General features: G+C 42.3%; 3 protein-coding genes across 4 annotated transcripts; 1 reads left to right on the top strand and 2 right to left on the bottom strand.

Annotated features, from left to right (window-relative positions):
- Positions 1-53,991: 53,991 nt before the first annotated feature.
- cdyl (chromodomain protein, Y-like) lies at positions 53,992-68,753 on the top strand. Of its 2 annotated transcripts, none has more exons than XM_034183471.1 (7): positions 53,992-54,237; positions 56,594-57,342; positions 64,024-64,246; positions 64,384-64,556; positions 66,638-66,848; positions 66,929-67,072; positions 67,169-68,753. In XM_034183471.1, exons 1-7 carry the CDS (start codon positions 54,205-54,207, stop codon positions 67,325-67,327), a joined length of 1,692 nt encoding a protein of 563 aa, XP_034039362.1. In that variant the 5' UTR covers positions 53,992-54,204; the 3' UTR covers positions 67,328-68,753. The 2 variants fall into 2 exon arrangements, with proteins under 2 accessions (XP_034039362.1, XP_034039363.1); XM_034183472.1 differs by having other exon boundaries at positions 56,594-57,347; positions 64,029-64,246.
- A 19,828-nt stretch (positions 68,754-88,581) lies between these two features.
- rpp40 (ribonuclease P/MRP 40 subunit) lies at positions 88,582-138,570 on the bottom strand. Its single transcript, XM_034183620.1, has 8 exons — positions 138,343-138,570; positions 114,334-114,478; positions 113,013-113,081; positions 108,560-108,655; positions 108,363-108,485; positions 108,120-108,285; positions 89,150-89,284; positions 88,582-89,069 (listed from the first exon to the last, which is right to left on the bottom strand). Exons 1-8 carry the CDS (start codon positions 138,460-138,462, stop codon positions 88,871-88,873), a joined length of 1,053 nt encoding a protein of 350 aa, XP_034039511.1. The 5' UTR covers positions 138,463-138,570; the 3' UTR covers positions 88,582-88,870.
- Positions 138,571-155,778: 17,208 nt separating this feature from the next.
- Positions 155,779-281,709, bottom strand: dnajc1 (DnaJ (Hsp40) homolog, subfamily C, member 1). Its single transcript, XM_034182648.1, is given in 19 exon segments — positions 155,779-156,101; positions 161,487-161,863; positions 161,955-162,003; positions 162,253-162,336; positions 162,338-162,373; positions 177,044-177,204; positions 195,974-196,058; positions 196,137-196,221; positions 196,285-196,367; positions 196,446-196,611; positions 206,208-206,743; positions 207,034-207,104; positions 207,215-207,664; positions 218,228-218,345; positions 218,424-218,654; positions 218,733-218,898; positions 246,373-246,419; positions 250,313-250,414; positions 281,506-281,709. Coding segments are annotated over 19 exon segments (3,069 nt in total). The 5' UTR covers positions 281,656-281,709; the 3' UTR covers positions 155,779-156,029.
- Positions 281,710-288,358: the final 6,649 nt, after the last annotated feature.

Here is a 288,358-nt window from a genome sequence, read left to right as displayed (position 1 = left end):
TTTGTCTCTGTGATGTTCACGTATTTGTGATGTTCACGTGTTTGTCTTTGTGACTGCATTGTGTTTGTCTCTATGATGTTCCCGTGTTTGTCTCTGTGATGTTTACGTGTTTGTCTCTATGATGTTCATGTGTTTGTCTTTGTATTGTTCACGTGTTTGTCTCTGTGACTGTCATGTATTTGTCTCTATGATGTTCACGTGTTTGTCTCTGTGATGTTCAAGTGTTTGTCTCTGTGATGTTCACGTGTTTGTCTCTGTGACTGTCATGTGTTTGTCTCTATAATGTTCCCGTGTTTGTCTCTGTGATTGTCATGTGTTTGTCTCTGTGACTGTCACGTGTTTGTGATGTTCATGTGTTTGTCTTTGTGACTGCATTGTGTTTTTCTCTATGATGTTCCTGTTTGTTATGTGTTTGTCTCTGATGTTCCCGTGTTTGTCTCTGTGATGTTCATATGTTTGTCTCTGTGACTGTCACATGTTTGTGATGTTCACGTGTTTGTCTCTATGATGTTCCTGTGTTTATGTGTTTGTCTCTATGATGTTCCCATGTTTGTTATGTGTTTGTCTGTATAATGTTCCCGTGTTTGTCTTTGTGACTGTCACGTGTTTGTGATGTTCATGTGTTTGTCTTTGTGACTGCATTGTGTTTGTCTCTATGATGTTCCCGTGTTTGTCTCTGTGATGTTCACGTATTTGTGATGTTCACGTGTTTGTCTTTGTGACTGCATTGTGTTTGTCTCTATGATGTTCCTGTGTTTATGTGTTTGTCTCTATGATGTTCCCATGTTTGTTATGTGTTTGTCTGTATAATGTTCCCGTGTTTGTCTTTGTGACTGTCACGTGTTTGTGATGTTCATGTGTTTGTCTTTGTGACTGCATTGTGTTTGTCTCTATGATGTTCCCGTGTTTGTCTCTGTGATGTTCACGTATTTGTGATGTTCACGTGTTTGTCTTTGTGACTGCATTGTGTTTGTCTCTATGATGTTCCTGTGTTTATGTGTTTGTCTCTATGATGTTCCCATGTTTGTTATGTGTTTGTCTGTATAATGTTCCCGTGTTTGTCTTTGTGACTGTCACGTGTTTGTGATGTTCACGTGTTTGTCTTTGTGACTGCATTGTGTTTGTCTCTATGATGTTCCCGTGTTTGTCTCTGTGATGTTCACGTATTTGTGATGTTCACGTGTTTGTCTTTGTGACTGCATTGTGTTTGTCTGTATGATGTTCCCGTGTTTGTCTCTGTGATGTTTATGTGTTTGTCTTTGTGACTGCATTGTGTTTGTCTCTGTGATGTTCCCGTGTTTGTCTCTGTGATGTTTACGTGTTTGTCTCTATGATGTTCATGTGTTTGTCTTTGTATTGTTCACGTGTTTGTCTGTGTGACTGTCATGTATTTGTCTCTATGATGTTCACGTATTTGTCTCTGTGATGTTCACGTGTTTGTCTCTGTGACTGTCATGTGTTTGTCTCTATGATGTTCACGTGTTTGTCTCTGTGACTGTCATGTGTTTGTCTCTGTGATGTTCATGTGTTTCTCTGGAAACACATGAAGAGCTGGCCCACCTGCAGGTAGTGCAAAATTCTGCTGCACGACTTCTTACCCGCGCCCACAGGAGAATGCATATTACTCCTGTCCTCAAGTCTTTACATTGGCTCCCTGTTTTTTACAGGATAAATTACAAAATCCTCGTGCTGACCTTTAGAGCTCTGCATGGGCAGGCACTGGAATACATTAAGGACCTGATCCAGCCTTATGTTTCCAGCAGGAGTTTGAGGTCTTCCAATCAGAACCTGCTGATGGTTCCCCAAACTTGTTTTAAAACTCGAGGGGACAGATCTTTTAAAGCTGTGGCACCTCGCCTCTGGAATGAGCTTCCCTGTTCTCTTCACTCACTAGATTCTGTGGATGTTTTTAGACAGCAACTAAAAACACATTTTTTTAAACTGGCATTTTAGTGTCAATTTATTTTATTGTTCTAAATTTATATGTGTTGTTTTTATTGTCTATTTATATCATGTGAAGCACTTTGTGACCTTGGTCTGTGAAAAGTGCTATATAAATAAAGCTTACTTACTTACTTACTTACTTACTTACTCTGTGATGTTCACGTGTTTGTCTCTGTGACTGTCATGTTTTTGTCTCTGTGACTGTCATGTGTTTGTCTCTGTGATGTTCATGTGTTTGTCTCTATGATGTTCACGTGTTTGTCTCTGTGATTGTCATGTTTTTGTCTCTGTGACTGTCACGTGTTTGTCTCTGTGATGTTCCTGTGTTTGTTATGTGTTTGTCTCTGATGTTCCCGTGTTTGTCTCTGTGATGTTCAGGTGTTTGTCTCTGTGACTGTCACGTTTGTGATGTTCACGTGTTTGTCTCTATGATGTTCCCATGTGTTGTGTGTTGGGGGGTTTGGCTGGATGTTTTTGTGTTGTTTTCTTTTCTTTGCTCTCCAGGTGGTATGCAAACTGGTTTTTGTCTGGAGAAGGTGCTGGCAGAAGAGTCCTTCACCCTCATCAGCATTATTAGCTGCACCTGTGGAGGATGTTCATGTGCAGGCCTACTGACTCGCAGCACCTGTGGATGATGCTCACGTGCAAACTTAAAGACTTTCAGCTGAAGCAGATAATGAGATGGCGTTCTGCATTTAAGCCATGAGTGGTTCAAGCAGAATTGCTGGGAACTTGACCTTGTGACGTTCGTTTGTGAGACGCTGAGGACCGCGCCTGGGTTTGACACATCGTGCCTGTGAAGGAGGACGGGTGAGGGACACATGCTGTCAGCACACATCAGAGGTGATTATTGTCTGAATGATCGTTAATAGTAATTTGGCATTCTGTTACGCAGTATATTTGAACATTGATGAGAATTGTGCAGTTTGCTTCTCACTGCCGTGGCGTACGGACTGATGATCCTCCACCTGTTGTGAGAAGCTGCTCATTTACATAAAGCTTAAATTCAGACCTGAATGTGTTGCTGATAGTGTGTGCGTCTGAAGGATATTTGCTGTAGCTCTGTTGACTTACCTCACCTTTTCCATCCTTCACAGAGTCAGTTTGTCGTGTCCACCTGGGGGGTGTTTGGCGGTGAATCTGAGTCCAGAAGCGCCGAGGCTTCGATCCTTTTGGGTGCTGGAGAGCGCGCCGTCCTTCACTCCGCCAGACAAACCAAATGGTTATGTTGTACACTAATTATTGCACTGGAGGGGAAATAAAATCGTTTTGTTTGTGGAACCGCTTTCTGGTTATTTAGCGCTGGGTTCGGTCAGACGTTGGTCCGCTCCTCAACCTGCGTCTGCACATAACAGTAGTTCCCGGCCATTCCAAAATGGACCCAGCGGCAGAAGCGGTTCCTTTTGCTGAAAGAGTTCAAGAACACTTGGAGAAAATATGGGAGCAATTACGGCCTCTCGTAAATCAAATTAAACAAACAGATGCTCGCATTACGGCGCTTGCAGTGCAAGCCGTTCTGCTTCCTGCTGCTCCAGCTGCGGCACCATCGATACCGGTGCAGATAACTCCGTCACCCAGAGATTCGGCTTCCGAACCAATCATTTGTCATCCGGAGCCTTATGCGGGAAACGTTGAAGCCTGTGCTCCGTTTTTGATGCAATGGTTTTTGCTCAGCGACCGGCTTCCTTCTCTTCTGATGGTAGCCGTGTCTCATATGTGACAAATTTGCTCCGAGGTGACGCCTTAGCTTGGGTCACTGCGTTGTGGAGTAATAACTCTCCATTGTTAGGATCCTTTAAGGATTTCTCCCGGGAGTTCCGCTTGGTTTTTGACCATCCGGTGAAAACAAATACCGTTGCCCAACGGTTGCTGAATCTCAGGCAGGGGAGGCGGAGTGCGGCGGATTATTCCGTGGATTTCTGAATTTTTTCTGCTCAGTCCAGTTGGAATGCCGCAGCTTTAAGAGGAGTGTTTGTGCATGGTTTGAACGATTCATTAAAAGACAAGCTAGCAGTCCGTGACGAAACAAAAGATTTAGATGAACTAATATCTTTGGTTATTCGTCTAGATGATCGGATAAAGGAGCGTGGACGCGAGAGAGGGCAGACATCAGAGCGGGTTTTTTCATCTCGGGGCTTTCCCCAACACAGATCTGGGCTGCCTCTTCTTTGGCCCCCTGAGTCTCCTCCGACAGGACCTCTGGCTCCTCTTGCGGATGAGCCCATGCAGCTCGGACGAGCTGAAGCCGCCATATTGCCCTGGTCACATAAGCGTCAAGAAAGATAGTGATGACGTATCTCCAGGTGTTCTGGGACAGGCATAATAATGGACACAAAAAAAACCAAAAAAAAAAAACATTGGTTGTTTAGTTATTTAGGATATTTTTGTTTTTTTGTAAGGGGTTATAAATTGTTTGGGGATTTAGAGGCGGTTCTGGTGGAGTGAACGACTAGCAGTTCGGAGCTCGGCTGGACTCAGGTAATCATTTGTTTTCATTATTTGGACTTAGGTATTTTCTGTTTGAGGAATGGGTCGTTTTGTTTTGTTGTTTTTTATTTCCCTGCTTCCCTAACCCCAACCTCACATTGCTCTGAGACCGTTTGTCTTTTGGGTTGTGGGGTGGTGCAGGTTGGTCACGCTGAGCATTTCTCAGAAGACCTCTGCACCTGGGGGGGGTTGTCAGGGGCGTTTTTTTTGGGTTTGGTTAGGGCCCGGTTCCTCTCCAGCCCCGGTGGGCCTTTGACCGTTCGTCATTGGTGTTACCGGGGTGTGGTGCAGCGGGAACATACCTCAGTCGGAGTGGTGGGCCGATCTGTTGCCGTTCGCCATTTCGGTAGTTCCACCCCTCCCGATAGGCTGGTGGTATGGTCGGGTTGGGGCACCGGACGTCTTTCCGGTTTTCCGCTGCGCTTCGGGGATGGTTAGTTTTTCCTGTTTCCTTCCCCAGCCTAGTAGTTTTGTGCCGTTTGCCAAAATTGGGCTAACGATAGGCTCTGGGAGTGATCTGGGGTCTTTCGGGGTGCTGGGGGGGGTAACAGGGTTTGACAGTTGTTTTATTTTGCCCCCGGGGTGTTTTAATGAAGTCCACCGGGGGTTGGATTTTTGTGTTATGTTTCCTTCCAGGTTCCACCTCCAGGGTTGATGGGATGGTCCTCTGGGGGGGAATTGATTGTGGGGCCGATTAACCAAATGTGGCCGGTTCTGGGGTTCCTGGGTTGTGGGGAGGGTGCCTCCTGGGGTTGATGGTACGGTCCTCTGGGGGGCGCTGTTCCTCCGTGTAAACCTGGGGACCTCTGTAAGATTCCGGTTTTGGTTGTTCTCTCCTGGAACTGGCGGTAAAGGTCTTCTGGGGGGTGTGGGCTCTGCATATCGTTCTGGGGGGGGGGTTGTTTGTTATTTTTCTTTGTGAATTTATGTTTGTATTGAGGTTGTTGGGGCTGTGTTGGGTTATTGCATTTGGGAGTTTTGCTTTGCTTTCTTTGTTGGATGGGACGGTCCCCTGGGGAGGGTTTGGGTGGGTTTTGTGTTTTTTCTTCTATGTTGGGTTGTATATGGGACTTTTTTGGGGTTTTTGTTGATGCCAGCTGGCCTTCCAGCCGTGGTGCCCTGTCCTGCCGTCTGCTTTTTGTCATGGACCCCGGAGGGAGGTGTTGTTCTCTGGCCTGGTCTGTTCGGTCGCCGGGAGGCTTCCCGTTGATGGGGGGGTACTGTTGTGTGTTGGGGGGTTTGGCTGGATGTTTTTGTGTTGTTTTCTTTTCTTTGCTCTCCAGGTGGTATGCAAACTGGTTTTTGTCTGTGGAGAAGGTGCTGGCAGAAGAGTCCTTCACCCTCATCAGCATTATTAGCTGCACCTGTGGAGGATGTTCACGTGCAAACTTAAACACTTTCAGCTGAAGTGTTTGTCTCTGTGATGTTCCCGTGTTTGTCTCTGTGATGTTTACGTGTTTGTCTTTGTGACTGCATTGTGTTTGTCTCTATGATGTTCCCGTGTTTGTCTCTGTGATGTTTACGTGTTTGTCTCTATGATGTTCATGTGTTTTTCTTTGTATTGTTCACGTGTTTGTCTCTGTGACTGTCATGTGTTTGTCTCTATGATGTTCATGTGTTTGTCTCTATGATGTTCCTGTGTTTGTCTCTGTATTGTTCACATGTTTGTCTCTATGATGTTCCTGTGTTTGTCTCTGTATTGTTCACGTGTTTGTGATGTTCACGTGTTTGTCTCTGTGATGTTCCCGTGTTTGTCTCTGTGATGTTTACGTGTTTGTCTCTGTGACTGTCATGTGTTTGTCTCTATGATGTTCACGTGTTTGTCTCTGTGACTGTCATGTGTTTGTCTCTGTGATGTTCATGTGTTTCTCTGTGATGTTCACGTGTTTGTCTCTGTGACTGTCATGTGTTTGTCTCTATGATGTTCACGTGTTTGTCTCTATGATGTTCCTGTGTTTGTTATGTGTTTGTCTCTGAAGTTCCCGTGTTTGTCTCTGTGATGTTCATGTGTTTGTCTCTGTGACTGTCACATGTTTGTGATGTTCACGTGTTTGTCTTTGTGACTGCATTGTGTTTGTCTCTATGATGTTCCTGTGTTTGTTATGTGTTTGTCTCTATGATGTTCCCATGTTTGTTATGTGTTTGTCTCTATAATGTTCCCGTGTTTGTCTCTGTGACTGTCACGTGTTTGTGATGTTCACGTGTTTGTCTTTGTGACTGCATTGTGTTTGTCTCTATGATGTTCCCGTGTTTGTCTCTGTGATGTTCACGTGTTTGTGATGTTCACGTGTTTGTCTTTGTGACTGCATTGTGTTTGTCTCTATGATGTTCCCGTGTTTGTCTCTGTGATGTTCCCGTGTTTGTCTCTATGATGTTCATGTGTTTGTGATGTTCACGTGTTTGTCTTTGTGACTGCATTGTGTTTGTCTCTATGATGTTCCCGTGTTTGTCTCTATGATGTTCCTGTGTTTGTCTCTGTGATGTTCACGTGTTTGTGATGTTCACGTGTTTGTCTTTGTGACTGCATTCTGTTTGTCTCTATGATGTTCCTGTGTTTGTCTCTGTGACTGTCACGTGTTTGTGATGTTCACGTGTTTGTCTTTGTGACTGCATTGTGTTTGTCTCTATGATGTTCCCGTGTTTGTCTCTGTGATGTTCCCGTGTTTGTCTCTGTGATGTTCACGTGTTTTTCTCTGTGCCTGTCATGTGTTTGTCTCTATGATGTTCATGTGTTTGTCTCTGTATTGTTCAGGTGTTTGTCTCTGTGACTGTCATGTGTTTGTCGATGTTCACATGTTTGTCTCTGTGACTGTCATGTGTTTGTCTCTGTGACTTCATGTGTTTCTCTGTGATGTTCACGTGTTTGTCTCTGTGACTGTCATGTGTTTGTCTCTATGATGTTCATGTGTTTCTCTATGATGTTCACGTGTTTGTCTCTGTGACTGTCACGTTTTTGTCTCTGTGACTGTCACGTGTTTGTCTCTGTCATGTTCAAGTGTTTGTCTCTATGATGTTCCCGTGTTTGTGTTTGTCTCTATAATGTTCCCGTGTTTGTCTCTGTGACTGTCACGTGTTTGTCTCTATGATGTTCACGTGTTTGTCTCTGTGATGTTCCCGTGTTTGTCTCTATGATGTTCCTGTGTTTGTTGTGTGTTTGTCTCTATGATGTTCACGTGTTTGTCTCTGTGATGTTCCCGTGTTTGTCTCTATGATGTTCCCGTGTTTGTTATGTGTTTGTCTCTATAATGTTCCCGTGTTTGTCTGTGTGACTGTCACGTGTTTGTCTCTATGATGTTCACGTGTTTGTCTCTGTGATGTTCCCGTGTTTGTCTCTATGATGTTCCTGTGTTTGTTGTGTGTTTGTCTCTATGATGTTCACGTGTTTGTCTCTGTGATGTTCCCGTGTTTGTCTCTATGATGTTCCCGTGTTTGTTATGTGTTTGTCTCTATAATGTTCCCGTGTTTGTCTCTGTGACTGTCACGTGTTTGTCTCTGTGATTGTCACATGTTTGTCTCTGTGACTGTCACATGTTTGTCTCTATGATGTTCACGTGTTTGTCTCTGTGATGTTCCCGTGTTTGTCTCTATGATGTTCCTGTGTTTGTTGTGTGTTTGTCTCTATGATGTTCACGTGTTTGTCTCTGTGATGTTCCCGTGTTTGTCTCTGTGATGTTCCCGTGTTTGTTATGTTTGTCAATCAGGACCCGGGACCTTCATCCCGCTACATATGTAATGTTCATGTGTTTGTCTCTATAATGTTCCCGTGTTTGTCTCTGTGATTGTCACGTGTTTGTGATGTTCATGTGTTTCTCTATGATGTTCCCGTGTTTGTTATGTATTTGTCTCTATGATGTTCCCGTGTTTGTCTCTGTGATTGTCACGTGTTTGTCTCTGTGATTGTCACGTGTTTGTCTGTGTGACTGTCCCGTGTTTGCCTCTGTGATGTTCACGTGTTTGTCTCTATGACTGTCACATGTTTGTGATGTTCACGTGTTTGTTTCTGTGATGGTCCCGTGTTTGTCTCTATGATGTTCCCATGTTTGTTATGTGTTTGTCTCTATGATGTTCCCATGTTTGTTATGTGTTTGTCTCTATAATGTTCCCGTGTTTGTCTCTGATTGTCACGTGTTTGTCTCTGTGACTGTCACATGTTTGTGATGTTCATGTGTTTGTCTCTGTGACTGTCACGTGTTTGTTTCTATGATGGTCCCGTGTTTGTTATGTGTTTGTCTCTATAATGTTCCCATGTTTATGTGTTTGTCTCTATAATGTTCCCGTGTTTGTCTCTGATTGTCACATGTTTGTCTCTGTGACTGTCACATGTTTGTGATGTTCACATGTTTGTCTCTGTGACTGTCACGTGTTTGTTTCTATGATGGTCCCGTGTTTGTTATGTGTTTGTCTCTATAATGTTCCCGTGTTTGTCTCTGTGACTGTCACGTGTTTGTTTCTATGATGGTCCCGTGTTTGTTATGTGTTTGTCTCTGTGATGTTCCCGTGTTTGTCTCTATGATGTTCCTGTGTTTGTTGTGTGTTTGTCTCTATGATGTTCCCGTGTTTGTCTCTATGATGTTCCCGTGTTTGTTATGTGTTTGTCTCTATAATGTTCCCGTGTTTGTCTCTGTGACTGTCACGTGTTTGTCTCTGTGATTGTCACATGTTTGTCTCTGTGACTGTCACGTGTTTGTCTCTATGATGTTCACGTGTTTGTCTCTGTGATGTTCCCGTGTTTGTCTCTATGATGTTCCTGTGTTTGTTGTGTGTTTGTCTCTATGATGTTCACGTGTTTGTCTCTGTGATGTTCCTGTGTTTGTCTCTGTGATGTTCCCGTGTTTGTTATGTTTGTCAATCAGGACCCGGGACCTTCATCCCGCTACATATGTAATGTTCATGTGTTTGTCTCTATAATGTTCCCGTGTTTGTCTCTGTGATTGTCACGTGTTTGTGATGTTCATGTGTTTCTCTATGATGTTCCCGTGTTTGTTATGTATTTGTCTCTATGATGTTCCCGTGTTTGTCTCTGTGATTGTCACGTGTTTGTCTCTGTGATTGTCACGTGTTTGTCTGTGTGACTGTCCCGTGTTTGCCTCTGTGATGTTCACGTGTTTGTCTCTATGACTGTCACATGTTTGTGATGTTCACGTGTTTGTTTCTGTGATGGTCCCGTGTTTGTCTCTATGATGTTCCCATGTTTGTTATGTGTTTGTCTCTATGATGTTCCCATGTTTGTTATGTGTTTGTCTCTATAATGTTCCCGTGTTTGTCTCTGATTGTCACGTGTTTGTCTCTGTGACTGTCACATGTTTGTGATGTTCATGTGTTTGTCTCTGTAACTGTCACGTGTTTGTTTCTATGATGGTCCCGTGTTTGTTATGTGTTTGTCTCTATAATGTTCCCATGTTTATGTGTTTGTCTCTATAATGTTCCCGTGTTTGTCTCTGATTGTCACGTGTTTGTCTCTGTGACTGTCACATGTTTGTGATGTTCACATGTTTGTCTCTGTGACTGTCACGTGTTTGTTTCTATGATGGTCCCGTGTTTGTTATGTGTTTGTCTCTATAATGTTCCCGTGTTTGTCTCTGTGACTGTCACGTGTTTGTTTCTATGATGGTCCCGTGTTTGTTATGTGTTTGTCTCTATAATGTTCCCGTGTTTGTCTCTGTGACTGTCATGTGTTTGTGATGTTCACGTGTTTGTCTTTGTGACTGCATTGTGTTTGTCTCTATGATGTTCCTGTGTTTGTTATGTGTTTGTCTCTATGATGTTCCCATGTTTGTTATGTGTTTGTCTCTATAATGTTCCCGTGTTTGTCTCTGTGACTGTCACGTGTTTGTGATGTTCACGTGTTTGTCTTTGTGACTGCATTGTGTTTGTCTCTATGATGTTCCCGTGTTTGTCTCTGTGATGTTCACGTGTTTGTGATGTTCACGTGTTTGTCTTTGTGACTGCATTGTGTTTGTCTCTATGATGTTCCCGTGTTTGTCTCTGTGATGTTCCCGTGTTTGTCTCTATGATGTTCATGTGTTTGTGATGTTCACGTGTTTGTCTTTGTGACTGCATTGTGTTTGTCTCTATGATGTTCCCGTGTTTGTCTCTATGATGTTCCTGTGTTTGTCTCTGTGATGTTCACGTGTTTGTGATGTTCACGTGTTTGTCTTTGTGACTGCATTCTGTTTGTCTCTATGATGTTCCTGTGTTTGTCTCTGTGACTGTCACGTGTTTGTGATGTTCACGTGTTTGTCTTTGTGACTGCATTGTGTTTGTCTCTATGATGTTCCCGTGTTTGTCTCTGTGATGTTCCCGTGTTTGTCTCTATGATGTTCATGTGTTTGTCTCTGTATTGTTCAGGTGTTTGTCTCTGTGACTGTCATGTGTTTGTCGATGTTCACATGTTTGTCTCTGTGACTGTCATGTGTTTGTCTCTGTGACTTCATGTGTTTCTCTGTGATGTTCACGTGTTTGTCTCTGTGACTGTCATGTGTTTGTCTCTATGATGTTCATGTGTTTCTCTATGATGTTCACGTGTTTGTCTCTGTGACTGTCACGTTTTTGTCTCTGTGACTGTCACGTGTTTGTCTCTGTCATGTTCAAGTGTTTGTCTCTATGATGTTCCCGTGTTTGTGTTTGTCTCTATAATGTTCCCGTGTTTGTCTCTGTGACTGTCACGTGTTTGTCTCTATGATGTTCACGTGTTTGTCTCTGTGATGTTCCCGTGTTTGTCTCTATGATGTTCCTGTGTTTGTTGTGTGTTTGTCTCTATGATGTTCACGTGTTTGTCTCTGTGATGTTCCCGTGTTTGTCTCTATGATGTTCCCATGTTTGTTATGTGTTTGTCTCTATAATGTTCCCGTGTTTGTCTGTGTGACTGTCACGTGTTTGTCTCTATGATGTTCACGTGTTTGTCTCTGTGATGTTCCCGTGTTTGTCTCTATGATGTTCCTGTGTTTGTTGTGTGTTTGTCTCTATGATGTTCACGTGTTTGTCTCTGTGATGTTCCCGTGTTTGTCTCTATGATGTTCCCGTGTTTGTTATGTGTTTGTCTCTATAATGTTCCCGTGTTTGTCTCTGTGACTGTCACGTGTTTGTCTCTGTGATTGTCACATGTTTGTCTCTGTGACTGTCACATGTTTGTCTCTATGATGTTCACGTGTTTGTCTCTGTGATGTTCCCGTGTTTGTCTCTATGATGTTCCTGTGTTTGTTGTGTGTTTGTCTCTATGATGTTCACGTGTTTGTCTCTGTGATGTTCCCGTGTTTGTCTCTGTGATGTTCCCGTGTTTGTTATGTTTGTCAATCAGGACCCGGGACCTTCATCCCGCTACATATGTAATGTTCATGTGTTTGTCTCTATAATGTTCCCGTGTTTGTCTCTGTGATTGTCACGTGTTTGTGATGTTCATGTGTTTCTCTATGATGTTCCCGTGTTTGTTATGTATTTGTCTCTATGATGTTCCCGTGTTTGTCTCTGTGATTGTCACGTGTTTGTCTCTGTGATTGTCACGTGTTTGTCTGTGTGACTGTCCCGTGTTTGCCTCTGTGATGTTCACGTGTTTGTCTCTATGACTGTCACATGTTTGTGATGTTCACGTGTTTGTTTCTGTGATGGTCCCGTGTTTGTCTCTATGATGTTCCCATGTTTGTTATGTGTTTGTCTCTATGATGTTCCCATGTTTGTTATGTGTTTGTCTCTATAATGTTCCCGTGTTTGTCTCTGATTGTCACGTGTTTGTCTCTGTGACTGTCACATGTTTGTGATGTTCATGTGTTTGTCTCTGTGACTGTCACGTGTTTGTTTCTATGATGGTCCCGTGTTTGTTATGTGTTTGTCTCTATAATGTTCCCATGTTTATGTGTTTGTCTCTATAATGTTCCCGTGTTTGTCTCTGATTGTCACATGTTTGTCTCTGTGACTGTCACATGTTTGTGATGTTCACATGTTTGTCTCTGTGACTGTCACGTGTTTGTTTCTATGATGGTCCCGTGTTTGTTATGTGTTTGTCTCTATAATGTTCCCGTGTTTGTCTCTGTGACTGTCACGTGTTTGTTTCTATGATGGTCCCGTGTTTGTTATGTGTTTGTCTCTGTGATGTTCCCGTGTTTGTCTCTATGATGTTCCTGTGTTTGTTGTGTGTTTGTCTCTATGATGTTCCCGTGTTTGTCTCTATGATGTTCCCGTGTTTGTTATGTGTTTGTCTCTATAATGTTCCCGTGTTTGTCTCTGTGACTGTCACGTGTTTGTCTCTGTGATTGTCACATGTTTGTCTCTGTGACTGTCACGTGTTTGTCTCTATGATGTTCACGTGTTTGTCTCTGTGATGTTCCCGTGTTTGTCTCTATGATGTTCCTGTGTTTGTTGTGTGTTTGTCTCTATGATGTTCACGTGTTTGTCTCTGTGATGTTCCCGTGTTTGTCTCTGTGATGTTCCCGTGTTTGTTATGTTTGTCAATCAGGACCCGGGACCTTCATCCCGCTACATATGTAATGTTCATGTGTTTGTCTCTATAATGTTCCCGTGTTTGTCTCTGTGATTGTCACGTGTTTGTGATGTTCATGTGTTTCTCTATGATGTTCCCGTGTTTGTTATGTATTTGTCTCTATGATGTTCCCGTGTTTGTCTCTGTGATTGTCACGTGTTTGTCTCTGTGATTGTCACGTGTTTGTCTGTGTGACTGTCCCGTGTTTGCCTCTGTGATGTTCACGTGTTTGTCTCTATGACTGTCACATGTTTGTGATGTTCACGTGTTTGTTTCTGTGATGGTCCCGTGTTTGTCTCTATGATGTTCCCATGTTTGTTATGTGTTTGTCTCTATGATGTTCCCATGTTTGTTATGTGTTTGTCTCTATAATGTTCCCGTGTTTGTCTCTGATTGTCACGTGTTTGTCTCTGTGACTGTCACATGTTTGTGATGTTCATGTGTTTGTCTCTGTAACTGTCACGTGTTTGTTTCTATGATGGTCCCGTGTTTGTTATGTGTTTGTCTCTATAATGTTCCCATGTTTATGTGTTTGTCTCTATAATGTTCCCGTGTTTGTCTCTGATTGTCACGTGTTTGTCTCTGTGACTGTCACATGTTTGTGATGTTCACATGTTTGTCTCTGTGACTGTCACGTGTTTGTTTCTATGATGGTCCCGTGTTTGTTATGTGTTTGTCTCTATAATGTTCCCGTGTTTGTCTCTGTGACTGTCACGTGTTTGTTTCTATGATGGTCCCGTGTTTGTTATGTGTTTGTCTCTATAATGTTCCCGTGTTTGTCTCTGTGACTGTCATGTGTTTGTCTTTGTGATGTTCACATGTAACCCACAATTTTTCATATATTGTTAGGAAATGTTTACTGAAGATTCATATCCTGATAGGCAAGAACTGATTCAATTTAAGGTCAAAGGTCAAAGTCAAGAAAAATCTTTTCTTGACGTTTAAAAATCTTTTCTTTTAAAAAAAACTTTTAAAAGTTCACAACTGTGTCAAAAAAGATTGATGTTCTTTCATATTTCAAAGTCAAAGTGTCTTTATTAGTCTCCCTAGGGAGAAATGTCTGCTCCACATCCAACACATGCATCAAAACCATGACATCATCGATCAAAATTAAAATACAAATATATAATCAACAAAACCATACCAACATCTTCCTGCAAATTAAGCATCACATGACCTTATACTGTCTTTCCCATCCACCCTGATCCATCTGCTCATTTGCGAGCTTCACTGACAGTGGGACAAACGAGTGTTTGTATTGGTTATATTCACAAAGAGGAACTCTGTACCTCATCCCTGAGTTATGTAAAATATATTCAGAGTGCAGCACATGAGATGATCTAAAGCCTTTGATGTTTGGCCAGCGAGGACGTAGGGTTGCTGAGTTTTGTGGCAGAGGAGTTCACAACTGTCTGCCCATCTGTTGCTGTGAGGGAGAATATGTTATGTGTCGACGCGGGTTGAGGAGCGGACCTGCGTCAGACAGGACCCAGCGCTAAAAATAACCAGAAAGCGGTTCCAAACAGAAACTATTTATTATTCACCTGTGCTTAAAAGTGTAAAAACATAAAAACAACGTCCCTCTGGTGGAGTGATTCGTGGCTCGCTCTCCAGCGCCCGCAAGGATTAAAGCCGGCGCTCCTGGACTTCCTACCACCGCCAAACACCCCCCAGGCGGACACGACAAACTGATTCTCTGTGAAGCAAAGAGAAGGTGAGGTAAGTCAACAGATACAACTATATCTTCCAATAAACACACGCTATCAGCAACACACTCAGGTCAGTGTCCTTTTTTTACTTTATGCAAATGAGCAGCTTCTCACAACAAGTGGAGGATCACTTATCCTTCACGCCACAGCAGTGAGAAGCAAACTGCACAATTCTCTTCACAATTCCAGTATACTGTGTAACAAAACACCAAGTTACTATCAACAATTACTTAAACACTTAATTACCTTTCGTGTGTGCTGACAGCATGTGTCCTCACCCCTCCCTGCTTCACGGGTCGATGTGTCAAAACCCAGGCGCGGTCCTCAGCGTCTCACAAACGAACGTCACAAGGTCGAGTTCCCGGCAGTTCTGCTTGAATCACACATGACTTAAATGCAGAACGCCATCCAATTATCTGCTTCAGCTGCAAGTCGTCCAGGTTGCACGTGAGCACCAATCACAGGTGCTTTCCATGATGTTGATGAGGGTGAAGACTCTTCAGCCAGCACCTTCTTCACAGACAAATCAGCCCTCATGCCACCTGGAGAGCAAAGAATAGAAAAGAACACCAAAACATCCAGCCACACCCCCCCCAACACACAACAGTACCCCCCCATCAACGGGAAGCCTCCCGGCGACCAAACAGACCAGGCCCGAGAACAGCACCTCCCTCCGGGGTCCACGTCAGGAAGCAGACGGCAAGACAGGCACCGCAGCTGGAAGGCCGGCTGGAATCAACAAAAGCCCCAAAATATTCCCCAGAACAAGTCCACTCACACAAAAAAAACATAAAACCCACCCAAAACCTCCCCAGGGGACCGTCCCATCAAACCCCGGGAGGAAAAGAAAAACTCCCAAACACAAAAACCCAACACAGTCCCACAACACAGTACAAACGTAAATGCATAAAAGAAAAATAACAAACAACCCCCCCAGAATGACCTGCAGAGCCCAACCCCCCCTCAGAAGGCCTTCATTGCCAGTTCCAGGAGGAACAGCCAAAACCGTAATCCCACAAAGGTCCCCAGGTATACATGGAGTAAAACGGTGCCCCCCAGGGGACCGTATCATCAACCCCAGGAGGTACCCTCCCCACAACCCCGGAACCCCAGATCCGGTCACACTTGGCCGGTCGGTCCCAAGCCAATTCCACCCCAGAGGACCGTCCCATCAACCCTGGAGGCGGAACCCGGAAGGAAACAAAATAAAACCAAAAACCAACCCCCGGAGGACAACCAAAAACAACCCCGGGGGGATATAAAACGACTGTAAACCCTGTTACCCTCCCCGGCACCCCGAAAGACCCCAGGTCCCTCCCAGAGCCCTTCGGCAGCTCTATTTTGGCGAACGGCTCAAAATATTAAGCCAGAGAAGGGAACAGGAAAACTAACCCAGCTCCAACCCCAAGGCGCAGCGGAGAACCGGAAATATGTCCGGTGCCCCAACTCGACCATACCCCAGCCACTCGGGAGGGGTGGAACTACCGAAATGGCAAACGGCAACAGATCGGCCCACCCCTCCGACTGAGGCATGTCTCCGCTGCACCACACCCCGGCAACACCCATGACAGTCGGTACAAAGGCTCACCGAGGCTGGAGTGGAACCGGGCCCTAACCAAACTAAAAAGAACGCCTCTAACACCCCCCCCCCTAGGTGCAGAGGTCTTCTGAGAATGCTCAGCGTGACCAACCTGCACCACCCCACAGCCCACAAGACAAGCGGTCTAAGGGCAAGTGAGGTTGGGGTTAGGAATGTAGAGAAATAAAAACAACAAAACAAAACGACCCAACAACCCAAACAGAAAATACCTAAAAACACATACAAAATTGACAGGTAAGTGAGCCCAGGCGGGCTTCTAACTGCCTATCACTCCACCAGATACGCCCCTACCTCCCCAAACAAGTATAACCCCTGATTAAAGAAAACAAAACATTTACGTGTGCTAGAATTTTTTTTTTTTATGTGGGTTCTTTTGCCTGTCCCAGAACACTTGGAGTTACGTGTCGGGGCAATACAGGAATCTCGACTCGTCCGAGCTGCATGGGCTTGTCAATAGGAGGAGCCGGAGGTCCCGTCGGAGGAGCCTCAGTGGGGCGAAGAAGAGGCGGCCCAGCTTTGTGTCGGGGAAAGCCCTGAGACAAAAAAAAACGCTCTGATGGGTGTCCTTTCTCGCATCCACGCTCCTTCATCCAATCATCTAGACGAATCACAAATGATATTAGCTCGTCTAAATCGTTTGGCTCATCACGGACCGCCAGCTCGTCTTTTAATGACTCATTTAACCCGTCTACAAACACGCCCCGTAATGCTGCGGGAAGCGGAACGGCTTGAGCTGCAAGCTTCGTAACACGGGCGTCTGTTTGTTTAATTTGATTTGCGAGATGCTGTAATTGCTACCATATTTTCTCCAAGTGTTCTTGAATCTTTTCGGCAAAAGGAACCGCCTCTGCTGCTGGGTCCATTATGGAATGGCCGGGAACTACTGTTATGTGTCAACACGGGTTGAGGAGCGGACCTGCGTCAGACAGGACCCAGCGCTAAAAATAACCAGAAAGCGGTTCCAAACAGAAACTATTTATTATTCATCTGTGCTTAAAAGTGTAAAAACATTAAAACAACGTCCCTCTGGTGGAGTGATTCGTGGCTCGCTCTCCAGCGCCCGCAAGGATTAAAGCCGGCGCTCCTGGACTTCCTACCACCGCCAAACACCCCCCAGGTGGACACGACAAACTGATTCTCTGTGAAGCAAAGAGAAGGTGAGGTAAGTCAACAGATACAACTATATCTTCCAATAAACACACGCTATCAGCAACACACTCAGGTCAGTGTCCTTTTTTTACTTTATGCAGATGAGCAGCTTCTCACAACAAGTGGAGGATCACTTATCCTTCACGCCACAGCAGTGAGAAGCAAACTGCACAATTCTCTTCACAATTCCAGTATACTGTGTAACAAAACACCAAGTTACTATCAACAATTACTTAAACACTTAATTACCTTTCGTGTGTGCTGACAGCATGTGTCCTCACCCCTCCCTGCTTCACGGGCTCGATGTGTCAAAACCCAGGCGCGGTCCTCAGCGTCTCACAAACGAACGTCACAAGGTCGAGTTCCCGGCAGTTCTGCTTGAATCACACATGACTTAAATGCAGAACGCCATCCAATTATCTGCTTCAGCTGCAAGTCGTCCAGGTTGCACGTGAGCACCAATCACAGGTGCTTTCCATGATGTTGATGAGGGTGAAGACTCTTCAGCCAGCACCTTCTTCACAGACAAATCAGCCCTCATACCACCTGGAGAGCAAAGAAAAGAAAAGAACACCAAAACATCCAGCCACGCCCCCCCCCAACACACAACAGAATAACTGCACTCAAGAGGTGTGGCACGGTGTGCCAGGAATGCTTTCTCTTTCTCCCTGCCCCCTTTTGTGTGAGTGATCCCGTATTCCATGGAAAAGTCGTTGAACAGTTCACTGCTGTACTGTGGTCTGTTGTCCGATACGACTGTCTCTGGTGCTCCATGGCGACTTTCATAGCTGCGGTGACTGCAGATGCACATTCAGCAGGGCCACCTCGATGTACCGTGAGAAGTAGTCCATGATGATAAGTCTTTTTATCCCAAAAGAATAGGTCAGTACCTTCTGTTTGCCTGGGGCACTCTGGTGCTGGAGTTATCAGGAGTGGTTCTTGGTGCTCTGCCCTGTGCTGCGAGCAGCATATGTTGCCATATTTCTACCAACGGGCTGATCGGTACGGACAGTCCTGGCCACCAAACTGATTGACAGGCTCTTGATGCATTTGACTATGCCCTGATGACCACTGTGAAGTTTGTCGAGAATTTCTTGTCTCGTGGTTTGTGGAACAACAAGTCTTTGTCCTCTGAGCAGCAGCTCCCCTGCTCGTGTGAGGTTCTCCTTCTCGGGCCAGTATGGTCCCAGGTCTGGGGGTAGGGCACGTTTATCAGGCCACTCTGATTTACAATACTGAATGAGTTTTTTGCAGACAGGGTCCACTTGTTGTTTCTCCTGGATGACCTTTAGCCTGGGCTCTGTAGCTGGAAGGCTTTGGATCATGGCATCCACTAACACTTTGACCTCCGTCTCATTTAGTTCATTCTCTGTAAGCGTGTGTTTTACAGAAGCTTGTGACAAGGTGTCTGCTGTTATTAGACACTTTTCAGGAACATGCACAATGTCAAATGTGAATTTCATTAGACACTTTTCAGGAACATGCACAATGTCAAATGTGAATTTCATCAGCCTTTGGTGAAATCTTAGTACTCTGGGTGGAAGCTCATCCAATGCTTTTTGTGCTCAGAAGAGGCACTCGGGGCTTGTGGTCGGTCTCCAACTTAAACTTGAGTCCAATAATGTACGATGCCAACCTTTCACAGGCCCACATGACTGCCAAAGCCTCTTTTCCAATCTGAGCGTAGTGTTTTTCTGCTTCAGCCAGACCTCTCGAGATGGACACGACCTGTCTCCATGTCCCATCTGTTTGCTCCTGTGTGAGAACAGCACCAAACCCATAAGACGGGGCATCGGCTGCCACACTCGTCTCTGCTGTCAGCAAGAACGCATGGTCAATCAATCAATCAATTTTATTTATATAGCGCCAAATCACAACAAACAGTTGCCCCAAGGCGCTTTATATTGTAAGGCAAAAGCCATACAATAATTACGTAAAAACCCCAACGGTCAAAACGACCCCCTGTGAGCAAGCACTTGGCGACAGTGGGAAGCATGGTGAAGTCAGTTCAGTCTTTAGTTTCTGAAAAGCATCTTCTTGTGGTGCTCCCCAGCACCACTCCTTCTTTTCGCTGAGCAAGTCCTTTAGTGGTCTTGTGTATGATGAGAGATGGGGCAGGAACTTTCCTAAATAGTTGGCCATGCCAAAAACTCTCCTCACACCCTCTGTGTGTTTTGGTTCAGGCATGTCCATGACGGCCCTGACTTTATTGGGATCTGGGGACACCCCCTTTGCTGTGACACAATGACCCACAAATATTATACTGATTATTTATTTATTTATTAGGATCCCCGTTCACTCTTCCTGGGGTCCACACAGATTTACAAACACAATGAACATAAATCAGAAAATGCATTCAAAAGTATAAAAGTAAAAAAAATAAACTAAAAAGTAAAAAAAATTCCAATCCAATTAATCATCATACATGGTCAAGTCTATACACATATGAAAAATAGTCTATGTGTAAAGGTACACCAATAGATACAACCTGTCCATGTACAGATAAGAAGATTAAACCCAGATTACTCATTATGTTAATAAATGCAGTTTTAGAAGGTTTTTTAAAAAAACATTTTTTGTCATTCACTCTTTATTAAATTTTTGTCAAATATAAAGACACACAAAATTAAAAAAAAAAACAAAAAAAAAAAACAAGAACAGATAAAGAACAGTGGGGGCAATATCCAAATATGACATCATACAAAGTCGGGCCTCTTTGTCGGTACATATGTCAACCATTTTGACCAGTAATCTTCAAATATATACATCTCCAACCTGAGGTTAAACGTAGTCCTTTCCATTTTGTAAATATTACAACCCCTGGCAAAAATGATGGAATCACCGGCCTTGGAGGATGACTTTAGTTTTGTGTCATGTCTGTGATCTGCTTTTTTTCTACAAAATTAAACAACTGAATGAACATCCTCCGAGGCCGGTGATTCCATCATTTTTGCCAGGGGTTGTATATATCTGGTCAATCCACTCATTCATTGTGGGTGTTTCTGATCTCAGCCATTTTCGGGTTATAGCTTCTTTAGCAGCCACTAGTAATGCTCTCATTAAAACAAAAATCTGCTTTTGAGAGGTGCAGTATAGACAAATCTCCTAAGTACATTATGCAACAATTATATTGTACCCTTTTTCCAAAAACCTTTTCCAAGACCCCATGAACCTTCTTCCAAAATGGAGCCACAGAGGGACAACTCCAAAAGATATGAAAATGGTTAGCTTCTGCTTGACCACATACCCTCCAGCAGCTGTTGTGACCTGAGTATTTAGATGTTTGAGCTGGAGTACAGAAAAATCTAATCAAAATTTTCCAGCCAAATTCCCTCCAACATGGGGCACTTGTTACCAACCACTGTTCTTTACAGATTCTGTCCCATTCTTCAGTTGTGAATGACATGTTGCCCTCTGCTTCCCATCTTGTCTTAATATAATAAGTATCAAGATTTCTTAAACTTTGAAGACACAAATATAATTTTGAAAGAGTTTTTTTGATAAGGATCATCTTCATATGCATTTAGAAAAACTTCCAGAATATTACCTTTGATAAAATTAATATTTTGATTGATTTTTTTTAATAGCAAAATCTCAAATTTGTAAAAATCTAAAATGATCGTGATTTGTCAGTCCAAATTTGTCCTTAAGGTCCTGAAAGCTCCTAAAAAACCCCATCCTTAAAAAGAGAACAATATTGTTGTGAAAGTGTCGTGACACGGACCCACAACAGGAGGCGTTAATGAACGGACAATGGATAAGCCAAAAGTAACAATTTAATGTTGTGAATCACACAACGACGTACAGACAATAACAATATGGTGACTGTCAATCATACACCAGGTGACGTGTGGGCAGGCTCGACGATAGAAGATGCCTGGCGAGAGAAGAGCTGGATCCCACACAGCTTCCACCACCACCGGAGCTGAAGAACACCGGAGCCGCCAAGCCCTGCGCCCCAGGTGGCCGCTGTCTTCAGCAGTCAGACCCGGTACTGCTGGCAGAGAACAGAGACAGTCCTGATGAGTGTGAGTTCGCACACTCAGTAATCCCACAGTCTGTATACAATAAGGAGGGAGAACCTCCACCTCCAATCACACACTCGTGCAGCTCCTGTCTAACCACTTATCTGGTTGGGGTGTGAAGCGAAGCCATCGCTGATCACACCAAACGCCAATCCCACAGATAAGGACACACCACAGGAAAATGGCTGCAAAGAAGTTCAGACTATTAGTCAGTGTTAAGTCAGCAGAGAAGTTACCTGAATGGTAGCTGATTTCTCGGCGCGGAGGTGGAGTTGCAATCCGGCCTTTATGGTGGTGGTGATGAGTAGTGGATGAGTGACAGGTGGTACGGATGATGAGTGACAGCTGTCACTCCTGGTCGCTCCGACGCCCTCTCGTGCTTAAAGCCCGCACTTCAAGCAGGGCGCCATCTTGTGGTGGTGGGCCAGCAGTACCTCCTCTTCAGCGGCCCACACAACACAATATGTTGTTAAGCTGCTTTTACACCACATCTTAAAGCTTGAGTCGTGTCTGGCCGGATTAAATTCCGGGTCATACGCAAACCACTTGAAGAGTCCTGCATATTCATGAAGCTTAAATCTTTTTAGTACATCACTCCAAGCCTTAACAGAACTCTCAAGTAAAATCTTAGCATTTGTTGATAAACTATCCAGTAATGATGGGTCACCTATTAACATACAGACTGGCAGATTATGTGTTGATTTACACTCTATTTCCTTCCATTTAGAATTGTAGTTAGGTTTGCACCAACCTACCAAGGGGTGCAGTTGTGAAGCTCTGTAGTAATCATGGAAACATGGAAGTGCTAATCCTCTCTTTGGAGAGCTGTAAAGTTTTATACTTCACCCTTGGTTTTTTCCCTGCCCACACAAATCTAGAGATAATCTTGTCCAATTCCACAAAGTATTCATCTGGTTTATTAATTGGGATTGATTGATATAGGTACAGCATTCTAGGGAGAACATTCATCTTTATAATGTCCACCCTTGATGTTAAACTCAGAAAGGGTATCAGATTCCATCTATTTATATTTTTATTTACTTCCTTTTTTAAAGGACCATAATTGATTTCTTCCAAATTAGATATATCAGTTGGTAAATATATGCCCAAATATTGAATGCATTTGTTATCCCAATTTAGCCTAAGTGTTTGTTTTAGATATTGAGAGGGTTTATAGTTAAAACTTAGAACTTGGGTTTTTTGTTTAATTTAATTATTTAATTTATATCCTGAAAATGACCCGTATTCTCTCAGGACCGTGAACAGCTCTGGCAGTGACTCTGTAGGATTAGACAAATAAACTAAAGCATCATCCGCAAACAATGCCAGTTTCTGTTCAGTGTTTAACAATCTTATTCCTGTGATCTTATTGTTCTGTCTGATCCACTGAGCAAGTGGCTCTATGAATATTGCAAAGCAGAGTGGACTTAATGGGCAACCCTGTCTTGTAGATCTTTCCAACCCAAAAGAGTCAGAGAGCGCCCTGTTAATTTTGATCCGAGCTATTGGTTTATTGTAAAGAGCCTTCAGTGTTTTTTTTTTTTTCAAAGAAACTTCAATCACAAATGGTAATACAGTACAATACAACATTTTTTTAACCCCCCACAATCCACCCACCCACCCTGTTGCACTTGTAAAAGAAAATTAGAAAATAGAACCATGAGTTACAAATACAAAGGAAACATTAGTCCTTTATGATGAGTAAGGGATCCACCTCTTTAACCTGATCTAATATGGGTTGCCAGATACTAAAAAAACTTTTTGGCACAGCCCCTAGTGCTCAATATTAATTCTCAAGGCTTTTGAGATATATTTAAATATAGACTGCTAAAATTTAATTAATTTTGAACATGACCAAAACATATGAGACAATGTTGCCGGTTCTTTTTCACAGCGGTCGCAGTTGGGATCCAACTCAGGTTTAAATTTAGCCAGTTTCACTTTAGACCAATGTAGTCTGTGAATGACCTTGAACTGGATTACCCTATGTTTTAAACAGACTGAAGATAAATAAATATTGTTAATCGCAGAGTACCATACATCATCAGTGATTTTAGTCCCAAGTTCCTCCTCCCACTTTGCTTTGGCACGCGCCAGTGGTTCCACATCATGAGAGGTAATAACACCGTAAATTTTGCCAGTGACACCCTTTGCAGATATATTTGTGTCGAAGATGATTTCAAGTAGTGAGTCAGGAGGCCGTGAGGGAAAGTAATTGAGTGAGGATGACACAAAGCTGAGGAGTTGAAGATATCTGAAGAAATGAGAGTCAGGAAGTTGGAATTTTGTTTTCACTTGCTGGAATGAGGCAAATAGTCCTTCAATGTACATATCTTTCAATAACCTAAGGCCATGTGTAGCCCAAACTGTAAAGTGATCACTAATGGAGGGAACACACAAATGATTTTGTACTATAGGTGCATGAATTGACAAATCGTTTAAACCAAAGGTTTTTCTGAATTGAGCCCAGATTTTAAGTGAATGTTTTACCACTGGGTTTGTTGAATACATACATAATGGTTGAGGGAGAGGTAACTTTGAGCACAACAGAGAACGCAGAGAGGTAGATTTACATGACAACTCTTCGAGTTTTAGCCATTTACCACTATTATGGGGAGGATGAAGCCAGTACAACATTGCGCGGATGTTAGATGCCCAATAGTAAAGCTGGAAGTTTGGAAGAGAAAATCCTCCGTGCTCTCTGTGTCATTGCAGGATATTTCTAGATATGCGGGCGCTTTTCCCGTTCCATATATAGGATAAGAGTAACTTATCTATAATCAAGAAAAATGTTTTTGTTAAAAATATGGGTACAGACTGAAATAAATACAGGAATTTGGGTAAGACATTCATTTTAATTACATTAATTCTGCCCCCCCAACGATATTGGTAATGTAGTCCAGCATGCGAAATCCTGTTTTATACAATCTAGCAATGGAATGAAATTTGTTTTATACATATCTTTGTAATTTTTAGTTATCCATATACCTAAATATTTAAATCTGTCTTTACTCAGTTTGAATGGGAAATTTAACATATTTTGTTGGGCTTCCAAATTAATGGGCATATATTCGCTTTTCTGCATATTTATTTTATAGCCTGAAATTTTACCAAAATCCTCCAAAAGATCAAGTAATCTGGGGAGGCTCCGAAGTGGTTCAGATATATACAAAAGCATGTCATCTGCATATAGGGACACTTTGTGTTCAAGATTTTCTCTTTGTATACCCTTAATGAGAACATTGTTACATATTGCTACCGCTAAGGGTTCAATGGCCAATGAGAATAACAGAGGCGACAGAGGACACCCTTGTCGAGTTCCACGTGCTACAGTAGTGTAAAGAAATGTGACAGCTTATTATTCGTCAGAATTGCAGCAACAGGGGAGGAGTACAACATACGGATCCAAGATATAAACTTTACACCAAACCCAAACCCTTTGAGGGTATAAAAAAGGTAATTCCACTCCACCCGATCAAATGCTTTCCATCTAGTGAAAGAACCACTTCAGGTGTATCGGGTGGAGTGGGATGGTGAAGAATGCTTAGAAACCTACGGATATTATAAAATGAATACCGTATTTTCTGGACTATAAGTCGCAACGGAGTACAAGTCGCGCCAGCCACTTTATCCATTATAAAGAAAAATATACCATAAATAAGTCGCACCGGAGTATAAGTCGCACCGGCCACTTTATCCATTATAAAGAAAAATAAACCATAAATAAGTCGCACCGGAGTATCAATCAATCAATCAATCAATCAACTTTTTTCTTATATAGCGCCAAATCACAACAAACAGTTGCCCCAAGGCGCTCTATATTGTAAGGCAAGGCCATACAATAATTATGAAAAACCCCAACGGTCAAAACGACCCCCTATGAGCAAGCACTTGGCTACAGTGGGAAGGAAAAACTCCCTTTTAACAGGAAGAAACCTCCAGCAGAACCAGGCTCAGGGAGGGGCAGTCTTCTGCTGAGACTGGTTGGGGCTGAGGGAAAGAACCAGGAAAAAGACATGCTGTGAAGGGGGGCAGAGATCGATCACTAATGATTAAATGCAGAGTGATGCATACGGAGCAAAAAGAGAAAGAAACAGTGCATCATGGGAACCCCCCCACAGTCTACGTCTAAAGCAGCATAACCAAGGGATGGTCCAGGGTCACCTAATCCAGCCCTAACTATAAGCCTTAGCGAAAAGGAAAGTTTTAAGCCTAATCTTAAAAGTAGAGAGGGTATCTGTCTCCCTGATCTGAATTGGGAGCTGGTTCCACAGGAGAGGAGCCTGAAAGCTGAAGACTCTGCCTCCCATTCTACTCTTACAAACCCTAGGAACTACAAGTAAGCCCGCAGTCTGAGAGCGAAGCGCTCTAATGGGGTAATATGGTACTACGAGGTCCCTAAGATAAGATGGGACCTGATTATTCAAAACCTTATAAGTAAGAAGAAGAATTTTAAATTCTATTCTAGAATTAACAGGAAGCCAATGAAGAGAGGCCAACACGGGTGAGATATGCTCTCTCCTGCTAGTCCCCGTCAGTACTCTAGCTGCAGCATTCTGAACCAACTGAAGGCTTTTTAGGGAACTTTTAGGACAACCTGATAATAATGAATTACAATAGTCCAGCCTAGAAGAAATAAATGCATGAATTAGTTTTTCAGCATCACTCTGAGACAAGACCTTTCTGATTTTAGAGATATTGCGTAAATGCAAAAAGGCAGTCCTACATATTTGTTTAATATGCGCTTTGAATGACATATCCTGATAAAAAATGACTCCAAGATTTCTCACAGTATTACTAGAGATCAGGGAAATGCCATCCAGAGTAACGATCTGGTTAGACACCATGCTTCTAAGATTTGTGGGGCCAAGTACAATAACTTCAGTTTTATCTGAGTTTAAAAGCAGGAAATTAGAGGTCATCCATGTCTTTATGTCTGTAAGACAATCCTGCAGTTTAGCTAATTGGTGTGTATCCTCTGGCTTCATGGATAGATAAAGCTGGGTATCATCTGCGTAACAATGAAAATTTAAGCAATACCGTCTAATAATACTGCCTAAGGGAAGCATGTATAAAGTGAATAAAATTGGTCCTAGCACAGAACCTTGTGGAACTCCATAATTAACTTTAGTCTGTGAAGAAGATTCCCCATTTACATGAACAAACTGTAATCTATTAGACAAATATGATTCAAACCACCGCAGCGCAGTGCCTTTAATACCTATGACATGCTCTAATCTCTGTAATAACATTTTATGGTCAACAGTATCAAAAGCAGCACTGAGGTCCAACAGAACAAGCACAGAGATAAGTCCACTGTCCGAAGCCATAAGAAGATCATTTGTAACCTTCACTAATGCTGTTTCTGTACTATGATGAATTCTAAAACCTGACTGAAACTCTTCAAATAGACCATTCCTCTGCAGGTGATCAGTTAACTGTTTTACAACTACCCTCTCAAGAATCTTTGAGAGAAAAGGAAGGTTGGAAATTGGCCTATAATTAGCTAAGATAGCTGGGTCAAGTGATGGCTTTTTAAGTAATGGTTTAATTACTGCCACCTTAAAGGCCTGTGGTACATAACCAACTAACAAAGATAGATTGATCATATTTAAGATTGAAGCATTAAATAATGGTAGGACTTCCTTGAGCGGCCTGGCAGGAATGGGGTCCAATAAACATGCCGATGGTTTGGACGAAGCAACCAATGAAAATAACTCAGACAGAACAACCGGAGAGAAAGAGTCTAACCAAATACCGGCATCACTGAAAGCAGCCAAAGATAACAATACATCTTTGGGATGGTTATGAGTAATTTTTTCTCTAATAGTCAAAATTTTGTTAGCAAAGATAGTCATGAAGTCATTACTAGTTAAAGTTAATGGAATACTCAGCTCAATAGAGCTCTGACTCTTTGTCAGCCTAGCTACAGTGCTGAAAAGAAACCTGAGGTTATTCTTATTTTCTTCAATTAGTGATGAGTAGAAAGATGTCCTAGCTTTACGGAGGGCTTTTTTATAGAGCAACAAACTCTTTTTCCAGGCTAAGTGAAGATCTTCTAAGTTAGTGAGACGCCATTTCCTCTCCAACTTACGGGTTATCTGCTTTAAGCTACGAGTTTGTGAGTTATACCACGGAGTCAGACACTTCTGATTTAAAGCTCTCTTTTTCAGAGGAGCTACAGCATCCAAAGTTGTCTTCAAAGAGGATGTAAAACTATTGACGAGATACTCTAACTCCCTTACAGAGTTTAGGTAGCTACTCTGCTCTGTGTTGGTATATGACATTAGAGAACATAACGAAGGAATCATATCCTTAAACCTAGTTACAGCGCTTTCTGAAAGACTTCTAGTGTAATGAAACTTATTCCCCACTGCAGGGTAGTCCATCAGAGTAAATGTAAATGTTATTAAAAAATGATCAGACAGAAGGGAGTTTTCAGGGAATACTGTTAAATCTTCTATTTCCATACCATAAGTCAGAACAAGATCTAAGATATGATTAAAGTGGTGGGTGGACTCATTTACTTTTTGAGCAAAGCCGATAGAGTCTAATAATAGATTAAATGCAGTGTTGAGGCTGTCATTCTCAGCATCTGTGTGGATATTAAAATCGCCCACTATAATTATCTTATCTGAGCTAAGCACTAAGTCAGACAAAAGGTCTGAAAATTCACAGAGAAACTCACAGTAACGACCAGGTGGACGATAGATAATAACAAATAAAACTGGTTTTTGGGACTTCCAATTTGGATGGACAAGACTAAGAGACAAGGTTTCAATTGAATTAAAGCTCTGTCTAGGTTTTTGATTAATTAATAAGCTGGAATGGAAGATTGCTGCTAATCCTCCGCCACGGCCCGTGCTACGAGCATTCTGACAGTTAGTGTGACTCGGGGGTGTTGGCTCATTTAAACTAACATATTCATCCTGCTGTAACCAGGTTTCTGTTAGGCAGAATAAATCAATACGCTGATCAATTATTATATCATTTACCAACAGGGACTTAGAAGAGAGAGACCTAATGTTTAATAGACCACATTTAACTGTTTTAGTCTGTGGTGCAATTGAAGGTGCTATATTATTTTTTCTTTTTGAATTTTTATGCTTAAATAGATTTTTGCTGGTTATTGGTGGTCTGGGAGCAGGCACCGTCTCTATGGGGATGGGGTAATGAGGGGATGGCAGGGGGAGAGAAGCTGCAGAGAGGTGTATAAGACCACAGCTCTGCCTCCTGGTCCCAACGCTGGACAGTCACAGTTTGGAGGATCCAAGAAAATTGGCCAGATTTCTAGAAATGAGAGCTGCTTCATCCAAAGTGGGATGGATGCCGTCTCTCCTAACAAGACCAGGTTTTCCCCAGAAGCTTTGCCAATTATCAATGAAGCCCACCTCATTTTTTGGCCACCACTCAGACAGCCAGCAATTCAAGGAGAACATGCGGCTAAACATGTCACTCCCGGTCCGATTGGGGAGGGGCCCAGAGAAAACAACAGAGTCCGACATTGTTTTTGCAACGTTACACACCGATTTAATGTTAATTTTAGTGACCTCCGATTGGCGTAACCGAGTGTCATTACTGCCGACGTGAATTACAATCTTACCAAATTTACGCTTAGCCTTAGCCAGCAATTTCAAATGTCCTTCGATGTCGCCTGCTCTGGCCCCCGGAAGACAATTGACAATGGTTGCTGGTGTCGCTAACTTCACATTTCTCAAAACAGAGTCGCCAATAACCAGAGTTTGATCCTCGGCGAGTGTATCGTCGAGTGGGGAAAAACGGTTAGAGATGTGAACGGGTTGACGGTGTACACGGGGCTTCTGTTTAGGGCTACGCTTCCTCCTCACAGTCACCCAGTCAGCCTGCTTTCCCGACTGCCCGGGATCTGCCAGGGGGGAACTAACGGCGGCTAAGCTACCTTGGTCCGCACCGACTACAGGGGCCAGGCTAGCTGTAGAATTTTCCACGGTGCGGAGCCGAGTCTCCAATTCGCCCAGCCTGGCCTCCAAAGCTACGAATAAGCTGCACTTATTACAAGTACCGTTACTGCTAAAGGAGGCCGAGGAATAACTAAACATTTCACACCCAGAGCAGAAAAGTGCGGGAGAGACAGGAGAAGCCGCCATGCTAAATCGGCTAAGAGGCCATGAAGCAGCACAGGCAACGCACGACAACAGTACTAAAAGAGAAAAATAAATAAAAAAATAAATAAATAAAAAACGAAAGCGTTAGCAAGCTAGTTAGCTTGCCAACGCTGATGAAAAGTGCTCCGTCGCGATGTTTCGACCGTTAGAGGTCTTCCTTAGGTGTTGGAGCACAGTAAAAAAGTAAAAAAAAAAAAAAGTAAAAAGGTAAAAAAGTAAAAAAGTCTTGAAAAAGACTGTTAATTCAAGTCCAAAGCAGCAGGTAGCAGTCTCAGTGTAAACAGTCCCAACAGAGAGCCAAGTGTTACAGGGAACCATACAACATTCCACCATATTGTTTTTGTCTGTACTTCGTTGTGCGATTCACAACATTAAATTGTTACTTTTTGGCTTATCCATTGTCCGTTCATTACCGCCCCGTTGTGGGTCCGTGTCACGACACTTTCACAACACATTCCTCTGTTTTTTCAAACGCAGTATATAGAGATCACTCTCCCCCTCATCACTGCTTTACATGCATCCCACAGTATTGGTGGAGTCATTTCATCAGTCATTAATTTCTAAATATTCAGTTATTTCTTTAGACATATGTTCACATATCTGATCATTTAATATACTATTATTCAGCCTCCAGTATGTTAATTTCCGTTGTTGAGACATGGTAACAAATAGATATAAAGGAGAGTGATCTTGCCCCAATTTGACACTTTTGTATCCTATCCATGTCTGTACCAAAAGTAATGAAATAATCTATTCTTGAGTATGAAGAATGTGGAGCAGAATAAAAAGTGTAGTCTCTAATGGTTGGATTTCTGACATCATTAGATTTATCTTCTTAGTTATTTTCTGAGATTGAAACAATCTATTACTAGTAGAATCAATATGCGGATTTAATGAAATGTTCAGATCACCAGCACAAATAAGTATTCCTTGACTCTCTGTCACTGCTTTTTCTAATATATTAACAGAATCAGTTTTAGTACGCAGGTGGGATATATATGTTATATAATGTCATCAGTTCCCCTTGAATTTTGCCTTTTTCCATAACGTATCTGCCTTCCTTGTCCTTAATCATTGCCATATGCTCAAATTGTACTTTATTGGATATTAAGATAGCCACCCCTCTTGTATGTTTCACGCCATTTGATGAGTAATATACATATTTAAAACCCTGTCTTCTGAGTTTTTCATGTTCCAGAGCTGTCATGTGCGTTTCTTGTAGAAATGCAACATCTATGTACTCCCTTTTTAGTTTAGCCAATATTTTACCTTGTTTAATTACACTTTGCAGCCCATTCATATTGAGTGAAAAAAGTTTAAGCATTTTGTCAACCCTTAATATAATTTTGATCCATACTTATCCAACCTTTCTCTATAATCTTCTCACAAATAAAATACACAATCATAACCCCCACTGTTAAACCTGAACAAAGAACACACAATAACACATGAACAAAAAAGAAAAAAAGAAAAAGGTCTTCCCTATCCTCAGGGTCATCTGACACCTGTGGGTCTCTGTTGGAGAGCGAGGAGAAAAGTCCGTTTTCAAGGTCGGAGCTCCCCCTTGTGGTGGAATGCTGAACCAGCAAATGCATTCCGTGGCCACAATATGTCCAACAACTCTTAATCTCTAATCAACCGATTTATATTTAAACTTTTTACATACAGACTGAGAAAACTTAAACAATCTATTACCTAAATTGTGCAACAATACCATGGCGCATACCCAATGCCCGTTTATGAGCCGTCTCCTCGTCTAAACTCTTGAAGTCTGCGTCTCACTCTGCTTTCTATGGCGTCTCCTCTGTCCACTGCTTCCCAAGGAAAAGCATGACGAATCCTATCCTCCATGATCTCACTCTCCGTCGTTTGTGCTTTGGCCGCCGTGACCTAAGATCCCCCGCGCTCTCAGCTCCCTCGCTGCGTCTTCCGCATCGCCGTACGTTCGCGGTCCAGTGCTCCAGTGGATGCGGATCCTGGTGAAGGGCGTTTGGAAGCGAATGCCCCTCTCTTTGAGCGCCTTTTTAATGTCCCCATATGCCTTACGTTTTTCCAGTACCTCATACGCATAATCATGATCGAAATAAACCTGTTTCCCATTTATCATCAAATCAAATAAAATCAAATCAATTTTATTTATATAGCGCCAAATCACAACAACAGTCGCCCCAAGGCGCTTTATATTGTAAGGCAAAAGCCATACAATAATTACAGAAAAACCCCAACGGTCAAAACAACCCCCTGTGAGCAAGCACTTGGCGACAGTGGGAAGGAAAAACTCCCTTTTAACAGGAAGAAACCTCTAGCAGAACCAGGCTCAGGGAGGGGCAGTCTTCTGCTGGGACTGGTTGGGGCTGAGGGGAGAGAATCAGGAAAAAGACATGCTGTGGAAGAGAGCAGAGATCAATCACTAATGATTAAATGCAGAGTGGTGCATCCAGAGCAAAAAGAGAAAGAAAGAAAGAAACACTCCCCCAGCAGTCTAAGTCTATAGCAGCATAACTAAGGGATGGTTCAGGGTCACCTGATCCAGCCCTAACTATAAGCTTTAGCTTATAGTTAGCTTTAGCAAAAAGGAAAGAGAGATCCCAACCACCCATCATTAGAAAGAGAGATCCCAACCACCCGCCCATTAGAGAGAGAGATCCCACCCACCCATTTGAAAGAGAGATCCCAACCACCCATTACAGAGAGACAGATCCCAACCACCCATTAGAGAGAGAGATTCCAACCACCCATTAGAAAGAGAGATCCCAACCACCCATTAGAACAAGATCCCACCCACCCATTAGAGAGAGATCCCAACCACCCATTAGAGAGATCCCAACCACCCATTAGAAAGAGAGATCCCAACCACCCATTTGAGAGAGATCTCAACCACCCATTATAAAGAGAGATCCCAACCACCCATTAGAGAGCGAGATCCCAACCACCTATTAGAAAGAGAGATCCAAACCACCATTAGAAAGAGAGATCCCAACCACCCATTAGAGAGAGAGATCCCAACCACCCATTAGAACGAGATCCCGCCCACCCATTAGAATGAGAGATCCCAACCACCCATTTGAGAGAGATCCCAACCATCCATTAGAGAGATCCCACCCACCCATTAGAGAGAGAGATCCCACCCACCCATTAGAGAGAGAAATCCCACCCATTAGAGAGAGAGATCCCACCCACCCATTAGAGAGAGATCCTGTTGTGGGCTGGGGTGTTTGGCTGGCTTGGTTTTTGTTTTCTGTTTCTCCCACCAGGTGGTATGCATTCAGGACTGAGTGGCTGAGCATTAGGACCTCACCCTGAACACCTGAGGCTTGTTTTCACATGCAGGTCATCAGGACTCACAGCTGTGGTGTATTTTGTCTTAATCAGAGATTGCTGCATTTAAACCTTGAATGCACAGTGTGTGATTGCCAGAGACTCGACCTTGTGAGCAGACGTGTGAGATCGACATCAGGAGAACAATCTCACCATTACGAACGCAGAGACCACTCCAGGTTTGACGCCACAGTCTGTGAAGGAGGATTGGGTGAGGTCTCACGCTCTTCAGCACACTTCCTGAGGTAATTTGGTTTTGGTGACTTTTATGAAGTAATGACAGTGGATTTGGTGTCCCTCACACCTTGTGTTATTGAGCTGTCACGTTATGCTAATTGTCTAATCAGCTTCTGCTGCAGTGGAGATTTGAACTGAGTTGTTCCGTGCCTGCAGGGTGAGAAGCTGATGTATAGATTTAAGCCAGGAAGTGTTTGCTGATTGCGTGCACCTTTGAGCTGTGTCTCTCTGTGTGGAGTTGGACTCACCTCATGTTTTCTTTCTTCACAGACTTGGTTTGTCGCGGCCACCTGGGGGGTGTCGGCGGGGTCCCTGGGTCCAAACTGCTGTGGCTCCCGACCGTTTGCGCTGCTGAGAGTGCGCCGTGTTTCCACCTCACCAGACCGCGGACTTTTTAATGTTTAGCACTTCACCCACTGTTATGTTTATTAAATTCTGTTATCCTTTGAACCGTGCTCTGCTTATTTTATGCTTGGTGCTTTCAAACGCTGGGTCGGTGCTCCGACCGCGTCCGAAACATAACAGTAGTCTCTGGCCATTTAACAATGGACCAGCGGGAGCAGAGACGGTATTTTTGCCAGGAAGGCTGCAGCAGATGTTGGAGTTGATCCGGGATCAGTTGCGGGTGCTCTCCGCCCGGGTTGTGCGCGTTGGTGCGCACATGGCGGAGTTTACAGCTTGGGTCGTGTCGCACCCCGCTGTTACGGCGGTAGCCCCGTCTCCTCCCGTGCAGCTGGCTCCGACGCCTGTTGTAGCAGCCCCGGTGGTATTTAGTTTGCACTTTAAGCTGTTTGTTATAACCTGCTGTTATTTACAGCAGTGTGAATGGGTTTTTACTCTGTTACCACGGGGATTTTCTTATTTGGCACTTTGGCTCCCTCTGTTGGTGACAGAGTCACATTACCGTTCAGGTTCAAAGGATGGAAAACACAATGTTTTTCCATTCTTTGCACTTGACGACGTAGGCCAATGTTAGTTTTTTTTTATTGGTCTATTATCCGTTTCTTGTTTTAGTATGAGGTGTTTTTATCAGGGGTTAATTTGTTGTTTTTGTGGGTTTTAAAGCACTGTCTGTGGTCTGGTGGAGTTGAAAATGCAGGCTGTCTGGAGCATAGTTTTACCCAGGTGACTTTATGTTAGTCTGTTAGTCTTTCTTTTTTATTTCTTTTGGTTTCACCTCCCAGGGTTTGATGGGACGGTCCTCTGGGGGGTGATGGGGGGGTAATTGGGTTGTTTTTTCTTTTTTCTTTTTTTTTGGTTTTTGTTGTTCCCTGTCTTCTCCTCTGGCCCCAGTCGTGTGAGCCGTAGGTTGTCGGCGTTGCTGGGGTGGTGCAGTTTGGTTGTGCTGGGCGTTTCCCAGGTGACCTCTGCATCCGGGAGGGGGGGGGTTCGGGGTGTTGTATTTTTGTTTTGTTGATTCCCTGTTCCACCTCCGGCTTCAGCGCGCCTTTGCGCCGTATGCCATCGGCGTAGGTGAGGTTAGGGGCAGTGGAATATACCCGCAGCTGGTGGCTGGTTTAAAAGTCAGAGGGGTGGCGCTGTCTTGTGCCGTACGCCATTACCGCTGTTCCACTCCTCCCGGTTGACTTTTGGGGTATAGTCGTGGTTGGTGACACTGGACGTACTTCCAGTTTCCACTGCGCTGAGGGGGTGGGGTTGGGGTTGTTTTGTTTGTATGGTTTTTTTTTTTCCCCCAGTTTCCGCCCTCAGGGTGTGACTGTGGTGTCCTCTGGGGGGGAAAGGGCGGTGGGTCCATCTAGCCGTAGACGGCCGGGGCTGGGTCTGTTAGTCATGAGGGGGGGCGTCTCCTGGGGTTTGATGGAACGGTCCTCTGGGAGGCGCTGGGAGTCCCCGTGGGTGACTTTGGATCCCAGAGGGACCTCGGCTGTAGTTATTACTCCTGGAGCTGGCGGGATGTCCTCTGGGGGGTGTTGGTCCCTACATGTCGTCCGGGGGGGTGTTAGCGTTTTTTTTTTTTGTTTGCAAGCTTAAGTTTGGGTTGTGTTTTTTCTTTTCTCCTCTTCCCGGGGTTTGATGGGACGGTCCTCTGGGGAGGGGGGGTTGGTATGGTTGTTTGTGTTTGTCTTTTTTTTCTTTTTTTTTGTTTTATGACTAAGCAGACTTTAACACATAGTCGGAAGAAGGCTGAGTGCACAGGTTCAAGAACTCCTGGCCAAAATTATGTAAAGTGAACAACTACAGCAAGAGTCGACAGGAATGAACGCAAAGGTGGAGACTCTAACAGGTTTGCTAAATGAAACAGAGGGCAAGACCATTAAAGTCAACAAAGGATGTCTCTGCACTGGAGTGTCAGCTGCGGAGCAGTCTGCTGCAGACAGGCTCAGGGTGGGAAAGGATGAGCTCCAGGATGAGAGTGATGGTCTCGGCACGGAGTTCCCTGTTGACAGAGAAGAGGCGGCTGGAAGCGTGCGTTATCCAGCTGAGGGAAGAGCTGGAGAGGCTCAACATTGAGATGATCAATGACTGCATGAAGAAATTAACATTGCAGGTGGAGCAGCTGATGATGGAGCTGTCGTCAGAGCACAGTAACGCACAGCTCCTGGAGACGGGCCTTTCCCAGCTGGATCGTCAGCACAAGGAGCTGAAACTGAAGCTGCAGGAGGTGTTTTTTGTTCCCAGCCAACATTCCAGCCATGGTCCCTGGAGGGGGGCTTTGTTTTTTCTGGCCCAGGTCCGTGTGGTCGCCGGGAGGCTTCCCGTGAGGGTGGGGTACTGTTGTGGGCTGGGGTGTTTGGCTGGCTTGGTTTTTGTTTTCTGTTTCTCCCACCAGGTGGTATGCATTCAGGACTGAGTGGCTGAGCATTAGGACCTCACCCTGAACACCTGAGGCTTGTTTTCACATGCAGGTCATCAGGACTCACAGCTGTGGTGTATTTTGTCTTAATCAGAGATTGCTGCATTTAAACCTTGAATGCACAGTGTGTGATTGCCAGAGACTCGACCTTGTGAGCAGACGTGTGAGATCGACGTCAGGAGAACAATCTCACCATTACGGACGCAGAGACCGCTCCAGGTTTGACGCCACAGTCTGTGAAGGAGGATTGGGTGAGGTCTCACGCTCTTCAGCACACTTCCTGAGGTAATTTGGTTTTGGTGACTTTTATGAAGTAATGACAGTGGATTCGGTGTCCCTCACACCTTGTGTTATTGAGCTGTCACGTTATGCTAATTGTCTAATCAGCTTCTGCTGCAGTGGAGATTTGAACTGAGTTGTTCCGTGCCTGCAGGGTGAGAAGCTGATGTATAGATTTAAGCCAGGAAGTGTTTGCTGATTGCGTGCACCTTTGAGCTGTGTCTCTCTGTGTGGAGTTGGACTCACCTCATGTTTTCTTTCTTCACAGACTTGGTTTGTCGCGGCCACCTGGGGGGTGTCGGCGGGGTCCCTGGGTCCGAACTGCTGTGGCTCCGGACCATTTGCGCTGCTGAGAGCGCGCCGTGTTTCCACCTCACCAGACCGCGGACTTTTTAGTTGTTTAGCACTTCACCCACTGTTATGTTTATTAAATTCTGTTATCTTTTGAACCGTGCTCTGCTTATTTTTTTGCTGGGTCCTGTCAAACGCTGGGTCGGTGCTCCGACCTTGTCCGAAACATAACAGATCCCACCCATTTGAGAGAGAGATCCCACCCACCCATTAGAGAGAGAGATCCCAACCACCCATTAGAGAGAGAGTGTTGTGTGGGCCGCTGAAGAGGAGGTACTGCTGGCCCACCACCACCGGAGGGCGCCCTGCTTGGACTGCGGGCTCCAAGCACGAGAGGGCGCCAGACCCAGAAGAAGTGACAGCTGTCACTCATCCTCTGCACCAGCTGTCACTCGTTCATCATCACCACCATAAAAGCCGGACTGCAACTCCACCTCCCCGCCGAGAAATCGACTACCATTACCAAGGTAATTTCTCTGTGAACTTAAGATTGTGCATCTGTCTAAACTCTTCTTTGCAGCCGTTTTCCTGTCGGTGAGACTCATCTGTGGAGGTGGCGTTTGAGGTGTTCAGCGACGGCTTCGCAACACCTCCCACCCAGATAAGTGCTCAAACAGGAGCTGCACGAGTGTGTGCTTGGAGGTGGAGGCGCTTCCTCCCTCATTAACTGTGGATTTACTGAGTGTGCGGATTCACACTCACTCATATTTCTGCTTTCTGCCAGCAGTACCAGGGTCGACAGCCGAAGACAGAGGCCACCTGGGGACTCGGGACTTGGCGGCTCCGGTGTTCTTCAGACCGTTAGTGGTGGAAGCCGTGTGGGACGCAGCTTCTCTCTCGTCGGGGGTCTTCTATCTTTGAGCCTGCCCACACGTCACCTGGTGTTAAATTGACTGTGCAGATTACAGAACGTTTCGTTGTGTATTATCGCAACATTAAATTGTTACCGTTTTTGGCTTATTCATTGTCCGTTCATTTGCGCCCCCTGTTGTGGGTCCGTGCTACGACACCTTCCCAACAGAGAGAGATCCCAACCACCCATTAAATCAAATCAAATCAAATCAATTTTATTTATATAGCACCAAATCACAACAGCAGTTGCCCCAAGGCGCTTTATATTGTAAGGCAAGGCCATACAATATTTACAGAAAAACCCCAACGGTCAAAACGACGCCCTGTGAGCAAGCACTTGGCCACAGTGGGAAGGAAAAAATTCCCTTTTAACAGGAAGAAACCTCCAGCAGAACCAGGCTCAGAGAGGGGCAGTCTTCTGCTGGGACTGGTTGGGCCTGAGGGGAGAGAATCAGGAAAAAGACATGCTGTGGAGGGGAGCAGAGATCAATCACTAATGATTAAATGCAGAGTGGTGCATACAGAGCAAAAAGAGAAAGAAACACTCAGTGCATCATGGGAACTCCCCAGCAGTCTAAGTCTATAGCAGCATAACTAAGGGATGGTTCAGGGTCACCTGATCCAGCCCTAACTATAAGCTTTAGCAAAAAGGAAAGTTTTAAGCCTAATCTTAAAAGTAGAGAGGGTGTCTGTCTCCCTGATCCGAATTGGGAGCTGGTTCCACAGGAGAGGAGCCTGAAAGCTGAAGGCTCTGCCTCCCATTCTACTCTTACAAACCCTAGGAACTACAAGTAAGCCTGCAGTCTGAGAGCGAAGCGCTCTATTGGGGTGATATGGTACTACGAGGTCCCTAAGATAAGATGGGACCTGATTATTCAAAACCTTATAAGTAAGAAGAAGAATTTTAAATTCTATTCTAGAATTAACAGGAAGCCAATGAAGAGAGGCCAATATGGGTGAGATATGCTCTCTCCTTCTAGTCCCTGCTAGCACTCTAGCTGCAGCATTTTGAATTAACTGAAGGCTTTTCAGGGAACTTTTAGGACAACCTGATGATAATGAATTACAATAGTCCAGCCTAGAGGAAATAAATGCATGAATTAGTTTTTCAGCATCACTCTGAGACAAGACCTTTCTAATTTTAGAGATATTGCGCAAATGCAAAAAAGCAGTCCTACATATTTGCTTAATATGCGCATTGAAGGACATATCCTGATCAAAAATGACTCCAAGATTTCTCACAGTATTACTAGCGGTCAGGGTAATGCCATCCAGAGTAAGGATCTGGTTAGACACCATGTTTCTAAGATTTGTGGGGCCAAGTACAATAACTTCAGTTTTATCTGAATTTAAAAGCAGGAAATTAGAGGTCATCCATGTCTTTATCTCTGTAAGACATTCCTGCAGTTTAACTAATTGGTGTGTGTCCTCTGGCTTCATGGATAGATAAAGCTGGGTATCATCTGCGTAACAATGAAAATTTAAGCAATGCTTTCTAATAATACTGCCTAAGGGAAGCATGTATAAAGTGAATAAAATTGGTCCTAGCACAGAACCTTGTGGAACTCCATAATTAACCTTAGTCTGTGAAGAAGATTCCCCATTTACATGAACAAATTGTATTCTATTAGATAAATATGATTCAAACCACTGCAGTGCAGTGCCTTTTATACCTATGGCATGCTCTAATCTCTGTAATAAAATTTTATGGTCAACAGTATCAAAAGCAGCACTGAGGTCTAACAGAACAAGCACAGAGATGAGTCCACTGTCTGAGGCCATAAGAAGATCATTTGTAACCTTCACTAATGCTGTTTCTGTACTATGATGAATTCTAAAACCTGACTGAAAGTCTTCACTGAAAGCAGCCAAAGATAACGATACGTCTTTGGGATGGTTATGAGTAATTGTTTCTCTAATAGTTAAAATTTTATTAGCAGAGAAAGTCATGAAGTCATTACTAGTTAAAGTTAAAGGAATACTCGGCTCAATAGAGCTCTGGCTCTTTGTCAGCCTGGCTACAGTGCTGAAAAGAAACCTGGGGTTGTTCTTATTTTCTTCAAATAGTGATGAGTAGTAAGATGTCCTAGCTTTACAGAGGGCTTTTTTATAGAGCAACAGACTCTTTTTCCAGGCTAAGTGAAGAGCTTCTAAATTAGTGAGACGCCATTTCCTCTCCAACTTACGGGTTATCTGCTTTAAGCTGCGGGTTTGTGAGTTATACCACGGAGTCAGGCACTTCTGATTTAAGGCTCTCTTTTTCAGAGGAGCTACAGCATCCAAAGTTGTGCTCAATGAGGATGTAAAACTATTGACGAGATAATCTATCTCACTCACACAGTTTAGGTAGCTACTCTGTACTGTGTTGGTATATGGCATTGAAGAACATAACAAAGAACGAATCATATCCTTAAACCTAGTTACAGCGCTATCCGAAAGACTTCTACTGTAATGAAACTTATTCCCCACTGCTGGCTAGTCCATTAAAGTAAATGTAAATGTTATTAAGAAATGATCAGACAGAAGGAGGTTTTCAGGGAATACTGTTAAGTCTTCAATTTCCATACCATAAGTCAAAACAAGATCTAAAGTATGGTTAAAGTGGTGGGTAGACTCATTTACATTTTGAGCAAAGCCAATTGAGTCTAATAATAGATTAAATGCAGTGTTGAGGTTGTCATTCTCAGCATCTATGTGGATGTTAAAATCGCCCACTATAATTATCTTATCTGAGCTAAGCACTAAGTCAGACAAAAGTGTTGGGTATTTTCTCCTCCAAACATTCTTAAAACCTTTGATAAGACAAACAGAGTCAAGAAACACCAGTGAGACAGAAAGTCAAATTAATCACGCGCGGAGTGCGGCCAGGCTGTACACCAAGGCTACACTAAAGTCTGGCCTGTGCTCCCGCTCTTTTTATTAGAGATGCCCTCATTACATCATAAAACTTGTCCTAAGGGGGGGGGGGGGGGGGGACAACGCGAGACAAGTTTCTTCCCGTAACATAAACACATACGTCAATAAGCGCAGCTGTAAGGACAAACAGTTTCTTTCTTTTACTCTTATCGTCGGAGGTCAGCACATCTCGTTCGTCTGTTGCAGTTATCAGCTGTTGTGCATCTGCCTGGAGTGTCCTGGTCTTCACACTAAGCATCACGTCACAACAGTCAAAAACATCCTTCAGGTCTATTACTCCCAGTTCATGACTGACCCCGTCATGCTTCACTCCCAGTCGTTAGCGGCTACAAAAACAAGTTGTATAATAATAATAATAAGTACATCCAGCTCTTCATTCCCAGTTCAGATTGACCCCAGCATGCTAAAACAAGGTTGAATAACACATACATTCTCGGGGTTAGGTGCAAACAGCACAACACCGTTTTCATAAGAAAGAAGACGAAGGTACAAATGTTTAACAGTGATAACATATATATATATATATATATCTAAAATCCTTAACATTTCCCACCTGTTTATCGCCTGTTAAACATATAGTAGGCATCACCCAGCTTAGTTAGTTAGTTTATTAACTTAGTTTATTCTGTCCACGTTTTTATTAATTGAACACCACCAACAGATGGAAGATTCGAATCCAGCTGCTATTTGATCAACCAGTTTATACTCGTCAGGCACTCCTCTGGGGACTCCTATTGCGTCAATATATGTTGGATTTCCTACTCCTTTCCAATCTCTTTTTACTCTATGTCTGGCTATGCCTTTCTGCCAATCCTCAGGAATAAGAGAGGCTGCATATGTCGTAACGTCTTCAGGGGTCATGGGTAACAATAATGATATTAATGCACAATAACCTGACACATTTCGTGGCAGTCTGTCAAAGATTCTGTTATCACCACACCACCACCATACATCACTTCGGCTGACTGGTATAAATGAACCGTTTTTCTGTATTATTCGACTACACCACTTGTCTTATTACTTTTTCAGCTAAAGCTTCATAGGCTAAGAGTGTGTTAACTCATCACGTCAACAGTTCAAGCTTGAACTGGAGTTGTGAGCTTTTCAATATCATCATAATTCTCAGTACAGTCATTATAGTTTTCTCCACTAAGGTCTGACTGTTTCAATGCTTGATATTTTGGCATAGTTTGTTGGAAGGCCAGATTACACTGTACAAATGTATTTGACACCATTTTGCCAACCATTGTTTTGATATAAGGGATCACACAACACATGCAAAGTCCAATCAGAATTAGGACTATAATAACTGGTGTCACCATTTTCAATAGTAACTGCCAACATGGTCCTGAAGTCAACCAGGACCAGGGATTCCACCGGTTCACGGCTAGGGTGTCTTTATGCATTGCATCACGAAGTTTATTCAGCTCTTCCAATGCGTCCTGCATATCCACTGAATGAAGGGAGTCTGGGATGAAAGTACAGCATGTTGTGTTCAGCAGAACACAAATTCCTCCCTGTGAACCAGTAAGCAAGTCTAAAACCATGCGATTTTGCATCACCATGGTACGTAAAGCATCTATTTCAGTGTTTTGAGCTGCTACTATTTTTTTAGTTACATTCATGAACAGACCCAATCGATAATTCAGAGTTTCAATCATTAATGAATTTTTTCCCACTCCTATCCAGGGGAACAATGAATGTGCTATTTTATCTCCTACAGACCACAATTTTTTGGTCCTTTAGTACATCCGAGCCCCACATGTGATCATGTGGTAACACATCTGGGTATATCAATCTCCTCCGTCTGGTGCTGCCATTCTTCTCTGTGGAGGTCCTACCACATATGTATGGTCAGTCACCTGGGTAGGTGCACACACACCACCCCAATTTGGTGGGAGACTCATGTACAGTCTGGAACCACAAAGCCAATAGATGTCATCATACACCGGAGTACCATTTACAGGTGGTAGCAAAAACTTACTAACATAAGCACATGATTCATCCGTTCCCCATGGACAGGAGCCTGTATAATTACATCCCCGTCCAATGTGATGAAGATAAGTACCATCCACATATTATGTTTTGGCTAGGCTTAAATTATTTGATAAAACATACGTTTGGGTACACAGACGTTTCTTAATTTTACCTACAGTTTTATTCCCTGTCCCGTAAAAGCAATTTGGGAATGGCCGTTGTGATGACAATTTAACGTGATGATATTTTTGCGTTTCCCTTCAGTCTAGTCAATGGAGCAGCACTTGGGCACGCTTGTACGTCCTCTGTTGAAATCCCTATCATATAAGTGGTTGCACTGAGGCAAGTGGTGTTAGAACTGCCCCCGAAATACAGTTTGATTATGCATCCGTATGATAAGACATTCTGTCACCCTAGCAGGGTACGGTTTAGCCGTCAGAGCTGGGTGTGTTGAGGATATAGGTATTTGCGAACAAACATAACAATTAGTAACGTAATTCCATAGCCAATAAATGAACATATCTGTACCACATATTAGTATGGTATATATGAGGGTGTCCATCTGTCTCGTTCACTTTATGAATAAACCTCTTCTGACGTTGCTTGCGTTGTTCTCTGGCTCGGTCCACAGTGAGCTGCAATTCTTGGGTCAACCACCAGGCCAGGAATCCGAGGAGCACGAAACACACTAAGATCACAACGCAACCGGCTGCCCTACCAACAGTCCGGCAGCGGCGGCGCTGAGCACGCCGCTCCGGGGTCTGCTGTAGTTCAGTCATGATTGCTAGGATACAGTGTTGTTAACCACCTCACCTAATAGTGCAAGGATCTCCCTGCTTCACTGGCATTGAGACAATCTATTGCTAATTAAATAGACTCCCTTTGTAGCCAGACTTCCCCTTACACTGTGGAGGCCGCCAACACACGCTGTATCTTACAGTGATGTATCCACGTTGATCTCTCTGCTATCTTTACTGCAGTTGGTGTTGTTAACAGCACTTGGTATAGACCTTCCCAACGAGGACTGGACTCTGATGAACACCCAGTCTCCTGGCTAGACTACTGGAAGATCAAAATTATTCGGCAGTAAATGTGTTTAAGTTATCTCTTTCTGTGTTAATGTCTTTTTCATAAAATTTGCTAATGTTTGTTCCTCATCTGCTGTTTTAGTATCCATGTCAAAATTGGTAGACGATATGGTTGTCCATAAAGTATCTCAAATGGTGTTAACCCTGATGGTGTTGGTGTTATTCTCATATACAATTTTACTAGGTCCAAACATTCAATCCAGGTTCGTTTTGTCTCTTCTATACATTTCCTTAATCTTATTTTTATTGTGCCCTTTGTCCTTTCCACTAATCCGGCACTGTGTGGTTGATAAGCACAATGATTTTTGAGATTGACCTGTAGCGCTTCTCCTACGTATTGCACTATTGTATTAACAAAATGCGCTCCATTATCTGAATAAACTGTTTCTGGTATTCCAAATCGTGGAATGATGTCTTTGCACAATGCCTTAGCCACTGTAAGTGCATCTGCATGTTTTGTAGGGAACAATTCTACCCATTTTGAGAAGGCATCAATTACGACTAAACAAAATTCCTTCCCTTCATGTTTACTCAGCTGTATATAATCCATATGAATCACTTGAAAGGGATATGTGGTGTTGGAAATTTGCCTCTTTGGGGTCTCAAATTGCCTTGTGAATTGTGTTTTGCACATGTCATGCATGCTCTACAATGCTGTTTTGCATATGCATCGAACCCATAAAGACAAAAAATAGATTGCAATTGCGATATCATACCCCCTGATGAGACATGCGTCACGCCATGGCTCATAATAGCTGCCCATTTAAACATATTTTTTGGCAATATGGGTTTCTTTTGTGGGCATACGTACAAATCATTTGCATACGTAGCTCCTTTATTTATCCACATCTGTTTTTCTTTCAGTTGCCTGCTGTTGCATGTCAGCAAGCAGTGTATGACCTAAATGTAAATCTGGAGTGGTTTCCTGTACAACAAAAATAGAAGAAGCTGCTGCTGCCTCTTTTGCTGCTCTGTCAGCAAAATCATTTCCTTTTGAAATACTGTCAGAGCCCTTGGTGTGAGCCGCACATTTGCATATAGCAATTTGTTTAGGCAATTTCACAGCCTTCAGTAGTGCAGTTAGGAGTGTGGCATGAGTCACTGGCTTTCCAGATGATGTCACCATTCCACGCTCTTCCCACAGTTTTGCAAACACATGCACTGTGCTAAAAGCGTACTGGCTGTCTGCATAAATTGTTACAGCCGTACCTTTAAACAGATAGCAAGCTGCAGTTAAAGCAACTAATTCAGCTGCTTGTGCTGAAAATGAGGATGGCAATGAAGCAGAATCCAATACTTCTGAATTTGTGACAACAGCATATCCAGATTGTGTTTGTCCATAAGCGTTTTTAGTGGAAGAACCATCCACATACACAATTGTACTGTTTGGGATGGGTGTGTCCTGGAGGTCTGGGCGTGCTTTCGTACAGACTGTAGCTACATCAAGACAATTGTGCGGCTCACCATCCTCAGGTAAGGGTATCAATGTGGACGGATTCAATGTTGTACAGCGCTCTACCGTAAGGTGTGGTTGTGATAATAGCAAGGACATGCACGAAAGATGTCTTGCTGGGGACAAAAGGCTCATGTTTGTCTGCAACAGAAGTGCAGAAACTGCATGTGGAACTTTCAGTGTCAACTGATGGAATAGAACAACATTACTGCTACTTTGAACAGCCATAGAGGCTGCAACAACAGCCTGTACGCATGGTGGTAAAGCACTTGCCACTGCATCCAATTTAGATGAGTAGTAGGCAACTGGCCTTAATTTTGAGCCATACACTTGAACCAAAACACTAGTCATGAACTTATTCTTACAATCAACTGTTTGAATGAATGGTTTACTATAATCTGGTAGTGCCAAAATTGTGGATGACACTAATGTTTGTTTTACTTTTACAAAAGCTTCCTCAGCATCTTTGTTCCATTCCAACACGGTTGACATTGAAATATCATCCTTGTACATCAAATCAGAAAGTGGACTAGTCAATTCTGCATAACAGGGAATCCATGCCCTGCAGTAATTAGTCAGTCCAAGAAATGACATCATCTGCTTTTTGGTTTGTGGTTTTGGAGCGTGTAAAATTGCTTCCTTCCTGTCAGACAGGATCGTGCGCCCTGTGGCTGATAATTCATGTCCTAAATATTTTACTTTATCCCTACACAACTGAACTTTGTTTTTACTCACTTTGTGGCCATTATCAAATAAGAAACATAATAATGCTACTGTGTCAGTTATGCAGTTTTCTCGTGTGTCAGAGGCAATCAGAATGTCATCAACATACACTAATAGTTGGCTATCTGCCGGTGGAACAAAATTGGCTAAACATGCTGACATGACTTGAGAATAAATAGTTGGACTCTCTGCGTAACCCTGCGGTAATCTGGTGAATGTATATCATTGTCCTTTAAAGGTAAAAGCAAACCAGAATTGACTATCTGGGTGTACTGGCACAGAGAAAAATGCATTACTTATGTCAATTACTGAGAAACTATTAGAATTTGGTCTCAGCGAATTTAACAAGGTGTGTGGATCTGGAACACATGGTGCTCTTTTAATCACAGCAGCATTTGCTGCCTGCAGATCTTGAATCATTCTCCACCCCACTGAGGGCGGAGCCTTTTTTACAGGAAATATGGGTGTGTTACATGGTGAATCTGGACATGGCACTATTACTCCTGCTGTTAATAAATTCTCTGTTACTGGCCTGATTCCTTCAATTGCATCAGGTTTCAATGGATACTGTCTTACACATGGTCTGTATTCTGTTTTTGGTCTTATAACTACAGGTTGTGCATTTTTTATCAGTCCTACGTCTGAAGGACCTGTTGTCCACAATCCTGACGGTACTGAAGAGAGAAGAGCATCTTCTTCAGGACTCAACTGAAACACTCAGGATTGTGAAGTGGACACATCAATGTGTGTTCCAGCTGTCAGCACCAATGAGACATTAACTGGCACTTTATACAATTTAGTTGATGGACTGAACTCCGTTCGTGGTCCAACTCTGCTCCAATCAGTGGCTGACAAAGCTGTTATGACTGTCAGTCCCAATTCTTGCCATTCTGTCAAATATGGTTTACAAAGTGACACATGTAATGGCATACCTGTGAATCTCAATTTTAAAACATCTTCAGTGGCACCTGTTACTGTTATGACAGCTGTTGAGTTGCCATCATGAATCAAATCTGTCATTGTCAGCTTCACAGGTGAAATATTTTTCAATTTGTTTTCATACACTGGTGTTCCTGGCAATATGCCACTATGGACTCTAAATACACTCTCAAATCTGCATCTAAACTCTGTCCATGGTTCTCCTTCTTTCTGAGTTGTCCTGGTAATTTCAGTATAATTTATCTTTGGTCCTAACACACCTTTTGCACGTGTAATCATAGCTTCCACTCTTGTTTTCAAGACTGGATCATCATGTGGCAATGGTACGCCATCCTGGTCTGCAGGATTCCAGTCTCCGCGTATCTGACTCCATTTTAGGGCCACATGCTTTCATCCACACCTGTTGGACTTCAGGTCCACTAAGGTGGTAAGAACTTCTAATGTTTTCTATATCCTGCATAAATCCCTCAATGTCGACATGTGGCGATGGTATCATGTCGACTGCTGCTTTGATATCATCAGCATTCCATGTTCGATATACGAGCATGGTTGATCGCTGTCCTGCTGTTCCTGCACGAGGATTTGGTACTTCTATCATAGGATAGGCACCTCCCTGGTCACTGTGTTCCACCATGGGAGGGGCTGTGGGCACTTTCGCTTGACTGCGTGTTTGTGGTTTTTCTGGTTTTTCTGGTTTTTCACTTTTTACCTTAGGTTTTACTGCCAAATCATACTGTGGTGGCGGTACATCGTCATCCTCTGGTAGAGGAGATAAGGGTGTTGTTGTCACCGACGATCCAGCCGGCGGTGGTTGCTGAGGCTGTTCTGGTTCTCTGTGCTGAATTATCACATCTTCTTCTGCCTTACCTACAGCTTTCTTTTCCCTGCTTTCTCTAATCATCGCTTCTCTGCTCCCTTCTGTCTGTTCTCTGCTTCCTCCTCCCAAAATGCCACTAAATCTGCCCCTACTTTCTGCATCTTTTCTCATCACCTTTATGTTGCTGTTCTAACTCCTTCTTTAGCTTCTGTATACTGATCAGGTTCAGTCGTCCGTCAAAGTCATGTTTATTTATCCAGGTCTCCAATTTCTTTGTTGCTTTTGGATTTTTTTTGCTTCCATAAATTTCCAGTCGTCAGTTGATAAATTTTCCTTATTTTTAGACGTCTTACCCCCCATTTTTATTATCCCTTGTTATAATTTGGACTTCAGACGGGGGCACACCTAGGGTGTTCTAAATCTGAAGTTTTCACACTTTCTTTGGACGTGACAATTAATTTGCCGTCGTGTGGTTGATTCCTTTCACCTCCCCGTAGGAAGCGGATTCACTTGCCTCTGCTTCCACCCGCACGGTTGTCACTAACGTTGTCCAAAGTATTACACTTTCACACAGTTATTTACACTTACACAAAACACTATTTACACATAGAAACACTTTTAATAATCGTACGCGTATTCTTATGCCAGGGGAGCTCGCCCTCCCGTGAAATTTAACTAATGTCCTGCATTAGGGGACTCCGCCGTCCCTGCCAAATTTAACTGCTTTTTTACAGTGCACGTATTTCTACCCGGGATTTCCTTTACGTATTAAAACAGAGGAGTCCGTACCCTCCTTCCGGAATTTAACTACGGGCGTCCCTCGCAACCGTAGAGGAGTCCGCCCTCCTTACAGAGTTTAACTGTGTTTCATTAACAGACGATTCTGTATCATCGCTTACGGAGTTTAACTGTTTTATGTGATCACTTTTATCCCCTACCGGTACGCGTATATAAACAGAGGAGTCCGCACCCTCCTTACAGAGTTTAACTGCTTTGCATTAACAGACGATTCTGTATCATCGCTTGCGGAATTTAACTGTTTTTGTGATCTGATCACCACTCACTCAGTACTGTTTACAAATAAATTTTACTCACTGACTCGACTTCCTGTCTGTCTTCTTCGGGAAAATCTCGTCAACCAGACGATGCCAACGGTGGTCGACAATTGCAGACACGATCAATCGATCGGACCTTGGCCAAGGATTTACGTCTGGACTTGACGACCTCCGCTGGACACCTCCGGTATTGTTGAGATCCCGGACGAGCCCCCAGTCAATGTTGGGTATTTTCTCCTCCAAACATTCTTAAAACCTTTGATAAGACAAACAGAGTCAAGAAACACCAGTGAGACAGAAAGTCAAATTAATCACGCGCGGAGTGCGGCCAGGCTGTACACCAAAGCTACACTAAAGTCTGGCCTGTGCTCCCGCTCTTTTTATTAGAGATGCCCTCATTACATCATAAAACTTGTCCTAAGGGGGGGGGGGGGGGGGGACAACGCGAGACAAGTTTCTTCCCGTAACATAAACACATACGTCAATAAGCGCAGCTGTAAGGACAAACAGTTTCTTTCTTTTACTCTTATCGTCGGAGGTCAGCACATCTCGTTCGTCTGTTGCAGTTATCAGCTGTTGTGCATCTGCCTGGAGTGTCCTGGTCTTCACACTAAGCATCACGTCACAACAGTCAAAAACAACCTTCAGGTCTATTACTCCCAGTTCATGACTGACCCCGTCATGCTTCACTCCCAGTCGTTAGCGGCTACAAAAACAAGTTGTATAATAATAATAATAAGTACATCCAGCTCTTCATTCCCAGTTCAGATTGACCCCAGCATGCTAAAACAAGGTTGAATAACACATACATTCTCGGGGTTAGGTGCAAACAGCACAAGACCGTTTTCATAAGAAAGAAGACGAAGGTACAAATGTTTAACAGTGATAACATATATATATATATATATATATAATCCTTAACAAAAAGGTCTGAAAATTCACAGAGAAACTCACAGTAACGACCAGGTGGACGATAGATAACAACAAATAAAACTGGTTTTTGGGACTTCCAATTTGGATGGACAAGACTAAGAGTCAAGCTTTCAAATGAATTAAAGCTCTGTCTGGGTTTTTGATTAATTAATAAGCTGGAATGGAAGATTGCTGCTAATCCTCCCCCTCGGCCCGTGCTACGAGCATTCTGACAGTTAGTGTGACTCGGGGGTGATGACTCATTTAAACTAACATATTCATCCTGGTGTAACCAGGTTTCTGTAAGGCAGAATAAATCAATATGTTGATCAATTATTATATCATTTATTAACAGGGACTTATAAGACAGAGACCTAATGTTTAATAGACCACATTTAACTGTTTTAGTCTGTGGTGCAGTTGAAGGTGCTATATTATTTTTTCTTTTTGAATTTTTATGCTTAAATAGATTTTTACTGGTTATTGGTGGTCTGGGAGCAGGCACCGTCTCTACGGGGATGGGGTAATGAGGGGATGGCAGGGGGAGAGAAGCTGCAGAGAGGTGTGTAAGACTACAACTCTGCTTCCTGGTCCCAACCCTGGGTAGTCACGGTTTGGAGGGTTTAATAAAATTGGCCAGATTTCTAGAAATAAGAGCTGCTCCATCCAAAGTGGGATGGATGCCGTCTCTCCTAACAAGACCAGGTTTTCCCCAGAAACTTTACCAATTATCTATGAAGCCCACCTCATTTTTTGGACACCACTCAGACAGCCAGCAATTCAAGGAGAACATGCGGCTAAACATGTCACTCCCGGTCCGATTGGGGAGGGGCCCAGAGAAAACTACAGAGTCCGACATTGTTTTTGCAAAGTTACACACCAATTCAATGTTAATTTTAGTGACCTCCGATTGGCGTAACTGGGTGTCATTACTGCCGACGTGAATTACAGTCTTACCAAATTTATACTTAGCCTTAGCCAGCAGTTTCAAATTTCCTTCAATGTCGCCTGCTCTGGCCCCCGGAAGACAATTGACTATGGTTGCTGGTGTCGCTAACTTCACATTTCTCAAAACAGAGTCGCCAATAACCAGAGTTTGTTCCTCGGCGGGTGTGTCGCCGAGTGGGGAAAAACGGTTAGAGATGTGAACGGGTTGGTGGTGTACACAGGGCTTCTGTTTAGGGCTATGCTTCCTCCTCACAGTCACCCAGCCGGCCTGCTTTCCCGGCTGCTCGGGATCTGCTGGGGGACAGCTAACGACGGCTAAGCTACCTTGGTCCGCACCGACTACAGGGGCCTGGCTAGCTGCAGGATTTTCCAAGGTACGGAGCCGAGTCTCCAATTCGCCCAGCCTGGCCTCCAAAGCTACGAATAAGCTACACTTATTACAAGTACCGTTACTGCTAAAGGAGGCAGAGGAATAACTAAACATTTCACACCCAGAGCAGAAAAGTGCGGGAGAGACAGGAGAAGCCGCCATGCTAAACCGGCTAAGCGCTAGTAGCTGCGCTAAGCTAGCGGATTCCTAAAAACACACAAAGTGAATAATGTGTAAATAATTTAGAGGTGATTCAGCAGAGGGAGTGCTTTAGTTAAGGCACGTGAAGATTACACTGTGAAACAAATCGTTATCTAGATCAAACTACGCAGATTAAACAGCTAACAGATAAAGCAAAACACCGCTGTGCTCCGGAACAGGAAGTGATACAATACCGCAGTGAGAGCCAACCACCAGTAGAGGCCAGTCTGACCAAGCAAAAAAATCTTCATATCATAATCATCTTCTTCCACGCCAGCCTGAGGATGGTCTCCTTTACTTCGAACTGTAAGAAATTTACAGTCACTGACCTTGGAGTTGCGCCAAGACCAGGTTTTTGCAGAAATGCTCTGTGGGCTCTTTGAATTTGGAGAAACATACCCTCCAGTAGCTGTAACTCCATGTTTAGCAACCTCGTTACAAAATCCACCATGGAGGCTCCTTCAGCCCCTTCAGGTATCTGATATAGCCGTATATTATTTCTCCTGGAGCGGCTTTGTAGGTCGATAACCTTCTCCCTAAGCCTGCGTTGTTCCCTCAGTATATCGAGCAAGGCGTCTTTAGTAACAACACAGCTCTCTTCAACTTCTGCAATGCGTCCTTCGGCCTCAACAATGGCATTGTTGTGTTTTTCGAGTTTAGCTGCGTGGTCAGACAGCTCTTTAGTTATGCTCTGAGTGATCATCACCATCTCAGCCTTAAGGTCTCTGAGCATTTCAACCTTAGTTTCTTGAAGTGCTTCTCTAAAGTCGCCCTTAATGCTTTGAAGATCCCTTTGAATTTCAAATAGCGTTGGGGATTCTCCTTCATTGTTAGCGCTTTTAGTGTTAGCTTTTAGCGTTAGCATTAGCCTCTTGTTCGCTATCAGCAGCTAGCTCGTCGCCGTCTTCCTCTTGGATTTGTTCCTCGTCTTTCTTTGACATATCTTCATCGGATTCAGTTTTCTTTGTGTTTCTCAGTCCTCTTTTATGTCTACCCCCACTCATAACTGCTTTTTAAACTCAAGCTGATAGATCCTCGTGTTTTTAGGGGTTATATTTTAATCGGTTGTTAAGAGCTCAGCAGCTAATCCATGCACTGCCCTGTCACACCGGAAGTCCAAGATGACAGCGTTCTTGATGGCATTGGTTCGAGCTGCAGGTAGCATAAAGTTAACTACCTCAGCATGTCTGGTTCTGTATCTATAATTTTCTGAACTAAAAGAAAAATTCCTAAACAAAATACAAGGTGACTTAGTCAATCAATCAATCAATCAATTTTTTTTTATATAGCGCCAAATCACAACAAACAGTTGCCCCAAGGCGCCTTATATTGTAAGGCAAGGCCATACATAATTATGTAAAACCCCAACGGTCAAAAACGACCCCCTGTGAGCAAGCACTTGGCTACAGTGGGAAGGAAAAACTCCCTTTTAACAGGAAGAAACCTCCAGCAGAACCAGGCTCAGGGAGGGGCAGTCTTCTGCTGGGACTGGTTGGGGCTGAGGGAGAGAACCGGGAAAAAGACATGCTGTGGAGGGGAGCAGAGATCGATCACTAATGATTAAATGCAGAGTGGTGCATACAGAGCAAAAAGAGAAAGAAACACTCAGTGCATCATGGGAACCCCCCAGCAGTCTACGTCTATAGCAGCATAACTAAGGGATGGTTCAGGGTCACCTGATCCAGCCCTAACTATAAGCTTTAGCAAAAAGGAAAGTTTTAAGCCTAAGCTTAAAAGTAGAGAGGGTGTCTGTCTCCCTGATCTGAATTGGGAGCTGGTTCCACAGGAGAGGAGCCTGAAAGCTGAAGGCTCTGCCTCCCATTCTACTCTTACAAACCCTAGGAACTACAAGTAAGCCTGCAGTCTGAGAGCGAAGCGCTCTATTGGGGTGATATGGTACTACGAGGTCCCTAAGATAAGATGGGACCTGATTATTCAAAACCTTATAAGTAAGAAGAAGAATTTTAAATTCTATACTAGAATTAAGAGGAAGCCAATGAAGAGAGGCCAATATGGGTGAGATATGCTCTCTCCTTCTAGTCCCTGTCAGTACTCTAGCTGCAGCATTTTGAATTAACTGAAGGCTTTTCAGGGAACTTTTAGGACAACCTGATAATAATGAATTACAATAGTCCAGCCTAGAGGAAATAAATGCATGAATTAGTTTTTCAGCATCACTCTGAGACAAGACCTTTCTAATTTTAGAGATATTGCATAAATGCAAAAAAGCAGTCCTACATATTTGAGGTCATCCATGTCTTTATGTCTGTAAGACAATCCTGCAGTTTAGCTAATTGGTGTGTGTCCTCTGGCTTCATGGATAGATAAAGCTGGGTATCATCTGCGTAACAATGAAAATTTAAACAATACTGTCTAATAATACTGCCTAAGGGAAGCATGTATAAAGTGAATAAAATTGGTCCTAGCACAGAACCTTGTGGAACTCCATAATTAACTTTAGTCTGTGAAGAAGATTCCCCATTTACATGAACAAATTGTAATCTATTAGACAAATATGATTCAAACCACCGCAGCGCAGTGCCTTTTATACCTATGGCATACTCTAATCTCTGTAATAAAATTTTATGGTCAACAGTATCAAAAGCAGCACTGAGGTCTAACAGAACAATAATACAGTGACAATAATCTTTCTACTAAAATGATCAGTGAATATAAAAGTCTGTCTTTGAGTAACAGCCAGTTTAAATTTATATGCATTGTGATGATATTTGTCCTATAACTGCACTTAAGTGCTATAGGAGCAGCCCTATTTTGAATAATCTGTAATTTATCATTTCTCTAGTGGCATTTCACCAAACTGCTGAGCAATAGTCCAGATATACTAATATTAATGCTTTAATAGCATAATTCGTTGTAGTACAACTTAAAAACCTTGCACAGAGACCACCCCTGCCCATTTTTACAAAAATATTATTTATGTTTTCTTCATGATAATTTTGAGTCTACCATTACACCCAGCAACTTGGTCTCATGTACTTGATTTATTATCATATTATTAATTTTAATGTTTAATATATGGTTTTTCATAATAACACAACTGGAGTCAATAATCATACAGTTAGTGTTTTCTGTATTTAACACTAAATCTTGTCCCGAGCTCATCTTGATCGATCAGGCTGCAGTTTCACATATGTGGCCAGTTGGTGGCAGTAAAGCACACAGATATTTGCCAGCCAGAGGAAGAAGAAGTGACGACGTTGGGGTCTTTTATTGTGAAGGTCAGCAGACTCGGATGTTTTCGGTTAGCTGGGTAACGGCTAGCTGTCCTCCAGCTGGCTTTAGAGTTTGAAAACCTTCCAGCTTTGGGCTCTGCGGACCCTCCAGTCGATTCTGGTCTCAGAAGTACCGACCCATGCTGAAGCGCTCGTGACGAAGCTGCTGGACGTTGTTTGTGCACGCGCATGGTCTCCATGGCTACAGAAGAGTTCTACGAGGTGACGCTAGCAGCTAGCAGGCTAACGCTAAGCTAGCTTTGTTAAGTTTGCGGAAAAGACAATAAAACTCGTTTCTCTCCCAAAAATAAACCAATGCGCTCTTAGCTGTCAAAAAGTTTAATTTGGCGTATTATAGACAAATTTGTCGATTTTCAAAGTTAATAAATAATCATTTTTAAAACCTAGTTATTTTAATATTTATTTGTCTTGTTTTTTCTTAAAGTGCGCTCTTATTGTATAGCTGAAGATTGTTTTTTTTATCCAAATGACAAACATTTTATTTATTTTAAATGAATCAGAAGTTCTAAATTGATATATATATATATATTTGGTACACGCAGAGGTTGGCCACAAACTGAAAGTTCAACTCTCATAAACTTGATGACCGCCTGGTGATGAGGGTCAGATGGTGAGGTAAGCCACCAAACCCACCCGGTGTCCGAAGCTCAGCAATCTCCTGCCTTCATTCACTGCCCATGCGCCATCAGCCACGGTTCACTGATTATCACCTCATTTCTGCTTCAAACTGCCTCCAGTCATCATCTGTCTCACTGACAGATATCTGAAGCTTTTCTGCAGCAATCTTTTCCATATAAATTCAGCATTATTTCATCATAAAAGACCAGGGAAGCGATCAGAGTGCCACAGCTACATATCTGAGTCTGACTCTCTACCAATCAAAGGGAATAATATTAACCATCAGTTGACAAAGTAAAACTAATGATTCTAAAGTCAGTTTTAAGTAGAAACAAGGTGATAATCTGTTAATCGCTGCTGATAGTTGGACATGACGAGACAGATCACGGTGCAACACTGGATTTGCGCGTGTGCAGACAAGTATAGAGGAGTGCTCAGTCTAGGAGAGTGCTGAGCCCCTGACACTGGAAACCTTAAACACATGAAATGTGTCCTACCTCCTGGCGGAGGTCAGGGACACTGTGTTCACAGGCTCCATTGTTGAGACAGCGGCTTTGAGTTGTGGTCAGACAGCCGTCATGATGAACAGCAGAAACCCAAGGACCTGTCAGTGAACACCTGCAGTGAGGGAGGCCATCAGGTTGAAGACTGCATTTATATAGCACTTGTCCATCTGCATCAGATGCTCAAAGCATTTTACAATAATGCTTCACATTCACCCAGATGTCAGGGTGCTGCCATACAAATCACCCACTACACACCAGGAGCAACTAGGGGATTAAGGACCTTGCCCAAGGGCCCTTAGTGATTTTCTGGTGAGGCTGGGATTTGAACCGAGGATCCTCTGGTCTCAAGCCCAACGCTTAACCACTAGACAGGTGATTTTCAAACTGCGGCGTGCCCCCCTAGGGGGCACCAGAGTTCTTCGGGAGGGCACAAAAAAAAAACAACCACTTAACCAACAAAAGAAGAAGGGGACCAAAGGAAAAAAATAACATTGTTAGCTAACATGCCAGGAGCAAAATGTATAAATTTTTAGTGCATAAATCTGCCAGTGAGAAGACAGAGTTTTAGGGCAGGGGTGGGCATCTTGTTCCAGAAAGGACCAAGAGGGTGCAGGTTTTCTTTGCAGCCACTGACTCCACCAGGTGATTTCACTGATTAATATCACTTTGAGCAGATGGAATCAGTTAATTAGTGAAATCACCTGGTGGAGTCAGTGGCTGCAAAGAAAACCTGCACCCTCTTGGTCCTAGGTATCAGCTCAAAAATGACTTTAATAACACTATCCTTTGGGGGAAGTGATGGTCTAGTGGTTAAGGTGTTGGGCTTGAGTCCAGAAGATCATGGGTTCAAATCCCCGTCTGACTGGAAAATCATTAAGGGTCCTTGGGCAAGGTCTTTAATCCCCTATTGATCCCGGTGTGTAGTGAGCGCCTTGTATGGCAGCACCCTCACATCGGGGTGAATGTGAGGCATAATTGTAAAGTGCTTTGAGCGTCTGATGCAGATGGAAAAGCGCTTTATAAATGCAGTCCATTTACTATACTAAATTGATATCGGATCAAATCTAATCAAATTGAATCGAAATAATCAATTCTGAATCTTAAGAATCAGAATGGAATCAATTCTTGAGTACCTTGATACCCAGCTCTAGTTCCAGACTTCTGTATCTGTGATTGGAGAAATGTTTAATTTTGTATCAGCAGTTATCCAGCTTCACGATGAAGTGGTGTAGAGGAGGATTTTCTTAAAAAGACGACCTGAAGGTTCAGCTACAAATTGGCAGAAAATTCATCTGAGCTGCAAGTTTAGATTTGATCTGTTTTGGTGAAAGAAAATCCTTTTCTGCTTGACTCCACTATGAAGCTGAGATGAAGTACTGTTCCTCACTTGTCAGTATGGCAACTGACGACTGAACATGTCGCTGTGCTCTCAGGTGGAGAGGATCGTTGCTAAGAGGAAGAATAAGAAGGGAAAGATGGAATACCTGGTGAGATGGCGAGGCTACAGCTCAGAGGGAGACACCTGGGAGCCCGAGAGTCACCTGTCCACCTGCATGGCGTACGTGCACGAGTTCAACCACCAGCACCACAGTGAGCAGCAGAGGGATGTCACTTTACTCCGCTCCACGCGCAGCTCACCCAGCCCCGCCCACAAATTGCTCTTCAGGTCACAGGCTAACAGCGGAGCTGGTGGTGATGCCAGCGGGCGTTTAACGGGAGACTGTGCGGAGATGAAAGCTCCCGATGCTCACCTCGGCCTGGCCGTCCTTCCTGCTGCAGCGCACGGCGGTTCTCAGTACGCTCCTTTAGAAAGTCGTTTTGGCTCCTGTGGTGCAGTGGTGGCTAACACTTCTTTGATGTCAGATTCTCTAGCAGGTGCAGCCAAACGCAGTGTGGATTTTGCAAAGAGTGGCATAAAAATCTTAGTTCCTAAAAGTCCAATGAAAAGCCGCCTGCATTCGGAGGAGTCGCCCAGTGAAGCAGCTCACAGCCTGGAGGCAGGAGGCCAGGAGGCCCACCTCGTTCCACCGGAGGTTGCCCTGCTGGAGAAACCCTCCACTGTGCAACTGGGGCCTGGGGAGGAAAGAGCCCGCATGGGGTCACGACCCCGAAACCAGAACCAGAAGGTCCTGTTGTCACCCCGGGTCCCCATTACGCCCGCTGCTGTCCGCTGCCTCAGCGGTGCAGGTATGTTTGAAGTTTGCAGATGTTGATCAGCTGAGTATTTTCAAATGATTACTCCAGATTTGACACACATTTTTTATCTGCTGCGTTTCTGTTTGTTGTTGTTTGACCCAAACTTTAGACTTCATCCTGTCTTAGGTTCTAGTTTAAAAACTCGTTTCAGACTGATTTAAGAGCATTTTTTTTGTACGCGCCGTCGGCTCTTTATGAGGATGATTAAACAAAAAATGTTTGGGCCCTGTTGATGCGTTGATTAGAAGCATGCCAGTGAAAACCATTTGGGCATATGGGAGACGTATTGGCGCCACTCACAGCTGAAGCACATGTGGCTTTACAGCGGGTTGTGTTTCAGCCACTCATTTATCTTCCACGGTGACTTTAATTCAACACTCTAATCTTCTGTGACGATTTTTTTGGGCGTGTTTTTTAGCTCACCTGGACCAGCGGGTTTCTGCTGCAGCTCGCCTGTCCGTCATCATGGGCAGTGTGTGTAAACAGCAGGACCGGTGTCGCCTTCCCACTGTCGCCAAGTGCTTGCTCATAGGGGGTCGTTTTGACCGTTGGGGTTTTTCTGTAATTATTGTATGGCTTTTGCCTTACAATATAAAGCGCCTTGGGGCGACTGTTTGTTGTGATTTGGCGCAATATAAATACAATTGATTTGATTTGATTTGAAGCTGAAACTCAGTGTGCATGTTCCTACCCATGAGGATGTCTAAGTTTGTTGGAGGTATTATCATCTGTTTTCAAATATGGCTGCCATGGCGGTCATATTGAAAATGCCACTTGGAGCCATTGGTCAGCAGTTTTTAAAGATCCTGATCTCAAATTTGGTACAAGCTAATAGGTAGCTCCTCAACGTAAACAATGTGTTTCTAAGATTTAAAAAGTTTTGACCTTGATACAACCTTTAGTTTGGCCACGCCCACTTTTCCTAGCTGAAACTGGTGTCTTGTATCATCGAGGTGAGCTACAGTGACCGAGTTGCTATTTTTACAGATTTGTGTGTGTGCGAGCGAGTGTGATGGAGGCCAGCAGGAGTTGTCGCGCACATGGTTGTCAACAGGCTTCACTCCCCCCACCCCCCCCAGCAGCCAAAGGACTCCCGGGTTTTAACTGACCGGTCAGTGCGTCCACCTCCCACGCCAGAGATCACGAGGTCCTGTCCTGAGGAAAGCAAGTGGGAGGAGTCATGACAGAATCAGAGAGAGAGAAGCTGCCACACGTGCATGAGGGCACGTCCTAAAAATACACTTTGTGTTATATATAACCTTAAAAAAATCTAAATACAGACTCACCGTTGCCGTTTCCTTTCTTATGGCCCAGTCACACGGCACACAACGATTTCTGAACGAAGTGAAAAAAGTAAAAAAAAAGTCAAGTAGTTGAGAAAAGGTGGATGAACGAGCTTTATCACTGAGTAGCCTGCAAACCAAGAGCACAAAAGGGATGAAAGAGGAACAAAACGAAACCGAAGCTAACGCTGATCTCGACGATTTAAATGAAACATGCCTGGAGCCACAGCTGGAGCAGTGTGTGTCTGCATCTCTGAGTTCCAGGACTCGGCGCTGGAACAGAGCTCATAGCACCTGAGTCCTGGAGAAACTGCAAACAGAAGCTGTGGAGATCTGTGTGCGCATCGGTGGACCACCTGCTCTGGTTCCTCGTCCAGAACAAAAGAGGGATCATCTCCTTCATCGTCAGAATCCTCACTGTCTGATGACATACTGCGCGCTCCGTCTGGGTCTAATTTATAAAAAAAAAATAAAAAAAACTGGGGTGCCGTGGTCACTGTTGTATCACTGTATTACAACCCCAATTCCAATGAAGTTGGGACGTTGTGTAAAATGTAAATAAAAACAGAATACAATGATTTTCAAATCCTCTTCAACCTATATTCAATTGAATACACCACAAAGACAAGATATTTAATGTTCAAACTGATAAACTTTATTGTTTTTGTGCAAATATTTGTTCATTTTGAAATGGATGCCTGCAACACGTTTCTAAAAAGCTGGGACAGTGGTATGTTTCCCACTGTGTTACATCACCTTTCCTTCTAACAACACTCAATAAGCGTTTGGGAACTGAGGACACTAATTGTTGAAGCTTTGTAGGTGGAATTCTTTCCCATTCTTGCTTGATGTACGACTTCAGTTGTTCAACAGTCCGGGGTCTCCGTTGTCGTATTTTGCGCTTCATAATGCGCCACACATTTTCAATGGGCGACAGGTCTGGACTGCAGGCAGGTCAGTCTAGTACCCGCACTCTTTTACTACGAAGCCACGCTGTTGTAACACGTGCAGAATGTGGCTTGGCATTGTCTAGCTGAAATAAGCAGGGACGTCCCTGAAAAAGATGTTGCTTGGATGGCAGCATGTGTCGCTTGTGGACTATCTTACTGAGAATAATCTCTTTGAGCCACTGCAGTCTGCTTTGAGGAAAACATCATTCCACAGAGACAGAGAGATGGCTCTCACTGAAGTGGTGAATGATCTTCTGCGAGCAATGGACTCTGACACCACTATGGTTTTGGTGGTGCTAAATCTTAGTGCTGGATCATCATATTTTCCTCGATAGGCTGGAAAATCATTTTGGGATTACTGGGAGTGCCCTTGCATGGCTGACGTCATACTTGACCAGTCGTTCTCACTGTGTTTTGTACAGTAACACTACCTCTGACCTTAGTGACATGAAATTTGGGGTTCCACAGGGGTCTCTCTTAGGCCCCCTGCTTTTCTCCCTTTATATAGCACCCCTTGGGCACATATTGCGGCGTTTTGGGGTTACCTTTCACTGCTATGCTGATGATACTCAGTTATACATGCCGATAACTGCTGGTAATCTCATCCACATAAAATCCTTAGAAGATTGCCTTGCATCAGTGAGAAGCTGGATGTCTATTAACTTCCTACTTTTAAACTCTGATAAGACTGAAATGATGGTTCTTGGTCCAGTGCGACATCGGCATCAATTTGACCAGTTAACACTCAGCCTCGGCTCGTGTGTCATACATCACACTGACAGAATGAGGAACCTTGGGGTAATTTTTGATCCTACACTGTTAAACTGAACATTCCATTTTAATACAATAATTAAGTTAATGTAACTCAAACTTTGAAAAAAGTTATAGTCACTCATTTCCATTAATTAAACTAACTAAAAAATGAATTGTTGTCATAACAACTCAGTTTCTTTAAGTGCATTTAAAGTTTTGAGGCATTTACGGTGGGGCAAATAAGTATTTGATCCAATGTCAATTTTGCAAGTTTTCCCACCTACAAAGAATGTAGAGGTTTATCGTAGGTACGTTTCAACTGTGAGACAGAATCTAAAAAAAAACAAAAAATCCACAAAATCACATTGTATGATTTTTAAATAATTCATTTGCATTTTATTACATGAAATAAGTATTTGATCCAATAGAAGAACAGACCTTAATATTTGGTACAGAAACATTTGTCTGCCATTACAGAGGTCAGACGTTTCCTGTAGTTCTTGACCAAGTTTGCACACTGCAACAGGGATTTTGATCCACTCCTCCATACAGATCTTCTCCAGATACTTCAGGTTTGGTGTTTCAGCTCCCTCCAAAGATTTTCCATTGGGTTCAGGTCTTAAGACTGGCCAGGCCACTCCAGGACCTTGAAATGTTTCTTACAGAACCCCTTCTTAGTTGCCTTGGCTGTGTGTTTGGGTCATTGTCATGCTGGAAGACCCAGCCATGACCCATCTTCAGTGCTATTACTGAGGGAAAGAGGTTGTTAAAAATCTCTCGATACATGACCCCATCCATCCTCCCTTCAATACAGTGCAAGTCGTCCTGTCCCCTTGCAGAAGATCACCCCCAGAGTATGATGTTTCCACCCCCATGCCTTCACAGTGGGATGGTTTTCTTGGGGTTGTTCTCATCCTCTAAACATGGTAAGTGGAGTTGATTCCAAAAAGCTGTATTCTAGTCTCATCTGACCACATGACCTTCTCCCATGCCTCCTCTGGATCATCCAGATGGTCACTGGTGAACTTCAAACGGGCCTGGACATGTGCTGGCTTGAGCAGGGGGACCTTGCTGCCCTACAGGATTTTAAACCATGACAGCATCATGTGTTACTATTGTAATCTTTGTGACTGTGGCAACTTGGGGCAACTGTTTGTTGTGATTTGGCGCTATATAAATAAAATTGATTTGATTTGATTTAGTCCATCCCAACCTTGTGCAGGTCTACAGCTTTGCCCCTGGTGTCCTTAGACAGCTCTTTGGTCTTGGCTATGGTGGACAGGTTGGAGTGTGATTGATTGAGTGTGTGAACAGGTGTCTTTTATACAGGTAACAAGTTCAAACAGGTGCAGTTAATACAGGTAAAGAGTGCAGAATAAGAGGGCTTCTTAAAGAAAAATTAACAGGTCTGTGTGAGACAGAATTCTTGCTGGTTGGTAGGGGATCAAATACTTATTTCATCTAATATAATGCAAGTTAATTATTTAAAAATCATACATTGTGTTTTTCGGGATTTTTTTTTTTTTTTTTTTTTAGATTTTGTCTCTCACAGTTGAAGTGAACCTACAATTAAAATTACAGACCTCTACATTTTTTGGAGGTGCAGCCGGTCTGCTTTGTGTCAGCCTGATCCCGTCAGATCTCAGAAGCTAAGCAGAGCAGGGTCTGGTTAGTACTTGGATGGGAGACCTCTTTGGAACACCAGCGGCTGTGTGTGTTTCTCCAGGTGAAACTGGAGTTGCGTCAGGAAGGGCATCCGGCGTAAAACTTGTGCCAATTACCAATGCGGATCTGGCTGTATCCGCTGTGGTGACCCCGAACAAAAACCGGGAGCAGCCGAATGAACAACATTCTTTGGAAGTGGGAAAACCTGCAAAACTGACAGGGGGTCAAATACTAATTTCCCCCACTGTAAGTGTTGGTGATGTATTTCCAGTGCATTCCATTCACTCATTTTAATTGACTTTATGTAACGGAGGCCAGCAGGTGTCATCGTGCAGATGTAGTTCATAAATCTCACTCCCAGCAGCTCAGAAGAATTCTCTGGTCTCAAGGCCAGAGCCCTGGGTTTTAGCCTTCTGGTTAGAGAGTCTGACTTCCATGCTAGAGATCGTGAGTTTTCGTCCCGAGAGGAGTGACTGGGCGGAGTCAACACAGAGTCCACAAGTAAACCAAAGAATGCATCAAAAAATCTAATCCAAAATGTAATGCAAATTTTTTAGGCAGAAATGTATTTGTCACTTTTTTATTGAAAAACATAAACTAGATTTACGTAAGTTTAATTAACTATAAATTAAGTTACTAAACTTTAATTACATTTTTGAAAATTATTTTAAGTTGGCAAACCTCAAATGGTTTGAGTTCACCTAACTCATTGAGATTTACAGTGTACGTTGTCCTTTGACCTCCACATTAGAAATATTACTAGGACTGCTTTTTTCCACCTGCGAAATATAGCAGAAGATTCGGCCCATCCGTCTATGGCTGAGGCTGAGACCCTGATCCATGCATTTATCTCTTCTAGATTGGACTACTGCAATGTTCTATTTTCTGGTTTACCACAGTCCAGCATTAGGGGTCTCCAATTGGTTCAAAATGCTGCTGCCAAACTTTTGACAGGAACCAGAAAGTTTGACCACATTACACCCATTTTGGCATCTTGTCACTGGCTTCCTGTCCCAGTGAGATCAGATTTTAAGGTTCTGCTACTAGTCTATAAAATTATTCATGGACTAGCACCTCCCTACTTAGCTGAGAGCCTGGGCCGGTACGTAGGGTTTAATTAGGTTCTCAGGGTGCAGGACTACTTTGTGTCCCTAGGGTGAATAAGAAGTCTGTGGGTCACAGAGCTTTCTGTTATCGTGCCCCTGTTCTGTGGAATGATCTCCCTGCATCAATAAAACAATCAGATTCTGTAGAGACTTTCAAGTCCAGACTTAAGATGCACTTATTTTCCCCTTCGTATGGCTAGCATACTGGTTTTGTGTAGTTCTATGCTTTTTACTCTTTTAATTCATTTTATTAGTAAACGGAGCGGGCCGCAACCTCAACTTTATCTAAATTCTGGGTCTTTTAGTGAGGTTTAGGGCTAGTGGCCGGCAATCACCTTAGTATTTCTTGTTTTTCTTGTTGTTTAATGCTGACAAATTATACAGTATTTGTTGTCTTTCTGATGCCTGATTCTGTTTTTTCTCTCTGTTTAAGGTGCAGCTCCATCCAGAGATGGGAGTTGTATTCATGTTGGAGATCCTCCTGTCCTGTGCACCAACAGCATTTCCTGTATATTTGTTCTGTGAATTGTTCTGTAATGTGTGTCTGTATCATGGCCCAAGCAGAGGGACACCCCTTTGAGTCTGGTCTGCTTCAGGTTTCTTCCTCAGATCCTCAGAGGGAGTTTTTTCTTACCACTGCTCCTCTGGGGGTTAGTAAGGTTAGACCTTACTAATGTGAAGCACCTTGAGGCAGCTTTGTTGTGATTTGGCGCTATATAAATGTTAACAGATTGGAAATGTATTTTATCAGATTGTGAAAAAAGGAGTGTGTGGTGGCGTGAACTCATGGCTGTCAGCACTTCTTTTAAACAGTTCTTTCTTTCAGGATGACGACTCTGATCAGAATCCAACGTTCATTAACATGTGACCCTGTTTTCAGGTTCTGGGTTTGAGGGTTTCTTTGTCTGATCACAGGTAGCTCTGAGATAATGGAGGCCATGTCCACCATCACTGGGGCAACAGGGAAGCGGCGTCTCGAAGAGCGTTCCACCTTCGACAAACGGCTGCGTGTCAGCGTTCGCCAAACAGAGAGTGCCTACCGTTACCGAGACATCGTAGTGAAAAAACAAGATGGCTACACCTACATCCTGCTGTCAACCAAAAGCTCAGAGAACAACACCCTGAACCCTGAGGTTAGGCCACGCCCCAAGTGCATATTATGCCACCCCCTAATAGGAGAGACCATGTGACCCAGTGATATCAGCACAGGCATTTAAACTTTTAGCTGATGTGGTCATGTTACTAATTGTTGCTCCACCCCCTTTACCAGGTGATGAAGGAGATCCAGAGCGCCATGGCGACAGCAGCATCAGATGACTGTAAGCTGCTGTTACTCGGTGCGGTCGGCAGCGTGTTCTGCTGCGGCCTGGACTTCCTTTATTTCATAAGAAGGCTGACAGATGACAGGAAGAAGGAGAGCATCAGGATGGCTGAAGCAATCAGGTAACTTGAAGCTGATGCGTTAAACGCCTCCGTGTTGCTGTTATCATAAACATGGAACATTAGCATCAGCTTACTGGAATAACATTAACATTACACCTGGTGTTAGCAAGGCTGTATGTTAAAGGAAAAGAAAACCCACTGATAATTTACAATTGGGATGGTAGATTATGAGCCCATATGAAAAGTTGTAGGCATGTGTGATAACTTATGTTAAAGTTCAGAGTGTTTTTGTACAGCTGGTCTAAAGCCACCAGCAGGTGGCCATGCTAACTGCTAGAACAGCGACGTGTGATGTCACATGGGCACAGAGGTTCAACACTTCGCCAGTGTCGCCCTGCAGTACAGAAGGGGCACAGATGTTAGAGGTCTCAAACTCGTTCCAGAACGGGCCTCAGTGAAATCAGCTGGTGGGTGCAAAGAAAACCTGCACCCTCTCAGCCCTTTCTGGAACAAGTTGTCCACCCTGTCTTATGGCCCAGTCACACGGTGATTCCTGAACGAAGGGAAAAAGTAAAAAAAGTCAATTCGTTGAGAAAAGGTGGACGAAAGAGCTTTATCACCAAACAGCCTGCGAAGCAAGAGCGCAAAAGGGACGAAAGAGGAACTAAACAAAACGGAAGCTAACAATCTGGACGCTTTAAATGAAATGCGCCTGGAGCCACAGCTGGAGCAGTGTGTGTCTGCATCTCTGAGTTCTAAGACTCGGCGCTGGGACGGAGCTCACAGCGCCTGAGTCCTGGAGAAACTGCAAACAAGCTGTGGAGATCTGTGTGCACGTCTGTGGACCACCTGCTCTGGTTCCTTGCCTAGAACAAAAAAGGGATCATCTCTTTCATCATCAGAACCCTCACTGTCTGACGACACGCTGCGTGCTCTGTCTGGCTCCAATTAAAAAAAAAAAAAAAAAAACCTCTGGTGTGCTGTATCATTGTATTACCTTACTAAGCGATATATAGATTTATAACAGAAAACTCAAAAGGGGGAATAAATATGTGTAAAGATGATTGAATATATCAGAGCAGTAAATTGATCAGTGCATGTGAACGTGCATTGACTCGTGCAGTTATTTCAACCAGCTGCAGCTGATCCACAACGTGAATTCTGTCTTCCAGAACAGCTCTGTATATAATCATCTGAATCATCTATCTGTTGCCACATGTACAGAAGAGCTGGATTGTCATTCCTACACTCATATTGTTATATTTAATAAAAAATAATAAGTGCACGCAGCAGCTGCTGCTGCCACTGATGCTGCATTCAAGTACCGTCGGAAATTCAAATTCAGCAGTTGCTTGTGGCAAAATAATTAATTGTATCCACACAAAAGATTAATTCTGTTCTATATAAGGTGCCTGAGCCCATTGAAGCTGACCCCCCCACCCAGATAAAAAAATAAAAAATCCAAGCAAACAGGCTGAGTTCGTCCTGTAATTTCCGATGGTACATGAATGCAGCAGCAGCGGCAGAAGCACTCAGCTGATCTAACGGGAAGCCGACTGCAGCGCAAAGTGCCAGAGGGACTTTTCTTCATCCACGACAAGGAGTTAATTGTTTTCAGATGTTGTTTTCTGCAGGACGTGATGAATCCACTTCAACTAACAGGTAAGACTTTATATTTATTGTGTGTGTGAATTTATGCCGCATGAGGACGCAGCTTTCAGCCAATTAATAGACAGCATCAGTTGACATTTCGACTCATGAGAAAGCCTGTAAAAATCCATAAATTAGCTGCATCATTGTTTAAGCCGCAGTGTTCAAAGTGTGTGAAGCGATCCAGGGGATTTCTTCTGATTGGTTAAAATTGTGTCAGTGGTGGCATTTATGAAATTGTCGATGCTGGATGAATTCTGAGTTTCGGAGGCAGATATTTGAGTTGTCAGAGCTCTTTATTTTCATTTATACGCATCAATCGTTAGTTTATAGTGCAGTCTATCTTCCCAGCTGTATTTTATCACTGAGTTTTCTTTTCCTTTAATATGCTAACGTCATGTTGCTAGTTTGAGCAGTCTATGCTAAAGGTAGCGTGAGCATACATTATGTTGCAGCTTGCTAAACCGTTCATAATGTCATCTGTCTGTCAGGACATTTGTCAACACCTTCATACAGTTCAGGAAGCCCATCGTGGCTGCCGTCAACGGGCCGGCAGTAGGCCTTGGTGCCGCCATCCTGCCATTGTGCGATGTGGTGTGGGCTAACGAGAAGGCCTGGTTTCAAACGCCGTACACCTCCTACGGTCAGACGCCTGACGCCTGCGCCTCCTTCACCTTCCCCCGGATCATGGGCCTCGCCTCGGTCAGCCTTCACACCTTCTTCAACCCCAGGAAGAAGTTCTTTTTGCCACTTTTAAGCCAAAGCTTTGTGTTCTTTTCCAGGCCAATGAGCTGCTGCTGAGCGGCAGGAAGCTAACTGCTCAGGAAGCCTGTTCCAAAGGTTTGGTCTCGCAGGTTCTCTGGCCAGGAACCTTCACGCAGGAGGTGATGATCCGAGTCAAAGAGCTTGTGGCCGTCGACTTGCTTGTGAGGTTTTTTAATCTTTTGTTCCACATGTGAAGTTCAGCTGCTAAACACCGTGTCAATAACAGTGTCTGTTGTTTCTTGTTCGGGTGGCTGCAGGTGCTGCGCGAGTCCAAAGCCCTGATGAGAAACATGAGCCGCAGTGCTCTGGAGCAAGCAAACGAGCGGGAATGTGAAGCCCTGAAGAGGGTGTGGAGCTCGTCGGAGGGCACAGACTCCATCCTGCAGTACCTGCAGAGGAGACCCGAACTCTGCTAGAAGTCCAGAACCACGGCTCAGCTCGGCGACCTTAAAGTTGGATCCTCGGTTCTGCTGGAAACATCACATGTGACGCGAGAAATGTTTCTGTGACTCCTTCAGTTGTCAGAGTTCCAAGAGGAGGATGAGCCGGCACTCGGACTGGACTAGGATGAGTTTAGCCTCACTTAGTCCCCCACCTGTGACACGGGACCGGTTCTGGATCTCCTTCAGTAAGAAGCTGAAACTGATCCAGGTTCTGACCTATTCTGGACCAGCTGCAGAATCCTGCTGTGAGCAGAACCAATGACGTTTATTTACGTTGTTCATGCAGCACAAGCATTTTGTTTCTGTGGTTGGCCAGTTGCTAGCCCCGCCCCCATGACGTAAGGAGGGATTTCCTGCTGAACTCTTCTTTAATATTAATATCACACTATAAAGACGCTTGTTTATTTATTAGAATAAAACTGGTTTCAGGTATGAAAACAAAAAAATGTAAATATTCATATAATTACCCACAAAATGAGTTTACCATCCAGTGACCAGAACCGTCCCTAATAAAACGGCACCATAACGCCATGTAACAATGTTCTACAACCCCAGAAGAACACTGTCCACGATAATATGTGACACATAATGAACATAAAAACATTGTCATAATTTTATTTTTTTTTTGTCACCACAATTAATTTTATGTTGTCTTATTTTTTCTGGTCATATGTAACGGAGGCCAGCAGGTGGTGCTGTGGGGAGGGGGGGGTGATTTTTCTATATTTATTTTTTCCTGATGAATCTAGCTTTTCTGACCTCTGCTTGCTTTTGGGGGGGGTCAGGCGTAAACAACATGGCCACTGGCTCTCTGCTGTCACCTTTTTGTGGCTTCATATCGCTCCAGTCATCCATTTATTTGTCTGGATGAAAGCAGAGCTCCACCAAAAGGGCCTTTCAATGAACAGTGCTGACAGTCGCCATCGTGGATTTGCGACAGGAAAAAGCAAAACGCTCAGTCTGCGACTCATAACCACAAAATTAGCAAAAGCAGACAAGTGCACGACTGATGTCATCCTGCTGGGTGGAGGTTTTTATCAGCGACTGTATGGTACTGTATGGTGGGTGGACCTGAAGCGGTCGGCCCGGCAAGACACCCACAGACCCGGTCAGCGAGAGAGACGGAGCTGGCCTGATTAAGTGGACACGCAATCCAAAATTCTTCACTTTTGGATCTACAGTAAAACACACATATAATCTATTCAGGTGGACCATTTTGTCCGTTATAATAGAAATAAATCCCTTATACATATAAAACGGACAAAATCTGTTCTATGGATGTGAGGGATTAGTTCGTCAGGAGGCGCTGAACCTGCCTCATTTAATGACTGGTTCAAAACTTCATCTGAAGAAAAAAATAAAGGCCTGATTTAAATAAGCGCCGGACATTATGTACATTGCAAAGATTACATTCGGTTGAGTCACCGTGTTTTTCTAAGTCCACTGTGGAGTGGCACCTTCAAATCCTAAAGCCTGATTTATGCTTCTGCAGCTCGGTGATGACGTGTGTGACCGTTTTAAAGTTCTCTGTTGCTGCATTGTGCTTTTTCTGGCTTTGTCCCTCAACAAGTTTTTCTTTCTACAATCATCAACCTCCAAATCAAAGGTAAGTTGGACAATTTCCTCATTTTCCGACTCCATGTTGTGAAATTTGTCATATTTGTCGACTTTTCTGCCAAACTTATTTGACCTATGATTGAAATGTAATCTGCCTGTACACTGCAAAAAACTATTAAAAGAGGAAAGAGAAAGCAGAAAGTGTCATATCACAGCCTTTTGTGGCGTCTGATTGAACAGGTGTGCGTCAGCCTGCGGGTCCGAGTCTGATTAGGGTTAGGTTTAGGTTTAGAAGGGTTAGGGCTAGCCAGAGTCTCACGAGCGCCACTAATTTAGTTTATGACAAGCTAAAAGTGGATGCTTTCGTTTTGGCCAAACAACTTTCCACAGTTTCTGGGGATTAGGTGTTAGTAGGCGCCCACGACTGACATGCTTGATGAATTCCGGTGCAAAAAGTCGTTCCCAGATAATTGTGATATATTCCTGTGAGATAATGAGTATATCTCATCTAAATCAATTCTAAAATTTACCAGTAAAAAAAAAAATGATAAAGAGAACTGAAGTTTTAAGAGTGGCCGTAATAAATATTTAAGAAACTTAAAAGTGGGCAGCACGGTGGCTTAGTGGTTAGCACTGTTGCCTCACGGCAAGAAGCTCGTGGGTTCAGTTCCCGCCCGTGGCCTTTCTGTGTGGAGTTTGCATGTTCTCCCCATGTTTGCATGGGTTTCCTCCCACATCCAAAGACATGGATTACGTGGATTGGAATCTTTAAAATTGTCCGTGGGTGTGTCTGTGTCTGTGTTTGTCTGTTTGTGGCCCTGCAACAGACCGGTGTCCTGTCCTGGGTGTACCCCGCCTTGCGCTCTATGACTGCTGGGATAGGCTCCAGCCCTCCGCAACCCTTAATTGGACTAAGCGGTAGAAGATGAATGAATGAAACTTAAAGGTTTATGAGTAACTTCACCTGTTATTGCTCAAGCACATTGTAAACATTGACACAATGGAGTTTGATGCTGAAGAGTTCAGAAAGATACGATTGGAATGTTTTGATGACCATTTACAGTTGGAGATGAAAGACTTGGGTGTTAACTTGGTGTTAAAGTCAGAACAAGAAGCTGCACTGAAAGAGATCAATCTGGGACAAAGAGACACATTCTGTCACATTGTTGCTCCAAAGAGAGCGACACTGTGAGCAGGGCGGAGAAAGGACGAGGTCTTAGAAAAGTAACGGACCTTTTTATTTTTTGCAAAAACTATATGGATTTGAATCATGTGTGATTGCATCAGCCAAGCTTGAACCTTCGTGCGCATGCGTGAGTTTTTTCACGCCTGTCGGTTGCGTCATTCGCCTGTGAGCACGCCTTGTGGGAGGAGTGGTCCAGCCCCCTCGTCGGATTTTCATTGTCAGGAAATTGCCTGATCGACTGCCACTTTGCTTCATCAAACTTTTTTCAGAAAGTGTCAGACAGCCAGGTGGAAACCATTTGGAAAATTCAGATGGCTTTCGGTGAAGATCTTATGGGGATCACACAGATTAAGGAGCATTACAACCGGATTAAAGACGGCGAACAATGGCGGAGGGCGCGCCGCGCACCGAGCGGCGATCGACAGGCTCAGACGACCAGATCATTTCCAGAGTGAACGCTTTGTTGATCCGGGACGTCGTCTGACTACCAGAGAAATGGCAAGACAGCTGGACATAGCACTTTTTTGGCACATTCCACTGTTACAGGAGTTTTTGTAATGGAAAGAGCGGAGAAATATTCGCCACATGCCCTAACATGCCCAGCTCTTGCACCATTCGGAAGATTCAGATGGCTTTTGGTGGCTTTTCAGTCATGTGACTATCCGAGAAATTGTGGACAAGCCGAACATGCCACAACATGTCCTGTGAGGCTTCATCATGGCGTTGCTTTTTGTTCTGTGCTCTGCGCCTCCGTCCCGACGTGCGAATCCCTCCGCATGTCTTTTCATGCCGAAAAAGTGCTGATGTCAAACTCTTCTGCTATTTCTGTGGTAGTCAGACGAAGTCCCGGATCAACAAAGCGTTTACTTTGGAAATGAACGGCACATTCCACTGTTACAGAAGTTTTTGTCATGAAAAGACGTGCGGAGGGATTCGCGCGTCACTTTGGAAATGATGTGGTTGTTTGAGCCTGGTGATCGCCGCTCGGTGCACGGCGCGCCATCCGCCGCTGTAGGCCGTCTTTAATCCAGTTGTAATTGTCCTTAATCTGTGTGATCCCCATAAGATCTTCACCGAAAGCCATCTGAATTTTCCAAATGGTTTCCACCTGGCTGTCTCTCACACTTTCTAAAAAAATTTTGATGAAGCAAAGCGGCAGTCGATCAGCCAATTTCCTGACAATGAAAATCCGACGAGGGGGCTGGACCACTCCTCCCACAAGGCGTGCTCACAGGCGAATGACGCAACCGACAGGCGTGAAAAAACTCACGCATGCGCACGAAGGTTCAGGCTTGGCTGATGCAAGCGCACATGATTCAAATCAATATAGTTTTTGCAAAAAATAAAAAGGTCCGTTACTTTTCTAACAGACCTCGTAGTCCAGCGAAAAATCTCAAAGATGGCAGCAGTAGCTCGCAGCGGCCGCTCCGGATACAAAAATGGTGTTTTTGTTATTTACATGTGTTTTTCCTCAAGCTCTTTGGCACATGGACATAAGAACCACCTGTGTCCATGTGTATGACCGACAGACACTGCTGCACCACCGAAAACAAACAAGCAACACCGTAAATCATGAGCTGCGAGAGATGCTGCGTGGTTTCGGACTTCTACGGCAACCAGTCCCCCAACCCCCCCAGACCGCGGCCTCGCCTGAAGCTGGTGGCCGACAGAGGGGGCACCGCAAGCGGTGCGCGCGACTACGGAAGCGTGGCAAGCGGGCTGGAGTTTGTGCTAGGCTAACAACAAAGCCAACTCAACCAGCTCTCCCGTCCATCCTGCTCTCCAATGTCTGCTCCCTGGAGAATAAACTAGACTGCATCCGACTTCAGAGAACCACAAGACAAGAATCTGGAGACTGTTGCGTCTTTGTCTACACAGAGACGTGGCTGAGCGACAGAGTTCCCAACGCCGCCATTCAGCTAGACGGACTAGCCGCGTTTTGAGCCGACAGAAATGTAGCCCTGCCTGTGCGGTAAGACTCGTGGTGGAGGACTGTATGTCTACATCAACACAGAGTGGTGCAAGCACTCTGTATAGTCTCCAGTCACTGTTCATCTCTGGTGGAGTTCATGGTCATCAGATGCAGACCTTTTTATCTCCCAAGGGAATTTACCACAGTGCTGATCATCAGCATTTACATCCCACCTGCCGCCAACGCTAAAGACGCGCTCTGTGAGCTGTACAGCGCTATCAGCGGACTGCAAAACACATACCCCGACGGACTGGTTATTGTTGCTGGAGATTTCAACCATGTCAATCTCAAGTCAGTTCTCCCTAAATTCCACCAACATGTGAACTTTGCAACGAGAGGAGCGAACGCACTGGATCTCGTTTACACGAACGTTCCCAGCGCATACCGGGCAGAGCCCCGCCCTCACCTCGGATACTCACATCACATCTGTTATGCTGATTCCAGCATACAGACCGCTTGTCAGATGCTCTAAACCGGTTCTGAAGCAGGTAAGAACCTGGCCATCAGGAGCCATCTCTGCTCTCCAGGACTGCTTTGAGCACACTGACTGGCAAATGTTTAGGGAGGCTGCAACCTACAGTAACACCATAGACTTGGAGGAGTACACTTCATCTGTGACTGGCTACATCAACAAGTGCATAGATGATGTGAGTGTCTCTAAGACCATCATTGCACGTCCCAATCAGAAGCCGTGGATGACTGCAGAGGTGCGTGCTCTGCTGAAGGCTAGAGACTCTGCCTTCAAAGCAGGAGACAAGGCAGCTCTAAAAAAAAAGCAAGGGCAAAACTGTCCCGGGCCATCAGAGAGGCAAAGCACGCACACGGTCAGAGCATCCACAGCCACTTCAGAGACAGCGGGGACACACGGCGCATGTGGCAGGGCATCCATGCCATCACCAACTACAGGGAAACACCACCTGCCTGTGACAGTGATGCCTCCCTTCCAGATGCGCTGAATGACTTCTACGCTCGGTTCGAGACACAGAAAAAGTGTGGCAGCGAGGAAGACCACCCCTCCTCCTGACGACCAGGTGTTGTGCCTTACAGCAGCTGACGTGAGAAAAACTCTACGCAGAGTTGACCCACGGAAAGCTGCTGGACCAGACAACATTCCTGGTAGAGTGCTCAGGGAATGTGCAGACCAGCTAACAGATGTCTGCACTGACATCTTCAACATCTCCCTGAACAGTGCCACCATCCCAACGTGTCTCAAGGCAACCACCATCATACCTGTGCCAAAGAAGTCTTCAGTGTCCTGCCTCAATGACTACCGTCCCGTCGCACTCACATCCATCATCATGAAGTGCTTCGAGAGGCTTGTCATGAGGCATATCAAGACCCTGCTGCCTCCTTCACTAGACGCTCTGCAGTTTGCGTACTGTCCCAACCGCTCAACGGACGACACCATATCCACCACCCTTCACCTGGCGCTCACCCATCTGGACAACAGAGACACTTATGTTCGAATGCTGTTGATTGACTTTAGTTCAGCATTCAACACAATCATTCCCCAGCACCTGATCAGGAAGCTGAACCTACTGGGCCTGAACACTTCCCTCTGTAACTGGATCCTGGACTTCCTGACTGGGAGACCTCAGTCAGTGCAGATCGGACATAACATCTCCAGCACCACCATGCTGAGTACTGGGCCCCCCCAGGGCTGTGTGCTCAGTCCACTGCTGTTCACTTTGCTGACTCACGATTGTGCAGCAATGCACAGCTCAAACCACATCATCAAGTTTGCAGATGATACGACTGTGGTGGGTCTCATCAGCAAGAATGATGAGTCAGCATACAGAGAGGAAGTGCTACGGGTAATGGACTGGTGCAGAACCAACAACCTGTCTCTGAATGTAGACAAGACCAAAGAGATGGTTGTTGACTTCAGAAGGACAAGGCGTGATCACTCTCCATTCCACATCGACGGCTCTGCTGTGGAGATCGTCAAGAACACCAAGTTTCTTGGAGTTCACCTGGCAGAGGATCTCACCTGGTCCCTCAACACCAGCACCATAACCAAGAAAGCCCAGCAGCGTCTCTACTTCCTGTGAAGGCTGAAGAAGGCACATCTCCCACCTCCCATCCTCACCACGTTCTACAGAGGACCCATCGAGAGCATCCTGAGCAGCTGTATCACTGCCTCGTTTGGGAACTGCAGGTCCCTGCAGCGAGTAGTGAGGACAGCTGAGAAGATCATCGGTGTCTCTCTTCCCACCATCACAGACATTTATTTACACCACACGCTGCATCCGCAAAGCAACCAGTATTGTGGATGATCACACAATTTGACCCTTTACTTTTTAGTGAATTTACTGAAATTGATGGCTTTATGCACTGTTTTAACAGCCATTGTGCTATTATTTTGGATCAGATAGCACCACTTAAAGCTAATAAGGTTTCCCATGGCCGATTCTGTCCTTGGATCAATGATGTGATTATGGATCAAAGGAGATTATGTCGCCAGATTGAATGTTTATGGAAATCAACAAAATTGGAGGTCCACAGGCTACATTTAAGAGATCTAATATCCTCCTTAAATAAGATGTTAGAGGAGGCCAGGGAAAGCTATTTTTATCGGCTGATTGCCTCAAATAAGAGAAATCCCAAAGTGCTCTTTGACACAATCAGCTCTATTGTGTCACCTGCTGCTGCTGTAACTCCTGTTCGTCCTAAAACAAGTAGTGATGAGTTCCTTAATTTCTTCATTGACAAAGTCAGAGTCATAAAAGATAGTTTGCCACTCTCATTGCCCTCTTGTTGTGATTCCCGGTATTTGGGACCTCCCACTCAATGCTGGACCTCTTTTAAGCTTGTTACAATTGAGGACATTATATCTGTCATCAACATAATGAAACCAACCTCTGGTATTTTGGATGTAGTTCCTTTTAGATTGTTTATGAATGTTTTTGACTCTATTGGGCCTTGTATTGTTAAAATTTTCAATATGTCCTTGTCGACTGGTGTGTTTCCTTGTTCTTTTAAACATGCTGTTGTGGAACCACGGCTAAAGAAAGCAGGATTGGACTCTATGGAACTGAAGACCTTTAGGCCAATATCAAAGACCCCCTTTTTGGCTAAAATCTTGGAAAAGGTGGTCTGTGTCCAACTTAAATCATTTTTGCAGACTAACAACATCTATGACACATTTCAGTCCGGGTACCGTGAGTTTCATTCCACTGAAACTGCCCTGTTGAAGGTGACTAGTGACATTATGATGGCCGCTGATAGTGGTAAATGTTCTGTGCTGGTTTTATTGGATCTGTCATCTGCATTCGATACCGTTGACCATGGCATTTTGATTAATAGATTGCGGGATACGGTTGGCATGTTGGGTCCTGTATTAGAGTGGTTTAGCTCTTACTTGGTTGGTAGAACTTTTAGTGTTTCTGTGAACAATGTGATGTCTGAATCTGCTGATCTTTTGTGGGGTGTCCCGCAGGGCTCAGTCCTGGGTCCGATTTTGTTCCTGCTGTATATCCTTCCTCTTGGTAAGCTGATCCAGCAGTTCTGCGATGTCCTACCATTTGTATGCCGATGACTTGCAGCTGTACTGTTCTTTTAAGACAACTGAAGCACAGAAAATTTGTTCTCTCATTAGTTGTCTCACTAAAATTACAGAATGGCTTACTGAAAACAGCCTGCAGTTGAATTCTAATAAGACTGAGACATTGATTGTAGCTCCAGATGGTGCTATGTCTGTCATTAAGAATCACCTTGGTAATCTGAGCAGCTCTGTTAAAGGCAGCCTGCATAACCTGGGTGTCATTTTGGATGGAGGGATGTCTTTGGAACATCACACCAGGCAGCTCGTTAAGAACTGTTTTTTCCAAATTCGAAACATTTCCAAATTACGCAAAATGGTGGCTTTTAATGAGGTAGAGATGATTGTACATGCATTTGTTTCTTCACGACTTGATTATTGTAACAGTCTCTTTACATGCCTCAGTAAGACAGAGCTGGCCCGCCTGCAGGTAGTACAAAATTCTGCTGCACGACTTCTTACCCGCGCCCACAGGAGAATGCATATTACTCCTGTCCTCAAGTCTTTACATTGGCTCCCTGTTTTTTACAGGATAAATTACAAAATCCTCGTGTTGACCTTTAGAGCTCTACATGGGCAGGCACCGGAATACATTAAGGACCTGATCCAGCCTTATGTTTCCAGCAGGAGTTTGAGGTCTTCCAATCAGAACCTGCTGATGGTTCCCCGAACTCGTTTTAAAACTCGAGGGGACAGATCTTTTAAAGCTGTGGCACCTCACCTCTGGAATGAGCTTCCCTGTTCTCTTCACTCACTGGATTCTGTGGATGTTTTTAGACAGCAACTAAAGACACATTTTTTTAAACTGGCATTTTAGTTTCAATTATTTTACTGTTCTATATTTGTATGTGTTGTTTTTATTGTCTATTTATATCATGTGAAGCACTTTGTGACCTTGGTCTGTGAAAAGTGCTATATAAATAAAGCTTACTTACTTACTTACATACACACACCCCTCACACTCACTCTTCACCCTCCTACCGTCTGGAAAAAGGTACCAAAGCATCCAGGCCCTCACGTCCAGACTGTGCAGCAGCTTCTTCCCCCAAATAATCAGACTCCTCAACAACCAGAGTCTGGTCTGAACAGTCACACACACAATCTCATCTTTTAAGAGTGTAATGTTTATGGTCAATAACTGCTGCTGTGCTTTTCACTTTATAAAAAATGGTCACAACCGCACTTTACTGCCTACCTGTATTTATTATTGTTTATCTTGATAAATCATAATCATATTCTGTGTAGCACCTTTGGTCCTGGAGGAACGTTGTTTCGTTTCACTGTGTATATGGTTGAAATGACAATAAAAACTACTTGAACTATCCCACAATGCCAAAATAGCAGAGATGTCACTCCGACAGCGGCACTCTGAGCAGGGTGCGGTTGGGCCTTTAATCAAGGAAATACGGTGCCCACTTTCCTCGAATCTGCAAGCGTCAGTGCTGAACATTTCGTACCTCTGTTACTGGGCACGTCCAGACTAATCTGTCTGGTACATGTGAGAGGTTTTTAATGGAAATACATTATGATGAGACAGGAAGATTTGTCTGATGTGAGTGAAAATCTGTTACACAGTCACTTGCCCAGTTCCAGATCATTGACGGTTCCGTATCACTGTTGTAGTTTTTGCGCCGCCGTTTTTCGTAATCAGCATGAATAAGCTAATACTTGGTACCAATGGAAAGATTGATGTTTTATCTACAAACGACCACAAGCTCGACTGGATCCAGTCGTCCTTGTGATCAGCAGAGGAATCAAAACATTCGGTGTCTGCGGTGTGCGCGCTTTTTCTCACTCACTCACTCCTGTAAGTTTGAAAATAACGATCTCTAAGACGTAGCAAAGGTGAGTTAGCCATTCTGTGTTTTTGGTTCTAGAGTGGGAAAATACTTACTTGGGTAGAAAATGTCTGTGTTATGTCTTGCTGTTTAATTGCTGCACACATTTATCTCTGATGCAAAAATTTGTGGATCACTGAAGCAGCAGCCTCGTGTCTGTAGTTGTGATCCATGTGGACTTTGGGGGGTCATCTCAACATCACAAATGGACATGAATGTGGGGGCTTTTACTTTTTAATTTGGGAGAAATCTCACCTCCACACATTTAAAACCCTCCTTTACGCTCCATCTCAAACAATATAAGGTACAAAATGACAGCAAGTTGGGGCATCTTGTTCTATCCTGACCCACTGCATTGAGTTAAGCTTAGGGGAGATGTCAAAATCCAAGAATGTTTATTACCACAGATTTTATTTTATCTTCATTTATTAAGAAATGCCACCCAATTTGAGTAAATGAATTAATCATTTCATATAAATAAAAAAGTTTTTTGGAAGAAATCATTTACAAATGCAATTTGTGCTTGTAATGATGGCAGTACAGGTTTTTTTTTCTTTTTCTTTTTCAGATGCCACCTAAAAAGAAGAAAGCTGCTGCAAAGTCCACCTGTGCAGAAGGCAAAGCAAGTTAAAAAACACTATATGAAAGCTGGTTATTTCAAGCCTTTCTCTGCATTTAATCATTAGTGATCGATCTCTTCTCCCCTCCACAGCATGTCTTTTTCCTGGTTCTCTCCCTCAGCCCCAACCAGTCCCAGCAGAAGACTGCCCCTCCCTGAGCCTGGTTCTGCTGGAGGTTTCTTCCTGGGGTTTTTCTGTAGTTATTGTATGGCTTTTGCCTTACAATATAAAGTGCCTTGGGGCAACTGTTTGTTGTGATATGGCACTATATAAATAAAATTGATTTGATTTGATCCAGAACCAGGCAAAGTTATCCATCTCTGGCAAATATTTGCACCACACATAATGTGGCTTCACACTAAGAAGGGCTACTCCATCCTGACTTCTTCAGCTAGATAACATCCAAATACACAATACAATAATACAATAAAGGACATTCAGTTGAATTCTGGAACTGGGCAAATGACTGTGTGTGTGTGTGTGTGTGTGTGTATATATATATATATATATATATATACACACACACACACAGTAGTGTTCAGAATAATAGTAGTGCTATGTGACTAAAAAGATTAATCCAGGTTTTGAGTATATTTCTTATTGTTACATGGGAAACAAGGTACCAGTAGATTCAGTAGATTCTCACAAATCCAACAAGACCAAGCATTCATGATATGCACACTCTTAAGGCTATGAAATTGGGCTATTAGTAAAAAAAAAAGTAGCAAAGGGGGTGTTCACAATAATAGTAGTGTGGCATTCAGTCAGTGAGTTTGTCAATTCTGTGTAACAAACAGGTGTGAATCAGGTGTCCCCTATTTAAGGATGAAGCCAGCACCTGTTGAACATGCTTTTCTCTTTGAAAGCCTGAGGAAAATGGGACGTTCAAGACATTGTTCAGAAGAACAGCGTAGTTTGATTAAAAAGTTGATTGGAGAGGGGAAAACTTATACGCAGGTGCAAAAACCTATAGGCTGTTCATCTACAATGATCTCCAATGCTTTAAAATGGACAAAAAAACCAGAGATGTGTGGAAGAAAACAGAAAACAACCATCAAAATGGATAGAAGAATAACCAGAATGGCAAAGGCTCACCCATTGATCAGCTCCAGGATGATCAAAGACAGTCTGGAGTTACCTGTAAGTGCTGTGACAGTTAGAAGATGCCTGTGTGAAGCTAATTTATTTGCAAGAATCCCCCACAAAGTCCCTCTGTTAAATAAAAGACGTGCAGAAGAGGTTACAATTTGCCAAAGAACACATCAACTGGCCTAAAGAGAAATGGAGGAATATTTTGTGGACTGATGAGAGTAAAATTGTTGTTTTTGGGTCCAAGGGCCGCAGACAGTTTGTGAGACGACCCCCAAACTCTGAATTCAAGCCACAGTTCACAGTGAAGACAGTGAAGCATGGTGGTGCAAGCATCATGATATGGGCATGTTTCTCCTACTATGGTGTTGGGCCTATATATCACATACCAGGTATCATGGATCAGTTTGGATATGTCAAAATACTTGAAGAGGTCATGCCCTTGAAATGGGTGTTTCAACAAGACAATGACCCCAAGCACACTTGTAAACCAGCAAAATCTTGGTTCCAAACCAACAAAATTAATGCGTTGCAGATGTGAAGAAATCATGAAAAACTGTGGTTATACAACTAAATACTAGTTTAGTGATTCACAGGATTGATAAAAAAGCAGTTTGAACATAATAGTTTTGAGTTTGTAGCGTCAACAGCAGACGGTACTATTATTGTGAACACCCCCTTTTCTACTTTTTTTTTTACTAATAGCCCAATTTCATAGCCTTAAGAGTGTGCATATCATGAATGCTTGGTCTTGTTGGATTTGTGAGAATCTACTGAATCTACTGGTACCTTGTTTCCCATGTAACAATAAGAAATATACTCAAAACCTGGATCAATCTTTTTAAACACATAGCACTACTATTATTCTGAACACTACTGTATATGTGTGTGTATATATATATATATATATATATATAATATTAATATTACATGGAAAAACAATACAAAAGCATTGGGACTTTTGCTTTTGTCCAGTGAGTGAATATCCAGTCTATACTATAACGATTTAGGCAGGTTTTACTGTATACACACACCCAGTTTGAGCAACCTAGCTTCTGCAAATTTGTCTGAGGTACACTTAAGATTTATTGGCTAACATTAGCTTAGCCTTTAGCTGCACAATCACTCAGTTGAGCTGTGTGAACATCAAGTGATGGTGTGATGACAGACGAATGAATAATCAATGAAGCAATCCTATGTCATCTGGCTCATCCGCCATGAGGACCTCTAGAGCTGAAGAGCGCCACCATTTTGAATGGTCACATGATGTGATCTAAAATAGTGCAGGGGAAGAATTTACTTGGTCGTGGCAACGTCACTTCCAGTTTGCTTCCGCGTCAGCTCAGTCGCCCGCGTGCTCACACGCAGCTGTCAGTGTTTTACCACAGAGATGCAGTGTGGATGTGGGGGTGGTATTTACTCTTGAATTTCAGATTTAAGTCATTATTTGTTTGAATTTAGTTGTATTTCTGTTGTTGGGGCCTTAGTGGGTTTGGATAATATCACCCAGGAGTAATATACAACCCCTGGCAAAAATGATGGAATCACCGGCCTCTGAGGATGTTCATTCAGTTGTTTAATTTTGTAGAAAAAAAAAGCAGATCACAGACATGACACAAAACTAAAGTCATTTCAAATGGTAACTTTCTGGCTTTAAGAAACACTATAAGAAATCAGGAAAAAAAATTGTGGCAGTCAGTAACGGTTACTTTTTTAGACCAAGCAGAGGGAAAAAAATATGGAATCACTCAATTCTGAGGAAAAAATTATGGAATCATGAAAAACAAAAGAACGCTCCAACACATCACTAGTATTTTGTTGCACCACCTCTGGCTTTTCTAACAGCTTGCAGTCTCTGAGGCATGGACTTAATGAGTGACAAACAGTACTCTTCATCAATCTGGCTCCAACTTTCTCTGATTGCTGTTACCAGATCAGCTTTGCAGGTTGGAGCCTTGTCATGGACCATTTTCTTCAACTTCCACCAAAGATTTTCAATTGGATTAAGATCCGGACTATTTGCAGGCCATGACATTGACCCTATGTGTCTTTTTGCAAGGAATGTTTTCACAGTTTTTGCTCTATGGCAAGATGCATTATCATCTTGAAAAATGATTTCATCATCCCCAAACATCCGTTCAATTGATGGGATAAGAAAAGTGTCCAAAATATCAATGTAAACTTGTGCATTTATTGATGATGTAATGACAGCCATCTCCCCAGTGCCTTTACCTGACATGCAGCCCCATATCATCAATGACTGTGGAAATTTACATGTTCTCTTCAGGCAGTCATCTTTATAAATCTCATTGGAACGGCACCAAACAAAAGTTCCAGCATCATCACCTTGCCCAATGCAGATTCGAGATTCATCACTGAATATGACTTTCATCCAGTCATCCACAGTCCACGATTGCTTTTCTTTAGCCCATTGTAACCTTGTTTTTTTCTGTTTAGGTGTTAATGATGGCTTTCGTTTAGCTTTTCTGTATGTAAATCCCATTTCCTTTAGGCGGTTTCTTACAGTTCGTCACAGACGTTGACTCCAGTTTCCTCCCATTCGTTCCTCATTTGTTTTGTTGTACATTTTTCGATTTTTGAGACATATTGCTTTAAGTTTTCTATCTTGACGCTTTGATGTCTTCCTTGGTCTACCAGTATGTTTGCCTTTAACAACCTTCCCATGTTGTTTGTATTTGGTCCAGAGTTTAGACACAGCTGACTGTGAACAACCAACATCTTTTGCAACATTGCGTGATGATTTACCCTCTTTTAAGAGTTTGATAATCCTCTCCTTTGTTTCAATTGACATCTCTCATGTTGGAGCCATGATTCATGTCAGTCCACTTGGTGCAACAGCTTTCCAAGGTGTGATCACTCCTTTTTAGATGCAGACTAACGAGCAGATCTGATTTGATGCAGGTGTTAGTTTTGGGGATGAAAATTTACAGGGTGATTCCATCATTTATTCCTCAGAATTGAGTGATTCCATATTTTTTTTCCCTCTGCTTGGTCTAAAAAAGTAACCGTTACTGACTGCCACAATTTTTTTTCTTGATTTCTTATAGTGTTTCTTAAAGCCAGAAAGTTGCCATTTGAAATGACTTTAGTTTTGTGTCATGTTTGTGATCTGCTTTTTTTGTGTGTGTGAGAATGGGGTAGGGACTAAATAAGACTGTCTTCATCCTACTCCTGTTCTTACTGTGAATGTATTGTTTGTACTGTACATTCTCATGTAAAAGAACAAATAAATTGAAATCTTAAATGTTTTCTACAAAATTAAACAACTGAATGAACATCCTCTGAGGCCAGTGATTCCATAATTATTGCCAGGGGTTGTAAAACTGTATCCTCCAGCAGCAGGACTGACATCTCCATACCAGCTGGAAGCTGGACGATGGAAAAATAATCCCACACAACGGTCACATGTTCAGTATCGTGATATTTATTCCTACCACCAGGTATTTACAAAAGTCATTTGTATTTCATATCATTTATGTCATATTGAATGTAACCACTGTGAAACAAACATTAAATAAGGTGTTACTGATGTAATTCACCAGCTTTCTTACGGTCACCACCCTCACGTCACTCGACCACAGCTACCCAACAGAACTGCAGTGAGGTCCTGAGCTTTTATACTGAACATCGAGTGAGGCTGAACGAATCCAGCTGGGAAATCCGTATCAGTGCTGTGATGACCCCTAAACCATGGGTGCTGCCACTTTGTGGGTAATGTGTCATAGCATCTGTTTCATCCTCCATGAGGACCCTGAGACCATGCTAATGCTCCCCAGAACCATTTCACTGAAAAAAAAGGACAGAAATGAGATGCTGAGGAGCTTTGCTCATTACTGTCAGCAACACAAACATTATTTACTGTTACTGTTAATTACATTGATCATTCAATTCATCTATCAATCTCAAGAAATACAGAAGTTTCTGTTCTTGATATTTAGCAATCTTTTCATGAATACCTTTAATAAACCCACATGTATGTACCAACCTACAATAGTTTATCACTAACAAATCACGCTGGTCTCTTTAAAGTAACTTCACACACCCAAACAATTTTGACTGGTGTATCACACAACTGACACAATATAATTGACCTAATTAAACCTTACGTACCGGCCCGGGCTTTACGTTCTCAGGGTGCAGGACTACTTTGTGTCCCTAAGGTGAATAAGAAGTCTGTGGGTCACAGAGTTTTCTCTTATCGTGCCCCTGTTCTGTGGAATGATCTCCCTGCATCAATAAAACAGTCAGATTCTGTGGAGATTTTCAAGTCCAGACTTAAGACGCACTTATTTTCCCTTTCATATGGCAGCATACTGGCATAGTTTTGTTTTACACTTTTTACTCGCTTAATTCATTTATTAGTAATTGGAGCGGGCTGCGGCCTCAACTTTATCTAAATTCTGGGTCTTTTAGTGAAGTTTAGGGCTAGTGGCCGGCGATCACCTTAGTATTTCTGTTTTTCTTGTTGTTTAATGCTGACAAATTATACAGTATTTCTTGTCTTTCTGATGCCTGATTGTTTTTTTTTTCTCTGTTTAAGGTGCAGCTCCATCCAGAGATGGGAGTTGTGTCTGTTTCTGAAATCCTCCTGTCCTGTGCACCAACAGCATTTCCTGTATATTCATTTTGTGAATTGTTCTGTAATTTATGTCTGTATCATGGTCCAAGCAGAGGGTCACCCCTTAGTCTGGTCTGCTTCAGGTTTCTTCCTCAGATGGAGCTTTTTTCCTTACCACTGCTGGTCTGGGGGTTAGTAAGGTTAGACTTTACTTGTGTGAAGCACCTTGAGGCAACTCTGTGATTTGGCGTGATAAAAATGAAAATAAATTAAAAATTTAAGGGAAATTGAAATACAAGGTCTGTCAATAAAGTAATGGTCCTTTTTATTTTTTTCTAAAACTATATGGATTTCATTCATATGTTTTTACGTCAGACATGCTTGAACCCTCGTGCGCATGCGTGAGTTTTTCCACGCCTGTCGGTGACGTCATTCGCCTGTGAGCACTCCTTGTGGGAGGAGTCATCCAGCCCCTCGTCGGAATTCCTTTGTCTGAGAAGTTGCTGAGAGACTGGCGCTTTGTTTGATCAGAATTTTTTCTAAACCTGTGAGACACATCGAAGTGGACACCGTTCGAAAAATTAAGCTGGTTTTCAGTGAAAATTTTAATGGCTGATGAGAGATTTTGAGGTGATTCTGTCGCTTTAAGGACTTCCAACACAGCGGGACGTCGCGCAGCGCTCTCAGGCACCGTCGTCAGCCTGTTTCAAGCTGAAAACCTCCACATTTCAGGCTCTATTGATCCAGGACGTCGTGAGAGAACAGAGAAGTTTCAGAAGAAGTCGGTTTCAGCATTTTATCCGGATATTCCACTGTTAAAGGAGATTTTTTTAATGAAAGACGTGCGGACGGATTGCAGCGTCGGCTCGCAGCCGCCGCGATGCTCCGTCACAGGAAAAACACCTCCGTTGGAAGCCTTAAGGACAAGTTGGAATATGTCCAGCTGTTAAACAATTTCTCATATACTCACTCCACTGAAAGCCATCAAAAGCTGCCTGGATTTTACAAATGGTTATCAACACGGAGGTGTTTTTCCTGTTCCGCCCCGGATACGTCCTGACGCGCGGATCCGTCCGCACATCTTTCATTAAAAAAATCTCCTTTAACAGTGGAATATCCCTATGCCTTACAGGTTTAGAAAAAAATTTGAACAAACAAAGCGCCAGTCTCTCAGCAACTTCTCAGACAAAGGAATTCCGACGAGGGGCTGGACGACTCCTCCCACAAGGAGTGCTCACAGGCGAATGACGTCACCGACAGGCGTGGAAAAACTCACGCATGCGCACGAGGGTTCAAGCATGTCTGACGTAAAAACATGAATGAAATCCATATAGTTTTTGAAAAAAATAAAAACGACCTATACTTTATTGACAGACCTTGTATATTTACATCAACCTATGTTGATGTTTGGTCCAAGACTTAGTTATACTACAGAACAGGGAGGAATAAAGTAGCTGTATTTTATTCAGCCCAAGCATCTTACACCTCATACAAGCCAACAGACCATGAATCAGCTGCTGTCTGCTAGTTTTATTCATATAAAATTACCGGAGAAACACGTGTATATAAGGCAACCCGAATTAAAGGAGAAATGCCACTTTTAACAACCTGGACCTCATCTCTGGCATAAAATACGGCTGTTTACTCACCGATATAACTTTGGTGTCATTAGGAGTCCGTGGTTCAGACTACGTGCTCAGGTTCAAATCTGGCTTGAAGATTTTCTTCTAAGGTGAATTAGAACTTTTTGTGGCACACAGTGCCAACTACTGTACAGGAGGGACCTAGCAGTCAATATGTGTCAGATTTCAAAATGGCTCTTTCCAACCAGACACGCGACACCGTGACACATCAGTCATCTGGGGTGGCACCTGGGGTGTCCAATCAGATTTCATGAAACCCCAGTGCCACTCTGGCCTCCCCTCTAGCTCTGCTCATGCCACGAAGTGTTCAACATTTGACAATTCCTGTGGACTCAAAATTTGGCATTTCATGTTTCAGTCTCAACTTGCCACTGTATTCCCGCGAGATCCCACAAGATATTGTCTATTGTCAAACCAGGAAGTGTCAATCTAAGATGTGTTTAACATTTGACATTTCCTGCTTCACTGTGGACTCAAAATTGGGCAATTCCTGTTTGGGACACTGTACCATGAGTGACCTTTGCGCCGCTGCGTGTTACTTCACTCGTTCATGTCCATGACATTTTCATAATATGTATATGTCGTGGACGTGAATGAGCAAAGCTCTTCAACATCTCACCATGTCATTTAGGTCCTTCAGACTTTTTTTTTGAGTAAATGCTTCAAGGGGGCATTAGCATGGCTGAAACCGTTGAGCTTCGGGGGGGCTCTGCTTCCCCATCACCTTTCCTTCTAACAAGGAATTAGTTTTTCAGCATCACTCTGAGACAAGACCTTTCTAATTTTAGAGATATTGCGTAAATGAAAAAAAGCAGTCCTACATATTTGTTTAATATGCGCTTTGAATGACATATCCTGATCAAAAATGACTCCAAGATTTCTCACAGTATTACTAGAGGTCAGGGTAATGCCATCCACAGTAAGGATCTGGTTAGACACCATGTTTCTAAGATTTGTGGGGCCAAGTACAATAACTTCAGTTTTATCTGAGTTTAAAAGCAGGAATTTAGAGGTCATCCATGTCTTTATGTCTGTAAGACAATCCTGCAGTTTAGCTAATTGGTGTGTGTCCTCTGGCTTCATGGATAGATAAAGCTGGGTATCACCTGCGTAACAGTGAAAATTTAAGCAATGCCGTCTAATAATACTGCCTAAGGGAACCATGTATAAAGTGAATAAAATTGGTCCTAGCACAGAACCTTGTGGAACTCCATAATTAACCTTAGTCTGTGAAGAAGATTCCCCATTTACATGAACAAATTGTAATCTATTAGATAAATATGATTCAAACCACCGCAGCACAGTGCCTTTAATACCTATGGCATGCTCTAATCTCTGTAATAAAATTTTATGGTCAACAGTATCAAAAGCAGCACTGAGGTCTAACAGAACAAGCACAGAGATGAGCTAGTTGACAGTACAGCTGTACAATGTGACCAAATTATCATATCTCAATATTGCCATATCAGTATGATATATGATATGACTGATTTGACACAAAGTGCAGCAACAGTGAAAATTAAACCTTCTTAAACAAAACAGTAATAATATCACACTCATTTTACACTCCTCATAAGGTTAGGATACTGTGCCCTCCAAACGTATTGGAACACTTGGAATTCCACACATTTTAATTTGTTTATGCCATTTTAAATACAAGAAATACAAAAAATAAAGAAAAATTTCTAAAATTATCTTCCTCAAAGTCTGACTCAAACTAAAAACAACATGAACATGGTGGAAACATGAACATTTCCAAGTCACTGAATATGTCTTGGACTTTATTTACATCAATTATGAAAAAATACAAAAGTTTCTTTCACCAAAACATCAAATCTAGTCTTTCATCTCAAATGTACTTTCTGTCAAATTGTAGCTGAACTTTCAGGTTTCTTTTGAAGAAAATCCTCCTCTACACCACTTCATCAGGAAGATGGATTTTAGATTTTTAATTAATTTATATCAAGTTGTAGAGTTTTGCTTTCAGTTTGAGTTAAGGAAGATAATTTTAGAAAAAAAAAAGTATTTGAAATGGAATAAACAAATTAAAATGTGTGAAATACCAAGTGTTCCAATACTTTTGAGGACAACTGAGAAACAGTGAGGAGCAACATCTTACATCTCATATATAGTGCAGCAGATAAGAGAATATTTAGAGTGGAATCCTGAAAATGGTGATACAAACATCACATTCAGCACAAATAATCCATAGACATGAACTCTTTAAAAAAAACTGATTGGCCACTTGAATTTTCAATAGTCAGCGAGGTAGGGGTCAACTGAAGAATTACACAGGGGTCAAAATTAAAAGATGCTCCAATCATATAGAAAACTACACCACATTATTTGCCTGATCATAAAGATTCCAAAAAGGTATAGTTTGGACAATCTGTGACTGAATGTTATGGAGTTATGAGGTAAAAGCAGCAAGAATGGTTACAAAGGTCAGTTTCAGTTTGTACAGGGGTCAAAAGTTAAAGTTGCTCCACTTTTGGTAAAAAAAAAAAAAAAAAAAAAAATGCAAATTATTGGTTGAGTTAATCAGGTTTTAAAAGTAAAAAGTAACAGTTTGCATCATTTATTTCATGTTACGGGGTAACGTGTCATGTCATAGAATCCAATAGACATTGACCTTGTTTGACCTTTACTTTGGAGACCAAGCATTCAACACTGTCAAAACTATTCCATTTATTAATCCTATTAACTCAACCAATAATTTGCATCACTTTTTACCAAAATTGGAACATTTTAAATTTTTGACCCCTGTACAAACTGAAATTGATCTTTGTCACCATTCCTGCCTTTTTTACCCCTAAACTCTGTAACATTCAGTCACAGATGGTCCAAACTATACCTTTTTGGAATCTTTATAATCAGACAAGTAACGTGGTGTAGTTTTCAATTTGATTGGAGCATTTTTAAATTTTGACCCCAGTGTAATTCTACCTGACTGCCTATTCAAAGTTCAAGTGGCCCTTCTGCTTTTTCAAAAGAGTTAATGTCGAAGGACTATTTGGTGCTTGCATCACTTGCATCACCATTTGAAATATTCCTTTGTAAATATTCTGTTATCTGTTGCACAAAAACTTTAAAATCATAAAAAAATTATTTGATTATTTTGGGTCTGACTCTTAGCGGGTCATGTGACAGCGAGGCTGCACCTGTTCATCAAAGGTGCTGGAAACCAAATTAACAACAAACCTGTTCTGCAGAAGGTTCTGGGTTTATACGCAAACAACTAAACATGGTTTTCTGGTGACAGTGTCAGACGTGGACAGTAAAATGTCTCTGTTGACAGTGAGAAGGTCATGGGTTCAGTTCCAGTTGGCTTCTTTGGGTCTGAGCACATGATGAACTGGTAGAGTCTGTTCTTGTGCATCCCGCCTCGACACAAACAGTGCGTTCTGAGTCAGTGAAAGACAGTGGACCTGAAAAAGCTTCTATACTCAGTCAGTGGAGTGTGGCAGCAACGACACCGGCCGACAGCGCCGTCATGCTGGACAGCCGTCATAGGCACTGGCCGCCATGTGGTGGCGGTAGGTGTGGTCACGGAACAGCAGAAGACTGTAGAAATTTTCTCCACCTTGCAGAACTCCGTGCTCTGTGTCTGCCCACGACACTGGACTGTCAGTGAACCCATGGACGGTCAGTGCTACCCAGGACACCGGGCGGGGCAGCTCCAAGTACCGCCTACACAGACACATCAGCCAGTCAACACTCACATGTAATCACTGTTGCACAAAGCGAATAGCAAACAAAGTCCCACAAACCTCAGTTCCTGGATCAGGCGGTGGATGTCCTCACGAGACAGAAATCCTGTGATGGAAATGTTCAACGCCTGAGTCAAACTCATCTGTGGCTCAGGACAGACGAAGGTGGACAAAAAGTCGCTGGACAGGTTGTGACTGCAATTAGCGAGGACACGGAAGAAAAGGAGGACATGTAAGACTTTTTTTTTTTTTACTAATAGCCCAATTTCACAGCCTTAAGAGTGTGCATATCATGAATGTTTGGTCTTGTTGGATTTGTGAGAATCTACTGAATCTACTGGTACCTTGTTTCCCATGTAACAATAAGAAATATACTCAAAACCTGGATTAATCTTTTTAGTCACATAGCACTACTATTATTCTGAACACTACTGTATTTCTCAGAGCTCTTTGAATCGAAAATCGATTCTGAATCGAATCGTCACCCCAAGAATCAGAATTGAATTGAATCGTGAGTTGTTGTATGATTCACATCCCTACTGCCCAAGGGCCCTTAGTGATTTTCCAACCAGGCTGGGATTTGAACTGAGGATCCTCTGGTCTCAAGCCCAACACTTAACCACTAGACCATCATGTCAAGTGCTGCTCACTATAGTAACAGGAAGCTGTCAACTGCTCTGTGAGAGGAGCAGCAGAAGTTGGAGAAAGAAGCAGTGAGCAAACAGAGCTCCTGGGTTCCCGTCGCTGGTGTAGCAGTTTGGGGCTCAGCCTGCGGGCGCTGACGTGAGTGTGATGCCAGTGTTGCAGAGGATGAAAACATATAGAACCTAAAAAACATATTTTGCATGATACAACATAATCCTAAAAAAAACAAACAATTTGTCATCATATAATATTGGACTGTTTAGAAACGATGTTAAAACAGCATCATGAACGTGTAAATATACTTCATATATCAGATCCTTGACCAGATCCTACCATCCATGACCCCGGTACTTCAAACACCACCACTACTACCACCTCCATCCCCGGCACTTCAAACACCACCACTACTACCACCTCCATCCCCGGCACTTCAAACACCACCACTACTACCACCTCCATCCCCGGTACTTCAAACAACACCACTACTACCACCTCCATCCCCGGCACTTCAAACACCACCACTACTACCACCTCCATCTCCGGCACTTCAAACACCACCACTACTACCACCTCCATCTCCGGCACTTCAAACACCACCACTACTACCACCTCCATCCCCGGCACTTCAAACACCACCACTACTACCACCTCCATCCCCGGCACTTCAAACACCACCACTACTACCACCTCCATCCCCGGCACTTCAAACACCACCACTACTACCACCTCCATCCCCGGCACTTCAAACACCACCACTACTACCACCTCCATCCCCGGCACTTCAAACACCACCACTACTACCACCTCCATCCCCGGCACTTCAAACACCACTACTACCACCTCCATCCCCGGTACTTCAAACAACACCACTACTACCACCTCCATCCTCGGCACTTCAAACAACACCACTACTACCACCTCCATCCTCAGCACTTCAAACAACACCACTACTACCACCTCCATCCTCGGCACTTCAAACACCACCACTACTACCACCTCCATCCCCGGCACTTCAAACAACACCACTACTACCACCTCCATCCTCGGCACTTCAAACAACACCATTACTACCACCTCCATCCCCGGCACTTCAAACACCACTACTACCACCTCCATCCTCGGCACTTCAAACACCACCACTACTACTACCACCTCCATCCCCGGTACTTTAAGCAGTACTTTGACTTGTGCAGCAGTTTGTCACAGGGTGACACTGTAGTTTGACACTTAGAGGACATACAAATGTCCTGTATGATCCCCAGAATGGAACTTTCTTATCACAGGTGGAACTCGCGGCACAATTTGACCCCGTTTGAATGAACGTGTGAGGAGAAATCAGCAGAAAGAAACAACGGCACATTACCTCAGTTCCCAAATTCAAACTGAAATAACTGACTGGTTGGAGGCAAAATAGTCAGAGGGGTAAAAAGTCTCAGTCCTTTTCCCTGACTGTGGACAGTACGGTGACACGAGCACACTGTGGAAACAGAGTCACCAATAAGTGGACGTTCCACAGAGGCCCAGTGTGTTGGCTTGTCGTCTCTTTAGAAGCTTTTGTGTCCTTTCTGTTCCTATGTCCTTTTATCATGCAGTTCACCTGTCCCGTCCCCATGTCTTGCTCCTCTCTTGTCCCGCACCTGCTTCCACGTCTGTGATGTCGTGTCCTTTCTTGTGTGGATGCAGTTTTGCTGAACTTGTCTACGTGTGTAAAGGTTCTGTGCGTGTGATGGGCCTCTGTCTCCTTCTGCCGTCACTCTGTAGCTTGTTGCTGCTCCGGGGCCACCGCGCGCGGTAGTCCTGGCGTGGGGCTCTGTCAGCTGTTGGAGGGCGCCGCCCCTCAGGCTAGCAGCGCACTCCTTCCAGGTGCGTTGGTCTTTATTTTCTCCCCGTGATTTTTACGTTGTCTTGATCTTGTCTCTGTTTCATTCTCTGACATTATTTTTCCGTTCAGGCTGTCGGGTTATTTCTGCTTTTGTGCACTCTTTGATTTCCCTCATGTGTTCTTTTCTGGTTACCTTCCCGTCTTCACTCCAGTCCCACGTGCAGGTTTCATTCCGCTCTTGATTTTTACACCACTGGTTTCGGATTAGTTGGCTTTTTAAGCCCCACCTTTGTCTCGGTTCGGCCCGGGTCAATTCCGTTCTGTGCTGTCTTCCGGAGTCGTCAGTCACTGAGCTCATCTGTCCACGCAGTCGTCAGTTTTAAGTGTCAATTCTCCGTGATCACTTTTCAATGGTTATTTTCACAGAAAAATGTAAGAAACTGGAAAAGGCCATTGATGACACAGACTCAGAGGATTTGGTGCTGGAGGTCAGAGCTGCTTGTTCTGCCCTTCCTGAAAATGCAACCTAACCAGCCAGCCTTGAAGATATACACCGACCCACAACCTCAGTTAAACAGAAACTGTCGTCACTTATTTTGCGAGAAGTGGAGAGAAGGGCAGAGTGGCTGAAGGGCGATAAAAAAACTGAAGGCCTTGCTGGAGGTTAGCCTGTTAGCTACCAAAGCAGAGCTTGAAGTTCTCAGCGACAAACCTGAAGCTATGGAGACCCGCAACAGAAGGAATAATGTACGATTTGTGGGAAAAAGAGAACAGGTGGTGTGGTGTTATGGTGGTGTTGATGCAGAAACTACTAGCATCAATTCTGGGCTGTAAGGAAGCAGCGCAATCACCGGAGATAGACTGGGCACACAAGCCCCGACACCATGACCGAATGCAAGGGAAAGACTGCGCATGACGCTGGTTCACTTTCTACACTCAGCTGACAGGGAGCTCATCCTTTGCACAGTGCGGAATAAATCCGAGCTAATCTGGGAAGCTAACTGTGTCATGATTTTCCCTGATTTCTCAAGAGGCATGCAGATGAAACAAGATAAATTCAGGGAGTGCGAGAAAGCTCTGCGGGAGCGCAACATAAAGTTCTCCTACTCTACCCCGGCCGTCCTGAGGTTCGACCACAGGATCCAAAAAAATATATCCGAGTTATTCAGGGGTGAAGATGCTTCGGCAACGACCAGGACAAAAAAAGGAGTAGTTTTTGACTTTTTTTTTTACAGATATGAGACAGTATTCTGGAGGAGGAACCTCCTCAAATTATTAGGAAGCATACAAAAGTAATTAAATCAAATCAAATCAAATCAATTTTATTTATATAGCGCCAAATCACAACAAACAGTTGCCCCAAGGCGCTTTATATTGTAAGGCAAGGCCATACAATAATTACGGAAAACCCCAACGGTCAAAACGACCCCCTGTGAGCAAGCACTTGGCAACAGTGGGAAGGAAAAACTCCCTTTTAACAGGAAGAAACCTCCAGCAGAACCAGGCTCAGGGAGGGGCAGTCTTCTGCTGGGACTGGTTGGGGCTGAGGGAGAGAACCAGGAAAAAGACATGCTGTGGAGGGGAGCAGAGATCGATCACTAATGATTAAATGCAGAGTGGTGCATACAGAGCAAAGAGAAAGAAACAGTGCATCATGGGAACCCCCCAGCAGTCTACGTCTATAGCAGCATAACTAAGGGATGGTTCAGGGTCACCTGATCCAGCCCTAACTATAAGCTTTAGCAAAAGGAAAGTTTTAAGCCTAATCTTAAAAGTAGAGAGGGTGTCTGTCTCCCTGATCTGAATTGGGAGCTGGTTCCACAGGAGAGGAGCCTGAAAGCTGAAGGCTCTGCCTCCCATTCTACTCTTACAACCCTAGGAACTACAAGTAAGCCTGCAGTCTGAGAGCGAAGCGCTCTATTGGGGTGATATGGTACTACGAGGTCCCTAAGATAAGATGGGACCTGATTATTCAAAACCTTATAAGTAAGAAGAAGAATTTTAAATTCTATTCTAGAATTAACAGGAAGCCAATGAAGAGAGGCCAATATGGGTGAGATATGCTCTCTCCTTCTAGTCCCCGTCAGTACTCTAGCTGCAGCATTTGAATTAACTGAAGGCTTTTTAGGGAACTTTTAGGACAACCTGATAATAATGAATTACAATAGTCCAGCCTAGAGGAAATAAATGCATGAATTAGTTTTTCAGCATCACTCTGAGACAAGACCTTTCTGATTTTAGAGATATTGCGTAAATGCAAAAAAGCAGTCCTACATATTTGTTTAATATGCGCTTTGAATGACATATCCTGATCAAAAATGACTCCAAGATTTCTCACAGTATTACTAGAGGTCAGGGTAATGCCATCCACAGTAAGGATCTGGTTAGACACCATGTTTCTAAGATTTGTGGGGCCAAGTACAATAACTTCAGTTTTATCTGAGTTTAAAAGCAGGAAATTAGAGGTCATCCATGTCTTTATGTCTGTAAGACAATCCTGCAGTTTAGCTAATTGGTGTGTGTCCTCTGGCTTCGTGGATAGATAAAGCTGGGTATCATCTGCGTAACAATGAAAATTTAAGCAATACCGTCTAATAATACTGCCTAAGGGAAGCATGTATAAGTGAATAAAATTGGTCCTAGCACAGAACCTTGTGGAACTCCATAATTAACTTTAGTCTGTGAAGAAGATTCCCCATTTACATGAACAAATTGTAATCTATTAGACAAATATGATTCAAACCACCGCAGCGCAGTGCCTTTAATACCTATGGCATGCTCTAATCTCTGTAATAAAATTTTATGGTCAACAGTATCAAAAGCAGCACTGAGGTCTAACAGAACAAGCACAGAGATGAGTCCACTGTCCGAGGCCATAAGAAGATCATTTGTAACCTTCACTAATGCTGGTTCTGTACTATGATGAATTCTAAAACCTGACTGAAACTCTTCAAATAGACCATTCCTCTGCAGATGATCAGTTAGCTGTAACTACCCTTTCAAGAATTTTTGAGAGAAAAGGAAGGTTGGAGATTGGCCTATAATAGCTAAGATAGCTGGGTCAAGTGATGGCTTTTTAAGTAATGGTTTAATTACTGCCACCTTAAAAGCCTGTGGTACATAGCCAACTAACAAAGATAGATTGATCATATTTAAGATCGAAGCATTAAATAATGGTAGGGCTTCCTTGAGCAGCCTGGTAGGAATGGGGTCTAATAAACATGTTGATGGTTTGGATGAAGTAACTAATGAAAATAACTCAGACAGAACAATCGGAGAGAAAGAGTCTAACCAAATACCGGCATCACTGAAAGCAGCCAAAGATAACGATACGTCTTTGGGATGGTTATGAGTAATTTTTTCTCTAATAGTTAAAATTTTGTTAGCAAAGAAAGTCATGAAGTCATTACTAGTTAAAGTTAATGAATACTCAGCTCAATAGAGCTCTGACTCTTTGTCAGCCTGGCTACAGTGCTGAAAAGAAACCTGGGGTTGTTCTTATTTTCTTCAATTAGTGATGAGTAGAAAGATGTCCTAGCTTTACGGAGGGCTTTTATAGAGCAACAGACTCTTTTTCCAGGCTAAGTGAAGATCTTCTAAATTAGTGAGACGCCATTTCCTCTCCAACTTACGGGTTATCTGCTTTAAGCTACGAGTTTGTAAGTTATACCACGGAGTCAGGCACTTCTGATTTAAAGCTCTCTTTTTTAGAGCAGTGGGGAATAAGTTTCATTACACTAGAAGTCTTTCAGAAAGCGCTGCAACTAGGTTTAAGGATATGATTCCTTCTTTATGTTCTCTAATTGCCATATACCAACACAGTGCAGAGTAGCTACCTAAGCTCTGTAGGGAGATAGAGTATCTCGTCAATAGTTTTACATCCTCATTGAAGACAACTTTGGATGCTGTAGCTCCTCTGAAAAAGAGAGCTTTAAATCAGAAGTGTCTGACTCCGTGGTATAACTCACAAACTCGTAGCTTAAAGCAGATAACCCGTAAGTTGGAGAGGAAATGGCGTCTCACTAATTTAGAAGATCTTCACTTAGCCTGGAAAAAGAGTCTGTTGCTCTATAAAAAAGCCCTCCATAAAGCTAGGACATCTTTCTACTCATCACTAATTGAAGAAAATAAGAACAACCCCAGGTTTCTTTTCAGCACTGTAGCCAGGCTGACAAAGAGTCAGAGCTCTATTGAGCTGAGTATTCCATTAACTTTAACTAGTAATGACTTCATGACTTTCTTTGCTAACAAAATTTTAACTATTAGAGAAAAAATTACTCATAACCATCCCAAAGACGTATCGTTATCTTGGCTGCTTTCAGTGATGCCGGTATTTGGTTAGACTCTTTCTCTCCGATTGTTCTGTCTGAGTTATTTTCATTAGTTACTTCATCCAAACCATCAACATGTTTATTAGACCCCATTCCTACCAGGCTGCTCAAGGAAGCCCTACCATTATTTAATGCTTCGATCTTAAATATGATCAATCTATCTTTGTTAGTTGGCTATGTACCACAGGCTTTTAAGGTGGCAGTACTTAAACCATTACTTAAAAAGCCATCACTTGACCCAGCTATCTTAGCTAATTATAGGCCAATCTCCAACCTTCCTTTTCTCTCAAAAATTCTTGAAAGGGTAGTTGTAAAACAGCTAACTGATCATCTGCAGAGGAATGGTCTATTTGAAGAGTTTCAGTCAGGTTTAGAATTCATCATAGTACAGAAACAGCATTAGTGAAGGTTACAAATGATCTTCTTATGGCCTCGGACAGTGGACTCATCTCTGTGCTTGTTCTGTTAGACCTCAGTGCTGCTTTGATACTGTTGACCATAAAATTTTATTACAGAGATTAGAGCATGCCATAGGTATTAAAGGCACTGCGCTGCGGTGGTTTGAATCATATTTGTCTAATAGATTACAATTTGTTCATGTAAATGGGGAATCTTCTTCACAGACTAAAGTTAATTATGGAGTTCCACAAGGTTCTGTGCTAGGACCAATTTTATTCACTTTATATATGCTTCCCTTAGGCAGTATTATTAGACGGTATTGCTTAAATTTTCATTGTTACGCAGATGATACCCAGCTTTATCTATCCATGAAGCCAGAGGACACACACCAATTAGCTAAACTGTAGGATTGTCTTACAGACATAAGGACATGGATGACCTCTAATTTCCTGCTTTTAAACTCAGATAAAACTGAAGTTATTGTACTTGGCCCCACAAATCTTAGAAACATGGTGTCTAACCAGATCCTTACTCTGGATGGCATTTCCCTGACCTCTAGTAATACTGTGAGAAATCTTGGAGTCATTTTTGATCAGGATATGTCATTCAAAGCGCATATTAAACAAATATGTAAGACTGCTTTTTTGCATTTACGCAATATCTCTAAAATTAGAAAGGTCTTGTCTCAGAGTGATGCTGAAAAACTAATTCATGCATTTTATTTCCTCTAGGCTGGACTATTGTTAATTCATTATTATCAGGTTGTCCTAAAAGTTCCCTGAAAAGCCTTCAGTTTAATTCAAATGCTGCAGCTAGAGTACTGACGGGGACTAGAAGGAGAGAGCATATCTCACCCATATTGGCCTCTCTTCATTGCTTCCTGTTAATTCTAGAATAGAATTTAAAATCTTCTTCTTACTATAAGGTTTTGAATAGTCAGGTCCCTTCTTAGCTTAGGGACCTCGTAGTACCTATCACCCCAATAGAGCGCTTCGCTCTCAGACTGCAGGCTTACTTGTAGTTCCTAGGGTTTGTAAGAGTAGAATGGGAGGCAGAGCCTTCAGCTTTCAGGCTCCTCTCCTGTGGAACCAGCTCCCAATTCAGATCAGGGAGACATGACACCCTCTCTACTTTTAAGATTAGGCTTAAAACTTTCCTTTTTGCTAAAGCTTATAGTTAGGGCTGGATCAGGTGACCCTGAACCATCCCTTAGTTATGCTGCTATAGACGTAGACTGCTGGGAGGTTCCCATGATGCACTGTTTCTTTCTCTTTTTGCTCTGTATGCACCACTCTGCATTTAATCATTAGTGATCGATCTCTGCTCCCCTCCACAGCATGTCTTTTTCCTGGTTCTCTCCCTCAGCCCCAACCAGTCCCAGTCCAGCAGAAGACTGCCCCTCCCTGAGCCTGGTTCTGCTGGAGGTTTCTTCCTGTTAAAAGGGAGTTTTTCCTTCCCACTGTAGCCAAGTGCTTGCTCACAGGGGGTCCGTTTTGACCGTTGGGGTTTTACATAATTATTGTATGGCCTTGCCTTACAATATAAAGCGCCTTGGGGCAACTGTTTGTTGTGATTTGGCGCTATATAAAAAATTGATTGATTGATTGATGACACAAAACTAAAGTCATTTCAAATGGCAACTTTCTGGCTTTAAGAAAACACTATAGAAATCAGGAAAAATAATTGTGGCAGTCAGTAACGGTTACTTTTTTAGACCAAGCAGAGGGAAAAAATATGGACTCACTCAATTCTGAGGAATAAATTATGGAATCACCCTGTAAATTTTTCATCCCCAAAACTAATACCTGCAATCAAATCAGATCTGCTCGTTAGTCTAGCATCTAAAAGGAATGATCACACCTTGGAGAGCTGTTGCACCAAGTGGGACTGACATGAATCATTGCTCCAACCCGAGAGATGTCAACTGAAACAAAGGAGGATTACAAACTCTTAAAAGAGGGTAAATCATCACACAATGTTGCAAAAGATGTTGGTTTGTTCACAGTCAGCTGGGTCTAAACTCTGGGACCAAATACAAACACATGGGAAGGTTGTTAAAGGCAAACATACTGGTAGACCAAGGAAGACCATCAAAGACATCAAGACAGAAAACTTAAAGCAATATGTCTCAAAAATCAAAAATGCACAACAAAACCAAATGAGGAACGAATGGGAGGAACTGGAGTCAACGTCTGTGACCGAACTGTAAGAAACCGCCTAAAGGAAATGGATTTACATACAGAAAAGCTAAACAAAAGCCATCATTAACACCTAAACAGAAAAAACAAGGTTACAATGGGCTAAGGAAAGCAATCGTGGACTGTGAATGACTGGATGAAAGTCCTATTCAGTGATGAATCTCGAATCTGCATTGGGCAAGGTGATGATGCTGGAACTTTTGTTTGGTGCCGTTCCAATGAGATTTATAAAGATGACTGCCTGAAGAGAACATGTAAATTTCCACAGTCATTGATGATATGGGGCTGCATGTCAGGGTAAAGGCACTGGGGAGATGGCTGTCATTACATCATCAATAAATGCACAAGTTTACGTTGATATTTTGGGACACTTTTCTTATACCATCAATTGAACGGAGTTTGGGGATGATGAAATCATTTTTCAAGATGATAATGCATCTTGCCATAGAGTGAAAACTGTGAAAACATTCCTTGCAAAAAGACACATAGGGTCAATGTCATGGCCTGCAAATAGTCCGGACCTTAATCCAATTGAAAATCTTTGGTGGAAGTTGAAGAAAATGGTCCATGACAAGGCTCCAACCTGCAAAGCTGATCTGGTAACAGCAATCAGAGAAAGTTGGAGCAGATTGATGAAGAGTACTGTTTGTCACTCATTAAGTCCATGCCTCAGAGACTGCAAGCTGTTAGAAAAGCCAGAGGGTGGTGCACAAAATATTAGTGATGTTTTGGAGCGTTTCTTTTGGTTTGTCATGATTCCATCATTTTTTCCTCCGAATTGAGTGATTCCATATTTTTTTCCCTCTGCTTGGTCTAATAAAGTAACCGTTACTGACTGCCACAATTTTTTTTTACTGATTTCTTATAGTGTTTCTTAAAGCCAGAAAGTTGCCATTTGAAATGACTTTAGTTTTGTGTCATGTCTGTGATCTGCTTTTTTTCTACAAAATTAAACAACTGAATGAACATCCTCCGAGGCCGGTGATTCCATCATTTTTGCCAGGGGTTGTATTGTGATCTGGTTGAATGTCCTTAGAGTAACAATCAGAAAACCATCTAAATATTGCAGACCAATAGCTGAGCAGCTGAGGACAGAACCAGAAAAGATGAGCCAACGACCCCTCAGTGGAACTACATGTATCACACTGAGAGGAGACTGATGGAAAAATTTTGTTCAACTTAGCCTTTCAATAATGCAGTCTATGGATGACCTTATATTGTATTAGCCGGTAACGAGCATTTATAGAACAGGAATGAACCCGTGACATGACTACATCCCATAACTCTACCGGTATATCTGAATGCAGATCCCCAGACGAAGCTTCCCGCAAATAAGGTGAGGGCACAGAAGAAGTGAAGCAATCCACAAATTTAGAAATCAAATGTTTGGAATCCGGAGCCAGACACAGACTGTCGTAAAATAGATGGGAAGTTGGAATAGACTCGAAATTCTCAAACCTCTGCTGTGAATTGGGGAGGTCATATTTATTACTCAGTTGGGCAAATGAGGCAAAGTAACCATCATTATACAAACTGGCTATAGTCGTGATACCTTTCTTTTCCAGGCGGCAAATGTGCCGTCTAACTGCCCAGGCAATGAAAAAGGGGTTCTGACAGATTGGAGCGTATACAGAGTCTTTAGGCAGCCGATTGGCCATCTTAATCTGTTTCAGTATACGCAACGAGTTCTTTAAGACAAAAGTGTTCTTAGACAATTTATCCAACTTGTGGTCAGAGAACAACCATGAACAGAGTGACATGTTACCATCAAAGGGAGTTTCAAGCTGTAACCAGGAGGGGGTGCCATCCTGCACCTCCTCACCGGTGGTACTGTGTTTCCAAAAGGTGAGAGCTCTGGAGTTAGCTGCCCAGTAATAGTGCTTACAAATTGGAAGGCCGAGGCCACCTTCTTTCGTTGATTTATGCACATGGGCTTTAGATATCCTGTGAGCTTTATATCCTCCACACAAAGGGCAATATTAGTGATCTAATTTGTTGAAGAATGAGGCACTTAGGTAAATGGGCAAATTCTGAAACAGATATAAGAATCTGGGTAGGCTAACCATTTTAATCGCATTGACCCTCCCGATCATGGTTAAGGGTAGTATCCTCCATGCCTCAATATTGGCTTTGAGTCTCTCAACTAGCTCTGCATAGTTAGCTTTAAAAAGATGTTTTAGGATTCCTTGTCAATTTCAGTCCTAGATAGGTAAAATGATTGCTTACTACTCTAAAATGCAAGGTGTCCAGAAATTCTTGAGGCAGGCTGTCAACTAGAGGCATAAACTCACTCTTTCCCCAGTTTATTGTATAACCCAAAATGTTGCCAAATGAATTAACATACACCAAGAGAGCAGGAATGGAAGTCCCGGGGTCTGTCACACAGATCATTAGATTATCAGCATACAAAGTCACACATGTCTCCGCTTTGGCTAATGTGATGCCCTAATAACTGGATGAGCCCGAATTCCTATTGCAAGACAGCAATGTCAAACAACAGGGGTGATAGTGGATCCCCCTGGCGCGCACCTCTCTGTAAAGTGAATGGTTTGGATTTGTTCCCTTTGTGAGGATGGAAGACTTGGGGTTTGAATATAAAATCCGGACCCATTCAATAAAGATATCGTTGAAACCAAATTTTTTAAGTGTCGGAAAAGGTATGGCCACTGTATTGTGTCAAAGGCTTTGTGAGCATCCAGAGACAATACAGATGTACCATCAGCATATTTATGATCTGCGTATAAAATGTTGAGGATTTTGCGGACATTACAAAAAGAATGTCTACCCGGAAAACCCCGTTTGATCGGGATGTATGATGCTAGCTATACTCTTGCCCAACCTTGTAGCCAAGACTTTTGTTATTATTTTGAGGTCGTAATTTAATAAAGCAATGGGCTTATAGTTACCCGGATCTGTGCCATCCTTGTCTTTTTTCAGAAGGACACAAACGTTGGCATCGCGTAGAGAAGATGGAAGTTCTTTACTCTTAAAAGTATGGCAAATCATTCTCAACAGTATAGGTGTTAGCAAATCTCTAAAGGCCTTATAAAATTCAGGACCATAGCCATCAGGGCCGGGGGCCTTTCCGGTCGGAAATGCTTTAATGGCCTCTTGTATTTCCAGTGCAGTAAAATCTGAATCCAAGTATCGTTTAGCAGATGGATCTCATTGTGGGAATGACAGTGATTTGAAAAAATTGTCGAAATCAACTTGAGTGGCAGATACTTTGGAGGAGTAGATGTCAGAGTAAAACTCTCTAAAACACTCATTTACATCCCGTAAATCTGTCAGCATTTGCCCTGTTTTACCCTTAATTTTATAGATGGCTCTCTTTGTCTGCTCTCCCTTTAATTGCTGTGCCAGTAGCTTGTGAGGTTTTTCGCCAAGTTCAAAATGTTTCTGTTTTAATTTTATTAAGATTTGCCAACTTCTTCTGCCAATATAGAATTGTATCCATATTGTAGCTTGAGAATGTTATTATAATCAGACTGGACTGAGTGCTTTTAGACCCGGTCAGCAGTTTGTAATTCCCCTCAATTTCCTCTAATCGACCTCGTCTACATTTGTTTTGCCTAGCCTCATAGGAAATAATTTGCCCCCTGAGATACACTTTAAGGGTTTCCCACAGTATTGAATCATTAACCTCGCCATTGTCATTGGTCTCAAGAAATACAGAAATTTGCTCACTGATGTGCTTCCCAAAAGCTGGGTCAGAGAGTAGCATAGGGTTAAAGCGCCAACTGTAGGTTTGCTTGGGAAGAAAGAGTTTGAGAGTAACACTAACAGGACTATGGTCCGATATTAATATGTTGTGATACTTACTGCCAACTATGTTGGAAATTAATCTGGAATCAACCAAAAAATCGATACGTGTATAAGATTTGTGAACATGGGAATAAATGAATAATCACGTCAACCGGATGCTGCAGTCCAAATGTCCACAATTTTTTTGAACTAGATAAATTGTTAAGGGTCTGTACGGAGAATGTTGGAGGTGGAGCCATGGAGAACCTATCCAAGTATGGATCAAGATAATTAAAATCCCCTCCAACAAAAATGTAACCTGAATCATCATCTGGAATCAAATCAAACGCTTTTCGAAAAAATACCGGGTCATCCAAATTTGGTCCATATAAATTAACAAAAGTCACTGGGAAGAGATTGATAAGCCCTTTTACAACAATGAATCGACCATTGGGATCTGTCGTGCATGTTGAAAACTAAAAGGCACAGATTTACGAAAAGAATTGCCACACCTCTAGCCTTAGACGTGAATGGAGAATGGTATGACTGAGATCCAATTGGCCCTAAGTTTATTATGTTGTGTGGCCTTTACGTGTGTTTCTTGAAGAAACATGTCAGCTTTTAATGACTTCAGATGTGCAAAAACTTTACCACGTTTAATAGGGTGACCAAGACCACGAACGTTCCAAGAGACCAGAGACAAAGTATCAACAATATTGCTCATTATTAACCAAAAAACAGACCGAAATATCAAAGTACAGTTGCAACAAAAAAAAACACACATTATAGTGTTTGTCTGGCAGTGAGGAAGACACATCAAAAAAAAAAAAACACACACAGAACGCTTAAACAGCTCCACCCATTGCTTCCCCAAACGAAGCTGGGCTACCCACATTACCATTTGGGGCCACAGGCCAAAAAAGAGAGAAAAAAGAAGAAAAATAGGCTGGCTACTGTCCTACGTAGACCCCCAGAAACATTTAAAATAAAACAAAATGCCAACCATTAGAATTCAGATTGGTCATTCGCATCGCGGCCACCATCTATCTGACAGAGGTCTTTGTCTATAAAATTCTTAGCGTCAGCAGGGCTACTGAACACTTTTACCTGCCCACGATGATGAACGTGAAGAGCGCTGGGAAGCGCAGGAGTGCTGGATGTTTTTCTCCCGCAATACTCTCAACACTTCCTTAAAGCTCCGTTTGTTCCATAACTTCCATCGTGTAGTCAGGAAAAATGTAGATCTGTTTCCCACCGTATCCAAGTGCGCTGTCTCACAAGCCGCATAATCTTCTCCTTATCTTGAGCAAAGTGCACTCGTGCGATGATGGTACGCGGCTTCGAGCCCTCCGCTGGTTTGGGTTGAAGTACGCGGTGCGCCCTGTCGATGACTACAGGCTTGTCAAAGTTTTCTGCCCCAAGTAACTTAGGAATCAGATGGGAGACAAAGTCGGAAGGCCTTCCCTTCTCCTCGTCCTCTGGGATGCCCACTATTTTAATGTTGTTGTCTAGATCTGCCCTCTAAATCCGCAAGCTTGGAGCAAAGCACTCTGTTTTCTGTATAGCTGTCAGCGATGTCTCCAAACACTTAATTCGCGGCTCGTGGTCTGTGGCTGAGTTTCCACATCCTCCCCTCTCAATCAGCACTTGTTTGGTCGGTCACAGACTTCTCCTCGACTTGTCAAATCTTTCGTTGAAAGAGTTGGTGATGGATTTAGAGATTTTCTGCCAACAAGTGGTATCTCGTCCTCGTCATCGCTTGTGGTAGCAGCATGGCTAGCTTTAGCCATTGCTCCACTTGCGTGTGACCCTTTCCGTTACGTTTACCGGCCACTGACGTGATTCATTTGATAAAAAATACTGTCAGACGACTTGTGCTGTATTCAAGTGATAGATGGAGGCTCTAATTGTTGACAAAAATAAGTTTAAAGTATAATGCAGCGTTCACACCGGGCGCGATCAGACGCTACAAATTTGCGTGGGTCGCCAGGCGACGGACGCGGCCTCCTTCGCACGGGTTTGTCGCTCTGCTTGGGTGGTCTTTGCTGCGAAAATTCACCCCGGTGCGTCCATCAAATAGGAGGAGCTTCCATTCCGCTCGCCGGCTCCGGTTGTCAGTCAAGCTAACATGATGGACCTTGATCACACGGAGCGAGTTGCTGTGGAAAAGCTCCCAATACAGAGAGTATCATTATTTGCTGCAGGAGCTGTGTCTGGATGACGGGCTTTCAAGCGGTCCTTCCACCTCTGCGGGACCAAATTTGAGGATCAACTGTCCTGTTCTGCGCAACGCACATGTAAACAATTAAAAAAAAACAAAAAAAGAAGAACTCCGCTGCTTGCTGCAGCTGGCTCTTCCCCCAAAAACTCTGTCATATTGTTTAGAAACCAGTCCACCATTTGTTTTATTATACATCTGTGTAGTTAATTAATAAAATATTCTCTACAGACGATTCACTCGCGCCGCACATGTAAGAAAAAAGCAAAGGAAAAAGCTTCGCTCCCGCTGCTGCAAGTAGGGCTGCTGTTCGCATCCAAAAATTTGTTTATTATACAGCTGTGTAGTTAATAAGTAAAATAATCTCCAGGACGATTTGTGCGTGCGCGCACGTAAAATAAAAATAAAAAGAAACTCCGCTCCTGCTGCTGTGGGGCTGCCGTTCGCTTCAAAAACTCTGTCATGATTGTGAAATAAAGGACAAAAGAGACATAATTCCTGCTCACAGGCTGCTACTAGAGACAGGACATGTTCACATCTTCAGTCAAACTCCAGACATCTCCACGTCACTACATATTCAGTCCCTGATTGGTCATCGTGGCGCGACAAGACGAAAAGTTCAGATTTTTGAACTTGGGGAGGAGGGCAACGCGACATGACACGACGCAATATCGCACCACAAACGCGCAAAACGCTCAAAATCGCTTCACTCGCGTCCATCGCGTTGCGCTGCGCGGTTTGGCGCCAAAACACGTCCTTACATAGGGATTACATGGCAACCTGTGGCTGCAGTCGCTCGTGTCGCGCCCGGTGAATGCAGCTTTCAAGTGGTTCATGCCCCAAGGAGCTCCGCAAAACACGTCTAATCGGCAGCCATCTTACTAGCAGCCCCCCCCCCATGGAACAGTTCTGAGAAGGATCTGCTGCTTATTACTCCTGAGCCTGCTTAGTTTTCTGTTTTGACTTTGGCACTTTTATTGTTAAAAAGAGTCTTTCTCGTGTTGTTATTTGAAGTGATGTGACAGACCTGTTTTGTTGGACTGTTTTTCAGATTTGATTGAGTAATTCACAGCCACACTGTGTTTATGTTTAATCCTTCTGTTTTATTGTCTTTTTGTGGATAGGATGACCCCTGTTGGTGGACGGGGGGATTCTGTTCTATCTTGGGGAAGAAAATGTTCTGTATTTTCTGTGGTTCTTGATGTCATTGTTATATTGGAAGAAAATAAAATGCAAGTCATAAAAAAATATTTCTGTCTAACATGGGGATGCACCGATCCACAATTTTTCACTTCCGATCCCGATACCTGAATTTGGATATCTGCCGATACCGATACTTTTCCGATCCGATACCAGCGCTCTGTTTGCTTTAATATTATTATCATTATTGTTGATTTTATATGAGGATTTTCTTAAAAAGTTGACCTGAAAGTTGAGCTACAATTTGCCAGAAGGTGCATCTAAGATGAAAGCCTGGATTTGATGTTTTGGTGAAAGAATTAAGTACTTTTTAGAGAAAAAACAGTGCTTTTTGTCTCTCTCCCTGTCTGTCTCGTTCACTCTCTCTCTTTCTCTCTCGCTCCCTTTCTCTCTCCCTCCGTCTCTCTCTTCTTCTTCCTCTCGAAAACAGCGGTTGTGCTACACAAACTTCAAACTTTTTGGAAACACCAAGCCTTTCAACTGTAAAATAAATGTCTCATCAGTGACTTCGGCTGCACGCTGAGCTGCTTTTCATAGCGTTTCACAGCCTCAGGACAGTGAAGCAGCTAATTTTTTAGCACATATTTTCAGCAACAGTTCAGTTAATTTTTCGGAAAATCCGTGCTCGACAGACAATTTGAAGCGGACAGCGTAGCAGAAATTTGGTGCTAACCACAGCTAGAACACTGTGGAAGAGAGCTCTCTCTCACACAGCCCGGCTTCAGAAACCCCTCCTCTGCTCCTCCTCCCGGTCAGCAGCAAACAAGCAGAGAGCAAACAGCAGCAGGATTCACAGCGGCTCTTCTCTGGTATCAGAAAGTGTCGCGGGTTGGATCGGTATTTTCCGATACGTGAATTACATTGGTATTGGAACCCAATACTGATCCGGGATCAGATCAGCCCCATCACTAGTCTAACATCTTCCTGTGGAAATATCGTATTTTACAATGTGGAGACCCGCGGCTTATACGAGGTCTGTGAGAAAAGAAATCGACCGTGTTATTTTTTTAAAAAACTATATGGATTTGAATCATGTGCGCTTGCGTCAACCAAGCTTGAACCTTCGTGCACATGCGTGAGTTTTTTTCACGCATGTCGGTTGCGTCATTCGCCTGTGGGCAGGCTTTGAGTGAGCAGTGGTCCACCCCCCTCGTCGGAATTCCTTTGTCTGAGAAGTTTGCTGAGAGACTGGCGCTGTGCTTGATCAAATTTTTTAAAAACTGTGAGGCACATCCGAGTGGACACCATTTGAGAAATTCATCTGGTTTTCGGTGTAAATTTTAACGGCTGATGAGAGATTTTGGATTGTTTCTATCGCTGTAAGGACTTCCCACAGAGCGGGACGTCGCGCAGCGCTCCGAGGCGACGTTGTCATCCTGTTTCAAGCTGAAAACCTCCAAATTTAAGCCTCTGTTGACCCAGGATGTCGTGAGAGAACAGAGAACTTTCAGAAGAGGTCGGAATCAGCAGTTTATCCGGACATTCCACTGTTAAAGGAGATTTTTTTTAATGAAAGACGTGCGTACGGATTGGCGCGTCGGCTCGCAGCCGGCGCAGCGCACCCGCCACAGGAAAAACACCTCTGTGTTGATAACCATTTGCAAAATCCAGGCGGCTTTTGGTGGCTTTCAGTTGAGTGAGTATCTGAGAAACTGTTTAACAGCAGGACATGTTCCAACTTGTCCTTAAGGCTTCCAATGGAGGTGTTTTTCCTGTGCCGGGCGCGCTGCGCCGGCTGCGAGCCGACGCGCCAATCCGTACGCACGTCTTTCATTAAAAAAATCTCCTTTAACAGTGGAATGTCCGGATAAACTGCTGATTCTGATCTCTTCTGAAAGTTCTTTGTTCTCTCGACGTCCTGGATCAACAGAGGTTTAAATTTGGAGGTTTTCAGCTTGAAACAGGATGACGACGTCGCCTTGGAGCGCTGCGCGACATCCCGCTCCGTGGGAGGTCCTTACAGTGACAGAAACAATCCAAAATCTCTCATCAGCCGTTAAAATTTTCACCGAAAACCAGCTGAATTTCTTGAATGGTGTCCACTCGGATGTGCCTCACAGTTTTTGAAAAAATTTTGATCAAGCACAGCGCCAGTCTCTCAGCAACTTCTCAGACAAAGGAATTCCGACGAGGGGGCTGGACCACTCCTCCCACAAGGCGTGCTCACAGGCGAATGATGTCACCGACAGGCGTGAAAAAACTCACGCATGCCCACGAGGGTTCAAGCTTGGCTGATGTAATCACACGTGATTCAAATCCATATGGTTTTTAAAAAAAAAAAAAATAAGGTCGGATACTTTTCTCACAGACCTCGTAGACAAGTCAATCTGGACATTACAGCACTAAATACCACTACAGTTTCTGCCTTTCAATAAGTTTCTTTCAGCAGCACCGAGCAGACACGTGGATCGTATCATGATCTGGATCAAATATCAGAGGTCACCTGAGACACCGAGCATCAGATCTGACTTACCAGCTGACATCGGCATCCACGGCTCCCAGCCAGTCCAGGAAGCTGTGGGCGTCACATGACTCGGGGGTGGGGCAGAGTAGGTGTGTCAAAGTACGCCTGTGCACCTCAGGTCGGTGCTCCGTCCACTCGTGACGAGACAGAAGCTCCTGAAGAGCGCTCCCACCCCCTGCAGAACCAGGCACACAGTCAGCAAACAGCAGCAGGGGATTGTGGGTAAACTGCAGACTTTTTCGAGCCTCTAACCTGGACGATGTGACAAAAGGAAGTCCATCTCAAGTGGAACACGTGATTTCAGACCAGTAAGCAGCCGCTGGTAGCCCCGCCCACCAGGCACCATACCGCTGTCCGTCAGGTTGACACACACGACTGCACAAATGACGTTCATATTAGCACGTTAGCACGTGGATCAGAAACAACAGTTAGCCGGTGTGATTTCAGACCGTATCTGCTGCTCGTCCTGCGGCTGAACTGCGACCGTTTGCCCTCAAGCCCCAACAGCTCAAAGGAGTCCTTATCCAGAGACAGAACCAGACCACCTGGACACATGGACAGAAAAAGACAAGTCGCTCTGACTCACACACAACTAAAACTGGGCCGGTATTTTTGTTGTTGTTGTTGTTGCGTTTTCATTTCTGGAGTTGTGCCGGCTGGATGTGTTGGAGGCTTTTGTTCGAACACTCGTGCAGACGGAGTCAGCTGGTTTAAGTTTCCTCAGGATCACGTGCGTTGGAATGAGTGGCTTAAACAGATAAGTGGGTCTCACTCAGCGACTCATCCGTCCTCTGCTCTGCACATGTTGAAGACAGCTGTTCTGACACTGTCCCACTGAGGAGGCAAGAAGTTGGTTTCTTGTTCAGCATCCCAAAACACTGCCGCCAGCTGTGCTGAGTATTTTCCACACCCTCATCGGGGGACTCAACAGGGTGAGACTTCAGCTGGAACCAGAAGGTTGACAGCTCTCGACCAGTGGGCTAAACACACAGTAAAGGGCCTTTCACACTGCGCACTTTATATGCTTCAGGCAACGCCTCCCCACATGTTGTGATGTCACGCTGGATGCATCAAGGGGGCGGAGATTTTCACTCTGATTTTTTTTCCTGAGAAAGCCGAGCGATCGTCATGTTGGATTTATGTCGGCAAAACCACAAAAAAGTAGAAAGATTCTCCCATCACTCTGCTGGGAGAAGCTTTTCCAGCTACTTTTTGGAGTGACGCCGAGCCGAGGGGACTGACTAATCGGTGGGACATCCATCAAACCGCCACAGCGGGCCGACCTGCATGAAGCAGCCGGGGTTCAAGCTTCATCCCCGGGCAGAGCGAGGCAGGCAGCCGGGGGGATGGAACAGACCCACTCAGTCTGAAATTCTTCACTTTGGGATCTATAAAAACACCCAGTTTAAGCAACTGACTTCTGCGCGCTGTCATTAACACTGAGAACTGCACTGAGACGCTCTGGTCAGGCTGCACTTAAACCGCTGCACGCAGACAACAGCATGAACATCGCAACATTTTTGTTCTTTTTCTTTCTTATGATTAGTTTTTTTTAAACCATTTTATTCTTTTACTTCTGTTTTTAATTGTGTATTTGAATTTTTTTATTCATTTTTAATTATTTATTTAAATTTTATGTTGAATTGCTCCGTGAAGGCGCCTTGAGATGGCTTTTGCTGTGATTTGGCGCATTCTAAGCTAATTAAATTGAATTGAAACATAAAACTCTTTGTGTATTGTGCCTAAAACTCTCCTGGATATATTAACTGGGTTTATAGATGTTGTTATTGCGCTTGTTTTATGTAAAAATGCCAGAAGCTCAGGTTGTTTCTCCGTTATTTTGAATGGGAGCTGCTATGAGCCGCGATCGCTTCCTGTTCATGTCGTTCGGGGGGAAAGTGAAGTTTGTTCTTTAATGCCCTGTTTATTGTCCTTTACAACACTGTTTGTCCTCTTTGTTCCAGAGTCATATATATAATATGTCTGAAATTCAGTTTGCGTTTATTAAATTCCACGCAGGTTAAACGCAGCAAACAGAGATTATTTGGAATATTTGTTTTCAGGGTCTCATGGATTCCAAACAAAAATATGGACCAAACGACAGCTCATATGTCAAAAACACTCATATGCTGAGGTTCCACTACAATTGTTAACATTGTTTTGTTTGGACCTGGAAACAGATTTATCACGTGATGCGTTACGTCAGAGCTTAACAACAGGATCGATCAGTGGTTTCTGTCACTAGTCTTCTGTGTTTTGGCCCGACGCGTCGTTCCTATTGGACAGTGCGAAGCGACGTCACAGTTCAGAGCGGCGAAAGATGGATTGGGTTGAACTTTGACCGCGGCAGCTTGTCGACAAGCAGCAATGTGCACTCCTGTCAGAAGTGTCGGTTTAGCTCAGCTTTTGATGCGATGCTTCTGACGCGTCTAAAAAGAAACATGTCTCATTGAAAATAATGCTTTTTAGACTGATTCCTCACGCCTCCGACGTGGAGGACGCCTCCAGTGTGAAAGGCCCATAAGTAGATCACAAGCTGGCCTTCTCATTAGATCCCATTTAAAAAATAATTTGAAAAAACCCATTAGTTTATCATCGCCGCCCGCATGCCGAAATCAGCCGCATTAATTTATTTATTTTTGCCAAATTTCACTGATGGCAGAACAGCTGATGTGGCTGTGTTTCACTCACACACAGCATGTTTATCACACCACTAACGTACAGTACACTAACTGTATTCAACATGGAAACAAGATTTATTTTAAAAATGCCTGATATTTTTAGTGCCTCGCGGGTGTTGTGTCATTTTTTGAGTTTGAAATGTATGTGCCTGTTTCTAAGAAAAAAAAAAAAAACCCTAAATAAATAATCTGCACATCCTGATCACTTTTTTCTGATGTCAAGGATAATAAATGAACATTTTAAATTTTTTTTAATGGGATGTTATCAGTCAATTATAACCAAATAGCTGACAAAAAAAACGTTTAGCATCTCCATTAGCATGCCAAAATCACCTGCATTATTATTATTTTTTTAATAATCACTATTCTGTGTTCTGAACTCGGCCAATATCGTCACTATTGTCAGACTGAAGGTTTTCCTCCAAGGTTTCATCTCCCTCACTGTGGTCTAAATGAGGCTCCAAACCATAAGTCTGTGTCCTCCACAGCTTCTACAGAAACACCTTCAGACCAGACTTCACAAAAAAGCTCCACATGAGAAAAAAAAAAGTCCAAAAACAGCTCGACCTCCGACATGTTTACATTGGGTTTGGGGCTTGAATCAGCAGGTCCCGTTCCCCAGGTGAGGTCGCAGGCTTCAGACAGCTGCTGTCATTATGATTTACCTTTCACCAGCACACTTACCATCGACTTTTATTGTTCAGGATTTTTTAAATATCAACATATAATTTTTAATTCAATTCAATTTTTTATTTATTTAATTTATATAGCACCAGGGCAGCATGGTGGATTAGTGGTTAGCACTGTTGCCTCACAGCGAGAAGGTCATGGGTTCGATTCCCGCCTGTTGCCTTTCTGTGTGGACTTTGCATGTTCTCCCCGTGTTTGCGTGGGTTTCTGCCGGGTGCTCCATTTTCCTCCCACATCCAAAGACATGCAGGTTAGATGGACTGGAATCTTTAAATTGTCCGTAGGTGTGCGTGTGGGTGTGACTGTGTGTGTTTGTCTTTTTGTGGCCCTGTGACAGACTGGCGTCCTGTCCTGGGTGTACCCCACCTTGCGCTCTATGACTGCTGGGATAGGCTCCAACCCCCCGTGACCCTTAATTGGACTAAGCGGTTGAAGATGTCTGTGTGTATATAGCACCAAATCACAACAAAGTTGCCTCAAGGTACTTCACACAAGTAACATCTAACCCCCAGAGCAAGAACACAGGTGACGGTGGTAAGAAAAAACTCCCTCTGATGATTTGAGGAAGAAACCGTCTCTGTGGAATGATATTTTCTAAAAGCAGACTGCAGTGGCTCAAAGAGATTATTCTCAGTAAGATAGTCCACAAGCTGCCATGACGCCACTTTTTCCAGAATTTTAGAAAAAAAATTATAGATTTGATATCAGCCGATAGTTTTTCAATACACTAGGGTCAAGATTAGGTTTCTTAAGTAATGGTTTAGTCACTGCAGATTTGAAACATTTAGGAACAGATCCAGAAGTTAAAGAAAGATTAATAATTTCCAGCACAGTCGGCCCAAGAGTGGACCACAGGTCCTTAAACAGTTTTGTTGGTATAGGATCAAATAAACAGGTTGTGCTTTTTGTAGATGTTACGGTCTTAGAAACATTCAAGATGAGGTGGTTGGTGTCACACCACTGCATGAAGTTCTCTATTTCTGAGTGATAAGGTGATGTATATGTGTCTAAGGGTGGCTGTATCATCAGAAAATGTAAAAACACAATTTCCTGGATGAATATGTGAGCATTCATTTGTGTACAGTGTGAAGAGGAGTGGTGAGCAAAGACAGCAATTTGTCTCTTTAATATGTGCAAATGCTCAGAGGGTGGTCTACTGTAAGTCTTTTAAACATGTTTTAATGCATTTTTAATAATTAATTATTAAATTTTTTTTAAAATAAACTGTTTTAAACCCTTTTATAAAATCTGTTTTTAATATCATATATAATACTTTTAAATTGTGTTTTGGACCATTTTAAAAGGAGTCACACTGAACCCGGTTACATGCCAACACATTTCTGCAGATCAAAGAAAACAAGAGTCCTTGAATCAGTGCAGAGAAAATTCAAGGCTGTCGTGTTCCAACACATTTGGAGCAAATGGCAATAGAAACATGCAGGAAGTGGACCCGAACATCTGAAAGTAAATGTTTGTCCATCAGTGAGACTTCAGATGAATGTTGAGACCCTGAGTGGACCGTGAACATTACCATGAGGCAGCAGAGCGACGCAGTTATCTTCATCCAGCCTGCATCCGTACGACAAACCGTACACGCTGCCTGTGTATACATACACACACACACACGTCAGCACTGATTTTTACACAGCAGTTTGTAACTGATACACTTCACACACGGGAACTGATTTACATGAAGTCCAACACAAACATCCACATTTGAAAGTCACTGACCTTTTAGCCGCAACGCTCGTCTGCACCCACACAAACTCACACAACACTGGACACACACAAAGGTGCACATGCATCTCTTTTATAGACCTCAGCAGTGGTGCAGCAGCAATGGAAATGGAAAACATGAATGGACTGTGCACTGACAGCCCCAAATCACAAGCACAGAGTACCAACGGAAGAAAAAACAAGATTCAGTGCGTCACGTGATCGTGTTCAGCGCGTCACGTGATCGTGTTCAGCGCGTCACGTTATCGTGTTCAGCGTGTCAGGTGATCCTGTTCAGCGTGTCAGTGCGTCACATGATGGTGTTCAGCGCGTCAGTACATCATGTGACAGGGTTCAGTAAATGGTAAATGGACTGCATTTATATACGCTCAAAGCGCTTTACAATAATGCCTCACATTCACCCCGATGTCAGGGTGCTGCCATACAAGGCGCTCACTACACACTGGGAGCAATAGGGGATTAAAGGCCTTGACCAAGGGCCCTTAGTGATTTTCCAGTCAGGCGGGGATTTGAACCCATGATCTTCTGGACTCAAGCTCAACACCTTAACCACTAGACCACCACCTCCCCTCAGTGTGTCATGTAATTGTGTTCTGCATGTCAGTGAATCACGTGATCATGCTCAGTGTGTCAGTGCATCACGTGATCATGTTCTGCATGTAAGTACATCAGTTGATCAGGTTCAGAGTGTCAGTACGTCGTGATGGGGTTCAGCGTATCAGTGCGTCACGTATTGTGTTCAGTGTGTCAGTACATCATGTGATGGGGTTCAGTGTGTCAGTACATCATATAATAATCATGCTCAGCATGTCAATACATCATGTAATGGGGTTCAGCGTATCAGTGCTTCATGCCATCTTCTTCAGCCTGTCAGTATGTGATGAGATTCAGCATGTCATTGCCTCATGTGATGGGGTTCATTGTTCAGTACATCATATAATTGTGCTCAGCGTGTCAGTACGTCATTTGATCAGGTTCAGCGCGTCAGTAGGTCATGTGATTGTATTCAGCGCGTCAGTACGTCATTTGATCAGGTTCAGCGCGTCAGTAGGTCATGTGATTGTATTCAGCGCGTCAGTACATCATTTGATCAGGTTCAGTGTGTCAGCTGGTACCCTGGTACACCGCTGTCTTCAGAAAGTGCTCATCAAGCAGCTGATACAGCGGCAGCCTTCTGATCAGGTAGAAGCTGCTGAAGCCACTCAGCACAGTTTCCAGGTGTGAGGGGGCGGAGCTACACTCAGGCAGCAACACAGATGCCTGTGAACAGCAACCATCAAAATGTTAGAGACTCAATAATACAGAGAAATAAATGCTTTGAAGGAGGGGATATGTCTATGTATCACATATTGCAGAAAGAGGTCAAAAGAAATATTAAAAGAGCTAGAAATGACCCTAAGAACAAAGTGCAAAGCCTTTTTACCTCAGGAAATCTTTGTTCATCTTGGAAGGGAATGAAATCTATTTTAGGTATGGAATCAAAATCAAGCTCTGGTGTTCTGAGCACTAACCTGTTTCCTTCAGATGTGGTCTTTGCAAATGAATTGAATAGTTTTTATAACCGATTTAATGTCCTGAATTTTAATCACAATTTGTGTGTCCTTCAGAATGATGAGCCCAGCAACATTAACTTACCCATTGATAGAGGTGTGGTCCTTAAGCACCTTAAAAGTGTTAAGGAAAGGACAAGTTCAGGGCCTGATGGTATTGGGGGAAGGTACTAAAAAACTGTGCAGAGCAATTGGCTGATATATTCTGCCACATCTTTTCTTGTTCAATGGAACTTCATAGAGTACCCTCCCTTTGGAAATCCTCAACAATTGTTCCAATACCAAAAAATAAGTCAACTAAAGAGCCGAACGATTACAGGCCTATAGCACTAACATCTCTTGTTATGAAGACTTTTGAGAAAATTGTTAAAGAGGAGCTTTTAAGACAAACACAGGGAGTGTTAGACCCACTCCAGTTCACATACAGATCTGGAAGGGGCGTGGATGATGCGATCTCCACTTTACTCAATCTGGCTTTGCAGCATCTTGAAGGTGCAAATACCTTTATTCAGATGTTGTTTATTGATTTCTCCTCTGCTTTTAACTGCATACAACCACATGTATTGGCAGAGCGATTAAGAGACATGAATACTGATGTTGGCTTAATCTTATGGATTATTGACTTTTTAACAAACAGATCGCAGAGAGTCAGAGTTAATGAAACTCTCTCCGATGCTGTTGTATCATCCACTGGAGTCCCTCAGGGCTGCATTTTATCCCCTTTGTTTGTTTTTTATACTAATCTCTGTCAAAGCCAACATGATAATCATCACATCATAAAATATGCAGATGATTCAGTCATCCTGTCCCTTTTGCACGGTGATGACTCCACAGACCATAGCTTGGTCTTGCTGGACTTTTTAGAGTGGTGCCATTCATCTTTTCTACATATAAATGTGGATAAAACCAAAGGAATGCACATTGATTTCAGGAAAACACCACCTGTTCTGAATCATATGTCCATTGATGGGAAGCCCATAGATGTTGTTGAGAATTATAAGTATCTGGGCACCCAAATTGACAATAAATTATCTTTTGAATTGCAGGTTAATACAGTGTGCAGTAAGGCTCATCAGAGAATGCACTTTCTGCGAAAACTTAGGAATTATAATGTAGATGGTGTCTTCATGAAAATGTTCTACAGTTGCTTTGTGGAGTCTGTGTTAACCTTTTCCTTCCTGTGTTGGCTCAACTTATTGAACCTTAAGAATCGCAACCGTCTTTGTAATATCGTCAAGGAATGTGGTAAAATTATGGGAACTCAGTGCACGGACATCATGGACCTTTTCAAAACAAGGGTTGTGTCAAAAGCCAGGAAAATTATGGCCGATTCTGCACACCCTCTGCACCCACAATTTAAGTTTCTGCCCTCGGGCAGACGCCTGGTAATGCCCTAAAAAACTCTTTATTCCCACAGCCATTGCTCTCCTAAATAACACCTAAGGACTCACTGTTGCACTTAAGTCTATACTGACTTGCACCTTATTTCTGGGCTCTTTATATATTTATTCTGCTGTGTTTTTATGTTTTTTATGAATTTGTATGATGTGGTTTTATGAATGTAATGTAATTTTTACTGCTGACTGCACCTGAATTGCCCCCATGGGGACTAAATAAATGATCAAATCAAATCAAATGCATATTGGAAACGGTTTACTTTTATACCATGTTTTTTACAATTTTTTATTAAATTTGTAGTTGTCATAATCCCAACAATAACACTCCTTATTTCTCCTTGTTCCTTCTTTCTGACAGACATGCAGGTTTGGTGGACTGGAGACTTTAAATTGTCCGTAGGTGTGAGTGTCTCCCTGCGACAGACTGCCATCCTGTCCAGGGTGAACATGCCTCATGCCCTATAACTGCTGGGATAGGCTCCAGCCTTGTTACCCTTAACTAGAGAAAGCAAGTACAGAAAATGGAGGAACTAGTAAGTTCATGTACTTTTAAAACGTACATTACAGCTCTGTGTTAAACTCAGCAGCAGAGCAGACAGGCTTTAAAAAAAAAAACACTTTACGGGGCTGAATCCGATCGTGTTGGACCTCTGCAAGTGCGATTTCGTCTGGACAGACAAGTGATATGAACCACTAACTGACTAGTAGAGGGGTCTAGTTGCGTTGGACGAGCAGACACCAGACCACAAACAATCAACTTCTAGCGACGACATAAATGAAAGTAGCAACACTCACCTCCTCTGCACTTCAGTGGAAGTCTGTAAATTTAAACACCAAGTCTGATCATTCCATTCCAGTGCAAAGTGTTTCCATGACAACGCTACTTGTTTGCCACCATTTTCAATGTGGAGCACATAAGTGGCGCACGGAATTGTGGGTATGTGACGTCACTGTCGACCAAAGAATACAGTCTATGGGAAAACAGCAGGCAGTGCTTCTGCCTTTAACACCTTTTTGTATCGTTTATTCCCATTTCAGAGGAAAGTATGGGTCCTTCTGTGAAGCGACCCTCAAAAAAATCTGCTCCTAATATAGACCGGTCTTGTAGTTCTCCCACAGTCAGTGTGATGCTCACATTCGCCTGTCGTCACTCTCATTTGAACACTCAGTGCCTAGAAGGCACATTTCCCACGCTAAATGACACCTTTTCCGATCAATCCCAGAGCTGTAGAGCCTGTGTGCTCATGCTGGAAGAGAGCGAAGACTCCCTGGAGTGACATCCACTGGAACTCAGAAGGAAAAACCTGCGCAGGAAATTTTCAATTCTCTGCAATCATTAACCCTCTGGGGTCGATGCGTCATATACGACGGCTAAGACCAAGCTTTACTACATTATAAATAGCTTTTTAATGATATGAGATAGAAACATACTTTTTTTGCTGAAAAGTTGACTCTGCGGACTTTCGAGCCAGCCATCGGCCATCTTTGTACTCCTCATAGAAGCTGTGTGATGACGTGCACAATGTGAGTGTCCAATTGGAATTGGTTCACCGTAACATGGTTTCCAAATCCAATATTTACCTCATGTGAAAAGCCAAAGACTGTTTTCAGGAGTGATGTGTTACTAGTGTGACCCGTTTGAATAGCCCCCTGGGTGCTCCAATGAGTACATCCAGTGCGCCCATTACACACAGTGAAAGTGAAAGCAGGAGCAGACAGAGAGCCTCTGATGACAATCTCATGTGCTCAGACAAGTGTGTAACTATCAGGATTGCTCCACTAGTTGCATGTGAATGTTACTGGATAACTCTGTTGCTTCCTCGGTGTAAAGCACTGTTTACCATATCAATGGACAACAAAAACGCGTAGACCATTTTGTATATATTGTTCAAAATGTGCATTTGTGTTTATTGTTCGAACCTTTTTGTTGTACAGTCTTTCACACAAGACCTCAACTGACCTTTATAAAGTGTCAAAACAGTTGTTTTATTATAGTTTGCTGTGTTTTGAATAAACGTGTGGAAAATTATTTTCGCTTTACTTTTTCCCCTTTCTTATTTCTGATTGTAAACCTTTATACACTTATAAAACACAACAAAAACATATATATTCTGAAAGCACAGGTTGTCCTGAAAAAGACATAAAACTTGATTGTGGGATGCAGGGACAGCTGTTAACAGCAATAATAAAACATTTATGCCAGGCGAGTGAACTGACCAAAAAATGGCCTCAGACCCCAGAGGGTTAAAGTACTTTAAATCATTAAAGTAGCTTTTGGTGTATTATTTGGGACATAGTACTGAAACAGACTTTCTGATGCTTTACTTGTATTTATAGTTATGTTGTATGGGGTTTAATTTTGACATGTTTGTGTTGCCGTAGCACAGGAGGTACAGGGCGACATCCACCCACCTGAGTGTGTGCGGAACCTTGGCACGGGAGCATGGAATAAAGTGGACAGCCGTTTTGCTGGTCCTGGATGGTCCTGCCCCGTGTTTTAATATTCATCACACCTGCAACAAACCCTCATTGGCTCAGTTACACTGGTGGCAGCTGTGGCATGGCTCAAGCAGGTTCTTACACATTCCAAGATGTTATTTTGCTGTGTTGCCTTGCTAATTTAGCTGCCTTGATACAGCTAACTTGCTATCTAGCACTGTGCCTGAAAGACTGTTGCGGCGGCGTTTCAGACATGTGGTGTGGAAACGAAGACCTGCTGACCCCTACATGGCGCGAACCGCCAAGAACTCACTTAGGGCCAGGAAGAATAGGTCCACCTCTCCACTGGCACACGGCAGTCTGTGACCGTGGTGTTGTTCCAGCGCTGCACGCACCTGAGCAGAGAGTTTCTGCACAAAAAGTCCATCCAGAGCTGCAGCATTCTGTCCATGAACTCTGATGGGCTTGCTGTCCTCCAGCCCATGCAGAGAGAAGAACCTGCTGGCTCTTTCAGTCTGACAGTTCAAAGGTTCTGAGGAAGTGATGCTTGATCACTGGGTATTTGTTCACAGCAGGAGGGCTTTACAGGAGCGATCAGCCCGTTTGTTTCTGTGGCACTGAGTGCCGATAACGACGTAATAATATTTTGTGTCATCCAGGCGGCAGTTTACAGAAGTGGGACTTTGAGCCAACAAATGTGAAAAACCTCCAACAGCAGTGGACCTTCATGTGTGAACAGCTTTGATCCACAGAGGTGTGACATCTGAAAACAGAAAACCCAGTGTGATCAGCTGGACAGAAGGTGAAGTGAGTGTTAAGGATTTTATATATATATATATATGTATGTTATCACTGTTAACATTTGTAGCTTTGTCTTCTTTCTCATGAGAACGGTGTTGTGCTGTTTTGCACTTCACCCTGAGAACGTACGTGTTATTCAACCTTGTTTTAGCTTTGTCTTCTTTCTCATGAGAACGGAGATGTGCTGTTTTGCACCTGTCTTAATGCAATCCTGAGAATTCAATTTTGTTTTAGCACTCTGGGGTCAATCTGAACTGGGAATGAAGGACTGGATGTACTTATTGTTATAACATAACTTTGTTTTCGTAGCCGCTAACGAATGGGAGTAAAGAACTGAAGGTTGAATTTTGACTGATTGTGATGCTTAGTGTTCCAGGCAGATGCAAAACAGCTGATAACTGCAACAGACGAACGAGATGTGCTGACCTGAAGTGTTCTTCCTTACAGCTGCACTTGACGTATGCGTTTATGTTATGGGAAGAAACTTGTCTTGCGTCATTACCCCCACCCTTAGGACAAGTTTCTTGTTTATGTGATGAGGGCGTCTCTTAATAAAAAGAGCGGAAAAGCAGGCCAGACTTTAGTGTAGCCTTGGTGTACAGCCTGGCCGCACTCCGCGCGTAATATTTGACTTTCTGTCTCACTGGTGTTTCTTGACTCTGTTTGTCTTGTTAAAGGTTTAAAAATGTTTGGAGGAGAAAATACCCAACAGTGAGTGTGTGTCTGATCCACGTACACAGCGCCTGTTTGTGCGTGAGGTGATCAGAAACAGCAGGGTTTTGAAAAAAGGCAACAAGAGAGAGACGGCCCTAGCTATCCCCCTCTCTCTCTTTCCCTCTGTACCTCTCTCCCTCTGTCTTGTACGTAAGGATTTCGGGTGTACAGACAGCGATTAGTTTTGGTATTTGAGAGATTTCAGAAATATTGGCTGTGTTTGCAGTGTGTATAATTTTGGTGGCGTATTTAGCGTGTGTGGTTAGTGTGGTGGTGGTTTTTTTTGTAAAGTAGCTCCAGGTGCATTTTGTTTAAAGTGTTGAGACCAACGTTAGCTTCGGTTTTGTTTTGTTCATCTTTTGTTCCTTCTGTGCTTTTGGTTCACAGGCTATTCAGTGATAAAGCTCATTCGGCCACCTTTTCTCGACAATTTGTGACTTTTTTTAAACTTTTTTCCCTTGTTGATTTGTGTGTTGCTGAGTGTTGATGTGAATGCTTTTATTTGTGCGCAGCTGGGTGCTTGTGGCACCAGTTGACACTCCAGCGTGGTGTTGATTCACAGCTGATCGCTGTGACGGACGGACCGTTATGTAGCGGGGTGGCTTAGCTTTATCCTTCAGCCATTATGTCACTCATCATTTACTTGTGCAATCTGTAGGACTGCAGTGGTGTGGTGGTGAAAATATCCCAAGTCGTGGAAGGAAGTCGCTACTGTTTTGCCCTGACCTTCTGCTGGGAGGCGTTTCCCTGTGAGGCTGTTGGCGGTGCCCAGCTCACTGTTCGGCTTTAATGTTCACTGCTAACGACTGTGAAGGAGGGTATGTCAGTTTTGACTGACAGTGCAGTTGCTGTTGAACTGTGTGGTGCAAGGATGCCCCCATGTGGCTGTGTCCAGTAGTGTTTTAATTTAGGGTTAATAAATGGGCATTTTAAATAGTTTTCTTACATTTTATTAGTAATAAATCTTTTGTATTGTGACCCACCTTTTCTGCCTCTTGAACCTGTGTCTTGAGTGAAGTTATTTTAATTGCAGAATTCCCTGGGTGGACCTCCCAGGGTGGTGTCAGAAGTTAGACTTACCATGATCCAAAATTTCTTGGATTACTTTGAGAAAATAGAAGACATCAGGTTAAACATATCCCAGCATGCCTTAACCCAGCCACTACACCCTGCTATTGAGGTGGACGCCATTACTGAGGTATTACCTAGATTTAAAGAATTTGATAGTATCTCACTAGACACGCTGACAAAACTGTGCGTTTGAGGATTATGTGTTGGTGCACGGGGTCCCTGAGTTTTTCACGGTGACCAGGGCTGCCATTTTGAGGCAGAGGTGATACAGAGCATCTGTCAGCAATTGGGTATAAAGAAAATGCGCACCACCACATATAACCCAAGTTTGATGGCACAGTGGAGCATCACAACAGGACTCTGATCAATCAGGTGGCTAAGATGTTGCTTTTTCATGGGGGTGGATGGAACTCATATGTGAAGCATGTTGCTTTTGCCTACAACACCTCCAAGCATTCCAGTATTCCATTCATCCCCTACGTCCTCATGCCCTAGCATGAGGTGCATGTGCCAACTGGCATTTGAGACCACTGGGGCGCAGGCAGAGCATGTGGGTCATTCCGTGTGAAATCATCAGGTGCTTCCCAGATCACCGACTTGGATTCTCATGATTTTTTTATTTTATTTTTTTTTTTTTTACAAGTACCCACATATGTCTGATGAACACATGCAAAATATATTTTATATAATTTTTTAAATGAGGGTACCCACAATCCTATTTGTTACTTGAACACATTTTGAGCTTTTTTTCATTTTTAAAAGGCTTAATCTCAGCTAAAAATCAGCTAATTTTTCATTCTGTAGCATCACAAAAATGGCAGTTTGTCCATTCTTGCAAAAAATTACAAAATTTCAAAAAGCTGTACTAAAGAAGGGACTCAATGGATAATCTTCATATTGTAGAATACACATATCTGGGGTACTAGTTATATGTGTGTAAAACATTGTGGTCATAACTTGATGGGTTTTTGAATTATTGACTCCTGAAAATTAAACATGATTGTACAATGTCAAAAATAGGCTTCCGGTCTATTTATGATTTGACCACGTGGGCAAGTTCTCAGCCACTTCATCATTTTTTGTTGTTGTTGTTGTTGTGGAGAGCATACTGATACACCACTTTGTCAATTTTTTTTTTTAAATCTAGCTCAAATGCCTTCATAGTGACAAAATTTGCAAAGTAGGGTACCGTAACATGGCGCCAACCAATTTTGAACCTGTATTTGCATATTCAGAAAACAATATATCAGCTCTGAATGGAAGCATGAAGCTAAAATTTGGTATTTAGAATATTTGGCACCCCAAAATAATGGATCAACTTTGAAAGACAGATTACTGAGCATATTTTTCTTTCATGGCATCATAAAATTAGCAATTCAGTCATCAACGCAATACTCGATATTATAGAAACAATATTCCTGGTAAAGAGAGATGGTTTTTAAATTGTACAATTAGCATAAAATAAACATTAATAACCATCATCAGATTTACTTTGTATAATTACAAAAATCAGCAGAAATACAAAGTTTTTAACAGTACTTGAAATTCTTCAGCTTCAAATCCATATCCAAAGCACTGATCAATATATATTTAGTTCTATTACCTATATGTGTGTTATATATATATATATATATATATATATATATATATATATATATATATATATATACACACACATGTACATCATGTGTCTAATATGTTGAATTTTTTCCAAGAATTTCACAGTAGTTTTCAACTTCTGAATTTCAGGAAAATACCTTTAACTTTTTTTAAGTCTGTTTCAGTGAGCTTGTACCGCCTGCCACCGCCGTCAGCTATTGGTTGAGCTAATAGGATCAATAAATGGAATAGTGTTGACAGTGTTGAATGTTTGGTCTCCAAAGTAAAGGTCAAACAAGGTCGACGTCTATTGGATTCTATGACATGTGACATATGTTACCCCGTAACATGATAAGTAAGGATGATACATGGTCCAAACTATTCCTTTTTAAGTTAACTCAACTAGTAATCTGCATCACTTTTTACCAAAATTGGAGCAACTTTAACTTTTGACCCCTGTACAAACCAACACTGACCTTTGTCACCATTCTTGCTGTTTTTATCCCATAACTCCATAGAATTCAGTCACAGATAGTCCAAATTATACCTTTTTGGAGTCTTTATGATCAGGCAAGTAATGTGGCATAGCTTTCAATATGATTGGAGCATCTTTTAATTTTGACCCCTGTGTAATTCTTCAATTGACCTCTACCTGACCACCAACTGAAAAGTCAAGTGGCTAATCGTTTTTTTCAAAAGAGGATTGTCTGAGGACTATTCCTGCCGAATTTGATGCTTTTATCACCATTTGTAGGATTCCACTCTAAATATTATTTTATTATTTAATATTATATTCTTATCTGCTGCACTACTGGGCAGCTGCCCGCTTCACCCAGGCTCAGATCCAGACCGGTTTGGACCGATGCAGTTGCATCAGTCAGATTTTTTTACGCATCGTTCGTCATCGGTAAAAAAAAAAAAAAAAAATCTCGAATAATCCCAAATAGTGCCAAACATGTCCCCGCGGTGAACACAGCTTTTGATTTGATCCCACAATGCATCACGCAGGTGCGCACAGGAAAATTCAAACAGGATCAAAGACAGATAGCATCAGTCCAGTCGAGTTGATGATCAGAGCATCCAGGAAAAAAGTTGTGCAAGGAAAATTGGGTGCTTAATTCAGCAAGAAACAGTGAGTGGTTTATAAATAGTTTTCAGACAATAGTGTGTTTGAAAGGCTTCTATCTTCTTCTTCTTCTTCTTTCGGCTGTTCCCGTTAGGGGTCGCCACAGCAGATCAATCGTTTCCATCTCACCCTGTCCTCTGTATCTTCCTCTGTCACACCAACCACCTGCATGTCCTCTCTCAGCACATCCATGAACCTCCTCTTTGGTCTCCCTCTTCTCCTCCTGCCTGGTGGCTCCATCCTCAGCATCCTTCTCCCTATATACCCTGGGTCCCTCCTCTGCACATGTCCAAACCATCTCAATCTCGCCTCTCTGACTTTGTCTCCAAACCGTCCCATCTGAGCTGTCCCTCTGATATGTTCATTCCTAATCTTGTCCATTCTTGTCACTCCCAAAGAGAATCTCAACATCTTCAGCTCTGCCACCTGTCTTTTTGTTAGTGCCACTGTCTCTAAACCGTCCAACATAGCTGGTCTCACTACTGTTTTGTAAACTTTCTCCTTCACTCTTGCTGATATTCTTCGGTCACAAATCACTCCTGCCACCTTTCTCCACCCACTCCACCCTGCCTGCACTCTCTTCTTCACCTCTCTACCACACTCTCCATTACTTTGAACAGTTGACCCCAAATATTTAAACTCATCTACTTTTACCACTTCTACTCCTTGTAACTGCACTATTCCACTGGGCTCCCTCTCATTCACACACATGTACTCAGTCTTGCTTCTACTGACTTTCATTCCCCTTCTCTCCAAAGCATATCTCCACTTCTCCAGGCTAGACTGAACATGCTCTTTACTCTCACTACAGATCACAATGTCATCTGCAAACATCATAGTCCATGGGGACTCCTGTCTGATCTCATCTGTCAACCTGTCCATCACCACTGCAAACAAGAAAGGACTCAGAGCTGATCCTTGGTGTAATCCCACCTCCACCTTGAATGGGTCTGTCACTCCTACTGCGCATCTCACCGCTGTCACACTATTCTTGTACATGTCCTGCACTACCCTAACATACTTCTCTGCCACTCCAGACTTCCTCATACAATGCCACAACTCTTCTCTTGGCACCCTATCATAAGCTTTTTCTAAGTCCACAAACACACAATGTAACTCTTTCTGTCCTTCTCTGTACTTTTCCAACAGTATTCTCAGAGCAAACATTGCATCTGTAGTGCTCTTTCTTGGCATGAAACCATATTGCTGCTCACAGATCTTCACCTGTTTTCTAAGCCTAGCTTCTACTACTCTTTCCCATAACTTCATGCTGTGGCTGATCAGCTTTATGCCTCTGTAGTTACTGCAGCTCTGCACATCACCCTTGTTCTTGAAAATAGGAACCAGCACACTTCGTCTCCACTCCTAAGGCATCCTCTCACTTTCCAAGATTTTATTAAACAATCTGGTTAGAAACTCTACTGCCATCTCTCCTAGACATTTCCATGCCTCCACTGGAATGTCATCTGGACCAACTGCCTTTCCACTCTTCATCCTCTTCATAGCAGCCCTCACTTCTTCCTTGCTAATCTCTTACTTCCTGATTTACTCTCACCACATCATCCAGCCTTTTCTCTCGCTCATTTTCTTCATTCATCAACTCTTCAAAATATTCCCTCCACCTTCTCAGCACACACTCCTCATTTGTCAGCACATTACCATGTGCATCTTTTACCACCCTAACCTGCTGCACATCCTTTCCAGCTCTGTCCCTTTGTCTGGCCAATCGGTACAAGTCCTTTTCTCCTTCCTTACTATTCAACTTCTTGTACAGCTCGCAATATGCCTTTTCCTTTGCTTTTGCCACTTCTCTTCTCGCCTTACGCCGCATCTCCTTGTACTCCTGTCTACTTTCTTCATCTCTCCGACTATCCCAAAACGTTTTCGCCAACCTCTTTCTCCTTATGCTTTCCTGGACCTCTTCATTCCACCACCAAGTCTCCTTGTCTTCCTTCCACTGTCCAGATGTCATACCCAGTACTGCCCTAGCTGTCTCCCTCACCACATCTGCAGTACTTTTCCAGTTGTCCAAAATTGCTTCCCCTCCAACTAGTGCTTCTCTCACCTGCTCGCTAAATTTCACACAACAGTCTTCCTCCTTCAGCTTCCACCATCTGATCCTTTGTTGAGCTCTCACTCTCTTCTTCTTCTTTACCTCTAAAGTCATCCTATGCTGTCTAGTGACACTCTCTCCTGCTACCACCTTACAGTCTGTGATTTCTTTTAGCTTGCATCTCTTATAAAGAATGTAGTCCACCTGTGTGCACCTTCCTCCACTCTTATGTTACTCTGCGCTCCTCCCTTTTATTAAAGTAGGTATTCACCACAGCCATTTCCATCCTTTTTGCAAAATCAACTACCATCTGTCCTTCCCCATTCCTATCCTTGATACCATATCTACCCATTACTTCCTCATCACCTCTGTTCCCTTCACCAACATGATGACTGAAATTACATTTTCGATGGTTTTCTGAGTCCATACATGTCAACCTGTACGGCTTGTCCCTACATTATACAGATTTTTCCTAGTTTCAGAGTCATACGGACGTAGAAATAAATTAGGATATTCAGGGTTTGGTCTGCAGCGGCTCTGTAATCAACTTTTCTGCAGCATGACTCCACTTTGAAGCGTGAACCATTGAAGCAATGCTTCGAAGAATCGAAACACAAGATGTTATTGCGCTTTCACTGACCGGCATCAGCTAGGAATCTCACGCGGTCGTTTCGGCCCCTTAACCTAGAACGACCAAATGGGTGAGTGGGGCCAGCAGTGTCTCGTCAGACACCACCCCGGTCAGCCTTGAAACGCTGCCAGATTGATAACGACGCAAGTAATGCAGCCGTTGACACTTCAACAATCCTCACCTTCTTCCTACAAGACATATCAATCTTGTGCAGGAAATAACCCAGTGATTTCCCGGCAAACCCACGGCACCCAACCTCGACAGTAAACATGTGGGCTTTCCAGCCTCCTCTCTTGCAATCTTCCACTAACTCAGCGTATTTCATCATCTTTAACTCACAGGCACTCTCTACATTTTCTTCCCACGGTACAGTGAGCTCTGCTATCAGTAGTGTTTTACTCGCTCTTGACCATATCAGGATATCGGGGCGCAAGTTCGTTGCTGAGATCTCTGCGGGAAATATCAGCTTCTCATCGAGGTCAACCTCGCATCCACTAGCTCGTTGGTTCTTTGATTTGCTGCTCTTTAGAAATGGCAAGTCCGCTTCTTATCTCCTCTCAAAGCCATTAAAATACCGTGAGTCACTTGTGTGTGTGGATTAAAGTCACTAACTGGGACTCTTGTCTTGTTGCAGTCAAGAAACGAGAATCGTCCTCTGTTCTGTTGTCACAGCTCCAAACGTTGCGCAGCTCTCTGCTGAGACAGAGTCCAGTCAGAATTAATAACTTCAAAACGATTTGCCGCTTTAAATAAAATGACACCTCTTACAAATGTTGTAATATAGACAAGAAACTACAATCGACTAAAACATTTTTTTTCCTCCAAAAACGAGACGTCCTGCGCTGATGATGTGCAGCAGCTGGAGCAGCTCAGATATATGGAAAGACATTCATGCCAAAATGTCTGAAAGGAAAAGATTTTGACAAAAACTACAGATTTTGTTTATTCCTATTTATGTCCAGAGATCAAGGATCCACCATATAGAGTTTATTATGTCCAGAGTTTAAGGATCCAGTGACCAACTTCATATTTATTTACTTTAAAACTCAATAAAATGTTGTTCAATTTCAATTTAATCAGCGCCAAATCACAACAAAATCCACCTCAAGGCACCTCACATAGAACAGTCGCTCACAGATCTGGCAACTTGTTGATTGTTTGTTGTTGTGATGCTATTCTGAACTTCACACGGTTGTATACGTTTCTTTTATTTCTGTTTAGCACTCTTCTGGTTATTAATTGTATCTACTCTGAACATTATTTAACTATAGTCCTGTTGTAATTCGCTAGCAGTTAGCATTCGCCAGCAGCTAGCATTCGCTAGCATTTAGCTTTCGCTAGCTTGGTCAACTCCTCCCTTCCCACCCGTCGTTATTTTTATAGCTGGTTCTTTTTACCTGGTTAATACTTCTGTTAGTTTTTCAGTCGAACTGCTGTGAATTTTAAGTCATTATTTTACTCCTGTGTAAATCTTAGGAGCGGCTAGCATTTTCGCTAGCAGTTAGCTTGCGTTAGTGACTTCGGACCCTTGTTTTCTTTTTTTATATAGTTCTGTTAGTTAACTGTTAGTGTAACTGTTGTGAACTTTAGCTTAGTACTTTACTCTTGTGTTAATCGTAGGAGTGGTATATATATAATTACTGTTCCTACATTTCTAATACTTCTGCTACTCTTTCAGTGTAACTGCTGTGAACTTTAATTCATTTATTTGCGTCTGTGTGAGCCTTAGGAGTGGTTAGCTTATCCATTATTGGTTAGCTTGTGCTTGCTTGGCTATATTCTTGAATTTCCTAGTGCACAAAGTACACTACTTTACCTACTTTACACCATCCATAAATCCTACGTAATGTAAGATAGGGTGGCTCTCTTAGAGAGCCGTGTCCGTAAGTTAGAGCAGCTTCTTAGCGCAGTGGAGTTAGATGTTACGGGCACTCCAGATGAGGTTAGTGCTGGGCCGGCTAGTGAGCCCATTAGCATTAGCCTAGAAACACCGGCTGTGGAGGACGGTTTTCGGACTGTGGTGAGGCGGAGGAAGCCCCGTAGGGCTTGGTGACCGGTTGTGGTACCCCGATCACACTCGCCACTGCGAACTGTGAATCGGTTCTCCCCCTTGGATTTACCTGATATGAATTCTCCGAGCCCACAAGTGACTTCCACTCCTGTCTCCAGGCCGAAACACCGGACTTTAGTAATAGGGGATTCTACCACCCGCAAAGTCAGGTCAGACGCTGGCTGACGTTAAATGTATTCCTGGGGCCAGAGCTCCCGACATTGCATCCCATCTTAGGGTGCTGACGCTGCAGAAGGGAAGACAGACGAAGGAACATGACATGAGATATAGTCACATAGTTATTCACGTCGGCACCAATGATTCTGTGTAGGCTCTCAGTTGTCCAGGTGGTTTCCATAGTAGAGAAGCTTGAATCTTCGACTGGACTGGGTTGCTTGACGCGAGGACGTTTCGTTTCAAATCGCAGAAGCTTCCTCAGCTAAAATTCTTGCTCTGGTGGTCTGACTTCTGTCTTGACTCTTGTAGAGAAGAATAATCAAGAAGTCACAAAAGCTGGAGTTTTAAACCTAACCAGACCCCTCCTACTGAGAGGCAGACTGCTATAGGCTAGTGACTAAACAATAGCTCTAATTAGCACCTATTGTGCTCTAGTTAGCACCCTCCTAATGACAGGGCAGCTGTCCCTCCTAATGATGGGACGGACCCTCTCCTGATGGCTCCCTTGACGTCTCTGCTGATGACGTGGATGACTCATGAAGCGAAACGTTCTCGCGTCAAGCAACCCAGTCCAGTCGAAGATTCAAGCTTCTCTACTATGGCACCAATGATATCAGGATGAAGCACTCAGAGGTCACAAAAATGGACATAGAGAGGACCTGTGACTTTGCCAGAAAGATGTGTCGGCATCGATTAATAGTCTCTGGTCCCCTCCCCTCCCAGGGTACTAATGAGGCATTTAGCAGGCTGACATCATTAAATAGGTGGCTGGCGCAGTTTTGTCAACAGCAAGACTTTAGCTTTATTGATAACTGGCCGCCGTGGCCTGCTGATGCCGGACGGCCTCCACCCTACTGGGGAAGGCGCCGCCATCTTGTCTGCAAACATAGATATAGCTCTACAGGGAGGGTTTACAGCAGGCCACGGAGCAGGTGATTAGAGACCCTGCAAGGCTTATGACAAATGTGGGTGGGGAATCCATTAGCTTAGCGGGGAAATTAGTGCAGAAAATCCACTATGGTGATAGTGCAGTTTATCTGCCAGGGAGGGAAATTCAACAAGTTGAGACTGTGGCCTGCTCCCGTAGACGTGTCCATAAAAATCATAGAGGGATATGATTTGCAAACTTAATACCCATTACTATATTGGATCATGTTGAAATTGAGGATGACCCAGTGGTTGTTCCAGCAATAGCAAAGATTTTGTGTCTGCTACCTACAACCCGCGTGGAATGTCTCAAACCTAAACCTACTTCTAGGCATCTTATATATGCCACTCTGGAACCACCCCTAAACCCAAACAGTCCAACTGTCAACCCCACTGAGGTCCTTAGACTGGGTCTCATTAACATAAGATCGCTGTCCTCAAAATCATTGTTGATTAATGATTTAATTATTGATCATCACTTAGATATGATTGGGTTATGTGAAACCTGGCTTAAACCTACAGCTGTCCTCCCCTTAAATGAAGCCTGCCCACCAGCATATACATTTAGTCACGTCCCTCGTGATGCAAAGCAAGGCGGGGGTGTTGCTCTTATTTATAAATCTAGGTTTAGCTTATTAGCTGTTGGGGGTTACAAATATAACTCGTTTGAGCATCCGATTCTCCGCTCTGCTCAGGATATTACGCATTGCCAAGTTCAGAAGAATAAAAATCAGCCGTATTACTTTGTCACTGTATATAGGCCTCCTGGCCCATATTCTGAATACTTAGATGGATTTGGTGCGTTCATCTCTAACTTGTCAACTAGTGTAGATAAGATTCTGATCATTGGTGACTTTAACGTTCATATAAATAAGCCTTCTGATCCCCTCTGCAAATCATTTATGAAAATTGTGGATGCATTAGGATTTCTGCAATGCATTCGGGATTTGACGCACATTAGTGGAAATACCCTGGATCTGGTTCTCGCACGTGGTATTGCTGTCACGAATATTGACATCATGCCTCTTACATCAGTGGTCTCTGATCACTCATTAAGTTTACAGTTTCGCTGCCGTGTTTAGTGGAACAACAACCTTATATATCATTACGGCGATGCATCAACTCCTCAACTAAGACTGAACTCGAAGCTAGACTGCCTGATGTCTTAGCCTCACTTCTGACAATTACCCAGTCAGTAGACAGACTTGTGGATAGTTTAAACTCAGTACTCAAAACGATGTGATAAAAACCCCACTCCCCCAAAACACAGTCACCTTGGTTCAATGATTACCTGCGTGACCTCAAGCATAAAGCAAGAGGTCTAGAACAGAAATGGCGTTGTTCAAAATTAGAAGTATTCCACCTTGTGTGGCATGATGCTATCTTAGACTATAAGCATGCATTATTGGCTACAAAGTGGCCCTACTACTCTGATTTGATCAACAAAAACAAGCATAACTCAGAGTTCTTGTTCGACACGGTGGCAACACTTATTCATGGACAACCACCTGTAGTTCGCTCTCCTTTTACAGCACAAGATTTCCTGGATTACTTTGAGAAGAAAATAGATAACATTAGGTTGAACATATTCCAGCATGCCTTAATCCAGCCACTACACCCTGCTATTGAGGTGGGTGACATTACTGAAGTATTACCTAGATTTACAGAATTTGATAATATTTCTCTAGACATGCTGACAAAACTCGTAATGTCAACAAAAAGCACAACCTGTTTATTTGATCCTATACCAAGAAAACTGTTTAAGGACCTGTGGTCCACTCTTGGGTCGACTGTGCTGGAAATTATTAATCTTTCTTTAACTTCTGGATCTGTTCAGAAATGTTTCAAATCTGCAGTGATTAAACCATTACTTAAGAAACCTAATATTGTCCCTAGTGTACTGAAAAACTATCGTCTGATATCAAATCTATAATTTTTTTTCTAAAATTCTGGAAAAAGTGGCGTCACGGCAGCTCGTAGACTATCTTACTGAGAATAATCTCTTTGAGCCACTGCAGTCTGCTTTTAGAAAATATCATTCCACAGAGACGGCTCTCACTAAAGTGGTGAATGATCTTCTGCTTATAAAGGATTTGGACACCACTACGGTTCTGCTGCTGTTAGATCTCAGTGCTGCATTTGATACAGTGGATCATCATATTCTACTTGATAGGCTGGAAAATCATTTTGGGATTACTGGGAGTGCCCTTGCATGGCTGACATCATACTTGACCAGTCGTTTTCACTGTGTTTTGTACAGTAACACTACCTCTAACCTTAGTGACATGAAATTTGGGGTTCCTCAGGGGTCTGTCTTAGGCCCCCTGCTTTTCTCCCTTTATACAGCACCCCTTGGGCACATATTGCAGCGTTTTGGGATTACCTTTCACTGCTATGCAGATGATACTCAGTTATATATGCCGATAACTGCTGGTAATCTCGTTCACATAAAATCCTTAGAAGATTGCCTTGCAGCAGTAAGAAGTTGGATGTCTAGAAACTTCCTACTTTTAAACTCTGATAAGACTGAAATGATGGTTCTTGGTCCAGTGAGACATCGGCATCAATGTGACCAGTTAACACTCAGCCTCGGCTCGTGTGTCATACATCACACTGACAAAGTGAGGAACCTGGGAGTAATTTTTGATCCTTCGTTGTCCTTTGGTCTCCACATTATAAATATTACTAGGACTGCTGTCTTCCATCTGCGAAATATAGCAAGATTCATCTCATCCTGTCTATGGCTGATGCTGAGACCTTGATCCATGCGTTCATCTCTTCTAGATTGGACTACTGCAATGTTCTATTTTCTGGTTTACCACAGTCCAGCATTAGGGCTCTCCAGTTGGTTCAAAATGCTGCAGCCAGACTTTTTACACGAAGCAGAAAGTTCGACCACATTACACCCATTTTGGCGTCTCTTCACTGGCTTCCTGTCCCAGTGAGATCAGATTTTAAGGTTCTGCTACTAGTCTATAAAACTGTTCATGGACTGGCACCTCCCTACCTAGCTGACCTAATTAAACCTTACGTACCGGCCCGGGCTTTACGTTCTCAGGGTGCAGGACTACTTTGTGTCCCTAATGTGAATAAGAAGTCTGTGGGTCACAGAGCTTTCTCTTATCGTGCCCCTGTTCTGTGGAATGATCTCCCTGCATCAATAAAACAGTCAGATTCTGTGGAGATTTTCAAGTCCAGACTTAAGACGCACTTATTTTCCCTTTCATATGGCAGCATACTGGTACAGTTTTGCTTTACGCTTTTTACTCTTTTAATTCATTTTATTAGTAATTGGAGCGTGCCGCGGCCTCAACTTTACCTAAATTCTGGGTCTTTTAGTGAAGTTTAGGGCTAGTGGCCGGTGATCACCTTAGTATTTCTTCTGTTTTTCTTGTTGTTTAATGCTGACAGATTATACTGTATTTTTTTTGTCTTTCTGATGCCTGATTCTGTTTTTTCTCTCTGTTTAAGGTGCAGCTCCATCCAGAGATGGGAGTTGTGTTTGTGTTGGCGACCCTCCTGTCCTATGCGCCAACAGCATTTCTTATACATTTGTCCGTGAATTGTTCTGTGAATTGTTCTTTAATTTATGTTTGTAGCATGTAATTTATGTCTGTATCATGGCCCAAGCAGAGGGTCACTCCTTTGAGTCTGGTCTGCTTGAGGTTTCTTCCTCAGAGGGAGTTTTTCCTTACCACTGTTGCTCTGGGGGTTGGTAAGGTTAGACCTTACCTGTGTGAAGCGCTTTGAGGCAACTCTGTTGTGATTTGGTGCTATATAAAGGAAAATAAATTCAAATTGAAAACAGTTCAACATAAAAATAAAATAAAAAAAATAAAAAAATTCAAATACAATTTACAATTCCAATTCCAGCCCTGTCACCCGCATCAAAAACCTTAGGTCCTTAGGTCCCATCGTCAGTCCCATCGTTACAAGGGACAGCTACCCTGTCATTAGGAGGGTGCTAACTAGAGCACAACAGGTGCTAATTAGAACAACTGTTTTGTCACTAGCCAAAAGCAGTCTGCCCCCCAATCTCAATTCTCTTTTGTACCCCTTCCCCTTGGCCCTACCCTTACCCCTTTAAAACAAGGGGTAAGGTAAAGGGGTACGCCTCTCGCCCTATGAATTGAGACACCCCTCCGCCTTAAGAGAAAAAAAAAAAAAAACTGCCCGTGTCAAACTGCCGTCTTCACTGTTTGTTAACATGGAAATTGAAATGCAGCTTGTTGCAGTAGCCTGTTTGCTCTTTTTATTTTCTCACCTTTCTGTGTAAATGCAAAGAAATAGAAGAAGTCACAGATTTCTTTGACACATCACAATCATGTCATGCTAATTAATGTAATTAATTTGTAATTTATAATAATAATTAATACGAGGTCTGTCAATAAAGTATAGGTCCTTTTTATTTTTTTCAAAAACTATATGGATTTGATTCATATGTTTTTACGTCAGACATGCTTGAACCCTTGTGCGCATGCGTGAGTTTTTCCATGCCTGTCGGTTACATCATTCGCCTGTGAGCACACCTTGGGAAGGAGTGGTCCCGCCTCCTTGTCGGATTTTCATTGTCTGGAAATGGCGGAATGATTTAGGCTTTTTTTCCATCAGAATTTTTTCAGAAACTGTTAAGAGACTGGCACCTGGAAACCATTCGAAAAATTTATCTGGCTTTCGGTGAATATTTTATGGGCTTCACAGAGAATAAGGAGTGTTACGACAGCTTTAAGGACGCTTGGCGTGCCGTGCTCCGAGCTGCGACAACGCGGCACAAGCCACTAGACCATTTCTAAACAGTTGGCTCTGTGGATACGAGACCGTCGTGTGCTCTTTCTCTGGTTATCACAAGAGCTGGACATCAGCCATTTTCCGGCAGATTTCACTTTTAACAAGAGATTTTGTCATGGAAAGCCGCGCGGCGGCTTCGCGCATAAAGACAGATTCGCTGATGAAGCGAGACAAAGGAACACCTCCGTTTCGGCGTGTCATGGGACAAGTCTGGACATCTCTATCTCAGCTTTCAATGCTTACCAGTCCAGTAAGTATCAGAGAAATTGTGGAAAGCTGGACATGTCCAAACTTGTCCTCTGACACGCCGAAATGGAGGTGTTCCTTTGTCTCGCTTCCAAAGCGAATCGGTCTTTACGCGCGAAGCCTCCGCGTGGCTTTCCATGACAAAATCTCGTTAAAAGTGAAATCTGCCGGAAAATGGCTGATGTCCAGCTCTTGTGATAACCAGAGAAAGAGCACACGACGGTCTCGTATCCACAGAGCCAACCGTTTAGAAATGGTCTGGTGGCTTGTGCCGCGTTGTCGCAGCTCGGAGCACGGCACGCCAAGCGTCCTTAAAGCCGTCCTTAAAGCTGTAGTAACACTCCTTATTCTCTGTGAAGCCCATAAAATTTTCACCGAAAGCCAGATAAATTTTTTGAATGGTTTCCAGGTGCCAGTCTCTAACAGTTTCTGAAAAAATTCTGATGGGGAAAAAAAGTCCTTTTCATTCCGCCATTTCCAGACAATGAAAATCTGACGAGGGGGCGGGACCACTCCTTCCCAAGGCTTGCTCACAGGCGAATGACGTCACCGACAGGCGTGGAAAAACTCACGCATGCGCACGAGGGTTCAAGCATGTCTGATGTAAAAACATATGAATGAAATCCATATAGTTTTTGAAAAAAATAAAAAGGACCATTACTTTATTGACAGACCTCGTAGTATTAATAATTAATTAGTACTTAATTAATGTTAATACTAATAATAATTCATCAATAATAGCAATAATTAATATTGTTTAATTATTAACTGATTGGTTAGTAATTGATTAATTAGTAATTAAAATAAATAAACACTTGAAATATATCAGACTGTGTGGAACGAATGTACACATTATACAAGTTTGACTTTTTGAATGGAATGACTGAAATAAATCAACATTTTCATGATATTCTAATTATATGACCAGCACCTGTATGTATGTTTTGGGCTGCATCTAGTTCTGTTAACCTGATATTTCTTTTCAAATTCTCCTATTTTTTGCATCCAGCCCTATTTCCTTTAGAAATTTCCTTGACAAATAATATCAGTCTGTCAGGACGTCAGGTTATGTGTTACACATGTACATGTGTGTGTAGATATTTTCCAACATTGATGAAACTTCTCATTTTCTGCCTCATTTTCTTATTAGGAGTTGTTTACTAAATACACACACGTGTTACAGACCTTGAAATCCAACAGCAGGGGGCGCTATTATCCAAAGATTTATGAACGTACAAATTAACGCGCTGATCCTTTATCATGATTTTCGCCGTTGTGAGATATAAAAGTGTCTTATCATAGCGTTCGTGTGTATGTGCATTGTAACGCCTCAGTACACGAGCAAAGTTACGATATTCTTCAGAACGACAATATACGCTGTTAAATTATACTGTAAAAACATGTTTATCATTTATTATCATCTATTACGTCTGCTCATTTAAATTGTTCTTTCTGTATCTTAAAATCTGCAAACTGTTTCTCTCAGATATTCACAGCTGCAGCCTGTTTATAGTTTTTTAGCAAGCTTCAGCAAAATCGCTCACTCTGTACCTAAGATTGGAATGATTCAGTTGTTTGCAAACGTACCTGCACATGACTAATAGCACATGTTGCAACCATGGACTCATGTAGCCACTCTTATCTTTTGTTTTCTTTACACAATAAAAGAGCCTTGCCAGGATGACACAGTTAGAGAAACTGCATGAAGCTGCCAGCCTCAACTGTTTCTCTCCTTTGCAAAGCTCACTAAAGACATCTCAACTCTCTGTCTGGTTCTTTCTTGTATGTCTAGCCGAGGTCAAACCTGACATACGCAACATGCACAAAGTTTTTTGGCAAGTTATAATTTTCTAAACAGTGTAATTGGTAATAAAAGCTGCTTCATTTGTGCGGCTCTTTTGGCGCCATGTTTGTTTTTTCTGAGACAGCAGTAAGCTCCTCCTACCCCTCCAAATGGAGTGTGCATCCAGATTCAAAATGGAGAGAAAGGGGTAAGGGGAAGGGCCGAGGGGTAGAACTGAGACTCAGTCTGCCTCTCGGTAGGAGGGGTCTGGTTAGGTTTAAAACTCCAGCTTTTGTGGCTTCTGTTATTCTTCTCTACAAGAGTCAAGACAGAAGTCAGACCACCAGAGCAAGAATTTTAGCTGAGGAAGCTTCTGTGATTTGAAGTGAAACATCCTTGGGTCAAGCAACCCAGTCCAGTCAAAGATTCAAGCTTCTCTACTATGGAAACCACCTGGACAACTGAGAGCCTACACAGAAACAATAAGCTGTTTGCATCTCAGCACGTTTGTGTGCATTTGTTTTATGTATAATAATTAATGGCTCAGTGTTTGTTGTCGTAAAAGAGTCGAATGTATTACAAACTGTAATATTTTTACATTTATTTTTGTTTATATATTAATAATAATAGCAACAACAACAACAGCAGCAATAATAATGATACAATACAATTTTAGAGAAAGAGACAAAAAGAACCTGTTGAAACAAAACACAAAAGAAAAGATAAAACCAACAAACAATGAAAATAAATAAATACATATAGAAATAAATAACCGTTTCCTGTGAACACCTAGTGACTCTCACTCCTCCATTTCATCCCTGTCTTATTTAAGTTTAATGACAGTTTGTTTCGGTCAAACCATATTTTCAATGTGTTAATTTCTTCAGTGATTTCCTCCAGAACTTTCTGCCAAACTAGAAAACTGCTGCATCCTAGTAAGAGCAGAATACTACTGGAATGAATTTGAATAAGGAAAGTTTTTTTTTTTTCTCACTAAATGGATGCTGCACTCACTGCAGTTTATTGTCTGGAATAGTCCCAGATTGCATTTCAGAGCTTCTAGAATTGAAACATTTTCGTGCAGGTGGTGTTGGGGGGTAATTTTGGGTTTCAGCTTTTTTTGTTTTTCACCACTTTCATCCCTGAATATGTCAATCGTGAGTCACTTTTGTGTGGATTAAAGTCACTAACTCTTGTTGGGAGAAAGAAACAAGTTAGAACGATAGAGTCCAGTCGGAATTAATAACTTCAAAGTGAAACACCGTTTAAATCAAATGACAAAACTTTCCAAATGCTGGAATATCAGCTCGGAGGTATGTAGAGACATTCATGCCAAAATGTCTGAAAGGAAATGCTTTTGACAAAAACTACAGATTTTATTTATGTGCAGAGATCAAGGATCCACTGACCAATTTAAAATGTTGTTTTGTGTGTGCTTTTAGTACACAGAAAATTCACGCAAGAGATATCAATAAGGAATTGGATCAATAAGCGGAATTGATAATGGCATCGATAGATAAAATCTCATCAATACCCATCCCTAATAATAAACTACGTCAGCTGCGCTTCAAACAACACAATGGAACATGTGGACCCAAATTTGTGTAGTATTTACCACAGCCACCAGATGGCGCCTTTAAAAAAAAATCTGCGTTATCGCTTGACGATCCCTCTCCCAAGATGGCGGACGAAAATAGATTAAGAAGTTTGACTTCCGCTCAGGTTTATTTATCTCTATCTTGTGCTAAGCTAACTCAGCTAACAGCACTCACCTTGTAGTTGAAGTGATGCTGCTCCACCTGAGCGCTCACGCGACACTTTTCATTTAGAAAACTTGATTTGTCACAGACCAGAAGAGTCCTGGGAGTCTTCTCCAAAGCCGCAGTCATCATTTAACCTTTAATACTTTAGACTTCAGACTAAACTTTGCCGCTCCTTTTAGCTCCGCCACGCACTGCCAACCGGAAGCTGACGCTCACTCTGGAATGGGTTTTCAACTTAAAAGCTCCCGAACGGCAAAAATAATGAGCCTCGAACACGTTTGAGGGAATCGACCCCTCAAACGCCTCATTCATGAACAAAAGGTCACAGACATACACAAAAAGAACAAGTGCCAAGTCATGTGTTTAAATGGGAAATAAGATATCCATCTGTCTTATTTTTAGCATCAACACATTAAAGTGAAGTTTATACGTGAATCAAACTTGTTATGAGATTTAAGCCACAGTAAGTTACTAATAAACTGTAATAACCTGATTTACCATCTTTTGTCTGCTCCTGGTTATTCAGGGCCTGACAGCAGATCCGGTCCAGACCCACACCAAGATTTGGCACAACTTTCACATGGATGCCCTCATGGTGTGACACCACCTGTGCACGGAGAAACACTCACACTCTCATGCGCGTTACTGTCTTATGGCAAGCCAACAGTTGACGCTCTTGTTTTGGCCGAACAACGATATACAGTTTGTGTATATTCTGTGTCAGTACACGCCCGCGGCCCACGTGCTTGATGAATTCCTGTGAAAAAAGTAGTTCCCAGACCTGCAAGGACAGTGTGTTTTCATGGGTAACAAAAACATCAGGAGTATATTTGGCACAAGAACTTGTGTATCTCATTTGTTTTTACACCTAAATGTCTGTAAGTCAGTATATCCAGCAGCATGTCATGTTGGCAAATTCAGAGGTGGGTCAGGTGAAAGTAGTCCGGCGAGATATCCCACAATGCCAAAATAACAGAGACGTCGCTCCAACGAGAGCGCCACGCTGAGCAGGGTGACACTGAGGTCCGGTCTTTCCAAACGGCTTCCCAGCCGGGTAATAACCAGGACAGACTGCTGAGATCAAAAAGCAGAATGACTGCCAAGGAACCACATTTGTGCATTTCTCAGAAATAAATCTGATCAGCTTCATATGAACCAGTTTAACTGGCAGGTTTCAGTTCAGGATTCTACTGGAGTGAAATCTAGTGCAGCAAGTAACTGAAACAATCCTGCAAATGGTGATACACGTGCCAACGTCGGCACAAATACTCCTTAGACATTAGCTCTTTTGAAAAACCTGACTGGCTGCTTCAATTTTCAATAGGTGGCCGAGTAGGGATCAATTGAAGAATTACACAGGGGTCAAAACTAAAAATGCTCCAATCAAATTGAAAACTACATGACATTATATTTTTATTAATAGGATTAATAAATAGAATAGTTTTGACTGTGTTGAATATTTGGTCTCCAAAGTAAAGGTCAAACAAGGTCAACATCCACATCATACATGGCCCAAACTATTCCTTTTTAAAATCCTGTTAACTAATCATTTGCATCACTTTTTACCAAAATTGGAGCAACGTTAACTTTTGACCCCTGTACAAACTGAAACTGACCTTTGTCGCCATTTTGGCTGTTTTACCCCGTAACTCCCAAACATTCAGTCATACATAGTCCAAACCATAGGCATAGGAGGTGGGGGGTAGATGGGCTGGGAAATTCAGGCATGGGGCATGTTAAGGAAAATATGTTTATGTCTAAAAAATATTCCAAAGGCCAAGAAAAAAAATTGATGATGAAATTTGACTTGAAAGTGTGATGACCATCATCAGTGTAGAAGTAGAACAGATGTCTTCAACTCTATAGAGTCTAGTGGCAGGGTCTAGGGTTGTAAATGCCAGCATGAAGCCCACCCACTCCTTCCAGTCCAAAGCCCAAGCAGTGCTGCCTCCTGGTGGAGAGCACGAGAACTAAATGCCACCTGTGGACCAACCAAAGAGGTTATAAATATGAGTACTAGAGGCCGCCCTTGCACTGAGCCACGTCCTGGCAAGGAGGCGTGGTCGCCATTTTAATTCTGGGCAAGTCAGGAGGCAGCACGCGTAGAAGTTCAATTAGTCTGGTCAAGAAACAGGTAGAATATGCCGGAAAGCTGCACATGTTGGCAATCCCACAAACGGAGGAACAAGGGAGACAATATTTCCTTCCATAAGTCAGTGGTTTGGTTCTTCTTGTCACTTTGTCCGTGACATTTGGTTGATAAACAGCTCAGGCAACTTGGGCAATAAAGGATAATTGTGTAAAATAATATATATAAATGTATTGTGATGGTTTTAGGAGCCGCGCTGCGTTGAACACAGCAGCAGCTGCAGCAGGACGCCTCAGCTCAGCAGCTTGAACAGCGCAGATCCGTGTCACTTTCAACACTAATATTTGAGAATGTGTGTGTGTCAAATTAAGTTTAATACTTTGCTGACATAATTTATTGTAATTTAATTTCACTGGCTCGATATCCAGGTCAAAATGGCATTTTAACATGTATTTTGTGAGCATTTTTCTTAGTGTGTTCAGTCGCGAATCCCCATTGAAAATGCATTAACATCCGGGAACTTCAGCAATATTTTGCCGGTTAGTAGACGTCATGTCTCTGAGTGTCCATGAAGGGACGTTTTCGTTTAGTGTGCAGCATTGGGACTGCAGACTCTACTAGAATGACTTAAAATGTCAGACTTATTTTCACAATTAATGTAAACAATCAAACCGCTATTTGGTCACCAATATCAATATAAATATGGGTAAGTAAGTAAGTAAGGTTTATTTATATAGCACCTTTCAAGATAGAAATCACAAAGTGCTTCACATAAGAACAAAGAAATTAAAAACAGCAGAACCATAAAACCATAAAAACTAGGTAAAAGCCAGCCTATACAAAAGGGTCTTTAGCTTCACTTTAAATGTTTCAACAGAGTCCACGGAGCGTAGGTCCAAAGGCAATGCATTCCACATTTTAGGTGCCACCACCTCGAAAGCACAGTCTCCGCTGGTCTTCAGTCTTGTCCTAGGCACAACCAATAGGCCCAGGTCTGAAGACCTCAGAGACCTACTTGTCACATATGGATGTAATAGCTCGGTGATATAAGATGGCATTTGACCATGCAGAGCTCTAAAAGTCAGTACTAGAATTTTAAATTGGAGTCTGAAATGGATGGGGAGCCAGTGCAAGGAGGAGAGGATTGGGGTTATATGTGACCTCTTTGATGACCTTGTCAGCAGCCTCGCAGCCGCATTCTGAACCGTTTGTAAGCGGTCCAAAGAGGACTTGCTAAGGCTAAAAAAATAGAGAGTTACAGTAATCCAAACGTGATGACACAAATGCATGAATGATCATCTCCATCTCCGCCCGAGACACAATGCTGCGCAGACGGGCAATATTGCGCAAATGGAAAAAACAAGACTGTGCCAGGCGGGTAACATACGCGTCAAAATTGAGAGGGTGATCGAACGTAACACCCAAGTTCCTCACTGCTGAGTGAACAAAAGGGGCCAGAGAACCAAGATTCCCAACCACAGTGGGAACAAACTCGTCAGGGGCACAAACAAGGACCTCAGTCTTTGCTATATTTAAGGACAAATAGTTGACCGCCATCCAGTCACCAGTAACCTCAACACAGTTCTGAAGAGCAGATACCCTAGAGACCGTTTGAGGAGTGAATGAGATGTACAGCTGAATGTCATCCGCATAACAGTGGTAGGAGACATCTTTAAAACTGGCCTCTACTGGTGGTTGGCTCTCACTGCAGTATTGTATCACTTCCTGTTCCGGAGCACAGCGGTGTTTTGCTGTATCTGTTAGCTGTTTAATCTGCGCAGTTAGATTGATCTAGTTACCTAGATAACGATTTGTTTCACAGTGTAATCTTCACGTGCCTTAACTAAAGCACTCCCTCTGCTGAATCACCTCTAAATTATTTACACGTTATTCACTTTGCGTGTTTTTAGGAATCCACTAGCTTAGCGCAGCTACTAGCTCTTAGCCGGTTTAGCATGGTGGCTTCTCCTGTCTCTCCCGCACCTTTCTGCTCTGGGTGTGAAATGTTTAGTTATTCCTCGGCCTCCTTTAGCAGTAACGGTACTTGTAATAAGTGTAGCTTATTCGTAGCTTTGGAGGCCAGGCTGGGCGAATTGGAGACTCAGCTCCGCACCGTGGAAAATTCTACAGCTAGCCAGGCCCCTGTAGTCAGTGCGGACCAAGGTAGCTTAGCCGCCGTTAGTTTCCCTCTGGCAGATCCCGAGCAGCCGGGAAAGCAGGCTGACTGGGTGACTCTGATGAGGAAGCGTAGCCCTAAACAGAAGCCCCGTGTACACCGCCAACCCGTTCACATTTCTAACCATTTTTCCCCACTCGGCGACACACCCGCCGAGGAACAAACTCTGGTTATTGGCGACTCTGTTTTGAGAAATGTGAAGTTAGCGACACCAGCAACCATAGTCAATTGTCTTCCGGGGGCCAGAGCAGGCGACATTGAAGGAAATTTGAAACTGCTGGCTAAGGCTAAGCGTAAATTTGGTAAGATTGTAATTCACGTCGGCAGTAATGACACCCGGTTACGCCAATCGGAGGTCACTAAAATTAACATTAAATCGGTGTGTAACTTTGCAAAAACAATGTCAGACTCTGTAGTTTTCTCTGGGCCCCTCCCCAATCGGACCGGGAGTGACATGTTTAGCCGCATGTTCTCCTTGAATTGCTGGCTGTCTGAGTGGTGTCCAAAAAATGAGGTGGGCTTCATAGATAATTGGCAAAGCTTCTGGGGAAAACCTGGTCTTGTTAGGAGAGACGGCATCCATCCCACTTTGGATGGAGCAGCTCTCATTTCTAGAAATCTGGCCAATTTTCTTAAATCCTCCAAACCGTGACTATCCAGGGTTGGGACCAGGAAGCAGAGTTGTAGTCTTACACACCTCTCTGCAGCTTCTCTCCCCCTGCCATCCCCTCATTACCCCCATCCCCGTAGAGACGGTGCCTGCTCCCAGACCACCAATAACCAGCAAAAATCTATTTAAGCATAAAAATTCAAAAAGAAAAAATAATATAGCACCTTCAACTGCACCACAGACTAAAACAGTTAAATGTGGTCTATTAAACATTAGGTCTCTCTCTTCTAAGTCCCTGTTGGTAAATGATATAATAATTGATCAACGTATTGATTTATTCTGCCTAACAGAAACCTGGTTACAGCAGGATGAATATGTTAGTTTAAATGAGTCAACACCCCCGAGTCACACTGTCAGAATGCTCGTAGCACGGGCCGGGGTGGAGGATTAGCAGCAATCTTCCATTCCAGCTTATTAATTAATCAAAAACCTAGACAAAGCTTTAATTCATTTGAAAGCTTGTCTCTTAGTCTTGTCCATCCAAATTGGAAGTCCCAAAAACCAGTTTATTTGTTATTATCTATCGTCCACCTGTCGTTACTGTGAGTTTCTCTGTGAATTTTCAGACCTTTTGTCTGACTTAGTGCTTAGCTCAGATAAGATAATTATAGTGGGCGATTTTAACATCCACACAGATGCTGAGAATGACAGCCTCAACACTGCATTTAATCTATTATTAGACTCTATTGGCTTTGCTCAAAAGTAAATGAGTCCACCCACCACTTTAATCATATCTTAGATCTTGTTCTGACTTATGGTATGGAAATAGAAGACTTAACAGTATTCCCTGAAAACTCCCTTCTGTCTGATCATTTCTTAATAACATTTACATTTACTCTGATGGACTACCCTGCAGTGAGGAATAAGTTTCATTACACTAGAAGTCTTTCAGAAAGCGCTGTAACTAGGTTTAAGGATATGATTCCTTCTTTATGTTCTCTAATGCCATATACCAACACAGTGCAGAGTAGCTACCTAAACTCTGTAAGGGAGATAGAGTATCTCGTCAATAGTTTTACATCCTCATTGAAGACAACTTTGGATGCTGTAGCTCCTCTAAAAAAGAGAGCTTTAAATCAGAAGTGTCTGACTCCGTGGTATAACTCACAAACTCGTAGCTTAAAGCAGATAACCCGTAAGTTGGAGAGGAAATGGCGTCTCACTAACTTAGAAGATCTTCACTTAGCCTGGAAAAAGAGTCTAAAATAAAATTGATTTGTTTTGATTTGACATGCAAGCCCTCCTGCAGACGCCATTAAAACATAAATAAAAAATTGATTGTGATTGATTGAGTTTATTATCCAACAGCAGTATAAACATAAAGAGTTGAATCTATCAATGATACACTGATAACACAATAAGCATAAATGCTTATTTCCATTGTGTCCTTGTGAAATTATCATGTGACAAAATAGAGGGACTTGATTGAACATGTACAAATTGTAAATAGGACAATAGAATCTTAATAATTAATGTAAATAACAATAAATGTACAAGTGTGTGTATACACACACACACATACACTTTGCAATGGGATACCAATTAAACAACTGCAAATTATAAAAAAGACAATGCTCATATGGCTGAGGGTATTTTAGCATTGCGTTACATTTAATAATCCATTTTCCGCTCAATGTCACAAGTGTTTTTGTTAATTTTTCTCCACAACTTTCTTTGCAAAGCCTTGAACTTTTTCTAAATTTTTACAAAGATTTTAAATTGATTTTACACAAATTTTGGAAGCTGCCGGAGCATTTTTGACAGCAAACACTGAAACCTTCATCCTGGGTTGCTCAGTGAACCCACTGGCTCGGTACGGAACCGGCGAGCCATTACATTCGGTCTTGCTGTGAAACCAACTAAGCAGTCTGCACGCCTGTAGTCATCAGGGAGGTCCAGCAGCTTAACCCAACGCAGGTGAAACGAGGCCAGCAAAGGCCAATCAGGAAACCCGATCCAAAGGACCCAGATAAGTGAACCTTTAACTGTTCTGATGGTCTTTGCTGTCAGTGATGCAAAGTGGCTTTCGTTGTTAATTTTCTTAATAATAACAATAATTTGTGAACCCAGAATTCACCACTAAATTCCAAACAGGTTTATTCCTATTAATGTCTATATTTAGTGCAATATTTCGTTGTTTAATTTGTCTTGCTTTTCACCTCTCATCAGTAATAAAACTATGAACCATTACCCATATTATCAAAATCTCAGTCACATTTGTTTGTACCTGTACATATGTAAATAATTGTGTAAATGTTTTGCCTGCTGTTTGTCTTGTGTCTAGAGGTTTAATCAATCATATTCAGAACCTTTGACTTTCAGATCAAAGACCAATTAATATCAATCATGGCTTGGCTTAGGACTCCGGTGAAGGCGGCCGCTAGAGGTGGGCGGATCAATCCTAATATCGATACCAACGCTGGTACTGATATTTCATTTCATTTCATTTCATTTATTTATTTATTTCATTCATTTAAAAGAAAAAAAAAAAGCAGAAATAAAGCATCTCCATTACCAGAATGAAAAGGAGCAGAGAGAAGAACAAGTCTTATATTTTCTGCCCCTTTTTACAATACAATCTTTCAATATCCAGCATCATTTTTCAACATTATTTAACAGATTGTATTTCTTTAACTTGTCACATACCACTGACTTATTTCATAATTATGACCATTATTAAATAGATTACATCTGTGACAGGTTACATTTTTAAACTTAAAACATTTTATACATTATTAACAAATTACATTATTTTTTTTTAACTTCCTTACAGCCCACTAACTTATTTTATAGTTTCATACTTACTTAATACATCTACTTTAATACGTTTTTTAAATAATTTAAGCGACCTTAATTCTTTAATTTCTTTGTTGAGATTGTTCCATAATTTACACCATTTACTGCAATACTCTGTTCTTTTACTCTGGTTCTGTATCTTGGTTTTCTAAAGACTTCTATTCCTTTCAGTTTATAACTACTTACTCTTTTCTCAAACATATTTTGAATGTTTGTTGGTATTTTTATTTGCTTGGTACATTGTTTGTAATATTTTCAAATCGACCAAATCATGAAATTTAAGTACCCTATACTTAATGAACAGTGTATTAGATGGATCTCTAAAACCACTGTTACTAATCACCCTTAAAGCCCTTTTCTGCAGAATAAACAAAGGTTGTATATAAGTTGTATATGTTGATCCCCAGATTTCTACACAGTAAGTTAAATATGGGAAAATCAATGAATTGTACAATGTTAATAAACCATAACTATTTAATGAATATTTTACTTTATGCAAAACAGCAATGGCTTTCGCTATTTTTCCTTTTATGTAATTTATGTGCGACTTCCATGTAAGATCTTCATCAATTATGACTCCTAAAAATTTCATTTCTTTTACCCTTTGTATATCCATTCCATCTATTTGTAATGACACGTTATTTTTTTTTTTTTTGCTCTGTCATTAAACAATATGAAATTTGTCTTATTAATATTTAGTGACAGTCTGTTTATATCAAACCAATGCTTAACCTTTTCCAATTCTGTTTTTATCATTTGTGCTACTTCCTGTATATCTGATCCAGAGTAAAACAGCGTTGTATCATCAGCAAATAAAATGCTACCAAGCACATTAGATACATTCACAAAATCATTGATATACAAAATAAACAGTTTGGGTCCAAGTACTGATCCTTGTGGTACTCCATAAGCAATATTACACAATTCTGATTTGATGTTATTTATCTGAACAAACTGTTTTCTGTTTTCTAAGTAGCTTTTTACCCACTGATGTGCAGCACCTCTTATTCCATATTGTTGTAACTGTTGGGAAGGTGTCGTAGCACGGACCCACAACAGGGGGCGCAAATGAACGGACAATGAGTAAGCCAAAAGGTAACAATTTAATGTTGTGACAATACACAACTAAATATACAGAAATTGCAAAGTCAATTAACACCAGGTGACGTGTGGGCAGGCTCGAAGATAGAAGACCCCGACGAGAGAGAGGCCGCGTCCCACACGGCCTCCACCACCAACGGTCTGAAGAACACCGGAGCCGCCAAGTCCCGAGTCCCCAGGTGACCTCTGTCTTCGGCTGTCGAACCTGGTACTGCTGGCAAAAAGCAGAGACAAGATGAACACTCAGTGGTCTACAGTCTGTACACACACAGTCAGGAGGAGGACCTCCACCTCCGAATCACACACTCGTGCAGCTCTTTGTTTAACCACTTATCTGTGGCGCAGTCGTCGTCGTCACGCCACACGCCAATTCCCCAGATAAGGGCGAACACCACAGGATACCGGCTGCAACAGAAGTTCAGAAATTACTCAACGATATGAGTCAGCAGAGAAATTACCTCTCGGTAGTCGATTTCTCGGCGGGGAGGTGGAGTTGCAGTCCGGCTTAAGTACTGGTGTAGATGAGGGACAGCTGTCACTTCCTCTGGGTCTGGCGCCCTCTCGTGCTTGGAGCCCGCACTCCAAGCAGGGCGCCCTCTGGTGGTGGTGGGCCAGCAGTACCTCCTCTTCACCGGCCCACACAACAGTAACTTGTGAAGCAATCTTGAGTGGTCAATAACATCAAAAGCTTTTTTCAAGTCAATAAAAATACTTACAAAATAATCCTTATTTTCTATTGTTGTTGATATTTTCTCTATTAATTCCATAATTGCCATAGCTGTCGAGTGTTTTGTTCTGAATCCATACTGAGCATTATTTAAAATATGATGTTTCTCAGTGAATTTATTCAACCTTGTCACAAAAACTTTTTCCATAATTTTAGAAAACTGTGGAAGCAATGATACTGGCCTGTAATTAGAGAATTTATGTTTGTCTCAATTTTTATATAATGGGACTACCTTGGCAATTTTCATTTCATCTGGAAAAATCCCAGTTGACAGAGACAGATTACAAATATAAGTAAATGGTTCAATAACAGTTTCTATTATACTTTTTACAGTCATCATGACTAAATCTTCATGGTCAGTTGATCTTTTGCTTACACAGTTTTTTTACAATATTTCTTATTTCATCTTTTTCCACATTGTCCAGGAAAAACTATTGAGCGTATTTACAAGTGTATGTAATGTATCTTCTATTATTGGTTTATTTCCCACCAGACTTGATCCTACATTTGAAAAATAATCATTAAACCCATTTGCCACTTCTTTTATGTCATATATCTCTTTATTTTCTTTGACAAAGTAATTTGGAAAAGTGCTTTCGCTCCATCACTTTCAATCACACTTTTTATAATTCCCCATGTTGCCCTCATATTATCTTTATTCTTATTTAATTGTTCACTATAATAATCTTTTTTTTGTTTCCTAATTATTGTCAATAGTTTATTTTTTATATTTGTTGTATCTGTGTTCTGTTTCCTTTGTTTGCATTTTTAAAAAGCACCTGTATAAATAGTTTTTCTTTGCACAAGCATTTTTATTCCCTTTGTCAGTCATGGTTTATTTACTCTTTTCTTACTAATTTCTATTAATTTACAGTTTTTATTATATGATTTCATCAATATTTCATAAATGAGTTATATGCTACATTAACATCACTGACATAAACTTCTTCCCAGTTTTGATTTTTAAGATCATATTTTAATGCCTCTAAGGCTTTTACTGACTTGTCTCTTTTAAAGTTTATAACAGTTTTTTCTTGTACCTATTTTTATATTTAAATATTGAAAAGACTGGTAAATGATCACTAACATCTGTCGTCAAGATCCCATTCCTGATTATTTCATCTGTTCTATTTGTAAATATATTGTCGATTACCGTTGCACTTTGCGATGTGATTCTGGTTGGTTTTGTTATCAAGGGGAATAACCCCAAACTATACATTGAATTCACAAAATCACTTATTCTTTGGCAACTGGAGCTCTCTATGTTAATGTTAAAGTCTCCACATATAAAAAGCGTTTTGTTTTTAATTTGATGGAATAACTCTATTATTCTATCTGTAAATTTCACAACACAAGTGTCTGGTGCTCTGTATACACAACTGATTAAAATATTTTTAGATGTTTCATGTACAAGTTCCACTGTTACAATTTCAATGATGTCATCCACAGTTGTCATTTCTTCTACAATTGTACATATCAGATCTGCCTTTATGTACAGAGCAACACCACTGCCCCTTTTATCTCTTCTGTTCACAAAATACAGCTCATATCCCTCTATTTGAACATCAGTCATGAGATCATCATTAAGCCAAGATTCAGTGATTGCAACAATATTAAATTTATTTTTAAACTGATTTAAATAATCTTTTATTTGTGACATTTTACAATACAAGCTTCGACTGTTTATATGTATGAGTGACAGGGTATCTTCTGCAATTTTTTCACTATTTAGCTGTTCTACCGTATAATACTCGCAACCAATCGTTTTTAAGTCAAATATACGTTCATCAATATTAGTGTCTATGTCATATATTTTATCATCTGTTTCCATGTTTGATCAGATTTTTTTTTGTTGGTCCAATTACCAACAGACGTCATATCTGATTGTCTATTCAGGTCTGTATTTCGTAAGGTCCTCCATGTTTTTGATTTGTATACCATTTGTTCCTTCTTTTACTCTAATCCACACCCTACATATTGAACGATCCTCGTGTAAAAAGATCAATACTCAAGCTTTTTTCTCTCCTGCATGCAATGACTGCACGCAGAGTCGTCAAGTCTACTTTCAGTCTGTAAGAGCAGCGCTGCTCTGTGTCACACAACACGGAGCAGCGCACCCTTGTATTGTGGTTTGTCAGCCCTGTACCTCAGGAGATTTTGTTTTAAGTTGTGCTGAGTGATATTTTTAAACAAAAATGTTGATTGTGATATTTGTTGTCACGTACAATGCTTGGGCTATGTTCTCGACACCTGGGAGAAGTGGCGCGTTGCATGCTTGGCACCACTTTCCGTGGAAGACGTCAAAGATTTATTCTTATTTGCTTTTATGGTAGGAGGGCTAGGGCTGATTGGGTTATGCGCTGCCCTGACCTACTGGCAAACTGGCAAGACGGCTGCTACCGAGAACCACAACCCCACATCTGTCCATCATGATTAATGAGTGGGCAAAGTGGTACAATCTCAGACTGCATTAACTTTTGAACTCAAACGCAAGTTGGAAAACATCTCAGAGCAAATATCTGCCTTGCAAGGAAGATGTTGGAGACCAGCGAATATTCATAAATTGGATTTCAACGGTCAGAGGAGCTGCAAATGGAATTTCTGTGTCTCTACCGTACTGAAAACATGGGAGCCTTATCAGGTACTGAAGGTCAAAAACACCCCACTTGTTTTTCCTCCAGAAGGATTTCAATATCCTTGGTGAAGCATTCGGCTCGCTTCTTATCTGCCCTCCCTTACAGCCTGCTGTTGTCAAGGCAACTCCAGACTTTATGCACACACGGACAGAGACTGATGCACGCCTCCCCCCTCCCACTCCCACCCCCCCCCCCCCCTTGTGTTTCTGACCCTACCCCCCAAGGCCTCCACTCTGCCATTCCCGGGAGATCGCGTGGCACAAGATGCAGCACCCCCACCCCCCAAGCCCGGCTGCGCAGGACTCTGCTGCGGCCTACACTTACTTTGCCTCAATTTGGATGACGGACTGCTCCAAAGTTTAGCACACATAAACAATACCAAATGTATGTGTGCGGTTGTTTTAATTCTGATGTTACGTTCAGCTAGTAATAATTGTGGATTAATTGTTGTATTTTGTCTGAGGTAATTGGGTGTGAAGATAATTTTGTTATGCCCTGCGCGGCACTTGCACCGCGAGGCGGGGCATATAGCATCAGGGTTGTCCGTCCGTCCGTCCTTCTGTCTGTAAGTGTGTTCATCTGTCCGTCCGTCTGTCTGTCCATCCGTCCATCTGTCCGGCCGCAATTCGTTCGCCGCAACATGCTCGGCACCTGTTGCTCGGTGCCTGTTGCTCGCAAAAAAACTTCATATTTGGTGGGTACATGTCTTGGAGGAGTACTTCGCATGGGTTCAAAGGCCAGTGACCTTGACCTACTTTTGAAGGTCACCAGTGGTCACAACTGTCAAATCCTTCGCTGCAACATAGCTTGGCACCTATTCAATCAATCAATCAATTTTTTTATATAGCGCCAAATCACAACAAACAGTTGCCCCAAGGCGCTTTATATTGTAAGGCAAGGCCAGTACAAGAAGTATGTAAAACCCCAACGGTCAAAACGACCCCCTGTGAGCAAGCACTTGGCTACAGTGGGAAGGAAAAACTCCCTTTTAACAGGAAGAAACCTCCAGCAGAACCAGGCTCAGGGAGGGGCAGTCTTCTGCTGGGACTGGTTGGGGCTGAGGGAGAGAACCCAGGAAAAAGACATGCTGTGGAGGGGAGCAGAGATCGATCACTAATGATTAAATGCAGAGTGGTGCATACAGAGCAAAAAGAGAAAGAAACACTCAGTGCATCATGGTGAACCCCCCAGCAGTCTAAGTCTATAGCCGCATAACTAAGGGATGGTTCAGGGTCACCTGATCCAGCCCTAACTATAAGCTTTAGCAAAAAGGAAGTTTAAGCCTAATCTTAAAAGTAGAGAGGGTCTGTCTCCCTGATCTGAATTGGGAGCTGGTTCCACAGGAGAGGAGCCTGAAAGCTGAAGGCTCTGCCTCCCATTCTACTCTTACAAACCCTAGGAACTACAAGTAAGCCTGCAGTCTGAGAGCGAAGCGCTCTATTGGGGTGATATGGTACTACGAGGTCCCTAAGATAAGATGGGACCTGATTATTCAAAACCTTATAAGTAAGAAGAAGAATTTTAAATTCTATTCTAGAATTAACAGGAAGCCAATGAAGAGAGGCCAATATGGGTGAGATATGCTCTCTCCTTCTAGTCCCCGTCAGTACTCTAGCTGCAGCATTTTGAATTAACTGAAGGCTTTTAGGGAACTTTAGGACAACCTGATAATAATGAATTACAATAGTCCAGCCTAGAGGAAATAAATGCATGAATTAGTTTTTCAGCATCACTCTGAGACAAGACCTTTCTAATTTTAGAGATATTGCGTAAATGCAAAAAAGCAGTCCTACATATTTGTTTAATATGCGCTTTGAATGACATATCCTGATCAAAAATGACTCCAAGATTTCTCACAGTATTACTAGAGGTCAGGGTAATGCCATCCAGTAAGGATCTGGTTAGACACCATGTTTCTAAGATTTGTGGGGCCAAGTACAATAACTTCAGTTTTATCTGAGTTTAAAAAGCAGGAAATTAGAGGTCATCCATGTCTTTATGTCTGTAAGACAATCCTGCAGTTTAGCTAATTGGTGTGGTGTCCTCTGATTCATGGCTAGATAAAGCTGGGTATCATCTGCGTAACAATGAATTTAAGCAATGCTTTCTAATATACTGCCTAAGGGAACATGTATAAGTGAATAAAAATTGGTCCTAGCACAGAACCTTGTGGAACTCCATAATTACTTTAGGCCTGTGAAGAAGATTCCCATTTACATGAACAAATTCGTACTCTATTAGACAAATATGATTCCAACCACCGCAGTGCAGTGCCTTTAATACCTATGGCAGGCCTAATCTCTGTATAAAAGTTTATGGTCAACGGTATCAAAAAGCAGCACTGAGGTCCAACAGAAACAACACAGAGATGAGTCCACTGTCCGAGGCCATAATAAGATCAGTTGTAACCTTCACTAATGCTGTTTCTGTACTATGATGATTCTAAAACCTGACTGAAACTCTTCAAATAGACCATTCCTCTGCAGATGATCAGTTTAGCTGTTTTACAACTACCCTTCAAGAATTTTTGAGAGAAAAGGAAGGTTGGAGATTGGCCTATAATTAGCTAAGATAGCTGGGTCAAGTGATGGCGTTTTAAGTAATGGTTTATTTACTGCCACCTTAAAAGCCGGTGGTACATGGCCAACTAACAAAGATAGATTGATATATTTAAGATCGAAGCATTAAATAATGGTAGGCTTCCTTAGCAGCCTGGTAGGAATGGGTCTAATAAACATGTTGATGGTTTGGATGAAGTAACTAATGAAAAATACTCAGACAGAACAATCGGAGAGAAAGAGTCTAACCAAATACCAGCATCACTGAAAGCAGCCAAAGATAACGATACGTCTTTGGGATGGTTATGAGTAATTTTTTCTCTAATAGTTAAATTTTGTTAGCAAAGAAAGTCATGAAGTCATTACTAGTTAAAGTTAATGGAATACTCAGCTCAATAGGCTCTGACTCTGTCAGCCTGGCTAAAGTGCTGAAAAGAAACCTGGGTTGTTCTTATTTTCTTCAATAGTGATGAGTAGAAAATGTCCTAGCTTTACGGAGGGCTTTTTTATAGAGACAGACTCTTTTTCCAGGCTAAGTGAAGATCTTCTAAATTAGTGAGACGCCCATTTTCCTCTCCAACTTACGGGTTTACTGCTTTAAGCTACGAGTTTGTGAGTTATACCAACGGAGTCAGGCACTTCTGATTAAAGCTCATCTTTTTCAGAGGAGCTACAGCATCCAAAGTTGTCTTCAATGAGGATGTAAAACTATTGACGAGATACTCTAACTCACTACAGAGTTTAGGTAGCTACTCTGCACTGTGTTGTATATGGCATTAGAGAACATAAAGAAGGAATCATATCCTAAAACCTAGTTACAGCGCTTTCTGAAAGACTTCTAGTGTAATGAAACTTATTCCCCACTGCTGGGTAGTCCATCAGAGTAAATGTAAATGTTATTAAAGAAATGATCAGACAGAAGGGAGTTTCAGGGAATACTGTATGATTAAAGTGGTGGGTGGGACTCATTTACTTTTGAGCAAAGCCAATAGAGTCTAATAATAGATTAAATGCAGTGTTGAGGCTTTCATTCTCAGCATCTGTGTGGATGTTAAAATCGCCCACTATAATTATCTTAATCTGAGCTAAGCACTAAGTCAGACAAAAGGTCTGAAAATTCACAGAGAAACTCACAGTACGACCAGGTGGATGATAGATAATAACAAATAAAACTGGTTTTTGGGACTTCCAATTTGGATGGACAAGACTAGAGTCAAGCTTTCAAATGAATTAAAGCTCTGTCTGGGTTTTTTGATTAATTAATAAGCTGGAATGGAAGATTGCTGCTAATCCTCCGCCTCGGCCCGTGCTACGAGCATTCTGACAGTTAGTGTGACTCAGGGGTTGTTGACTCATTTAAACTAACATATTCATCCTGCTGTAACCAGGTTCTGTTAAGGCAGAATAAATCAACTATGTTGATCAATTATTATATCATTTACCAACAGGGACTTAGAAGAGAGAGACCTAATGTTTAATAGACCACATTTAACTGTTTAGTCTGTGGTGCAGTTGAGGTTGCTATATTTTTTTCTTTTGAATTTTATGCTTAAATAGATTTTTGCTGGTTATTGGTGAGTCTGGGAGCAGGCACCGTCTCTACGGGACTGGGGTAATGAGGGGATGTGCAGGGGGAGAGAAGCTGCAGAGAGGTGTGTAAGACTACAACTCTGCTTCCTGGTCCCAACCCTGGATAGTCACGGTTTGGGAGGATTTAAGGATTTAAGAAAATTGGCCAGATTTCTAGAAATGAGAGCTGCTCCATCCAAAGTGGGATGGATGCCGTCTCTCCTAACAAGACCAGGTTTTTCCCCAGAAGCTTTGCCAATTATCTATGAAGCCCACCTCATTTTTTGGACACCACTCAGACAGCCAGCAATTCAAGGAGAACATGCGGCTAAACATGTCACTCCCGGTCCGATTGGGGAGGGGCCAGAGAAAACTACAGAGTCCAACATTGTTTTTGCAAAGTTACACACCGATTTAATGTTAATTTTAGTGACCTCCGATTGGCGTAACCGAGTGTCATTACTGCCGACATGAATTACAATCTTACCAAATTTACGCTTAGCCTTAGCCAGCAGTTTCAAATTTCCTTCAATGTCGCCTGCTCTGGCCCCCGGAAGACAATTGACTATGGTTGCTGGTGTCGCTAACTTCACATTTCGCAAAACAGAGTCGCCAATAACCAGAGTTTGATCCTCAGCGGGTGTGTCGTCGAGTGGGGAAAAACGGTTAGAGATGTGAACGGGTTGGCGGTGTACACGGGGCTTCTGTTTAGGGCTACGCTTCCTCCTCACAGTCACCCAGTCAGCCTGCTTCCCGGCTGCTCGGGATCTGCCAGGGGGTAACTAACGGCGGCTAAGCTACCTTGGTCCGCACCGACTACAGGGGCCTGGCTAGCTGTAGAATTTTCCACGGTGCGGAGCCGAGTCTCCAATTCACCCAGCCTGGCCTCCAAAGCTACGAATAAGCTACACTTATTACAAATACCGTTACTGCTAAAGGAGGCCGAGGAATAACTAAACATTTACACCCAGAGCAGAAAAGTGCGGGAGAGACAGGAGAAGCCACCATGCTAAATCGGCTAAGTCACGTGTGGAGTCAAAACAAACCCTCACAAACCCGCCACCGCTGGGCAACCTGACAAACGGATCTTTTTTGGTGATACAAAAGTGAACAGACAACAAAGTCCAGCAAATAATACAAATTTATTCATCTCAACTCAAATAAGTACAGTGCTAAGGCACACGAAATCAGGGCTGAGGACAGGGGTCAGAGGTCAACAAGGGTATTCTCCAGCTTCTCCTCTCAAATGGTGCAAGAAATATAATCTCACTTGAGTAGATGAGACCTCAAAAAAAAAAAAAAAAAAACAGATAAACACTGCCGAGGCCACGGGAAGGGTTAAAGGTCACAGTCCTTCCGTTAAGAAACAATCCATTAGCTTTTGCTCTGCTTCTTCTTCTTCTGCACCAGCTCTGCTAACATTTTGTAGCGGATCATACAGTCCTCCTGCAAACACAAAAACCAGGTGAGGTCTAAGTGCCACTGTGGAATGGTAAATCTGGTTCCGACTGTCCCCACTGACACGCCGTCTGGTCTGATGACACGGGCCACTATCTGGGTCTAGTGACCCTCGTCCTGCGTACAGGAGAAGCACTATGTTCCTTCAAACCTACACCTGGGCTCGGCCCTGTTGTATAAAGCTGATCCTGCTGTCGGGACTCCAGACACTGTCAGTTAGGTGTGACAGATATGACCTCAAATCAATACCACAGTGTCAGGTTTTGGACAGTGATGGAATTACATCAAAGTCCTACCACTTTGAACTGTATGTCCCCTTTAATTACTTTACGTGGGCTATTTTCAGTTGATGGTGTCCCTCAAACTAGCAATGACTGTTACTACCCACCCCGTCACCAGTATCATGGTCACGGGGTGGGTGACTGATCCTCAGTCAGCTGTGAACAACAAAACATTGTTGAGCGTGCAAAGGCAGTGAACAGCTGTGGTGAGGAAACTCTCTGTGGATCTGTGGTACTGAGGGTGATCATCTGGCCTGCAAAGAGACCAGGGGTATTATACTGGATTATCCTGAACAGAACTCAGTCCCAGCTACATGCCTCTCTGCACCTGGAGCAATCTGGCTTAAAAACACAGATATTAAGTATGGACTGTTCATGGAATGCAAGTAGAAATGTCAACATGTTGACTTTCTATATTTTTTTATTTTATTTTATTTTCCTTTATATAGCACCAAGTCACAACAGAGTTGCCTCAAAGCGCTTCACACAGGTAAGGTCTAACCTTACCAACCCCCAGAGCAACAGTGGTAAGAAAAAACTCCCTCTGAGGAAGAAACCTCAAGCAGACCAGACTCAAAGGGGTGACCCTCTGCTTGGGCCATGATACAAACACAAATTATAGAACAATTCACAGAACAATTCACGGACGAATACAGAAGAATTGCTGTTGGTGCACAGGACAGGAGGATCTCAAACATATATACCAAACCCATCTCTGGATGGAGCTGCACCTTAAACAGAAAGAAAAACAGAATCAGGCATCAGAAAGGACAAGAAATACAGTATAATTTGTCAGCATTAAACAACAAGAAAAACAGAGAAATACTAAGGTGATCGCCGGCCACTAGCCTAACTTCACTAAAAGACCCAGACTTTAGGTAAAGTTGAGGCCGCGCACGCTCCAATTACTAATAAATGAATTAAGATAGTAAAAAGTGTAAAACAAAACTTCCACTATGCTGCCATATGAAAGGGAAAATAAGTGCATCTTAAATCTTGACATAAAAGCTCCCAGAATCTGACTGTTTTATTGATGCAGGGAGAATCATTCCACAGAACAGGGGCATGATAAGAGAAGCTCTGTGACCCACAGACTTCTTATTCACCTTAGGGACACAAAGTAGTCCTGCACCCTGAGAACGTAAAGCCCGGGCCGGTACGTAAGGTTTAATTAGGTCGCTAGGTAGGAGGTGCCAGTCCATGAATAATTTTATAGGTTAGTAGCAGAACCTTAAAATCTGATCTCACTGGGACAGGAAGCCAGTGAAGAGACGCCAAAATGGGTAGAATGTGGTCGAACTTCTGCTTTGTGTCAAAAGTCTGGCTGCAGCATTCTGAACCAACTGGAGAGCCCTAATGTTAGACTGTGGTAAACCAGACAATAGAACATTGCAGTAGTCCAGTCTAGAAGAGATAAATGCATGGATCAGGGTCTCAGCATCAGCCATAGACAGGATGGGAGGAATCTTCACTATATTTCGCAGGTGGAAGAAAGCAGTCCTAGTAATATCTCTAATGTGGAGGTCAAAAGGACAACATAGGATCAAAAATTACCCCAAGGTTCCTCACTTTGTCAGTGTGATGTATGACACACGAGCCGAGGCTGAGTGTTAACTGTTCAAATTGATGCCGATGTCTCACTGGACCAAGAACCATCATTTCAGTCTTATCAGAGTTTAAAAGTAGGAAGTTTCTAGACATCCAACTTCTCACTGCTGCAAGGCAATCTTCTAAGGATTTTATGTGAACACGATTACCAGCAGTTATCAGCATAACTGAGTATCATCAGTATAGCAATGAAAGGTAATCCCAAAACACTGCAATATGTGCCCAAGGGGTGCTATATAAAGGGAGAAAAAGCAGGGGGCCTAAGACGGACCCCTGTGGAACCCCAAATTTAATGTCACTAAGGTTAGAGGTAGTGTTACTGTACAAACACAGTGAAAACGGGCCGATAGTTTTTCAAGTACACTAGGGTCAAGATTAGATTTCTTAAGTAATGGTTTAATCACTGCAGATTTGGAACATTTAGGAACAGATCCAGAAGTTAAAGAAAGATTTATAATTTCCAGCACAGTCGGCCCAAGAGTGGACCACAGGTCCTTAAACAGTTTTGTTGGTATAGGATCAAATAAACAGGTTGTACTTTTGATGTTATTACTTTTGTCAGCATGTCTAGTGAGATACTATCAATTCTGTAAATCTAGGTAATACCTCAGTAGTGGCGCCCACATCAATAGCAGGATGTAGTGTCTGGGTTAAGGCATGATGGGATATATTTAATCTGATGTCTTCTATATTCTTCTCAAAGTAATCCAGGAAATCTTGTGCTGTAAAAGGAGAGCGAACTACAGGTGGTTGTCCATGAATAAGTGTTGCCACCGTGTCGAACAAGAACTCTGAGTATGCTTGTTTTTGTTGATCAATTCAGAGTAATAGGTCCACTTTGTAGCCAGTAATGCATGTTTATACAACCCCTGGCAAAAATGATGGAATCACCGGCCTCTGAGGATGTTCATTCAGTTGTTTAATTTTGTAGAAAAAAGCAGATCACAGACATGACAAAACTAAAGTCATTTCAAATGGCAACTTTCTGGCTTTAAGAAACACTATAAGAAATCAAGAAAAAAAGATTGTGGCAGTCAGTAACAGTTACTTTTTTAGACCAAGCAGAGGGAAAAAATATGGAATCACTCAATTCTGAGGAAAAAAATATGGAATCACCCTGTAAATTTTCATCCCCCAAATTAACACCTGCATCAAATCAGATCTGCTCGTTGACATTGACCCTATGTGTCTTTTGCAAGGAATGTTTTTGCAGTTTTTGCTCTATGGCAAGATGCATTATCTTGAAAAATGATTTCATCATCCCCAAACATCCTTTCAATTGTCCAAAATATCAACATAAACTTGTGTATTTATTGATGATGTAATGACAGCCATCTCCCCAGTGCCTTTACCTGACATGCAGCCCCCATATCATCAATGACTGTGGAAATTTACATGTTCTCTTCAGGCAGTCATCTTTAATAAATCTCACTGGAACGGCACCAAACAAAGTTCCAGCATCATCACCTTGCCCAATGCAGATTCGAGATTCATCGCTGAATATGACTTTCATCCAGTCATCCACAGTCCACGATTGCTTTTCCTTAGCCCATTGTAACCTTGTTTTTTTCTGTTTAGGTGTTATGATGCCTTTCGTTTAGCTTTTCTGTATGTAAATCCCATTTCCTTTAGGCGGTTTCTTACAGTTCGGTCACAGACGACTCCAGTTTCCTCCCATTCGGTCCTCATTTGTTTTGTTGTGCATTTTTGATTTTTGAGACATATCGCTTTAAGTTTCTGTCTTGACGCTTGATGTCTTCCTTGGTCTACCAGTATGTTTGCCTTTAACACCTTCCATGTTTGTATTTGGTCAGAGTTTAGACACAGCTGACTGTGAACAACCAACATCTTTGCAACATTGCGTGATGATTAACTCTTTTAAGAGTTTGATAATCCTCTCCTTTGTTTCAATTGACATCTCTCGTGTTGGAGCCATGATTCATGTCAGTCACTTGGTTGCAACAGCTCTCCAAGGTGTGTTCACTCCTTTTTAGATGCAGACTAACAAGCAGATCTGATATGATGCAGGTGTTAGTTTTGGGGATGAAAATTTACAGGGTGATTCCATAATTTTTTCCTCAGAATTGAGTGATGTCCATATTTTTTTCCTCTGCTTGGTCTAAAAAAGTAACTGTTACTGACTGCCACAATCTTTTTTCTTGATTCTTATAGTGTTTCTTAAAGCCAGAAGTTGCCATTTGAAATGACTTTAGTTTTGTGTCATGTCTGTGATCTGCTTTCTTTCTACAAAATTAAACAACTGAATGAACATCCTCCGAGGCCGGTGATTCCATAATTTTTTGCCAGGGTTGTAGTCTAAGATAGCATCACGCCACACAAGGTGGAATACTAATTTTGAATGACGCCATGTCCGTTCTAGACTTTAAGGGGAGGACAGCTGTAGGTTTAAGCCAGGTTTCACATAACCCAATCATATCTAAGTGATGATCAATAATTAAATCATTAATAACAATGATTTTGAGGACAGTGATCTTAGTTAATGAGACCCAGTCTAAGGACCTCAGTGGGGTTGACAGTTTGGACTGTTGGGTTTAGGGGTGGTTCCAGAGTAGCATAAATAAAGTATTTTGAAACGCCTTGAGGCAGCTTTGCTGTGATTTGGCACTACATAAATGAAATGAAATTTGTGACTGAGCTCCTCAGCTCAACACAACAACTTGCTGGATATCATAAGCAGCCAACGAAAGCAATGGGTGCTGTGTGGACTGGGGGTGGAGTATCTGACTGGTGTTCCTCAAGAATGTATTCTGTCTCCTTCACTGTTCAGTGCTTGCATAGACTGGTTAGGATCAGGCCAGATTAGGATTGACCAGGTTCACCAGCAGTTTAGGGCGTCTTGTTGGTGAGGAAAGGTTTACTGAACTTGACTTTGTGGACGATGCTGTCATCTTTGCAGAATCAGTGGGCACCCTGATTGCAGAACTTGAGAAGCTGGGTTTGGTGATGGTCCTGGATCAAGATTAAGACCCACATTTTGGCTAAAGGGTGCATTTCTCTGAGGATAATCCTGCTGCAGGTGCCTCAGTGCTGAGGACCTCAGTAGCTGGAGAAGCTCAAGGGGCCTGGCTCCAGCAGATAAATGGTTACTTTAGGGAGGTGGTGACAGGGGGTTGCTGTTCAGAACTGGGGTGAACTCATGATGTGTTGGATGTGGTGATGTGCAATAAAGTGTGGCATCCACACGTGCTCCCAGACCTGACCCTCACGTGGCCTAGTGCTGCTCTGGCTGACCTGTTACAGGATGTATGGTCTAAGTCACTGCTTACTTATCCCACCATAAAATTGACTCAGTGAGGGTTAAAAATTAATTTTAAAAATTCTGAATAAATAATTTTTTCACCCAACAGGTTTTGATTTTCAGACACATTTAAGCCTTCGAAACAGCTGCTTAAACTGGGGCAGGACCTGGGATCTTGAGAGCTACTACTGCCACCTTCAGACAGACAACTGACTCAACCCTCACCTTGGTTTTCTCAGGAACCAGCATGGCAATGCGATCCCAGCGCTCTGCAGTTCCTCGAGGGTACTGCTGAAGGGCCAGTTCCAGAAGCTTCTGTTGGTTCTGTGTCCAGACAGCACTGTCCACTTGAGGCTCTGCTTCTTCATCGTCCAGCGCTGCTGCAGGGTCAAAATCTTTCTGCCTGCGGCCTCGGACTTTCATCTCTCCTCTGGTTTCTCCTGCCATCTTTTTGTTCCTCCTCCTGACAGCACGCTCCACGTCCTCGTCCTCCTGGGCCTCCTCAACAGGTCTGCCCTCCCTCAGAGTCACTAGACTGTCAGGAACAGGTAGTAACTTTGATGGAGAGGACGCTCCCTTCAACTCTGACAACTTCACCAAACCTGGACCACCCACACAAGCATATGACCAAAACTGAACTACAGAAAAGACCCTGATTACAAACCAGTTAGACAGAATGTGAGCAGAACATACCTGAGGTGTTGCTCACATTGTCTTTAACCTGTTTGACCTTATTTGTGACCTGTCGATAGAAAACAGCCTGAGTGTTAAAGAAGCAGTCACACTTTTTTGTGAATCTTTGTGTTTCTCATCAAACTTTTAGTCCTAACTCTGGACAAAAACACAAAGCAGGAGAAAGTCGGTCTGCGACCGTTTTCAGATGTTCAATGAATAAAGCTGAAAAACACTGGAGAAACAAGACGTAAATGCTGTTGGAGAACTGGCCTAAAATAAACACCAGTTATCAAAGTCACTGGTTAATTTTACTTACATCAGTCACTGATCTGCCAAGGTCATTGGCAATCTTCTCCCAACGGCCTGGCGTTCCTCCGGGAAATTTAACCATCAAGCGGTCTGAGTAGGCTGAGCTCGTCCTCTGTCCAGTCTGCAGCCTGAAAGACCAGAATTCACCAGATATGTTCTGCTGAACCAACAGAGACCTTCTCAACAGGTCAGAACTTCGATGTAGCCAGGAAATCACAATGTTGGTGGGCACAGAAACAAAAATATAAATCAGTGGGGTCCAAAACACGTGACCAAAATAGAACATTCCACATATACCTGCTTGAACACAGCACAGTTAAGACTCATACATCAAGGAATGTCACAAATATTACAAGAACAGTGGCCACACATTCAATTTTCAACTCAATTTTATTCATTTATATTGCACCATCTCATGACAGAGTCACCTCAAGGCGCTTCACACAACACACAGTTCACAGCAGCACAAAGAGATAAAAATCGAAAAGGGCACAGTAAAAAGGTAAAAACATAGTATAATAAAAAGAAATTACAAAGCAAACACAAACATAAATTAACAATAAGACAGTCTAAAGTGGGTCTTCAATCTTGATTTAAAAGTCTCCACCGTGTTGACTGCCTTATAGATGCAGGTAGATCATTCCAGAGAGCAGGGCCACGGTAACAGAAGGCTCTATACCCCACAGACTTTTTAATTCACCCTTGGAACACACAGAAGTCCTGCGCCTTGCAAACGCACGGGCCGCGCCAGTACGTATAGGGCTTGACCAAGTCCGCCAGGAAGGAAGGAGCCAGTCCATGAACAGTTTATAGACCACCTTTAAATCCAATTTGGCAGAAACCGGAAGCCAATGAAGGGATGCCAGAATGGGTGTAATGTGGTGAAACTTTCTGCTTTGTGTCAAAAGTCTGGCAGCAGCATTCTACACTAGTTGAAGACCCCAAATCCTAGACTGCAGCAGACCAGAAAATAAAGCATTACAATAATCCAATCTGGAAGAAATAAATGCATGTATCAAAGTCTCAGAATCAGCCATAGACAGGATGGGACGATTCCTCACTATATTTCGCAGATGGAAGAAAGCAGTCCTCATAATATCTCTAATATGGAGGTCAAAGGACAACGTAGGATCAAAAATTACTCAAGATTCCTCACTTTGTATGATATATGACACACGAACCCAAACTAAGTGTTAACTGTCAAATTGATGCCGATGTCTCACTGGACCAAGCACCATCATGTCAGTCTTATCAGAATTTAAAAGTAGGAAGTTTCTAGACATCCAACTTCTCACTGATGCAAGGCAATCTTCTAAAGATTTTATGTGGATGAGATTACCAGCAGTTATCAGCATGTATAACTGAGTATCATCAGCATAGCAATCAAAGGTAATCCCAAAATGCTGCAGAATATGTGCCCAGGGGTGCTATATAAAGGGAGAAAAGCAGGGGGCCTAAGACCGACCCCTGTGGAACCCCAAATTTCATGTCACTAAGGTTAGAGGTAGTGTTACTGTACAGAACACAGTGAGAACAACTGGTCAAGTATGATGTCAACCATGCAAGGGCACTCCCAGTAATCCCAAAATGATTTTCCAGCCTATCATGTCGAAGATGATGATCCACTGTATCAAATGCAGCACTGAGATCTAAAAGCATCAAAACCATAGGTGGAATCCATTGCGCACAGAAAAATAATTCACTACTCTGGTAAGTACCGTCTCTGTGGAGTGATGTTTTCTAAAAAGCAGACTGCAGTGGCTCAAAGACATTATTCTCATAAGGTGGTACACTATTTGCTGTGAAACCACTTTTTCCAGAATTTTAGAGAAAAATGATAGATTTGATATTGGCCGATAGTTTGTCAATACACTAGGGTCAAGATTAGATTTCTTAAGTAATGGTTTAATCACTGCACACTTAAAACATTTAGGAACAGATCCAGAAGTTAATGAGAGATTAATTCCAGCACAGTCGGCCAAAGTGTGGACCACAGGTCCTTAAACAGTTTTGTTGGTATAGGATCAAATAAATCATAAGTTTTGTCAGAGCATCTAGTCAAATAGTATAACATTCTGTAAATCTGTGTCACCTCAGTGGTAGCACCCACCCTGCATAGCAGGGTGCAATGGTTGAGCCAAAGCATGCTGAGATATGCTCAATCTAATGTCTTCTATTTTCTTCTCAATGTAATCCAAGAAGTCCTGAGCTACAAATGGAGAATGACTAACAGGTGGCTGTCTATGGATAAGAAATGCTACCGTGTCAAACAAAAATTTTGTGTTGTCTTGTTTTGTTGATCAAAACAGAATAGTAGGACCACTTTGTAGTCAATAGTGCATGCTTATACTCTACGATAGCATGATGCCCTACAAGATGGAACACCTCTAATCTGGAGCTACGCCATTTCCGTTTGCCATTGGCCTTCTGCCTGAGGTCCCACAAGTAAGCACTGAAGCAAGGTGACTGCACTTGGGAAGGCAAGGCCTTAATAGAGGGGGCACAATCTTATCAAGTGTAGTTTTGAGGACTGAGTTTAACTATTCACAAGACTGTCTACTGACTGAGCATTCTGCAAACTTGAAGCTAAGGTATCAGGCAGTCTAGCTTCGAGTTCAGTCCTAGTTGAAGGTGTAATGCGTCACCGCAGTAATACGCAAGGTTGTTATTCCACTAAACGTGGCAGCGAAACTGTAAATGTAATAAGTGAGTGATCAGAGACCACCGAAGCAAGGGGCGAGATGGCAATATCCGTGACAGCAAGAACACATACATGAATCAAATCCAGGGTATTTCCACTAATGTGCGTCGAGCCCTGACTGCATTGCTGGAATCCTAATGCATCCACAATTTCCATAACTGATTTACAAAGGGGATCAGAAGGTTTATTCATATGAATGTTAAACTCACCAATGATCAAAATGTTATCTGCACTCGTTGACAAGTCAGATATGAACGCACCAAATTCATCTAAGAATTCAGAATATGGGCCAGGAGGCCAATAGACAATGACAAAATAACAACTGACTTCTATACTTCTGCCCGAGACAATATGTAGCATCATGGGCAGAGCGGAGAATCAGATGCTCAAACGAATTATATTTGTGACCCCCAACAGTTAATAAAATAAACCTAGATTTATAAATAAAAGCAACACCCCCGCCTTGCTTCACACCATGGGAAACATGACTAAATGTGTATACCGGTGGGCAGGCCTCATTTAGGGGAAGGACAACTGTAGGTTTAACCCAGGTTTACACAACCCAATCATATGGAAATGGTGATCCACAATTAGATCATTGATCAACATAGAATTTGAAGACAATGATCTGATGTGAATGAGACCCAGACTAAGGACCTCGGCAGAGTTGACAATTGGATGGTTTGGGTTTACGGGTGATTCCAGAGTAGCATTTCTGAGGTGCCTGGAAATAGGTTTAGGCCTGAGACACTCCACATGGATCGCAGGCATCAGACACGAAATATTTAATACTGCAGGAACAGCCAGCGGGCCATCCTCAATTCCAATGTCAAACAATGTAGTAATAGGTATAAAGTTTGCAAAACATATCCCTCTTTAATTTTTATGGACACGTCTATGGAAGCAGGCCACAGTCTCAAACTGATAAATCTCCCTCCCAGAAAAACCACCATCACCACCTTGGATTGTCTGCACTAAATTCCCCGCTAAACTAGTGGATCCCACACCCACATCCCCTGCTCTGAGACTGGCTGTATAATCCTACTGTTACCCTCCCTGCAGAGCCCTATCTATGTTCGCGGACAAGATGGCAGCGCCTTCCCTAGTAGGGTGAAGGCCATCCAGCATCGCTCAGTCACGGTGGCCCCAGAACGAAGGCCAATTATCAACAAAACTAAAGCCGTGCTGTGCACAAAACTGTGCCAGTCAACTATTTCACGATGTCAGCCTGCTAAAAACCTCATCACCACCCCAGGAGGGGAGGGGGCCCCCACATATATTTTTAAGGACTCAGACATAATAACACAGAACTCAGCCACATAGGGTGTGCAGCCAGTACATTCTGATTTCTGGTCCCAAGCCTGGATAAATGAGGAGGGTTGTGTCAGGAAGGGTATCCGGTGTAAAACAAGCCAACCCAAACATGCAGACTAAAAATCAAATTTCCATACTGGATCAGTCGAGGCCCGGGTTAACAATGTCTGCCACTGGTGCTGTTGCCCAACAGGATGCTGGCAGAAATTAGGCTACTGTTGGGTGAAGAAGAAGGAGAGGAGGAGAACAAGTCCACAGACAGCAGAAGAAGAGGAAACTAGAAGGGTGGAAATGAGAGTCAGGACTTTGAATGTTGGCAGTATTCTGTGTGCAAGAGAATAAAGCCCCGTTTACACATAGACGGTAAGAGCTCCCGGAAGCGTTTTTGGCCGTCTTAAGGATCAAACGCCGTTGTCAACGCCGGCACTAAGGGGCGTGGCTTAGTTCCGGCTTTACCGGGGAATCGTCGAAAAAATTATTCATGTCGAATAATTCTGGGAGCGCTCCCGGAGAATTCGCGTGACGACAGAGACAACGCGAACAACGGCGTTTGATACTTTTTAATCGCCGTTTCATCCTGCCCCTTCCTGTAGGGCCGCAGTTTACACCGCCGTAATTGGCGGCCGGCGTTGTATTCAAATTCAATTCAAGGATTCAAAGGAATTTTATTGTCATATGCACAGAAGAACATGTTCCCTGCACAATGAAATGTGTCTACTGCATTTAACCCATCCTAATTGCCATTAGGCGCCCGGGGACCAGCTCCAGATGTACATCCCTGCCTTGGTCAACAGCAGGGCTGAGCAAACCAAGACCGACCTATAACAAACGACACACACATAACACACAACACACATAGGCCGGCCTGGTACATAAACATATATTGAAAAGCAAACACGAGGGAAAAAGGAGAAAAAAAAAACCCATCATAGCCGCTACGTTACACAGCAGCAATGAGGAAAAAAATCCCCATCAGCACAGAAAAACAATAATCACACAGACAAAACAAGGACGCAGGACGACAACCGAGATTTGAAAGACCAGTTTATGAGAACACTCCGGAGGCAGCCTATTTGGCACCGTCAATGGCCTTGTCCGACAATCCTGGAGGGGGAGGGGCTCAGCCCTGAGCAGTCCACTGTCCACAGTCAACGTCAGAGCTGGAGAAGCTGAGGGGAGGGAGATGACCAGGGAGCGAGGCTTAAGTGTTGATCTTCTTGAGGAGGTTTTTTATCACAGCAGCCTTGAAGTGCAGCTGTGTTTGGGAGGCCAATGAATATCCAGATTAGCAGACGCCTGAAAGATCCCTAATCCCTAATCAACAGCGTGTAAAATGGCGATAGAGCCCACATCAACGTCCTCAAAGGCGTTTTAAAACCGATGACAGAGGCAGACAAAACGGCGGCGCTAGCGGACAGTATGCCGTTCTAAACGCCACCTCCCAGTTAATGGCGTTCCAAACGGCCTATAGGCGGCGGTCAGTATAAAAACGCTAGTGCGCTGCATGCAGGCCTCTCACTCGCGGCCAGCTCCAGATATTTTTACAGAGAAGCTCCAGTATGCCTCCTAAAAGAAAATTGGCAGAGGCAAGGACTTACCAAGAGGTCTGGTTCAGAAGCAGAGGAGAGGCCTGTGGTGGAGACGGAGCAACACGTTGAGGAGGGGAAAAGGAAAGGAGAAGAAAAGGCTGAGAGATGAGCTCCCTCCCCTTGCAGTGACAGCTGCTTCAGCCTATTATACTCTGGGGGCGGTGCCTATATGCAAAAGTTCCTGGAGTAACGCAGGATTTGCCTGGATAAATCCAGCGGTAAATAGGGCATTATCGGCGGCAGCAGAATACCGCCGTTCTCACGCGTGTCTTAACCTGCGACTGTAAAGAATAGAACTGGGTATTAACCCCCGTTGCCTGACGTGTGCCGGATGCTACGGCGTCAAAACGCTGCTTTATTCGGCAGATTTAACGGCGTTTTATCCGCATATTTGCGGCTAGTACAGTGCTCAAAACGCCAGGAAATGCTCCGCCCCTTTCCACCGTGAAAACAGCTGAAACTACCGCGAACTTCGGTCTACGTACTACCCGCTGACAAAACCATCTATGTGTAACCTGGGCTTAAGTGGAAGGGAAGTAAGAGCAGGAGCATCGGTGGTGGGTTCAAGTTCTTTCATGGTGAGGACAGGAAGAGAAATGGTGTTGGGGTCATTTTAAAGGAAGAGTATGTTAAAAGTGTGTTGGAGGTTCAGCGAGTGTCTGACAGGGTGATGAGTGTGAAGTTGGAAATTGAAGGGGTGATGATGAATATCATAAAGGAGAAAGAAGATTTCTGGAGTGAGTTAGATGAGGTGGTGGAGAGTGAACCCAAGCATGAAAGAATGGTGATAGGAGCAGACTTCAATGGACATGTTGGTGAAGAGAACAGAGGTGACGAGGAAGTAATGGGTAGATATGGTATCAAGGACAGGAATGTGGAAGTGTCGTGGAGTATTCAGGACAAAGTCCCTGATCGCCAGATGAGACCAAGTGTTTTAGCTGTGGTCAATTGTTTAAAATATCATCTGAAAGGTGTCCAGAAAAGTCAGAGGGATCAAAGTCTCAAAACAGCAGTTTTTAACCTTGCCAGCAAATCGAAGGCACCCACCTTGCAGAGCTAAGCTATAGCGAACCAATCGTGTGGCTTTTTTTTGGGAAAATGTTTGCAGGGCAGAGACAGTAGGATTTGGTCCCATCGGACATGGTTGGAAAGTTGACGACAATAACAGGTTGGCTATGGTGTGACACCAAGCCTTTCTTCAGATGAAGAGGAGTAGGATGAAGATGAGTCGGATGACAAGTATTAAAGTAAACAATTTAATAACCGCCTGGCACTGCAGTTTATTCTATTATAGTGAGGGTTTGTTCATTTGCATATCGATTCTCAATACCGGAATATAGATTGTCACACGATGGTATCAGAGATGGTGTGTGGGTAATTTGGGTGAATATAACTACAGGTTAACCTGATCTTTATTATTGTTCTTGATCTTTTAGCTCCTGTGTGGTCTTACAAGTTATTTGAACATGTTCATGTATAATGGACATATCTGTTCAATTTTTGGTCTGGAAGAGAATCTTTTGGATACATGCTATGAATATAATCAAGTACCTGACTGGGTATTACTGACTAAGTAACGCTGTTATAATAACTTGCTCTAACCTATAATCTAATGTGAAACATCCATTTTGAAGCCGTTTTGCTTCCCCCACCAAACTAGGCTCGAATATAAATTTCAATAAAATTTTGAGTTCCTTGAATTTCATGCGACTGTTGGACCCTTAGTAACCTAGGAAATGATTCATTTGCATATTTCATATCCTGATTTCTGAAAAGATAACTTTTTTAATTGCTATGCAAATATATTCCCACCACATATGTTTGTAGGGAAGCGCCATCTGGTGGCAAAAAACGTAACTTTTGAGAGTTATTGGGGCTGACTCCTGAAAATGCGTATTATCTGCAGTGCTATGAGGTAGCCTAAACTTAAAGGATTTGGTTTAAAAATGATTTTAAAAACTGAACTGATATCTTACCTAATAAAAACATGTCCATTCTATAAAACCTTTGTCTTTCTTACCAAATTAGGCTTGGATAGGAATAGTGGTCGAATTTTGAGCTCAGTGGCTGTCACATGACCTTTTGACCCCTACTGACCTAGAAAAAGGGTTCATTTATATATTTCATAATCTGATCAGATAGAGCACACCACGACACATTTTGATACAAAGATCTCTGATATAGCTCTATTATTAAGAAAGTTATTCCATTTTTACGTTGCCCTACCCCACTTTTACGCGGAAAGTCCATATCCGGCTAAATGAGAGAAAAGGTTAATTCTGGCTAAACGCCCCGGCTGTGCCATGCAAGCAGTTCTGTTATGAATGTCCTATGGGATACCCCTTTCAAAAATACCTAGTGGTGGGCAAAGTTCCGATAATCCGATAACCAACAATTATCAAAGATAATGTTTTCATTATCGGATTTTCTTTTTAGATAACTTTAAAAACCATTATCGGACTAATTATCTCGCGATAAATTTTTGTCCACTAATTTTTAGACCGATAACATGGTAAATAAAGCTGGAACTATAAATAAAGCAGAAACTATAAATATTTATAAAACTTAAAATCAGTTCAGCACCTACCTGTTAAATGTTTTGTAGCAGATGTGTAGTTCTACCCTCTGCAAAACAGAGAAGAGCTGCTTTAAGAAGAAACAGCTCTATCCTCTGCAGGCAAAGGAGAACTGGTCCCAAAAAAACCTAATTTCTTTTAACCCCATACTGATATGGGCAATATCACCCAAGTCATTCAAAGGCATACATTTTGTAACTTATGGTTCAACTTTAAACCAAACTAATAAATTAACTATTGAAATTAATGTCATGTCTAAAGTTTTATAAAGTGAAAATATCAGATATATGTTTTAGTTTTAAAGTAATGCATTAATTTTTAAGGTTTTAGTGTGGATATATGCTGTGACAAGCAGTGCATTATGGGTAGGATAAGGTAATCTCAGTACATTTACAACATGAGAAATGCATTTGAAACACTCTGATCAGGCTCTACGGACCACAGCATTAAACTCTAGTGCCTAAAACTCATGAATATATTCTCTGGGTTTATAGATGTTATTGTGTCTGCGTTTGTTAAATTCCACGCATCTTAAATGTAGCAGACACGGATTATCTGGAATTTTGTTTTGGCAGGTTTTCAAGGTCTCTACTGCCATCTACTGGCCAGTAGTGTTCATTCGCCCTATTGACGTATCCCATAACCCCTTGCGTGCCAGAGAGTCGCTGCAGTCAAACAACATATAGAGAATCAACACATTTGTAAATTAATATTATACTACAAAAATGTAATTTTTTTTAATGCTTTTCATCACGTTAATGTGACTGCTGCATGATACCCTGAAAACTTGCTAAAACAATTATAACAAATAATCCGTGTCTGTTACATTTAATTTAATTTAATAAACACAAACCGAATTTCAGACATATTATATATTAGTCTGGAACAAAGAGGCCAAACAGTGTTGTAAAGAACAATAATCAAGACGTTAAAGAGCAAACTTCACTTTCCCCCAGAACGACATGATCAGGAAGCGATTGTAGCTCACAGCAGCTCCCACCGAAAATAACGGAGAGACAGACTGCGATTCTCACGTTTACATAAAATAAACACAATAACGTCTACGAGAGTTTTAGGCACAATATAAAAATAGTTTTCTGTTGTGATGTTAATGGTGTTGTCTGTGTACAGTGGTTAAAGTGCAGCGTGATCAGAGTGTCTCAAGTCTCAATGTTACTGAGATCTCACAGAGCGGCAACCTCTCCAAAGTTTTACAGGATTTGAAACGTCAATAGGGCAAATAGCCAACATTTATGTGTCAAGACAATACTGAGTGCACTTTTTACAACATCATAAAATGTGCGCATATTCTCTCCATATGCAAAACATTTTGCGATGACACTTCCAGAGCTCCGTAAAAATGCCTGTTTTTACAAATAAAAAAAATGGAATATTTTACAAAAGCACATTTATCTGTAAACACCAACACACGACACATGTCACATTAACGTGTTGGTTTACATAATGACTGAACCAATCAGTGTTTAGCAGAGACACATTTTACCCAGAATCCTTTGCGATCTGTCTGTTTGTTACAAAACCTCAGAATTAGTGCATTATTCAACATTAAAAGATATATATTTTAACTTTGTACAAATGACAGAAATTACATTCATGGAGTTTCTCTATTGGTATTAATGTTATTTATAAATCAAAACCATAACTCAGCACTGCTTTATTTTCCAAGACCTCAGCCTGACCAGTGCATTGTGATTGGGTAGAGAGCTGGGCTTTGCGGCTGCTCTCAGCTTGCTTCTGTGCTGGAAGCCCTGTATTAAACAAGGGCTTCCAGCAGGGTGCAAGATGTTCAAAAACAGAAGTGCTGACTCATTGTTTGGGTCTGTTGTCGCTTTTGATGCTACCAGAAGCGATCGTGGTGTTGAAACTCAAATTCAGTTTGTTAGTAGTTGCAATTGTACCAGAGACAATACTGGAATTTATCAGTTATCTGTAACTTTCCGATACATTTTTGGGTGGTTTATCATTTTATCTTTATCAAAGATAACTTTTCAGTTATTTGATTACCTGTTATCAAAGTTAATTTTTTGGTTATCTGTGTCCACCACTGAAAATACCAATGATAGGTTCTGTCATTTCATGCAGATAAATGGCCCCTGGATCTTGGACTACTACAGTTCAGTCCAGTGTGCTGTCTATGTGAACACCCAGGTACTTCTAGTAGTCCACAATGTCCACTTCTGTTCCATCGATGGTAACTGGGTTTGGACGGGTCTTCCGTCTTCTGAAGTCCACCACCAGCTCCTTCATCTATATTGACCTGCAGGTGGTTGCGTCCACACCCCTCTACAAACCTGTCCACCACACTCCTTATATCCATCATTTGGTTAATGCTGGGCCCTGGAATGAGCCAAAGGAATTCTCATATTTATAGGTAATTTCAAAGACAAACATTTGTTACAACTCTATTTTGTCAAAGTGTAGTTTAACCAGTCATGATCAAAAGTGTGCCAAGCATATAATAGAATTCGAGGCAGTAACCATGGAGCTAATTGTTCCTCCCTGAAAGACAGATTAATAAAGCATTTAATGACAGACATTTAGCACGTGAGGTCATATTCATTCAAATTTGCAATTCATGGATGTTTTGTATCAGAGCTATATTGTAGCCTGCCATCTTGATGTCAATTATAGCAATTTCAGGGGCACTGCTAAAATATTAAAAATAATAATAAAATAATAAAAAATGACATCATATCAGGAAAAACTCTAGGAGGATACATTGGGACTTTTAGTATGTTGTTTAGAGGATCACATCCAGCAATTTTTCAGCTTTCTAATAATTTTTTCAGACCTTGGCCAAAAATTACCTAATTTCACTGAACTACTTAAGATGTTGTAATTCTCTTTGGGAGTGACAAGGATGGACAGGATTAGGAATGAACATATCAGAGGGACAGCTCAGGTGGGACGGTTTGGAGACAAAGTCAGAGAGGTGAGACCGAGATGGTTTGGACATGAGCAGAGGAGGGACCCAGGATATATGGAGAGAAGGATGCTGAGGATGGAGCCACCAGGCAGGAGGAGAAGAGGGAGGACAAAGGAGGTTTATGGATGTGCTGAGGACATGCAGGTGGTTGGAGAGACAGAGAAAGACACAGAGGACAATACAGAGGACATGGTGCGATTGAAACGACTGATCTGCTGTGGCACCCAGTAATGGGAGCTTCTGAAAGAAGAAGAGGAAAAACAAGACATGATAACAGAACACCCCTGACCCATGGGTCAGTCCTGGTTCCCATGCAGGCGTATCATCTGCTTACAGCTCGTGACATCACAGCTTGTGAGCCTGCTGTATATTCAAGGTTCAAAGATTTTATTGTCATTTTCACTGTGCAGTTGTATACACAAGAGAACGAAATTTCGTTTCTCAATCAGTGACTTCAGTGCAATAAAAATTCAATAGAATAGTTTACCTTTCATAAATAAATAAAATGTATAATAAAAAAAATATATAGTCATAAAAACAGATAAAATACACTCCAGTCTCTCAGATACTGAGCCAGGTATCTGACGTGTCAGACGTGAGTGTGGGTGTGGGGGACACTCCATAAGTCTTACAGCCTGGGGAAAGAAGCTGTTCAGCTTCCTACTTGTTTTGCAGCTGATGCTGCTGTATCTCCTGCCTGATGGCAGAAGGGAGAAGATGTGGTGGGAGGGTGAAGCGGGTCTTTGATGATAGAGGTGGCTCTGCTGATGCAGCACAGCTGTAGAGCTCCATCAGATGGGGAGTGGGACGCCAATGATTTTGCTGGCTGTCATGACCAGTCTGTTTAGTCGCTTTCTGACCTTGATGCTGCAGCACCCGAACCAGGTGGTTAAGCCATTGGTCAGGATGCTTTCAGCGGTGCCCCTGTAGAAGGTGGTGAGGTGTGTAGTGGGAAGACCTGTTTTCCTGAGTCTGTGGAGGGAGTGAAGCTGCTGTGGAACTTTTTTGAAGACTGCCGAGGTGTTAGTGGTTGGAGTGAGGTCATCATCAATGTGAACCCCCAAAAACTTCACACTGGTGACTTTCTTCACAGCAGTCCCATCAATGATTAGTGGTGCATGAGCCTGTTTGCCAGCACCTCCTGAATTCGATGACAACCTCTCTGACAACCTCTTTATCCACATTGAGGAAGAGGTTATGGGACTTGCACCATGAGCTCAGCTGTTTCACTTCTTCCCTGTATGCAGACTTGTTCTTGTTTTTAATGAGGCCCACCACCGTTGTATCATCTAAAAACTTCAGGATGTGGTTGCTGCAGAATCTGGCAGTGCAGTCAAAAATGAGCAGGCTGAAGAGCAGAGGGCTCAGGAGACAGCCCTGTGGAGTGCCTGTGCTCATTCTGATGGTCTTTGATGTGCTGTTGCCCACCTTGACTGTTTACTGTTGCTGAGTCAAAGTTGCAGACCCAGTTACAGATGCTGTTGTCCACCTTTAGCAGCTGAAGCTTTTCCACTAGCTGCAGTGGGATGATGGTGTTAAAGGCACTGCTGAAGTCTATGAACAGAAACCTGGCATAGGTGTTCTTTTGGTTGAGATGAGACAGTGTGAGGTGGAACATGGTGGAAACTATCTTCTGTGGTTCTGTTCCTTCTATAAGCGAATTGTAGTGGGTCCAGGTCAGCAGGGAGGCCGTTTTTAATGCGCAGCGTTCAGGCGTTCAAAACATTTCATTACTATGGGCGTGAGGGCTACAGGGCAGAAATCAGAGAGGCCCATGGGATTTGGTTTTTTTGGGACTGGGATGATGGTAGCACTTTTGAGGCAGGAGGCACCACAGCCTGACGGAGCGAGATGTTAAAGATGTCTGTGAAAACATCCTTCAGCTGCTCAGCTCAGTGTTTCAGTACACATCCAGGGATGTTGTCTGGCCCAGCAGTGTTGCACGGGTTGATGTTCACCAGGGCTGTCTGTACTCCAGCCGTGGTGAGCTGTAGTGTTTGGTCATACAGTGCTGGCAGCGGTGTCTGTGTGGTGTTTTTGGCATCAAAACGTGCATAGAAGTTGTTCAGCTCATCTGGAAACAAGGGGTCCGAGTGACACATCTGCTGGGGGTGGGGTTTATAGTCAGTGATGGAACGAAATCCCTGCCACAAGCAACGTGAGTCCTTGGCTTCAATAAAATGGCTGTTCAGTGTTTGTGCGTGCTGCCTTTTTGCCCCTTTAATTCCCTGGGACAGATTGTTTTTTGCGAGTGCATATGCTGCAGTCTCCAGCTCTGAATGCCTCGTCCCGTGCTCTGAGCAATGAGTGCACTTCGCCTGTCAGCCATGGCTTCTGATTAACATGCCTCACTGTAATCAATTAAAAAAAAAGCCTTCTGATTGGATGGGCCTGACTGACAGGTAAGTGGGCACAGGCCCATAGTTACACGGCAGGCGCAAAGTTAACCAGGACTGACGTCCCATCCATGTTCAGTGTGTGGGCCTTGGGGCTGACAAATTCCCCTTGTGGGTTGCATGGATGGGCCACCCTCCAAATGGCTAGGATGGGTGTGTGCTTAGTTCCATTGCTGGGGCGTCACCCATTCTAACACCAATGGGCAGTCTTGGGAGGGGCACTGGCTCGCCCTCTCTGTGGCATTTGGACTGGGGTCTGTGTTTGGGTGCATCTGTTGGTATTGTGGGCTGCTGGTGCTCTATCTGTGGTGCCTGCCGTGGTTATGGAACCTGCAGTTTGGGGGAACCATGGTACGGGTGAAACTCCTCACATCACATTAACTCTGTCACAGTCTGCACAGAGATTTGCAGCTCTACTCTGCGTATGTCCTGACTCACAGCAACTGCACCACGCTTCATCAGGAGCAGCTCCTGGATGTGCTGCCTGATGGCTTCACTGTCTGTTAGCGTTGTTTTTACAGCTCATCTTTTGGTTTGTGTGTTAAAAGCTTAGTGTAGGAGGAATAACTGTACAGTAGTCTTCTGTGACTTAGGCTACTTGGGTCCTAGGACAAGTCTCAGTACACCCTGCTGGAAATGGGCACTGGCCTTGGCTGGGGAAAGAACCTGAGATGGACTGGCATCCACTGGAAGTCCTGGACTCTCATCCACGGTACCCTGGGACCAGAACCAGTCCAATGGACATGACTAGGACTTCCCCTAGTCTTTCAAATTGAAAATGAAATCCCTGGCATTATTTACCATTTCCATTGATAAATGTCACAATGATCAATTTATTTTCTCCTTTGGTCTGAAAGACCAACTCCAGGGACAAAGGTCTCACATGTGGTGAACGTTCTGCTCACTGAAACATTTTGTGACATTGGCCAATATAAACAATAAATTGAACAATAAAAGTCCAGGCAGGAAGCAGGACTTTCTTGTGGGTCTTTGTCTTTGTGTGTGTTGTGTGAATTTACAGCAAACAGTATCAATTTAAACTCTTACCTGTGCTGTCGGTTAGATTTGTTTGGAACCATTTACTCATGGTGAAAGACATTTTTTGATTGACCCACTTGTGCTTTCTGTATTTACTAGTGTTGTGGCTTCTCTCAGCCACCATCCTGTCACACTGCCATTCAGTCGCTAAGGTCACTGAAGTCCCCACCCACAGTTCCATAACCTGAGCCCATTTTTACTGCCACTGGTGATCAACAGGGTTCTTAACCATGTTACCTTCTTCTTTGCGGATCTGCGTTCCAGCAGCCAGTCGTCCATCTGATCTTCCACTTCCTCGATGGACATGGTTTGATCGTAGTTCTGATATTTATGACACTCTGATGGCGGAGTGTAAATGGGGAAGTCCACCTTTGGTTTCTTCAACTTTGGCCTTTTCTCTGAGGAGAATCAGACAAATGCAAACTATTATTAGTATTATTTTTTCCCCCACTCTGTCTAGTTTTGTTCCTCTTTAAGACAAACATTTATAGGAGCCGAATTAAATATTATGTTGAAGAAAAAAAACTATACAAAGCATGAAAGCAACATTAAACAAACTAATCAGAGCATCGAGAGAACAGAAGAGATCTGAAGCAATCCTGACTTGTCCGTTACTTAGAGCTGACCTGGCTCAGGTCAATTTCAATTTATTTCATTTATATAGCACCAAATCATAACAAAGGTGCTTCACACAAGTAAGGTCTAACCTTACCAACCACCAGAGCAAGAACACAGCCGGCAGTGGTAAGGAAAAACTTCCTCTGATGATTTGAGGAAGAAACCTCAAGCAGACCAGACTCACAGGGGTGACCCTCTGCTTGGGCCATGATACCGACAATTTATAAAACAACATACAGGAAATGTTGCCAGTGCACAGGACAGGATGGTTTCAGAAACAGATACCACACCCATCTACAGTCGGCCCAAGAGTAAGTAATGTTTATTTCTATGGCACCTTTCACAGGCAAGGGAAGTCACAAAGTGCTTCACTAAAGGCACATACAGATAAAAATTCTGTGAAAAATACAATTTACATCACAATAAAATAACATTAAGACACACACAGTGGTCATAAAACACTCCTCTCACTACTAAGGTTTGAATGCCTGGAGAAACAGATGGGTTTTAAGTTTGCTCTTAAAAACATCAGAGTCCAGTGAACATTGAGACAAAAGGAGATCATTCCAGAGCCTCTGTGCAACAGCCTGGAGAGAGCGATCTCCTCTGGTCTTAAAGTGGGTACAAGGGACCCTCAGAAGGTTCTGATCCACTGACCTCAGGCTCTGAGCAGGAGTGTAGGGACATAACAGGTCTCTAATGTAGGAGGGAGCCTGGCCATGCAAAGTTCTAAAAGTCAACACCAGGATTTTAAAATGGAAACAAAAAACGACACTGGGAGCCAATGAAGGGACTTTAAGATAGGAGAAATATGAGTCCTTCTGTTTGAGCGAGACAGCAGCCTTGCTGCAGAATTTTGGACCTGCTGCAGACGGGACAGCTCCTTTTTGTTCAGACAGGACAAACCGTTGCAGTAGTCCAAAGGAGAAGATACAAACACATGAATAATCAACTTCCTCAACTGGTAGAAACAGTTTTTGGTTAGCTGCTTGGAATGATGCTCAAATGACATTTCTTTATCAAAGATAACACCTAGGTTTCTCAGGCTAGATTTTGCAGATGAGCTCAAAAGACCTAAATACTGTTTAATCCCCGGAATGACGTCATTGGTGGCAACCACCAGCACCTCGGTTTTATCCGAATTTAACTGCAAGGAATTTGTACCGAGTCATTGTTTTATTTTCTCAAGGCAGTTCAGTAAAGAGTCCAATTTCTAGATCTCAGGGGCTTTAATTGAGCAGTAAATTTGAATGTCATCAGCAAATAAGCGATAAACAACAAACTCTGTGACACTAAAAACTATGACAAGACAAATAAGAGGTGAACCATGCTCGAACGGTCCCTGACAAACCGACCGAATTGCGTAGTCTTGTTTGTAGGTTTTTACGAGTGTCAAATGCGGAGGACAGATCTAACAGGACTAGAACGGTGCATTTTCCACAGTCCGCAGACATCAAAATATCACTACAAGTAGACACTTTCAGTAGGGCATTTTCCGTAGTGATGCCTGCGGAAACCAGACTGATAGGTGTCAAACATGTTGGAAATCTCTAAGAAGGAAGTTAACTAATCATAAACCACCTTCTCCAAGACTCTGGACAGGAATGGAAGTTTGGAAATAGGTCAAAGTTTTTCAGATCAGAAGGGTCCAGATTAGACTTTTTGAGAAGTGGTTCCACAAATGCATGTTTAAAAGAGCTGGGGAATACACCAGAAGACATTTATCAACTTGGCAACCTAGGGGCCAACGACATCAAACACATTAACAAGGAGTCTACACGATAGAACATCAGAAGGACACATACAGAGGGCTTCATCCTGGTTATCAAAGCTGAGTTATCAACCTATGTTACAGGATTAAAAAGGACCATGTACGAGGAGCAGGCTCAACAACATCAGGGACACGTTATGTGTGCAAAGGGAGATTAGCTTTGATGTCCTGAATTTTACAGACAAAAAAACTTAAGAAAACTGTTGCTATCAGCTTTGCAGGATCCAGGTGTTAATGGAGCAACAGGACACACAATAGAGCTGATAGTATCAAACAGCACTTGGGGTTTTCTTATTTAAAATGATAAGCTGACGAAAATCAATCAATCAATCAATCAATCAATTTTTTTATATAGCGCCAAATCACAACAAACAGTTGCCCCAAGGCGCTTTATATTGTAAGGCAAGGCCATACAATAATTATGTAAAACCCCAACGGTCAAAACGACCCCCTGTGAGCAAGCACTTGGCTACAGTGGGAAGGAAAAACTCCCTTTTAACAGGAAGAAACCTCCAGCAGAACCAGGCTCAGGGAGGGGCAGTCTTCTGCTGGGACTGGTTGGGGCTGAGGGAGAGAACCAAGAAAAAGACATGCTGTGGAGGGGAGCAGAGATCGATCACTAATGATTAAATGCAGAGTGGTGCATACAGAGCAAAAAGAGAAAGAAACAGTGCATCATGGGAACCCCCCAGCAGTCTACGTCTATAGCAGCATAACTAAGGGATGGTTCAGGGTCACCTGATCCAGCCCTAACTATAAGCTTTAGCAAAAAGGAAAGTTTTAAGCCTAATCTTAAAAGTAGAGAGGGTGTCTGTCTCCCTGATCTGAATTGGGAGCTGGTTCCACAGGAGAGGAGCCTGAAAGCTGAAGGCTCTGCCTCCCATTCTACTCTTACAAACCCTAGGAACTACAAGTAAGCCTGCAGTCTGAGAGCGAAGCGCTCTATTGGGGTGATATGGTACTACGAGGTCCCTAAGATAAGATGGGACCTGATTATTCAAAACCTTATAAGTAAGAAGAAGAATTTTAAATTCTATTCTAGAATTAACAGGAAGCCAATGAAGAGAGGCCAATATGGGTGAGATATGCTCTCTCCTTCTAGTCCCCGTCAGTACTCTAGCTGCAGCATTTTGAATTAACTGAAGGCTTTTTAGGGAACTTTTAGGACAACCTGATAATAATGAATTACAATAGTCCAGCCTAGAGGAAATAAATGCATGAATTAGTTTTTCAGCATCACTCTGAGACAAGACCTTTCTGATTTTAGAGATATTGCGTAAATGCAAAAAAGCAGTCCTACATATTTGTTTAATATGCGCTTTGAATGACATATCCTGATCAAAAATGACTCCAAGATTTCTCACAGTATTACTAGAGGTCAGGGTAATGCCATCCAGAGTAAGTATCTGGTTAGACACCATGTTTCTAAGATTTGTGGGGCCAAGTACAATAACTTCAGTTTTATCTGAGTTTAAAAGCAGGAAATTAGAGGTCATCCATGTCTTTATGTCTGTAAGACAATCCTGCAGTTTAGCTAATTGGTGTGTGTCCTCTGGCTTCATGGATAGATAAAGCTGGGTATCATCTGCGTAACAATGAAAATTTAAGCAATACCGTCTAATAATACTGCCTAAGGGAAGCATGTATAAAGTAAATAAAATTGGTCCTAGCACAGAACCTTGTGGAACTCCATAATTAACTTTAGTCTGTGAAGAAGATTCCCCATTTACATGAACAAATTGTAATCTATTAGACAAATATGATTCAAACCACCGCAGCGCAGTGCCTTTAATACCTATGGCATGCTCTAATCTCTGTAATAAAATTTTATGGTCAACAGTATCAAAAGCAGCACTGAGGTCTAACAGAACAAGCACAGAGATGAGTCCACTGTCCGAGGCCATAAGAAGATCATTTGTAACCTTCACTAATGCTGTTTCTGTACTATGATGAATTCTAAAACCTGACTGAAACTCTTCAAATAGACCATTCCTCTGCAGATGATCAGTTAGCTGTTTTACAACTACCCTTTCAAGAATTTTTGAGAGAAAAGGAAGGTTGGAGATTGGCCTATAATTAGCTAAGATAGCTGGGTCAAGTGATGGCTTTTTAAGTAATGGTTTAATTACTGCCACCTTAAAAGCCTGTGGTACATAGCCAACTAACAAAGATAGATTGATCATATTTAAGATCGAAGCATTAAATAATGGTAGGGCTTCCTTGAGCAGCCTGGTAGGAATGGAGTCTAATAAACATGTTGATGGTTTGGATGAAGTAACTAATGAGAATAACTCAGACAGAACAATCGGAGAGAAAGAGTCTAACCAAATACCGGCATCACTGAAAGCAGCCAAAGATAACGATACGTCTTTGGGATGGTTATGAGTAATTTTTTCTCTAATAGTTAAAATTTTGTTAGCAAAGAAAGTCATGAAGTCATTACTAGTTAAAGTTAATGGAATACTCAGCTCAATAGAGCTCTGACTCTTTGTCAGCCTGGCTACAGTGCTGAAAAGAAACCTGGGGTTGTTCTTATTTTCTTCAATTAGTGATGAGTAGAAAGATGTCCTAGCTTTACGGAGGGCTTTTTTATAGAGCAACAGACTCTTTTTCCAGGCTAAGTGAAGATCTTCTAAATTAGTGAGACGCCATTTCCTCTCCAACTTACGGGTTATCTGCTTTAAGCTACGAGTTTGTGAGTTATACCACGGAGTCAGACACTTCTGATTTAAAGCTCTCTTTTTCAGAGGAGCTACAGCATCCAAAGTTGTCTTCAATGAGGATGTAAAACTATTGACGAGATACTCTATCTCCCTTACAGAGTTTAGGTAGCTACTCTGCACTGTGTTGGTATATGGCATTAGAGAACATAAAGAAGGAATCATATCCTTAAACCTAGTTACAGCGCTTTCTGAAAGACTTCTAGTGTAATGAAACTTATTCCCCACTGCTGGGTAGTCCATCAGAGTAAATGTAAATGTTATTAAGAAATGATCAGACAGAAGGGAGTTTTCAGGGAATACTGTTAAGTCTTCTATTTCCATACCATAAGTCAGAACAAGATCTAAGATATGATTAAAGTGGTGGGTGGACTCATTTACTTTTTGAGCAAAGCCAATAGAGTCTAATAATAGATTAAATGCAGTGTTGAGGCTGTCATTCTCAGCATCTGTGTGGATGTTAAAATCGCCCACTATAATTATCTTATCTGAGCTAAGCACTAAGTCAGACAAAAGGTCTGAAAATTCACAGAGAAACTCACAGTAACGACCAGGTGGACGATAGATAATAACAAATAAAACTGGTTTTTGGGACTTCCAATTTGGATGGACAAGACTAAGAGACAAGCTTTCAAATGAATTAAAGCTCTGTCTGGGTTTTGGATTAATTAATAAGCTGGAATGGAAGATTGCTGCTAATCCTCCACCCCGGCCCGTGCTACGAGCATTCTGACAGTTAGTGTGACTCGGGGGTGTTGACTCATTTAAACTAACATATTCATCCTGCTGTAACCAGGTTTCTGTTAGGCAGAATAAATCAATATGTTGATCAATTATTATATCATTTACCAACAGGGACTTAGAAGAGAGAGACCTAATGTTTAATAGACCACATTTAACTGTTTTAGTCTGTGGTGCAGTTGAAGGTGCTATATTATTTTTTCTTTTTGAATTTTTATGCTTAAATAGATTTTTGCTGGTTATTGGTAGTCTGGGAGCAGGCACCGTCTCTACGGGGATGGGGTAATGAGGGGATGGCAGGGGGAGAGAAGCTGCAGAGAGGTGTGTAAGACTACAACTCTGCTTCCTGGTCCCAACCCTGGATAGTCACGGTTTGGAGGATTTAAGAAAATTGGCCAGATTTCTAGAAATGAGAGCTGCTCCATCCAAAGTGGGATGGATGCCGTCTCTCCTAACAAGACCAGGTTTTCCCCAGAAGCTTTGCCAATTATCTATGAAGCCCACCTCATTTTTTGGACACCACTCAGACAGCCAGCAATTCAAGGAGAACATGCGGCTAAACATGTCACTCCCGGTCCGATTGGGGAGGGGCCCAGAGAAAACTACAGAGTCCGACATTGTTTTTGCAAAGTTACACACCGATTTAATGTTAATTTTAGTGACCTCCGATTGGCGTAACCGGGTGTCATTACTGCCGACGTGAATTACAATCTTACCAAATTTACGCTTAGCCTTAGCCAGCAGTTTCAAATTTCCTTCAATGTCGCCTGCTCTGGCCCCCGGAAGACAATTGACTATGGTTGCTGGTGTCGCTAACTCACATTTCTCAAAACAGAGTCCGCCAATAACCAGAGTTTGATCCTCGGCGGGTGTGTCGTCGAGTGGGAAAAAACGGTTAGAGATGTGAACGGGTTGGCGGTGTACACGGGGCTTCTGTTTAGGGCTACGCTTCCTCCTCACAGTCACCCGTCGGCCTGCCTTTTCCCGCTGCTCGGATCTGCCAGGGGTTAACTAACGGCGGTCTAAGCTACTTGGTCGCACCGACTACAGGGGCCTTGCTAGCTGTAGAATTTTCCACGGTGCGAGCCGAGTCTCCAATTCGCCCAGCCTGGCCTCCAAAGCTACAAATAAGCTACACTTATTACAAGTACCATTACTGCAAAGGAGGCCGAGGAATAACTAAACATTTCACACCCAAGCAGAAAAGTTGCGGGAGAGACAGGAGAAGCCGCCATGCTAAATCGGCTAAGAGCTAGTAGCTACGCTAAGCTAGCGATTCCTAAAAAACACGCAAAGTGAATAATGTGTAAATAATTTAGAGGTGATTCAGCAGAAGAGTGCTTTAGTTAAGGCACGTAAAGATTACACTGGGAAACAAATCGTATATCTAGATAACTAGATCAATCTAACTGCGCAGATTAAACACTAACAGATACAGAAAAACACCGCTGTGCTCCGGAACAGGAAGTGATACAATACCGCAGTGAGAGCCAACCACCAGTAGAGGCAAGCCAATCAGATCTGAAAATAGTCAGATCTGGCATTTTTTATCATTTTTAAAGAGGACATAAGTTCCCTGAGGTAGACCTCAAGTTTAGAAGACTTCCAAAATGCTCAGTTTTCCGAGATAAGTCGCTTCAAATCTCGGATACAGTCATAAGCTAAGGGCTTATGGTCGTCTAGTCACCAATTAGATGTTAAAAGGTGTGACCCTCATCCAAAATGGATTCACAGTGACTGTTGAAAGTGTGAAGAAGGCTGTCCACATATGACAGTCCATGAACAGCTTAGAGTCAAACCTGGCTGAAAAACCAGCTGCAGTGTTCTCAGTGATGATGCACCTCTGAGACACTATCTGAGATCGCGCAGGCTCAGGAGTGAAAGAAAAATCAAATAAAACCACCAATGGTTGCTCATGTGAACATCCTCTATACAGAGGTTGGAAACATTAAGGCCAAGAGAGAAAACCAAGTCCAGAGTGTGACCTTCGATGAGTGGGACCAAAAACATGCTGCTCAAAAATTAAAGTCCCATAAAAAGACAGCAGCGTGTCCAGGAGGGCGATAAATCAGCACACAGTAAAAAGTAGCAGAGCCAACTGTAAACACCTGAGATTCAAAGGAGAGGAAGCTTTGAGTGCTCACACTTGTGTCCCAGTGGTCAGTCTAATGTGTGTCCCAGTGTCAGCTAATGTGTGTCCCAGTGTCAGTCTAATGTGTGTCCCAGTGTCAGTCTAATGTGTGTCCCAGTGTCAGTCTAATGTGTGTCCCAGTGTCAGTCTAATGTGTTCGTTCAGTTAATGTGTCCCAGTGTCAGTCTAATGTGTGTCCCAGTGTCAGTCTAATGTGTGTCCCAGTGTCAGTCTAATGTGTGTCCCAGTGTCAGTCTAATGTGTTCGTTCAGTTTAATGTGTCCCAGTGTCAGTCTAATGTGTGTCCCAGTGTCAGTCTAATGGTGTCCCCAGTGTCAGTCTAATGTGTTCGTTCAGTTAATGTGTGTCCCAGTGTCAGTCTAATGTGTGCCCCAGTGTCAGTCTAATGTGTTCGTTCAGTTAAATGTGTCCCAGTGTCAGTCTAATGTGTTCGTGTCAGTTAATGTGTGTCAGTCTAATGTGTTAGTTATGTGTTAGTCAGCCCTGCTTTTAACCTTATACACTGACGACTGTCGTTGCACAATCCAGTAATCAGTACGTCATCAAATATTCAGACGATACTGTATTGCTGAGCACTGCTGTCAAACACAGACAGTCCGTGAGCTGCCACCAACAAGGGGGTCGACAAGGTCTGTATGTGGAGCAAAACAAACTCTCTGGAAATAAACACCAAAAAAACGAGGAGGTTTTCTGTACAAAACTGTAACAGTAGACCACCCATCATAAATAAACCGAGAGTGTAAAACAGGCGGAGTCATTTAAATCTCTGGGTGTGATGACTGACTGTTCATTGTCATGGAAACATCATTGTTCGTAAAAAGACCAAACAAAGAATCTATTTCCTTGGTCGCCTGCGGTCTTTTGGGACGTCTCATCAGGTGCTGTTGCTGTTTTTCCACTTCCACCCTCCTCAGTGTTCTGCAGTATTGTAACGCTGTGTGGTTTCAGCTGTCTTCCGTCACTGCGAAATTGGGCTTAGACAACTGCTTAAAATCTGCTCTAACGATAGGTGGGGACAGCTCTGGATGGTCAGTATGAAGCCGCATATCACAACAACATGATTGTGTTTAGCAAAGAACATCGCCTCTGACCCCAGCCATGTCTAAACTCTGAATATGTGCTCTTACCATCAGGGCCACACTACTGTGTGCCACTATAACAAAGTCAGGCTTAAGAACTCATTTATACATCAGTCTATCTTGAAACTAAATGAGGAGCTTAGTTCATAGAGTCAGAGTGTGAAGGCAAATGGATGATTGTTTACTGTTTTCTTTGTGTGATGTAATTGTTTTAATGTATGATGTCTATTGTCCTTGTGTTATACGGAGCTGCTGAACAGGCGAAACAAATTTCAGATCCATGATCTGACAATAAAGTTCATATCTATCTATCTATCTATCTATCTATCTATCTATCTATCTATCTATCTATCTATCTATCTATCTATCTATCTAATTATTCTACTGCCAAAGGTTGGCAGTAAAGGTTGGAAAATCCAGCAATAAATGTGAAAACATGAGACCAATAAGTTTGCTTACTCAAGACTTAAAAAATACTTTGTAAACTTTTAGCAGTGCTGTTTACAGCAAATCCTTCCTTCAATATCACAGGGATCAAAATGGCTTTATCTTAGGACGACAAGGCCTGCACAATGTAAGGAGGGTCCTCAATATCATTCAAGGATTGGACAATAATAATACAGATAAAACCCTGCTCTCCCTAGATGCTGAAAAGGCGTTCGATAGGGTCAAATGGGTATACCTTATCAACTTATCATGCTTCGGTTTTGGACCTGTGTTCTGTAAATGGATACGATTATTGTACCAAAATCAAATTGCAGAGATCTTAAATAAAAATGTATCTAAACCGATTTTAGTTAAACACAGATGTAGGCAAGGCTGTCCATTATCACATTTGTTATTCACTATAGCAATGGAACCCTTCTCTATAGCTGTTCGGTCACACTTAAAAATAACTGGAATCACAATTGGTCAGGTAGAACATAAGCTTTCATTATACGCAGATGACATAATCTTATCCTCTGAATTCATCTATCCCTGCTTTGCTAAATCTGATTGATGAATTTGGTCACATTTCAGGATATGTAATCAATAGATTAAAGCCCTCAATTTTGTTGCTGGATGATAAAGAGAAAGAAAACCCGCCTGCAGTCATTGCACAATTTAATTCAATTTCCAAATTCACATACTTAGGAATACAAATTCCTCCAAATTTAGATTCAGTTATTAAATCTAATTATGAATCAGTAATCCATGAAATTACAGAAAATGTCAACAGGTGGAAACTTCTCCCTATGTCCTTAATAGGTCCGATAAATACTTAAAAAATGATACTTCCAAAATTACTATACATTTTTTCAGAATATTCCTCTGCCACCCCCTGCTGATTGGTTTAACAAGTTTAAAAAACAAATTTTGATTTTATATGGTCCAACCAACGTGCTAGAATAAGGATGTCCTTACTCCATTTACCTTACAATGAAGGAGGTTTGTTGTGCCAAAATATTGTATGGTACTATTGGGCAGCACAGCTCAGATCTATCAAGTATTATTTTTGCTTGAAGGAATCCCCCAGTGGACAGAAATGGAAAGCAAATTCTTAGACCCTTCATTACCTCTGGACCTTTTGTCTGATAAAGAAGCCAATTTGATTAAGAAAACTAGAAATCAAATTGTAAAAAACATGGTTAGTGTATGGTATACGGTCAAAAGGTTTATTAAAGAACCAGTTATCACGACTGACCCCAATTTGGGGAAATCAAGATTTTACCCCTGGGAGAACCGATGCAGTGGTTAAGAAATGGGTTTTAAATAGAATGGAGAAAATTCAAGATTTATATATAGTAGGCTCAGATTGTATGATGCCATTTGATGTACTTAGTCATAAATATAAGATCCAAAGGAAATATTTTTATACATTTTATAATAAATAAATTCTATGAATAAAGTTATATTGGGGCAAAATAGAATAATTTATCAAAACCACCTAATTCTAAATTGGAAAAGATGATTCGTAAAAATAGCTTAAATAAGGGAGCAATCTCTAATCTCTAATTTTATAGATTACTCTTATCCAATTCCTCTGATATCTCTTTTTTTTAAATTAGAGGCATGGAAGAAAGATTCATACATTTATCATGAGGAGTGGGAATCGGTTTGTAATAAAGCCCATAAGCAAACTATTAACTCTCATTTGAGATTATTACAATACAAGAGGCTAATGCGGGTCTATGTTACTCCGGTAAAATTACACAAATATAATTCAAATACACCAGATACATGTTCTGAATGTGGAGAGGAAAAGGGAACACTGGTTCAGTGTATTTTGGAATGTAGGGAAATTAAGTCATTCTGGGTTGTAATAAAACAAACGGCGAAAGACATTATTACCAAAGACCTGCCATTGGAACCTTGTTTTCTAATTTTAGGTATATATCCCCCAAAACACAGGTTTACAAAAAATGAGCGTCTCTTTATTGACATTTGCCTTTTACAAGCAAAAATGCTCACTGCAGTGCACTGGAAAAATCAATCAATCAATTTTTTTTTATATAGCGCCAAATCACAACAAACAGTTGCCCCAAGGCGCTTTATATTGTAAGGCAAGGCCATACAATAATTATGTAAAACCCCAACGGTCAAAACGACCCCCTGTGAGCAAGCACTTGGCTACAGTGGGAAGGAAAAAACTCCCTTTTAACAGGAAGAAACCTCCAGCAGAACCAGGCTCAGGGAGGGGCAGTCTTCTGCTGGGACTGGTTGGGGCTGAGGGAGAGAACCAGGAAAAAGACATGCTGTGGAGGGGAGCAGAGATCAATCACTAATGATTAAATGCAGAGTGGTGCATACAGAGCAAAAAGAGAAAGAAACAGTGCATCATGGGAACCCCCCAGCAGTCTACGTCTATAGCAGCATAACTAAGGGATGGTTCAGGGTCACCTGATCCAGCCCTAACTATAAGCTTTAGCAAAAAGGAAAGTTTTAAGCCTAATCTTAAAAGTAGAGAGGGTGTCTGTCTCCCTGATCTGAATTGGGAGCTGGTTCCACAGGAGAGGAGCCTGAAAGCTGAAGGCTCTGCCTCCCATTCTACTCTTACAAACCCTAGGAACTACAAGTAAGCCTGCAGTCTGAGAGCGAAGCGCTCTATTGGGGTGATATGGTACTACGAGGTCTCTAAGATAAGATGGGACCTGATTATTCAAAACCTTATAAGTAAGAAGAAGAATTTTAAATTCTATTCTAGAATTAACAGGAAGCCAATGAAGAGAGGCCAATATGGGTGAGATATGCTCTCTCCTTCTAGTCCCCGTTAGTACTCTAGCTGCAGCATTTTGAATTAACTGAAGGCTTTTTAGGGAACTTTTAGGACAACCTGATAATAATGAATTACAATAGTCCAGCCTAGAGGAAATAAATGCATGAATTAGTTTTTCAGCATCACTCTGAGACAAGACCTTTCTAATTTTAGAGATATTGCGTAAATGCAAAAAAGCAGTCCTACATATTTGTTTAATATGCGCTTTGAATGACACATCCTGATCAAAAATGACTCCAAGATTTCTCACAGTATTACTAGAGGTCAGGGAAATGACATCCAGAGTAAGGATCTGGTTAGACACCATGTTTCTAAGATTTGTGGGGCCAAGTACAATAACTTCAGTTTTATCTGAGTTTAAAAGCAGGAAATTAGAGGTCATCCATGTCTTTATGTCTGTAAGACAATCCTGCAGTTTAGCTAATTGGTGTGTGTCCTCTGGCTTCATGGATAGATAAAGCTGGGTATCATCTGCGTAACAATGAAAATTTAAGCAATACCGTCTAATAATACTGCCTAAGGGAAGCATGTATAAAGTGAATAAAATTGGTCCTAGCACAGAACCTTGTGGAACTCCATAATTAACTTTAGTCTGTGAAGAAGATTCCCCATTTACATGAACAAATTGTAATCTATTAGACAAATATGATTCAAACCACCGCAGCGCAGTGCCTTTAATACCTATGGCATGCTCTAATCTCTAATAAAATTTATGGTCAACAGTATCAAAAGCAGCACTGAGGTCTAACAGAACAAGCACAGAGATGAGTCCACTGTCCGAGGCCATAAGAAGATCATTTGTAACCTTCACTAATGCTGTTTCTGTACTATGATGAATTCTAAAACCTGACAAACTCTTCAAATAGACCATTCCTCTGCAGATGATCAGTTAGCTGTTTTACAACTACCCTTTCAAGAATTTTTGAGAGAAAAGGAAGGTTGGAGATTGGCCTATAATTAGCTAAGATAGCTGGGTCAAGTGATGGCTTTTTAAGTAATGGTTTAATTACTGCCACCTTAAAAGCCTGTGGTACATAGCCAACTAACAAAGATAGATTGATCATATTTAAGATCGAAGCATTAAATAATGGTAGGGCTTCCTTGAGCAGCCTGGTAGGAATGGGGTCTAATAGACATGTTGATGGTTTGGATGAAGTAACTAATGAAAATAACTCAGACAGAACAATCGGAGAGAAAGAGTCTAACCAAATACCGGCATCACTGAAAGCAGCCAAAGATAACGATACGTCTTTGGGATGGTTATGAGTAATTTTTTCTCTAATAGTTAAAATTTTGTTAGCAAAGAAAGTCATGAAGTCATTACTAGTTAAAGTTAATGGAATACTCAGCTCAACAGAGCTCTGACTCTGTCAGCCTGGCTACAGTGCTGAAAAGAAACCTGGGGTTGTTCTTATTTTCTTCAATTAGTGATGAGTAGAAAGATGTCCTAGCTTTACGGAGGGCTTTTTTATAGAGCAACAGACTCTTTTTCCAGGCTAAGTGAAGATCTTCTAAATTAGTGAGATGCCATTTCCTCTCCAACTTACGGGTTATCTGCTTTAAGCTACGAGTTTGTGAGTTATACCACGGAGTCAGGCACTTCTGATTTAAAGCTCTCTTTTTCAGAGGAGCTACAGCATCCAAAGTTGTCTTCAATGAGGATGTAAAACTATTGACGAGATACTCTATCTCACTTACCGAGTTTAGGTAGCTACTCTGCACTGTGTTGGTATATGGCATTAGAGAACATAAAGAAGGAATCATATCCTTAAACCTAGTTACAGCGCTTTCTGAAAGACTTCTAGTGTAATGAAACTTATTCCCCACTGCTGGGTAGTCCATCAGAGTAAATGTAAATGTTATTAAGAAATGATCAGACAGAAGGGAGTTTTCAGGGAATACTGTTAAGTCTTCTATTTCCATACCATAACTCAGAACAAGATCTAAGATATGATTAAAGTGGTGGGTGGACTCATTTACATTTTGAGCAAAGCCAATAGAGTTTAATAATAGATTAAATGCAGTGTTGAGGCTGTCATTCTCAGCATCTGTGTGGATGTTAAAATCGCCCACTATAATTATCTTATCTGAGCTAAGCACTAAGTCAGACAAAAGGTCTGAAAATTCACAGAGAAACTCACAGTAACGACCAGGTGGACGATAGATAACAAATAAAACTAGTTTTTGGGACTTCCAATTTGGATGGACAAGACTAAGAGTCAAGCTTTCAAATGAATTAAAGCTCTGTCTGGGTTTTTGATTAATTAATAAGCTGGAATGGAAGATTGCTGCTAATCCTCCGCCTCAGCCCGTGCTACGAGCATTCTGACAGTTAGTGTGACTCAGGGGTGTTGACTCATTTAAACTAACATATTCATCCTGCTGTAACCAGGTTTCTGTAAGGCAGAATAAATCAATATGTTGATCAATTATTATATCATTTACCAACAGGGACTTAGAAGAGAGAGACCTAATGTTTAACAGACCACATTTAACTGTTTTAGTCTGTGGTGCAGTTGAAGGTGCCATATTATTTTTTCTTTTTGAATTTTTATGCTTAAATAGATTTTTGCTGGTTATTGGTGGTCTGGGAGCAGACACCGTCTCTACGGGGATGGGGCAATGAGGGGATGGCAGGGGGAGAGAAGCTGCAGAGAGGTGTGTAAGACTACAACTCTGCTTCCTGGTCCCAACCCTGGATAGTCACGGTTTGGAGGATTTAAGAAAATTGGCCAGATTTCTAGAAATGAGAGCTGCTCCATCCAAAGTGGGATGGATGTCGTCTCTCCTAACAAGACCAGGTTTTCCCCAGAAGCTTTGCCAATTATCTATGAAGCCCACCTCATTTTTTGGACACCACTCGGACAGCCAGCAATTCAAGGAGAACATGCGGCTAAACATGTCACTCCCGGTCCGATTGGGGAGGGGCCCAGAGAAAACTACAGAGTCCAACATTGTTTTTGCAACGTTACACACCGATTCAATGTTAATTTTAGTGACCTCCGATTGGCGTAACCGGGTGTCATTACTGCCGACGTGAATTACAATCTTACCAAATTTACGCTTAGCCTTAGCCAGCAGTTTCAAATTTCCTTCAATGTCGCCTGCTCTGGCCCCCGGAAGACAATTGACTATGGTTGCTGGTGTCGCTAACTTCACATTTCTCAAAACAGAGTCGCCAATAACCAGAGTTTGATCCTCGGCGGTTGTGTCGTCGAGTGGGGAAAAACGGTTAGAAATGTGAACGGGTTGCCGGTGTACACGGGGCTTCTGTTTAGAGCTACGCTTCCTCCTCACAGTCACCCAGTCGGCCTGCTTTCCCGGCTGCTCGGGATCTGCTAGAGGGGAACTAACGGCGGCTAAGCTACGTTGGTCCGCACCGACTACAGGGGCCTGGCTAGCTGTAGAATTTTCCACGGTGCGGAGCCGAGTCTCCAATTCGCCCAGCCTGGCCTCCAAAGCTATGAATAAGCTACACTTATTACAAGTACCGTTACTGCTAAAGGAGGCCGAGGAATAACTAAACATTTCACACCCAGAGCAGAAAAGTGCGGGAGAGACAGGAGAAGCCGCCATGCTAAATCGGCTAAGAGCTAGTAGCTGTGCTAAGCTAGCGGATTCCTAAAAACACGCAAAGTGAATAATGTGTAAATAATTTAGAGGTGATTCAGCAGAAGGAGTGCTTTAGTTAAGGCACGTGAAGATTACACTGGGAAACAAATCGTTATCTAGATAACTAGATCAATCTAACTGCGCAGATTAAACAGCTAACAGATACAGCAAAACACCGCTGTGCTCCGGAACAGGAAGTGATACAATACCGCAGTGAGAAAAATGTCGAGGCTCCAAGTGTTGGACAGTGGACTAAACAAATGCTGGCTACACTTCCATTGTAAAGGATCACATATATACTGAAAGGGAAAAAGGACACGTTTGAAAGCATGTGGAAACCTTTCATACTCTTCACTGAGGGCACAGACTTAACAGAAGATCAAGAAAAAGGTGACATAAGAACAGTTTCATGGTGCTGCTGAACAAAGGACAGTCCCTGTAAATTTGGATTTTTTTTATGGATATGATTTTTTAACACTGATTTTTGTGTCTGAAAGGATGTTCTGTTACATGTTTGTTTTTTGTAATAAAAAAAAAAAAAAATCTAAAATGGCAAATCTATTGTTGGAAAAAAAGTGAGTGATCAGAGACCACTGATGTAAGAGGCATGATGTCGATATTTGTGACTGCGAGAACCAAATCCAGGGTATTTTCACTAATGTGCGTCGAGTCCTGAATGCATTGCTGAAATCCTAATGCATCCACAATTTCCATACATGATTTGCAGGAGGGATCAGAAGGCTTATTTATATGAACGTTAAAGTCACCAATGATCAGAATGTTATCTGCACTAGTTGACAAGTTAGAGATGAACTCACCAAATTCATCTAAGAATTCAGAGAATGGGCCAGGAGGCCAATATACAGTGACAAAGTAATACGGCTGATTTTTATTCTTGTGACTGTGGCAATGTGTAGCATCGTGGGCAGAGCGGAGAACCAGATGTTCAAGTGAGTTATATTTGTGACCCCCAACAGCTAATAAGCTAAACCTAGATTTATAAATAAGAGCAACACCCCTGCCTTGCTTCACATCACAAGGGACGTGACTAAATGTATATGCCGGTGGGCAGGCCTCATTTATGTTTACGCCAGGTTTCACATAACCCAATCATATCTAAGTAATGATCCATGATTAGATCGTTAATCAATAGTAATCTTATGTTAATCAGACCCAGACTAAGGACCTCAGTGGGGTTGAAAGTTGAACTGTTTGGATTTAAGGGTGGTTCCAGAGTAGCATATATAAGATGCAAATTGTACCAGTAGTTTTGAGATCTGCACAATAAATGTTTTCAAAATTACATTATGTGTTTTTTTTTTTTGTTTTTTTTATTTATTTATTTTGATCAATTTGCCTTTGCTAAGGGACCCATTCAGAAACGCATTGTAATTTTTACACTTAGGTTTGTATCATGATATATACAGTTACCATGAAGGGATTCTTTTTATACCGCGATGTGAATTTTAGGTCATACCGTGCAGCCCTACCGTGGATCATCATATTTTACTCGATAGCCTGGAGAATCATTCAGGGATTATTGGGAGTGGCCTTGCATGGTTGACGTCATACCTGACCAGTCGTTCTGTGTTTTGTACAATAACACTACCTCTAACCTTAGTGACATGAAATTTGGGGTTCCACAGGGTTCCGTCTTAGGCCCCCTGCTTTTCTTCCTTTATATAGCACCCCTTGGGCACATATTGCAGTATTTTGGGATTACCTTTCACTGCTATGTTGATGATACTCAGTTATACGTGCCGATAACTGCTGGTAATCTCATCCACATGAAATCCATAGAAGATTGCCTTGCATCAGTGAAAAGCTGGATGTCTAGAAACTTCCTACTTTTAAACTCTGATAGGACTGAAATGATGGGTCATGGTCCAGTGAGACATTGGCATCAATGTGACAAGTTAACGCTTGGCCTAGGCTCATGTCATACATCACACTGAAAGTGAGGAACCTTGGGGTTATTTTTGATCCTACGTTGTCCTTTGACCTTCACATTATAAATACTACTAGGACTGCTTTCTTCCACCTGCGAAATATAGTGAAGATTCATCCCATCCTGTCTATGGCTGATGCTGAGACCCTGATCCATGCATTTGTCTCTTCTAGATTAGACTACTGCAATGTTCTATTTTCTGTTTTACTGCAGTCCAGTATTAGGGGTCTCACATTGCTGCAGCCAGACTTTTGACACAAAGCAGAAAGTATGACCACATTTCACCCATTTTGCCGTCTCTTCACTGGCTTCCTGTCCCTGTGAGTTCAGATTCTGAGAAGGTTCTGTTACTAATCTATAAATTGTTGATGGACTGGAACCTCCCTACCAGCTGACCTAATTAAACCCTACTGTTCTCAGACTGGCTCTGTTCTCAGGGCACAAGACTAAAAGTATGCGGGTCACGCTTTGAAATGACTGACGCGCAGTGAATGCATCAGCTTGCAGCTCGTTTTGCCCCAGTGCTGTTATCGCTTCAGCGGTCTTTTATGATGAAATAATGCTGAATTTAGGTTGTATGTGGAAATGATTGTTGTATAAAAGCTTCAGATATCTGTCGCTGAGATAGATGATGACTAGAGTGCAGTTTGAAGCAGAAATGAGGTGCTAATCTGTGAGCCGTGGCTAATGACGCATGCGCAGTGAAGGCAGGGTGGACCGATTTTTGGAGAGGGGGGGATCGTTCGGTCTGTGACACTGGCGATCACCTTAGTATTTCTTGTTGCTTAATGCAGACAAATTATACTGTATTTGTTGTCTTTCTGATGCCTGATTCTGTTTTTTCTCTCTGAGGTGCAGCTCCATCCAGATGTGGGTGCGGTGTCTGTTTCTGTAGCCCTCCCGTCCTGTCCACTGGCAAAATTTTCTGTATATTCCTTTTGTAAATTGCTTTGTTAATTGTGTTTGCAGCATGGCCCAAGCAGAGTGTTACCCCTTTGAGTCTGGTCTTCTTGAGGTTTCTTCCTCAAATCATCAGGAGGAGCTTTTTCTTACCACTGTCGCCTGTGTTCTGGCTCTGGAGGTTGGTAAGGTTAGAACTTACTTGTGTGAAGCACCTTGAGGTAACTTTGTTGTGATCTGGTGCTATATAAACTAAATAAATTGAAATTAAAATTGTGTCGGTGTCAGTGAACACATCACAATGTTTCCTTTTAACAACACTGAAATATAAACCGTTAAGGATGGCAGTGGACAAAGTGGGATTGTTTACTGGCAGCAGCTTCTTGTTCAGCTTCAACTTCTTCTCTCTGCTTCTGCTTCAGCTGCTGGTAGTCCTCGTAGAACTGTTTCAACTCCTGGAACACACACACACGTGAACAAACAGAGCATCCATACATCTGCTTTAGCATCTCAAACACATGCGTAAACACTACCTGGACAGTCTGCGGCAGGTTTTTGATAGACAGGTAGAGCCAGATGCTAAGTTTGAGAGGGAGGATGTCCTGCCACTGAGGTCTGCTGTGGGAACAACAAAGAATAAAGAAACGCACAGTAAACGCCAGCACTCATGTCACAGCTCACCTGTCCTGACCAATACAGCTGAGCTCATCTGGAGGTCTAGAGCTCAGCTTCTTCTTCTTCTTCTTCTTGCTCAGCAGTTCATCCTGGAATATGCAGGAGTTAGTGTCATGTGACAGCCGCCAACAATGACTAGCATCCGTCAGCGCCTGAGCCGAGCTCACCAGCTGTTTCTCCAGGTAGATGGACCAGATGATGGCGTAGTGTCCCACAGTGAGGATAAGGAAGAAGAGGAAGGCCAGCTCTGTGTTACTCATCTTCCTCACTCGTCTGTAGTAGAAGACTGGCTGCCGCCAATCAGGAAGCCCGTTCACCAGAACATCATCATATCTACACACACAGTTTAGAATCATTTAATAGCTCTTGCTGAAGATGAACTTGGCCTGGAAAACAGAAATCTTGCAGCCTTTTTGTAAAGTTATTGATCAATGTGAGTGCTTGGTTTCAGTGCAGAAGGTTCCAGGTTCAAATCCCATCCCTTCCACATTTCTCCATGTATGTAATGTGGAGTTGTATCAGGAAGGGCATCCAGCCTAAAACTTGTGCCAAATCAACATGCAGATCCACCTCAGATCTGCTGTGGCGACCCCAAGTGAAAACAAGGGAGCAGCCAAAGGGTCGGACTTATATTGATTCAAGTGTCCAATGGTATTAAATCACAATCCTCAAACCAGCCAAACCTGAATAAACACACATCCAGGCTAGAAAACCTTTAGCCAAACTATCAAGGATGAGGTCCTTCCTGTTTCAGAGAAGGCTGGTCTTCAAATGGTGCACAGGCGGCCTCACCTGCCCCCTGAGCCATGTCAAACTGTTGGCCCTCCCCCATGTTTAGAAAGAGACAGCTGTGGACTTTTTCAACATTGTGAACCTTGTTAACATTCCAGAAAGACACATTCAGAGGCTAAAAATACTTCTAAGAATGTGGTCAAACTAGGATCCACATATGTCCAGTTTTTCCCAAACGGAGCTGTGAGAGCCGTTATACCTCTTCAGTGATTGTTCTTGAGATGGAGGAGGAAGGTTTGAGGAGCAGCAGAGACGTTTTGTTTACATCCTGAAATATTGTGCTGTGACAGCTACTGGCCCCAAAAAAAAAAAAAGTCACTAACAGCACCTCAGTGGTGGGCACAGTTCTGCTAATCCTCTAATTGCTAATTAGCGAAGCTAACTTTTTTGTTAACAGATTGGCTTGTCAGCTAACTTCAAAAACCACCAGCGCACCAGTTAGTTTCTGCTAAATTTAGTTAAGCTAACATTTTTTTTTTTTTTTACTGGCATAGTTAGTAAAGCTGAACATCAAAAATGTCTGTAAACCCTAAAATCATACATGTTGGTTCCTGTCTGCTACATGTTTTGCAGCAGTCAAGCAACTATGAGGAGCTGAGCTTAACTCTACCACAGCAGAAGGGGCCTGGGATTTATACGGCATTTGATACTATTGATCATAATATATTGATGAATAAACTGGAGCGATATGCTATAAGAGGGTTACGATACACATGGATGAAAAGTTATTTAGATGACAGATATCAATATGTGCAATTAAATAATGTAAAATCAAATCAGTTGAAGGTAGTAACTTGTGGGGTCCCTCAAGGGTCTGTGCTGGGTCCGAAATTATATATATGTGTAATGTTTCCAAACTATTAAAGTGTGTTATATTTGCTGATGACACCACTCTTTACTGTTCTGGTAAAAACCTAGAACAGCTTCTGACTACAGCGGGAAAGGAATTAAATATATTAAAAAACTGGTTTGACATTAATAAGTTATCTCTGAATTTGAACAAAATAAAGTTTATTGTTTTTGGCACTCGACAAATTAAAAACCCGGTTGTAATCAGGGTTAATAATATTGAAATTGAACAAGTGTATGAAAATAAGTTTCTTGGAGTGACAATCGATCATAAGCTTTGTTGGAAACCTCATAAATAATGTAAAATCTAAAATGTCAAAAACTATTGCTATACTTTATAAAGTAAAGGATGTCCTTAACAAGTCACTATACATACTTTATTGTTCATTACTACTTACATATGTTACTTATTGTCTAGAAATATGGGGTAATACATATAAAACTAACACTCTTCCTATTTTTAGAATGCAAAAAAATGTTATAAGAATTATTAATGGATCAAATTAGAGGGAATCACTAAACACTTGTTTATTGACAGTAATGCCCTTAAATTTTAGATTAGTGGAATTTAAAATGGCACAGATAATGTATAAAGTACACAATAATTTTGCCGCAATATTCAGAAGCTGTTTGAAATCAGAGAGGTCAATATGATGTGAAGGAAACAAGTATTTGCAAAAATCTAGATACGAACAAATATAAAGCAAAGATGTGTTCTGAAAGAGGTGTTAATTTATGGAACAGTTGTGACAATGAATTAAAAAGGTGTACTTCACTTCATTATTTAAACATGTTTCAAACTAAAATATTACAGAAATATATAAATCAAGTCCGAAGAATGATAATGTAATCAATGTAACTTTTTGGTTGTATTATTATTATTATTATATATAAGTTTTTCCTAAGTGCCTCCAGGTTTTATCTTTTTAGCTCTTATATTTCATGTTACCTTGTTGACTTTGTTTTGTAAAAAGGTTGGCATAATAAGCATGCGCTTCAGCCTATACCTTTTTGATTAGCGTCATCCCTTGTTGAAATGTTTTTGGTTGAATATGTGTATGTATATATGTAATTGTATTTCATTTGGGGGGGTTGAATGCTAATCAAATAAAAAGTTTTCATCATCATAAACCAAATTTATCCAGATAGTTCATCTACATTAATGTCAAATCTGTCATTTTTACAAACTGAAAATATAACACATCTTTAAATTTTTAAAATAATGTACTATTCTGAGGTTTGAACATTAACGCATGAAGATGACAAAAGGCATTATGGGAAAATGAGTCTCCGCTTATCACTGGCTGGTTGGTTTTATTTATTTATTTGTAAAAACAACACACAAGTCATGGGGCTTTTCACACCGTAGGTGTCAGCAGCGTCGCACATTGGTCCTAAAAACCATTGTTTCAATGCGATGCATCACTTTTAGACGCAGCAGAACATTCGTGCCAAAAAAACGAGCTAAAGAGACGCTGCGGTCAAGTTCAACCCAATCCAACTTTTGCCGCTGTGAGCTGTGACGTAGCTTCGTGCTGTCCAACAGAAATGAGGCATCAGGCCCAAACATGGAAGACTGCAGTCAGTGGTGGGCACAGTTCCAATAATCCGATAATTATTGAAGAATGTTTCATTATCAGAATTATAAATTTAAAATCAGTTGAGCAAAGGAGAACTGGTCACCAAAAAAAAAAAAACTCATTTCTTTTAACCCCATACTGATACGCGGGCAATATCACCCAAGTCATCCAGAGGCATACATTTTTAACTTATGGTTCAACTTTTAACCAAACTAATTTCGGACAAGTTATTTAAATTAACGTCACGTCTGAAGTTTTATAAAGTGAAATATCAGATGTTTTAGTTTTAAAGTAATGCGCTAATTTTTAAGGTTTTAGTGTGGAAATGCTGTGTCCAGGTGCATTATGGGTAGGTAGGGTAATCTCAGTACATTCACGACATAAGAAATGCATTTGAGACACTCTGATCAGGCTCCACGGACAACAGCATTAAACTCTAGTGCCTAAAACTCTCGTGAATATATTCTCTGGTTTCATAGATGTTATTGTGTTTGCATATATTAAATTCCACGCATCTTAAACGTAGCAATACTGATTATCTGGAATTTTGCTTTGGCAAGTTTTCAAGGTCTCTACTGCCGTCTACTGGCCAGTGGTGTTCATGGCAGTATTCGCCCTGAAGCTGGGCTGATATTTTCAATCACTGTACTCGGCTCCAGCTCTAACTGTACCACAGAAACGCATGGTGTAAAAGTTCAGAGTGCAGGATTTATGTTCTCACACACGTACGTTCAAAAACCACACGTCAGACTCGTGTTTCCATTATCAAAACGTAAATGGAAGCTTTTTTCAAACTCAAAAACGCTCGATGGGAGACAAAGTAAAAAACATTACAAGACAGCTCTGCGGTGTTTGCACATGCACAGTGCGAGAGGTTGGACGCTTGTAGCACTTCAGCAGCGGGATACCTTCACAACGGCCAACCAGAACATCAAACACGTTTTATTTTCATCTGACCATACGATCGCCGATCAGGAGGTGGTCGTGAGATGTTAAATGCAGCTCGTTACTCCATGTATACTAAACGATGGAGGACGAACGATTAACCTGAAACTCAGATACAAAAAATTCTCGATCAAATGAAAAAATCAGCTGAAAAAGGGCCAAAACTTGCACTGGCACCAGTAGATCATGGCAGTGTTCTATTTATTTTGACACCGGTTATATGAGACAGTTATCTAATTACAACTTGGCTTTTTTTTTTTTTTTTTTTTACACAAATAAAAAATGGCATATTTTACAAAAGCACATTTATCTGTAAACGCCAACACACGACACCTCACATTAACGTGTTGGTTTACATAGAATGAATGAGTCAACCATTAGTGTTAGTGGAAGCACATTTTACCCAGAATGCCATCTGTCTGTTTGTTACAAAACTTCAGAATTAGTGCATTATTCAACATTAAAAGATATATGTTATATCTTAACTTGGCACAAATGACAGAATTGACATTAAGGAGTTATTCTATCGTATTCATTTAATTTACACCAAACCATAACTCAGCACTGCTTTATTTTCCAAGACCGCCTGACAGCACGTTGTGACTGAGTAGAGAATTGAGCTTTGTGGCTCCTTTCAGCTGCGTTTGTGCTGGAAGCCATGTAGTAAACTGGAGCTTCCAGCAGGCGGCAGGACACTCAAGACAGAAGTGCTGACTCATTGTTTGGGTTTGTTGTTGTTTTTGATGCTACCAGAAGTGATCGTGGTGTTAAAACTCAAAATCAGCTTGTTATTAGTTTGCAAGTGTACCAGAAACAATACTGGAATTATCGGTTATCTGTAACTTCCGATACATTTTTGGTTGGCTATCACTTTTAGCTTTATCAAAGATAACTTTTCAGTTATCTGATTATCTGTTATCGAAGTTACTTTTTTGGTTATCTGTGCCCATCACTGACTGCAATGCAGAAACAACTGATCTGTATAAAACACTTGAATACAAAATCAGTGGCAGAAACATGTCACAGGACTGCTCTTTTATACAAAGCAGTTTTCTGAAGAAAATCCGTGCAAATGTTAACCTCAAAATTCATTTCTGATTACTGAAAAAAGTTTAGAACCTTAAAATTGTAAAAAAATAAATAAATAAAAGATTCTTTAGAAACCTGTCTTCATCTGAAGATTAAAAGCATATATTACCTGTCATTTCAGATTAGATGATTCCTTGTTTTTAGACAAAAGTTCATTCATATCTCCTTTCAACCAGAAAAACAGACAGTGTAAATAAATACAATGTTTATTATAATGCAGCAGAGATAATTTAACAATGACTGCAGTGTGTTGTTAATGTGACATAAACCTCAAGATGAAATAATTTTTTAATTTAGTCATTTCAACATTTAATTACGTCCTCGTTGACTATGTGATTGCTTTGAATGTTGCCAAACAGAGACAGTAAATTTTGTAAAATATGAATTTGACTATTCTAGTGATTGTGAATGTTTAAAATTATGCACAATCAGGGTGGGGCTTCTTCAAGGACATGTTTATGATCCATTCATTTAATGTTAATGTAACCATGGTTGCTGTTAGTAACGCTTTGAGCAGGGTACCATCGTATCCCCAGGGTGAACTGGTGTGACGCCCTGGCCCGTGAACCAGTACCAGCATCACATTACACACTTGGCCATCCGTGTTCGCTGATGATGTCTCTCGTGTGACGTCACTCCACGATGCTCAGGCCGCCGTCAACTCTGCGTGTGATGGACTGTGCCATCTCATCCATGACGCTTGCACCAAGACCGCCGGGAATCAGCCTCGTCATAACGGCAAGTTTAAGGCCAGAGCTAGTGGAACTGTGACTGCACCATCACCAGAGACAGGCAGCGGTTTTGGTTTTGGCTCTGAAGTCATGTGAGAGGCCCTGTGATGGACAGGTATATTCCTGTTATAAGGCTGCCAAGAAAGCGTACCGAATGCTTGTCGGATTTCTATGAACACTGGACTCCGTGGCCTGAAGCGTGAATTGAACCATCTCTATAATGGTGGTAACCTGAGGCACTTTTTGGAACACAGTCCAGTGAACACGACACAGCAACACTTCCTGTGATGATATTTCCATCGTCCAGGGTTAGAGAACCACTTCTGGGACAAGTTCTGTCTGATGACAACCCACAGTGAGGTGCAAGAGCGAGCGCGCACTGAGGTGGACACCAGGTACCGGGACGTCATGGCAACCGTGTCCAGGGACAAGGTGATCTCTACATCCATGGTGAAGCATTACATCACAGACCTCAACCCTTGCTGCGCTCCCGGACTGGATGGAGCCACCTCCGAGCACCTGAAGTACGTCCTGGACAGCCGTGTTCCCACCCTCCTCAGTGCTATGCTGATGTGTCCAGTTTCATATCATTCCAGATGCGTTTTGCCGTGGATTGCTGATCCCGCTCCCGAAGAAGCCGACGCCTGACCCATAACTACCGACCCGTTACTGTGTCGTCCACTCTCTGGAAGGTTCTGGAGATACAAATTTTGGATATCTCCGGACATTATCAGTTCAGCGATCTTCAGTTTGGGTTCACTGGTGGACATAGCACTAACATGGTGGCAGTACTGGCGAACGATGTGGTGATGCACTGCAAGTCTAGAGGATCCCCAGGGTACGCTTGTTCCCTTGACGCCCGGGGCGCGTTTGATGCTGTGCCACATGAGATACTTTTTCGCAAGGCCCTGGGAGTCATCCCGGATTGCTGCTGGGCTATGATGGTATCGTGGTATAAGTCGATTAGCGTACAGGTTAAGTGGAGTGAGTATTTATCAGGACCTATCAGTATTGAGAGAGGTACAAGGCAAGGTGGTTTAACCTCACCTTTTTTGTTTAACTGTTTTTATAAAGCCCTCGTGGATAGATTGTCTTGTATTCTTCTTTCTTTAACTTCTGGATCTGTTCCTAAATGGTTCAAATCTGCAGTGATTAAACCATTACTTAAGAAACCTAACCTTGACCCTAGTGTATTGAAAAACTATCGGCCGATATCAAATTTATCATTTTTCTCTAAAATTCTGGAAAAAGTGGTGTCACGGCAGCTCGTAGACTATCTTACTGAGAATAATCTCTGAGCCACTGCAGTCTGCTTTTAGAAAATATCATTCCACAGAAACGGCTCTCACTAAAGTGGTGAATGATCTTCTGCTTATAAGGGATTTGGACACCACTACGGTTCTGTTGCTGTTAGATCTCAGTGCTGCATTTGATACAGTGGATCATCATATTCTACTTGATAGGCTGGAAAATCATTTTGGGATTACTGGGAGTGCCCTTGCATGGCTGATGTCATACTTGATCAGTCGTTCTCACTGTGTTTTGTACAGTAACACTACCTCTAACCTTATGACATGAAATTTAGGGTTCCACAGGGGTCTGTCTTAGGCCTCCTGCTTTTCTCCCTTTATATAGCACCCCTTGGGCACATATTGCGGCATTTTGGGATTACATTTCACTGCTATGCAGATGATACTCAATTATACATGCCAATAACTGCTGGTAATCTCGTTCACATAAAATCCTCAGAAGATTGCCTTGCATCAGTGAGAAGTTGGATGTGTAGAAACTTCCTACTTTTAAACTCTGATAAGACTGAAATTATGGTTCTTGGTCCAGTGAGACCATCATCAATTTGACCAGTTAACGCTCAGCCTCGGCTCGTGTGTCATACATCACACTGACAAAGTGAGGAACCTTGGGGTAATTTTTGATCCTTCGTTGTCCTTTGGCCTCCACATTAGAACTATTATGAGGACTGCTTTCTTCCACCTGCAAAATATAGCGAAGATTTGTCCCATCCTGTCTATGGCTGATGCTGAGACCCTGATACATGCATTTATCTCTTCTAGATTGGACTACTGCAATGTTCTATTTTCTGGTTTACCGCAGTCTAGCATTAGGGGTCTCCAACTGGTTCAAAATGCTGCTGCCAGACTTTTGACACGAAGAAGAAAGTACAACCACATTACACCCATTTTGGCGTCTCTTCACTGGCTTCCTGTCCCAGTGAGATCAGATTTTAAGGTTCTGCTACTAACCTATAAAATTATTCATGGACTGGCACCTCCCTACCTAGCTGACCTAATTAAACCTTACGTACCGGCCCGGGCTTTACGTTCTCAGGGTGCAGGACTACTTTGTGTCCCTAAGGTGAATAAGAAGTCTGTGGGTCACAGAGCTTTCTCTTATCGTGTCCCTATTCTGTGGAATGATCTCCCTGCGTCAATAAAACAGTCAGATTCTGTGGAGATTTTCAAGTCCAGATTTAAGATGCACTTATTTTCCCTTTCATATGGCTAGCATACTGGTACAGTTTTGTTTTACGCTTTTACTCTTAATTATTAGTAATTGGAGCGGGCCGCGGCCTCAACTTAACCTAAATTCTGGGTCTTTTAGTGAAGTTTAGGGCTAGTGGCCAGCAATCACCTTAGTATTTCTTCTGTTTTTCTTGTTGTTTAATGCTGACAAATTATACAGTATTTTTTGTGTTTCTGATGCCTGATTCTTTTTTTCCTCTGTTTAATGTGCAGCTCCATCCAGAGATGGTAGTTGTATTCGTGTTGGCGACCCTCCTGTCCTGTGCGCCAATAGCATTTCTTGTATATTCGTCCGTGAATTGTTCTGTGAATTGTTCTGTAATTTATGTTTGTAACATGGCCCAAGCAGAGGGTCGCCCCTTTGAGTCTGGTCTGCTTGAGGTTTCTTCCTCAGAGGGAGTTTTTTCTTACCACTGTTGCTCTGGGGGTTGGTAAGGTTAGACCTTACCTGTGTGAAGCGCTTTGAGGCAACTCTGTTGTGATTTAGATACAAGATAATTTATTGATCATATGCAGGTTAACACAGAGTCAACAGTGCAATGAAATGCTTAGGATGAGAAGGACTGTTTAAACTCGCAGAATACTAATAGCATGCAATATAATACCGAAAATAAAGCATATGTAAAAAAAAAAAAAAAATATAATAATAAAAATAATAGTCAGCAGTAGTCAGGTTGTAGTATTCACAGGTAGTATGTTCATATTGCACATAGTATTATTGCACAGTTGTGTAGCAAGTTATTGCACAGGTAATAATAAATAGTAAAACTGAGATGAGTTATGAAAGGTAAGGTGGTGACATACAAGATACAGTCACATTGATAACAGCAACAGACATATAGTGTTAAAGAAGTGGCTTAGTGCAGTGTTATCATAGTTCTGTGTTATTTAGAGTTCAGTAGTCTGACAGCCTGTGGATAGTAACTGTTCCTGAGTCTTTTGGTACGGGCTGGCAGACTCCTATACCTCCTGCCAGAGGGTAACAGTTCGAATAGTCCTTTTGGGGTGAGTGTGATCCTTAATGATGCTGCGTGCCTTACGCTGGCACCGACTGTGGTAAATGTCCTGGATGGTGGGAAGACTGCTGCCAGTGAGGTCCTCAGCCGTGCACACCACCCTCTGCAGTGCTTTCTGACTCTGGCTGGTGCAGCTCCCGTACCACACTGTGAGGCAGCCCGTCAGCACACTCTCGATGATGCACCTGTAGAAGTTCGTGAGGATGGTGGTGTTCGTGCCAAACTTCTTCAGCCTTCTCAGGAAGTAGAGTCTCTGCCGGGCTTTCTTAACCACAGTGTCTGCATGTAAGGTCCAGGATAAGTCCTCGGTGATGTGGACGCCGAGGAACTTGAAGCTGCTGACCTGCTCCACCTCGGTGTTGTTGATGTGGATGGGGGAGTGCTGACCTCCGCTGTCTCCTGAAGTCCACTATCATCTCCTTAGTTTTGCTGACGTTCAGAGAGAGGTTATTCTCCTGGCACCAGCTGGTCAGTGATTTCACCTCATCTCTGTAGGCAGTCTCGTCGTTGTCAGTGATGAGGCCCAAGATGGTGGTGTCGTCAGCAAACTTGAGGATCACGTTAGAGCAGTGCTTGGCTGTACAGTCATACGTGAAGAGGGAGTAGAGAAGTGGACTGAGAACACAGCCCTGAGGAGCACCCGTGCTGAGGACAAGTGTGGAGGAGAGTGTCTGCCGATTCTCACCCTGTGGTCTGTTAGTGAGGAAGTCCAAGATCCAGCAGCATATGGACTTCTCCAGGCCTAGGGCAGTGAGCTTGGTGACCAGTTTGGAGGGGATTATGGTGTTGAATGCTGAGCTGTAATCAATGAAGAGCATTCTCACATACGTATTCCCCTTCTCCAGATGGCTGAGGGAGGTGTGAACTGCCAGAGCAATGGCGTCCTCTGTCGACCTGTTTGCTCTGTATGCAACTGCAGGGCTCTAGGGTGTCGGGAGGGAGGCACAGATATGTTTCTTAATGATCCGCTCAAAGCACTTCATGATGACAGATGTGAGTGCTATGGGCCGAAAGTCATTTAGGCAGGTTGCTGTGGGGGTCTTTGGGATAGGAACAACGGTGGAGGTCTTGAGGGTGGTGGGCACAATAGACAAGCTCAGTGACAGATTGAAGATGTTGGTGAGTTGGTCAGCGCAGACTCTCAGCACCCGCCCTGGATGCCGTCGGGCCCGGGAGCCTTACGAGGGTTTACTTTCTTGAACGCCCGTCTCACTGTAGCTGTGTCTATGTGGAGTGTGGCGTCCTCACTGTCCACATGTGGTTTGGTGACAGGTGTGGTGTTGTCTGCATCAAACCGGGCATAGAAGGTGTTGAGCTCGTCCGGGAATGATGCGCTGGACATCTCCACAGACCTGCTCCTCCCCTTATAGTCCGTCATGCAGTGGAGGCCATACCACACCTGCCGCACTCGTTGCTCTGTTGGGCAGATTCGACCCTCTTCCTATACTCCCGCTGTGATGTTCGTACAGTCTTTCTGAGGTCGTACTTGGCTGCTTTGTAGGCCTCAGGGTCTCCAGAATTAAAGGCAGCGGTGCGTGCTTTGAGTTTGGCACGTACCTCTAGCCCGACCCATGGTTTCTGGTTAGGGTAGGTGCAGATGGTGGTTTTTGGTACAATATCCTCAATGCACTTCCCTATATAACCAATGACAGAGTCTGTGTACTCGTTGAGGTCTCCCTCTGCTGAGTCAGCAAACATCTGCCAGTCGGTTGTCTCGAAGCAGTCCTGGAGAGCTTCGTCTGCTGCAGTGTCCCATTTGAATATTTCCCTAGGAACCGGTTTTTCCTGTTTCAGTCTCTGTCTGTAGGCAGGAAGGAGGAGGACCATGTTGTGGTCCGACTTGCCTAGAGCGGGGCGGAGGAGGGGTTTGTAGCTGTCCTTAAAGGGTGTATAGCAGTGGTCTAGGGTCTGATCTCCCCTGGTGGCCATAGTAATATGCTGATAGTATTTGGGCAATACTTTTTTCATGTTTGTTCGATTAAAGTCTCCCAAAACAATGAAAGCAGCATCGGGGTGTGTGTTTTCAAGTCCATTTATAATCCCATACAACTCGTCCAGGGCTTGGGTTTTAATAGCCTCGGATGAGTAGGTGGAATATACACTACACTTAGTATCACTGAGTGAATTCTCTGGGCAGATAAAAGGGCCTTACTTTAATGGTGAGTAACTCTAGGACTGGTGTACAATGAGACGCTAGGATACGAATCTGTGGCCCATGAGGAGTTAATCATAAACCACACACCCCCTCCACCCAGCTTGCCTGAGTTTTTCCGGTCCAGCCGATAAATGGTGAAGTTATCTGGTGTAACAAGCCGTCAGGCACGTCCGGCTCCAGCCAGGTCTTGCTAAAGGCGTAAACACAACAGCTTCTAGCGTCCCGTTCACAGCTAATCCGTGCACGTAAATCGTCCATTTTATTCCTCAAAGACTGCACGTTGGCGAGGAGGATAGAGGGAAGCGGAGGTTTATTAAGTCTCTGTCGAGTTCTGCACAGAATACCGGCTCTTTTTCCTCTCCGTGTCTTTTTCTTTGTCCGCGGCGTCGTGAAGAACAAAGAAACACGAGCGTGTTTAGGACCAGGGGCACACGTCCGCTGCGCCATCCTCAAAGAGCGGCTCCTCTCCCGCTGAGGAACGTAAAATCCAAAAGTGTTGCACGGTCATACTCGAAGCAGAGTGTCTCATGCGGTAAATTGCAAGTGTAAAAGGTAAAATAAAACAAAAAAAAAGAAAAACGAGCAAAAAGACTGTGAATTGAGCGGAGCTCCCCAACAGTGCTGCCGTGTTTTGGCGCTATATAAATGAAAATAAATTGAAATTGAAAAAATTTAAATACTGTAGGAGGAATACGCACTGGTGGTGAATCATACAGTGTGTTTGTTATGCTGACAACCTGCTGGTGTGCAGCCTCACTGTGTCAGGCCTTCAAACATTAATTGATTGTGCTAATGATTGTGAGTCGAGTCATGGCTTATCTTTCAACTCGGCCAAAATGGAATGTATTGTTTTGGGTGAATGCTATTTTGTACAGAAGCCCGAGTGGAATCTTGAAGGCAGTAGTCTCAGTCATTGTGATGTGATACAGTATCTGGGTATTTCATTGTCTCACACTGATCTGAACGCACAGGTTACACAACGTATCAATGCATGTCAAAGTCTTTTACAGTTTACAGGGTGCAGATCTTAATAATTGTGTGACAGATATCAATTGTGCTTCGTATGTATGGAATGCTCCTATCAGGCCTGTGCTTTTATATGGAATGAATACGGTTGATGTGAGCAAAAGGTCCCTGCATGATGCAGAGAAACTCCAAGGAAAGTTAAGCCTGGTTCACACGACAGGATTTTAAAATTATCTGTAGGTTTCCAAAACGTGAGAGACCACACACGTGAAGATATAAAATCATAGATCTTCAGGTTTGGTGGTACAGTGTGTGATGTTCAGCCACACGGTGAGGACAACACCACCACACATGAACAGATTTCACACATCAACATTCCCAGCTCAGACAGGAAATCTCACAAAATCTCTCAGATTAAACGTGACTTCAGAGTAAACAAACAGAGGTACTTTGTGGACTATTTACAACAGAGGGAAAAAACGATACAAAAAGAAAAGGTGTTCATTAAAGGAGTGGAGACAGCGCAACCACCGGACTTTCTGCTAAGTCAGAACAGCTGTTTTGATTTTTTCCACTCCGTATGTCCATCACCTCGCTTTCTGATTGGCTGCACGTCACATTCAGCAGGCTGCGTGCTCGGAGTGCTCCTGACGCCCTTCTGAGCAGATCAGAGCGCTCTTAACACACCACACATGGGAGGAATATCTGATAAGATTATCTTTAGTGCCATCACGATTGTCGGGGCGTCCTTAAGATTGTCGGAAGGGGAAGATCGGGTCCGATATCGGCCTAATTATCCTGCCGTGTGAACCCCGCCTTAGTTAAGTCAATTGTTAGTGTATGTAAATTCTGTAGAAAACCCCAGCTCTTAATGCAATGGGTATATCACAGTTAGAGAATTCGATTGACATCTCTAACCTAGATTTGATCAGTTCAATTTTTATGTCCACGTCACATGCGAGGTCATTTTACTTGCATTTATTGAATTTGTCTTATTGTGATCTGAACATATCCAGTCAGAAAGGACTTTTGTCCCATGTCTATTCTATTTGTTGTAAACGTGACAATTTTCTACGATATTTTTGATCTTAAATATTCCTCCAGTGTTAGGTAAAATTTGAAAAGATCTAGTCATGTGTTTGATGGTCTGACAGACAGCGTTTGAATTTTATTGTCCAGTTGTGATCCTCATGACAAATGTATTTTAAATGTTATTGATTCCATTTTAATTTTGTCACATATTTATTGCTTGTTATGTGATAACCTATCTTCTTTTGGAGGCAAATATTTATTTTAAATATAAAATGAAACAGCTTTTTTAAAAATAATACAATAGTTGCTCTTTTTTTTTTTTTTTAGAAATGATGTTGGTTTGTTGGACTCTCAGGACAGTTAACCAGATAAAAGTCTTCTCTGCAGCTTTGACCTCTGGTGGAGTTTTCAAAGACACTTTTTCTCCCATTCTGAAGAGCAGAGATGCTTTCTTCTGAATGGACTTCAGGATTTGGTGTTCAGCTCAAGTTTTTGAAGTGCATCTGCAAAGGCAAATATTCCTGATTGTGGGACAAATAAAAAAAGATATCTTAAAATATAAAGAAACACTAAACACTTAAAAATAATAAAAAAATGCACTGGGAGGTGTTACCTGACTCGCCCAAAGCGTTCAATCTGAAAGGCCCATTACTGTAATGTGTGTTTCGTTTTTACAAGTAAATGTGTATTTGTAAATATGTCTTTTTTTTCCCATTTGTAAAAAAAAAAAAAAAAAAACATTTGCAAAACTAAAAATTCTGTTTGTTAAGTGTGATTTAGGGCAACAAATAGCAACTGTGATATCTTGGTGGGTGCTATTCACACTACCATCCAGTAGATGGCAGTGTTCTATGCATTTTGACCCATCTACTGGATAGCAGTGTGAATAGTGTCCGCTCAAATATCTCAGTTGCTATTTGTTGCCCTAAATAACACTTAAAAACTAAATTTTCAGGGGTTTTTTTTTTTTAAACAAATGACAAAACAATTACATATTACAAATACACATTTATTTGCAAAAAAAAAAAAAAAAAAAAAACACGTTACAGTAACTTGTGTGTTGGTTTGTACAAATAAATAAATCAACCAACCAGTAATGAGTAGAGGCTCATTTTCCCATAGTGCCTTTTGGCATCTGCGTGTCTTATTGTTCAAACCTTCTGAATTAGCGCATTGTTTTAAAATTAAAAGATATGCATTATATTTCACTTTTTAAAAATGAAAGAGTTGACATTAATGTAGACAAACTATCTGGATAAATTTGGTTTATAAATCAAAACCATAAGTCAAACCTGCTTTGCTTTTCATGACTCTGCCTCACTTCTCCAGCATTGTATGTTGAACGTAAATGATTGCCTTACAGCAGTGGGCAGGGCGTATAAAGACAGAAGCTCTGACTCTGTTGTTTGTGGGTTTGTGATTATCTTTATCGGTTTAGCGTTATAAAAGTCTCCTTCTAGTCCCCGTTAGTACTCTAGCTGCAGCATTTTGAATTAACTGAGGCTTTTTAGGGAACTTTTAGGACAACCTGATAATGAATTACAATAGTCCAGCCTAGAGGAAATAATGCATGAATTAGTTTTTCAGCATCACTCTGAGACAAGACCTTTCTAATTTTAGAGATATTGCGTAAATGCAAAAAGCAGTCCTACATATTTGTTTAATATGCGCTTTGAATGACACATCCTGATCAAAAATGACTCCAAGATTTCTCACAGTATTACTAGAGGTCAGGGGAAATGACATCCAGAGTAAGGATCTTTAGACACCATGTTTCTAAGATTTGTGGGGCCAAGTACAATAACTTCAGTTTTATCTGAGTTTAAAAGCAGGAAATTAGAGGTCATCCATGTCTTTATGTCTGTAAGACAATCCTGCAGTTTAGCTAATTGGTGTGTGTCCTCTGGCTTCATGGATAGATAAGCTGGGTATCATCTGCGTAACAATGAAAATTTAAGCAATACCGTCTATAATACTGCCTAAGGGAAGCATGTATAAAGTGAATAAATTGGTCCTAGCACAGAACCTTGTGGAACTCCATAATTAACTTTAGTCTGTGAAGAAGATTCCCCATTTACATGAACAAATTGTAATCTATTAGACAAATATGATTCAAACCACCGCAGCGCAGTGCCTTTAATACCTATGGCATGCTCTAATCTCTAATAAAATTTTATGGTCAACAGTATCAAAAGCAGCACTGAGGTCTAACAGAACAAGCACAGAGATGAGTCCACTGTCCGAGGCCATAAGAAGATCATTTGTAACCTTCACTAATGCTGTTTCTGTACTATGATGAATTCTAAAACCTGACAAACTCTTCAAATAGACCATTCCTCTGCAGATGATCAGTTAGCTGTTTTACAACTACCCTTTCAAGAATTTTTGAGAGAAAAGGAAGGTTGGAGATTGGCCTATAATTAGCTAAGATAGCTGGGTCAAGTGATGCTTTTTAAGTAATGGTTTAATTACTGCCACCTTAAAAGCCTGTGTACATAGCCAACTAACAAAGATAGATGATCATATTTAAGATCGAAGCATTAAATAATGGTAGGGCTTCCTTGAGCAGCCTGGTAGGAATGGGGTCTAATAGACATGTTGATGGTTTGGATGAAGTAACTAATGAAAATAACTCAGACAGAACAATCGGAGAGAAAGAGTCTAACCAATACCGGCATCACTGAAAGCAGCCAAAGATAACGATACGTCTTTGGGATGGTTATGAGTAATTTTTTCTCTAATAGTTAAAATTTTGTTAGCAAAGAAAGTCATGAAGTCATTACTAGTTAAAGTTAATGGAATACTCAGCTCAACAGAGCTCTGACTCTGTCAGCCTGGCTACAGTGCTGAAAAGAAACCTGGGGTTGTTCTTCTTTTCTTCAATTAGTGATGAGTAGAAAGATGTCCTAGCTTTACGGAGGGCTTTTTATTGAGCAACAGACTCTTTTTCCAGGCTAAGTGAAGATCTTTCTAAATTAGTGAGATGCCATTTCCTCTCCAACTTACGGGTTATCTGCTTTAAGCTACGAGTTTGTGAGTTATACCACGGAGTCAGGCACTTCTGATTTAAAGCTCTCTTTTTCAGAGGAGCTACAGCATCCAAAGTTGTCTTCAATGAGATGTAAAACTATTGACGAGATACTCTATCTCACTTACCGAGTTTAGGTAGCTACTCTGCACTGTGTGGGTATAGGCATTAGAGAACATAAAGAAGGAATCATATCCTTAAACCTAGTTACAGCGCTTTCTGAAAGACTTCTAGTGTAATGAAACTTATTCCCCACTGCTGGGTAGTCCATCAGAGTAAATGTAAATGTTATTAAGAATGATCAGACAGAAGGGAGTTTTCAGGGAATACTGTTAAGTCTTCTATTTCCATACATAACTCAGAACAAGATCTAAGATATGATTAAAGTGGTGGGTGGACTCATTTACATTTTGAGCAAAGCCAATAGAGTTTAATAATAGATTAAATGCAGTGTTGAGGCTGTCATTCTCAGCATCTGTGTGGATGTTAAAATCGCCCACTATAATTATCTTATCTGAGCTAAGCACTAAGTCAGACAAAAGTCTGAAAATTCCAGAGAAACTCACAGTAACGACCAGGTGGACGATAGATAACAAATAAAACTAGTTTTTTGGGACTTCCAATTTGGATGGACAAGACCTAAGAGTCAAGCTTTCAAATGAATTAAAGCTCTGTCTGGGTTTTTGATTAATTAATAAGCTGGAATGGAAGATTGCTGCTAATCCTCCGCCTCAGCCCGTGCTACGAGCATTCTGACAGTTAGTGTGACTCAGGGGTGTTGACTCATTTAAACTAACATATTCATCCTGCTGTAACCAGGTTTCTGTAAGGCAGAATAAATCAATATGTTGATCAATTATTATATCATTTACCAACAGGGACTTAGAAGAGAGAGACCTAATGTTTAACAGACCACATTTAACTGTTTAGTCTGTGGTGCAGTTGAAGGTGCCATATTATTTTTTCTTTTTGAATTTTTATGCTTAAATAGATTTGTTGCTGGTTATTGGTGGTCTGGGAGCAGACACCGTCTCTACGGGGATGGGGCAATGAGGGGATGGCAGGGGGGAGAGAAGCTGCAGAGAGGTGTGTAAGACTACAACTCTGCTTCCTGGTCCCAACCCTGGATAGTCACGGTTTGGAGGATTTAAGAAAATTGGCCAGATTTCTAGAAATGAGAGCTGGCTCCATCCAAAGTGGGATGGATGTCGTCTCTCCTAACAAGACCAGGTTTTCCCCAGAAGCTTTGCCAATTATCTATGAAGCCCACCTCATTTTTTGGACACCACTCAGACAGCCAGCAATTCAAGGAGAACATGCGGCTAAACATGTCACTCCCGGTCCGATTGGGGAGGGGCCCAGAGAAAACTACAGCGTCCAACATTGTTTTTGCAACGTTACACACCGATTCAATGTTAATTTTAGTGACCTCCGATTGGCGTAACCGGGTGTCATTACTTGCCGACGTGAATTACAATCTTACCAAATTTACGCTTAGCCTTAGCCAGCAGTTTCAAATTTCCTTCAATGTCGCCTGCTCTGGCCCCCGGAAGACAATTGACTATGGTTGCTGGTGTCGCTAACTTCACATTTCTCAAAACAGAGTCGCCAATAACCAGAGTTTGATCCTCGGCGGTTGTGTCGTCGATGGGGAAAAACGGTTAGAAATGTGAACGGGTTGCCGGTGTACACGGGGCTTCTGTTTAGAGCTACGCTTCCTCCTCACAGTCACCCAGTCGGCCTGCTTTCCCGGCTGCTCGGGATCTGCTAGAGGGGAACTAACGGCGGCTAAGCTACGTTGGTCCGCACCGACTACAGGGGCCTGGCTAGCTGTAGAATTTTCCACGGTGCGGAGCCGAGTCTCCAATTCGCCCAGCCTGGCCTCCAAAGCTATGAATAAGCTACACTTATTACAAGTACCGTTACTGCTAAGGAGGCCGAGAATAACTAAACATTTCACACCCAGAGCAGAAAAGTGCGGGAGAGACAGGAGAAGCCGCCATGCTAATCGGCTAAGAGCTAGTAGCTGTGCTAAGCTAGCGGATTCCTAAAAACACGCAAAGTGAATAAGTGTAAATAATTTAGAGGTGATTCAGCAGAAGGAGTGCTTTAGGTTTAAGGCACGTGAAGATTACACTGGGAAACAAATCGTTATCTAGATAACTAGATCAATCTAACTGCGCAGATTAAACAGCTAACAGATACAGCAAAAACACCGCTTGTGCTCCGGAACAGGAAGTGATACAATACCGCAGTGAGAAAAATGTCGAGGCTCCAAGTGTTGGACAGTGGACTAAACAAATGCTGGCTACACTTCCATTGTAAAGGATCACATATATACTGAAAGGGAAAAAGGACACGTTTGAAAGCATGTGGAAACCTTTCATACTCTTCACTGAGGGCACAGACTTAACAGAAGATCAAGAAAAAAGGTGACATAAGAACAGTTTCATGGTGCTGCTGAACAAAGGACAGTCCCTGTAAATTTGGATTTTTTTTATGGATATGATTTTTTAACACTGATTTTTTGTGTCTGAAAGGATGTTCTGTTACATGTTTGTTTTTTGTAATAAAAAAAAAAAAAATCTAAAATGGCAAATCTATTGTTGGAAAAAAAGTGAGTGATCAGAGACCACTGATGTAAGAGGCATGATGTCGATATTTGTGACTGCGAGAACCAAATCCAGGGTATTTTCACTAATGTGCGTCGAGTCCTGAATGCATTGCTGAAATCCTAATGCATCCACAATTTCCATACATGATTTGCAGGAGGGATCAGAAGGCTTATTTATATGAACGTTAAAGTCACCAATGATCAGAATGTTATCTGCACTAGTTGACAAGTTAGAGATGAACTCACCAAATTCATCTAAGAATTCAGAGAATGGGCCAGGAGGCCAATATACAGTGACAAAGTAATACGGCTGATTTTATTCTTGTGACTGTGGCAATGTGTAGCATCGTGGGCAGAGCGGAGAACCAGATGTTCAAGTGAGTTATATTTGTGACCCCCAACAGCTAATAAGCTAAACCTAGATTTATAAATAAGAGCAACACCCCTGCCTTGCTTCACATCACAAGGGACGTGACTAAATGTATATGCCGGTGGGCAGGCCTCATTTATGTTTACGCCAGGTTTCACATAACCCAATCATATCTAAGTAATGATCCATGATTAGATCGTTAATCAATAGTAATCTTATGTTAATCAGACCCGACTAAGGACCTCAGTGGGGTTGAAAAGTTGAACTGTTTGGATTTAAGGGTGGTTCCAGAGTAGCATATATAAGATTGCAAATTGTACCAGTAGTTTGAGATCTGCACAATAAATGTTTTCAAAATTACATTATGTGTTTTTTTTTTTTGTTTTTTTTATTTATTTATTTTGATCAATTTGCCTTTGCTAAGGGACCCATTCAGAAACGCATTGTAATTTTTACACTTAGGTTTGTATCATGATATATACAGTTACCATGAAGGGATTCTTTTTATACCGCGATGTGAATTTTAGGTCATACCGTGCAGCCCTACCGTGGATCATCATATTTTACTCGATAGCCTGGAGAATCATTCAGGGATTATTGGGAGTGGCCTTGCATGGTTGACGTCATACCTGACCAGTCGTTCTGTGTTTTGTACAATAACACTACCTCTAACCTTAGTGACATGAAATTTGGGGTTCCACAGGGTTCCGTCTTAGGCCCCCTGCTTTTCTTCCTTTATATAGCACCCCTTGGGCACATATTGCAGTATTTTGGGATTACCTTTCACTGCTATGTTGATGATACTCAGTTATACGTGCCGATAACTGCTGGTAATCTCATCCACATGAAATCCATAGAAGATTGCCTTGCATCAGTGAAAAGCTGGATGTCTAGAAACTTCCTACTTTTAAACTCTGATAGGACTGAAATGATGGGTCATGGTCCAGTGAGACATTGGCATCAATGTGACAAGTTAACGCTTGGCCTAGGCTCATGTCATACATCACACTGAAAGTGAGGAACCTTGGGGTTATTTTTGATCCTACGTTGTCCTTTGACCTTCACATTATAAATACTACTAGGACTGCTTTCTTCCACCTGCGAAATATAGTGAAGATTCATCCCATCCTGTCTATGGCTGATGCTGAGACCCTGATCCATGCATTTGTCTCTTCTAGATTAGACTACTGCAATGTTCTATTTTCTGTTTTACTGCAGTCCAGTATTAGGGGTCTCACATTGCTGCAGCCAGACTTTTGACACAAAGCAGAAAGTATGACCACATTTCACCCATTTTGCCGTCTCTTCACTGGCTTCCTGTCCCTGTGAGTTCAGATTCTGAGAAGGTTCTGTTACTAATCTATAAATTGTTGATGGACTGGAACCTCCCTACCAGCTGACCTAATTAAACCCTACTGTTCTCAGACTGGCTCTGTTCTCAGGGCACAAGACTAAAAGTATGCGGGTCACGCTTTGAAATGACTGACGCGCAGTGAATGCATCAGCTTGCAGCTCGTTTTGCCCCAGTGCTGTTATCGCTTCAGCGGTCTTTTATGATGAAATAATGCTGAATTTAGGTTGTATGTGGAAATGATTGTTGTATAAAAGCTTCAGATATCTGTCGCTGAGATAGATGATGACTAGAGTGCAGTTTGAAGCAGAAATGAGGTGCTAATCTGTGAGCCGTGGCTAATGACGCATGCGCAGTGAAGGCAGGGTGGACCGATTTTTGGAGAGGGGGGGATCGTTCGGTCTGTGACACTGGCGATCACCTTAGTATTTCTTGTTGCTTAATGCAGACAAATTATACTGTATTTGTTGTCTTTCTGATGCCTGATTCTGTTTTTTCTCTCTGAGGTGCAGCTCCATCCAGATGTGGGTGCGGTGTCTGTTTCTGTAGCCCTCCCGTCCTGTCCACTGGCAAAATTTTCTGTATATTCCTTTTGTAAATTGCTTTGTTAATTGTGTTTGCAGCATGGCCCAAGCAGAGTGTTACCCCTTTGAGTCTGGTCTTCTTGAGGTTTCTTCCTCAAATCATCAGGAGGAGCTTTTTCTTACCACTGTCGCCTGTGTTCTGGCTCTGGAGGTTGGTAAGGTTAGAACTTACTTGTGTGAAGCACCTTGAGGTAACTTTGTTGTGATCTGGTGCTATATAAACTAAATAAATTGAAATTAAAATTGTGTCGGTGTCAGTGAACACATCACAATGTTTCCTTTTAACAACACTGAAATATAAACCGTTAAGGATGGCAGTGGACAAAGTGGGATTGTTTACTGGCAGCAGCTTCTTGTTCAGCTTCAACTTCTTCTCTCTGCTTCTGCTTCAGCTGCTGGTAGTCCTCGTAGAACTGTTTCAACTCCTGGAACACACACACACGTGAACAAACAGAGCATCCATACATCTGCTTTAGCATCTCAAACACATGCGTAAACACTACCTGGACAGTCTGCGGCAGGTTTTTGATAGACAGGTAGAGCCAGATGCTAAGTTTGAGAGGGAGGATGTCCTGCCACTGAGGTCTGCTGTGGGAACAACAAAGAATAAAGAAACGCACAGTAAACGCCAGCACTCATGTCACAGCTCACCTGTCCTGACCAATACAGCTGAGCTCATCTGGAGGTCTAGAGCTCAGCTTCTTCTTCTTCTTCTTCTTGCTCAGCAGTTCATCCTGGAATATGCAGGAGTTAGTGTCATGTGACAGCCGCCAACAATGACTAGCATCCGTCAGCGCCTGAGCCGAGCTCACCAGCTGTTTCTCCAGGTAGATGGACCAGATGATGGCGTAGTGTCCCACAGTGAGGATAAGGAAGAAGAGGAAGGCCAGCTCTGTGTTACTCATCTTCCTCACTCGTCTGTAGTAGAAGACTGGCTGCCGCCAATCAGGAAGCCCGTTCACCAGAACATCATCATATCTACACACACAGTTTAGAATCATTTAATAGCTCTTGCTGAAGATGAACTTGGCCTGGAAAACAGAAATCTTGCAGCCTTTTTGTAAAGTTATTGATCAATGTGAGTGCTTGGTTTCAGTGCAGAAGGTTCCAGGTTCAAATCCCATCCCTTCCACATTTCTCCATGTATGTAATGTGGAGTTGTATCAGGAAGGGCATCCAGCCTAAAACTTGTGCCAAATCAACATGCAGATCCACCTCAGATCTGCTGTGGCGACCCCAAGTGAAAACAAGGGAGCAGCCAAAGGGTCGGACTTATATTGATTCAAGTGTCCAATGGTATTAAATCACAATCCTCAAACCAGCCAAACCTGAATAAACACACATCCAGGCTAGAAAACCTTTAGCCAAACTATCAAGGATGAGGTCCTTCCTGTTTCAGAGAAGGCTGGTCTTCAAATGGTGCACAGGCGGCCTCACCTGCCCCTGAGCCATGTCAAACTGTTGGCCCTCCCCCATGTTTAGAAAGAGACAGCTGTGGACTTTTTCAACATTGTGAACCTTGTTAACATTCCAGAAAGACACATTCAGAGGCTAAAAAATACTTCTAAGAATGTGGTCAAACTAGGATCCACATATGTCCAGTTTTTCCCAAACGGAGCTGTGAGAGCCGTTATACCTCTTCAGTGATTGTTCTTGAGATGGAGGAGGAAGGTTTGAGGAGCAGCAGAGACGTTTTGTTTACATCCTGAAATATTGTGCTGTGACAGCTACTGGCCCCCCAAAAAAAAAAAAGTCACTAACAGCACCTCAGTGGTGGGCACAGTTCTGCTAATCCTCTAATTGCTAATTAGCGAAGCTAACTTTTTTGTTAACAGATTGGCTTGTCAGCTAACTTCAAAAACCACCAGCGCACCAGTTAGTTTCTGCTAAATTTAGTAAGCTAACATTTTTTTTTTTTTTTTTACTGGCATAGTTAGTAAAGCTGAACATCAAAAATGTCTGTAAACCCTAAAATCATACATGTTGGTTCCTGTCTGCTACATGTTTTTGCAGCAGTCAAGCAACTATGAGGAGCTGAGCTAACTCTACCACAGCCGAAGGGGCCTGGGATTTATACGGCATTTGATACTATTGATCATAATATATTGATGATAAACTGGAGCGATATGCTATAAGAGGGTTACGATACACATGGATGAAAAGTTATTTAGATGACAGATATCAATATGTGCAATTAAATAATGTAAAATCAAATCAGTTGAAGGTAGTAACTTGTGGGGTCCCTCAAGGGTCTGTGCTGGGTCCGAAATATATATATGTGTAATGTTTCCAAACTATTAAAGTGTGTTATATTTGCTGATGACACCACTCTTTACTGTTCTGGTAAAACCTAGAACAGCTTCTGACTACAGCGGGAAAGGAATTAAATATATTAAAAAACTGGTTTGACATTAATAAGTTATCTCTGAATTTGAACCAAATAAAGTTTATTGTTTTGGCACTCGCCAAATTAAAAACCCGGTTGTAATCAGGGTTAATAATATTGAAATTGAACAAGTGTATGAAAATAAGTTTCTTGGAGTGACAATCGATCATAAGCTTTGTTGGAAACCTCATAAATAATGTAAAATCTAAAATGTCAAAAACTATTGCTATACTTTATAAAGTAAAGGATGTCCTTAACAAGTCACTATACATACTTATTGTTCATTACTACTTACATATGTTACTTATTGTCTAGACATATGGGGTAATACATATAAAACTAACACTCTTCCTATTTTTAGAATGCAAAAAATGTTATAAGAATTATTAATGGATCAAATTAGAGGGAATCAACTAACACTTGTTTATTGACAGTAATGCCCTTAAATTTTATGATTTAGTGGAATTTAAAATGGCACAGATAATGTATAAAGTACACAATAATTTTGCCGCAATATTCAGAAGCTGTTTGAAATCAGAGAGTCAATATGATTTGAAGGAAACAAGTATTTGCAAAAATCTAAGATACGAACAAATATAAAGCAAAGATGTGTTTCTGAAAGAGGTGTTAATTTATGGAACAGTTGTGACAATGAATTAAAAAGGTGTACTTCACTTTCATTATTTAAAATGTTTCAAACTAAAATATTACAGACATATATAAATCAAGTCGAAGAATGATAATGTAATCAATGTAACTTTGGTTGTATTATTATTATTATTATATATAAGTTTTTCTAAAGTGCTCCAGGTTTTTATCTTTTTAGCTCTTATATTTCATGTTACCTTGTTGACTTTGTTTTTGTAAAAAGGTTAGGCATAATAAGCATGCGCTTCAGCCTATACCTTTTTGATTAGCGTCATCCCTTGTTGAAATGTTTTTGGTTGAATATGTGTATGTATATGTAATTGTATTCATTTGGGGGGGTTGAATGCTAATCAAATAAAAGTTTTCATCATCCATAAACCAAATTTATCCAGATAGTTCATCTACATTAATGTCAAATCTGTCATTTTTACAAACTGAAAATATAACACATCTTTAAATTTTAAAATAATGTACTAATTCTGAAGGTTTGAACATTAACGCATGAAGATGACAAAAGGCATTATGGGAAAATGAGTCTCCGCTTATCACTGGCTGGTTGGTTTATTTATTTATTTGTAAAAACAACACACAAGTCATGGGGCTTTCACACCGTAGGTGTCAGCAGCGTCGCACATTGGTCTAAAAACCATTGTTTCAATGCGATGCATCACTTTTAGACGCAGCAGAACATTCGTGCCAAAAAAACGAGCTAAAGAGACGCTGCGGTCAAAGTTCAACCCAATCCAACTTTTGCCGCTGTGAGCTGTGACGTAGCTTCGTGCTGTCCAACAGAAATGAGGCATCAGGCCAAAACATGGAAGACTGCAGTCAGTGGTGGGCACAGTTCCAATAATCCGATAATTATTGAAGAATGTTTTCATTATCAGAATTATAAAATTTAAAATCAGTTGAGCAAAGGAGAACTGGTCACCAAAAAAAAAAAAACTCATTTCTTTTAACCCCATACTGATACGCGGGCAATATCACCCAAGTCATCCAGAGGCATACATTTTTAACTTATGGTTCAACTTTTAACCAAAACTAATTTCGGACAAGTATTTAATTAACGTCACGTCTGAAGTTTTATAAAGTGAAAATATCAGATGTTTTAGTTTTAAAGTAATGCGCTAATTTTTAAGGTTTTAGTGTGGAAATGCTGTGTCCAGGGCATTATGGGTAGGTAGGGTAATCTCAGTACATTCACGACATAAGAAATGCATTTGAGACACTCTGATCAGGCTCCACGGACCAACAGCATTAAACTCTAGTGCCTAAAACTCTCGTGAATATATTCTCTGGTTTCATAGATGTTATGTGTTTGCATATATTAAATTCCACGCATCTTAAACGTAGCATACTGATTATCTGGAATTTTGCTTTGGCAAGTTTTCAAGGTCTCTACTGCCGTCTACTGGCCAGTGGTGTTCATGGCAGTATTCGCCCTGAAGCTGGGCTGATATTTTCAATCACTGTACTCGGCTCCAGCTCTAACTGTACCACAGAAACGCATGGTGTAAAGTTCAGAGTGCAGGATTTATGTTCTCACACACGTACGTTCAAAAACCACACGTCAGACTCGTGTTTCCATTATCAAACGTAAATGGAAGCTTTTTTTCAAACTCAAAAACGCTCGATGGGAGACAAAGTAAAAAAATTACAAGACAGCTCTGCGGTGTTTGCACATGCACAGTGCGAGAGGTTGGACGCTTGTAGCACTTCAGCAGCGGGATACCTTCACAACGGCCAACCAGAACATCAAACACGTTTTATTTTCATCTGACCATACGATCGCCGATCAGGAGGTGGTCGTGAGATGTTAAATGCAGCTCGTTACTCCATGTATACTAAACGATGGAGGACGAACGATTAACCTGAAACTCAGATACAAAAAATTCTCGATCAAATGAAAAATCAGCTGAAAAAGGGCCAAAACTTGCACTGGCACCAGTAGATCATGGCAGTGTTCTATTTATTTTGACACCGGTTATATGAGACAGTTATCTAATTACAACTTGGCTTTTTTTTTTTTTTTTTTACACAAATAAAAAATGGCATATTTTACAAAAGCACATTTATCTGTAAACGCCAACACACGACACCTCACATTAACGTGTTGGTTTACATAGAATGAATGAGTCAACCAATTAGTGTTAGTGGAAGCACATTTTACCCAGAATGCCATCTGTCTGTTTGTTACAAAACTTCAGAATTAGTGCATTATTCAACATTAAAAGATATATGTTATATCTTAACTTGGCACAAATGACAGAATTGACATTAATGGAGTTATTCTATCAGTATTCATTTAATTTACACCAAACCATAACTCAGCACTGCTTTATTTTCCAAGACCGCCTGACAGCACCGTTGTGACTGAGTAGAGAATTGAGCTTTGTGGCTCCTTTCAGCTGCGTTTGTGCTGGAAGCCATGTAGTAAACTGGAGCTTCCAGCAGGCGGCAGGACACTCAAAGACAGAAGTGCTGACTCATTGTTTGGGTTTGTTGTTGTTTTTGATGCTACCAGAAGTGATCGTGGTGTTAAAACTCAAAATCAGCTTGTTATTAGTTGCAAGTGTACCAGAAACAATACTGGAATTTATCGGTTATCTGTAACTTCCGATACATTTTTGGTTGGCTATCCTTTTAGCTTTATCAAAGATAACTTTTCAGTTATCTGATTATCTGTTATCGAAGTTACTTTTTTGGTTATCTGTGCCCATCACTGACTGCAATGCAGAAACAACTGATCTGTATAAAACACTTGAATACAAAATCAGTGGCAGAAACATGTCACAGGACTGCTCTTTTATACAAAGCAGTTTTCTGAAGAAAATCCTTGCAAATGTTTAACCTCAAAATTCATTTCTGATTACTGAAAAAAGTTTAGAACCTTAAAATTGTAAAAAAATAAATAAATAAAAGATTCTTTAGAAACCTGTCTTCATCTGAAGATTAAAAGCATATATTACCTGTCATTTCAGATTAGATGATTCCTTGTTTTTAGACAAAAGTTCATTCATATCTCCTTTCAACCAGAAAAACAGACAGTGTAAATAAATACAAATGTTTATTATAAATGCAGCAGGAGATAATTTAACAATGACTGCAGTGTGATTGTTAATGTGACATAAACCTCAAGATGAAATAATTTTTTAATTTAGTCATTTCAACATTTAATTACGTCCTCGTTGACTATGTGATTGCTTTGAATGTTGCAAACAGAGACAGTAATTTGTAAAATATGAATTTGACTATTCTAGTGATTGTGAATGTTTTAAAATTATGCACAATCAGGGTGGGGCTTCTTCAAGGACATGTTTAATGATCCATTCATTTAATGTTAATGTAACCATGGTGCTGTTAGTAACGCTTTGAGCAGGGTACCATCGTATCCCAGGGTGAACTGGTGTGACGCCCTGGCCCGTGACCAGTACCAGCATCACATTACACACTTGGCCAGCCGTGTTCCGCTGATGGATGTCTCTCGTGTGACGTCACTCCACGATGCTCAGGCCGCCGTCAACTCTGCGTGTGATGGACTGTGCCATCTCATCCATGACGCTTGCACCAAGACCGCCGGGAATCAGCCTCGTCATAACGGCAAGTTTAAGGCCAAGAGCTAGTGGAACTGTGACTGCACCATCACCAGAGACAGGCAGCGGTTTTGGTTTTGGCTCTGGAAGTCATGTGAGAGGCCCTGTGATGGACAGGTATATTCCTGTTATAAGGCTGCCAAGAAAGCGTACCAGAATGCTTGTCGGATTTCTATGAACACTGGACTCCGTGGCCTGACGCGTGAATTGAACCATCTCTATAATGGTGGTAACCTGAGGCATTTTTGGAACACAGTCCAGTGAACACGACACAGCAACACTTCCTGTGATGATATTTCCATCGTCCGGTTAGAGAACCACTTCTGGGACAAGTTCTAGTCTGATGACAACCCACAGTGAGGTGCAAGAGCGAGCGCGCACTGAGGTGGACACCAGGTACCGGGACGTCATGGCAACCGTGTCCAGGGACAAGGTGATCTCTACATCCATGGTGAAGCATTACATCACAGACCTCAACCCTTGCTGCGCTCCCGGACTGGATGGAGCCACCTCCGAGCACCTGAAGTACGTCCTGGACAGCCGTGTTCCCACCCTCCTCAGTGCTATGCTGATGTGTCCAGTTTCATATCATTCCAGATGCGTTTTGCCGTGGATTGCTGATCCCGCTCCCGAAGAAGCCGACGCCTGACCCATAACTACCGACCCGTTACTGTGTCGTCCACTCTCTGGAAGGTTCTGGAGATACAAATTTTGGATATCTCCGGACATTATCAGTTCAGCGATCTTCAGTTTGGGTTCACTGGTGGACATAGCACTAACATGGTGGCAGTACTGGCGAACGATGTGGTGATGCACTGCAAGTCTAGAGGATCCCCAGGGTACGCTTGTTCCCTTGACGCCCGGGGCGCGTTTGATGCTGTGCCACATGAGATACTTTTTCGCAAGGCCCTGGGAGTCATCCCGGATTGCTGCTGGGCTATGATGGTATCGTGGTATAAGTCGATTAGCGTACAGGTTAAGTGGAGGTGAGTATTTATCAGGACCTATCAGTATGAGAGAGGTACAAGGCAAGGTGGTTTAACCTCACCTTTTTTGTTTAACTGTTTTTATAAAGCCCTCGTGGATAGATGTCTTGTATTCTTCTTTCTTTAACTTCTGGATCTGTTCCTAAATGGTTCAAATCTGCAGTGATTAAACCATTACTTAAGAAACCTAACCTTGACCCTAGTGTATTGAAAAACTATCGGCCGATATCAAATTTATCATTTTCTCTAAAATTCTGAAAAAGTGGTGTCACGGCAGCTCGTAGACTATCTTACTGAGAATAATCTCTGAGCCACTGCAGTCTGCTTTTAGAAAATATCATTCCACAGAAACGGCTCTCACTAAAGTGGTGAATGATCTTCTGCTTATAAGGGATTTGGACACCACTACGGTTCTGTTGCTGTTAGATCTCAGTGCTGCATTTGATACAGTGGATCATCATATTCTACTGATAGGCTGGAAAATCATTTTGGGATTACTGGGAGTGCCCTTGCATGGCTGATGTCATACTTGATCAGTCGTTCTCACTGTGTTTGTACAGTAACACTACCTCTAACCTATGACATGAAATTTAGGGTTCCACAGGGGTCTGTCTTAGGCCTCCTGCTTTTCTCCCTTTATATAGCACCCCTTGGGCACATATTGCGGCATTTTGGGATTACATTTCACTGCTATGCAGATGATACTCAATTATACATGCCAATAACTGCTGTAATCTCGTTCACATAAAATCCTCAGAAGATTGCCTTGCATCAGTGAGAAGTTGGATGTGTAGAAACTTCCTACTTTTAAACTCTGATAAGACTGAAATTATGGTTCTTGGTCCAGTGAGACCATCATCAATTTGACCAGTTAACGCTCAGCCTCGGCTCGTGTGTCATACATCACACTGACAAAAGTGAGGAACCTTGGGGTAATTTTTGATCCTTCGTTGTCCTTTGGCCTCCACATTAGAACTATTATGAGGACTGCTTTCTTCCACCTGCAAAATATAGCGAAGATTTGTCCCATCCTGTCTATGGCTGATGCTGAGACCCTGATACATGCATTATCTCTTCTAGATTGGACTACTGCAATGTTCTATTTTCTGGTTTACCGCAGTCTAGCATTAGGGGTCTCCAACTGGTTCAAAATGCTGCTGCCAGACTTTTGACACGAAGAAGAAAGTACAACCACATTACACCCATTTTGGCGTCTCTTCACTGGCTTCCTGTCCCAGTGAGATCAGATTTTAAGGTTCTGCTACTAACCTATAAAATTATTCATGGACTGGCACCTCCCTACCTAGCTGACCTAATTAAACCTTACGTACCGGCCCGGGCTTTACGTTCTCAGGGTGCAGGACTACTTTGTGTCCCTAAGGTGAATAAGAAGTCTGTGGGTCACAGAGCTTTCTCTTATCGTGTCCCTATTCTGTGGAATGATCTCCCTGCGTCAATAAAACAGTCAGATTCTGTGGAGATTTCAAGTCCAGATTTAAGATGCACTTATTTTCCCTTTCATATGGCTAGCATACTGGTACAGTTTTGTTTTACGCTTTTACTCTTAATATTAGTAATTGGAGCGGGCCGCGGCCTCAACTTAACCTAAATTCTGGGTCTTTTAGTGAAGTTTAGGGCTAGTGGCCAGCAATCACCTTAGTATTTCTTCTGTTTTTCTTGTTGTTTAATGCTGACAAATTATACAGTATTTTTTGTGTTCTGATGCCTGATTCTTTTTTTCCTCTGTTTAATGTGCAGCTCCATCCAGAGATGGTAGTTGTATTCGTGTTGGCGACCCTCCTGTCCTGTGCGCCAATAGCATTTCTTGTATATTCGTCCGTGAATTGTTCTGTGAATTGTTCTGTAATTTATGTTTGTAACATGGCCCAAGCAGAGGGTCGCCCCTTTGAGTCTGGTCTGCTTGAGGTTTCTTCCTCAGAGGGAGTTTTTTCTTACCACTGTTGCTCTGGGGGTTGGTAAGGTTAGACCTTACCTGTGTGAAGCGCTTTGAGGCAACTCTGTTGTGATTTAGATACAAGATAATTTATTGATCATATGCAGGTTAACACAGAGTCAACAGTGCAATGAAATGCTTAGGACGAGAAGGACTGTTTAAACTCGCAAGAATTACTAATAGCATGCAATATAAGTACCGAAAATATAAGCATATGTAAAAAAAAAAAAAAAATTATAATAATAAAAATAATAGTCAGCAGTAGTCAGGTTGTAGTATTCACAGGTACTACTGTTCATATTGCACATAGTATTATTGCACAGTTGTGTAGCAAGTTATTGCACAGGTAATAATAAATAGTAAAGACTGAGATGAGTTATGGTTAAAGGTAAGGTGGTGACATACAAGATACAGTCACATTGATAACAGCAACAGACATATAGTGTTAAAGAAGTGGCTTAGTGCAGTGTTATCATAGTTCTGTGTTATTTAGAGTTCAGTAGTCTGACAGCCTGTGGATAGTAACTGTTCCTGAGTCTTTTGGTACGGGCTGGCAGACTCCTATACCTCCTGCAAGAGGGTAACAGTTCGAATAGTCCTTTTGTGGGGTGAGTGTGATCCTAAATGATGCTGCGTGCCTTACGCTGGCACCGACTGTGGTAAATGTCCTGGATGGTGGGAAGACCGCTGCCAGTGAGGTCCTCAGCCGTGCACACCACCCTCTGCAGTGCTTTCTGACTCTGGCTGGTGCAGCTCCCGTACCACACTGTGAGGCAGCCCGTCAGCACACTCTCGATGATGCATCTGTAGAAGTTCGTGAGGATGGTGGTGTTCGTGCCAAACCTCTTCAGCGTTCTCAGGAAGTAGAGTCTCTGCTGGACTTTCTTAACCACAGTATCTGCATGTAAGGTCCAGGATAAGTCCTCGGTGATGTGGACGCCGAGAAACTTGAAGCTGCTGACCTGCTCCACCTCGGTGTTGTTGATGTGGATGGGGGAGTGCTGACCTCCGCGCTGTCTCCTGAAGTCCACTATCATCTCCTTAGTTTTGCTGACGTTCAGAGAGAGGTTATTCTCCTGGCACCAGCTGGTCAGTGATTTCACCTCATCTCTGTAGGCAGTCTCGTCGTTGTCAGTGATGAGGCCCAAGATGGGGGTGTCGTCAGCAAACTTGAGGAGCACGTTAGAGCAGTGCTTGGCTGTACAGTCATACGTGAAGAGGGAGTAGAGAAGTGGACTGAGAACACAGCCCTGAGGAGCACCCGTGCGGCAGACAAGTGTAGAGGAGTGGTGTCTGCCGATTCTCACCACCTGTGGTCTGTTAGTGAGGAAGTCCAAGATCCAGCAGCATATGGACTTCTCCAGGCCTAGGGCAGTGAGCTTGGTGACCAGTTTGGAGGGGATTATGGTGTTGAATGCTCAGCTGTAATCAATGAAGAGCATTCTCACATACGTATTCCCCTTCTCCAGATGGCTGAAGGAGGTGTGAACTGCCAGAGCAATGGCGTCCTCTGTCAACCTGTTTGCTCTGTATGCGAACTGCAGGGCTTCTAGGGTGTCTGGGAGGGAGGCACATATGTTTCTTAATGATCCGCTTAAAGCACTTCATGATGACAGATGTGAGTGCTGTGGGCCGAAAGTCATTTAGGCAGGTTGCTGTGGGGGTCTTTGGGATAGGAACAACGGTGGAGGTCTTGAGGGTGGTGGGCACAATAGACAAGCTCAGTGACAGATTGAGGATGTTGGTGAGTTGGTCAGCGCAGACTCTCAGCACCCGCCCTGGAATGCTTTCAGGCCCGGGAGCCTTACGAGGGTTTACTTTCTTGAACGCCCGTCTCACTGTAGCTGTGTCTATGTGGAGTGTGGCGTCCTCACTGTCCACATGTGGTTTGGTGACAGGTGTGGTGTTGTCTGCATCAAACCGGGCATAGAAGGTGTTGAGCTCGTCCGGGAATGAAGCGCTGGACATCTCCACAGACCTGCTCCTCCCCTTATAGCCCGTCATGCAGTGGAAGCCACACCACACCTGCCGCACATCGTTGCTCTGTTGGGCAGATTCGACCCTCTTCCTATACTCCCGCTGTGATGTTCGTATAGTCTTTCTGAGGTCGTACTTGGCTGCTTTGTAGGCCTCAGGGTCTCCAGAATTAAAGGCAGCAGTGCGTGCCTTGAGTTTGGCACGTACCTCTAGCCTGACCCATAGTTTCTGGTTAGGGTAGGTGCAGATGGTGGTTTTTGGTACAATATCCTCAATGCACTTCCCTATATAACCAATGACAGTCTGTGTACTCGTTGAGGTCTCCCTCTGCTGAGTCAGCAAACATCTGCCAGTCGGTTGTCTCGGAGCAGTCCTGGAGAGCTTCGTCTGCTGCAGTGTCCCATTTGAATATTTCCCTAAGAACCGGTTTTTCCTGTTTCAGTCTCTGTCTGTAGGCAGGAAGGAGGAGGACCATGTTGTGGTCCGACTTGCCTAGAGCGGGGCGGAGGAGGGGTTTGTAACTGTCCTTAAAGGGTGTATAGCAGTGGTCTAGGGTCTGATCTTCCCTGGTGGCCCTAGTAATATGCTGATAGTATTTGGGCAATACTTTGTTTCATGTTTGTTCGATTAAAGTCTCCCAAAACAATGAAAGCAGCATCGGGGTGTGTGTTTTCAAGTCCATTTATAATCCCATACAACTCGTCCAGGGCTTGGGTTTTAACAGCCTCGGATGAAGTAGGTGGAATATACACTACACTTAGTATCACTGAGTTGAATTCTCTGGGCAGATAAAAGGGCTTTACTTTAATGGTGAGTAACTCTAGGACTGGTGTACAATGAGACGCTAGGATACGAATGTCTGTGGCCCATGAGGAGTTAATCATAAACCACACACCCCCTCCACCCAGCTTGCCTGAGTTTTTGGTCCGGTCCAGCCGATAAATGGTGAAGTTATCTGGTGTTAACAAGCCGTCAGGCACGTCCGGCTCCAGCCAGGTCTTGCTAAAGGCGTAAACACAACAGCTTCTAGCGTCCCGTTCACAGCTAATCCGTGCACGTAAATCGTCCATTTTATTCCTCAAAGACTGCACGTTGGCGAGGAGGATAGAGGGAAGCGGAGGTTTATTAAGTCTCTGTCGAGTTCTGCACAGAATACCGGCTCTTTTTCCTCTCCGTGTCTTTTTCTTTGTCCCGCGGCGTCGTGAAGAACAAAGAAACACGAGCGTGTTTAGGACCAGGGGCAACACGTCCGCTGCGCCATCCTCAAAGAGCGGCTCCTCTCCCGCTGAGGAACGTAAAATCCAAAAGTGTTGCACGGTCATACTCGAAGCAGAGTGTCTCATGCGGTAAATTGCAAGTGTAAAAGGTAAAATAAAACAAAAAAAAAGAAAAACGAGCAAAAAGACTGTGAATTGAGCGGAGCTCCCCAACAGTGCTGCCGTGTTTTGGCGCTATATAAATGAAAATAAATTGAAATTGAAAAAATTTAAATACTGTAGGAGGAATACGCACTGGTGGTGAATCATACAGTGTGTTTTGTTATGCTGACAACCTGCTGGTGTGCAGCCTCACTGTGTCAGGCCTTCAAACATTAATTGATTGTGCTAATGATTGTGAGTCGAGTCATGGCTTATCTTTCAACTCGGCCAAAATGGAATGTATTGTTTTGGGTGAATGCTATTTTGTACAGAAGCCCGAGTGGAATCTTGAAGGCAGTAGTCTCAGTCATTGTGATGTGATACAGTATCTGGGTATTTCATTGTCTCACACTGATCTGAACGCACAGGTTACACAACGTATCAATGCATGTCAAAGTCTTTTACAGTTTACAGGGTGCAGATCTTAATAATTGTGTGACAGATATCAATTGTGCTTCGTATGTATGGAATGCTCCTATCAGGCCTGTGCTTTTATATGGAATGAATACGGTTGATGTGAGCAAAAGGTCCCTGCATGATGCAGAGAAACTCCAAGGAAAGTTAAGCCTGGTTCACACGACAGGATTTTAAAATTATCTGTAGGTTTCCAAAACGTGAGAGACCACACACGTGAAGATATAAAATCATAGATCTTCAGGTTTGGTGGTACAGTGTGTGATGTTCAGCCACACGGTGAGGACAACACCACCACACATGAACAGATTTCACACATCAACATTCCCAGCTCAGACAGGAAATCTCACAAAATCTCTCAGATTAAACGTGACTTCAGAGTAAACAAACAGAGGTACTTTGTGGACTATTTACAACAGAGGGAAAAAAACGATACAAAAAGAAAAGGTGTTCATTAAAGGAGTGGAGACAGCGCAACCACCGGACTTTCTGCTAAGTCAGAACAGCTGTTTTGATTTTTTCCACTCCGTATGTCCATCACCTCGCTTTCTGATTGGCTGCACGTCACATTCAGCAGGCTGCGTGCTCGGAGTGCTCCTGACGCCCTTCTGAGCAGATCAGAGCGCTCTTAACACACCACACATGGGAGGAATATCTGATAAGATTATCTTTAGTGCCATCACGATTGTCGGGGCGTCCTTAAGATTGTCGGAAGGGGAAGATCGGGTCCGATATCGGCCTAATTATCCTGCCGTGTGAACCCCGCCTTAGTTAAGTCAATTGTTAGTGTATGTAAATTCTGTAGAACAACCCCAGCTCTTAATGCAATGGGTATATCACAGTTAGAGAATTCGATTGACATCTCTAACCTAGATTTGATCAGTTCAATTTTTATGTCCACGTCACATGCGAGGTCATTTTACTTGCATTTATTGAATTTGTCTTATTGTGATCTGAACATATCCAGTCAGAAAGGACTTTTGTCCCATGTCTATTCTATTTGTTGTAAACGTGACAATTTTCTACGATATATTTTTGATCTTAAATATTCCTCCAGTGTTAGGTAAAATTTGAAAAGATCTAGTCATGTGTTTGATGGTCTGACAGACAGCGTTTGAATTTTATTGTCCAGTTGTGATCCTCATGACAAATGTATTTTAAATGTTATTGATTCCATTTTAATTTTGTCACATATTTATTGCTTGTTATGTGATAACCTATCTTCTTTTGGAGGCAAATATTTATTTTAAATATAAAATGAAACAGCTTTTTTAAAAATAATACAATAGTTGCTCTTTTTTTTTTTTTTTAGAAATGATGTTGGTTTGTTGGACTCTCAGGACAGTTAACCAGATAAAAGTCTTCTCTGCAGCTTTGACCTCTGGTGGAGTTTTCAAAGACACTTTTTCTCCCATTCTGAAGAGCAGAGATGCTTTCTTCTGAATGGACTTCAGGATTTGGTGTTCAGCTCAAGTTTTTGAAGTGCATCTGCAAAGGCAAATATTCCTGATTGTGGGACAAATAAAAAAAGATATCTTAAAATATAAAGAAACACTAAACACTTAAAAATAATAAAAAAAATGCACTGGGAGGTGTTACCTGACTCGCCCAAAGCGTTCAATCTGAAAGGCCCATTACTGTAATGTGTGTTTCAGTTTTTACAAGTAAATGTGTATTTGTAAATATGTCTTTTTTTTCCCATTTGTAAAAAAAAAAAAAAAAAAACATTTGCAAAACTAAAAATTCTGTTTGTTAAGTGTGATTTAGGGCAACAAATAGCAACTGTGATATCTTGGTGGGTGCTATTCACACTACCATCCAGTAGATGGCAGTGTTCTATGCATTTTGACCCATCTACTGGATAGCAGTGTGAATAGTGTCCGCTCAAATATCTCAGTTGCTATTTGTTGCCCTAAATAACACTTAAAAACTAAATTTTCAGGGGTTTTTTTTTTTTTAAACAAATGACAAAACAATTACATATTTACAAATACACATTTATTTGCAAAAAACAAACAAAAAAAAAAAACACGTTACAGTAACTTGTGTGTTGGTTTGTACAAATAAATAAATCAACCAACCAGTAATGAGTAGAGGCTCATTTTCCCATAGTGCCTTTTGGCATCTGCGTGTCTTATTGTTCAAACCTTCTGAATTAGCGCATTGTTTTAAAATTAAAAGATATGCATTATATTTTCACTTTTTAAAAATGAAAGAGTTGACATTAATGTAGACAAACTATCTGGATAAATTTGGTTTATAAATCAAAACCATAAGTCAAACCTGCTTTGCTTTTCATGACTACTGCCTCACTTCTCCAGCATTGTATGTTGAACGTAAATGATTGCTCCTTACAGCAGTGGGCAGGGCGTATAAAGACAGAAGCTCTGACTCGTTGTTTGTGTTGGGTTTGTGATTATCTTTATCGGTTTAGCGTTATAAAAGTTAACTTTTCAGTTAGCAGATTAGCAGTTATCAAAGCTAACTTTTTGCACTGTAGCACCTACAACAAGACCAAACAGAGATTTCTGATGTTGGCCAATCCGGATCCAGATCACCTCCAAAATTTAATGGAGTCTTCCATGCCCTAATATCTATCTGCGGTGCAAATTTGGTGAGAATCCATGAAGTAGTTTTGACTCCTCCACTAACACGTGAAGCTCTTATTGAAGCTCAAAATGCTGATTCTACTTTAATGAAATGTTTTTCTGTTTTAGAGAGCCCAACTGATAACAACCACTACTTCCTGGACCAGGGAGTGTTGATGTGCAAGTGGGTTCCTTGGTCAGATAACAGCACTGATTCCAATGGTTGGTGTGTAGTATTCCAGATTTTCCACTCTTACTATTGCCCCCTTCCTGAATTGCCACCTTATTGTGGTGGAGGGTGGACTTTTTTCTGGTTCCGGAGCACAGCGGTGTTCTGCTGTATCTGTTAGCTGTTTGAACTGAGCTGTTTGAGTTCTTTGAATTAACAGTCTTTTTCAAGACTTTTTTACTTTTTTTTACTTTTTCACCGTGCTCCAACGCCTAAAGAAGACCTCTAACGGTCGAAGCATCGCGACGGAGCTCTTTTATCAGCTAACCTTCATCAGCGTTGGCAAGCTAACTAGCTTGCTAACGCTTTCGTTTTTATTTTTATTTTATTTTTTAGCACTGTTGTCGTGCTGCTCCACAGCCTGCCTAGTGGATTTTTATTTTATTTTAGCACTGTTGTCGTGCGTTACCTGTGCTGCTCCACAGCCTGTCTAGTGGATTTTTATTTTATTTTAGCACTGTTGTCGTGCGTTACCTGTGCTGCTCCACAGCCTGTCCAGTGGATTTTTATTTTATTTTTTGGCGCTGTTGTCGTGCGTTGCCTGTGCTGCTCCACAGCCTGTCCAGTGGATTTTTATTTTATTTTTTACCACTGTTGTCGTGTGTTACCTGTGCTGCTCCGCAGCCTGTCCAGTGGATTTTTATTTTATTATTTTATTTTATTTTATTTATTTTTTTTAGCACTGTTGTCGTGCGTTACCTGTGCTGCTCCACAGCCTGTCCAGTGGATTTTTATTTTATTTTTTACCACTGTTGTCGTGCGTTACCTGTGCTGCTCCACAGCCTGTCCAGTGGATTTTGATTTTATTTTTTTGGGCGCTGTTGTCGTGCGTTACCTGTGCTGCTCCACAGCCTGTCCAGTGGATTTTTATTTAGCGCTGTTGTCGTGCGTTACCTGTGCTGCTCCACAGCCTGTCTAGTGGATTTTTATTTTGTTTTAGCACTGTTGTCGTGCGTTGCCTGTGCTGCTCCACAGCCTGTCCAGTGGATTTTTATTTTTATTTTATTTTTTAGCACTGTTGTTGTGCGTTACCTGTGCTGCTCCACAGCCTGTCCAGTGGATTTTTATTTTATTTTATTTTTTAGCACTGTTGTTGTGCGTTACCTGTGCTGCTCCACAGCCTGTCTAGTGGATTTTTATTTTATTTTAGCACTGTTGTCGTGCGTTACCTGTGCTGCTCCACAGCCTGTCTAGAGGATTTTTATTTTGTTTTAGCACTGTTGTCGTGCGTTGCCTGTGCTGCTCCACAGCCTGTCCAGTGGATTTTGATTTTGATTTTATTTTTTTTTGGCACTGTTGTCGTGTGTTACCTGTGCTGCTCCACAGCCTGTCTAGTGGATTTTTATTTTATTTTTTACCACTGTTGTCGTGTGTTACCTGTGCTGCTCCGCAGCCTGTCCAGTGGATTTTATTTTATTATTTTATTTTATTTATTTATTTATTTTTTTTTAGCACTGTTGTCGTGCGTTACCTGTGCTGCTCCACAGCCTGTCCAGTGGATTTTTATTTTATTTTTTAGCACTGTTGTCGTGCGTTACCTGTGCTGCTCCACAGCCTGTCCAGTGGATTTTTATTTTATTTTTTACCACTGTTGTCGTGCGTTACCTGTGCTGCTCCACAGCCTGTCCAGTGGATTTTTATTTAGCGCTGTTGTCGTGCGTTACCTGTGCTGCTCCACAGCCTGTCCAGTGGATTTTTATTTTTATTTTATTTTATTTTTTAGCACTGTTGTCGTGCGTTACCTGTGCTGCTCCACAGCCTGTCCAGTGGATTTTTATTTTGTTTTAGCACTGTTGTCGTGCGTTACCTGTGCTGCTCCACAGCCTGTCCAGTGGATTTTTATTTTGTTTTAGCACTGTTGTCGTGCGTTACCTGTGCTGCTCCACAGCCTGTCCAGTGGATTTTTATTTTGTTTTAGCACTGTTGTCGTGCGTTACCTGTGCTGCTCCACAGCCTGTCCAGTGGATTTTTATTTTGTTTTAGCACTGTTGTCGTGCGTTACCTGTGCTGCTCCACAGCCTGTCCAGTGGATTTTTATTTTGTTTTAGCGCTGTTGTCGTGCGTTACCTGTGCTGCTCCACAGCCTGTCCAGTGGATTTTTATTTTGTTTTAGCACTGTTGTCGTGCGTTACCTGTGCTGCTCCACAGCCTGTCCAGTGGATTTTTATTTTGTTTTAGCACTGTTGTCGTGCGTTACCTGTGCTGCTCCACAGCCTGTCTAGAGGATTTTTATTTTGTTTTAGCACTGTTGTCGTGCGTTACCTGTGCTGCTCCACAGCCTGTCTAGAGGATTTTTATTTTGTTTTAGCACTGTTGTCGTGCGTTACCTGTGCTGCTCCACAGCCTGTCTAGTGGATTTTTATTTTATTTTAGCACTGTTGTCGTGCGTTACCTGTGCTGCTCCACAGCCTGTCCAGTGGATTTTGATTTTGATTTTTTTTGGCACTGTTGTCGTGTGTTACCTGTGCTGCTCCACAGCCTGTCTAGTGGATTTTTATTTTATTTTTTACCACTGTTGTCGTGTGTTACCTGTGCTGCTCCGCAGCCTGTCCAGTGGATTTTTATTTTATTATTTTATTTTATTTATTTATTTATTTTTTTTTAGCACTGTTGTCGTGCGTTACCTGTGCTGCTCCACAGCCTGTCCAGTGGATTTTTATTTTATTTTTTAGCACTGTTGTCGTGCGTTACCTGTGCTGCTCCACAGCCTGTCCAGTGGATTTTTATTTTATTTTTTACCACTGTTGTCGTGCGTTACCTGTGCTGCTCCACAGCCTGTCCAGTGGATTTTTATTTAGCGCTGTTGTCGTGCGTTACCTGTGCTGCTCCACAGCCTGTCCAGTGGATTTTTATTTTTATTTTATTTTATTTTTTAGCACTGTTGTTGTGCGTTACCTGTGCTGCTCCACAGCCTGTCCAGTGGATTTTTATTTTGTTTTAGCACTGTTGTCGTGCGTTACCTGTGCTGCTCCACAGCCTGTCCAGTGGATTTTTATTTTGTTTTAGCACTGTTGTCGTGCGTTACCTGTGCTGCTCCACAGCCTGTCCAGTGGATTTTATTTTATTTTTTAGCACTGTTGTCGTGCGTTACCTGTGCTGCTCCACAGCCTGTCCAGTGGATTTTTATTTTATTTTTTACCACTGTTGTCGTGCGTTACCTGTGCTGCTCCACAGCCTGTCCAGTGGATTTTTATTTAGCGCTGTTGTCGTGCGTTACCTGTGCTGCTCCACAGCCTGTCCAGTGGATTTTTATTTTTATTTTATTTTATTTTTTAGCACTGTTGTCGTGCGTTACCTGTGCTGCTCCACAGCCTGTCCAGTGGATTTTATTTTGTTTTAGCACTGTTGTCGTGCGTTACCTGTGCTGCTCCACAGCCTGTCCAGTGGATTTTTATTTTTTTTTAGCACTGTTGTCGTGCGTTACCTGTGCTGCTCCACAGCCTGTCCAGTGGATTTTTATTTTGTTTTAGCACTGTTGTCGTGCGTTACCTGTGCTGCTCCACAGCCTGTCCAGTGGATTTTTATTTTGTTTTAGCACTGTTGTCGTGCGTTACCTGTGCTGCTCCACAGCCTGTCCAGTGGATTTTTATTTTGTTTTAGCACTGTTGTCGTGCGTTACCTGTGCTGCTCCACAGCCTGTCCAGTGGATTTTTATTTTGTTTTAGCACTGTTGTCGTGCGTTACCTGTGCTGCTCCACAGCCTGTCTAGAGGATTTTTATTTTGTTTTAGCACTGTTGTCGTGCGTTGCCTGTGCTGCTCCACAGCCTGTCCAGTGGATTTTGATTTTGATTTTATTTTTTTTGGCACTGTTGTCGTGTGTTACCTGTGCTGCTCCACAGCCTGTCCAGTGGATTTTGATTTTATTTTTTTGGGCGCTGTTGTCGTGCGTTACCTGTGCTGCTCCACAGCCTGTCCAGTGGATTTTTATTTAGCGCTGTTGTCGTGCGTTACCTGTGCTGCTCCACAGCCTGTCCAGTGGATTTTATTTAGCGCTGTTGTCGTGCGTTACCTGTGCTGCTCCACAGCCTGTCCAGTGGATTTTTATTTAGCGCTGTTGTCGTGCGTTGCCTGTGCTGCTCCACAGCCTGTCCAGTGGATTTTTATTTTTATTTTATTTTATTTTTTAGCACTGTTGTGCGTTACCTGTGCTGCTCCACAGCCTGTCCAGTGGATTTTTATTTTATTTTTTAGCACTGTTGTTGTGCGTTACCTGTGCTGCTCCACAGCCTGTCTAGTGGATTTTTATTTTATTTTAGCACTGTTGTCGTGCGTTACCTGTGCTGCTCCACAGCCTGTCCAGTGGATTTTGATTTTGATTTTATTTTTTTTGGCACTGTTGTCGTGCGTTACCTGTGCTGCTCCACAGCCTGTCCAGTGGATTTTGATTTTGATTTTATTTTTTTTGGCACTGTTGTCGTGTGTTACCTGTGCTGCTCCACAGCCTGTCTAGTGGATTTTTATTTTATTTTTTACCACTGTTGTCGTGTGTTACCTGTGCTGCTCCACAGCCTGTCCAGTGGATTTTTATTTTATTATTTTATTTTATTTATTTATATTTATTTTTTTTTAGCACTGTTGTCGTGCGTTACCTGTGCTGCTCCGCAGCCTGTCCAGTGGATTTTTATTTTATTTTTTACCACTGTTGTCATGCGTTACCTGTGCTGCTCCACAGCCTGTCCAGTGGATTTTGATTTTATTTTTTAGCACTGTTGTCGTGCGTTACCTGTGCTGCTCCACAGCCTGTCCAGTGGATTTTGATTTTATTTTTTACCACTGTTGTCGTGCGTTACCTGTGCTGCTCCACAGCCTGTCCAGTGGATTTTGATTTTATTTTTTACCACTGTTGTCGTGCGTTACCTGTGCTGCTCCACAGCCTGTCCAGTGGATTTTGATTTTGATTTTATTTTTTTGGGCGCTGTTGTCGTGCGTTACCTGTGCTGCTCCACAGCCTGTCCAGTGGATTTTGATTTTATTTTTTACCACTGTTGTCGTGCGTTGCCTGTGCTGCTCCACAGCCTGTCCAGTGGATTTTTATTTTTATTTTATTTTTTAGCACTGTTGTCGTGCGTTGCCTGTGCTGCTCCACAGCCTGTCCAGTGGATTTTTATTTTGTTTTAGCACTGTTGTCGTGCGTTGCCTGTGCTGCTCCACAGCCTGTCCAGTGGATTTTTATTTGTTTTAGCACTGTTGTCGTGCGTTACCTGTGCTGCTCCACAGCCTGTCCAGTGGATTTTTTTTTTGTTTTAGCACTGTTGTCGTGCGTTACCTGTGCTGCTCCACAGCCTGTCCAGTGGATTTTTATTTTGTTTTAGCACTGTTGTCGTGCGTTACCTGTGCTGCTCCACAGCCTGTCCAGTGGATTTTTATTTTGTTTTAGCACTGTTGTCGTGTGTTACCTGTGCTGCTCCACAGCCTGTCCAGTGGATTTTTATTTTGTTTTAGCACTGTTGTCGTGCGTTACCTGTGCTGCTCCACAGCCTGTCCAGTGGATTTTTATTTTGTTTTAGCACTGTTGTCGTGCGTTACCTGTGCTGCTCCACAGCCTGTCCAGTGGATTTTTATTTTGTTTTAGCACTGTTGTCGTGCGTTACCTGTGCTGCTCCACAGCCTGTCCAGTGGATTTTTATTTTGTTTTAGCACTGTTGTCGTGCGTTACCTGTGCTGCTCCACAGCCTGTCCAGTGGATTTTATTTTGTTTTAGCACTGTTGTCGTGCGTTACCTGTGCTGCTCCACAGCCTGTCCAGTGGATTTTTATTTTGTTTTAGCACTGTTGTCGTGCGTTACCTGTGCTGCTCCACAGCCTGTCCAGTGGATTTTTATTTTGTTTTAGCACTGTTGTCGTGCGTTACCTGTGCTGCTCCACAGCCTGTCCAGTGGATTTTTATTTTGTTTTAGCACTGTTGTCGTGCGTTACCTGTGCTGCTCCACAGCCTGTCCAGTGGATTTTTATTTGTTTTAGCACTGTTGTCGTGCGTTACCTGTGCTGCTCCACAGCCTGTCCAGTGGATTTTTATTTTGTTTTAGCACTGTTGTCGTGCGTTACCTGTGCTGCTCCACAGCCTGTCTAGTGGATTTTTATTTTGTTTAGCACTGTTGTTGTGCGTTACCTGTGCTGCTCCACAGCCTGTCCAGTGGATTTTTATTTTTATTTTATTTTATTTTTTAGCACTGTTGTTGTGCGTTACCTGTGCTGCTCCACAGCCTGTCTAGTGGATTTTTATTTTATTTTAGCACTGTTGTCGTGCGTTACCTGTGCTGCTCCACAGCCTGTCTAGTGGATTTTTATTTTGTTTTAGCACTGTTGTCGTGCGTTGCCTGTGCTGCTCCACAGCCTGTCCAGTGGATTTTTATTTTTATTTTATTTTTTAGCACTGTTGTTGTGCGTTACCTGTGCTGCTCCACAGCCTGTCCAGTGGATTTTTATTTTTATTTTATTTTATTTTTTAGCACTGTTGTTGTGCGTTACCTGTGCTGCTCCACAGCCTGTCTAGTGGATTTTTATTTTATTTTAGCACTGTTGTCGTGCGTTACCTGTGCTGCTCCACAGCCTGTCTAGTGTCGGATTCCCTGTTTGGGAATCCGCTAGCTTAGCGTAGCTACTAGCTCTTAGCCGTTTTAGCATGGCGGCTTCTCCTGTCTCTCCCGTACTTTTCTGCTCTGGGTGTGAAATGTTTAGTTATTCCTCGGCCTCTTTTAGCAGTAACGGTACATGTAATAAGTGCAGCTTATTCGTAGCTTTGGAGGCCAGGCTGGGCGAATTGGAGGCTCGGCTCCGCACCGTGGAAAATTCTACAGCTAGCCAGGCCCCTGTAGTCGGTGCGGACCAAGGTAGCTTAGCCGCCGTTAGTTCCCCCCTGGCAGACCCCGTGCAGTCGGGAAGGCAGGCTGACTGGGTGACTGTGAGGAGGAAGCGTAGCCCTAAACAGAAGCCCCGTGTACACCGTCAACCCGTTCACATCTCTAACCGTTTTTCCCCACTCGACGACACACTCGCCGAGGATCAAACTCTGGTTATTGGCGACTCTGTTTTGAGAAATGTGAAGTTAGCGACACCAGCAACCATTGTCAATTGTCTTCCGGGGGCCAGAGCAGGCGACATCGAAGGACATTTGAAATTGCTGGCTAAGGCTAAGCGTAAATTTGGTAAGATTGTAATTCACGTCGCCAGTAATGACACTCGGTTACGCCAATCGGAGGTCACTAAAATTAACATTGAATCGGTGTGTAACTTTGCAAAAACAATGTCGGACTCTGTTGTTTTCTCTGGGCCCCTCCCCAATTAGACCGGGAGTGACATGTTTAGCCGCATGTTCTCCTTGAATTGCTGGCTGTCTGAGTGGTGTCCAAAAAATGAGGTGGGCTTCATTGATAATTGGCAAAGCTTCTGGGGAAAACCTGGTCTTGTTAGGAGAGACGGCATCCATCCCACTTTAGAGGGAGCAGCTCTCATTTCTAGAAATCTGGCCAATTTTTTGGGATCCTCCAAACTGTGACTGTCTAGCGTTGGGACCAGGAGGCAGAGCTGTGGTCTTATACACCTCTCTGCAGCTTCTCTCCCCTGCCATCCCCCTATTACCCCATCCCCGTAGAGACGGTGCCTGCTCCCAGACCACCAATAACTAGCAAAAATCTATTTAAGCATAAAAATTCAAAAGAAAAATAATATAGCACCTTCAACTGCACCACAGACTAAAACAGTTAAATGTGGTCTATTAAACATTAGGTCTCTTTCTTCTAAGTCCCTGTTGGTAAATGATATAATAATTGATCAACGTATTGATTTATTCTGCCTAACAGAAACTTGGTTACAGCAGGATGAATATGTTAGTTTAAATGAGTCAACACCCCCGAGTCACACTAACTGTCAGAATGCTCGTAGCACGGGCCGGGGCGGAGGATTAGCAGCAATCTTCCATTCCAGCTTATTAATTAATCAAAAACCTAGACAGAGCTTTAATTCATTTGAAAGCTTGTCTCTTAGTCTTGTCCATCCAAATTGGAAGTCCCAAAAACCAGTTTTATTTGTTATTATCTATCGTCCACCTGGTCGTTACTGTGAGTTTCTCTGTGAATTTTCAGACCTTTTGTCTGACTTAGTGCTTAGCTCAGATAAGATAATTATAGTGGGCGATTTTAACATCCACACAGATGCTGAGAATGACAGCCTCAACACTGCATTTAATCTATTATTAGACTCTATCGGCTTTGCTCAAAAAGTAAATGAGTCCACCCACCACTTTAATCATATTTTAGATCTTGTTCTGACTTATGGTATGGAAATAGAAGACTTAACAGTATTCCCTGAAAACTCCCTTTTGTCTGATCATTTTTTAATAACATTTACCCTGATGGACTACCCTGCAGTGGGGAATAAGTTTCATTACACTAGAAGTCTTTCAGAAAGCGCTGTAACTAGGTTTAAGGATATGATTCCTTCTTTATGTTCTCTAATGTCATATACCAACACAGAGCAGAGTAGCTACCTAAACTCTGTAAGGGAGTTAGAGTATCTTGTCAATAGTTTTACATCCTCATTGAAGACAACTTTGGATGCTGTAGCTCCTCTGAAAAAGAGAGCTTTAAATCAGAAGTGTCTGACTCCGTGGTATAACTCACAAACTCGTAGCTTAAAGCAGATAACCCGTAAGTTGGAGAGGAAATGGCGTCTCACTAATTTAGAAGATCTTCACTTAGCCTGGAAAAAGAGTTTGTTGCTCTATAAGAAAGCCCTTCGTGAAGCTAGGACATCTTTCTACTCATCACTAATTGAAGAAAATAAGAACAACCCCAGGTTTCTTTTCAGCACTGTAGCCAAACTGACAAAGAGTCAGAGCTCTATTGAGCTGAGTATTCCATTAACTTTAACTAGTAATGACTTCATGACTTTCTTTGCTAACAAAATTTTGACTATTAGAGAAAAAATTACTCATAACCATCCCAAAGATGTATCGTTATCTTTGGCTGCTTTCAGTGATGCCGGTATTTGGTTAGACTCTTTCTCTCCGATTGTTCTGTCTGAGTTATTTTCATTAGTTACTTCATCCAAACCATCAACATGCTTATTAGACCCCATTCCTGCCAGGCTGCTCAAGGAAGTCCTACCATTATTTAATGCTTCAATCTTAAATATGATCAATCTATCTTTGTTAGTTGGTTATGTACCACAGGCCTTTAAGGTGGCAGTAATTAAACCATTACTTAAAAAGCCATCACTTGACCCAGCTATCTTAGCTAATTATAGGCCAATCTCCAACCTTCCTTTTCTCTCAAAGATTCTTGAGAGGGTAGTTGTAAAACAGCTAACTGATCACCTGCAGAGGAATGGTCTATTTGAAGAGTTTCAGTCAGGTTTTAGAATTCATCATAGTACAGAAACAGCATTAGTGAAGGTTACAAATGATCTTCTTATGGCTTCGGACAGTGGACTTATCTCTGTGCTTGTTCTGTTGGACCTCAGTGCTGCTTTTGATACTGTTGACCATAAAATTTTATTACAGAGATTAGAGCATGTCATAGGTATTAAAGGCATTGCGCTGCGGTGGTTTGAATCATATTTGTCTAATAGATTACAGTTTGTTCATGTAAATGGGGAATCTTCTTCACAGACTAAAGTTAATTATGGAGTTCCACAAGGTTCTGTGCTAGGACCAATTTTATTCACTTTATACATGCTTCCCTTGGGCAGTATTATTAGACGGTATTGCTTAAATTTTCATTGTTACGCAGATGATACCCAGCTTTATCTATCCATGAAGCCAGAGGATACGCACCAATTAGCTAAACTGCAGGATTGTCTTACAGACATAAAGACATGGATGACCTCTAATTTCCTGCTTTTAAACTCAGATAAAACTGAAGTTATTGTACTTGGCCCCACAAATCTTAGAAGCATGGTGTCTAACCAGATCCTTACTCTGGATGGCATTTCCCTGATCTCTAGTAATACTGTGAGAAATCTTGGAGTTATTTTTGATCAGGATATGTCATTCAAAGCGCATATTAAACAAATATGTAGGACTGCCTTTTTGCATTTACGCAATATCTCTAAAATCAGAAAGGTCTTGTCTCAGAGTGATGCTGAAAAACTAATTCATGCATTTGTTTCCTCTAGGCTGGACTATTGTAATTCATTATTATCAGGTTGTCCTAAAAGTTCCCTAAAAAGCCTTCAGTTGGTTCAGAATGCTGTAGCTAGAGTACTGACGGGGACTAGCAGGAGAGAGCATATCTCACCCGTGTTGGCCTCCCTTCATTGGCTTCCTGTTAATGCTAGAATAGAATTTAAAATTCTTCTTACTTATAAGGTTTTGAATAATCAGGTCCCATCTTATCTTAGGGACCTCATAGTACCATATTACCCCATTAGAGCGCTTCGCTCTCAGACTGCGGGCTTACTTGTAGTTCCTAGGGTTTGTAAGAGTAGAATGGGAGGCAGAGCCTTCAGCTTTCAGGCTCCTCTCCTGTGGAACCAGCTCCCAATTCAGATCAGGGAGACAGATACCCTCTCTACTTTTAAGATTAGGCTTAAAACTTTCCTTTTCGCTAAGGCTTATAGTTAGGGCTGGATCGGGTGACCCTGGACCATCCCTTGGTTATGTTGCTTTAGACGTAGACTGTGTTTCATAATTATTGTATGGCCTTGCCTTGCAATGTGGAGCGCCTTGGGGCAACTGTTTGTTGTGATTTGGCGCTATACAAGAAAAAAGTTGATTGATTGATTGACATAATCCTGCTAAAAGCCAGATAAATAAATGGGTGAGAGAGCATATCTCACCCATATTGGCCTCTCTTCATTGGCTTCCTGTTAATTCTAGAGTAGAATTTAAAATTCTTCTTCTTACTTATAAGGTTTTGAATAATCAGGTCCCATCTTATCTTAGGGACCTCGTAGTACCATATCACCCCAATAGAGCGCTTCGCTCTCAGACTGCAGGCTTACTTGTAGTTCCTAGGGTTTGTAAGAGTAGAATGGGAGGCAGAACCTTCAGGCTTCAGACTCCTCTCCTGTGGAACCAGCTCCCAATTCGGATCAGGGAGACAGACACCCTCTCTACTTTTAAGATTAGGCTTAAAACTTTCCTTTTTGCTAAAGCTTATAGTTAGGGCTGGATCAGGTGACCCTGAACCATCCCTTAGTTATGCTGCTATAGACGTAGACTGCTGGGGGGTTCCCATGATGCACTGTTTCTTTCTCTTTTTGCTCTGTATGCACCACTCTGCATTTAATCATTAGTGATCGATCTCTGCTCCCCTCCACAGCATGTCTTTTCCTGGTTCTCTCCCTCAGCCCCAACCAGTCCCAGCAGAGGACTGCCCCTCCCTGGCCTGGTTCTGCTGGAGGTTTCTTCCTGTTAAAAGGGAGTTTTTCCTTCCCACTGTAGCCAAGTGCTTGCTCACAGGGGGTCGTTTTTGACCGTTGGGGTTTTACATAATTATTGTATGGCCTTGCCTTACAATATAAAGCGCCTTGGGGCAACTGTTTGTTGTGATTTGGCGCTATATAAAAAAATTGATTGATTGATAAATATACTCAGGCAATTTTATTATGTCCTTCATGGGTGTAATACATTTTAAAAGTCACTGACAGCACCTATAATAAATTAGCCTTAATAACAGATGTCAAAGTCATTTACAAGTCTTCTTTAATAACAAGTGACTGGGGTTATTGTTGCACTGAGTGAAGTGATTAGGGGATTATGGTTAACCTTCTGAGCCCTGACCAATGACCCAACAAGACAAACACTGACTGTCTGAACAAAGTCCTTCTAAACACTCACCAGAAGAATCATGTCCAGGATCTCTGTCTAGACTTGGCTCATCACTAACCTTTAATGTGTTTTGTGTTTACAACCTTCATAGAAATTTGCCTGTAACTTGATGAGGAATAGAGGAAGCAGTGTGTTTCTGTTTTGTTCGTACTTCCTTTATTTTGTGGCTATCTGCAGCATGTCTGTGTTTCTGTGCACGCTGTGTGAATTTACAAAACACACGTGATCATATGAAGTTGTCACATATGCTGAATTTGGTTGCGTTCTCCTTTTCGTGATGCACTTACCTGTTGTGGATGTGACACAGGTGTTTCTGTATTTGCTAGTGACCTCTTAATTTGGAAGCACCGTGGCTTCACTCTGCCACCAAGGATATTTTCTTGTCCCTATTCATATGTTGTTAATCAGAAGAGGACCATGATACAGGGTGCTGTGTCCACCTGAGGGCCGCTCCCGTTTTACCGCTGTGTGCCGACAGCTCCAACTCACCTCCGCCGTCTCTCCTCATCCTTTAGGACTTCATAGATGGCAACCAGCTGCAAAACCACACACAACCTCAGATTCAGCAACAAAGCAAAAGCTCAGGATTCAGTGTCCAACAGGGTTCCAGTTCAGTCTTAAAAACAATCTTAAATACATAATAGAAGAACCTTTGTTGTCATTGAACACACACACACACGCACACACACATACACAACCCAGTCTCACGGCAAGCTGTGATTCAGCAGCACGAAATATACATTAATCTGTTGGTTTGTGATACTGTGACAAAAACGCCTCATTTTCGTCACAACAGCACAAATTCATTCTAATTCATTCCGTGATGGCTGCATGAAATTACAAGTGAAGTGGGAGGTCGGGGTAGTTATGGTTGGGAGTAGGAGTAGGGTTAGGGTTAGCTCTAACCCTAACCTCTAGTAGGGGTTAACTCAGTGATCTCCCCGGGTGATCCCAAAGGCTTGTGTCGTCTGGCTTTACCGACAGGATGGCTGCTTGCAGTCAGGTCGTCAGCTTGCTGGACCCCAGAGGTGGAAGGCGTTTGTTGAAAATGGTTCTGGTAGCTTTTAAAAATTTGTTGGAGCCAGATTAAAAGTCTTCGTGAATTAAAAAAAACTCAACTGGGAGTGAAACACCGTCTCTGTCTGCAGTTCCAAACCTCAGGTTTTTGTTGAGACAGCATTGATGTATTTATGTAATTAGGGCGAATCGAGGCTATGCTACAAATATTATGTCAAGTAAGAGATAAATGTTTTGACTTATAAATAGTATTTTGCCATATTACATGATTCCCTTCAAATGGAAAGATGAGTTTATGAGCTAGCAAACATAGCTGATCTCATGCTAACATGCCTAGCCCAGTTAATGCTACTCTGCCACAAGAACTAAGGTTGTCAGCTACAAATATTAAACATTTTGTTATTTATTTAACATTGATATTTAGATAAATGCATCATAAATTGTTCTGTAGAGCTGATTAATTTCATAAATTAACTTTTTTTTTTTTAACAGGTGGGCTTAAATGGTACATCCCATCAAAATGCATACAAACTACAGTGAGCGCATGCTAATATTCAATGACAAGAACTTTATATTTCTGAATGTGTGCACAGTAGTAACTGCTGGCTCCATGCCTAGTTTGTGAGTATATCCTACATTTTGAAAGGAAAGCATTGTCTTTTTTAAGTCTTCCTCATGGTGGAACCATTTAAGTCCAGCATGCTTCATTTAAGCCCACCTCATGTATTTCAACAGAGAATTTAAATACAAGTTAAATACATTTTTCTGTTCAAAAGTGTTTAAAAGTAACAGTTCACTATGTGACTTTAAATTACTGATCTACTTTACTAGATAGATAGAAAAATAGAGACGGATAGACAGACCGATATATAAAATGTAAATATGTTACATTTTTAAAAAAAAGACATGTTCACTGTTATCTAATAAATATATTGCTATGTATGTGAAGGCTCTCAGTTGTCCAGGTGGTTTCCAAAGTAGAGAAGCTTGAATCTTCGACTGGACTGGGTAGCTTGACGCGAGGACGTTTCGCTTCAAATCGCAGAAGCTTCCTCAGCTAAAACACTTGCTCTGGTAGTCTGACTTCTGTCTTGACTCTTGTAGAGAAGAACAAACAGAAGCCAGCAAAGCTGAAGTTTTAAACCTAACCAGACCCCTCCTACCGAGAGGCAGACTGCTATAGGCTAGTAACTAAACAATTGCTCTAATTAGCACCTACTGTGCTCTAGTTAGCGCTCTCCTAATGACAGGGTAGCTGTCCCTCCTAACAATGGGACTGACAGCTCTCCTGACAGCTGTCCTGATGATGTGAATGACTCATTACCATTAACTAAAGACTGAAACTGCTTTGACCTGAGTACCCCATTGTAAACAGGGGACAAAGCATGTCTCAGACCCCTCCCTGGTTAAGGCTGGGTTTCAACTGTTTCACATACAATGCCTCCTTGACCCCTCTCTCATACCATTTCTTTTCTCTGGCTACGATTTTAACTTCCTTGTCCTCAAACATGTGGTTAGTGTCTTTAAGGTGGAGATAAACTGCAGACTGAGGTCCACCGGTGCCCTCTCTACGGTGCTGGTATAACCTTTTGTGTAACGGTTGCTTAGTCTCACCTATGTAGTGTTCGTTACAGTTTTCCTGACATCTGATAGAATACAAGGTGTTAACAGGTTGTGTTCAAGGTGTTAACAGGTTTAAGGTAAACTGGGATTTTGTACTGTCTGAAGATCCTCTGTAGTTGAGGTGGGCTGGTGCTGAATACAGTCCGGGGAGAGGAGGAACAAAGTCCGGGGTGCAGTGGAGATGGCCAAGGGGAAGAAGGTGGGGGGGGTCATACTGTCATCTAGCGCCAGTAGAGTGTAGTGTCATCTCGTGATGTTTTAGCAGTAGACGTGGTGGGAATCTAACGGCACGCAAACCCGCTTTTGCGGGAAAATTTACATAAACATGTTCAGCTCTTTATTTTATCTTGTTTACATCCAGATGACACAAACCATTACATATCTCTGCATCTTTTGTTTCGGTTAGATAGAAAGTCCATTATATCCTGAAAATAACGTATTCCGACTTTTTACCAATGTAAACAAAAAAAAAAACAAAAAAGCAACAACAATCTGCGTGTCCAAAATTCCGAGTTTTGTGGTGAAGTGTGCCGCCTCCTGTCTCTCTGTACAGCCTCTGTAAATCCGAACATTCACTTTCAATGAAAGCTCAGAAGCTTTGTTGTCGGATGAAGCAGTGTTCGTTTCTTCACTGTGTCAGCCTGATGTTTCTGCTTTTCCTAAAATGTACATCACACGCTGAGAAATGCTGACAGATGCAGAGTAAAATGCAGAGTAATAAGATGTTTTCCAAAAAATGCACCTGCGACTCAGAGGAAAGCTGGACGTTTTGTTTTTTTTGTATTTTTATTTTTTGACAGTATAGAGGGGTGTCAAAATCTGAATCACAAGGACAAGGTGATATTTTCTCACACTGAAGTGAATGCTCCCAGCCTGGTGATATTGTGACTTTTCAAATTGAAAATTATGCAGCGGAAATGTCTGGAATGTCCCACATTTTAAATTGTCTTTCTGTACATTCTTTTTTCTTTCAAATAAGTTTACTGAACATTTGTTACATACAGTGTGTCAATGAAACACAAACATTTTAGATTAATTTAAGTACTGTAATCAACAATTCAGCACAGAATCAGACCAGAAATAAAACAAAGATTTTCATTTCTGTCTTTGGGGTTCAGGACACAAGGCCGGATAGGACCCCGAGTGGAAGCGTTGCATGCCGCTTCGGGTGGTACTTCCCAACAGCACCGCTATACTAAACATTTTTGGGGAGAACCCTGAACTAGCAAAGTTTTTTGGGCGTTGCTATTTTCGGTGTTAAAAGTGGGGCCCGTAGCGCCCGAACCATAATAGCTGGAGCAAATGTGATGGCATATTTGGAATCTGTGGATGTTTTTGCCCCAGAAAACATCTTCAGATAATTTTCAGTGACCTAGCTTGATGAAATTCAGAGGGGAAGAAAGCAGTGCTCAGTGACAGTGCACTGAATGTCAGACATGGAAGCTGGACGGATTCATACTCGCTAGGCGAAAACGCCCTCTGGCAGAAATGGGTAGTACAGATCGGCGGTTTTAATTAACCACAAAATGTGGGCAATTAAGGGGATTTGTGAAAGAGAGATGATGTGCGTCTGTAACTAAAGGTGTGAGGTGAGCAGATCCAGAGAACATTGAGGACAAAAACTAGGAACTCCACGCTTAGTGTATAGATATATAGATTTGATTGTCTTAAGCTGTTCATGTAAGATGTAATGAGCTCAGACACACGAAAGACTACAGAAATACAGTTCCTGGTTCAGCAGATAGTTTGATCAATAGTTAATCATGACAATCAGGTTTAGACTGCTTACCTGTCTGAACTGAGTCTCAGCATTTTCATCTTTGTTCTTGTCAGGATGCAGAGACAGAGACAGGCGCCGGTACGCTTTCTTAATGTCTGCCATCGAGGCATCCTGAAAACATGCAGAAGGTCACATTTCATTTCAATACTGCAGTAAGGTGGGTGCTAGCGAGCCAAGATGGAGTAAAGACGTGTGTTTCAGAGCTCCTGCATCCTTCCACATATTCTTTATCAAAAACGATCTTTTGTTACAAAAGTGACCTAAACTGGACTGTTGGCAGTTTGTAGTTCGAAGTGAGACACATATCATTGCACGTCTCTCTCAAATGGCAGACAAACTACATAAATTCAGGTACAACGATAGCACAGCACAGCTAGCAGCTAACACTAGATCTATCACGAGGCAGCGCACTTCAGAAGATAAAGACCCACAAAAAAAAAACTTGGACATGAGCGAGGAAGTAAAAGCTGAGGTTTTGGCCTCTATACGAGGTGACATCTCCAAAATTATAAGAGGAAATACGGAGTGTACTTTCTGAGGATTTAGACGCTCTCAAGGCTGACATTAAGGCTATACGCAACGAAATCACCAGCAACGCCGCAGCAACACGAGCACAAATCACATCTATGGGAACTGATGTTGAGGACGTGAGAGTTTATCAGCATGGTCTGACGAAGTAACAACATTGCAGACTACTGTGAGTGAACTCCAGAGTGAACTAGTGAAAATACAGGACAGATGTGAGGATATGGAGGGAGAATGAGACGCAGAAATAACCGAATAGTCGGCGTTGAAGAGCAGCCAAATTCCGCCAGCCCTAGTGAGGTCTCTAAGATTATCAAGGAGGCTTTGCAGATGGAAAGGGCTGTAAAAGTTGACCGTTCACACCGTGTGCTCGCACCCAAGAATGTGGTAGATGGACCCCGAGTCATAATCGCTAAGCTGCATTATGATGGAGACGCGGTGGACATTTTGAGAAGAGCTAGGGACCAAGCTCCGCTGACCTATAATGGGAAAAGGATCGCAATATTTCCAGACTACACTACCAGCATGGCCAAAGCAAGAGCCGCCTTCGTGGGTGTACGGAAAGTTTTACGAGGACGGACTGATGTGCACTATGGACTACTTTACCCAGCAAGACTCAGGATTACTTACAAAGAGGACAGTAAGGAGTTTTGAGACCCCGTGAAAGCCATGGCTTACGTTAAAGGGACTATCCTCCCCGCCTCAGTCACTGGATTGGAAACTTAAACGGACCCTTAAGACTAACCTGGGACGACTTGGACCAGTGGTTTGCAACATTGGATCATTTGTGTTTTGTTTTATCTGAAGGTGCCCTTTCCACCACTTATTGTGAATATGAACAGTATTTTATCCAAGTTCTTAATTGGTCTGTCTCAGGAAAAATGTTTAAAATGGTTTTATTTAACTAACCCTCATATAAATATTATAAAGTTAAAGCTAGAACTGCTTGCACATTCTGTATGAATATTTCTGATATATTTCACATGTTATTAAGGTATTTATATTATTGGATGCAAGAGCCTGAACTTTCGCAGTTATTCTTTTTACTTTCTCCACTTTAGTATTATTTACACACAGCCAGTATCTGTGGCGTGTGTTTGTTGCTACTTATTATAGTGGCTAGGGACCTAAACCCACCATTTTGCACAATGTTATTAACACACAATGTTAAATGTTTTTGCGTTCCGATCCTTCTGTTCCCCGAGGATCTAATTACACTTAAGCGAACAACAGAGCACCTGTACATCAATCTTGCCAAACATGGACATACTGTACAGCAATATTATCACATCTTAAGTTGTTATTCTGGTTTTCAGCATTTACTTTATTCAAATGATTGGTCTTGTATGCTAACTGGCCGTCTCTGCCTCCATCACATTAATGTTTTGCAGTTCATGTAATAGCCATGAGTACATTAACTGTAATAAGTTATAATGTAAGGGGTATTCATAGTCCAATTAAAAGAAAGTATTATTGCAACTCAAACAATCAAGGTGTCAGGTAGCACTTCTACAGGAAACACACTTGTCAAATGATGAACACGAAAAATTGAAAAAGTCTTGGGCTGATAAAATTTAATATTCATCACAGTGCTCTGGAAGGAAGAGGGGGGTAGCCATATTAATACATAGGCAAATCAACTTTACTGAAACTCTGGTCCACAGAGATAGGGAAGGCAGATTTATATTGGTGAATGGGATAATTGATGGGATAGCAGTATCATTTATAAATGTACATGCTCCCAATGAAGATGTGCAGGGTTTGTAAAATCAGTTTTTAATATGATTGCGGAGTATAGCTCTGGGCTTCTGATTTTGGGGGGGGATTTTAATTGTGTAATGTCAAATTTGGATCGACAACCTCTTTCTCAAACCCCCATATCTAAAATGGGTAAAATGCTAAAAAAAAACTTATCTGCAGAAGCTGGCTTAGTGGATATATGGCGGTCTAAATTTCCTAAGGAGAGGAATTTTACCTTTTATTCGAACAGACACACATCTTACTCATGAATTGATCACTTTTTTACTGCTAAAGCTGAAGTATACAGAATTGAAGATATCACAATATTGCCCATCACAATTTCTGATCATGCCCCGTTGTACTCCAATGGGATATAGGACTGACCCCACCATCCAAGCAATGGAGACTGAATGCCTCTCTTCTTAACGATAAGGAATTCATTGCTCTCATTAAAACAGAGTTTAATAATTATTTAGATATAAATAGAACACTGGAGACATCTCCAATTATGCTGTGGGATTGTGCAAAGGCTTATTTACGAGGCTGCATTATTTCCTATGCAACAACAACAACAAAAAAAAGACAAAAGGCGGCCAAACAGCAAGAATTAGAGGTTAAAATAAGAGAATTGGAATCCAAACATAAACAGAGTAGAGCACCCAACATCTTGAACGATCTGAATATATCTCGTAGGGAGCTTCAAGACTTACTATCAGAAAAAACTGAGGGAAACCTGCGCTTTGCAAAGCAACAGTATTATGAAATGGGAACAGAACAAGTAGACCTCTTAGCCTTCAGACTTAGAAAACAGCAGTCTTCAAGGTAGTTCAAAAGCTAAATTAGGTCATAAATCTATTATAAAACCAAGAGAGATAGCAGAGACATTTGCTGAGTTCTATAAAGCTCTATACAGTGATAATGATACTTGTTCCGACGAGGCCAGTATAGCAAACTATTTACACAATATAAATGTCCCTGAATTACCCAAGGTAGTAGCTAAAGAACTGGATGAGCCAATTCAAGAAAGGGAAATAAAACAAGTTCTCATCCCTTAAGAATAATAAATGTCCTGGCCCGGATGGCTTCATAAATGAATTTTTTTTAAATGTTTTGGGGATATTCTTACCCCTCCTTTACTGGATGCATACCACCATGCTCTTGAAACCAAAACAATGGCGCCATCTTGGTCTGAAGCCACGATAGTAGTATTACATAAAGAGAGTAAGGACCTTACCGACTGCAGTTCATATAGGCCGTTATCTATGCTCAACGGAGATGTACACATTCTCACAGCTATTCTTGCTAGACGATTAAATGATATAACGCAAATCATACATCCAGATCAAACCGGGTTTGTTGCTGGGAGGCACTATGGAAATAACCTACGGCGAGTATTAATATTATATCCCATCAGAAAGAGAAAGTAACAACAGCTATATTTCCTTAGATGCCCAAAAAAGCATTCAATCGCGTGTCCTGGAAATATCTAATTCAGACATTGAAGAGGTTTAAATTTGGGCCTAAATTTGCAGATTGGATACACACAATTTACTCGTCCCCACAGGCAGCTGTCAGAGTCAATGGTGTCAGATCGTCCAGTTTCAATTTAGAGCGTGGGTGTAGGCAGGGGTGCCCGCTGTCGCCCCTTTTTATTCGCAATTAGCATTGAACCAATGGCCCAACTCATCAGGGACAATGATGACATTAAGGGAATCTGATTAGCACAGAACATAAATCTCACTCTACGCCGAAGATGTTCTATTATATCTGACAGAACCTATAACATCAATACCACGAATCGCCGAAGATGTTCTATTAATCTGACAGAACCTATAACATCAATACCACACTTGAAGGAATGATTTATGAATACGGTTATTTTTCTGGTTATAAATAAATGTTGATAAGACAGAAGCAATGGATATCAATAGTAGCATCGCCCTCAGCGTAAAGCGACAAAGTGGTTTTAGGTGGCCGAAAGAGGGTATTAAGTATTTAGGCATCAATATTCCTCTCTCTCTACATGATTTACATGTAGAGAGAGAGGAATATTAAACAAATATGTAGGACTGCTTTTTTGCATTTACGCAATATCTCTAAAATCAGAAAGGTCTTGTCTCAGAGTGATGCTGAAAACTAATTCATGCATTTATTTCCTCTAGGCTGGACTATTGTAATTCATTATTATCAGGTTGTCCTAAAAGTTCCCTAAAAAGCCTTCAGTTAATTCAAAATGCTGCAGCTAGAGTGCTGACGGGGACTAGAAGGAGAGAGCATATCTCACCCATATTGGCCTCTCTTCATTGGCTTCCTGTTAATTCTAGAATAGAATTTAAAATTCTTCTTCTTACTTATAAGGTTTTGAATAATCAGGTCCCATCTTATCTTAGGGACCTCATAGTACCATATCACCCCAATAGAGCGCTTCGCTCTCAGACTGCAGGCTTACTTGTAGTTCCTAGGGTTTGTAAGAGTAGAATGGAGGCAGAGCCTTCAGCTTTCAGGCTCCTCTCCTGTGGAACCAGCTCCCAATTCAGATCAGGGAGACAGGACACCCTCTCTACTTTAAGATTAGGCTTAAAACTTTCCTTTTTGCTAAAGCTTATAGTTAGGGCTGGATCAGGTGACCCTGAACCATCCCTTAGTTATGCTGCTATAGACGTAGACTGCTGGGGGGTTCCATGATGCACTGTTTCTTTCTCTTTTTGCTCTGTATGCACCACTCTGCATTTAATCATTAGTGATCGATCTCTGCTCCCCTCCACAGCATGTCTTTTTCCTGGTTCTCTCCCTCAGCCCCACCAGTCCCAGCAGAAGACTGCCCCTCCCTGAGCTGGTTCTGCTGGAGGTTTCTTCCTGTTAAAAGGGAGTTTTTTCCTTCCCACTGTAGCCAAGTGCTTGCTCACAGGGGGTCGTTTTGACCGTTGGGGTTTTACATCATTATTGTATGGCCTTGCCTTACAATATAAAGCGCCTTGGGGCAACTGTTTGTTGTGATTTGGCGCTATATAAAAAAAAAATTGATTGATTGATTGATTTGTTTCACGTCAATTATAGTAAAACTCCAGACATAATTAAAAATGATCTAGAGCGGTGGTCAGCATTACCTCTCTCTTTTCTTGGTCGCATAGAAACTATCCGTATGAATGTTCTCCCAAGATTGATGTATTTGTTCCAAATGTTACCAATAATAATACCAAAGTCCACATTTGTTGAATTGGATAAAATTATCTCAAATTTATTTGGCAAGGTAAGCGCCCTCGCATAAAATTCAAAACACTCCAACGAACCAAAGTAAAAGGGGGGCTCAATCTTCCTGTGCTAAAATACTATTTCTGGGCAGCTCAATTAAAGCCGCTGATATCATGGATTCAAAGTGATAACCATACACGATGGGTGGTCTTTGAACAAACGATGTGCTCTGAACCATTAACGGTTTTACCCTTTTTAGATGTTTCAACGAAGGGTTTGTCATTGTGGACGAGAACCACCCTCAATATTGGAATAAAGTACGAGTTGCATTAAGTTACCAAGAGCTCTCTCAATCCTAACAAGCATTGGACATATGAAGTCCTTTACTCCGAATATCCTAGACAAAGGTTTTGCAAAATGGGCTGATCAGGGCTGGTGGTTTATTCATAATCTAACTGATAAAATAACCTTATGTCATTTGAAGAGCTACGTAGGCATTTCCAACTCCAGAAAACCGATTTCTTTAGGTATCTACAGTTGCGCTCTTTTCTGACCACACACAAGGAATGGGAAAGTGTTAAACCCCACACCAATAGAAAATTTCCTATCTCAATTCCAAAAAGGTGAAGGGGATAAGAAACTGATAAAGTTATATAGGGTATTTTTTATCAATGGATCAGCATAAGCCTACTCAAACAAAACGAAGATGGGTGGCAGAGATGGCCAAAACCATTTCTGATGAAATGTGGGAGGAAGCATGGGCAGTGGCTCACAAAACTACAAATTCCAATACATGGGGGGAGTTTAAATGGAAGCTTCTTAGCAGATGTAGTTGCTAAGATGGACCCCAATGCACCAAGCTTGTGTTGGAGAAACTGCGGTACAGCAATACCTAAACATACACACATCTTCTGGTCATGCCCTAAACTAAAAAACTTTTGGGATGAGGTATACAGGGCTCTAAACCAGATTTTTGAAGCGGTCATTCCAAAGGATGTTACAGTTGCGATACTTGGCATTGTTCCGGAAGAGGTGCAGGAAGGGTCTAAATCATATCTCTTAAACATCCTCCTTACAGCAGCTTTGAAGTGTATTACAACTAAAGCCACCCACTTACAATATCTGGGTCCAAGAAGTAAGGGAACTTTACCAATTGGAAAGATAACATACATGTTAAGACTTCAAAAGCCTATTTTTGCTGCCCGGTGGGGTCGTACAGAAGCCTTATTCATGTAAAGCCACATTCTGTACACCTAAATTGCTCTTTCTTGGATGTTGTGTTGGCAGTGCCTTGGTACCCCCCATTCATTTTCCCTTTTGACGTTGTGATGCTGAAACCATGTATACTTTGCTGTAAAAAACTGATTGTGATGTTTATTTTATGGCATGTTTCAACGGAGTGCTATACTAATGTAACATATATTACTGACGTATGATTGTGTGATATGCTGTGTTATGAAAAGATTCAATAAAAAAAAATCTAAGTTAAAAAAAAAAATACTGCAGTAACTAAAATAAGTATTTATTTTGTCAGTCCAACATGAAATTTTACCAGTGTCAGTAACAATCCAAGTAAAGAAATCAATACAAATAAGTACAGATATTAAGTTATGTGTAATAAAGTGAAATGACAGAAAAAAAAAAAATATTGAACACCTGAAGAAAGGGAAGTGGAAAAAGACATGGAAAGCCAAGATACCAGCTAAAATCTACCGTATTTACTCTCATAAGCACCCAGGACCTGCAATTTTCATGAATGGGGGTGTTTTTGACAACTGTGAGCATGTGCATGCTGTACACAGTATGGCCTTACGGTACGTATACATACTGCATGCAAGAGGAGCAACACAGACTCAAAACAAATGTTTTCTGCACACAGTAGCTGCTACACAATTACATAAAATGACTCTGCACAAACATTTTACATTCAAGTTAAAATGTATGAAAGAAGCTGAAGAGAAGGGGAGGCACCATGCCACTTGGATTTTCCTAGTCCACAGGAAATGCATATGGGAGTGGTGTAGGAACAAGGATAAGCTTGCAACCCTGGCCAAAAACAGTAAGACAGCTGCTTTTGGGGGGGGGGGGAGCAGCAGATGTTCAAGTGGCAGGGAAGGGTCTGAAATAAGAGGCACTGCGGCTACATAAGCAACTTTGAAACCAGAACAGAATTGAGATTTTGTGGCAATGAGGTAGGACTATTTCATTTGCATTTTACTGTGTTCTCTCAGGAATTCACAATTTCACTACGTGCAATGTGACAAAAATAAATCAAGGGGGAGCTTCTATTAGAGAAGGAGCATTTATTAGACTACATACAGTATCAGTTATTAGGAAGCAGTCCTGCCTAGGGTTGTCGGGAACCGGTTCTTTTCGAGAATCGTTAAGAAATGATTCAATCCACCGACACCAATAACATTTTTGCTTAATTCCCTTATTGGTCCTTCAGAGTGGCCATTGTTTTTGAAGGTGTTTGTCGGGAAAATTATAATTTCTCTACATTGATTACAGACCCTGCAGCGGGTCTGTAATCAACCGTTTCTGCAGCGCAGCTCTGCTTTGAAGCCTGAAGCAATGAAGCTAGAGCACGACCGATATATTGTCCGGCTGATATAAACCTTTTTCAAAGTACTCACTATCGGCCAAAATTTGGCCGATAGAACGCCGATAATTTCTCAAACAGAACAGTTACTGAAATAATGTTTGTGTCGGCAATGTAAAATGTCCTTGCATCGTTTGTCCAGTAGATGGAGCTCTGACTCCATTCAACTGAGAGCTGCTTACACCCCTGCTTAAATGTGTTCATCACCGGCCCCCGTAGTATATCAGGGTCCATGTTTTCTTGTTAAAATGTTCTACCAGCACTGAAACCAACCTCGGCTTGCACTAAGGTTGTTTGAATGTTTTTTGTTCTTGAAAGCTGCAGAATAGAAAAATAAAGGAGTGCTGTGAAAATGTTTCCTTAGTGTTTGTGTTTCTTTCCTCTCACAATTACTTGTCTGCAACTGAAAACGTTTTTCTACCTGTAATATAACCTAAGTTGCAGCAACAAGAGGTACAAGATCAGATGTATTTCACAACTCTTTTTAAGGATATGTATTTGCTAATTTCACAGGTTTAATTCTTGATTGCATTTTTTGAACTTGAAAATTTTTCTCTGTTATATTTATGAGGACAAAGCTTCAGCTTTTAGCTCATACTCATTAAAAAAAAAAAAATAATAATATCGGCTGATTTATCGGCTATCGGCAATTCAGCAGATTTATCGATTATCTGCATTTTTTTCATCCAAATATCATTATAGGCATCGGTCTCAAAAAATCCATATCGGTCGGGCTCTAAATGAAGCAGTGCTTCGACCCACTGCTTCGTTGGTTCTTTTCTTCACTGCTTTTCAGAAGCGACACATCTGCTTCTTAACCCCACTCAAAGCCATTTAAAGGTGTCAATCATGAGCCACTTCTGTGCTGATTGAAGTCACTAACTGGGACTCTTGTCTTGTTGCGAGAAAGAAACGAGAATCGTCCTCCGTTCCGTTCTCAGAGCTCCAAACCCTGTGTGGCTCTCTGCTGAGTCGACTTAGAGTCCGGTCTGAATTAATAACTTCAATGCAAATTGCTGTTTAAATCAAATAACACCTCTTTCCAAACGTTGTAATACAAACAAACTGCAATCGATCAAAATGTTTTTTTCCTCCCAAATTGAGATGTCCTGCACTGACATGCAGCAGCCGACTGAGTTCAGCTCAGAGGTATGGCATGACATTCATGCCAAAATGTCTGAAAGGAAATGCTTTTGACAAAAAACTACAGCTTTTGTTTATTTCTATTTATGTCCAGAGATCAAGGATCCACCATGTAGATTTTATTTAAGCCCAGAGATCAAGGATCCAGTGACCAATTTCATATTTATTTACTTTAAGACTCAATAAAATGGCATTGAAAGATAAAATCTTATTACCCATCCCTAGTGCTGCCCCTTGTCAGTGCAAATTAATATCAGCTGGTTCAGTCCCAACTGATGGCCAATAAAAAGGTCCGTCATTACCAAGGTGTCACACAAGAAATGTCTCATGATGGGTAAAACAAAGAGCTCTCTCAAGATCTTAACCTTATTATTGTTGTGTGGGCCGCCCGAAGAGGAGGTACTGCTGGCTCACCACCAGAGGGCGCCCTGCCTGTTGTCGGGTTTCAGGCACCAGAGGGCGCAGTTGCGGAGGAGTCACCAGGTGCTCAGAAGCTGACAGCTGTCACACACATCACAGCCATCCATAACAAGCCTGGGAGAGACATCAGAACTCTGCCGAGTTATCTGCTTACCCTAAAGGTAACTCGCTCAGCCGCTTTGTGCCGTATGCACATTCATTGTTTTCTGAAGTCTTTGCAGTTGTGATTTATACTTGCAGCTTGTAGCCGAGTTTGTGGAAGTTGGAGGAGTTGGCGTCTCCACTCCTAACTTCTGATTTACTAAGTATAACAATTGACACTGCACGTCCTCCAGTTTTCCTCTGAACTCTGGGAGTATCTGGATTTATTCCCACAAGAGGTTTTCTGTGATTGACCCACCTTAACCTGTGTCTCTACCTGCCAGCAGTACCGGATCTGACAGCTGGAAGCAGTGGCCACCTGGGGACTCAGGACTTGGTGGCTCCGGCGTATTTCAGGTCTCCGTTGGCGGTGGAACATCGTGGGTCTCGGCTCTTCTCTGGTTAGGCATCTCCTACCCTCGGGCCTGCCCACGCGTCACTGAGTTTTGTGACTGACAGACTAAAAGCATATTTGGTTGTTTGTGCACATTTGCAGAATAAATTGTTATTTATTCGGACTTCCTATTGGCCGCTCATTCACGCCCCCCTGGCGTGGGTCCATGTACTTCACTTTCTCAACAATTATTGCAAAACATACTGATGGCATTGGTTACAGAAGGATTTCTAAACCTCTGAATGTTCCAGTGAGCACTGTGGGGCCATAATCTGAAAGTGAAAAGATCATTATTTCACCATAAACCGGTCACAACCAGGTGCTCCTCACAAGAATACTGACAGAGGAGAGAAAAAATTATCAGAAGAGTTGTCCAAGCACCAAGCACCACTTGTGGAGAGCAAGCGAATAATTGTTTCAAAGAAAACAAGTGATGGCCTCAACCACCATGGCCTGTGTGCATGCTCACCACACAAGACTCCATTGCTAAAGAAAAAGCATGTTGAAGCTCATTTAGAGTTTTCTGCACAACATTTAGATGCGAAATACTGGGAGAATATAGTCTGGCCACATGAGACCAAAACTGAACTCTTTGGATGCCACAATACACACCATGTTTGGAGGTCAAGTGGCCCCAAAAACACCCGACCACAACAGTGAAGGTTGGAAGCGGAACATCATGGTGTGAAATAAAAACTTGATTGATTGATTGATGGTGTGGGGCTGTTCTTCACTGACAAACTTCATATAACTGAAGGAAGGATGAATGGAAAAATGTACAAAGACATTCTTGATTACAAAAAAAAAAAAAACGAAATCTACCAGGATGATGGAGATGAAAGGAGGGTAAACATTTCAGCAAGACAATGATCCCAAACACACAGACAACAAAACTCAACTGGTTTCAGAGAATGAAAATAAAGCTGCTAGAAAGGTCCAGCCAATCAGCTGACTGGAATCCATCAGAAAATCTATGGAAAGAACTAAAAGGTCAGAGTTCATAGAAGAGGTCCACAGAACCTTCAAGATCTGAAGACTGTTTGTGTGGAAGAATGGACCAAAATCACACCTGGTCAATGCATGTGACTAGTTTCTCCATACAGGAGGCATCTTGAAGCTTCATTACCAGCAAAGGCTTTTTGTTTTCAGTAAGCGTGTTCAATACTTTCCCCCGTCATCCCATTTTATTACACATAACTTAATCCTCGGGGGTCGACGAGGTCGTATACGACCTCAGAGAGTTTGCTTTATATTTTCATGTGTATCTTTTGATCAGTAGAAGCCATCAACTTACTTTTTTTGCAGAATAAAAATGAGATTTCAAGCTTTCAGCACGTCTTCAGTTTCCAGTTTGGCCCTCTCCAACCTGTGTTTCTAAAGCTCTGAAAATGGCTGTCCAATGGCAGTGTGAACCTTATACATGTGACACGTGGTTCTCCAATCAGAGCGCAAATACTCATGACAAAGGTTGTTTGTGAACAAGAGAATGATCTGCTTCAACTCTGTACGCTTGTAGTCACTCGGCTGACACTTTTTACAGCTATAAATGAGATCAAATCATAAAAATGAGCCTATATCAAAGTATATTGTGCACAATTACGCACGTGCACTGCACAAACAATAGATGTACTACAGAACAGCAAAAACACAATACGGTGAAGGAAATAATGTCACGAACCAGAAACGGCTCTGGACTCTGTTGCTATGCAAGCTGATTGGACAGGCTCAGCTTCAGCCAGAATCCATGTATATCAAACAGGTACAGAGGATCGCTGGTTCGATTCCCAGAGACACCTCCCACCCTCTTCATGGTGAGTTTCAGCTGCTCCCCTCAGGTCGGCGGTTCAGGGGACCAGCTTGTAAAACTAAACGCTACAAAAACAGTTTTGTACCAGCAGCCATCAGTGCTGTAAACAAGTAACAAACTTAAATATAACTTTTGTATTTATTTTTGTATAATCTCTTTTACCTTGTTTATATGAACAGCACATTTTTATTTTTATTTATTTATTTAGTTTTTTATCCTTTTGGCTCGGTATGATATGTTTTTAGACTTTTTATCTACTGATGTTTTAACTCATCTTGCTTTTATTCTACTTTGGGGCCGTCCTTGTGGTTCTTTTAGCTTTTTAGCACTGCTGTCACTTTGTCTTGTTCTGTGTTTTGCTGTGTGTTTACCGAACGAGATGACTCACTCACTGTAAACTAATTTTACCCAAGGGTATAATAATAAATTGAATATGAATCTATGATAAAATAAGGAAGCGTCTCCATGCGCCCCAGTGCCTTTACGCACTGACCTGCGCGCAACCATCTGATATACTTTTTCTGGGAAGAAGCAAGAATGGCAAAGAAAACTTTCACTGTCTAGGAAGCTTTGCAGCAGATTTTTGACGACAGCGATGTCGAGTCAGGCTCATCTGGTGAGGAGAGTTTTTACACAGACGAGGAGCTGGACTATCTCGTGCGTTTGGATCCAGTTGAGGAGTGAGTATCCAAATTATTATAGGTAATAAGAAGTGCAGTAAAACTATTATATCTATAGTAAATTGTGATAAACAGCAGTGCATTATATTGTTTTGAGTGTATGTTTTTTTTCCTGTTGGAGAATATGTAGTTTTCCTCTGCTTAGCACTGTAAACAATATGAACATGTGCGTCTATGCATTTGTTATGTGAACAGACTATATGAAACTCACATTTTAGTGATTTTACACCAGCTAAGATTGTAGTTTTACTTTGGGAGTTTACTTGGAGCTCCTTTGTTCCTGTCTGTCACACTTTTTCACACCTTTGGCCTGGGGTGGATGGGGGTACTTAGGTGTGGCCCCTGGGGGCTTTGTGAGATTACAGTGTAAATGCTATATTGTTATAATATAATAACAGTATAATGAGAGGTATTACAAGATACACAAAGTAACTTATTTCTCTCGTTTTTGTTTTTTTATATACTTATTTTTTATTGGAGTTTTTGCAGTAACAAAACAAACAAAACGTGGGTCACTGTTTACATTTAGTTTATATTTTGTGTGTATTCTAACCATTTTTTCCAGCATTTTAAAAAGACATGTCCTTTAAGTCTAAGAGAAAAGGTCAGTTTCTCCATAATGTAGATTTCTTCTATAATGTCCAGCCAGTGATTAAGACTTGGAGGGTCGGGTTTAATCCAGTTTCTTGTGACAGCTTTTTTCGATGCAACTGACAAAACTTTAAAAAGATACATGTCCTCTTTCTGAAAAAGCTCTTCTGTTAGAAGGCCCAGGAGATAGATTTGGGATCCCTGGGAATTGCATATGAGAAAATATTTTGTGTTGTTTCAAATACAATGTCCCAGAAAGGTTTTAATTTTGTGCATGTCCAAAAACTGTGACAGTGATTGGCATTCGAGTGACCACATTGTCTCCAACACGGCTGATCAAACCTTTGTACTTTAGCTGTAATTTGAGGAGTAATGAAGAAAGGCATTAGGCACTTCCACCCAAATTCACTCCACCTTTTGGAGCTTGTTATGGTTTGTTGTGTATTGCACATCTTGAGCCAATCACCCTCTAACAGAACAATGCTGAGTTCTTCTTCCCATTTAGATTTTATATAAAATGTGTTATTACCTTTTTGTTTTTGCAGCCCTCTATAAAGTTTGGATACTGTTTTCTAGGTAAAAGTTTATAAGCGTCTGTGAATACTTTCAAAAAAGCATTATTTGTGCTGGGGTCATCAGATTTCTCTCTTGTTTTAGTGATGAGCCTCAAGAATCTCCACCTACAACTCCTGTCCAGCCTGAAGAATCCCCCAACCACCCAAGTGTTTTCTATGTGATGTCGCTCTGTTCCTGGTGGCTGACAGGAACTGTTTGAGTACCACCACACCTAATCTGTTAGGACGAGTGACTTTATTTATTAAAATTTTTTTTTTTTTTTTAACTTATTCCAGAAATTCAAATTTTTGCACATTGGTCAAGTAGACCTCCATGACTTTGTTTATTCATTGGTGTTTAGTGTGTTTTTCCAATAAAAAAAATTGTAAGATTTATTTTTAGCCTAAATTTTTCCTTTGCATTTCTTGTTCTACACCTTTTTCTACCTTCATACAATAGAACAAATTGTGTATATTATGAAAATTCAGCTTGTCCTGAAAAAAGGGTATATACTACTTGATTGTGGCTCATATGGTGTTGTTAGAACAGCATAATAACAATTTTAAAAAAAGTCCAGGCGAGAGAAATGGCCAAAAAAGGCCTTAGACCCAGGAGCGTTAATTTCTGTACTTATTAGGGCCCAAGTAGGAAAAGGTCCTACGAGGACCCTATTGTAATTGCGCTGTTTATATTATTATTATTATTAGGGCCCGAGAAGGAAAAAGTCCTACGAGGACCCTATTGTAATTGTGCTGTTTATTATTATTATTTTTATCATTATTATTATTATTATTCTCACTCTTGAAATCGAAATTTCAGCCTGTTGCCGTGCTCAAAAACTCAAACTTTGCAAAGTCATCCGGCCGGATCCGAAATTCGATATTTTGGGGGCGTCGCACATGGTCACAGTGAAATCGCAAAATAGCGCCCCCTAGAAATTTTCAAAAACCCTCCGCATTGGGGTTTTTCGTCGCAGCCTCACGAAACTCGGTACATACAACCCCTGGCAATAATGATGGAATCACCGGCCTCAGAGGATGTTCATTCAGTTGTTTAATTTTGTAGAAAAAAAGCAGATCACAGACATGACACAAAACTAAAGTCATTTCAAATGGCATCTTTCTGGCTTTTAAAAAACACTATAAGATATCAGGAAAATAATTGTGGCAGTCAGTAACGGTTACTTTTTTAGACCAAGCAGAGGGAAAAAAATATGGACTCACTCAATTCTGAGGAATAAATTATGGATTCACCCTGTAAATTTTCATCCCCAAAACTAACACCTGCATCAAATCAGATCTGCTCGTTAGTCTGCATCTAGAAAGGAGTGATCACACCTTGGAGAGCTGTTGCACCAAGTGGACTGACATGAATCATGGATCCAACACGAGAGATGTCAATTGAAACAAAGGAGAGGATTATCAAACTCTTAAAAGAGGGTAAATCATCACGCAATGTTGCAGATGTTGGTTGTTCACAGTCAGCTGTGTCTAAACTCTGGACAAACATGGGAAGGTTGTTAAAGGCAAACATACTGGTAGACCAAGGAAGACATCAAAGCGTCAAGACAGAAAACTTAAAGCAATATGTCTCAAAAATAAAAAATGCCCAACAAAACAAATGAGGAACGAATGGGAGGAAACTGGAGTCAACGTCTGTGACCGAACTGTAAGAAACCGCCTAAAGGAAATGGGATTTACATACAGAAAAGCTAAATGAAAGCCATCATTAACACCTAAACAGAAAAAAACAAGGTTACAATGGGCTAAGGAAAAGCAATCGTGGACTGTGGATGAAAGTCATATTCAGTGATGAATCTCGAATCTGCATTGGGGTCATTCCATATGAAAAGACCAAGGCTTCCAGTTTCATGGTCTCAGAATTGCTGTTTTTTTTTATATTTTGTGGTATGAGGTGTAAGATGAAGATTGCACTTCCTTCCAGTTAATTAATATATATATATATATATCCACCCATTCCGATTTTATAGGCTGTTGAAAAAGGGGGCGTGGCAACGTTAACCCTTTGTTATTGGTTTGTAAGCATTTTTAAGAGGCTCTAACTCAAAAACTAAACAAGATATCAATTTGATTTTTTCAGAATGTATTAACTCTGTCTTAAACTCTAAGAAAAAATGATTTTTACAAACATTAACCCTCCACTGGCCACACAGGATCAGGGTGAAAATTGAAATTTGAACGGTACTGAAGCAAAATCAGCCGAATATAGGCTCAATTTTCTCACATACCATTGAAGATAGTGCTTTGCTTTTGGTTTTCTGGAAAGCACATGCCAGGGGCTTCCAAAGGAAGTGAACTCCAGACTGATGCTGTTATTTATTTCAGAGCAACGTTAACCCTTTTCAGCCTTGGTTGCCGGGCGGGGCACTTTTGGACCCTCTTTTTCACCATGTGGGTATCTTCTGATTTTCAAAAACTTTGTATCATCTAAAAGCCCTTGATATGTGCTGCTAGAAAAATTACCCACTGATATAAAACAAACACCCCTACACATAGAATTAAAGCCCTCTTTTCAGGGTTTATCACACTTTTGGCATATGCTCTAATGTACAGTAATATGTACATAAATGTACACAATACACAGGTTTGCAAAACTGTTAAACCATACCCATGCCTTCCTCGGAATGTCCTTTTCAGGCACTTTCCCACATTTGATAGTCTGTGACGGTGTTGAAAATGTTGCTTCATTTGTAAATGGCAAAGGCCTTGTAACATAATCAAAATTAACCCCTTATAACCCACCAAAGCTCATCACTGCAGAGATACACCAAGAAGTAGTATTCCAGAATATCCTGTAGGTCTTTAATTTACCACTAGGTGGCATTCTTAAATAACTAAGTTCAAAATAGGTGCCACTGTAGTCTAATAAGCACGTTCTTTAAAACAATGGCTGAAACTACAGGATCCTACACTCTTCAACCCTGCCTGATTGGTGTTGTAACGAATTCTCAGAATGATTGTCATAAAACGTCATACTCCAGGTAAGCTCAGCAAAGCATCACCCTAATAATGTCTTTTTTAAAAATGGTAATAATCAAATAAGTAGGCCTGCATATCTCTCTATCTGTATGCTCAGGATGACCTATATATAGCTGGTTTTCTTAGGTATGTATGTACGTACATGTGCAGTGCTGGTACAGGCAAAAATGTTGGGCTAAGCTTAAACCAGGATAATGAGGTTTCAACTGTTACTGACAGAAAGGCTCCAATGTTGAGTACCAAATATGTTTAATGCACTGACATGCAGTGGTTTGTGCAGCAATTAACACAAAATACAATGTACTTAAAAAAAAAAAAATTGCTACCCTAAAAGCATGACAAATGGTTAGTGAAAATAGTTGTTTCACTACACAGAAAATTTTAATGACTCCTCCGAAAACCATGGAAGTGCTTTACATGTTCCTTTTTTTTGCTATGTAAACTGATTAGTTGCTATGGTAACTGATTTTTGTTACACATCAGCCAAATGTGCTATGACTACAACTGGTAGAAAGGGGTAAAACTCAGACTTTGTGTTGATTTTCAGGAAAAAGGAGTTGCTGTTGTTAAAGAACATCCCAGAAGAAGAAAGAGTGATTCTTCTTGCCAGAGCAATGCCAGAACTAGACCCACACCTAGAAGACCCAGATGCCACCATTTGCCTGCATCACAAGAACGTTTTCTTGGAGAAATACTGTTTTAATTTTAACAAGAAGGGTTGTGCTGACCCTTTCAAACAACACAGAAAAGTCTGTACCACAAATTTAAAAGAGCTGTCTGTGGCTGAAATACAGAAACTTTCTGAAATCCAAAAGGTGAAATTTCACTTTGGTGTGAAGCTCTGTTGGCGTTGTCGTGAAAAGCTACATGATGGTGGTGATGATACTTGTACATTCTGACTCATGACGGGGAAGAAGAGCAAGACATGTTGTTGACCGTGATGAACTAAATGAAAGCATTCAGTCATTAGGCATGTCTCCATTGAAAGCGTCTGTTGGAAAAAGGGATGTAACTTCCTATGGAAAGCGGAAAATCGAAGAAGCAAAAGGAGTGATCTGTGAAAAGATTGCACGTTCCCTTGAGATCCCTGCCTCCTCCAGGTCCACTGAACAGCTTGCTGACAAGTGTGTATGCAGGGACTATGACATCTTCTTGGATGAGCTAAAGATGAATGTGGATGCTGCATCAACAAGAGTAAAGATACAACTGCTTACATGTGCCCGTTTCCTGGAGTAGGAAACAGATTGTGAGCAGGTTTGGTGTTACAAACTATGTTGCAAGAAATGCTGTAAAAATGTGGAAACAGAATGGAATTCTTCCTGACTTAGTCAATAAAACTGGCAGTCGGCAAATAGCTTTAAAAACAATTAACAAGGTCTTGGCTTTCTATGAAAATGACCAATTTACTAGAATGCTACCAGGGGCAAAAGATTTTGTAAATGTGAAAGATTTGAATGGGGAGAAGCAGCGGGTGCAGAAAGACTTATTTGTTGAACTTAAATGAATTGTACATTCAATTTAAAAAGCAGTACCCTGATGATAAGATAGGCTTGTCCAAATTTTGTGAATTGAGACCCAAGCAATGTGTTACTGTTAGTGCAAAGGGGACCCACTCAGTATGTTTGTACTATACACCAAATGTCAAATTAATGTTAGCAAGCTTGCCAGGTGATAAAATTGATTATCATGAGTTGATGTCAAAGATGGTCTGTTCAGTGCAGTCAAAAACTTGCATGCTTCACCGATGTGAGCTATGTCCGGGAAATGAGGGCACTTGTCTCTTTTCTAGAGGAACGGTTGGCTGTGGCAGGGCTTGAGGAAATTAGAGTCAAGCAATGGTTTACCGTTGACAGAACAACTATTGTAGAGCATGTTCTTGATTGTCAGGCCTACACTGAGAAGTTGGCTTCCATGGTTGATAAACTAATCACCCATCACTTTATTGCGAAGAATCAGGGGGCTTTTCTGGAAAACCTAAAAACTAACATGGGGGAAGATGAATGCATCATTCTGCTTGACTTTGCTGAGAATTACTCGTTTGTAGTACAGGATGCAGCACAGGGTTACCACTGGGATAATTCCCAAGCAACCCTGCATCCCTTTACTGTGTACTACAAGATGAATGATTCCCTGCATTGTCGAAGCATATGTGTAATCAGCAATCACTTGCAACATGACAATTGCAGTTCATTATTTCCTCACTCAGGTTGTGCCCCTGATCAAAACAGGTATCCCGACAACTTTAAGCAAAGCATATTACTTCAACGATAGGGCAGCCTCCCAATATAAAAATTTCAAGAACTTTTGCAACCTTCTCCATCACAAGGAAGACTTTGGCATGGAAGCAGAATGGCATTTTTTGCCACTTCTCATGGAAAGAGTCCTTGCGATGGAATCAAGCGGGAGGCAGCCAGGCACAGTATGAAAGCAATTGCTTCGGGTCATATTCTTACTCCCCATGACTTATTTGAGTGGGCTCATGCAAATATCAAGGGGGTTGAGACAATTTTTGTTGAGAGTGAGGATGTTCAGAAGCACTCAAAGCAGCAGCTGAAGAGATTTGAGGGGGCTAAGAAAGTTCCTGGTACCAGGGATAACCACTGTTTCAGTGTAACTAGGAATGGTACCATTCTCGTCAAACGTTTGTCGGGTGAAGAGGATGTCGGATTTGAGTGCGGTACCCCATACCTGAGCCTCTAAAACTGGCAGACTGTATCCCTGGTCATTATGTGGCCTGCTTGTATGATGGCCATTGGCGGTTGGCAAATATCATTGAGCAATCTCAAGAGAATGACGATATCAAAGTTTCATTTATGCACCCAAATGGACCAGCCTCAAATTTCCACTGGCCTCGTAGGGTGGACGAATGCTGGGTACCTTTGACTCACATTCTCTTGATGGATGCTCTAGACACCACTGGACTTGGAAGGAACTATGTTTTATCTAGTCAAGAAGCTTCCAGAGTGCAGGCATGGTTTGACAGCCTGAAGTTGGCAACAGTGTAGAAGTCAATATTTACAGAGTAGCCTGGCAAAATTGTGGGTTTTTTTTGTCGATAACCAGAGGTACAAGGGTTGATTGTGAATAACAGAATGCATTAGGATGTTAACATTAGTTCAAGGTTTACATATTTTATATTTTAAAAAAATGAAAAAGAGCTGTTGTACATGTATTATTTACGCATTTTAGGTAACTATGCACCATAACTCCTATGTATTGTGTACATTTATGTACATACGACTGTACATTAAAATATATGCAAAAAGTGGGATATACCCTGAAAAGAGGGCTTTAATTCTATGTGTAGGGGTGTTTGTTTTATATCAGTGGGTAATTTTTCTAGCAGCACATATCAAGAGCTTTTAGATGATACATAGTTTTTGAAAATCAGAAGATACCCACATGGTGAAAAAAGGGGTCCAAAAGTGCCTCGCCCGGCAACCAAGGCTGAAAAGGGTTAACATTGCTCTGAAATAAATAACAGCATCAGTCTGGACTTCACTTCCTTTGGAAGCCCCTGGCATGTGCTTTCCAGAAAACTAAAAGCAAAGCACTATCTTCAATGGTATGTGAGAAAATTGAGCCTATATTCGGCTGATTTTGCTTCAGTACCGTTCAAATTTCAATTTTCACCCTGATCCTGTGTGGCCAGTGGAGGGTTAATGTTTGTAAAAATCATTTTTTTTCTTAGAGTTTAAGACAGAGTTAATACATTCTGAAAAAAATCAAATTGATATCTTGTTTAGTTTTTGAGTTAGAGCCTCTTAAAAATGCTTACAAACCAATAACAAAGGGTTAACGTTGCCACGCCCCCTTTTTCAACAGCCTATAAAATTGGAATGGGTGGAGATATTTAACTGGAACGAAGCGCAATCTTCATCTTACACCTCATACCACAAAACATAAAAAACAGAGCAATTCTGAGACCATAAAACTGGAAGATGTTCTCAATTTGGCTCATTTCATATGGAATGACCCAATGGGCAAGGTGATGATGCTGGAACTTTTGTTTGGTGCCGTTCCAATGAGATTTATAAAGATGACTGCCTGAAGAGAACATGTAAATTTCCACAGTCATAGATGATATGGGGCTGCATGTCAGGTAAAGGCACTGGGGAGATGGCTGTCATTACATCATCAATAAATGCACAAGTTTACATTGATATTTTGGACACTTTTCTTATCCCATCAATTGAAAGGATGTTTGGGGATGATGAAATCATTTTTCAAGATGATAATGCATCTTGCCATAGAGCAAAAAACTGTGAAAACATTCCTTGCAAAAAGACACATAGGGTCAATGTCATGGCCTGCAAATAGTCCGGATCTTAATCCAATTGAAAATCTTTGGTGGAAGTTGAAGAAAATGGTCCATGACAAGGCTCCAACCTGCAAAGCTGATCTGGCAACAGCAATCAGAGAAAGTTGGAGCCAGATTGATGAAGAGTACTGTTTGTCACTCATTAAGTCCATGCCTCAGAGACTGCAAGCTGTTATAAAAGCCAGAGGTGGCGCAACAAAATACTAGTGATGTGTTGGAGCGTTCTTTGTTTTTCATGATTCCATCATTTTTTTCCTCAGAATTGAGTGATTCCATATTTTTTTCCCTCTGCTTGGTCTAAAAAAAAGTAACCGTTACTGACTGTCACAATTTTTTTTCCTGATTTCTTATAGTGTTTCTTAAAAGCCAGAAAGTTGCCATTTGAAATGACTTTAGTTTTGTGTCATGTCTGTGATCTGCTTTTTTTCTACAAAATTAAACAACTGAATAAACATCCTCCGAGGCCGGTGATTACATAATTTTTGCCAGGGTTGTTTATTTACCATGCTTGGACTCACAAAAAAGTCTCTTACCGTCATGGTGAAATGTCAACAGGAAGTCGGCCATTTTGATTTTAAGTTTCATTTTTGAGGTAATTTTTGCCATTTTTGGCCATTTCCACTAGTTACATTTGAATGAACTCGTCCTAGGGATTTCATCCAATCCTCTTCAAATTTGAACAACATCATCATGACCCAATGGTGATTAAAAGTTAGCAAAAGAATGTAATCAGGTCAAAAGGCGAGGCTGCAAGGGTTCGTCAAACTTTGGCGAGCTTTTCGGAGCACGCCATTTCACTTTGAACAGCTGTCACGCCCACATACTTCATCGTAGATCCTTCAAACTTGCTGGACATGATGAGGGCTCCGCCCTGAACGTCTACATAGCTTAAGTTCCCACCTGCGCCATAGCACCCCCCCCCCCCCCCCCCCCGGTGGTAGCGGGAAATGTCCTATTTTTACATTAAGAGCTCCTGATGTCACATACTTAACCCAATCAACTTCATTCCACTTCTAAAACATGCAGACCAAGTTGATGAACGTAGGCGATGATCACCGTGAACTTACGAGTAACGGCTTCTGTGTGGCGGCGTACCGAATATCGCCCCTTCACCATGAAATTACATTTTTCCTTTTGACGGCTTTAATTTTCTCATATCATCATGAAAATTGATACATAGGTCAAGCATGACAAGCTCTTACAATTCATAGGGGCGTCGCCCGTGGACGGGGCAAAATGCCTCAATAACGCCCCCTTGAAACTTTCAAAAACCAGTCCCCATAGGGGGTTTTTTGTACTAGGGAGATGAAAATTGGTACACGTGTGACTTGCATAGACGTACAAAAAAAGTCTCTTGCACCATTTGTCTACTCCAAAACAGGAAGTCAGCCATTTTGAATTTTCTTGTCATTTTGCCATGATTTCCACACGTTGTATTTGAACGAACTCCTACAGATTTTGTCCAATGCACTTCAAATTTCTTTGACAGCATCCAAAGATGATACTAACCAAAAGTTATCGAAAGCTTTTCTCTATGTTGAAGGGTGTGGCCGCTGTGGTGCTGCCATTTTCACCCTTCGCCTTAGAACATCAACTCATGATAATTCCTTCATGCTTTGCCTAATTGACTTGAAACTTCACATGTATGATGACAGATGGCCCCTCAACACACCTGTTTGTACACTGAGAGCCCCCTAGTGGATGAACCATCGACATGTCATAACTCCTTCATGCATTGTGTGATTTGCTGAAATGTGAACTGTGGGATGAGTGGTTGCCCCTGTACACACAAGCCCACATCGGGTCAAAAGAGAACACACTGCCCTGGGCAGGCGGGTGGCGCGGAACAAGGGGCCCGTATATGACTGCTTGCAGTCCTCATTATTATTATTATTCTCACTTTTGAAATCGAAAATTTCGGCCTGTTCCCGTGCTCAAAAACTCAAACTTTGCATAGTCATCTGGCCGGATTCGAAATTTGATTTTTTTTGGGGGGGGGGGGGGGGGGGGTGTCGCACATGGTCGCAGCGAAATAGCACCCCCTAGAAATTTTCAAAAACCCCTCCGCACTGGGATTTTTTTTGTCGTAGCCTCACGAAATTCAGTACACATATTAACCATTAACATTAACCATGCCGGGACGCACAAAAAGGTCTCTTACTGTCATGGTGAAATGTCAACAGGAAGTCGGGCCATTTTCATTTTAAGTTTCGATTTGAGCTATCGATCTCACGCTCCATCCGTCCCTCACTTGTGAACAAGACCCCGAGATACTTAAACTCCTCCACTTGAGGCAAGGGCACTCCACCGACCTGAAGAGGGCAAAGAACCTTTTTCCGGTCGAGAACTATGGCCTCGGATTTGGAGGTGCTGATTTTCATCCCGGACGCTTCACACTTGGCTGCAAACCGCCCCAGTGCACGCTGAAGGTCCTGATTTGACGAAGCCAACAGAACCACATCATCCGCAAACAGCAGAAACGAGATTCTGTGGTTCCCAAACCAGACCCCCGCTACACCCTGGCTGCGCCTAGAAATTCTGTCTATAAAAATAATGAACAGAACCGGTGACAAAGGGCAGCCCTGGCGGAGGCCAACGTGCACTGGAAACAGGTTTGACTTACTACCGGCAATGCAAACCAAGCTCCTGCTGCGGTCGTACAGGGACCGGATAGCCCTTAGCAAAGGACCCCCGGACCCCATATTCCCGGAACACTCCCCACAGGGGTGCTCCGAGGGACACGGTCGAACGCCTTCTCCAGATCCACAAAACACATGTGAACTGGTTGGGCGAACTCCCATGAACCCTCGAGCACCTGACGGAGCATGTAGAGCTGGTCCAGTGTGCCACGACCAGGACGAAAACCACACTGCTCCTCCTGAACCCGAGGTTCGACCATCGGTCGAATTCTCCTCTCCAGTACTCTGGAACAGACCTTACCGGGGAGGCTGAGGAGTGTGATCCCCCTATAGTTGAAACACACCCTCGGGTCCCCCTTCTTAAACAGAGGGACCACCACCCCGGTCAGCCATCCCGATTGCCACGCGATGTTGCAGAGGCGTGTCAGCCAAGACAGTCCCACAACATCCAGAGACTTAAGGTACTCAGGATGGATTTCATCCACCCCAGGAGCCTTGCCACCGAGGAGCTTTCTAACCACCTCGGTGACTTCGGCCTGGGTAATGGATGAGTCCGCCTCCGAGTCCCCAGTCTCTGCTTCCTCTTCGGAAGACGTGACGATGGGATTGAGGAGATCCTCGAAGTACTCCTTCCACCGCCTGACAACATCCCCAGTCAGGGTCAACAGCTACCCACCCGCACCGTAAACAGTGCTGGTGGAGAGCTGCTTCCGCCTCCTGAGGCGTCAGACGGTTTGCCAGAATCTCTTCGAGGCTGACCGATAATCCTCCTCCATAGCCTCCCCAAACTCCTCCCAGACCCGAGTTTTTGCCTCTGCGACCGCACAGGCTGCGGCACGCTTGGCCTGCCGGTACCCGTCAGCTGCCTCTGGGGTCCCACCTACCAACAAAGATAAGTAGGACTCCTTCTTCAGCTTGACGGCATCCCTTACTTCCGGTGTCCACCACCGGGTTCGGGTATTGCTGCCGCCACAGGCACCAGAGACCTTGCGACCACAGCTACGAGCGGCCGCATCGACAATGGAGGTGGAGAACATGGTCCACTCAGACTCCATGTCTCCAACCTCACCCGGGATCTGGGCGAAACTCTCCCGGAGGTGGGAGTTGAAGACCTTGCTGACAGAGGGTTCCGCCAGTCGTTCCCAGCAGACCCTCATGATACGTTTGGGCCTGCCAGGTCTGACAGGGCTTCCTCCCCTCCCAGCGGAACCAACTCACGACCAGGTGGTGATCGGTCGACAGATACTCTGAGCGTCACACAGATTAAGGAGCGTTGCAACCGGATTAAAGATGGCCCACAGCAGCGGAGGGCGCGCCGCACTCCGAGCGGCCATCGACAGGCTGAAACGACCAGATCATTTCCAAAGTGAAGGCTGTGTTGATCCGGGATGTCGTCTGACTACCAGAGAAATTGCAGAAGAGGTGTACATCAGCACTTTTGTAATGAAAGACGTGCGGAGGAATTCACGCGTCGGGACGGAGCCGCAATGGCGCGCAACAAAAAGCACGTCCGTGTTGGAAACTATTCGGAAGATTCAGACAGCTTTCAGTGGCTTTTCAGTCGAGTGAGTATCCCAGAAATTGTCTAACAGCTGGGCATGTCACAAATTGTCCTGTGAAACTTACAACACGGACGGGCTTTTTGTTGCGCGCCGTTGCGGCTCCGTCCCGACGCGCGAATTCCTCCGCACGTCTTTCATTACAAAATCTCCTCTAACAGTGGAATGTGCCGCAAAAGTGCTGATGTCCAACACTTCTGCAATTTCTCTGGTAGTCAGACGACGTCCCGGATCAACACAGCATTCACTTTGGAAATGATATGGTCGTTTCAGCCTGTTGATGGACGCTCGGAGTGCGGCGTGCCCTGCGCCGCTGTGGGCTGTCCTTAATCCGGTTGTAAAGCTCCTTAATCTGTGTGACGCCCAGAGTATCCTCACCGAAAGCCATCTGAATCTTCCGAATGGTTTCCACCTGGCTGTCTCTCACAGTTTCTGGAAAATTTTGATTCAGCGCTGCTCCAATCACTCAGCCATTTCCCTGACAATGAAAATCTGACGAGGGGGTGGACCAGTGCTCACTCAAAGGCTGCCCACAGGCGAATGACCCAACTGACAGGCATGAAAAAAGTCACGCATGCGCACGAAGGTTCAAGCTTGGCTGATGCAAGCGCACATAATTCAAATCCATATAGTTTTTTAAAAAAATAAAAAGGTCAGATAGCTTTCTAACAGACCTCGTAGTTAACCCCATCAACTTCATTCCACTTCTAAAACATGCAGAACAAGTTGGTAAACGTAGGCAATGATCACCGTGAAGTTATGATTAACGGCGTCCGTGTGGCGGCGTCCCAATATCGACCATTCGCCGTGAAGTTACGTTCTTCCTTTTGACGGCTTTAATTTTGTCATATCATTATGAAAATTGATACACAGGTCAAGCACCACAACCTCTTACAATTCATTGGGGTGTCGCTCATGGGCGGGGCAAAATGCCTCAATAGCGCCCCCTTGAAACTTTCAAAAACCCCTCCCCATAGAGGTTTTTATGGAGTAGGGAGATGAAAACTGGTACACATGTGTGACTTGCATAGACGTACAAAAAAGTCTCTTGCACCATGGGTCTACTCCAAACAGGAAGTTGGCCATTTTGAATTTCCTTCTCATTTTGGTGTGATTTCCACACGTATTTGAATGAACTCCTCCTAGGGATTTTGTCCAATGCACTTCAAATGTCTTTCACAACATCCAGAGATGATGCTGACCATCTGATGCTGATCGATATTTTGGGGGTTGCGCACAAGGTCGCAGCGTAATCGCGAAATAGCATCCTCTAGAAATTTTCAAAAATCCCTCCGCATTGGGGTTTTTTCGTCGCAGCCTCATGAAATTCGTTACACATATTTACCATGCTAGGATGCACAAAAAAGTCTTACTGTCATGGTAAAATGTCGACAGGAAGTCGGCCATTTTGATTTTAAGGTAATTTTTGCCATTTTTGGCCATTTCCACTACTTACATTTGAATGAACTCGTCCTAGGGATTTCATCCAATCGTCTTCAAATTTGGTCAACATCATCATGACCCCATGGTGATCAAAAGTTATCAAAAGAATGTAATTAGGTCAAACGGCATGGCTGCTAGGGTTCAAACTTTGGCGAGCTTTTCAGAGCACGCCGTTTCACTTCAAACGGCTGTCACGCCCACATTCTTCATCATAGATCCTTCAAACGTGCTGGACATGATGATGGCTCCGCCCTGAACGTCTGCATATATTAAGTTCCCACCTCCGCCATAGCGCCCCCCGGTGGTAACAGGAAATGTCCTATTTTTACTTTAACAGGTCCTGATGTCACATAGTTAACCCAATCAAATTCATTCCACTTCTAAAACATGCAGAACAAGTTGGTGAACGTAGGCAAGGAACGCTGTGAAATTACGAGTAACGGCGTCCGTGTGGCAGCGTGCCGAATATTGCCCATTTGACATGAAATTATGTTCTTCCTTTTGATGGCTTTAATTTTGTCATATCATCATGAAAATTGATACTTTAATTGAAACTTCACATGTATGATGACGGTTGGCCCCTGAACACACCTGGCCCCTCTGTTTGTACACTGAGCGCCCCCTAGTGGATGAACCATCAACATGTCATAACTCCTTCATGCATTGTGTGATTTGCTTAAAATTTTAACTGTGATGAGTGGTTGCCCTTGTATGCACATGCCCACATCTGGTCACAAGGGCATGAGCTGGCCTGGGTAGACGGTCGCGCGGAACGAGGGCCCGTATACGACTGCTTGCAGTCCTAGTTTGCTTTGGTTTCTTTGTATGTTTGGATTATTTGAGTTGTGACTGACAACTGGTGAAAATTTCATATCAATAGCAGTTTTAGAAATATATTTACAGAGAACAATGGTGACGTGTTCAATACTTATTTTATCAGCTGTATTTTTAGGTGATATTTTGCACTCTTAAATTCATACCATTTTGAGCTGACAAAATATACTCAGGACAGGATTAAATCAACTCCACTGGAATAGACACCAATGAGGTGTTATTCTAACAATAATAGAGAGTTGATTTAACACTGTGCTTCAAGACTATTTAGCCCCACTCAAAACAGAGTTAATGTAACACTGTAAAATGTACTGTGTCTATACAGCTGGAGTTGGACAAATTACAGCTGATGTCCAGCTTTTAGTGAGGACTTGCTTCGGTTTATTCTCGCATTAACGATACACTGAATTTTTTTTAATTTATTTTAATACAGACAGCCACTATCACAGCACCTTTCTGCCTTTACGGATCCAATCATCCATAAAGTAGAAGTCAGTACATCTGATATTTATATTTGTGTATTTATATTTGCAAATCGTTTCTTTACTTTCACTTTTGATGCTCTGTGTGCTGCTATACAATGCTGCTGGAACCTCAATTTCCCTGAGTCTTCCCAAGGGATTAATGAAGTTTTATATAACAGCGGAGTGGATCCTTGTCAACATGGCTTAGTCGTCCCATTTGTGTTGTGTTGCATTGCATTTCCCGTGCAAATCTGATCGGAGCAACCCGGAGGTTTAAAAGTTTAATGAGTCGCAGCGTTTTATTCACAGCAGCCTTTGTACACAATGAAAGTGATCCACCAAGACAAATAATAATAATGATAATAATGTTAAATGACTCTGTTTTTGAGCCGCACCACACCTGCAGTAGAGAACACAGCACACTTCCACACAGGCAGAAAATAGCATTGAAGTGGTTTAATACCAGCATGGTACATGCGACTGCGTGCACACAATAAAAAGCGAACACACGCAGCTGCAAGTATGAAACGAACATGGAAAAAGGCTGAGTACGCGGGCATTTCGGGCACATTTAAATGAAACAACGCTGCAATACGCACCGTGAAAGGGGCTTTAGAGGCATTATCTTCAGTTAACGAGGCTCCTCTCTGAGCGTGGCGCTAATTTCAAGAAGTTCAAAATTTAGCAACAACAGTGTGGCGCAGTTTGTGTACGAGCTACTGTGACAGCTTAGAGGCATTTTCGTGTTGCTTACAAGTCTGCTAAAAGCCCGTTATCTGTTCGCCTGGCAACTACGCAGGACCTGACAGGCTGTTTTTAGAGTGGCTGCCCTCTTGCACACACAATTCCTCCTGCTCTGTGCGCTGGACTCTATATAAAATAATTATTTTGTAGTGGATTAGTCATTTTCTGCCAAACCTTGGATGCTGAAAACACCTCTAATCACTTCAGGAATCGCAGAGAACTTTCATCTGGACACTTTTTTCCTCTCTTTCCTGCTCCATGTGGAACAGCTTAAGGTAACTATTTTTTATATTTTTAATAGCTTGATAAAACAGTTCCTAGCTGTAAAAGTATGTCTGTTGTATGTAAAAGTATGTTGATTTAATGTCTTGTTAATGGATCACATGAGCTCTGCTGTGTGCACACTGAGGCAGTGACTCATCATCACACTTCAAACGAGTATGTAGGCAGAACGCCAGGCCACAAGAGTGATTTTTCAGTCAATATTGGACGAACACAAAGTTAAAATTTGGGTGACTGCGTAAAAGTGGATGTGTGTTTAAAGATGTGGAAGAAATAACTCCAGTGAAGCCACTAAAAGCAGAGCAGAGCTGTGCAGCCACACAGGAGGAGAGCGCGCAAAAAAACAATTTTGAACACATAACACAAAGTTAAAAGTTGTATCACTGTGACTTGTAAGCTGCGGAAGAAATAAAGAAATATATATATATATATAATTTTTTTTTTTTGAAAATGATCCACAGATGTATATAATTAAAGCAGCCACCTCATTCTGTATGCAGAATGGCACCGTGTGAAAAAGAGCGCTTTTGCAGAAATAAACAGATGAACACAAAGTTAAAAGTGGAATCACGGTGTAAAAATGACTGTGTTTAAAGCCAGGGAAAAAATAAAGCCAGCAAGCCACGGATGGAAAGGAAGCCAGTGAGGAGCACAGAGGTGGCTCTCCATGAAAGGAGAACAGCAGCGCACATGTAAAAGAGCGATTTTGCAGAAATAAATGGACAAACAAAGTTTATAGTGGGATCACAGTTGCCTAAATGTGCGCCAACATGGCGTTATCATGGCACTACGTGGCTTAGTGTGGCTGATGCGAGCCATTCGAGGCTCTAATGACCGGTTGGTCGTGACTCACTAGAGGCTGCTACGTGGCACATGTGGGGTACAGAGCGGCACATAGAGGCACCTTCATAGCGGATACGTGATAGATGAAAACGTGGGTCATTCTTCGAATAAATGCTGACACACCCACGGCTTCTTATTCAGCCTTCATTATTTGGTGGGACCCAGGCTTAAGTAAGGTCTAACCTTACCAAAAAAATAGGTGTTTGATCTTTGTTGTTATTACACACACACGAATATCAATCACATGAACGTAAACGTGTAAAATAATACAGTATAAAAATGTATTAAATAAGCATGGGTACATAAATATACTGGGTAACACAAAAAAAGCATAAACGCTTGTTTCCAATGTGGCCGTGGCTACGGGTACGGACCGTATCTACAGAGACCGTTCTAAAGACACGGAGGGTGTCTTACCGACCAATCAGAATGCGCAAATATGTCCGTACCCGTACCATATGCGGCTAAAGGTCCGGGAAGGCTTCAGAACTCATCCGTACATTGTCCGTATCTTCAGTGAACCCATGGAGCTGTATATGAGAACTAGAGAGCGCAGTCCCAATGCTGCACACTAAACGAAAACGTCCCTTCATGCACAGCGACATGACGTCTCCTAACCGGGCAAAATATTGATGAAGTTCCCGGATGTTAATGCATTTTCAATGGGGATTCGCGACTGAACACACTCAGAAAAATGCTCGCAAAATACGTGTTAAAATGCCATTTTGACCTGGATATCGAGACAGTAAAATTAAATGACATTAAGTTATGTCAGGAAAGTATTAAACTTACTCTGACACACAAACATTCCCAAATATTAGTGTTGAAAGTGACACGGATCTGCGCTGTTAAAGCTGCTGAGCTGAGGCATCCTGCTGCAGCTGCTGCTGTGTTCAACGCAGCGCGGCTCCGTACCTTTAGCAGTCCCGCAGAAGATACGGATGTACGTACCCGTAGCCACTTCGTTCCATTGTGGCCTCCTCAGCCGTTTATGTTTCTGTAATACTCTCTAACAGCTGTTAGCCGTTAGCTCTGAGAAACAGCACCTTTTAGCTACAAGTTCAGAGTTCCCCCTTTAAACTGGTTTGAATGAGTTAGCTCCGGTTTCTGTTTCAAAACTAACTGGCTCGGGTTTAGATTATTTAGCTCGCGTTTCGTTAACTAGCTGTTAGCTCGCTGGCTACTAGCTGTGCCTCGTTGGCATTAGCGCAGTTAAGCTAAAAGGTGCTACAAAGTTGTCATGGCGACGGCGACTACAGCCGCTAGTTAGTAGTTAACACAAACCTGATCCACGGAGAGGAACTCGTAGAAGTTTTGATTGATTTCTTCCACCAGGTCAAAAAGCTCCAAATCAGCATCCCAGGCTGTTAGCGGAGGAACCACGAAGACCAGCAAGCAGAGCGACAAAAGAACAATCCGACACGGTGCCGACATTACGGCGGAGGCTAATTAACATAAGGGGCGTGTCTATACGTCTACTACTACTTCTTCTTCTACTACTGCTTCTTTTTTTTCTCTCTCTCTCCCTCCCTCCCTTCTTCTTCGTCGTATTTTATTGGTTGTTTGCAAACCAACATGGCCCTTACCGCCACCAATTGGTTAGGAGTGGAGCATTACAGGATTCTGACTACGTTATACTAATGAGGAATTGTGGAAATGAGAGAGGGGAGGAGAAAAAAACAAAACGGTACTAAATTGTCTTGACCAGCTGCTCTGTCCTCGTGTTCTGACACCGTCTCGTAAAATTCTTGGCTGTCTGTTGTCTGTGTGACACTCCAGCAGCACCTCAAACACTCACCGGTTTCATGCTTCCACTGATGTCGACAGTGTGATTTAAACCTATGTGACCTATATGTAGTCATGTGATTATTTCTTCTTCTTCCCTGCGACTCCACTTGCCTCCTCGAGCCAACCTGCCCCTGAATTTTATATATAAAAAAAAGACCCCTAGCTTCTCTGTCCCACTGCTTTTTTCATGCTCTGTTCAGTTCTGTCTTGACGATTGTTTTGACGTCAGATTTGTTAAGTGGAACGTTGATCCGTCTTTCTGATTTCAGATCTGCTTTGGCCAGCTGGTTTACTGTTTCATTACCCTCAGTTCCAGAATGAGCTGGAACCCAGATGAAGAACACGGAAATATTCTGTTGTTGTGTTTAACTAGGCTTTGAAGAATCTCATTGATCAGGTCCGGCCTGCAAACCGATTTGCCATTTGAGATGCTGATTAATGTCGTCGTTGAATCGGAACAGACGACCTAACGACTGAACTTAACCTCCTCCGCCCACCACAGCGCAGGATCACGAGCAGAAAAGACAGCTAAATGACTGGAAAGTCTTTTTACAACAGACTTACAAAACTGGGGAATATAAACTGCTCTTTCCTGTGACTAGATCTTTTGATCCATCAGTAAACACATGAATGAATGAATGAATTTATTCGGCACACAGACTCAACAATAACAAAAAACTGATAAACAAGACAATTCAACAGTGAACATATGTGACGGAAAGGGTGTGGGCAGAAGCAAAGCTTCTAAACGCCCACCCCTTATATATACATACATACATACACGCACACTTCCAACAGCAAATACCAACACAGACAGTATAATCAAATTAATAAAAATAAAAAAAAACACAGCCAGACAAACACAGCACACAATCCCAAGAACAGTAACAAAAATCTATAAGCCTAGTTCATCAGATTATAAGAAGTAATCATATTGTTCTTATAGAGCCTTTAAAAGCCGACTAATGTACCAGACAATTTGATGTTATCAGGACAATGATTCCAAATATAAACACCTTTAACAGAAATGCAATGACTTTTTATAGTAGTTCGAATCTTTGACTGCTCAAATACTAACATTCCTCTCAAATTGTAACTGGACTCCCTTATTTTAAACAGATGCTGGAAATGTTGAGGAAAAAGTTTGTTTTTGACTTTATATATGATTTGAATTGTAGCATAATCAACCAAGTCCCAGAATTTTAACATATGTAAACAGACAAGTAATGGGTTTTGTTGGTTCACGGTAGGGTTTGTCACTAATAATTCGTATAGCTTTCTTTTGTCGTAAAAATATTGGATTTGTATTAGTTTTTTTTTTGTGTGTGTTTCCCCAAACAATGCAATAGGTCATATATAGAACAAGTAATGAATGATAGAAAATAGTTAATGAATGTTGTTGTCAGGGTTTGAATTTTGTTTGGTTATCTGTTCTTATTTCGTTCTTTTGATCTGTTTGTTTTTTTCATATTTCATTGGTTTGGCTTTGTTTATTCCTCTCCAAGATGGCGCCGGCTTATGGGAACATAGTGTTGCTCTGTCTGTCAGTATGTCTGTTGCTGCTGTGTTTTTGTGTGATTACGCTGTTGGACTGATGAAATATGAAAGACTTACCCTCCTACGCATTCGGGATAATATGGCAAACTTTCAGCTGGATCAGGGTTTTTGCGCTGAGGATGGGGCCTGATCGGGTCGACAAAGGCCAAAGGCCTAACTGGAAACAACCCCAAGCCCCAGGTAAGAGCCAGGAAGTGAGGCAATAGAGCTGGCTCTCTGGTCCGGCTTAAACGACGAAAGCATCGTTCACCGCTGTCAAGCATCCTACTCTCTAATGTCTGCTCTCTGGCTAACAATCAAGACGAACTTAAGATGCTCATCAATAGCAGACAAGTAATTGCTGATTGCTCCATCTTGTGCTTCACCGAAACATGGCTTAACGCAGACATCCCGGATTCTGCGGTCCATCTAGATGGCTTCACGCTTTATCACCCTGACCACACCAAAGCCTCAATGAACACCAAAGGAGGCAGCCTATGCTTCTATGTGAACCAACGGTGGGGTACCGACACAACAATGATTTTGCGGACCTGACACTTTGTTCTGTTTAGTTTTGCTTGTTTTTTTCAGGCTGTGATTTCACTTGGTGGGTTTTTCCTGCTTGGTCTTTGTCTGTCCCTATCTCTCTTGTCTTTCTCTCTTGGTGCTTAGTGGTGGGCGTTACACTTTGTCTGACCCACACTCTATTCTGGAGCTTTCCACACACCTGTTTCTAATCTGTAGCTCATCACCAGGGTGTATTTAAGCTCCACTGGTTGCACTAGTTTTCTGCCAACCCCGCATGCCCTTGACAGAGAGTTGATCTCATGAATCCATGTCCTACTGCCTGTTTTATTACGCCCACCTTCCGGCCCCTTCCATCCCTCCCGTATTCGGTGCCCTTCTGCTGCCTCCCGCTGTGTTTTTTGGGGGACCTGTCGGCCATCAATGCCGGCCACCTTGGGGGGGGTGACAATGTCATGGTTTGGCCCCCTCCAGGCTCCTGTTATAGTTTTGCCATCTCTGTGACCCTGGCTGGTGATTTTCAGTTTGGTTGTTTTCTTTTGCCTCATAGTTAGTGCCGTTTTAGTTTTGTCTCTGTCCTTTATTTGCTCTGTTGATTTTTCTTTTCAGTCACTGGATGTATACTGTCTGTTTATTTATTGTTGCCACATGTAGTTCCATTCTAGTTTAGTCTTGATCTTTTTCCTTGTTGTACTATTTTGGTCTCATTTTATTTTCTAGTTTTTGTAACTGATTTCTCTGTTTCTGTTCACTTAGTTTCAGTCTCCTGCACTCTCTTGCACCTGCTGGACTCATCTTTGTCATGTCCTCACCTTCTCCACACCTGACTCTTATCACGTCCTGATTACCCCACCTGCATTTAAGCCGTCTTTCATGTTCTTCACTGCTAGTTCGTTGTGCTTCGGCCCTCGTCCAAGCCCTTTTTTGCTCTTTTCATGCCATAGTTCTGACTTAGATCTAGTTGCCTTTACTGTGTATGACTTTGCTTGTTTTTTGGACTTTGCTCTCGTCTCTGCCTGCCTCCTCTGCCTCACTGTGTTTTTGAACATTGCTTGTTTTTGACTACACCTCAGCCCAACGTCTGCCTTTACCTTTGTATCGCTGCCTGCCTACTCGGTTACCGAACCACTGCTTAGCCTCCAGATAAAGCCTTTTGATTATTCCCTCATTTCTGTCTGTGGGTCTGCATTTGTGTCCTCCTCCTTTTGTGCCACTCGTCAAGAATCCTGACAGGAACTGACATCACCCATCTTAACAAACTGCTGTCTCTGTTGTAAATAGCTTCTAACCCAGTCTGATACAATACCTCTGATGCCATATCTTTCCAGTTTTTTAATTATTATTTCATGGTTGATTGTGTCAACCCATATTAACCCAGGATGTGGGATGCAAGCTGTTGGGTCAAAAACTGCCCATACGTTGAGATTCCATTACAGAGAGGATGGGGGTACAGATGGGGGATGGGCAGGGGAGCCAATAGGGAGAGGTGGTTTCCATCTCCAAGACAATGGACCAACCTTCAGGTGGAGTGGGATCCATACACTTGGCCATACCATCAGCCCATTCCCTATCCATCATTCCACATCCCTCACCCTCCACCACCACCACAACAACTGACAACAGGGGGTCAGACTGGGCCCCAGCTGGGGGTCCCATATGTCCCCCCCAATCAATATATGTTGCCATAGGGAAGCCGAGATCATACCCCGAACCGATAATTAGCAGGTCAGTAGGAGGGGTAGTTTAATTTCTTAGTAGATTCGGGGACCCAACACAGCCCAATCATATCTACTATCCTCCTACCCTCATCCAGTTACATCAAGGTGGTTGGATTTTCAGGACAAACTGAGAAATGTTATTTTTCATGCCCCCTACAATGCAGATTGGCAGATGTTCATTTTGTACATAGTTTCCTCCTACATCAATCATGCCCAATTAATCTATGTGCGAGGGACATTTTGAGCACACTGCAGGCGACCCTGGTGTGTAAACCACACAACACACAGACATGATTTTCCCTAATGGCCGCATTTTACAATGCCACCAAAAGTTAGCACATCAACAGCTGATCCAAGTTCCTTCTCCTGGAGAAGATGACACAGATGAGGGAGCGATGGTCTTCTGGGGAAAATTGGCACAACAGCAGGATGCTCATTTTTCAATTTCCAATTATTTCCTTTTATATAGCGCCAAATCACAACAAAGTTTCCTCAAGGCGCTTCACACAAGTAAGGTCTAACCTTACCAACCCCCAGAGCAAGAACACAGGTGACAGTGGTAAGGGAAAAACTCCCTCTGATTTGAGGAAGAAACCTCAAGCAGACCAGACTCAAAGGGGTGACCCTCTGCTTGGGCCATGATACAGACATAAATTACAAAACGAATATACAGGAAATTTTGGGAGACTTTGGGAGTCCATGCTGGTGCATAAGATGAGAGGCCTGCAGAAGAAAAACACTCACACCCATCTCTGGATGGAGCCACACCTCAAACAGAGAAAAAAACAGAATCAGGCATCAGAAAGACAACAAATACAGTATAATTTGTTAGCATTAAGCAACAAGAAAAACAGAAGAAATTCTAAGGGAATTGCCGGCCACTAGCCCTAAGCTTCATGAAAAGACCCAGAATTTAGGTAAAGTTGAGGCCGCGGCACGCTCCGTTTACTAATAAAATGAATTTAAGAGTAAAAAGCATAGTAACATACTATGTCAGTATGCAGGGAGAAAAGAGTAAAAAGCTTAAAACAAAACTGCACCAGTATGCTGCCATATGAAAGGGAAAATAAGTGTGTCTTAAGTCTGGACTTGAAAATCTCCACAGAATCTGATTGTTTTATTGACGCAGGGAGATCATTCCACAGAACAGGGGCACGATAAGAGAAAGCTCTGTGACCTGCAGACTTCTTATTCACCCTAGGGACACAACGTGGTCCTACACCCTTAGAACACAGAGGCCAGGCCTGCACATAGGGTTTAATTAGGTCAGCTAAGTAGGGAGGTGCCAGTGTGTGAACAATTTTATAGACTAGCAGCAGAACCTTAAAATCTGATCTCACTGGGACAGGAAGCCAGTGAAGAGACGCCAAAATGGGTGTAATGTGGTCAAACTTTCTGCTTCGTGTCAAAAGTCTGGCAACAGCTGAGATCTAACAGCAACAGAACCGTAGTGGTGTCTGAATCCATTGTAAGCAGAAGATCATTCACCACTTTAGTGAGAGCCGTCTCTGTGGAATGATATTTTCTAAAAGCAGACTGCAGTGGCTCAAAGAGATTATTCTCAGTAAGATAGTCCACGAGCTGCCATGACACCACTTTTTCCAGAATTTTAGAGCAAAATGATAGATTTGATATCAGCCGATAGTTTTTCAATACACTAGGGTCAAGATTAGGTTTCTTAAGTAATGGTTTAATCACTGCAGATTTGAAACATTTAGGAACAGATCCAGAAGTTAAAGAAAGATTAATAATTTCCAGCACAGTCGGCCCAAGAGTGGACCACAGGTCCTTAAACAGTTTTGTTGGTATAGGATCAAATAAACAGGTTGTGCTTTTTGTTGACGTTACAAGTTTTGTCAGCATGTCTAGTGAGATACTATCAAATTCTGTAAATCTAGGTAATACCTCAGTAGTGGCGCCCACCTCAATAGCAGGGTGTAGTGGCTGGATTAAGGCATGCTGGGATATGTTTAACCTGATGTCTTCTATTTTCTTCTCAAAGTAATCCAGGAAATCTTGTGCTGTAAAAGGAGAGCGAACTACAGGTGGTTGTCCATGAATAAGTGTTGCCACCGTGTTGAACAAGAACTTTGAGTGATGTTTGTTTTTGTTGATCAAATCAGAGTAATAGGTCCACTTTGTAGCCAGTAATGCATGTTTATAGTCTAATTTTGAACTACGTCATTTCCGTTCACACAAGTAATCACTGAACCAAGGTAACTGTGTTTTGGGGGGCGTGGTTTTAACAAAGGCGGCGCAATCATGTCGAGTGTAGTTTTGAGCACTGAGTTTAAACTTTCCACAAGACTGTCTACTGATTGGGTATTTTTCAAACGTGAAGCTAAGATTCTATCAGGTTCTACTGGCAGGCTGGACACAATTGCAAGGCGCAGGAAAACAGTAGAATTAAGGCAATTACTTGGTACGAATGCAAGGGTCGCTACACAGAAAGGCAGTCCAAAAAGAGCAACAGTAACACAATCATTATCAGGCAAAGGCATGGTCCAGGTACACAGGCAGGTTGTCAAAAAACACAATGAGGCAGTCACGGCAAGGCAAGAAACACGAAG

Source organism: Thalassophryne amazonica, chromosome 12 (genome assembly GCF_902500255.1).
Source record: "Thalassophryne amazonica chromosome 12, fThaAma1.1, whole genome shotgun sequence".
NCBI lineage: Eukaryota > Metazoa > Chordata > Actinopteri > Batrachoidiformes > Batrachoididae > Thalassophryne > Thalassophryne amazonica.
This window is presented reverse-complemented; position numbering and strand designations above follow the sequence as displayed.

What these genes read in the sequence shown, in the direction of transcription:
- cdyl (XM_034183471.1), top strand. Translation starts at nt 54,205, where the DNA reads ATGGTCTCCATGGCTACAGAAGAGTTCTACGAG. An exon ending in GCTGTCCGCTGCCTCAGCGG is followed by an intron (nt 57,343 to 64,023) that starts TGCAGGTATGTT and finishes TCTTTGTCTGAT; the next exon opens with CACAGGTAGCTCTGAGATAA. An exon ending in AGGATGGCTGAAGCAATCAG is followed by an intron (nt 64,557 to 66,637) that starts GTAACTTGAAGC and finishes TCTGTCTGTCAG; the next exon opens with GACATTTGTCAACACCTTCA.
- rpp40 (XM_034183620.1), bottom strand. Translation starts at nt 138,462, where the DNA reads ATGATGACTGCGGCTTTGGAGAAGACTCCCAGGACTCTTCTGGTCTGT. An exon ending in GTGGATGCCGATGTCAGCTG is followed by an intron (nt 89,285 to 108,119) that starts GTAAGTCAGATC and finishes CGCTAATTGCAG; the next exon opens with TCACAACCTGTCCAGCGACT. An exon ending in CGCCTGATCCAGGAACTGAG is followed by an intron (nt 89,070 to 89,149) that starts GTTTGTGGGACT and finishes GTGTCTGTGTAG; the next exon opens with GCGGTACTTGGAGCTGCCCC.